We start from the raw sequence: 288358 nt of genomic DNA, 5'->3' as shown, positions 1-288358 counted from the left end.
CGTCTGTGCTTCCCAACACTGGATTACAAGTGTGTGCCACCATTGCCTGGCTCTGTTTCCAGTATAGCCGTGAACTTACAGAGATCCAGATGGATCTCTGCCTCCTGAGTGATAGGATTAAGGGTATGTGCCACTAGCGCCTGAACTCTCTGTCTAATCTAGTGGCTGGTTCTGTCCTCTGATCCCCAGACAAGTTTGTTAGGGTACACAATATATCACCACACACCTTGTTCTCTTTCATATTGAAGGCTTCTTTTTTTTATTGTGTATATATGTAAACATGTATATATATATATATATATATATATTCATAAATATAACCTATTCAGAATATATAATATTACTTGTGTCTATATTTTCAGAGATGACCATTTGGGATTGGTGTGCTTTTTCACTGGGGAAGACTCTTTCTTCCACTCTTAGTATTTCTGGTTGCCTGTAGTTGTTTGTGTAGGATTGACGTCTTATGGGCTTTCCACATCCATGTTAGCATGTTTATTATTGTTGACTCTGTTCAGCTGATGCTTAGGCAGTCATATGGGTGTAGCTTCTATGCTACCAGGAGACTCAGCCTCACAACTCCCTGACCATCTTGCTTTTACAGTCTTTTTGCTCCCTCTACTCCAATGGCCCTGAGCCTTAGGTACTAGACTAGTTTCGTAGATGTATCCATTAAGACTGGGTTCAATAACTCAGCATTTTGATTGGTTGTGGTACGTAATGGTCTTTGTCTTTTGCAAAGAGATGTTTTAATGAAGGGTATATGCTATACTTATCTGTGGGTATAAGGAAAGATATTTATACTCTAGTTAGGGATTACATTGGTTTAGAAAAATCGAAGTTGTAGGTTCTCCTGCAAGATCCATGACTTCACTGGCTCCTGGTAGTTGGCTAGTTTCCCGCTATCAGGCATGATTTGTTTACTGAAAAAGTGTGTTTATCAGTACTATACCATTAGGGTTACCTAGCCATTCTGTTCGTTGCTATGGTTTATAGGAGTCATAGATAGATAGGAATGTTGGCTTCTTACCTCCTTAGGAAGCTTCTATTCAGACTTCTGGTACTATGAAAGCTAATCCTAAGGTAGGAGGCACTCAGGTCAGTTAGATTTCAGGGACATTGGTTCCCAGTGTCTGAAGATTCTGATCTCTTTACCAAGAGGGACTTACCTTCTACTTCTATGGGGCAACAACTCAAAAGAGATTTTCTTATGTCTGGTGTGTGGGAGTTTTGGTAGATGGTTTTTGGCTCTTGAAGGGGGAATTGTTAGCCTAGATGAGAAAATTTCATTTAAATTATATATATATATATGCCTATATGAATTATAACTTTTTACAGTTAAACAATACTATGATTGCTTATGACTTTTTAAGACATCCTTACTGTTTTCTTACCCCCTGCTACCTTCTTCTGTATTTATATCCCTCCCTTGTCCCTAATTAGAGTGTCAAACCCTTTTCCCACTTTGCATATCAAAAAACTCATACTCTGATATTCCCCCTCTATTGCTACCCCACAATTCTACCACACTGATGGTTCCTTTTACTTTCCTGGTTTCTGCAGTTACTCTCAGACATGTACTCACATCTGAAGATTTGGAGCTAAGAGTCTCCAATGACGGAGAACATACAGTATTTGTCTTCTCGGTCTGGGCTACATCAATCAATACGATCCTTAGTAATTCCATCTTTATTTGTAAAGTGCATGGCTACATTTTACTGTACAGCTGAATATTATTCCACAGTGCATATGAAGCACACTTTTATTATCCATTCACCAGTTGAAGAATATTTAGGTTGTTTCAATTTCCTAGCTATTGTGAAAAGAGAAATAATGAACATGGCTGAGCAAGTTATCTGTGGAGTAGGCTGTCCAATGTCCAGTGCTGTGGTAGTTTGTAAGAAAAAGGGCCCCATAGGCTCATAGGGAATGGTACTATTATGAGGTGTGACATTTCATAGAAGGTGTGGCATTGTTGGAGCAAGTGTGTCCATGGACATGGGCTTTGAGGTCTCAGATGCTCAAGCCAGGCCTGGTGTGGCATTCTCATCTTGCTGCCTGCCGATCCAGATATAGAGCTCTCAGTTCCTTCTCCAGAACAATGTCTGCCTGCATGCTGCTGTGACAATAATGGAGTAACCTCTGAAATGATAAACCAAGCCAAATTATTGGTTTTTTTTCTTTATAAGAATTGCTGTGGTCATGGTGTCTTCTCACAGCAATAGAAACCTATAAACTACAGCTAAGACAAGTCCTTTGAGCATATGCCAAAGAGTAGTATAGCTGATACTGTAGGCTTTCCCCCCACTCATTTTGATACTTTTCTATACTGATTTCCTTAGTTCATATACCTGCTTGCAAATCCACCACTAGGAATGTGGGTTCTCTTTTCGACCACACCCCATGCAGCACTTGCTGTCTGTTGCTTTGGTGGTCTTTGGTGTTCTAACTGATGTAAAATGAACATTCAGTGTTGGTTTTCATTTGCATTTCTCTAGTTTCCGGGGAACATGAACAGTTTTTGAAGTATTTCTCACCTTTTTTTTAACCCCGATGTTCAGAATCCAGGACCATTTTTTCCAATGGGTCATTTAGTTTCTTGATTCTTATTTTCCCTCGAGTTCTTTAAATATTCTGGATATTAATCCTCTGTCACATGTATCCTGGAAAATATTCTTTCCCTTTTTAAAGAGGGCTTTCTCTTCACCCAGCTGATTCTTTCTTTAATTGTTCAAGAGCTTTTCAGTTTTATGAATTCCCACTTGTCAACTCCTGGACTTAATTCTTGGGCAAATCCAGTCCTTCTCAGAACATCTCTTCCCACACCTATATCATGTAGAAAACTGTCTATGTTTTCTTATAGAAGCTTCAGAGTTTCAGGTTTCACATTGAGGGTTTCTCATCTATTCAAAGTTAATTTTTGTTCAAGGTGATATATATATATATATATATATATATATGTCTAATTATATTATTTTTTCTAATTACATTCAGTTTTGCCAGGACCATTTGTTGAAACTGATTTTTACCTCTTCAGATTATGTTTTTGGCATCTTTGTCAACTATTAATAAATGGCTGAAATTCTATATACTCACTTTTGTGTCTTTGATTTTTTTTTCTGATGATCTATCTATATGTCTGTTTTTTGTACCAGGACCATGTTGTTTATTTTACTATGTATCATACAGTCTCACTATTTATTTATTTATTTATTTATTTATTTATTTATTTATTTATTTATTTATTTATTTATTTAATTATTCATTCATTCATTTATTTATTCTGTGTGTGCATGTTTGTGTGTGTGTGTGTGTGTGTGTGTGTGTGTGTGTGTGTGTGTATGCTGTAGCTGCTTTACAATTTACTCTAAATAGCAATGAAAACATTTTCTCTCATTTGTGGTAGTTTCTGAATTGGTAACTGAAAAACATCAAGAAATAGAATCTAAATTAATCATGCCGTATTCAGGCATACAGAGATCACATTATAGATATGTCATGAAGTAAAGCTTCAAAGATCACTAGGTTTACTGAGAAAAACCACAAGAACATAGCTTACTTGCAGTGAGGAATTCATTCTTTTACCAGTTTCTGTAAATTGCAATGTCGTTTTGCTGAAACTTTTGTGCACTTCTCAAGCAAATAGTTTTTGAATGGTTTGTGTAGTAGATGACTACAAGGTACCAAATCTTATTTTGTGAACATACATCTTTCGGTTATTGAAGGTTGACTGAAGGCCATAGAAGGGTATTGTTATTGGGTACTAAAAATACAATTTCATGGGAATATCATCTCATTCATTATCATTTTAATAAACTGGGTACTGGATACAGTGATTATGATAGTTATTTTAGTTATTATTTTTATTGCTTTCACAGTAATGATAACTATTAGAGTGAAAAATCATAGTCAGTCAAGCATGAAACAAAAGGCACCCAAATGAACACTTCATTGACATCCCATGCCACACTGGTTTATGTCCTTGAGCAGAGTGACTATGATCTTCCTACATTTTAGCTGAATAAACTAAGGACCGACTGGAGAGCTGAGCCGACTTACCCAAGACACTTGCCACAATATTAGCAGAATTAAGATCCCCAATCATGTTAAACTGTTTTGTATTCTCTGTGCTGCTCAGAATTACTGTTTCTCCTATCTCTAACCTTATCTCCAAACTGAATACCAAGAAATCAAGTTATTTTTATGTCTATCTGACACATACCCCTGTGTCGCTGTAAGTTTTCCTGTGTCCTCCTGACCCGTGGTTGGAACAAATCTCTCACCCACATTCCCACAGCCTTTTATAAAATAATCACACAGAGGCTTGATATTAATTATAACTGCTTGGCCATTTGCTCAGGCTTATTACTGACTAGCTCTTATACTTAAATTCAGTCCATTTTTGTTAATATATGTGTTACCATGTATTCTGTGTCTTTACTTGTGTGCCATTACATACTGCTCCCCGGACGATGGGCTGGCATCTTCTGACTCTGCCTTCCTTTTCCCAGAATTCTCCTCGTCTGCTTGTCCCGCCTATACTTCCTGCCTTGCTACTAGCCAATCAGCATTTTATTTAACCAGTGTACAAAAGCATTATCCCACAGCACACCTGAATATTTCCTTCTATAAATTTAAAGTATCCTATTTTTTTCCAGTTCCATTATCCCTCTCTTAATTCTTTAATGTTCTGAATTCTTAACAAAAAAATTGAGAATTTCATACACAAGTAATGCATACATGAGTAATGCATTTATATTATTTTTGCTCTTCCTTCTTCTCCCTCAAAATCTTCCCGTTCTCCCTACTCCTTTTCTTATGACCCTTCTTATTTATTTTAATCACAGACATGATACATATATGTACATACAACTATTAAGTGAATTTGCTGTTATTCATATGTACATGTTTAACCCTTGTGGTTCTTCCTCACTTTGCTGGCAGCAATTTTCATGTCCTTATTTCAATGATTCAGTGATTAATACATCAGTATGTTTTCATAACTTTAATGCATTCCTGACTGAGAATAATATTTTATCCCAATATATGCAGTTTAAAAGCACATGAGAGGTCTGTTTGAAAATGTACACCAGTCCTTCAAATTTTGCTAAATAAAGTCCACAACCCTTAAACTAGTGCAAAGTCTTTCACCATATAGACATTTCTGTATTTATTCTAGGCTGCAGGCAAACAGAAATGTTTGTCATCTGGGACAAGCCTTAGAAGCTTGTTATATTTGCATTTATCCATTTTCATTCTTAAAATAAACATGGGATTCTAGAGAAGAACTAGGGAATTTTTTTCTTACATAAATAATCTGACCAATCCCTTTAACCTCAGCCCTTCATGTAGAAATGAGGTGAGATGTTTGCTGCCAATATGGGGGTATGCACTGTTGTGAAATTCTCCATTTATTAATATCAAAATTTATAAAAGCTTGGGTGGCAATGCTTAGTGGGCATTCATACCTCTCCTGAGATGGCTTAGATAATTTCCTATCGCATAATATGAACTAATATTTAGGGCTATAAAAAGTATGAAGCTTCAGAAGATAAAGAAAAAGCTTCATACTTATAATACGAAAAAGTAGGTTTAGGACAGGAATTAATTTTTTTACATGTATGTAATGGCACCATATTAAATACTTTAGGAATGTGAGGGCCATATTTGTTTGGGAAAAATATTTAGGACAGTTCAAGTATGTCAAATTCTTTTATAAGGAAAGCTGTGATCATTTATATAAGGGCAGAATACTGGCTTGCAAAATAACCCCTTAGAATGTAACTGTGTTAATTTACTTGATGAATAGTTTGTGCTGGTTAATTTTTGTGAGTTTAATATAAATTGTTTCACTTAAGAAGAAGGAAACTTAGCTAATAATTTCATCCATCAGATTGGCCTTAAGTGCATCTATGCAGCCTTTTTTTAAATTATGGTTTGATGTGAGAGGGTGCAGCCTACTGTTGATAGTGCCATCCCTGGAAAATGGGTGTGGGGCCCATAAGAAAAGGAACGGAGCTCATGGAAAGAGCAAGGCGGTAGTCAGTGTTCTTCCATGGTCTGTTTCAGTTCCTGGCTCCAAGATCCTGGCTTGAGTCCCTACTTTGGCTTCTCTCAGTGATGGACTATAACCTGAAATACATTGATTCCCCTCAAGGTGCTTATACTCCTATTGTCTATTGGAGCAGCAGGAGGCAAAGTAGCACAGAGTGTTAAGGATGAAGATGTGGGCTGAAGGATGAGAGCTACTAGGAATCATCAAAGATCACTTATACCGAAACAGATCCCCCATAATTCAAAAGTTTCAAGATAATAAACTTGTAATGATTTAAGACACAACATTTGTGATATGTTTACAACAGGAATAGTAATCTCACTTAATACAGGATGATGAAGGAATTAATAGACTTCCAGAAACTGGCACCTAGATCTTGTGATTTTGTGCATATTTATTTTATTTATAATAATGTGTTTATGTTTGTTTAGATATGGCTTTTTTTTTCAGTTTTATACCATTGCTATTATTTCTCTTTTCCCCATAACTATAAATGTTGATCTTTAGTGTCATATAGCTGCCCAAAAAAGGGTAAAACAAATTGTCAAATTGTGGAACATTCCTTGAAGATTGAAAGCATACGATCAAATTTCTGAACCGAAAGCTAAAGAAAAATCTTCATTATTTTCATTTAAGAATCAGAGTACTCTGCCTCTTAACACAAAAATATGCAGATAAAAACAAGTCTCTTCAAATAGACTTAGCTTTTGAGAGCTTGAAAATATATAAGAAGAACCATTCCCTTTCAAGGCAAGAATATATTGCTCACCATGTTTTAAGCTTTGTGAAAACATGAGATTATATGACACAACTCTTCCTAGTTACAGACCCTTTCTAACAATTTTTAAGTCTAACATTGCATTAACTTGCATCATAAACTGATAGATTGTGCTTGTTTCTGCAGAATTCTTGGATAATATAGATGAGATAGTGTAAATAAACAGGGAACAGCTCACTAGACTGAAATAATGTTACTGAAACACTATGTTATATAAGATAATATAAAAAACAAACATGTATCTAAAATGTATAAATTTTACTTTGTTTTTTTTTTCATTTCAACCTGACCTATATTTGGTGTACACCTTTTGTTTTCTCTACAAATTCTTGTCCTGAAACTATGAAATGTAAATTTTCTCTACCATATATAATATACATGTATAAAATAGACATATTGTTGCAGACAGGAGTAGTATAGTTCTCTACTTCTTCAGCATTAGAAGCTGAACAGATAAAGAACTCTTAACTTCACATGGACTTAGATTGTCTGCACAGCAACATAATCAAACTATCATAGCAAAGAGCATAAGAAAATTACCTTTTCTCAGGGTCCAATAAGTGATATCCTCTAATCCTTTAGTAATAATTATTTGAGAACTAAACCAGAGTCAGAGAGATGGCTCAGCAGTTAAGAGCACTGGTTATTCTTTGCAGAGGACCTGGGATCTGTTATCAGCATCCACATTGTGGCTTACAACTGCTTGTAACTCCAGTTCCAGAGAATCCAGTGCTCTTGTCTAGCTTTTGAGGGCACCAGGAGTTCACGTGCTGCTCAGACATACTATGCAGGCAAAATATTCATACCTATAAAATAAAATAAAAGCTATTATTATTATTAGTGTTATTATTATTATTATTATTATTATTATTATTAGTGTTATTATACCAAACAGCATGTTACATTTAAAGCCATCCATAGTTCTGGCTCCCTTTTCTATTAGTATGAGATCTTAGATTGAGATAATGAAGAGTTTCTTATTTCATTTAGAAATTGCCTTAGTTAAATCACTCAAGTATTAGGCTTGGGCTTACATTTGTTTTGACACATATCAATTGCACATATGTGTGGCATTCATTGTGGTATTCCGATAATTATAGACAGTATGCATACTTCTTTCATTCTCCTGACCATCTCTCAAGCACTTGGAACATGATTGATTAAACTTCTAATAGCACCTAAGGCTGGGGATTGTTAGCAGAAGATGAGGAAAAAGTTGTAAGAGTCAGAGGAACAGGAGCATTGTTGTGGTGCTGTGTCTCTCAGAAATGTCAATGATGCTACACCAGCACTTTAATTTAAGATTGCCTTCTTTTTCTTTCCACATGTGGGAGGAAATCTGCAATGTTTGTCTTTCTATATCTAGTTTATTTCATGTAACATGATGATATTCCTTCCATCCATTTTGCTGCAAGTGGCATTTCTTTATAACTAATACTCTTAACATTGAACTCTTTATTTTTTGTTAACTTTTTTGCACAAATTAGAGACACATGGAAAGATAATACCTTAGTAGAGGAATTGCTTTTATCATGTTGGTCTGCAGGCATGTCTCTGGGACATTTTCTTGATTGGTATTTGGGGCCTAATTATTCCACTCCTGGGCTGTTTAATAAGGTAAGTGGAACAATCTATGATAAGCAAACCAGTATTCCGTGTTACTCCATGGCCTCTGCTTCAGTTCCTGCCTTCCTACTTTGGACTTGAATTCATGCCTTGGCCTCCCTCATTTGGATATATAAAGGCTACTGATTATTTTAGATTTTATCATGTATCCAGCTACTTCACTGAAGGTGTTTATCAACTGTAAGAGTTCCCTGTTAAAATTTTTGGGAATGCTTATGCACATTATCATATCTTCTGCACACATGGATATTTTGACTTCTTCATTTCCAATTTGTGTCCCTTTATCTTGTTCTGTTGTCTCATTACTCTAGCTAAAATTTCAAGTATTTCATTGAATAGGTATGCAGAGAGTGATTTGCCTTTGCTTCTTCCTGATTTTAATCGAATTGCTTTGAGTTTCTCTCCATATAATTTGGTGTTCACTGTAGGTTTTATGTAAATTGTCTTTATTATGTTTAGGTATGTCCCTTGTATCCCTAATCTCTACAATACATTTATCACAACGGCAGTGAGATTTTGTGAAAGGATTTTTCAGCATCTAATGAGTTGATCATGTCTTGTTTTTGTTTGCTTGTTTTTTTTCTTTTATTTTTTATATAATACAGTACATTGACTGATTTTTGCATGTTAAATCATCCCTTCCTCTCTGTAATAAAGCCTCCTTGATCATAGTAGATGTTATTTTTGATGTGTTCTTGGACTCGGTTTGCAAGTATTTTGTTAAGTATTTTTCTATCTCTGTTCATAAGGGAAATTGGTCTATAATACTCTTTCTTTGTTGAATGTTTGTGTGGTTTATGTATAAGGGTAACTGTAGACTCATAATGAATTTGTCTAATATTCCTTATGTTTCTATTTTGTGGAATAATTTGAGGAGTATTGTATCAACTCCGGTTTTAAATTCTGGTAGAATTCAGTGCTAAGACCATTTTACTGAGCTTTTTTTAGTTTTCTTTGTTTTATGTGTGTAGTTAACTTCCTTGTGTTGGAGTTTTCTTTCTAGTATCCTCTGTAGGACTGGATTTCTAGATAGATATTGTTTAAATTTGGCTTCATCATGGAATATCTCATTTTCTCCATTATGGTGATTGAAAGCTTTTCTGGGTATAGTAGTTTTGGTGGGCATCTGTTGTCTTTTAGAGTCTGCAGAACATCTGTCTAGGTCCTTTTGGTCTTAAGATTCTCCATTGAAAAATTAGGTGTAATTCTAATAGGTCTGCCTTTATATGCTATGTGGCCTTTTCTCCTTGCAGCTTTTAATATACTTTGTTTGTTTTATATGTTTATTGTTTTTGAATAGAAATTCTGTTGATGGACATAGGGCAATAGCTCAATCCATAAAATGCCTGTAGTTCAAGTCTGAGAACTTGTGTTCAGAAAAGCAGCACCTTTCTCTGCAGATATTGCTACAATCATCCATATGATCTGCCTTTGGGTAAGAAGTCAACAGAATCCCTTGAAGTCATTGTCTAACCAACCTATCAGAATCAAAATACCTCAGGTTCAGAAAGAGGCTAAAATTAGGTGGACAATGATGATAGAAAACCTGAAGTCAATCTTTGGTTTCCATGTGCACATATATAAAAATGTACTTGCATCCACAGTAACACACACACACACACACACACACACACACACACACACACCACATACACACACTCACAGACAGCAAGAGGGAGAGAGGAAGAGAGATACAGATTTTGCACATGTTTTGCTGAATGAGTTTTTCTTTTCTAATATTATATTTGGAGGAATTATTTCTCCTTATAGAGTAATACTATCTGAAAACAAGGGTGCTTTTATGGGCACATTTACTATTTGTATGATTTTTATTTATTTGTTTTCTTTTGCCTAGTTACTCCGGCTGAAATTTCTGCAACTATATTACAAAAAATAAGTAAAACAAAAAAATGATGTCAGGCATGTTTTATTCATTCTATATCTGAAAGGAAATGTTTTTAGTCTTTGAATATTCAATGTGACATTGACTGTGAGTTTGCCTCTTATACTCTTTATTACACTGGTTAATCATTCTTCCATGCAATTTATTTGTGGGGGTCATTTTGAAGGGACTATTAAATTTTCTTAGTGTTTTTTTCCTATTTCTGGTGTGAAAATTATAAGGTGTTTATCTACCACTTCTGCACAGGAGATATATTATTTTGTACTGACTTCTGTTTGTTGCTGTGCAGCTCAATTCTTGAAATCAAAACAGTTCTCTTATGGCATTGTTGTGTGATATTTACTCTTCCTAAAGAGATGTGGGCAAACATCTATTCACCCTAGCCAGGGTTCCGATGATAGAAAAGAACAAGGATATTAACAAAGAGCAACTTGGTGAACCAATGAGTTTTATTGAGGTTACTTAATGTGGGTGAAGAATTGCTGAAGTGAAAATAACTCAAAGACAGCTGCATCACCGAAGTCTGCTCAAGCATGGGCGACAAGTCACAGACGCTGGGAAGCTGGAGTACACTGCATGACCTGTAGTCAGCCAAACAGAGTGGAAAGTGTCCTTTCCTAGTAACTCAATTGGCTGAGCCTTTTTAGGCTACTCAGCTGGTCTCTACTCCTTCAAGGCAACACAAAATATTTAAAATTATTTCTCTGCAGTCCATATAACTTACGTTTGGGGAGAGACGGACCCTAATGAATATGGTTAGTTTCAGGGAATTTTTGAAGCTATTTTAAGTCATTTACTTCCTGAACTTAAGGATATGCCCTTCAGGAAAAAAAGTTTAACACCCTGAGTGTCCTGTTGTTTCACTTCCCTAAAAATAGTCAAAGTTTTAGGAGTTTCCTTCAATGATGGAAAATTTGAATAACGGAGAAAACTGACTCACAGAAAGCCAGAAGGCAGGCGAGCTTTTTACAGATCTGTTGATTTTGTTCTCCTAGCATGTTGCTGGAAATTTTCATTTGTATGGGTATCAGATGATTTGGTCCATGACTTTGAATTTTTGTTGTTGGTGATATGTTATGGTCAGATTGGGAAACAGGCTAATATTGACCTTATAAAATGAGTTTGAGATGATTCTCTTCACTTCCAGTTTTTTTGAGTAATGTAAAAAGATTTTATTACTTTTTTACTTTGTACCTATGTTTGCTACAATAGATCATGGTCTTGTAGTTCCAGATACATCAGTTTCAGTTATTTAAAAGTGTGGTAAAGCTCAGTAGTGAGGTTTTCCAGTCCTTGCCTTTTCCTTGTTGGCTGTTATTTAAGCCTGCTTCAGTCTCACAGTTTGCATTTGTCCTATCCAGTTTTTATAGACTATAGGATTCCAAAAATCTCTCCCTTTTTCCTCTATTTTGTTTTTATTTTATCACCACATAATTTTTCTGCTGTGATATCTTCATGGTTATCAATAATTTCATCATCATTTTTTAGTTCACTCAATCACTATTTTTATCGTCATCATCATTATCATCATAATCAAAATCATAATCCCTGTTTTTGATTAGGTAAGCTAATAAATTTACAGTGGATTTAACTTTTCAAAGAACCAACAACTTTGTTTTATTTATCTTTTTACTATGTTTTAGAGTCTGAATTTTCTCTGGCATTAATAACCTCTTTTTTATTCTAATTTTCATTTTAATGTGTCATTTCCTTTCTAGTTCCTCAAGATCCATCATCAGGTTGCTTATTAGACAACATTCCAGTTACATATGTAGTGCCTCATTTTGATGAACTTCCCTGTTAGCAATGCTTTAGCTGGCTTTCACAACTTCTAGTCTACTGTGTTTCATTTTCATCTTTTTTTCCTTTTAATTATGTTCAAATTTTCCTCCTGCATTCCTTGAGAACTCACTGTTTGTTCAAAAAATGTATTATTCGTTTTGCGTGTTCTGCATATAATTATATAATTTCTTAGTTTCTCTTTTTTTTTTGTCATAGGATCATTACACTGTAACCAGAAGAAATACAGTATTTCAATTGATAACTTAGTGTCTTAATTAGGGTTTTTATTGCTGTGAAGAGACACTTTGACCACAGCAAATCCAGTTTCAGAGGTTCAGTCCATTATCATCATGGTGAGGAGCATGCAGGCAGTGGTGCTGGTAGAGCTGAGAGTGCTACATCTTGAAGGCAATAGGAAGTCAACTGAGACACTGGGCGGTATCCTGAACATAGGAAAGCTCAAAGCCTGCCCCCACAGTGACACACTTCCTCCAAGCAGGCCACACCCACTCCAACAAAGCCACACCTCCTAACAGTGCCACTCCCTGTGAGATAATGAGGGCCAAACTACCACACTTTGTATGTTTTATGCACAGTTATTTCAGATTTATACTTATAATTCTGTTTATTTTCACTGTTATTTGGGATAACTTTAGTTATCATTTCTTTATCTTTGAGACATCATATGGTTTGATGAATTGTATTGATAATCCCAAATTCTTTCTATATGCCTTACTGTATCTGCTCTTCTACTGGAACTTATTCTGTTACAAAATATTCTGACAGTGATTTTTTGTTTGTTTCACTTATAAATACGTATTTGTCTCATTGTTTTAATTAGACTGAACAAGAAGTCATGAACTCCATCAGTGCCTCCTCATATCTGCCCTTACTCTGAAGAGCAGCCTATTGGGGACTCTTCTGTTTTGTTACTTTTGTTCAGGACTTGAAATACAGCACTGAATTTTTCCCATGCCAAAGGAAATCTGTTGTTTGCATATTGGGGATACCTTTAAATATGACTTGCATTTCTATTTTCACTGAAGATTTCAAATTCTTCCTTTGTTTTATACTCCTGATCATTTGACAACAATAGATTGGGATCAAGATATTTTGGATAACTCCTCTTTATCATTCTAAAACTTCTTCTAGATGGATGTAGTACCCAATATTAGAGACACTGTATATTAAACTTCATGGAATAAGTTTTCTTGCTTCATTCCTCCTCTCAGAAACGTCATCTTATAGCTATTGTATTATTGTAACAATGGTCTTCTATATTACTTATTTCCTTACAATCTTTTACCTTTCACAATTTGATATATTAAAACTTTTGAGGTTGGTAATCTTTGTTGTCAGCTTGAATGATCTTGGAAGTAACAATCTCAACTGAGAAATTCAGCTTTATAAGAAAGGTGAACTTGAGCCTGGGACCAAGCCAGTGAGCATCTCTTATCTGTGGTCTCCACTTCAGTTCCTTCAGAATCCTAAGATTCCAGTCTTGATCTCCTTCTCTGTCTTCCCTTGATGATGGGCTCTAATCTCTAGGCAAAATGAACCCTTTACTCCCAAAGTATTGGTTATGGTGTTTACCATAACAACAGAAAAGCAATCCAGAACATCTTTCTTTATCTTTTATCTTTCATTTTTTGACATTATTTTACAATTACATCATTTCTTCCTTTCCTTTCCTCTGCCAGTCCTCACAGATACCTTTCCTTGCTCTATTTCAAATACAAAGTCTTTTTTAAAAGTTGTGTAGCATGCAAATATGAATATACATACACATATATATTCTTATTATATACATATATAGCCTATTCAGTCTAAATACTGTTACTCAAATGTACATTTTTTTTCAGTAGGATGGCCTTTTTTAATGTTTTTTCACTAAGAAATTTTATTTTATTCATTTTACATACTGAAGTAAGATTGTCCCTTTGGTATTGGATAACCAATTGGTGGGATCTTCCTTTGAGAAGACTGTTTCTATCACTTCTTGATTTAGTTTACTATTGAAGCTTTCAGCCAACATTTTATTTTACTTCCTGAGCTCTTTATTTGAGTTCTTCATTTACAAGAAGCTTTTTAGTTTGGGCTCCTTTTAAAATATATCCTCTGATGAATTTCTAATTTATATCCTACATAATCTTCCTAATTTTACATAGGGATTTATGTGCATTCCCATGTAATTCACTGAATGTGTTAAAATCACTGTTGAATTATTTATCAGATATTTTATCCATTTCAAATTCCCTGTAATCTTCCACTAAGGAGTTACAGTATTAGGAAGTAACATAGTGGGTTTTTGTGTTTTTAATTTTTCTTGTATTCTTCAATGTGACCTATACATCTGTTTGACTGGGCAGTTCTATTGCTTTTATTAGATGGTCTTATTACTAAGTCTCTTTCACTGCTTAATGTGTTTGTGACTTTGTGATTTTCTCTTTCCTGAAAAGTATAATTTCCCTGTAATTAGTTTTGATTTTTCTAATAACTTTGGGCACTGCACATACTACCGAAGGTTTTAGCAAAGGAACTCTTTTTGTGGTCAAGACAGAGTGTTTATCTTTTAAGAGTTTGGGAAACATGTGACATAGTCAAGAAAAGACACAGAGAACTCTCTGTAGTCACATATTGAAACTGGAAGACCATCTTCAGTCACCAGTTTTTCTTTAGCTGCAATTGATATTGAGTCTTTTGCTTAATGATCTGTGGAAAGTATCCATGTCTTTGAGTATAAAGTGTTTGACACACCTGTTCAATCATACATTGCTTTCCATATGCACCATGGAAGCAAGGATTATAGTGCCTCCTCATTTACTATCCTATATTATCAGAAATATTCAGGGAAGAATCTAGGGCTGGGATCTGTGAGGTTGGCAGTAGGAATTACAATGTTTAGCTCTGGTGCCATTATGTACGTGCTTGCCTAGGCATTGGACATCAGACAAGTACTGACTCTGTATATGTGATACAGTGGTCATGGATTTCCTTACCTTAATTATTCTATATATAGTCTCACATAGAAGCCGTCCATTAATACAGCTGGAAAAAAATCTATTGCTAACTCCCTTATGCATCCAGAAGAAACCATTTCACTCTTATTCTTATCTGCAGTTACCTCCAGGGCATAAACAGAAGTGTACAAATTCAGGGGCTAGGCAAAAGTCTCCTAAGCCAAAATGCTCAGAAGAGTAAGCAAAATAGAATGTATCTGGATAGTTGCAAAGATTTTCTCACACTTCTTAGGCCATGTGCCTGGGGTTATAACAGGAGTAGGAGCAAGAGCCAAAGTCCTTGCTCAAGATTAGTCTCAGGGTCAAGCATCAATGGGAGTAATGTTTTTGTCTGTTAATTAAGAAAAGGGGCCTTGGTCAATGCTTGTTGAAGTGGCATAAACCACAAGGTTGAAAACCACAGTCCTTTAACAAGTGTACTTCTAAACTGGACTGTGGATGTACACTAGCTGAAATTTTCTCCAGTCCCACCTGGTCCGCAGCTGCTCAGACCCAAATAAACACACAGAGGCTTATGTTAATTAAAACTGTGCAGCCTAATGGCTCAGGCTTCTTGCTAGCTAGATCTTACATCTTAAATCAACCCATTTCTGTAAATCTATACCTTGCCATGTGGCTCATGGCTTACCGGTATCTTTACATCTTTCTTCTCATGGCAGCAGCTGGCAGCATCTCCTCACTCAGCCTACTTGTTCCCAGAATTCTCCTCTCTGCTTATCCTGCCTATACTATACTTCATGCCTGGCTACTGGCCAAGCAGCGTTTTATTTATCAATCAAATCAGAGCAACGCATTCACAACATGCAAAGCAATATCCAAAGCAATGTACTGTTGGAGAACAGACTCTATGATGCCTAAGTTATTGAATAGAACACATTTTATTTTTATCCATGTTACACCACCCATCACATACCATACAACTTAATGAGTGGGACAGACATAGCTACCTGCTGAATGAACACAGTGGAATGTCTGTTACATCTCGTGGATTGAAGTGGTCAGAAGTTTTAGTTCAAATTCCAGCACTTTTACATTTGTAAAACAGATTTCTTCTCTTGTAAGCACTGGCTTCCAAACCCTGCAACTTCATTGGAAGATAATATAAATTCTCTTTTTAGTAGGATGCTACTGTGAAAATGTATGTTACATTTTTGGTTAGTCAACATGACTGTGATGGTTCTGAAATGTTCCATTAGCTAGAATTGTCAGTATCTTCACCGAGAAGACTTCTTAGGGCTTTCACTCACATTTATGCCAGGTTTTCGGAGACACCCCACCTGTTTCTGTAGCCAGGGTAGTATGTTTCTTGATATTTTATTTCTTTTATTAAACTGCTGTCCCAGGTCACTGCATCCCAAAATGTTTCTCTTTCCCTGTCACATCAGTTCTTCTTTGTGGAGATGAAGGTGTTTATTGGGTTCCCTGAATGAGCCATTGTTTGCCCCCTTGCTATAATACCTTCCTTCCTAAACACCAGATACTGTTTCTTAGAGCTTGTTAGCTTTAGTTCCTTAGATTAGAAGTGTAGAGTTTGGATAAATATGATAAGTACACTCTAAAAGATCAATACAGACTTGGAAAAAAAAGTAAAATACACATAATCAAAAGAAAATTCTGTGAATGATTATAAATTATGTTCGTGTTTTTGTATCAATTCAAAGAGAAGGTTACAGGCGCTTTGGGGCTGAGAAGCATTTGGAAACTGGACTGTCTTGCTTATTTGAATTAGTTTCTCTCTCCCCTGGTCAAGTTTAGATTATCAGTACATTATTACAATTTTGCATATCAGACTCACAAGTGTTAGAGGTACAAAAAGTATATTACTTCCCAAATAAACAAGTTTAGCTGAGTCTCTGTAGCAAACAAATTAAATGCCTTTATATTATTATTTTTTGCTAGGGATTCATGTTGTATTAAATATGAGAAGCTCAGCACTGAACTGAATATTTGATCAGGTTAAATTCTGATTGTGTTTCTGCTTTCATTTGCCCTGCTTGTAAAAGTGTGCAAATACACCACACAGATGAACCTCCATTGCTGAACTTTCCATGTGTTGCTGGATGGAAAACAAATTCAGTGATTTTTTTTTTTTAAACAAAGATACATACTGCCAAAAAATGAAACAGAGTGGAGCACTGGAACAAAAACTGACTTTCCTTGTTTCTACAAATCAGTCACAAAGGCCTAGTGTCTTTTGTCTTTCTTTCCTCCTTAGATACCTTATGTAGTTAGTGTTATGTAACATTGTATGTAACTATTGCTTTTTGCTGATGTACATAGAATCATAAAGTTACTTCATCAAATATTCATCGTAGTCCTTGTTGGAATTTTTCCATTTAATGTTATTTAAGTAGGTGAAAGGAGCAAAGGAGGAATATAGATGAAAGTAAAAGACAGAACCAAGTAGATTACTACTATTGAGATTAGCAGGATATTCTTTACTATTTACTATATAAATTGAAAAACATGATCCTGGATGTTGCACAGATTGTTTTTTTTTTTAATTTTTATTTTGCAATACATTCAGTTCTACATATCAGCCACAGATTCCCTTGTTCTCCCCCCTCCCGCCCCCCTCACCTTCCCCCCAGCCCGCCCCCCATTCCAATCTCCTCCAGGGCAAAGCCTTCCCCACAGATTGAGATCAACCTGGTGGACTCAGTCCAGGTAGGTCCAGTCCCCTCCTCCCAGGCCGAGCCAAGGGACCCTGCATAGGCCCCAGGTTTCAAACAGCAGACTCATGCAATGAGCACAGGACCCGGTGCCACTGCCTGGATGCCTCCCAAACAGATCAGGCCAATCGACTGTCTCACCCACTCAGAGGGCCTGATCCAGTTGGTGACCCCTCAGCCATTGGTTCATACTTCATGTGTTTCCGTTTGTTTGGCTATTTGTCTCTGTGCTTTATCCGACCTTGGTCTCAACAATTCTCACTCATATAAACCCTCCTCATTCTCGCTAATTGGACTCCCAGAGATCCACCTGGGGCCTAGTCATGGATCTCTGCATCCAGATCCCTCAGTAGTTGGATGAGGTTTCTAGCATGACAATTAGGGTGTTTGGCCATCCCATCACCAGAGTAGGTCAGTTCGGACTGTCTCTCGACCATTGCCAGCTGTCTGTTGTGGGGGTATCTTTGTGGATTTCTGTGGGCCTCTCTAGCACTTTGTTTCTTCCTATTCTCATGTGGTCTTCATTTACCATGGTCTCCTATTCCTTGTTCTCCCTCTCTGTTGTTGATCCAGCTGGGATCTCCCACTCACCCAAGCTCTCTTTCCCTCGACCCTCGCCCTTCACTACCCCCACTCATGTCCAGGCTGTTCATGTAGATCTCATTCCATTTCTCTGTCATTGGGCGATCCCTGTGTCTTTCTTGGGGTCCTGTTTTCCAGGTAGCCTGCCTGGTGATGTGAGTAGCAGTCCAGTCATCCTTGTTCCACATCTAGTATCCTGTTATGAGTGAGTACATACCATGTGTGTCTTTCTGAGTCTGGGATACCTCACTCAGGATGATTTTTTCTAGATCCATCCATTTGTCTGCAAACCTCATGATGTCATTGTTTTTCTCTGCTGAGTAGTATTCCATTGTGTATATGTACCACATTTTGTTTATCCATTCTTCAGTTGAAGGGCATCTAGGTTGTTTTCATGTTCTGGCTATTACAAACAATGCTGATATGAACATAGCTGAACAAGTGCTCTTGTGGTGTGGTTGAGCATTTCCTGGGTATATGCCCAAGAGTGGTATAGCTGGATCTTGGGGGAGATGGATTCCCAATTTTCTAAGAAATCTCCACATTGATTTCCAAAGTGGTTGTACAAGCTTGCATTCCCACCAGCAGTGGAGGAGAGTTCCCCTAGCTCCACATCCTCTCCAGCATAAGGTGTCTTCAGTGTTTTTGATCTTAGCCATTCTGACAGGCGTAAGGTGGTATCTCAGAGTTGTTTTGATTTGCATTTCCCTGATGATTAGGGATGTTGAGCAATTCCTTAAATGTCTTTCAGCCATTTGAGTTTCCTCTGTTGAGAATTCTCTGTTTAGTTCTATAGCCCATTTCTTAATTGGACTGTTGGGCATTTTGATGTCTAATTTCTTGAGTTCCTTATATATTCTGGATATCAGTCCTCTGTCAGATGTGGGATTGATGAAGATCTTTTCCCATTCTGTAGGCTGTCGCTTTGCTTTGTTGACCGTATCCTTTGCCCTACAAAAGCTTCTCAGTTTCAAGAGGTCCCAATGATTGATTGTTTCTCTCAGTGTCTGTGCTACTGGTGTTCTATTTAGAAAGTGGTCTCCTATGCCAATGCATTCAAGACTACTTCCTACTTTCTCTTCTAGCAGGTTCAGAGTAGCTGGATTTATGTTGAGGTCCTTGATCCACTTGGACTTAAGTTTTGGTTGCACAGATTGTTATCATCCTTATTCCTATAAAATTTGCTTATAGCAGCTTCTGTGGAAGGTTACTATTTCAAGTGTGACTGAGCTTGAAAATCCTTCCCTGCAGGCAACCTTTTATATTGCTCAACTGTGCTGTGCAAGCTGTCAGGAGAGAAAAGGCGTCAATAGTGTTACCCAGCTATGAACCCTGTGGGTGTCAATACCAGCATGCCAGGCATGGTATGCCCACTTACACAATACTGGCTTGACTCTTACGAGGGAAACTACTTTAAAATTGGGTTTGAGGCTGATTCCTCAAGAGGGAACCCATTCCTGATATTGTAAATCCTTGTAAAATATATATGGCTGTGGAAGTTTATAATCCCTAGCAGGGGACTCACTTATGTTGTTTGGTTAAAATAACACAGTGAAAAAATGTAATTCTGAATATTTGTTTGTATAGACTAATGGACTAATGTTACTCTCAGTCCTAATCAGTGAAACCTCTTTTTTTGCTGTGAATGGTTGTCAATCCAGAAACAGTTTCAGAAGACGCTGAGAAAAAGTGCTAGTTGAGTACTCAGTGAAACAAAGTATATTACTTCCTCTAAGTCAGTGGTTTTCAACCTGCCTAATGTTTCAATCCTTTAATATGGTTCCTTGTGTTGTGGTGACCCCCTAACATTAAAATTATCTTGTTGCTACTTCATAAGCATAATTTTCTTACTGTTATGCAACCCAAGGGGGTCTTGACCAACAGGTTGAGAATGCTGGGATACATTATGGAAAATGGATAAAAAAGAAGAGAATAAGATATGGAAAGGGGTTGTGGAATGCCATATCTGGGAATGGCGTAGTTGTTGCAGTCTTTTTATTTCTTTTTTTAGGAGCTGAGGATCGAACCCAGGGCCTTGCACTTGCTAGGCAAGTGTTCTACCACTGAGCTAAATCCCCAACAAGTTGCTGCAGTCTTGAACTCACACTATCTGGGCTTTCCTCAGTATGTAAGAGTAATCCTGTCAACAGCCAGTCAGGGAAGGGTAAGAACTAATGGGGTCTTCCTCTCAGCTGAGCTTTTGGATTCATCTATACCCTAAGTAAGAGGAAATCGTTGTTTTCAGTACTACTCCCATCATTGAGCCCACTGTCCTCCAAATCATAGTTGCAACTCCATGACTGCCGCAATGGCCATTAAACAAAATGGGTCATAAAACAAGACAAAAGGAAATATGAATTATAGAAAGACATTTAAAAAGAGAAGGGAAGGCTTGCTGGGATAATAGGGAGTTAAGGGAAAGTAGGAGGTGAAAAATTACAATGTTTTGTGTATAATAATGAAATATCAATGAATAAATTAAAAATAAAAATAATGAAATTATTAGATTTTTAAATAATTGTTCCATGTTCCAGAAACTTATTTTCTCCTAAAAGACTACTGTTTCTATCACAAATTTATAATTTTTTTTATTAATTTAAGTGTGTGTGGTTTGTGTGAGTATGGATGGCATTCATTTTTAGACATGGTTTCTAAAACAAAATATAGCACATTGATGCAGTTCTTGTTAGTCAGCATACTCTGTTGATAAAGTTTCTAGCTTCCAAGGCTGGATTTACAGGAGACCACCACACCGACTGAGCACGTATGTGAGTTCTGGTTGGTTATGCCTCTGACGGGCAATTTAACTGCTGAACTATCTTCCCACACAGGAAACACTATAGTTTTAGGTGGTAACTTCTTTTTTCTTTACTGTTCATAATACTCAGGAAACTATCTTTGTTCAATGTCACATGAGTCATGACTTGGACATAAGTTTCTTAGTGCTAGAGATAAATATGTAATCACACTCACAAACATTGAAGCCAAGCATGATTATGGAAACTGTCATATTGATTTACATCTTATTTGTATTTCCACTTTATATGTATTTCCTTGTCACATGTATTTCCCCTCTTACATAACTACGAAGCTTATATAAGGATCTTCCTTTCTTGCAACTTAAAGGAATTTAAAAAGCTTTGTTGCAATAAAGAAAAACATTTGACTATCTCTAAAAGTATTTTATAATGTTTAATATTTTGTTGTTTTGTAATAAATTATACAACTAATTAATATGCAAAGACACATATGAAGATCTGAGGACAGCTTATAAAAAATATTTGTCTCCTTCCAATATATGGGACCTGGGAATAGAATTCAGGTTGTTAGGCTTGACAGTAAGTGCTAATCCATCTCATTGGCCCTAAATATATAATTTCCCCATCTTTTTGTACTTTGAAACAAGCAGAGATTGATTTCAATTGCACCCCACCTTCTAGTAGTCATAAGCAATCATTTGCATTTGTTTATTTACTCTTTCTGTGTGCCAAACAGTCCCTTTCTGTATGCCAAACAGATGCATTTGTAGTAGTACCTGGGATTTCTTCCAAAAAACAATATTTATTATGAAAGCAATTCAGCTTGTGTTATTATTGGTGTTTTTTTTTTTTTCTTCTAGAGGTAGGTGTTTCTCACTTAGCATTCACGCCTTCAAGTGGTGAAGCTGTAAAGGGATTTTTGCTTGCACTATCTTACATGTTGCTGAAGGCTTTTCATGAGCAGTAATTGTGCAGCTGTCTTGTGATTACGTCATGCTTGTTGTGTAGGTCTTGCTTCTTTGTGTAATCTCAGTGACATGAGTTAAAACATTCAACCACATAGAACAGTTCAAAAGCAGCCTTAATGCAGATCAGTAAAAAAGTGAAAAAAAAAATCAGGAATCATTCTGCATACTTCTCATCATGCCTCTGCTCTACAAACTATTATAGTATGTACTAAATGTTGGCATGTGCTATTTATTCAGCTGAAAATATTATATAACCACTTAAACTAGTCTGAACTTTCCTTTCTTCAGTGTATTTTAACACTTAGAATCTACATTTTCTTCTTTTATAAATGTTATGGATCTATCTGGACACCTCCCTTCTTACATTTGTTCACTAAGCACCTCAAGTATACTTGAAAAAGTCATTATTACTGTATTACATTTCTTGGCCATTCAAATGGGACAATGATTAGTCTATTAACTTTCTAGTTATGATAGCCATTAAAATAAAAACTATTATTTTAAAGACAAAAACCTTAATCAATTTATGTATTTTGGAATATAATATCTATTTTCTGTTTGTTGGTATCAAGTTGACACTCTTTAAATCATGCATATAAATTACATAAATGCATCATCTATGCAGTCTTTCAGAAAATACATCTACATGAATTGATAGACTATTCATATTTCTATGTCTAATTTACATTTCAAATAAATTATTAATGTAGCATGGAGTTTTAATTGATACAGCTCTATGAAGACCTTGGGTACTCAAATTTGTTTTAGGCAAATAATTTAATATTTTGGATACTTTTAAACAATTTCAAGTTAATCATCTACCGTTTAAGGGATTTGATTAAGTGAATAATGTGAATGGAGTGATTCGCTACCTTCTGAATATTAAGTTATTGAAATAGTTTGGATATATTTTATGTTATTGCTGACAATCACACACTTCAAATCTAAAAATATACATTATACAATTGCATAATAGTTTCTGCTATGCTAGGTATAAGTAATTTAAGCTCTACAGCTCTTTCTGTTCTTGAAATGGATTGTAAAGTTTGGCATGGTGCTTATGGCAGAGCATGATGCTAATTATCCCAGATCCTCTGAACCACCACTGTAAGGTGGTACCTGTGGAGCTGTCTTCACCACAACTATAACTTCATGGATAAAAATCATCTAATAACATTTCTTCTTCCCAGTTGTATTCTTCAGGTTTGCCTACTTGGTCATTTATTTTCTATCATGCAAGACAGGACATTGAGATCTATCAGCAACAAAACAGGAGAAAATTTGTTACCTTACTCCCAGGCAAGGAAACGAAAAAAGAGATATTGGTACACTTGACATTTTTTTTTCTGGACCACATTTAGGGACCAATGATTTTTCTTCATCTTAGGTGCCCCAAAATACCAAGACCTATTTAATTGCCTCCTTTCTTCCATGCTGAAATTATCACAAAGGGATAAAATCATATTTTCAGAGTCCAATATTATGTCCTCTTGAAGTGAGTTATTCTTCAACATCATATTGCATATATTAAACGCCTTTGATTTTAAGAGATTTTGAACAGACTGTGATGGCATGGACCTACATACCCAGTATTTGAAAGGCTAGGGCATAAGTATAGGTCTATTTATTCCCTTAAATAGAAATACAACAATCTTTCATTCATACCAAGGTAATGATAAGTAAAATTCTAATAAGCTCTATATGCTACAGATGTTTGTAATTAGATATTGGATTCTTGTCAGACATTAGCTGTGATTTAATCTTCTTCATGTGTTAAGCCAACTCTATTCTTCAAAGTTTTGACCACTAGATGGTAGGGTTGTTTTATCTAAATGTAGTAATCTAATTCTGATCCCCAGAGAATAAAAATGATAAGAAATGTTTATTATTAAAATTTGATTTTTCCTGAATTTTGTAACATTTTCTTAAAAATGCATGTACACAAATAGGAATAATGTAATGATCAATATTTAAATGAACAATGATATGGAGTTTCTATTATTTGCTATTTTCTACTTTCTTGATCATCTTGGTTTTAAATTTAGACTCATTATCAGGGCGTCTGATGAATGTGATCCCCAGGATTAGGTGTCAGTTATAGAAAAACTAAGAGCATGATGGGAAGATTTGGCTAAATTTGTTATTTTTAATCCATCACTTGGTAAGGCCTGTTCTAAAATTGGGTTTGTGACTAGCCATCATGAAAACTTAAGATGAGCAAGTTAAAACAAAGACTGTTTCTCTCATCATTGCATGTTCACTAACATCTGTGTCCTTACTTCTGTTAACTCATTCCCAAGACAAAGAAAGTATTGGAATTGTTCATTTAATCAAAAGAGTGAGACCTAAAAGAAAACAAATTCTTTGTTTTCTTAGAAAAGATGAGTAAGTTGGCATCCTAACCTAGGAATCAACTAGAATATATCTATATCTCTATCTATCTATCTATCTATCTATCTATCTATCTAACTATCTATCTATCTGTCTGTCTGTCTGTCTGTCTATCTATCTATCTATCTATCTGTCTGTCTGTCTGTCTATATATCTATCTGAAAATGTATTGATGCCAAGCCACAGTGGTAATTACCTTTTTTAACAAGAGAAAATATGTGGGGCTACTAAAATTATGAACATTTTTTTTTTACTGTAACATTAAACATCAGGCATGTCCACAGTCCTTTTGTCCAGTGCTGGATAAACTTGATGAACAGGTTGCATGATTCAATTTCATAGACAGTTGATAATAGGCAAATTCATGCCTTGTATGTACTTGAAGAAATAATCATGATAAGTTGTTTCAGCTAGACAACATTTTCTAACCATGTGAGGGAGAATTTAAACAAGTCAAGATATTGAGACTGAGGCAATGCTTTCTCTATGGAAATGAAAGAATCAGCTACAAGGTTTAGTACTCTCATTATGTGATCAAATAATGATGATATTTCATGAAGTTAAATACAATTAACACAGATATGGGATGTGAATAGAAAATAGAAAAAGGAGATTTTCAGGACATAGTGAACATTCCATCGTTTCTGTATTGGTTAATAATCTGAATAGCACTGTAATTTTATCTACCTTTGAGGTGAAACATAATGAAGCCACTCTGAGGATGCTTTCCCTTATTCCAAGTGCTACTAGGACAAAGGAAGAAAAAAATGTTATAGTCTTTCCTTTCTTAATATGAATAATAATTTCATTCATTCCTGAAAATTTACCTTGAGTACGTGTATGCTAGCTCATGCCCAGGATTTATTAAGTTTTTGCATGAAATCTGCCTACAGTCTCACAGGTGTAACTCTTGGCTTGTTTGTATTTTAATTCAAAGTGATAGAAACAGATGATAACAATAAATTTTAGTAAAAAGAGTTTGTAGAGATGAGAGTATGTCCATTCACATCTAAAACGTTTCAAAGAAGATAGAGCTGTGTAAGAATCTAATAGTACGAATATGAATTAAACAGACAAAAATATGGAACAAATATGGAACATTTCACTCAGGGGAAACAATAGAGGTGAAAGTAAATTTGTTCTTAAGCTGTGTTGTTTTCTAAAATGACAATATTTGAACATGGCTTTATTCCACCTGTCTTTGTTAAGAATGGGTGCCTTATGAATAAGAGATGATCAAAATTGAAAATCTGGGGGAAAATTGGTCATGGACACAGATCCCATGCATAGTTTGCAAAGGATGGGCATTCCAGCACTTTCCCAGAGGCAGGAGAAAGAGAAGGAACATGGAACCTATTGCTGCAAACTATACAATTAGGTTAAGAACTTCAAGGACTTTCTACAAAATGGCCTCACTGTCTATCGTGAGTAAAAAGCATGGCTTTATATGGACAAGGAAGAGAACTCTGGGGTGGGGCAGATGGATGACAAAATCATGTTTCACCAGGGAATGGTTGAGTTTGGGACAATTGTATGTAAATCCAACTCAAACATTTTTCCCAGTTTAATATCTTGCAAAGGTCACATGTTATTCTTATTCCAAGGATGATCCACAGACTTGGGGCTCCTGAGAGAGAGAGAGGGAGAGAAAAAAAAATGAATGGCAAAAACTGTAGACACATTTTAGCATGTCAGTGCAGACAAACCTCACAAAAACTAGCTTTTAATGCTGATCTTTATGTTTCCATCTTTTGAATATATGAGAATACTTAAATTGGTAAATTTGTAATGTATTTAGTATAAGCTTCAATAATTCAATCATAAGATAGAAGCAAGTAACATATTACCATTGATGTATCTTTGCCAAGAAATGCTATGGGTGTTGGAGTTTTGCTGACCTGCAGATACCTTAAGAGCTTTGTATCACTGAGGTGTCAGAATTTATAAAAAACATATTGATCTTAGGTGGGCACTTCAGTGAAGCAATTTATATTCACTATCTTTATATCTTCTGCACACAATCACAGCTTATCCCCACTTCTGCTGTGATATACATCTGTCTGTGGTTAGCAGTGCTTTGTTTTTTTTCTTTTCTTTTTTCAAATTCATTGGCTATATATCAGAATAATGATAACAATTAAGAGAAAAGCTTCTACAGCCAAACTGCCTGTATGGAAGATGCCCTAGAAGAACCTTGGGCAAAAAGCCTGAGTTCTAAGGGCTACTGTTTGCTCATCTCCAAGGTGAAATGAACTATATCTCAATCTTTGGTATCCAAGGATGTCTGTGACATAGTATCATGTGCTCTAGGAACAAATCATTACTGAAGTTTCAATGACACATTTTGGCATCCATAGCAATCTGATCCTCATCTTTTTTTTTTTTTTTTCTGGCCTGAAGATGCACAGGTTATGGGACTAACCACTATGTCATGTAATGCTCCCATATGACTATATACTGTATCAGTATCCTGTTGTTGGCTAGTGTTAATTATGAGTATGATTAATGTCAGAGTATTTTACTATTATTACATTAATACTGACAATCTTTCTCATTATTCCCATGAGTTACTTTGGCAAAATGAGAAGTCTGAAAATACTTTACTTTTTAATTGTATTTTAATTAAAACTTTATTATAAAAAAAACTTGCAAATAAAAAAAACCCATATAGCAAAACGAAAAAGACAGACATCAGAGAATATTCTGAATGTTGCTGTTCTAAGAATGTGTAAAGATCAAAATGCTAAAACAACAAAGTAAGATCATGTAAAATAAATACTATAGTTAGATAAAATATGTCTATTTGCTTCCTATGCTAAGCCTGAAATGTCATCATTTTGTGGTAAATATCAAATAATCTGCATTGTTTCTGTTTTTCAGATCAAATTTAAGACTAATCTACAGTCCTTCAAATTTTCAGTATGGAATTTATGTAAAGTGCTTAGAAATTGGCGAAAAGTAGTGGAAGTGGGGAATACCAGTAAACAAAGTAGAAAAGTCATAATTGGAAATAAGTAATGGGCTCTATATATCATTCTAAGTATCACACATTTTAACCAAAATGTGTTTGCCACCATGTGCTTGTGGCCCTGATTATTATTTGGTCTTCAAAACCACCCCACTTTGGAGACTGAGCCTGCAATACAGGGATAGAGTGATGTCTAGCATGAACAACTCCCTGAGTTTGATTTTCAATACTAAGGCAGGGAGAATTTTTTTTTTCTCCTAAGCAAGCTATTTGTCCTTTCTTCTGGTAGTGAATACATATATCTGTGCAACAGAATTCTACCTAATTAGAATATTAGTGGAACAGTGTTTAGTATGTGTATATCTGTTTATCTAAAGGTCTATCATAGTCCAAGAGGCAAGAAGCTAGAGATCATAGACAATGACAGCTGTGTACAGAACACTGTGAGGAGACCTACCTGGCACCACAAGAAAACTATCTATGGCCAATCTATAAACCACCTCACATCGGGGACCATGTATTGCTCAATGATAGCACATCAAGGAACTCCTGACGTGAGTTATGGCAATAGACAGATAAATCATGCAGACAGCCTACCTAGGAAGTTGCAGGCATGCATTAAATCTTCCTTGTTTTTCTATCCAACATCTAATGGTATGGAAAGCACTAAGTATTTTCTGTCCTTTTTTTTTGTCCCAAAATTATATAAACAATGTTGTCCATTCTCTAATTCCCAACATTATCAATTTGAGAATACATGCTAAGTAAAACATAAATATTTTTATTGAGAAACATATTTGACAAATGCAAAAGAGTTGATGTTTAAAAACATGAATCATATAACTTTATTCTCTTTCACAGCAATTAGTCCTGAAAATCTATTTATACTGTATTATTAGATTAACCTTCTTCATCATCACCCTAAAACAATTACTGGTCACAGCTCATAAATAGGTCTCCTTTATATTAGACCATTTTCCTAAATCACCTCACATTCTGTGTTCTTTATAAAATGCCATGACTTTAAATCTAATTATGAAATGTCTTCTCAAAGGATAGTGAACTGCTTATAACAAACTGCCTTTACTTTCTCCCTCTAAATATAACCACAGGAATTCCAGGTAAACATTTCCATTGTTTCAAAAATTACAAATTAGACATTGAATTATTTTGTCAAATGTTTTTAGTTAAAATTGAAATATATCACTCTTCCTTTCCTCCTTTTAGACACTTTCAGCTATTCCCCCATGAATCCCTCCCATATCCTCTATATTCTCAAGCTGCATTTTAAAATTGTTGTTATCCTCTGAGACTTTTCTCAAAATACAGTTCACCAAACAGATATCCTGGGACCTCAAATGTCTATTCTTAATTCTTTCCCCAGGATTCTGCTATCTTCCTTTTTCATTTTAATAAAATATTAATATTTCTTAATAATTTCAAAATTTATATATTTTAAGAACTTAATATTTTTGTTTATCACTGATTTCATTTTCTCTACATTTTAGAAAATACACCATTTGTGGGGGTATCTCCCAGATTTTTATTCTCTTTGAAATTATACATTTTTAAACATAGCTTACTTCTGTAAAGAAAATCTTTAAAGTATTCCTGTAGAATCCATGAAGCCTACAGCAATGTTACATATGAACAAGTCTCCCTATATGAAAAATTCAGAGTCTGGGAACACTTAGCATAATTACCAGTTATTTTTAAGAGAATTACATTTGGCAAACAAATGTCAGCCATTTGGTCAGAAGAAATAACCATATATTCTACGATCTTGAAATAGGATATATTTATTTCATTTGAGGTGTATAAATATTTTGTTTGTATGTATGTTGAGATTGTGGACCACATGCAAGCATGTCAGAGGAGAGCATCAGATTCTCTGGAAATGGAGTTACAAATGGTTGTGAGTGGCCTTGTTTGTGGTGGGAGCTGAACTTTGTCCTCTGAAAGAAAAGCCAGAGTTCTTAACTGCTAAGCAAGCTGCCCAGCTTTCTATTTTCTGATTTTGACAATAAGTGTTTAAAGCTATTTTATCTATCTCATTGATCAAATATATACCTGGCTAAGGCATAAAGAAATGTGAAGGTTGGAAGTCCAATCAGTCTGAGTTAGAATAATGCTCACCTGGTGCCTATGTTCCCTATACACTTATTTATCCTATTAAACCTCATTTTCCTTGTTGTGTATGGGAAAAATACTTCAAGTATCTATATCAAAAACACATGTAAATATAAAACAAGAAGCTGCGTAGAAATTACCTACAGAAATATCTATAATGAGGAGATGATTAAGTATTACTGCTGTGGATTTTGTTATAGGAAATAGAAAATAGCATAAAATAACTGGGTAGATGTTTTTATTAGACATTATAGGTGGCTGTTGTTTAAGCATAGATTGCTTATTTATAAATTTCCTTAATAATTACATATACTTAGATAGCTTTCTCTCCCTGACAACAAACGTAAAATTCCTTCAAATTTAAAATTGGTGCGTCTTAATCAATTTATCATGTTCACATCTTCTTGTTCCCCATTTTTTTCTTTTCTGGTCCCTTTTCAGCTATGTTTCCTATTTCTTTTACTTTACTTTCATCTATTTATTTTATCTATTGTCTTGGCATTCCATAATACACATGAGCTGATATGTTGGTCTGATTTACACAGCATATCTTCAGTTTCTCTAGAGGACATTAAAACCCACCAATTTCTTTTAAGGTGTTAGACAGCAATATCTTTTCCATCGAATTTAACTTTTTTGTGTTCATATCAGAATAAAATTTTATTTTTCCAGTTTTCAACTAGATGTGTATGACTTGTAATTAGCTATCCTCATTGTAAACTGAGAAATTATATTAACATATCTTATAAATTAGAACTCATTGCACCAGACAGAAGTTGCAAATGATAACATTATAGCTATTGTTACAAGGATACATTGTTTAATTTGATATGTGCATTTAAACTCCAAGTGAATAGAATGATTATGGTACTGAGGCTTTAAAGTACATATTGTCAGAATAGGCTACTATGCTGTGAATTGTTGAATATTTCTGATTTAATGTCACAGAATATGAAAGTAACACCCTATCGCATACTGTGTGTCATTTCCAAAAAGGTGGAAAGAAAGCCATGTTCTAGTCTTTCTTCTTTTGTCAGATTATTCAAACAGATTTTTGTTTAAGAATTTGGTTCAATCTTTTTAAATCTTCATTGTAGAAGTGTTTGTTATTCCCTTAAAATACCTTTTTTTTTTTCCTTTTTGTACTGAAAGAGCTCAATGATATTGGGAAGACACGTTTCACAAAAAGACCTGAGAGTATTGAAGGGGGACAGAGAGAAGTTCAATGTGACAACTCAAGGTCTATTTCATATCCTGTTTCAAGGAACGAGGGCAATCTGCGATATGATTGAATCCACAACCAAGAGTTCTGAACGCTCAGGCTGCTTTTTTCGTTTCAGCAATTTCTGGTTGAGTGGATATATTTAGGAGATCACTTTGAAGCATGAAGCATCTTTTCCCTCAAATATCTCTGGGGATCATATAAAAGTATTGTTAGAAATTCTATATTTTGACTTCTCTTCACTTGGCTGCCATTCCAAGTGTTACTTTAGCTCTTTGAAATTCGTTCCATTTTACAGTATCTCTAAATTATACCTAATTTTAAACTGTGTAGGAATTCTTATGATGATCATTATATTTAAATTTGTAAAAACACAATTTAAAAAAGATCATCATAGTCTATTAACATTTGGCACAGTTTCAAATGTGGTTACTTGAACATACTATATGTGCTTAGTTATGCAAATTATGAGCATTTTTTTTTAATCTAAGGCAACCTAAGGAAAAATCTAGTATGCCTTGTTTCTGTCTGGGCACTCTCATTTTAAGTGTTCAGTTAAGAGACAATATGCTTTGAATTTATAGTCCAGAAATACTAAAATATTGAACATATTTTTAAGTGTGTGGGTTCTTATTCTGCTAACATTGTCCATATGGTTGTGTCTTGTATAATGCTTTACATTTTTTCAATCTTTGAGAGTAAAATGCATTTGTTTTTCTCTTCACTGACTCTTTTATCCCAATTTCCCTCTCCTTTTCTCTCTCTGTCTCTCTGTCTCTGTTTCTTTCTCTTCTCTATCATATTTAGGTATTCTGCAATTTTTATCATTACAGAAGAAATGTAATTTTAAGTAACATTCAAATAAACTTGTAGTTTGTTAATTTCATTTTCTGAATATTTTGAAGTAACTCTTGTTAACAGTCACTGAATATTTCTAACAAGCCCCATTTCTTCTCTTTTATGCTCCAAACCTCTAGCTCTTAATGATGACATCCTGCTGCCAACATTATGTTACTGCATACCTCCTTACACTTTCTCCAGTCTCCTAGAATCAGTCTTAGCTCCATCAGCATGCTCTGTGCTTCCGTTTATCCACGTGGATGTCCGATCCTTTTTTTCAGCCTTGAATGCTTTTTCACATTTCTCATTTTTGAAAGTCCTTGTCAGATTTCAAGGCAATGTTTAAACACGGTGTCTTCTGAGCATCCTTTCCTGATATTCAAGATTAAAATAAATCTCCAACATCTTTGAACCACAACAATTTATGACTCCCTTGGATGGGATTTCGTGCTTGCCCTTTAGTTGGTTGGCACTCTTACTGGGTTTCTGGCTGCAGCCAAGAGTCAGTGCAATAACAGAAAACACTTATATTGAAGCAAAAGTATCAGCATTTCACATCAAGCTCCCCGTGTTGAAAAGGATTTATGATGAGAAAAAGGAGACAGAAGAGGCATAAGTGGGACTTGTTTGTTCCTTTATAGTTGTTTAGATATTATAATATTTATGATAGAAGAAATGTGGTTGCAAATATTGCTTTAATATTTATACTTGAATTATGTTGTGATGTAATTAAATTGCTTCTCTGCCTCTCATGACCTAATCTGTCATTTCTTCTCCCTCAGTACATTTTTCATAACTCGAAGAGGAAAGATATAGGAAAGAAATATTGATTCAGGGGTGTGAGCAACAAAAGGTTTTAGGTGAGGGTGTGGATGTGTTAAGCATATCTAAAAGAAGATCGCTATTTTATTATTCCACAGCAGAGGTGGAGAAAAAGAGAGAGGAGAGTAAAACTAAGATAACAAAAGGACAAAGTTTTGAAAACCTTAAATCACAAAATGCATCAAGTTGGCCACTATTGATGATCTTGACATGGAAAAGATCATTTTGCAAATAATAAAAAGCAGACAAAGCAGTAGATGCTATAATATGACTTCAAATCTTACTCTCCAAATATTCTTGGTCAATATAGAAAGTTAACATACTTGTAGGTATGAATAAATATATTAACACCAAACATACTAGAAAACAAACCTGTATTTTATTTAGTTGTAGTTAATAGCACTTGGATTATTGTCTACTACAAATTAATGTTGAAGAAATTGTACACAACATTTGAGATTTTGTATAAATAAAATTTTCAGAAAGGTTTTTCTCAACCTTTCAAACATCAAATAACTGTATGGACAGTTTTTGAATTTTCTTGAAAATATCTGCATTCTTGCACCATCCTTTTTCTTCTACTTCTTCCCATGGTGGGTTTATTTTTAAAAAGAAATAATTACTATATACTAAAATATCAGGTTTAAAAAGAAACTACCAGGAGGAGGTAAGCCTTGACTATCTTGATATTTTCCAAAAGCTATCAAGAAAGAACATACAGACACTCGAAGGCTGATCCATTTCAGGATTCTAACCTGAAGCCCTAGGCAATGCTCCTGTGAAAATGCAGAATTAAACTCTCAGAACTGACAGCAGTGCAGCAGGTAAAGGCTCTTGCAGCATGAGCCTGTAGACATGAGCGTGACCTTAGAACCATGCAAACACAGAAGAGGAAAATGCATAATGTTTCCTATGTTAAATGGAGTAACTTCCACTTGTATGAACAGCATCAGAACATGAAAATACTTTTAAACAAGTCTTTGATTATATAATCTTACTTTTAGATCAAATGGTCCTATGCAGGTTATATTATTGTATAATGGAATGTACAGCAAAGTGCAGATGAAATTTGTAGAATAAAAGTCTCATTGAGTACCATAATTTTTGAAAATTGTTATTTTTTATATAATATGTAATTGAGGAAGATTGTTCTTAGGTTCCATTGTAATTGTGTACAATGTTTGGATCATCTACTTTTCTCCTGAGTCTCAAAGCATTTTTAATTTGCATTGCCCTGATGACTAAGAAGGATGAAAAATTTTAAGCATTTATTGGCCGTTTATATTTATTCTTTGGAGTATTGTTTCTTTAAGCCATTAGCCCATTGATTGTTCAATTGATTGATTGATTTGGTCTTCTAGTGTTTGAATTTTGTATTTCATTATATATTCTGGATATTTCTTCACAACTGTCTGTTGTGAAATTGACATGTTTTTCCATTTAACATGCTGTCTGTAAACTGTAGTGACTTTTGCATTTGCTGGCTAATGTTTTTGTTTCTCGTACTTCAACCTGTGTGTGTGTGTGTGTGTGTGTGTGTGTGTGTGTGTGTGTGTGTGTGTGTGTGTATGAGAGAGAGAGAGAGAGAGAGAGAGAGAGAGAGAGAGAGAGAGAGAGAGAAAGAGAGAGAGAGAGAGAGAGAGAGAGAGAGAGAGAGAAAGAGAGAGAGAGAGAAAAATATTGCTGTTCTTTTCAGAAAACTATCTTTTTCTATATTTTAATGTGTTTGTTCTGTGATTTCTTCTAGCAGTCTCCCAGTTTCAGGTCTTATATTAAGGTCTTTAGTCCATCTTGAGTTGAGTTTTTTGTTTGTATTTGTTTTTGTTTTCTTTTTCTTTTTTTGATAGTGAGAGTTATGTGTCCCATTCTGTTCTCTACAGGCAAAAATCCAAGTTAACCAGCATAAATTGATACAAAGGCTGTCTTTTCTCAAATATATGTTTGTATATCTTTGTCAAAAATATAAGGATATACCAAAGTGAGTTCATATCTGTGATCTCCTTTTTTCCCCTCATTGGCCTGTAGGCTTATTGTAACAAAACAATGTTGCTCTTTTACTATGTATCTTAAGTATAATTTGAGATCAAGTACTATGATTGATTCAATATATTTTTGTTGTTATTGTTGCTGTTTTGCTAAAACTTACTTTAAATATTTGTGGTCTTGGTTTCAGTGTAAATTTAGAATATTTTTCTTGGGCTAATGAAAGATGTCAATGGGATTTTGACAGGAATGCACTGAAATATATATATATATATATATATATATATATATATATATATATATATATATATATATTGGTTTTATGACTATTTTCATAGTAATTATTCTGACAATCCATGAGCAGAGAATTCCTCCTATCTTTAAAATTCTTCATTTTCTCATACATTCTTTGTAGAGGTCTTTTTTTCTCCTTCATTATATTTTGCTCTAAACATTTTACTATTTTGAAAATATTTAGAATGTTTTCTAATTGGATTTGTTTTCTTTCTTTCTTTCTTTCTTTCTTTCTTTCTTTCTTTCTTTCTTTCTTTCTTTATTTATTGGTCTTCTAAGACAGAGTTTTTCTGGATAGCTTTGCGCCTTTACTGGATCTCCTCTGTAGACCAGGCTGGCCTTGAACTCACAGAGATCTACCTGCCTCTGCCTCCTGAGTGCTGGGATTAAAGGCGTGTGCCACCACCGCTCAGCTGGATTTGTTTTATTCAACAGGAGAGAAACTATACTTAGTACTGGAATCCTAGCCCAAATAACTAGAGCTAATGAGACCATCAGTATAGTGTTGAATGGATAACCACTACTTTATTATAGCACAATTATTCTGAACTACATTCTAATTAATTCCACTTATAACACAGATAAGTGTGTCTCTTACCCAACATCAAGAAAGCTTCCTTTGGAACACCCTGATTCCATTACAGAAAGTCATAATTGGTCAAAATGCAGAGACTATATGATACTGTGGTGCACAGCCCCAAATAATACATGTACCACACAAACCCCACACCTAGGTCTCAGGAACATCACAGAAGAGGACCAGAAGATCATGTGACCAAAGAATCTTCTATGATTTTGTGTCTTCTAGAAATGACAAACGAAGCTTCATCCTGAGTAGGATTTCTTTCCCTTTGTCTTTCTTTCTCAGCAAATTTATGATGGTATATTTAGTAAAGTAAATTATTTTTGCATGTTTCTTTTTATCTTGCTACTTTATAGAAAGTGTTTATTATGATTAAAAGTCATCTAGTGAGCAGCTAAGGTCTTTTAAGTTAGGAATCATCATTTTGGTAAATAGCGATAATTTGATTTCATTCACATCTTTATTATTTTTATTTCTTTCTCTTGTCTTATTGCTATAGCCAAAATTTTAGTACTGCCTTGAATAAAATTGTATTTTCTTGTCTCATGCAACATTTAGGGAAAATCTGCCAGTGTGATAAAATGCTAGCTATAGATATGTTGGAATAATCTTTATTAAGTTGATACATGTTCTTTCTATTCTTGCTTCTATCAGAACATTTATTATAATTGTGTGTTGCCATTTCTGAAAAGTCTTTACTACATTAATTGAGAAGATTATTCAGTTACAATCCTAAAGTCAGTATATTTGCTTAATTACACAGATTTGCATATATTGAACCAACTTTCTACTCAAGGAACAAAACAATACTATAGCATATATTCTGATGAAAGTGTTCTGAAATTCAATTAGTAATAAGTAAGTGAGCAAGTTTGCATTTATCTAGACATTTCTTTCTTTGTGCTGGTGTCATGGTAGTGTTTGTTTTGCTGGATTATGTTAGTATTGCTGTTTGTATTTCTATTTTAAGAACAGTTTGAGAATCATCAATGTTAGCTCTTCTTCACAGGCTTCGTAAGAAATAGCAGATGTAGATTTCTTTGTCCCTTATTAAGTGGTGAGAGCACCTGATGTAAGCATTCATTGGAAGTAATATAGTCCAGTGCATGTGTCAACGGTTCTATTACTTGCTTTAGAGTTTTGTCACTTTTCTGTTTTTTTTTCTTTTTCTTTCAATTTTCAAAATGTATGCAGATGTTCATGCTATAATCCTATTTCTGGCTACAAAATTTTAGTAAACTTTCATATATATATTTTAGTGCATAAAGTGATATATGGAAGCCTGACCTTTATCAATACTCTTCTGAAAAGTCAAAGATCTTAGTATTTTCCTAGTGTTTTTTTTAAATAATATTTTTAATAATTCCTTGGGAAGTTAATAAAAAAATAACTATATTCATTCCCATTCCTCACAGATCCACAAGCCATTTTCAATTTTATTTACTTCCCTTCCTAATTATGACTACAGTCTTTATTCATGTTGATTTATTTATAAAGTATATACATCCAAGAGTTTTTCTGAAATTGGATTTAATAATTTCTGAACCAAATTGGATTTAATAATTTCTGAGACAAATTCTTGGCTGGCCTGCAATTTGCTATATAGTCCAAGCTGGTCTTGTATTCATAGAGATCAACATGCCTCTGCCTCCCATGAGCTGGCATTAAATGAGTGTCTCTGTGCCTGGCAAGATTTCTCTTTATGAGGCTCTACTATTCAGAACATGAAACTGCTCTGTTTTCTTGAAATCACTAGTATTCTCTTGGTTGCCTAAAGCTGAAGGATCCCAGGGTTCTAGGGGTGTGTGGATGGCTGGTCAGGATCTTGTCCTACCCATCTTCTGTTTTCCCACATCGTGTCTTCTTTCTCCAGAGAACTCTATGTTAAATCCTGAAAGCAACAACAACACATATTGAACTTCATCTGAGTTCAGCAAACCAGTTACATTTCTAAACTTCAGCTCAGGCATTTTCTTCTGAAGAATTCTCTTTATTATTACTATCATCATCATCATCATCATCATTATTATTATTATTATTACTATTATTATTAATTTTATTTTAAAAGCTTTCTTTCATCCATCATGCAGTTATTTATATGGAAGAGACAATCTACTACCTTTACTTAAGTGGACACTTTGATCATTATTTCTGTCTTTGTTACTGTATAGAAGCAAAGATCGCTCAACAAGCAAAGAAGAAAGCTCTTTTCTCTACAGAAAGTGCTCTTCTGTAGAAGGGCAGGTGCTAAGCATTTTGTTACATAAATTTTGTACTTTGAAAATAATGAATTAAAAATATAAACTGGTGACTTTGACTCCTGAGACACATATTGTCATTAAGTAGAACAACACATCTAGCTATGACTTTAAAAAAATATATTTATTTTTTACTTTATGTGTATGTGTATGTTTGCCTACCTGCATATCTGTACACCACATACATGCAGTGCCCATAGAGTCCTAAAGTGGGTATCACATCCTGTGGACCTGGAGTTACAGACATTTGTGAGGTGTCATCTGGGTACTATGAATTGAATCCTAGTCCTCTGCAAGAGCAACCAGTGCCCTTAGTCACTGAGCCGTCTCTCCAGCCCAAGTTTTGAATTATAAATTTAGTTTATTTTTTTTATTTCTTGATTTTTTTAATTCTCAATATCCAAAAATCTATCATTATTAGATAAAAGAATTATAACAAGAAAATTAATTTTAATGCCATCATCGTCGTCGTTCTCCTCCTCCTCCTCTTCTTCCTCCTCCTCTTCCTCTTCTTCTTCTTCTTCTTCTTCTTCTTCTTCTTCTTCCTCCTCCTCCTTCTTTTGAATTATATTAATTGAATTGAGAAACAGGACTTTAGTCTCAGGATGGCAGGGATAACATAACTCATGACTTTAGTCAGGGAGATGTATGATTTCAAGGACAGTCTGGACTACATAGTAAGTTACAGGTCAGATAAAACATACTATAGATTTATAACTTGGTTTCCTGCAATATTTCAGTGCATGAAAATATTGTGTATTTCGTTAGATTAAATGTATTTTTCAAACTTTTATACTTGATTCACACCATTATTATTTGCTTCAGTGATATTTTTTATCCATTCCATAAAAGAGAATTTCTTAAAATAAAAGTAAAGCCACACTATATACTGTAGTGGGTAGCCATTCCAGCTTTGTTCTGGAAGTTCCAACCCCCATTGAGACTTCGGCAACTGTCACGCCTACAAGGCGGGGCCAAGGGAGGCGCCTGGGGACCCGAGATCCGGATCGGCGAACGCTCTCTTGGTTCCAGGACGCTGGATGGTGGAGGTAGACAGAGGAGAGCTCCAGAGAACACCGCTGGACTGTGATACACCTTCCCCAGACCCCGCGACCTACCTATCCCTTAATTTGTAAGTTACGCCATTAAATAAATCTCCTTTTAACTACGTGGAGTGGCCTAAATAATTTCACCAATAATATACTATTGAAAATAGATGTTTCTTTAGTCAAGGAGTTAAGGAGTCTACACTGTGTTTTGTAATACTTTCTGGGGAATAGGAACGCGCATTACATAGCAGAAGATAGAAAACAAAGGGCAGACCAAAGTAACAATACCACCAAAGTCCAGCTTAGTGAACCAATTCGTTAACTCTGGTCACTTGTAGGAGTATGTGTATTCCCAGGTTTCAAGTGGAAACTTGAGTCTTTGGGTGCCATTTGTAGCTGAAATTTTCTTGTGCCCCAGCCTGCTGGCAGTCGGGACAAATCTCTTCCACTAGTGTCCCCTAAGTAAACACACAGAGACTTACATTAATTAAACTGCTGGGCCATTAGCTCAGGCCTACCACTGACTAGCTTACATTTAAACTAACCCATGATTCCTATTTATGTTTAGCCATGTGGCTTGGTACCTTTTCTCAGTTCTGCCTTCACATCTTGCTTCCTCTGTGTCTGCCTGGCAACTCCTCACTCTTCCCACCATTCTCTTCTCTCTTTGTCCCCGCCCATACTTCCTGCCTGGCTACTGACCAATCAGCAATTTATTTATTAGTCAATCAGAGCAACACATTCACAGCATACAGAGCAATATCCACAGCAAATATGGGTGAGGAGGTATATATAGGGACAAAGACAACCTAATGCCAGATAGATGTATCACCAAAGCTACATCCTGCATGTGTGACAATGCATGGCAGCAGGAACCCCTGAATTTTCTGCAAACCTTTCAGTCATCTGGACAGATTAAAAAAGTTTCCTCTCCACAGCCATCCATCCTGCTTGTGTAACCTTGGGAAGGAAGGGATTTGTGCATGTCCTAAGTTCCAGGGACTTCCTGAGAATTAGAAGACTTTTACTCCCTCAATCATAATGAACATCCCTTCAGAGCTCTCTGCATCTTTAGGGATGTCCCTCAAAGAATGAATTCTTTAGTTAAGACAAAATTGCTACACAAACTTTCCTCAGTATTACACAGTTCCATTGGAGATTATTAATTATTTACTTATTTATTTAGAACTTGTTCCTTCAATTTAAATTCTTACTGTTAAGTGATGTTAGTTTATTGGAACAATGGTAATAATTGGGGTGATGCATCATTTCATACCAGCACTATGTACTTAAATATCTTAAATGTGGTTTATAAGTTGTATGTGTACAAAATACTCCATTGATCTTGACACATTATGAATGTAAGATATTTCTGTTGACAGAGACTTTATCAAACATATACTTATTAATACATAGTTTTCTTTGTATCCAAAAATCTCTTTATTCCTGTGTTTTGTCCTTGAAATACATCTAACAATGAGCATACTGTCTCAATACCAGCTATAGTGATTTTATTTTTTAAATTAAGGTATTCCTTTCCATCCTTGGTGCCTTATCACACTGTTCCCTTTTCCCAACATATTGGTGGACATGTCACACTCCTGCCAGATAATTATGGTATATTTTCAGTTTATAAATATTTCTACACAGCAGTGCTGATTTGTAATATGGTTTAAATAGGCCTGGTATTCTAATTTGGTACCAGGATATTAGGATATAATCTTTTATTTATCACCTACAGAATTCATATGTTAGTAATGGGTTACAGCTTAATAAGGTTATTGTGAACCTTCAACTGGAAAATATGCATAGTTATTTGATTGATTACAGTAAGAACAGGTTCACAATAAGTCATCATAAATTAAAATTCTGAAATACGTATGAATGAAGTAATGATGGAGGAGAAATTCAAGAAAGTCCATTATTTTTTGTTAAAATCAAAGGAAAGTCACTTACTAGCTACTTAGTAACTCATTTAATTTTGAGATGCCTAGTGTGTACATTTTATTTTCTTCAATAGGATTATATAAATTATGAATTCTTAACTTTTTTTTTTTTGGTTTTTCGAGACAGGGTTTCTCTGTGTAGCTTTGCGCCTTTCCTGGGACTCACTTGGTAGCCCAGGCTGGCCTCAAACTCACAGAGATCCGCCTGGCTCTGCCTCCCGAGTGCTGGGATTAAAGGTGTGCGCCACCACCGCCCGGCATGAATTCTTAACATTTTTAAGTGTCACTCCTTTTACACAAAAAACTACTTTGTTAATCTACATGATAAAATGGTTGATTTGGAATCATAAAGCTACTTGAGGGTAGAATAACATGACTATTGACTTCTCCTATTCCTCATATATCTAGTTTTAAACACAAAACCATTAATTTAGTGACAAGTAGAGCTCTTCCCCTGTCGATGAATACTTGCTAACTTCATTTAATTTGCTCTTTGAATTAGTAGCTCAAGAAAAATTAAATTATCTATGATTTTCTTTGATTGTTAAATTTATTAATACAACGTCAGTTGCTTTTAAAATATCTACAGAGGAAAGGAAAATACTTCTTTTAGCTGAGTCTGTAATTAGAAGTGAGTCATCTTCCATTGACGGGGTAAATTACCGACAATTTTCCAATTTGCCAGATTTTTGCATGTATCACATGAATAATTGAATAATGAGAATGAGCCAAATTTAGGGTAGTTAATTTTAGTTGGGTAAATTCAGTGCCATCTGGACTTCTGGCTTTCCTAACTTTTAATTGACCTACTTCTTTCAAAAGATTCCCAATACCTAATTTGTAAAATAGATGTTTAAGCTCAAACCAGAATGAGTCAGGCCACATGTTAGAATACTTAATTACTGTTTATTCAATTCACAACAAATAAAACAAAAACTGATACAAAGTGTTATAAAGCTCTTTTAAAACTTAGTTTGATTTAATAGTGTTACAATAATACAGCTTGTTTTCTTAACACTGAATTTTGTTTTCATAATACTACCGTTTTCGTGTTTAGTGATTATTGTTTCTATGTTACTTACCTCTAGATTTACTTTTTAAAATGTAGAGTTGCCTTCAAAATGAGAATCTGCTTACTTTCATCAGAATTGTTTGGTTTTGTAAACCATAAAAAGTATCTTTAAAGTCATGCTACTTATGTTTATAGGAATAGCAAAATATTAATGCTTCTAAAAGCTTAATTTAATTACTCTTAGGAGATCATCTTGGCATGAGCTTCTTATTAAATAAAAAAGTTAATTTCCATCTGCTAATATATGCTTAAACTTAGAAAATTAAAATATGTTATCTAATTATAAGAGTTATCTTTATGTCCTTTACAAGTGTAAAGCTGTGCCTTGGGATTCTCTTTCCTGCTTGGATGGTGCATGCCAATCTGTTTTACATGATAAATTTAAATTATCATTTTTCTTTGGTTGATGCATTAAAAGCATTTTGATAGAAGTATTCACATTAAAAAAAGTATTTTATGATTATGAATAGTTGTATCTTCCAATAAGCACTTATAGCTGTATGCAGTAGATAGGAGCTAAATAAATGTTTTCTGTATTCTGAAAAAGAATTTGTATTAGTGAGACTATATATACAGTATAGGCACAACAATAGTTTTGTAGAGTAACTGTCATATTGAAACTCTTGAGTATTGTTTATACTTACAGCCAGAGAAACTAGCAATAGCTAGTTTAATATGTGAGAGGAATACTGAGTGACGTGAAAAGAAATTAGCAATCAGGGGAAAAGTTCATACAAAACTTATCTGAGGAGAAAATGTAGAAAAAAATTGAACAACTAAGTTGAAAAGTTGGTAAATTTCTTTTGCCTTGTAGAACTAAAATTTGGAATTGAAGAATAGAGCTACTAGCTCTGAAAGCCTAAATATTATCCCTTGAAACAAAACAAACAAATGAGAGACAATAACAACACAAGAAAAATCACTAGGCATCCCTTTCCACTAGTTATAGGACTAGGGACAGGGCATCCCTTCTCAGGAACAACTACAAATGCAAAATACAAATACTAAAACTGAGTAAAAATAAAAATAAACACACACACACACACAAACACAGACACACACACACACCCTCCACTCTGTCCTAATCTCTACTCAACTTATGGAAGTCTGAGTGAGGATTCCAGACTTTGGACTTTGGGCCTTGTAAGGTTAAAATGAATGATCCAACCAGCAGTTAGGGTAGTTCCAGTATAAGCAGCTTAGTGAGGATTAAGGATGGGCTGAGACCCACTATTTTGAGTAATACTGGAGATCACACGTGAAGCCTAAATTTCTATCTACACTCAACATTAAACAGACACCTTTAGGAGGTCTCTGAGAACAACAGGTAGATAAGATTTCTAGCACGTGTTAATTTTAGAAACCTCATTTAAAACAAAGCATTGTGCTAGTCCTAATTATAGCAGAATGTAGTATAGAAATAACCTCAAATAGAAGTAGAATACCAATCTGAGAGGAATGTCTATTCAACATTTGAAAGTGAAAATTGGACCTCTTATTCTACTGGAGAATAACACAGCAAAGTTATTTCTACAATTTGATTGGTGTGAGAGGAAATCATTTTGTTCCAATAGGGAACAGTGCTTTCTAAGTTCATTTGCTAAACTTTTACACTCTACTTAAAAGGAAATCCAAGTGTAAGGAAATAGAAAATGTGAATTATGATGGACAATCCCAACATGAATGAGAGCACAATTATTAGAAATATAAGAACTGTCTGAAAAGATTTAAAATAAATATCATAAGAACGTGTCTGTACAATTATAGGCACTATTATTAAGCAAGTGGGGAAAACTGAAAGGTCTTAACAGGTCTGTGGAATGAATCAGCACAGAAAGTTACAAATAATGAAACGTTTTACAAGAGAGTGAAACAAAAATAACATGAATTTTAATAGTATAAAGACAAAATGAGAGAGAAGTAGAAAGGATGATGTTTTAGATAATAAGAAAATTTACCTAATAATGAAAAGGAAAAATACAATCCTTGGACACAATCAAGAACACTATCACAAAATAATGAAGTAGTTTGTGTACTTCTGGGACTACTTTTTAGATAGAATATCTGTAACCCTGGAATACTACAAACAAGGACAGTGAGATAAAACAAGAGATCAGATTAAATCAAGCATATTCATGAGTAATGTGGCATTATGTAGTATGTGCTTAAAATGATTCAAGTTATTAAAAATCATAAATTCATAGGTTCAATATGTTGCATAAATACTATTATGACTTCAAGAAATACACACTAATTTATACCATCATAAAATTTCTAGACAGGAAAGGAAAGAGTTATGTGTTTTTAACTAGTGAGCAAGAAATGATCTTTAACCACAGGAGAAAAATAACTGAATGGACTGAATTTCTCCTTAGAGTCCATGGTGGTTGGAAGGAAGTATCACTACTGGTTGTGAGTGCAGAGAGAATCAGACTAATCTCACTAAATAAAATATGTGCATGCTTATCAATTGGAAATGAATAAATGGAAAGGAATTTTATAGATAAAGGAAAGATAAACTGTATAAGGAGATCAGAAATGAAGGAAAAATAAGAAAGGAAGAATTATGTAACATCTTGAAGAAAAATTACTGGGAAAAGTACAATTCTAGGTAAATAGAATACCTTTTCGTTAATTCTACTGAATAGCCTGTTATACTTAGCTAATTAGATGAAAATCATTAATATTTTAGGACTCAAATGAATTTGGAAGAAAATTTTTAGATAATTTCCTATAAAAAAGGGAAGAAAAATAAAATTAATGGAAATAATCTACTAGAACTGACAAAATGCGGACTCCAATAAGCTCTAATAGCTCATTCATATAATAGGTAGTATGTAGAGCCACTAGTAAAAAGTAAATAAAAATATACAGGCAGCATTATTAAAGACACATCACAATCAAGTTCTAAAATTTTTCATGTAATATATAGCAAAGTAGAAGAGTAAGGAATGAAAGAGACAACTTAGGAACTCAGCAGGTAAAGAGCACTTGCTGCTTTTCCAGAGGATCAGAGTTCCATTCCCAGAACCCACCTAGGGCAGTTCACAACTCCCTGTACCTTCAGATCCAGTGATGCCAACCACACCTATGGTTCATATACACACATAAATAAAAAATAAAACTTTCATCATAGCAACACATTCGTACATAATCCTTGCACACAAGTAATTACATTCATTAGAATAGCACAACTACCGAAGTCTTATTTCTATTGAGCATCAAGAAAACATTTCAATTTTTTTAGAGGTCTGTGTGGAAACAGAAGATGGGCAGAGATGGCATCATTTGAAGAGTAAATAAAACAAAGGTGATGGTCAATAAACACAGGGCAAGTAGAATTCAGAGAATATCTGTAGATGTAACCAACCGTCTTATTAAATAAGATACACAGAGCCTATTCAGAGAAGAAAGCCAAGAGGTCAGAGCTAAGAGCCTCACCCTTCCTGTTTCAGTGATCCTCTTCAGTCAAGAGAGCTCTCTGAAATGGACCTACTTCCTGTGTGTATGTCTTTATATAGTCTAGCTGTTCTGCCTTCTCATTGGTTGTAAACCTAAACACATGACTGCCTTGTCGCTGCCTGCATGTACCACCCTCCAAGTCCTTAAAGGCGTGCGCCACCACCTCCACGCACTTGCTATGGCTCTAATAGCTCTGACCCCCAGGCAACTTTATTTATTAACATACAATTAAAATCACATTTCAGTACAAGTAAAATACCACCACAATATCCGAATCAGTAGTTTCTTATTATAATGACAAAGAATTAATACAATATGAGAAAAATCTTCAATGTTTTTGCAGAAAACAAATGGACTTTAAGATATATGAAACACAACATTAAATAAATTTTTAAATTCACAATTCCTGAAAGTTGTTTTAATATTTTCCCATTTATCTCTTACAAAAAATAAATTATATTTTGGAAAAATTGTAAAGGCTTCTACACCTAAGAAACAAAATTATCCAGCTGTTATTTTAAAACATTCTGAACATGAATAGACAATACTCATGTATGTCCAATGTCCATTGTTCGTGTATTAATTTAAACATACATCCCACTTCCTTAGACAAACACCTACACACAGTCAAATTATGATCAGTGAATATGTTCTCAAACAATAAACTGAGAATCATGGGGTCAACAGAATATCCATAAAAAGTTGAAGTTCTTATAAAACAAACAAAAACATCATGTTTCCAGGAAGCTGTGTGGTAAAGAGACATTCTCAAATAATTAATAAATAGTTTTTAATTAGTGTACATTAAATCATTTTAGCGAGAATGAGGAGGGTTTATATGAGCAAGAATTGTTGAGACCAAGGTTGGATAAAGCACAGGGACAAATAGCCAAACGAATGGAAACACATGAACTATGAACCAATGGCTGAGGGGTCACCAACTGGATCAGGCCCTCTGAATGGGTGAGACAGTTGATTGGCTTGATCTGTTTGGGAGGCATCCAGGCAGTGGGACCAGGTCCTGTGCTCATTGCATGAGTTGGCTGTTTGAAACCTGGGGCCTATGCAGGGTCGCTTGGCTCGACCTGGGTGGAGGGGACTGGACCTGCCTGGACTGAGTCTACCAGGTTGATCTCAGTCCTTGGGGAAGGCTTTGCCCTGAAGGAGGTGAGAATGGGGGAGGGCTGAGGGGGGCGGATGGGGGAGAACAAGGGAATCTGTGGCTGATATGTAGAACTGAATTGTATTGCAAAATAAAAATAAAAAATTTTAAAAAAATTGTGGTTCTAGGAGTGTTAAAAGTGAAATTTAAAAATCAAAGTGATTACATGTAGAAAGTAAGATATGAGTCAAATCATTAATATGAGTTCCTTCCTCAAGAATCCTAAAAGTTCAGGGAACTGGTAGCAAACACCTTTGATCCCAGCACTCAAAAGCCAGAGGCAGGTGGATCTCTGTGAGTTCAAGGCCAGCCTGGACCACAGGGCAATTTCCTGAACAGTCAAGGCTACATAGAGAAATCCTGACCAAAAAAAAAAAATAGAGTTGAAATGTATAAATTTAGTAAGTCAAGGAATAAAAGGAGGATAGAAAATGGGAAAGACAAATCATTAACAGCTTAATTACAACAATAGCCTGTTTAGCCATAAATTCATCAGTGGTTTAATTGACCTATGAGGTAAAAGCACTCATGATTCAATCATTTTCCTGTATCTCTACTGCGGAACACTGATGCTGCACTGGACTAAGCTATCAGTACAAGGTAACATGAAGTAATAATACAGGACTATCAGGATGTTCTAAATGATCCTTGAATTTGCCAGTATCTTATCATTTACTATAATCTCAGAAACATTATCATTATAACCTTAAGTTCCATAACCTTCTTGCAGTCAGAAGTGTTTCTTATTTTTTTAAATCATTTTATCCAAAGATACTAGTGTGTTTCTTTTCCCCGAGGTACATTACATTTAAATGGACACTGCTTTTGTTTTGTGTGTCATTTATGCATTGGCTCTGTTGAACTATTTCTGTTAGGATTAATCTTTTCAGATATTTCACATATATATATAATCAAATGTGAGCTCTCTAACTTTTCTAACCACCTGAAACTTATGTATAAATTTCAAAATGATATATTTTGAATAGTCAGAAATTAGTGCATTCTAAGCATCAACTTTTTTCTTTTTTTAAAAACATTTGTTTATTTTACATATCAACTGCAGTTTATCCCCCCTCCTCTACTCTACTCTCCCCATCCACTCCTCCTCCATTTCTGTTCAGAAAAGGGAAGCCCCTTCCATAGATATATCAACAAAACATGCCCTGTTCTGTTGATATATCTATGGGAGGCACCTAGCCTTGTATTGAGGCTGGGCAAAGCAACCCAGTATAAGGAATAGGGTCCCAAAAGCCAGCAAAGGAGTCAGAGAAAGCTCCTACTCGAACTGTTAGTCCCAGAGGAAGACCATGGTACATAACGGTTACGTATATGCAGGGTGCCTGGGTCAGTCTCTTGCAGGCTCCCTGGTTGTTGGTTCAGTCTCTGTGAACTCTTATGAACCCAGGTTAGTTGATACTGAGGTTTTTCTTGTGTGCTCCTTGACTTCTCTGGCTCCAAGAATCCTTCTTCCCTCTTCCTTCAGCAGGATTTCCCGAGCTCAGCCTAATGTTTGGTTTTGAGTCTCCACATCTGTTTTGAGCAGTTGCTCGATGAAGCCTCTCTGATGACAAATGGGTTAGGCACCAATCTATGAGTATTGCAGAATAACTTTAGGCATCATTACATTGCTTTTTTTTTTTTTAAATCTCCAGTCATATTTGGTTCCATCCTAAGTTTCTGGGCCACCCAGCCTCTGGGTCCTGGCACTCCAGGCAGTATCAGGGGTAAGTGTGGGGGCCCATAGAGACTCCATAGTGAGGCCTTATACCATCTTGTCTCAGGGTCAGAGAGTCAGAGTTTGCTTTGCTCCACGAAGGCTGCATAATAGGATGTTTTGGCCAAAGGCCTGGTTACCAAGTGTCTTATACTTCAAGGCCTAATTACAAGATGGCTTGCCATAAGGCGTGGTAACCAGGTGTTTTGAAAATTAAGGAAGGGTCTACACTTGTTTGTGCTTTGTACCTTTACCTTGAAAGGGGAGGTCTTTTGTCTCTCCCCTTGCTGGTGCATAAAAAGCTCATTTGTAATAAACTTGAGGTGACTGTGGTATTGACCCAGAGCCCTCCCAAAGTTGTCCTGTGTCTCTGTCTTTTTCTTACATCTTTATTTTTCATATCTATTATTTCTTAATCCTGACTTCTCTCTTCAAGGACTGTTCAATAGCTCAGGCTGGTCCCTGACAAGTAGGCCCTCATTTGGAATCTTACCCGGAGTCATCCTTCTAGATTCCTGGGAACTTCCCTTGCACCAGCATCTATTTTTCACTAGAAAGTGTTCCAGTTCAGAGAACAAATATTTACTTAGAAAATCATGCTGCTGTGAATTATGATGGGCATTTTCTTTATGCTCATCGACCATGCTACTGTGAATATCATATTTGGCTGTGAATTCATATGTAGGTCTCTATCTGTCCCTGGACTCCCCATGTTTTAGGCCACCTTCAGCTCAGTGTCTGATGAAAATCATTTTCCCACTACCTACAATTTCATCCTTGAGTTCACTCAGCACTGTTGTCTGTTCCCATCTAAGAATCCATGTTGATTCTTACTATCTGCTTGTCATTCTTTTGGGTTTTTATTCTCTGGATTCTTGGCCCGATACTTGAACCACAGCTGATCGCCATATAACCGTTATCTATGATAATCCTTTTAATCTATTCTATTCCTAGGATTTCTGTTCCAACCAACTGTGAATCCATTTTAAATGTCCTTTTTCTCTTTTCATAATGTGTTATTTATATTTTCTTGGGGGCTATTTAGTCAGAGCAATAAAAAAGTAATTTGTGTTGAATAATTACTTTTGATTCAGATCATCTTAGACTTTTCCTAGTCTTTTTCATTTAATAGCATTATACACCTATTTTTTTTGCCTGCCTGATTTTCTTTTAATCTTTCCAAACCCCTCCCCCAAATCCCTCCTATGTTTTCCATACACATACCAACACACTGTCTGAGGTTAGATACTGTCTCTGAAATCCAGCTTTCATACAATGATGTAAATATACAAAACAGTTAAGGGTATTTGTGCTGTTGTCCTACATCTGAAATTCAAACTCATGAATGGTGGTGTACATCTTTGAATAACTATTTGTAGCAAAATTATATCGTTTACAAAAAAAGGAAAACACCCCTCGATTGTGAGATAGTTTAACCTTATAGGATCATTACTTCACACACAGATACAATTGTGTCTTCTGTTACCATATAAGTTACTTGTCAGATTTCCACTTGTCATTTAAATGACATTTTTCGTCTTGCCACCAAATTTTAAACTGCTTGTGGGTTTCTGTGTAAAAGTATTTTAAAACTTTTATCAGAAAACTAATCAAATATATTCATTTCTTTTTACTAATATAGAAAGTGAATTTATGTAAATTTTTCCATCTTGTCATAAGTCTGACAGATACATGTGACATTAAAGGCCCTCTTCCGACTGAAAGAGCATGGTTGTCTCCCACAGAATACATTAACTTTAAGGCTCAGATTGCCTATGACTGCATGCCACTGCACTACCAAGTAAAGGGAAAGTGAATCTACATTCATAGGGAGAGAGAAAGACAGTCATAGAGAGAAGAAGGAGAGATGGCGGAGGGGAGACAGAGGGAGAGTCAGAGCCATACATAGAGAGAAACTGAGACAGAAAGACACAGAGAAAATGATAGAAAGAGAGAGAAAGAGGGGAAGAAAAAAGAGACAGAGTGATAGAGAGAAAAGGAATGGGAGACAGAAAGAGCAAAAAGAGAGCAGAGAGGAAGAGGAAAAGGAGGAGACAGTGAGACTGTCAGTTAAAATAGGTTGAAGCCTTGTAATTAATGCTTTTCAATTTTAACCAGTTATTCGACACTTTTCCCCCAGTCCCTGGAACACCCAGAGATGGTAACTGAGAAACATGTAGTTCCAATGCCCTTTGCATCTTATAAGTTTTAGTTACTGTAAGTGCTAAGAGATCAGAATCTCACTTCTCCTCCCACAAGTATATTTTATTTTAGCTCTGAAAAAAAAAACAAAATCAATCATTTGTTGATTCAGAATCTATATTATGAGTGGAAGAACCTTCTCTATGCATATGGATTTTAAGAACAAAACGGACATAAATAGAAGACCTCATCGGTGAGCATAGGAACTTATTTTTTAATGGAGGAAGAAAACATGAATCAATTAATCACTGAGTATATAATATGCATATAACCTAATAAGCATAATATATTCACAGAAGGAAAAACACATGCCAGTGTGAGCATACACAGGAATATAACAGATTAGTTGCAGCCAGGGAGTGTCAGTTAGAAAGCACAGAACCTACACCAGGCCACTGGGATTTTGAAATTTGTGTAATGTGGATGATATTTACTATATTTAGTTAGTGTGAGATTTAAATATGGAGCATAGGAAGAAGTATGTATTAATGTATAATTTACATTTTGCAATCCAAAGATAACAGTAATACTAAGAGATAGGTGACATAAAAATTTTTTGAATGGATGCTAATATGCAAAGTATAAAAATCCATCAACTCAAGGGTAATTCAAAATGAAAGGCTACAATTTAGAGAATTGATAATTTCTACAATTAATGCATTACATTTTACTACATATTTATCTTGTCATAATGTGCTATATCCAATTTCCCTATGTCACAAAGACATGAAATGCACAAATTTAAGGCCAAGTTGAAATAAATTATTCAGATCTTAAAATGTATCAATTACTGTAATTAAATTTTATTTGTCTCAATTTTGTAGGAACAGAATAAACTATATAATTATTATTATTATTAATATGGTTTTACTATTTAATATATGTGCTTAATACATCTTGAGTTGAATAACCATATATTCAATGCTACATTGGAAAATGTGAATAAAATTTAATTAATTTAATAGTTTCTAAAATGGACAATTATCAATTTCTCTACAATGTAGTGAATCACTGAAATTTGGATGTGAAACTTTGCAATTTTATTTCCTTATTTTTTGACAAATAGATTATGTTTCTGTCAGGTACAAAGGAAACTCCATTTCCCCATTTTTTTTCCTTTCATACATTACATCCTGATCACGGTTTTCCATCCCTCAGTCATCCCAGTTCCCTCCCCCAACTTCCACTCTCCCCGAGATCCACTTCTCATAAGCTTCCCTTAAAAAAAAGAAAGAAAAAGAAAAAGAAAGAAAGAAACAGACTTTCCACAGATATCAACAGAGTAGAACAGAACAGAAGAGAACATGTTAGAATAAGACTAAACACACATGTCATATCAAGGCTGCATGAAGCAACCCCATAGAAGGAAAAGTGTCCGAATCTTAGGCAAAAGAGTCAAAGACATGCCCAAACTGCACTGTTGGGAGTCCTACAAGAACACCAAGCTACACAACCATGAGGCATATGCAGAGGACCGAGCTCATACTCGTAGAAAGTCCATGTTTGTGTCCTCAGTTTCTGTGAGCCACTATCTACCCAGATTACTTGATTCTGTAGGCAACGTTATCATGTGTCCTTGACCATTCTGCCTCCTACAAGGCTTCCTCTCCCTCTTCAGCGGGATTCCTTTAACTCTACCTAATGTTTGGCTGTGAGTGTCTGTGTTGGTTCCCATCAGTTGCTGGGTGACACCCCTATGATGACAATTGAGCAAGGCACTGATCTATGAGTACAGCAGAATATCATTAGGAATCATGTTATTCCTCCCCCCCCCCCCCCCCGGCCGTTTGTTTGTTTGTTTCTTTTTTGTTTGTTTGTTTTGTTTTTCGAGACAGAGTTTCTCTGTGTAGCTTTGTGCCTTTCCTGGAACTCACTCTGTAGACCATCCATTGGTGTTCGGATCCATCCTGGGTCTCTGGGCTTTCCCCAGATTCTTGTCAAATGCCAGCTATTTTGGCTATGCTTTGTCTTTCTCTCTTTCGCCCTCTTGTGGTCCTCTCTTTCTCATCTCTAGCTCTCTGCTCGCTCTGGCTCTGGCTCTGTCTCTGTCTCTCTGTCTCTGTCTCTGTCTCTGTCTCTCTCTCTCTCTCTCTCTCTCTCTCTCTCTCTCTCTCTCTCTCTCTCTCTCTCCCTCCCTCATCTTTCTCCCTTTTACTCCTGCTTCTCTTATGGCCAGTGTCAGTCTACTGCTTTCTCTCTCTGCTCTGGACCTTTTCAGACGCCCCTGGGTGTTCTTTCTCGTATCTATAATAAAGATTGTCTCTAACCATACAATGGAGCAGTCATACTGTCAGTTTATATAACTTCAGATTTTAATTATGTGTGATATTTGTATATTTTACTTTGTTACAGAGAAAATTTACATGTAAATACATACTACACTTTCAGAATAGTCTCCCATTTCTCCAGCTGTATCCTTCTGTTAATCTTTGTTCTTCTAGATCACTTCACTTCTATAGCCATATATTTATATATGGTTTTATAAATGTACATAAAAACCTAGAAACCACAAGTGCAAATAGGCATATGGTTTTAGTTACTGGAGACTAGCTAATTTTTTTTTAAAATCTCCACATATATATATTTTTTTCTGGAAAATAACATAACCGCATTATTTATGGCTGTAATAACTCACACACACATGCACATATGCCAGTTTTTATTCATTTGCTGACATGGATGCTCTTGTGTTGAACACATACATTTGTTTTGCTATTTACCTAATGTGAGTAATGCTGACATATCTCAGTGATATGGAGTCAATTGGGTAAATAGCCAAAAAACAAAAAACAAAAAACAAAAAAACTATACAGCTAGCCCCATCTAGACCTATTTTCAGTTTCTTGAGAAACTTCATAGAGGTTTTCATAGCAACTGCTTAGATTTATAAACACCAGCACTGTAAAGCTTTCATATTGTCCTAGCTTTATTAGTGAATGCATTTCTAAATGATGATCTGGAATATATTTAATGTATTTTTGATGGCTAATGAGATTAGATATTTTATATTCTTCATATTAATCTTCGGTCAGATATATGGATGGAAAAGATTTACCCCCATTCTCTAGATGCTCTTATATCAACTCTTGCCTTTTCTGTGCAGAAACTTTTAAATTTCACAAGGAGAGTCCGAAGAGAAGCTCAGTGTAAAAGAGCGCATTGTTCTCTCCCAAGAACTCAAGTTTGGTTGAACCCCCCTGGGTGACTTACAACTGACTGTCATCCCAGCATCTGGGAATCTGATGCTTTCTTCTATTCTCTGAGGGAATCCATGCATATGTGACATATACACACATAAAGAAAAATAAGTCTTTTAAAGAAAACCCACTCAGTTTGCACATACACGTTGCAAAGATGTAATTACATCAAATATGAGTAGTTTAAGTACCAAAACCAGATTTCTATTAAGATCTGTGAAAAAATCACTTTATGAATATAAATATGTGTGGAAACAAGGGACGAGAATAGATATATATTTCAAACACCAATTAAAGCAAGGTTGGTGGTTAAAAATACAGGATAAGTTAAATTCAGACTAAATTAACTTACAGGAAGTTTCCTAATATGATAACAAAAAATAGTATATAGCATGATAATAGTCTGCAGTGTGTTTACATGAAAAAGATGGACTTCAAGATAAGATGAAATAAACACAGTTAAATAGAATGAAAATATTGTGTTTTAAGTTTATAATTCAAAATGGATAATTCAATACTCTCCCTTTTATCATTTGCTAAAAAGATTAAGCCATATTCTGGCTATGATATAGAAGAATTCAACACAAACCAATACAATCTTATTGGTATTTGTATAATAGCCCCCAAAATAATACCCAAATCCCACATAACAAGCACACACATAAAGTCAATTGAAAATAAATAATTTTCAACTTTATTTTCATTTTATTTTGTTTGTCTGGGTGTTTATCATGCTAGTACATTTGCCAACCCTGTGTATTCAGTATCCAAATAGGTCAGCAAAAGGTGACAGATCATGTGAAATTAGAATTTAAGATGGTTATTATGAGCTGCATTGATCAAACTTGGGTCCTTTGGAAGAAAAACCGGTGCTTCTAACTGCTGACTCATCTTTCCAGCCCAACAAGTAACTCATTTAAAAAAACAATCATGAGGACCCCATTGTTGATTTTTGACATTTTATCTTGAGAAACTGGAGTCTTGTTTAAAAAGTCCTTTCTTATTCCTGCAGTTTAAATTGTTTTATCTACTATTTGTTCTAAGAGTTCCAGAGTTCCAGATGTTAAGTTCTTCCAACGGTTTATTTGGAGTTGATTTAAAGAACCCGTTTCACTCTTCTGCAGAAGGGTATGTAGTTTTCCCTGGAATCATTTGATGAGGAGGTTGTCTCTTTCCAATTATATCTTTTACACCGTGTCAGAAATTGGAAGGCAGTTGTCTTATGGGCCTTTGTCTGGATCCTGTATTACATTGACAGATATTCATCTTGGATTTAGTTCCAGTACCACGTTATGTTTTTGCTCCCTATACTGTCACTATGGCTCTGCAGTATAGTGTAAATTCAGGCACAGCGGTTCCGCAGCAGTGTCTTCGCTCGGGACTGCTTTGGTGTCTTTTTTGCTTTCTTGAGAATTTTCAATTTCCATAATTATTTCTGGGAAGAATGGTGTTAGAATTTAGATGGGATTTCCATGGAATCTCTTGATTTTTTTAATAAGTTAGACATTTTCAAAATACTAATTCTAGCAATTAATGCCCATGAGAAATCTTTCCATCATCTACTGCCTTCTTCTATTTCTGTAATTACTTTTAACTTTTTCATTGTAAAGGTATTTTATTTCTTTGATAAAAGGTTTATTTCATGGTACTTAACATAATTATTATTTTTCAAAGGAATAAAGGCTTATTTCAGTCTCATGGTTCCCCAGATTCCTGAGGTCTCAGCCCATGGTTTAGGGTCTTGTGTCAGGACAACATGGTGGTCAAATGTATTATCACTATCATTTGCCCTAATATCAGTTCTGCTGTCTCTCAGAGTCTCCTCTACAATTCATCCAGAGACGTTAAAACAAATATCACATTAATAATATTCCCCACCCCACTGTATGGTTAATGAATTACGCAAAAACTTAGGTACTGCTTAATTTAGATCCCAATTGCCTCCAAAATGCTCATGCTAAAAGCTTGGTCCTCAGCTGTGGCACTTTTGGGAAGAGAGGCCTGGTAGACTTAAATGAGGTCATTGAATGTATAGTCTTAAAGAAGTCATTGCAGTCCTGTTGGATAATGTAAAAAGCCTTTCAGAGTATAAAATTTTGTTGCATTAAAAACATCATATCCTGAGAACTTTAAATTTCTCAAAAATAATTTTTCTTTATACAATTTTCTTTGAAAAGATTGACCTCTTTTTCATTGTCTCTATATTGAGATTACTCTAAGGAGCATCTTTTATTCTGCCTTTTAACCTTATGATACTTGAAAAGATTTAGGACAGTATTATTTGCTACATGCTTAGATACTTAATTGACTAATAGCCTTGACATCATCTATAGTTAGTTCTAGCTTGAGATAAGTTTGGAGATAAAATATTTTCAATAAAAGTCTCTAAGCAAGTATTATGTAAGTTCTTCTAGAAGTTATTGAAACAATATTAATTTTCTATTTGAAAAAATATGTTCTCTGGTTTAGTTTCATTTTCTTACTAGCAATATAACCTTTATCCACGCTGGGACTAATCAGAGAGATACTTGAATAGTACTTGGGTGTTTTAAAAATATTTTTTTCTTTTTTTATCAACAATAACTATAATGTCATTATCGAACAATAATCTATGACTTCAGTGTGTATAGACTATCAACACAAAAGTGTTCAGTGGTAAAATATATTTCCTGTCACACTCTAATAATTTTATGGCTTTAACCTGAAAGTACACACAGCTGATATTGTTAAATACTTTCCATCAATGAGGTTGAGGATATCTTAATATATTTAGAGTTTTGAAGTTTGATTTACATTGGTGATGATGGGATATTAAACTTCATTTTTCTGATTCTGAAATCCATTCCCATTCCAAGTCTTAATATTCATTATACAATTTTTTGATTATTTTTGAAATAAAAAATTCCATTTATTACCATCATGTTAAAAGAAATATATCATTATATGTTTATTGAATTTTCATAAAGAATCAGATTAGATATATCATTTTATTTCAGTGCATTATGTCAAATGTCTGGGAGTATCTATTGTGATCAATAAGCATGAAATCTATTCAATCACATGATTTTGACAAAGAAATAGTTTTGATAAGTTCATTTGTTATTTAAAATAGATGTTATACTATAATTTTGAAATTAAAAATAACTATTGATTCTTCGGGAATTTTATATCATGCACCCCAACCCCACCCATCTCCCAGGCCCTCTGCATCTGCTCCTCACCCTTGTAGTGTGCCCCCAAAGGAAAACTAACAAAGAAATAACAACAATAGATAAAGATTAGAAAAAAGAAGAAACAATATTAACAAAATAAAAAATAAGAATATCAATTTCAATTAAAAAAACAACCAAAAAACAAACAAGCAAACAAACAAAACAAACGAGAAAAACAAAGCAACAATAAACAAAATACCATTTTGCTCCTCCCCTTTTGCCTCTTCATTGCCTCTTCATTCATCTTAGTGGCATTGGGAGCTGCTGTGTGTCATGTAGTATACCTCTTTTGTCCAAAATCTTTCCTTGCAAATGTTCATTCTGTAATGTGCTACTGGTCATGTTCAAGGCCTCTGATTCTGGCACATTATTAACATTAGACTCCAAGGGAAACACCCCAGACATCCTGCTGTTGCCCCAAGTCATGAAGACCATAAGGCCATGGCTCTACAGGACAAGTCCCTTCATGTACTCTGGCATATTAGATAGGGTTAGATGTTGGGGTGTTCCATATCAAAGCCCTGGATGTATACCTATGTGGCTGCTGAGTTGGTCAGTACTGGCCAACTCTTCCACTTCCTTGGTGAGGGGTGGAGACATCTTTCGTAAGTGGGGGGTGCCAACTCTTGAACTAGGGGAGGGTCCAGCATTTCCATGCTGGGGTCATCTGTGTCCATTATCTCAGGGCTGGAAGGGGACAGGTTAAGCTCAGGGATGCTCTTGAACTTCATCTCATGGTTCAACACATGATTAACATGGGGCCCTATAGTAATATGGGCAGTAGGCATCAACACACACCTCAGCTTTGGCAGGACCACATATCCAGTCATAGCTATCACATTTTAAAATTTAAGATGAAAAAAATATTCCAAGTACGTATGGGTGTGTGCACTCTTGCATGTACTTTACATGAAACTTGCATAACACATGATTGGAAATGAATAATCAACATCAGTGTTGCCATGGATGTACTGAAGTACTGAAATGCATATACATTGCTACTCTTCTGACATAAATTACATGGCACTAATATGACCTTGATTGTGATTATTAAATTTGGTGGTATTTTCCTCGAAATTTGAATGAGTTCCTGTCTAATCATTGAAAAATATCTCAAAACTACTATAAAACTAGATTGTTTTCAGTCATTACATAGTCCTATAAATTTAGGAAATTTTAAAAACCAGAATGAGCACAATTAAACATAAACAATACAATCTTTTAAAAGTTCCAAACAACTACAAATTATCATTTTTGAATCAATGCTATAATCAAATGCTTACTGCTGCAATCAATGCTGATTGTTTTACTGTGATCAACAACTGTTCATTGTAATCACGTGACTTGCCTTCACTAGTCTACTCTGCATTTGGCAGGTTATTCAAAATGAAGTAATTGTTGTTTGCTAATGCATTGCCAGAGAAAATGAATATTTTTAGAGAATAATGCCTGGCATAGGTAACACTTTATAAAAATTACATAAGAGTTTGTGATTCTCTTCTAGAATGAAATTTCCATACATTCTTTCTGTTAAATTCCTAACTGTGTGTTCAAAAGGACCTCCAAAATCTTAAGATTAGTATGTTTAGTACGTGTCTTCTGCTTGGAGTCAAGAGAGTGAAAGGCAATACATCTTCTTCTCTGCCATCTACTCAGAGATTAATTCCATTAAATGTCTGGCTTCATAGTATTCTAAAGTATACATGGAGAAAGTTTTTGTTATTTTATTATTTTATTTTTATATGTTGATGGATATTTAAGTTATTTCCATTTCTTAGTTATTATGACTAGAGCAGCAATGAGTATGACTGAGCAAGTATCTCTGGAATGGGACGGTGAATCATTTAAGCACAAGCCAACGAGTAGCATAGAGGGGTATATTTATTTCTGGCTTTTTTAAGAAACGACAGCACTGAGTTTTAGAGTGGCTACACAGGTTTGCGATCACATTAACAGTGCGTGAAGGGTCTATTTTCCTCATGTCCCCTTCAGCATTTGTTGTAGTTTGTTTTGTTGACCTTTGACATTTTTGATTAGGGCATAATAAAATCTTCAGGTGTTCTGATTTGTGTTTCCCTCATTGCCAGAGAAAATGAATATTTTCAGAGATATATTTTAGCCATTTTCTTCTTCTTTTGAGAACTCTGTTCAGGTTCATGGACCATTATTTTGAATGTGTATTTTTATTTTATTTATTTTATTTTATTTTGATTCTTTGCTCATAATTCTGATCATCCCAGCCACTAGAGATAATTATATTTTTACCAGTCAGATGGAAATTATCATTTGTAAAATCAGAAAATGGCATGGGAACATGGTAAAAGCAAGCCAATTATATGCATAATTGTTACACATAATAAAATTATGGAAAATATCAATCATAACAGACATTTCTTAAGATTAGTATGTTTTAAAGCTGCAATTACAAGGTTATTGCTACTAACAGTTGGCAGGTCACTTTATAATACTCATTAAACTTACGCTTACATTACTACTTCAATAATATGTTTCATTTTAAACTATATTTATAAATTTAATGAGTATTGATAAAAATAAACCACAACCAGCAAATGTAGTGACGTGAAAACTGATGCAATTAATAACTTTGAGTAATTAAAGGGAAAAAACTTCATTTAGAGCAAATTAGAAGTTAAAGATAAATCTGGTTTTAACAACTGCATTATCTTTTTTCTTTCAAAATTTTAGACAGATTGTTCCTACGATATTGTGCTCAAATTTTTCAATATATACTATGACTAATTCTCTACCTTTGAGGCATCAAAAATAAACTATGGTGTTATTAATTGCATTAAGCACATTTATCACTTGACATCGACTTAAGTATGAATAAAAGAGGACAATGGCAAAGTGGAAGTTATATGACTATAATTTCAATGCATTTTGATGATGTAGTTCTTGTTTTCCCAATTTTTTTGGTAAGATAAGTATGAATAAAACCATAATTGACATTGTAGGTAAATAAATGTATGTGGATACAAATTATAGATTCTTGCAAGTCAGAATTTTTAGCAAAGAACCATGTACTACTAATAAATGAAAGAGATTACATAGAACCAAAAGTGACATTTCAAGTTGATGATCTGTTTGAACTGGTGATGATTCATTTTTATAATCTATAGAAATAGTTGTGTTTATAAAGAGGCCAAGATATGTTAAATTCTAATGGTTGTAATTTTTTTCATTTAAAGACTTCCATTGGCTATAATGGGAATTTATTTATGTTCTTTGTAGGCTCCAAGTAGTAATGAAGGACTTAATGAACTATCAAAATGTTCTTATTTGTTCCAATAATAAAACATTTGGATAGAATTCTAAGATGTTGTTAGGTACAATGTTCTTATTATGGTAATCATACCTAATACCAAGTTTTCACATGTTTTCAATTGAGCACCACCTTGCTTTGTTTTGAGGAAATTTAGTACAGTGTTAAATCGCCAATGAGATGCATCTTTTCTTCATGAAAGGGGAATTTAAACTTCACTCCTATGATTCCAATTCATGTACAGATATTGATTTCTAATTTCTTTCCTGAAGTTTTCCTAGTGTCAAAATGTGTCTGTCATGATGTGGAAAATATTTCTAGAGAGCAATTCAACAGGCAAAAAAAATATGTAATCTCAATGATTTCACACATGCATGCTTATTTTTAATCCATACATACATATTGTTTGTTCCTATAGTCTGCAAAGATAGGTTTGAGGACATGTAGAGTGATAATCTATGTCCATTCAAGTAACAGAACAGTGAAACAGATTGATGTAACGTGTTCAAATGTCATTGATCAAAGACACCTGCATTTTCTTTAGGCAACAGCAGAAGATGCCAACTGATCCCATGCCTGGGAATTGGACAATGTGTATTTACATTTATCTCTGAGTAGGCCTTAGTCTCCAGAGACAATTTCCTTTCCTAGAGTGTTCTTTATCATCTCTTACCAGGATTGTTCCAGTAGCTTTGTCTGAATTTTCAGAAAAGCATTATAGTCGGTATAAGAGGTTACATCATTACAGTTCAAATAACATTTCTAGGTAGAAACAAGAGACCAATTGGATATTATAAATTTCTGTTTTTCTTCATAAACTAAAAATATTGGACACACAATTATGTCATATTTTATCTGACTCATCAAGAGAAATATGAAGAGGGAGAGAGCACAAGAATCTTAATTAATGCTCTGGCAATTAAGAAAATAATTTCTTGTAAATTACTTGAATACTTAGTTGATCTGTGTTTAGTGGTATCTATAGCATGCCTTTTGTCTTTTTTTTCTGATGGGTGACATTGAGAAAAATAATAATGATCAAAGATAAAAAAGTGTTTTATCCAAAGGTAAAGGATAAAAGGTGAATTGAGACTGTCAGCTTATTGGACATGGTAAACAGATAATCCAAACCATCGAGAAGTGAAGCACACTCCATAAGGGTGTTCATGGACATGTGCTTTTTATTTCAGTGTGTAAGGCATGTGAATCTAAGAGTCAAAACACAACAAATGAGTTAGGTGAGAAAAATTTCTATCAAACAATAGTCATGAAATGAGCTGAGTTAGAAGAACTACTATGTGCTTGTATTATATACAGAAAGAGATATTTTACAGCATTTTTACTTCATCTCTCTCACACAGATTTGTATCTCAGTATAATTCTCAAATCCATGAAGCTAGAGATTTACTTTACTTGAATTAAATATACTATTTTAGATGATAATCAAAACACAAACATCTTATGTAGCTAGAGTTTTCCTGCCTGGCCTACAGTCTGGACAAATCTCTCTCACCTGTCAGTCCCACAGCCGCTCAGACCAGACCAAGTAAACACAGAGACTTATATTGGTTACAAACTGTATGGCCATGGCAGGCTTCTTGCTAACTGTTCTTATATCTTAAATTAATCCATTTCTATAAATCTATGCCTTGCCACGTGGCTCGTGGCTTACCAGCATCTTCACATGCTGTTTGTCATCGTGGCAGCTGGCAGTGTCTCTCTGACTCAGCCTTCCATTTCCCAGCTTTATTCTCCTCCTTGTCCCGCCTATACTTCCTGCCTAGCCACTGGCCAATCAGTGATTTATTTATTGACCAATCAGCAACACACTTGACATACAGACCATCCCACAGCAATCTTAAATTGGTTCTGGGCTACCATATGATGTTTTTATTCAAGAATATATATAAATAACATAACTAAATCAGGATAGATATTTTAAGCTCTTGAAATATTGATCATCCCATTATGAAGAAAACTGAAAAATTACTTCCTTAGCTTCTTGCATTAGCTAGTGACATTGCGTTAAGTGAATGATATCTCTATCAGTAGTACCAATTGCTCAACCTTTCCTGTGACTTCCCTTCTGTTTTCCATGTCTTTTGCAGAATTCCTTTCGTAATGTATAAGCCAGCACAATTTTTAGATCCCTGTCATGAATCAGATCACATGATTATTTTCTTCTTCTGCCTGGTGTATTTTACCTAATTTTTATTGTTTCCAATCCCAATTGTCACAAATTACAGAATTTCATTTATTATAGCTAAATATAAGACTACATGTTTTTAATTGGTAAGACACTGTTATTTAAATACATCCTTTAATGAGTAAGCATAATTCCAAGTTATTTTTTAACAAATAACTTCACAGACCTGTATTACTTAAAATTGTTGACATATTGACAATAATACAATATGTATTTCATGTAAAATTATCTCATTTTAAAACATATGAATACATATTTCTATGCATTAAACTATACTATGACTGTAATATGAAAATATTTCAGGCAGATTTTTATAAAAGAGGATTTTATAATACAATAATATTGACATTAACTCAAGCTTAGATTGGTAAAAAGGAGGGGTGTGTGTGTGTGTGTGTGTGTGTGTGTGTGTGTGTACACGTATGAAGGATTATAATATATTCAGTTGTTAAAGGCTGTGTGTTTAATGAAGGACAACACACTGAATGGTTTTAAAGAGAATATACTAAATTATATAGAAAGCAGTTTTCTTCATAGTGTGGTTCCCTGAACAGCAGCATTAACATTTCTGTTTATTATTCAGCAATAAAGAAGAACAGAATTACGCCATTTGTTTTTATTCAAGAATATATATAAATAACATAACTAAATCAGGATAGATATTTTAAGCTCTTGAAATATTGATCATCCCATTATGAAGAAAACTGAAAAATTATCATGTTAATTTGAATCATGTTAAAGGAACTATATGCGAAATTAAGACTTAAAGGAAAACAGGCATGAAAGTAGAAGGGGGCAGTATTTGAGAAGAGAAAGACAAATAGGACAGACTGGAGTCAAAAGAGGGTAAATGAGAATGATTATGATTAAATTGTTCACAAACATGCAAATTGCATAATGAAACTGTGCATAAAATTAATACACAATATAAATTTTTATTTTAAAATGTATAACATCATTTCCATCTTACATCCAATGAACCAGTAACATGGGAGTAGATTTTTCAAGTGTCTCTAGTAACTGCTGACTTTAGGAGCTCTTGCAGAAATAAGATATTTAAAGCTTTTTGAATGATCTAATCGGGAAGCTAGTAAGAGTTACTCAGGGAAGGAAGGAGTAAGCTAAGTTATTTTTGGGATAACGTTTTCTTTAGATTCCTTAGTGAATCTTAACTTACAATCAGTTTTCCAAAATTAGGTGTTTTTAAACTCCCCAAACATGTCATGTTTGCAAAATATATGCAGTTAGGAATGCAAAGTTCTGACCTCTTATTCCTAGAAATACCCAACTGTCCCTCACTAATCTGTATAAAACCTTGCCCTACTTCTCTTCATTGAAAAGCCCTTTCTCCTTTGAGTATCGCCTAACACACTGCCTTTCCAGAGTTGCCCTCCCTGGCAATTAATTAAAAAGTAGGACAATCCCACAGTATCATTGGCTGCTATTGAAGGTGGGCTGTGTAGTACTCAGAACATGTTATTTGAATATTGTTAAATGTAATTCTTCTCTTTTTTTTCTTTTGAAATTCCACTAGATGTTAAAATACCTGAAGATGGTCATTATGGTAGCATGATTCTCCATCATACATATAGCCACAATCATATATTTTGCCTGGCATACTCTAAGCATTTTTACCAGAAAGACATATATAAATCCACTAAGCCTCTGTTTAAAACAATCTGAATGATCTAATATCGTTATCTAGTTTACCACAGGATTTTTCTAAAGCTTAATGTTTATTTAATCAAAGTTAAATATGTCATTTTTTTAAATGTATGCATTGTAATGTCCCTACCTGTCATTTCTGTCATCTGACAAATTCATCTATAAAGTTATGCATCTTGAAAGATTTTATTTAGGTAGAATTTGAGATTTTGAGTACATTGCATATGACAAGTTTTATAAAAATGATATAGTTGTTCATTTTGGTGACTTAAAAAAAATTTCCTGCATTTCTGAAATCTCTCCCAAAATTTAAGAGTTCATATTCTAAAATCAATGGAAAAGATATCTTGGGAGTGATGATATCAATTTTATTTTATTTTTTATTTATTTTTTTTTAGGTTTTTCGAGACAGGGTTTCTCTGTGTAGCTTTGTGCCTTTCCTGGGACTCACTTGGTAGCCCAGGCTGGCCTCGAAGTCACAGAGATCCGCCTGGCTCTGCCTCCCTAGTGCTGGGATTAAAGGCGTGCGCCACCACCGCCCGGCTCAATTTTATTTTTTAATTGAGGTTCTCAGAATAAATTATCTCAATTTTTATTATTCTTGTTTCTTCTTTAATAACTACATTCATTTTCTTCAAAAATAAATAAGGTTTATGAATATGCATGTCCATGGGAACATGCGCCAGTGGAAGCTATTCAATTTAAGTAGATTACTGTTGTCACTTTGAGTTGGTTTCACTTCCAGTTAAGAGAATTACAGATTTGGCCTCTTCTGCTTATAGCTCCTGACACATCTCTACAAGCTGCAGTCACTGTAATGTAGTGACCTCAGCTCAACTGCTACGTGAACTTTACAAGTGAAAACACTCAGATTGTGCAGTTATGAATAAAAATAAATTTGCTTTTCAGGGAGTTTGGCCGTTGGAAGGTAAATAACCTTGCAGTTGAGAGAAGAAATTTCCTGGGCTCTCCTCTGCCTCTTGCCCCTGAATTCTTCCGCAACATAAGGCTTTTGGGACGGCGACCTACACTTCAGCAAATCACAGAAAACCTTATCAAGAAATATGGGACTCATTTCTTGCTATCTGCTACTCTGGGAGGTAGGAGCCTTTGAAAATATCTGTGCTTGTGTTTGCCTATGAATAAAAGCGTATATTCACTCTAGAGGGTCACTTAATTCATATCACTACCTTAGAATCTTTTCATTATCAAAAATGTTGATGAACTGATCACTTAATGCCTTCTATAATATTCACACACTTGAAAAAGATGAGAGTATTACTTAGTGTCCCCCTAAAAGCTATCTAGAGTGCCAATATACATGAAATGTGTGCATAGTTGTGACAATCTATTATACAAAGTGATATGGTAAATCATGTTTAAAGAAATAAATAGCTTCAATGCAGGTTAGAATCATTACTTCTGGTAACAGAGAAAAGAAATGATTTCCAGGAGTAAGTGGTAACATTCCATGTTTTTAAACTCTACTCTTTTATTAGTCTGTACTTGACTTATGATTATGGGAAGGATAAAAATATCACAGCTGATTGATAATATTTCAAAAAGATAAAGACTTTGGATTATTTCTTAGGTTAGTGAAGTTAAGAAACCTATGATTAAGCCTGGTTAAAAATGGGATTAATACTGTGATTCGGATTCAGCATCTTAAATAATTCTGAGGGACTTTAAGGAGATAATTAAGAAAGAAAATATGACATTGTCACAAAATACTTTTCAATCTTCCATTTCTCTATATGCAATTGTGTATGTGTCTTCCATGAGGTCTGTAGCTTCCAAGTAATGCATCAAATAATAACTGATACTCCTGATTCTACTATGAGACTGGTAGAAAAATGTGGACAAGGAAGCTGAGGGAAGAATTTGTGTTTCCTTGTCAGCTGCTCCATGAATTTACAAAATGTGGCTGTGTTGATCTTGTCAAGGGAGCGGTGCTGTGGAAGGCCTGCTTTCTTCACAGTTCTCAGCATTACAGGATCAGTCTTTTCTGTTATTAGCCCCACAAACCAGTCAGTTAGAAATTCAGACAATTAATTATTTCAGAATACATTCCATAAAAAAATTTGTCTTCACCTTGTAGGTGACTTACTTACACCAAGTCATCACATATATGAAAATCTCCAAAATTTATCAGAGCATTCTTTTGTGGTCCATCTGTCATGCAGGGTATTTGAAAACCTGCGCCAGTCTATGATCTCTCTTATAGAGGGAATCCTGGACTTAGCACTTATGTAAGTCCCAAATAACAAATCTAGTGCTAGTTTTCATCATGTGTGTCTCTTCCTAACATATTTTTTTTAATTCAAGTGACTTTTAACTTACTACTTAAATGTGTTTCAGAGGCTATCAAGGCCAACCAAGAATACAGCTAAACTTTCTTTTCTGTACTATATTATCATCATATTTTGCCTTGTTCATAGAATTTATACTTATTCAAAAATACTGTGTTTGTTTGTAGAATGGTTTATGACCTCTTTCCTTCTTCTTCAAGACAAAGACCTTGACTGCATGTGTCATCCTTTCTCTTGGTTATAATAGATGTTGGCATAATATAGGCTTTGGTTAAACTGCTGTTCAATAAATGACTAGGCCAGTGACCAATATTCCTCAGTTTTCTGACAAATGTAAATGTTTATGATCATTACAGAGAATATTGGATTCTAATCTTGAATGAAAAGAAACATTCAAAAAATGCTAAAACAAGTGTATTTCATAAAGGTTTATAACTGAAGAGAATCAGGGTCATAGCTAAAGGCAGATATTTAAAACATAATCAGATTGGAAAAGGATAAAGCCCTCTCACAGTTACCACATGACATTCTACCATGTCATGTCATGACAACACTAAAAGTGCAGAATGTAGGTGGTGGGCACAAAGAGCAGGCTGCTGTATGTGGAAACAACTTCCCTATTTCCTTTTACACAGGTGAGTACTAACCAAATAATAAGATGCAGACAACAAATATATGCTAAGTTCCTTCTATCTCCCTGTTTAAACAGACTAAAGACAATCTCTTTATTAATCTTTATAATTGTGCAATTTATTTTACAGTTAAGGAGGGAAGAGCATCTGAATGGAAGTCATACTAAGACTTCTGTGAATGTTTGAAGATCCCTTTAATGCAGTATATACCTCAGTTTCCACATGTGTGGCGTTTAAGTTTCTGCAATTATCAACAATTATGATTTTGTGCAACCTTTGTCTATTTTGCTTTGTAATGTCAAGTACTATAAATATAATAAAATCTGAAGAGTAAAAGTAGCATCATTTATATAAATGACTGCTTTTAAGAAGTTGAATAAGTTAAGACACATGTAAGCCTTCATTACCTTTATCAGCGAAGCAGTGTAACTAGAAGAATTTCCATCAATAAAATAAAGTTTACAAGTATGCACAACAGAAGTATATGTGCCTTGCATGGATATAATTCTTAACACATTGTTTAAATTTTGCTAATTTTTTTTTACTTAATTGTTTTATTATTTTTGTAATAAGAACAGAACATTTTGGTTTTTTTTCACTGTTTGTTGTTTGTTGTTGTTGTTGTTGGTGGTGGTAGTGGTATTTGTGGTGGTGGTGATGCTGCTGCTGTTGCTGGTACCCACTGGTGTCTATAAGTGGTATTTAAACTGCTCATGGGATTAAGCCAATTGGTGGATTAACTTTTCCAATGACAGCAGGTTATGTTGGTATTTATACATGCTACATTATCTTGATAGAGTTAATAATTGAGTTGATAATTGAATTGAATTAAGTGAAATTATAAAGTGGGTTAAGCATATACACTCTCTTCCATTTACAGTAAACAATGACAATTTTAAAATGGCAGCCATTGTAATTGGACTTAACCTATATTGTTTGTCTACCTGTCCATTTGCTTCAGATACTTTACCTCATCAAGCATGAGACTATTAAATTCTGTTTTTAAGAAAACATGAGATTTATAATAATTAACTTAAACCAATTCTCTTTGTACTTTTTCTTCTCCTTTTCTATCTTAACCCTTCTAAAATATTAAGAATAATTGAAATATCATCAGCACACTGAAGGCTCATATATCAGCAAAGTTTTAAACTAAAAATGTAAATATATTATTTTATGACATCCAGAATATTCACCAAAATGAAATCATTTTGAAAAAAATAAGTTGACTTTAAAATATTCACTGTCAATATTAAAGACATGAAAAGAAATAAGTGAAAGACTTTTTTCCCCCAGAATTACCTAGGGCATCATACTATTGACTTAGGTATAAAATCTGGATACTCCATTTGAAGCCTTTAATAAGATATTGTATGATAGATAAAACTGTTGATTGAGTTATCTTCCTTCACAGAAAATCCACTATATAAAAAACCTCCTTCAACATGTTTCATTTTCTCAGTGTGTTTTATTTTTATTGGTTCCAGACTGTTCATCAGTGTGGTAATACTACTTGCTGTTATTTTGAACAATGTTGTCTAAACCTCATCACTGTTTAAATTTCTAAAATAGGCCATTTATTTTAAAGAATCTATACTTTAAAAGATTACACTGCTTGGAGGTATTGATTTCCAGCTATGGAATAAATATATTTCATGACTGTTTTGTTTTCCATTTTATTATATTATAATATATAACAAACTCAGAAATAAGAGTGCATCTCTGTAATGTATATGGAAACATAAAAATAAGATATGAGGACAAAAAGATGACCTTAAAATTGAAGGTATTGACTTAATTAGAGAGGCAGTAATTTAAAATATTATTAGATTTGATTTCTGGTTTCAAGTGTTCAAGTAAAACAATTAAAAGTATATCAAAATAGAAATTATTTGTATGAAATTATTATGTCATATATGTACAATAATTTTAAATGTACCTGATTGATATTTTCAGAATTAAATGATTTGTTCAGTTAGTCAGAGTAGTACTAGAATGCTGCAATTAAGTCTATGTTCTTAACCACTTTCAAGAAGTGATAAAACAAGTTACCATTGATTCTTCCTACAACTCCTGTGCAAAAGGCAGAACTATAATACAGTTACTCCCACCTCCTATGCATCAAAAACTTTTATTTCATTGTTATATAAATTTATGAAAATAATAAAACAAAGAAGTTAAAGAAACAGTGTTTTTATTGTGTGCATATGGGGGCAATGAGTTGTGGTGATATATTGTGTACCCTAATAAACTTATCTGGGGATCAGAGGACAGAGCCAGCCATTAGACTGGACACAGAGGTCAAGCAGTGGCAGCACACGCCTTTAATCTTAGCATTTGGGAGGCGAGATTCATTGAGATCTCTGTGTGTTCAAGGCCACACTGGGAACAGATCCAGGCGTGGTGGCACATGCCTTTAATCCCAGCACTAGTTAAGCATAGAGGTCTGGAGGTCTGTACAGACAGACAGGAAGTGATAGAGCTGGGCAGAAAGAGGAAGTTAATTAGTTGGGTGGAGAGAAGAAGTAAGATGGCAGGGCACAGAAAAGTATATAAGGTGTGAGTATATAAGGAAGAAGTTCTGTTGGGCTGAGGATTTCCTAGTGGTAAGAACTTGTGGCGGGCTTGTTCTCTTCCTCTGATCTTTCAGCTCTCACCCTAATATCTGGCTCAGGATTTTTTATTAATAAGAATATTTAGCAATTCATGTTACATGAGTGTGTGTGTGTGTGTGTGTGTGTGTGTGTGGGTTTGTAAGTCCACATACTATTCCCATCATCAGTGGTCAGAAGATTGTCTAGTCTGTGTAGTTTGTGACACAGGTAGTTATTAATTGCCTGACACAGGCTGGGAACCAAAGTCAGGTTCTCAGTAAGAGCAATAAGCCCTATTAATGACTAAGCCATCTAGACCTCCCCAATAAAATTACTTTTCTAACATATGTATTATTAATAGTATCAAATTTTATTTTAGGGACTGACAGTTGTGTTGCTTTATATTACTTTAAAACAACTTTTTATAGATTTGGTTTTGGATGATGCACAATGTAATTTCCAGTATACACATCATTTTGAATGTACAGGTTCATTAAAAGCCACAATTAAATACTTACCAAATAACACTACATTTTTTTTCAGTTGCAAGTCCTCACGATTTTTTTCTAAAAGAAATTCTTGTGCGCATGTATTTTTGTTTGCCATATTACAAAACCTCATTTTTATAGCACTTATTTTACTTGAAAACAAACAGTATTTTCTTCAAAGATGAATTGAAAATATGTATATGTAGTATCATAACATTATTGACAGAGCAAGTATTTATAATATATTAATACTATCCCAATAAAAAATGAAGTGTGACTACTGATATCATTTTCCTTTTTTTTTTCTTTTTTGGTTTTTCGAGACAGGGTTTCTCTGTGTAACTTTGCGCCTTTCCTGGAACTCACTTGGTAGCCCAGGCTGGCCTCGAACTCACAGAGATCCGCCTGGCTCTGCCTCCCGAGTGCTGGGATTAAAGGCGTGCGCCACCACCGCCCGGCTGATATCATTTTAATAGTTCACTTTGACCATTTAAAAAAGTATTTCCTTTATGTATGTATGTTAAAGAAAGATTAGAAATAGTAAAATGAAGTTTTGGTAGGATAATTATTACTGTTTCTTTCTATTTTTTCATTCCCATAAGTTTTAAAACTTAAATATTCTTTTTTAAGTTTAGAAACAGTAAATTTTCACTTTTTCCCTGTGAAGAGTGTTCCATATAAAGTATCCACAACTGTAATTCTTTGTCATATGCCACCTTTTCACAGTCAATTAACACCTGTCACCATCTTTCCAGCTGGATCTCTTCTAAGGAAGTGTAAATTGCTTTTACTTTAGTTAAAATGTAACATAAGTGAGTAAGCAACTAACTGAATATAAAATTCATATCTTAAAGAAATATGAATAATTATTTAAAAATGGGAGAAACTGCCTCTATGTGGATATCAATTTTGTTATGAAGAAAGATAGCAAGGAGAGAAAGACAGATATGTTCTGAAGTATGTGCACTGGGCATTGTTCATACAGAATGCAGCAGATGAGGCAAAGGACATAATCTTTACGGTTAAGACATGGTATTCACTCATACTTCCTCTTTCTCTCAGTCTTTCCAATTTCCAGAAGTTAAAGAAATAAGTTTTAATTTTTTACTGTTTGAAAGGCAATTATCTACGAAAATGATTAAAAGACCATGCTTAAATAACAATGATGATAAATGTAATAGAGTACATTGAAATAAATTTTTCCATGTTATGTTTTTAATAACAGTTTTCTTTGTAATGAAGGACTAGATGAAAGTTAAGAGAGAGGCTACCTGTCGTCTGAGTATAATTTTACTCAGCTTTCCTTTATGCAGTACATCAATAAAGTAGATCAATCATATGCACATTGTTTGATTAATATATACCTGCTATCTATGATGAAGCATAAGACCTAAGAGTTTCCTGCAACAGCATCACTTGAATGGTTAATGAAGGCAGCCATTTCTTTTAGGATTAGTCTTTTTGTGACTAAGAATCTCATGAATGGAGAGTGGGTCAACAGTGTTGGAGCTTGGTAGAAATGCAGAATTACAGACTCAGTCCCAGATCAATATAACAACATTTACGGGTGACTTCAATGCACATTGAGTTTGAACAACATTGCTTGTAATGGCTGACTAAATTAAAAATGCACTCAAGTGTTCCAGAAATCTGGCTTCTGAGAATTGATATATAGAAAGAACAGGAGGAATTCTCAACTAAATATGAAAGAAACATACAAACATCTTCATTTTTTGTTGATTTGAACTGGCTTCAAAATTAGAAATAGCTTAATCTTCTTTCGGTCAGTGGAGATTCAATGCTAACTAACCTTGAGCTATGTCCAATTACTTTTTTCATTTATTTGCACTATAGGGAGCATCATGGTGTTTGAGCAATTTAATGATAATAGTTTTGTATTTTTGGGGGGGATAACTGTTAATCATCATAAGGCCAGTTGCTTTACTTTAGAGTGTTTTGGGAGCCAACACATCTGTATTTCATCTACAGTCTTTATGTATAAAAGTAGTTCTGCTTTTTGCCAGAAAATATTTTAAGGCTGTTTATTTCTTATTACTTTTTGTTTCTGAAACACTCTTCTCACTTTTTTATTAGAAAATGGGGAGTAGCCACCAGGTTGCACACCTTCACTAAGTTGAGTAAGATAATTCATGAGAGCAAAATGCAAAGGCAAACTGAACACAAGTTCAAAATTGAGGTGTTTCTACCTTTGTTGAGTTTCTATTCACATAGCATTTTTAATAAGCAAAATTTGCATCAAAACAAAGATACATCACAATAAGGCAAAAAGGTATAAAGATGTTGAAGGTGGTTAGATTTATTTGCCCTCTGTGGTTATAATTTATTTTTCTGAAATGTAGTACAATAGTGCAGTAACCCCGGAACTGTACCAATCACAAAATGAATAAAACATGGCCAACCAGAAGAGTTAGAATCATTATACATGTATCAACAATTAAAGAAAATGTGTCTATGAATTTGAGAGAAAACAAGGGAACAACATAGGAGGGGTTGGAAGTGGGGAAGAGGAATAGAAAGGAAATAGGCGAGGTACTCTTGTGGAATATTACTTTAACTATGTAAAGTTGTGTTACCTTTGTATCCTGCCTTTGTTTATTTATGTAAAAGTATGTTGCTATTTCACCTTGCCTGCCTAAGGTATCTGATTAGTCTAATAAAAAGCTGAATGGCCAATAGCTAGACAGTAGAGAGGATTCTCTCCTGGCAGGCAAGGAGAATAAATAGGAGGAAAGAAGGGAGGAGAAGGGAGTAGAGAACAGAGAATGAAAGAGAAAGAAAGGGAGACACCTGGGGCCAGCAGACAGCCTCCAGACAGACACAGAGTAAGACATGTAGAATGAAAGAAAAGTAAAAAGTCCCAAGGCAAAACATAGATGAAGAGAAACAGGTTAATTTAAATTATAAGAGCTAGTGGCACATGCCTAGGCTAAGGCTGAGCATTCTTAACTAATAATAAGTCTCCATGTCATGATTTGGGAGCGAGTTGGTGACCCAAAAGAAAGCCTGCTAAAATGTATTTTGTCTTAGTCACTGTGATACTGCTATCAAGAGATGCCATGGTTATAATAGAAGCCATTTAACTGGGGGCTTGGTTACAGTTTCAGAGGTTTAGTCCATTATGATCATGGTGGGTAACCTGTGACATGCAGGCAGATCTGGAACAGTAACTGAGAGCTACTGCCTAAGTCTTAGGCAGAGAGAGAGAAACTCTAGGTTTGGCATGGGGTTTTGAATTTTCAAAGTGCACCCCTGTGACACACATTTTCTCCAATGAGGTCACACCTCCTAATCCTTGTAATCCTAATAGCACCACTCCCCGAACTAAGGATTCATTCAAATATATGAGCCTATGGATACCATTATTATGCAAAACACCACATACTTACATTATACATTTAAAAAAAAATATGTAATAAAGAAATAAAGCCTCCAGAAACCAGTGGATTAAAATTTGAAAGTTTGTAATAGCATCTACTGGTGGTTGTGAAAACACCATGGTTCTCTTTGATTTTTCTTCACATTTTGAAAGTTAAGTAGAAGACTCCATTTAGACTGACCTATCTTCAGAGAGAAAATAGGAGAAGAGTGGTACAATTTCTCTATGCTTGTGAACATTTCCACTGCATGATGACACACACCTGGTTCACTCTATATCTGTTGATCAATGCTCTCCCTTTCAATAACATAAGTAACAGATCACTTCCATATGCCGCTTATAGATCTCAGCAATGGGTCAGTGATCCACATGTGCTTATTTGTCACCATAAAAATAATAAATTATTGCATAGTAAAATGTAATGAGTTGAATTATTCTCATGGATTTAACCCTAGGATTCAAGTAATGATTGATTTTTTTTAAAAAAAAATGTGAGATTATAATTACAAAATTTCTCCTTTTTCTTTCCTCCCACTGAACCCTACCACATACCCCTCCCTATACTCCTTCAAATTAATGACCTCATTTTTCACTTTATTATTTCATATATATATATGTATATACATATATATATGTATATATATATTCCTAAATATAGCCTGTTCAGTCCATACACTGTTATTTGTAAGTGTGTTTTCACAGACGGCTATTTAGTACCAAAAAAATCAAATATATTTCAGGTATATGATTGTTTTACAAACATGTATGCTTACCTGGTACCTCTGGAAGCTAAAAGACGGTTTTAGATTTCTGAAGCTGGAATAAAGAAAGATTGTAAGTTGCCATGTGGGTTCTGGGAACTGAACACATGTCCTTACAAGAGCAGCATGTGCTCTTAACCATTTAGCCATTTCTCCAGACCTTTCATGTAATTTTTATTCTGTTAATTTCTGTCTAAATTTTTAAGAATATTACTTCTATTACTAACAATGTAATATACATATGAGAATTAAAATTGGCAAAAACCAAGTGAAAAGTAAATAGAATCAAAGGTCTTTAATTTCTATTTCTGTTAGAGTTAACAGAGCTGATTTGTCTATCAAGACAGGAAAAATAAAAACATAATAAAAAAGTCATGCTTCAGAAGTGTATAAAGCTTTCAGCTAATTATTGCTATAATATCAAAGTTGTGATGTGGTTTTGTTTTATTTTTCTGTGTTTCACATTCTCCATGAAAGAATGTTCAAGTTGGGCTTTTAATGTCCAAAAACTCTCAACGAGAGTTTGTCTCAGTTGCCAGAGACAGGTGCATGATTTCCACATGGAAAATTAAGATCTTTTTCTATCTGCAGTCATTTATGCTCTTCATGTTCTAGCAGACTTGGGATGCTGGTGTATCACTTCCAAAAGCACAGGCCATGTTTTCAATATGTGACTGTCCTTTACAACTCATGTCTTGTTTATATATAGCAGCAGGTTTAAACATATATTTCTAAAACATTTGTATAATTGGATACTTGTGGGAAAATTTTAAATTGAGGATGTAGCCTTCTTAAGTCTTTATATAAGCATCTCAATAATTTGAATAACATAAAAATTGAGAAAACTTGGTAGTTGTTCATATTTTTTAAGATTAAAAACAGGTGTCCTGCCGGGCAGTGGTGGCACACGCCTTTAATCCCAGCACTAGGGAGGCAGAGCCAGGCGGATCTCTGTGAGTTCGAGGCCAGCCTGGGCTACCAAGTGAGTTCTAGGAAAGGCACAAAGCTACACAGAGAAACCCTGTCTTGAAAAACCAAAAAAAAAAAAAAAAAAAAAAGAAAAAGGTGTCTTAGGAAGAAAAATGTGTTTATTCTCTATAAAGATTGATAGTTCTTGAAAATGTAACATATTAAATGATCTTTAGCATAAGCTAGATAACATCAAATAGATGCTTGGAATATTATAAACAATAAATTAGTACAGATTTTAAGAAAAGTATAGCAACTTACATTGAGATTTAAGATGTTTCTCGTATTTGACTTAAGGGGGATCTTTTACATACATGAATTAATATCCTACTATGAAGAAAAGACAAGTAATTTGTAAGTGGGTCATCTTTATCAGACTATTAAAACCCACCACTATTTTTAAACACCCTAAACATTTGATAATAAAAATAATCTAGGTAATAAAAATGATTGAGTCTAGATTACTATAGTAAAACAATCAGTAATATGAACTTAATATGAAAATATAAGTTTTTCATCATGAAGTACAATAAAAATAGGGGGAAATGGAGAGTAAACTAGTATTTATTACATTCATTTTTTCTCTGCCAAGGGCGGTAGAGAATTACATAGTTTAATGTTCCTAAGGAATTGAAAGAGGATATTACCTCTCATTTGGAAACAAGGGCACTAACAATCTATGCAAGTTTAAGAACATATCAAGATCAGCAAAGAGAGGACAGTAAATGATAAGAATTTATCCAGCATATGTGATAGCAAAATTGTTCATGTACCTCTCATTGTATCATATTGTCTTTATAATTTCATATTTAAATTGTTCAAATTTGAATAAATAGTAGAATTACTAAACATATAAGTATACTAATATGTGTAATATTTATAATTTATTCTTATTTTATGAAGTAGTTATTGATTTTTCAGGTTAGAAGAGAACACAAATATCTGTGATTATTTACAATGATGTAAATAGATAGAGGGATTAATTAACTCTTCCTTAGATGGAAAAATGTATATTCTTCTTGCTTATTCATTTCTGGTCCACATTTCCTTATGCACATCTGTTTTTAAATGTACAATATTCTGTATGTCATAACTCACATCAGCATATTTTGAGCCTTTCTATCTAAAACAGCAATTACTGTGTCTTGCTATATGTTGTTTTAATTTTGTGTGAGACAGTATATTTGGTAAATAGTCTTAAATCAGTGACCATTGGTAAAATTTTAAAAGTGTATGCTGCTTCTGCCGTCTAGAGTAAAAGATGATTGGAATTTTATGAGAAAGTAGATAATAACATATATTTTCTTTTAACCTGAAAAGTGATGAAAGAAAAAAATCTTAGAAATATGAATTTAGAGAACTTATATTCTGCATATGGGCACAAACTCTAGGACACAGCCAAAGAATTTATTAAAAGAAAAGTAGAAAGGCAGACATTATTCATAAAAAAGACACATTACTAAAAACACTTTGGCTTAAAAGAATTTTTGTTTTGTTTTTCTAAACATTATATGGATTCAATCTATTATATTTAGGAATATATGTGAATAGATAGATAGGTGATAGATAGATAGATAGATAGATAGATAGATAGATAGATAGATAGATGCATGCAATAACAGTGAAAAATAGGCCATAAACTTGAAGAGCAGGGTGAAGTATGTAGAAGAATTGAAAGGGAGGAAAACGAAGGGATAAATATTGTAATTAAATTATGATCTCAAAAATAAACAAAACAATAAGAAAATAATTTTGGTGAATGAAAGACAATAAGGCAGCAATGTTTAAATTCTTAATATATTTTCCTCACATTCTAATCTGGCTACAAATATCTTTTCTTACATATGAATGTTATTCCAAAATAATTTCTATGTATATGAAAATTGAGTCTTAATTTATAATTCATCATCCAATTACTAAATTGAGGCCATGCTTAGAACTCAGTGGCTAGAACATTTACATCAGAACAACCCCATGCTGTTCTACAGCTCTAAAATCTGGTAAAAGAATCTCTCCTAGTTTTTAAATTATCTTTTCTCTCCCATAACATGTGACTTTCAATTAATGTTTGAACAGGTCCAATAAAAAAGAAGCTTGCAAGCAAGTTGGGAAAATGTCTCAGCAGTTAGTAGATGGTACAGCTTCTGAAGAAAACCAGTGTTTATTTCTTAGTTTCCTGGTGTGACTCAAACACCTATATGTCTAAATCCAGAGGATCTGATGTCCTCTCCTGGATTTTGTGGGCACCTGTACTCACATGGGCACATAACCTCACACAGCCACAGCCACATATACATAATGAAAATAAATCTAGAAACAAAATTAAATTTGGAAAGCTAGGAAACTTCAGTTGAAATACAGGAAACTCATGATCTTCCTGCCTTCACCTCCTTCAACAAATCCTACCAGCCTGTGCCACCACATCCACACTCAAGCACCAGTCTGAGCTCCAGGAATCCAGTCGAAGAGAGGGAAGAGGGATTCTATGAGCAAGGGGTATCGAGATTATAATGGGGAAACCTACAGAGACAACCGAACCAAGTCAGTGGAAACTCATAAACTTTAGACCAACAGTGATGGAGCCTCCATGGGATTGGAAAAGGTCCTTTGCATAAGGAGACATTTGTGTAACTTGATCTGCTTAAGGAGCCTCCAGAAGTAGGATCAGAATCCATCTCTGATGCATGACCTGGCTTTTTGGAGCCCACTATCTGTGGTGGGACACCTTGTACAGCCTTGATGCAGGGGGAGGGGCTTGGACCTGCCTCAACTCAATGTAACAGGCTTTGCTGACTCCCCATGGGAGACCTTATATTTTCAGAGGAGGGAATGGATGGTGGGTTGTTGGGGGAGGGAAGAGAGGGAGATCTGTGGATGGTATGAAACATGAATAAGAAAATTTCTTAATAAATAAAAACAATCTTAAAAATAAAAACAGGAATGTGAAGAAAATATTCTGAACATATTTTTCAATTTACTCATTCATAGAATGATCTAGAATTTCATTGTAACCCTAATCTTGCTAAAGAATTTATCAGTTTTTAAGAAAACTTATTATGAATGAATTTCATTTAAAACTAATACAATCTAGACAGAATGTTATACTCATTTCACTATGATTTTTCTAAGAGTATTAAAACCCATCTATCCTAAGTAAAAATCTTGCAAAGAAATGCCCATGCGTTTGAATGTAAAAACATGCTTAATTATGGAACCTTCCCTACATGTAAGTAGACTGTAAAATTGTATTTGGATCTTTTTAATGTATACCCATCATTAGGAAACTGCTTTTAAGGTTGAGCAAGGCATAAAGAGCAATCCATCAGCAACCCTCCTCTGTGGTCTCTGCATCAGCTCCTGCCTCCAGGTTCCTGCCCTGCTAGAGTTCCTATCTGGACTTCCTTTGATACGGAATTGTGATGTGGAAGCATAAGATGAATAAACCCTTTCTCCACCCCTCCCAAAATAGAAAGCTGCTTCTAAATTTATTTATAATAATGAGCTATAATTTAAAGCTCTTGAAACAATTTTTGCAAGAGCACGATAACAGTAACATTTGATGTTGACAATAGTTTATTTTCTTTATTTGTGTTATAACTTTTTGTGTATAAATAAACCTTGCTCTTAACATGTTTTGAGTATCTAATCACCATAATGATTTCTGGCCAAAGAATCCTTCTTTCTAAGATTTCCTCTGTCAAATTCTCTTCCTTTCTCTTGAATTACCAATTATACTTGTTTAAGCCCTTTCCTTCCAATTTTCTACTCTTGTTCATCAAATTAAAAGAAATGTGCACATACTTACACACTCCTTTTTAAACTACTTGTTAAACACCCTTTTCCCATTATTTGTATGTATGTGCAGATGTGGTCTGCACTACTTTCCTAGAGTACAGTGTATTATCTCTACTATATATCAGTGATGTGCTCAGTTCCTAGTGATGAACATTTGTCTTATTTCCCATTGGAACCAAGTAGGTTTCCTAGTGGCTGTACCCAGCAGGACTTCATAAGAGATTGATTGGACCATGGGCCTGAGTATCAGGTGTTTGTAAGGGTCTACACTTGACTGTAACTACCAAGGGGAAGGTCTTTTGCTCCACCCCTTGGCAGTTTTTTAAAATATTTTTATTTTATAATTAATTTAATTTTATATATCAGCTACAGATTCCCCTGTCCTCCCTCCTCCCAGTCCCCAGCCTTCCCACGCAATCCACCCCACATTCCCACCTCCTCTAAGGCAAGGTCTCCCCAGGGGAGTCAGCCCAGCATGGAAGATTCAGTTGAGGCAGGTCCAGTCCCCTCCTCCATACACCAATGCTGAGCAAAGTGTCCCAGCATAAGCCTTAGGTTTCAAAAAGCCAGCTCATGCACCAAGGACAGGTCCTGGTCCCACTGCTTGAGGGCCTCCTAAACAGTTCAAGCTAATCAACTGTCTCACTTATCCTGAGGGCCTGACCCAGTTTCATAGGTGCTCCTCAGCTATTGGTTCACAGTTCATGTGTTTCCACTAGTTGGGCTATTTGTTCGTGTGTTTTTCTAATCATGGTCTCAATATCTCTTGCTCATAAAATTCCCTTCTCTCTTTCGCCAATTGGACTCCTGGAGCTCCACCTGGGGGTTGACCGTGGATCTCTGCATCTGCTTTCATCAGTCAATGGATGAGAGTTCTATCACGACAGTTAGGGTGTTCAGCCATCAGATCACCAGAGTAGGTCAGCTCAGGCACTCTCTAGACCATTGCCAGCAGTCTATAGTGGAGGTATCTTTGTGGATTAATGGGGACCTCTCTAACACTCTGTTTCTTCCTATTCCCCTGGGGTCTTCATTTATCATGGTATCTCTTTCCTTGTTCTCCCACTCTGTTCCTGATACAGCTGGGACCTCCTGCTCCCCTAAGCTCTCTTTCCCCCGACCCTTGCCTTTCATTACCCCACCCCACCCCCAATTTGCTCATGTAGATCTCATCCATTTCTCCGTCTTTGGGTGATCCCTGTGTCTTTCTTATGGTCCTCTTCACTAGGTAGCCTCCCTAGAGTTGTGAGTTGCAGTCTGGTTATCCTTTGCTTTATCCTATGAGTGAGTACATACCATGTTTGTCCTTCTGAGTCTGGGTTACCTCACTCAGGATGGTATTTTCTATTTCCATCCATTTGCCTGCAAACCTCATGATGTCGTTTTTCTCTGCTGAGTAGTACTCCATTGTGTATATGTGCCACATTTTATTTATCCATTCTTCAGTTGAAGGGCATCTAGGTTGTTTCCAGGTTCTGGCTATTACAAATATTGCTCCTATGAACATAGCTGAGCATGTGTCCTTGTGGCATGATTGAGCATTCCTTGGATATATGCCCAAGAGTGGTATAGCTGGATCTTGAGGGAGATTGATTCCCGATTTTCTAAGAAAGCACCATATTGATTTCCAAAGTGGCTGTACAAGTTTGCATTCCCACCCACAGTGGAGGAGTGTTCCCCTTGCTCCACATCCTCTCCTACATAAGCTGTCTTCAGTATTTTTTATCTTAGCCATTCTACAGGTGTAAGATGTTATCTCAGAGTGGTTTTGATTTGCATTTCTCTGATGATTAAGGATTTTGAGCAATTCCTTAAATGTTTTTCAGCCATTTGAGCTTCTTCTGTTGAGAATTCTCTGTTTAGCTCTATAGGCCATTTTTTATTTGGACTGTTGGGTATTTTGATGTCTAATTTCTTGAGTTCTTTATATATTCTGGATGTCAGTCCTCTGTCATATGTGGGGTTGGTGAAGATCTTTTCCCATTCTGTAGGCTGTCATTTTGTCTGGTTGACTGTGTCCTTTGCACTACAAAAGCTTCTCAATTTCAAGAGGTCCCATTTATTAATTGTTTCTCTCAGTGTCTGTGCTACTGGTGTTATATTCAGGAAGTGATCTCTGGTGCCTATGTATTCAAGACTACTTCCTACTTTCTCTTCTATTAGGTTCAAGCAAACTGGATTTATGTTGAGATCTTTGATTCACTTGGACTTAAATTTTGTGCATGGTGACAGATATGGATCTATGTGCAGTCTTCTACATGTTGACATCCAGTTATGCCAGCACCATTTATTGAAGATGCTTCCTTTTTTTGATTGTATAGTTTTGGCTTCTTTGTCGAAAATCATATGTTCATAGGTGTGCGAATTAATATCAGGGTCTTCAGTTCAGTTCCATTGGTCCACATATCAGTTTTTATGCCAGTACCAAGCTGTTTTTATTGCTGTAGCTCTATAGTAGAGTTTGAAGTCAGGGATTGTGATGCCTCCAGAAGTTGTTGTATTGTACAGGATTCTTTTGACTATCCTGGGTTTTTTGTTTTTTCATATGAAGTTGAGTATTGTTCTTTCTAGGTCTGTGAAGAATTGTGTTTGGATTTTTATTGGGATTGCATTGAATACGTTGATTGCTTTTGGTAAGATTACCATTTTTACTATGTTAATTCTGCCTACCTATGAGCATGGGAGATCTTTCTATTTTCTGACATCTTCAATTTCTTTCTTCAAGGACTTAAAGTTCTTGTCATAGAGATCCTTCGCTTGTTTAGTTAGATTTACCCCAAGGTATATCATATCATTTGTGGCATTGTAAAAGGTGATGTATCTCTGATTTCTTTCTCAGCCCATTTGTCATTTGTATATAGAAGCGCTACTGATTTTTTTTTTTTTTGAGTTGATCTTGTATCATGCTGTGTTGCTGAAGGTGTTTATAAGCTGTATCAGTTCCTTGGTTGAATTTTTGGGGTCACTTATATATACTATCATGTCATCTGCAAATAGTGAAAGCTTGACTTCTTCCTTTCCAATTTATATTCCCTTGATCTCCTTATGTTGTCTTATTGCTCTGGCTAGAACTTCAAGTACTATATTGAATAAGTATGGGGAGAGTGGACAGCCTTGTCTTGTTCATGATTTTAGTGGCATAGCTTTGAGTTTCTCTCCATTTAATTTGATGTTGGCTGTTGGCTTGCTGTAAATTGCCTTCATTACGTTTAGGTATGGTCCCTGTATTCCTGATCTCTCCAAGTCCTTTATCATGAAGTGATGGTGGATTTTGTCAAAGGCCTTTTCAGCATCTAGTGAGATGATCACTTTTTTTTTCTTTCAGTTTGTTTATACGTTGTATTATATTGACCCACCATCCATTCCTTCCTCTGAAAAGATAAGGCCTCTTATGGTGAGTCAGCAAAGGCTGTTACATTCAGTTGAGGCAGGTCCAAGCCCCTCCCCCTGCATCAAGGCTGTGCAAGGTGTCCCACCATAGGTAGTGGGCTCCAAAATGCCAGGTCATGCATCAGAGATGGATTCTGATCCTACTTCCAGGGGCCCCTTAAGCATTGTTATAAATATACCTTTAGAATAAAGTTCTGGTTAGGTGGATATGGATCTAGGCCCACACGAGTCTATCATGCATTTCTCTCTGTTTTTTCTCTCCTCCTTTTTTCTAACTGAGTCTCTTATCCCGCATTCCTCAAAAGTTCCTGGGATAAATAAATGTGGAGGCTGGTCCACCACAATTTCCAAGTGTTATATATAAAGTCTCAGTGGCTTTTGCACATTTTACCAGTGTATTTGGGGTTAGATAAATGCATCAGCGGCTGGCTATCTGCCTGCCAACCTTCCTTTCTTCCTTTCTCCCTTGACTATATTCATAGACTTACACATTTTTTGTTGTTTTTTTGCTACATGTTATTGTTAAGTTTGTTGAACTCCTGTCTGATGTCTACCAGACCTGTCTTTCCAGTGGCAGTTCTCCTTATTTGCTTCCCAAGTATCTTAAGACAGTCTTAAGGTTGCATTTTGTGGATTGTACAGGTCCGCTTAGATGATCAAGCTTTGTAATTTCAAGATAACCTGAAGCACTGTGAATGAATGAAGCAATTCTCAGTATAACATACATCCTTGAGAGACTGTTCTCCTTGTGATGTGTATACCAGGACCATCAAAGTTCCAAGGATCTACTGAATAACACATAGGTGTCTCTGAATTTGGGAACCTCATGCTGGCATTCAATTTCACTTATTCTCAGTTCATATGTTCGGCTTCTGCCCATTTGGCAAGGGTGGGACTGTCCCTCCTTGTGCATTGCCTAGCCTGAGCCAGTTTCCTGCCACTTTTAACTTTTGGTTCAGCAATGTCAAGCCCTTCCAGTTTCCACAACTGCTTTCTGAGCCATGCTTCACTTGGTGTTGCATCAGGGTGAAGTCTGACTCTTCAACGTATATGTTCCCTGATCAGAGACACTCTGGATAGCTTTTAAGAAGAGATTCTACCAAGATTTTGCCTCCTGTCTTCCATGCTTTGTAAAGAGACAAAATGGAATTGCTCTTCCACTAACAGATCTGCCAGAGACTATGTCACCAAAACCTGCAACTGGATGTGAAGCTTGACAGGGTTGAGGGCTTCTCTGAAGGATAGGAACATCAATCTTTCATTGGGTTTGCCTTTTAGAAGCATTTCTATTATGTAAGTTTATTTCACCACCACATAACTCAGTGGCTGGGGCTATGTTCAGCTCTCTTCTCTGTGTTTTTTTTTTTTTCTTTTTTTGTTTTGTTTTTTGAGACAGGGTTTCTCTGTGTATCTTTGGTGCCTTTCCTGGAACACACTCCATAGCCCAGGCTGGCCTGGAAATCACAGAGATCTGCTTGCCTCTGCCTCCAGAGTGCTGGGATTAAAGGCATGCGTCACCACCATCCAGCTATAATTTTTACTTTTATTTATGAGACATAGAAGTAGTTCTCTCTATTTCTTTCATTATGGTAGACTCCTTCCCCCCCCCCATTTTGATTCATCCCTTCAACTGCTTGTTCAGAGGCAGTCTGTAGTTCAGCAGATTACGTGGTCACAATTCAGCTTGCCTTTGCCTTCTTATTTAGGGGCTTTAGAATCTTTTAAGAATCAATTCTTTGTCTGTTTTCTGAGTTTGATATGCATCTTACCAACACATTAAATATTCATAGCTATAATTTCTTTGGAATTTATCTTTAAATGCAGTCATATTTGTCAAATGGCAATTTTGAACTCACTATGTGATTCAGTGAAGGGTCTATCACTCTCCAATGAGTTAAGCTAGTCATGTTAAGCTGAACTTCCATTTACACCAGTTTGCATTTTTTTGTCCTATGCCTTGAATTAATACTGAGTTACTTTATTTAGATAGATTTATAATACATATTCATTTATGATGATACCTTCATATTATGAGGTTTTAACTCTCAGAAATGTATACTTATTAATCTTCAGTTAATAATGTTCATTTATAATTTAGAAATGACATAGCCAGTTCTGAGATACAAAATATGACTTGTTCTGTTTTTAAATAAGTTTACATTAAAATTAGGCATTAATTTATTATTTAATGATGAATAGTGATATTCAGGAAAAATAACCATTTTGCCTGTTAAAATCTGTTTTTGAGTTTTAGGACTGTTTTTATATAGTCTGCTTTTCTAACTTTTAGAATTGTTTTTATAAGTTTTAAATTATCTTCCCCTTTTCAGTAGTGGACTTTCACGAAAAAATGATTTGTAATAATCCTACACCAATGTTTTCTCCATTTAGCTAGTATTTTTATATAGTTTATTTATGCATAATTTCTGTAATTCTGTACTAATTTTTTATTGATTCTTTTCTGAATTTCACACAAGTACAATAGCATTAATCATTTTATTTATTTGTGTTTTCCTGAAAATATCAACACAGTTTTCTTTATTTTTGTATTTGCTTTGTCATTGTATTTGTATATGTGTCTGGGTTTGGGTATTTAACTTTGTGTGTGTGTTTGTGTGTTGAGACAGATTTTTATGTAGCACAAACAGGACACAAAATGACTATATTACCATGACAAAGATCTTGGTTCCTGACCCCATCCATATCTTTCCTTCTTAAGTAGCAGGTTTACAGGAAAGTGCTGTCACATCCAGCACTTACATGGCTCTAATTTTAATCAGAAAAAGGTCCTGGTTTTCTCTAGTACATTATTTGTCTTTCTTGCTGAGAGCTCTATCATTTTTCTTATTAAAGAACTGTGTTCTAATTGTTCATTTGCAAATTAATAATTATGAATATATATCCATCATCAAATGCATTGTGATATTAATGATAATCATAGGTTTTATTTCTAAATATCATGATATTGTAGGCAGATTTTTCTGTCTCACCTGCCAGCTCCGAAATAACTACATGGCAACTTCTTATTAATTATGAAAACTCGCTGGGCCGTGGTGGCACACGCCTTTAATCCCAGCACTCGGGAGGCAGAGCCAGGTGGATCTCTTTGAGTTTGAGGCCAGCCTGGTCTACAGAGTGAGATCCAGGACAGTCACCAAAAACTACACAGAGAAACCCTGTCTCAAACAACAACAACAACAATAATAATAATTGTGAAAACTCGACTGATACTTAGGCTTGTTTCTCACTAGCTCTTATAACAAATTAACCAATTTCTATTATGTTACTTTCTGCTTCATGGCTTTGTTGTCTTTATTCTGTACTGCCCTTGCTGCTTTCCTGCTTACTCTATGTCGGGCTGGTGACTCCACCTTCTTCTTCCCAGGGTCCTCTCTTCCCTGAAAAATACTGCCTGGCTAATGACCATTTAGCTCTTTATTAAACTAATCACAGTGACATATCTTCACACAGTGTAAAGAAATATTCTTCAACATGATATGCTAAATGTTTTCCTAATTTCCTAATCTTGAAACAGCCTCACACTATTAAAATTGTCACATTTGGTCAAGAGTAAGAAGTTTATAAATTTTACTGGTAGACATTGTTTATCAACACTATAATTTTGATCTTTCATTAAGACTAATAAATATCTGTTGTGTGTATGTGTTTTCAAATATTTGTGCCAAAGTTATGTGTAATTATGTAAAGGTGTTTTTCTTTCATACTCTCTGGAAACATTTCAACAATTTTAATTTTCATCTTCAAAATGAAAGCATTTTAGCAGAATCATTTGTGCTAAATTAAATCATTTGTGTCAGCTCCGTGAGCTTTATGTTTAAAGTATTTTATTACCAAGAAACCAAAAACTTTACTTAAACAATGTCATAATGTAATTATTTTTATGGCTTCTAATTTTGATTTATTTTGGATTTACTATGTCAATTGTCCATGCATTTTTCCCCCCTTTGGGGAAAAATGTGTCTTGATAGTTGTTAGTGTGTTTCCTATCTGTTATCTCAAGGAAGCTGCTTTGAGAATTATCTATATTTTTTACAATTGAAAATTACTCTTTTTAGATATTTTTATTTATTTCATATGGGTTTACTTTTTTCATCTTTCATTTTGTATTAGATTCATAGAGCTTGCACACTTCCGTGAACTAGATCACATATGTTTATCAGCATAAGCATTTCTCTGTGAACTGTCATAGCTCCATCCTTTAAACTATGGTATCAGAAAGGCTTTCTAGGAAAAATTAGAATGTATTCTACATAATTTATCATAGAAAAAATACTAAATCCTAAATATTTTCCCTTAGGTTTGGAGAGAGGAAAGGAAAGGTAGAATGTTATGATTATATTAAAATCTCAAAAATTATTTTAAATCATTTCAATCATTTAGTGTTTTGTATCTGTATATTTTTTATTAACAGCTTATTACAATGTAAATGTGAATTGACTGTCTTACAGAGGTCTATGGGCTCATATCATTTGATGATCACATGAACTACTCTATTATAAAACATATATTATCTTTCAGACAGACAGGGGATATATACTGCTCTTGAGGGTGATCTTATTTGGTCTATCCTAGGCACACTCTTTCAGTTTTTAAGTGGGCACACTGCCGCCATAACACATGGGTTCCTGAGGGAGAACATGAAGCAAATTTGGCAATTATTTGGTAGATAAATATGCAATGCTGGCAAAGTCTGAGAACAAATTCTTCACATTCAACTTAGATAGTATGGGTGTTCTTCATTACTATTTCATCTTTGGAAACTAAAGTTTCCCTGTAACTCACCATAAGTCTTGTCTCACTGCCCATCATCATTATCAGTTTCTATGACTTCCATTGAGTTTAGTGATTTACATAGCGCCAATTAATGCACCATATTTTAATACATAATGGGAAGGGAACTTGTGAATGTGTTGTTAATGAATATGTATATGCATAAAATATAGATTCTATGCATTTCAAATGTATACCAGAATACTACTTAGGTTTTCTTGTTTCCACCTTGATTGATATGCTGTTCCCATGGTAAAATATATGGTTTAATGCAGTACTACAAAACTTCACTTAATATTTTATAAGACTTCATGTTGTGGTCTAAAAGTATTCACTAAGTTAAACTACATGACAAAGGTAGTTTAATGAAATTATCCTTTAACATCTTGATATTTAAAATTTACTAAATATATATTCAAACCCTTAAATATCTGTGGTACTTCTAGGTACTTAGGAAAGAAAATTATAAACATTTTAAAAACTTCATTAAATTTTATGGTTTTCACTCATTTTTCTTCACAGGAGTTTGTAGGCATTCATTCTTGAAGATAAGTATAAAACGCACTTTAACTGGGAAATACAATCGTTTTCATATCATTAATACAGGAGAGGAGTCACTCACAATTTTTGTGGACAAGCGGAAGCTGAGCAAAAGATCTGAAGGAAGTGATACAAGCACCAATAGTTCTTCTGTCACTCTGGAGACCCTACATCAGTTGGCTGCTTCCTATTTCATTGACAGGGACAGCACTCTTCGCAGACTCCACCATATCCAAATTGCATCCACTGCCATTAAGGTAAGCATGAAATAACACTTACATTGCTCCTTTCCTTTGTTTATCCCATTTCTATGATATCTCTCTGGCTATTTCTTGGACTAGTGATTTAAATGATTGTTATAAAAATGTGTTTTTTTTCAATTGTTTTTAATTATAACATGTAATTGTATGCAGATTGATGCAGTATTTTCAATTGATAAGTAGGTCAGAGGTTTTTTTTTTCTTTTTTAATGTGGAAATATAATTAAAATTACTTTAATTTTAAAATTCAGTCTTGTTCAGAGACACTTCTTGGGATGGTGTATATAAGTTTAACCTTAAAAATCATATAGATTATGTTTGCAATTGTGCCTCATACTATGCTTTTAAAATATAGCAAGATGTTCTATTATGATGAAAGTGAGTTAGAGCAAAAATAAAATCATGAAGAATTCTTGTCTAAGATATTTAAAAGTGGATGATGATACCCTAATGTGGAATTAGTAGAACAATGCTATCTGCTCACCAAAGTCATTTGACTTTGTACTTAGTACGTTTGACTATCAAAAATTATCAAATGAAAAGTGATGTGGATAAACAATCAAAAGATATAAGAAATCAAGAAGGGAGAAGTAGAGAATGAGGTTTTGAGGAGTGGGGTTTTGGGATTATATCCTTTTAGTGGCATTTCTATAGAATATTAAGCTAATCATATTACTGTGTTTGGCCAAGGGCAAGAGTATTAATAACTGAACAAGAGCCAGGTGGTGGTGGCACATGCCTTTAATCCCAGCACTTGGGAGGCAGAGCTAGGTGGATCTCTGTGAGTTTGAGGCCAGCCTGGTCTACAGAGTGAGATCCAGGACAGGCACCAAAACTACACAGAGAAAACCTGTCTCGAAAAACAAAAACAAAAAAACAAAAAACACACACAAAAAAACCTGAACAAGAATGGGCACAGTAGGTTCTTGGAAGAATGTTGTAATAACAAAATGAATACAAAGAATCTCACATGTCATACTTAATACAAGAAGCAAATATTAAGTATAAAAATCATAGTTCTATGAAATGAAGATGAATGTGTGCATGCCTTTGTGCCTATAGGTTGAAAGGTGATCACTGTGATATTTGGGGAAATGTGAGCATGCACACTGGCACACACACACACACACACACACACACACTAAGGATAATCTTGGAAAATATTGAAATATCTTTAGCAGAAGGATTATCAAAAATATGGAATGTTTAGTGTATCTAGTATAAGGATTAGGTGATTTTTTTCTGTAGATGTAAATTATAAAATGCAATTTTACATAATTTATACTTTATTATTTATAATTCAGAAGCTTATATTGAGGAACTGAGAATATAAGCAATATTTAGACTGTATAGATAAACGTATAATCAGTACAATTTGAGATATCTTTGATAATGTGGAAAAGCTTTAAGGTAGGATATTGTTAAATATTTACTTGACAATACTGAAGAGAAATACACTTTACCAGAAATCAATTTTAATAATGAAAACAATATGTTAAGCTATAATTTCCAATAGAGAAAGCATGGATGTATGTATATTATAGAGTTATTGACTTTTTATTCATTAAAAGTAGAAATATACAGCTGAGTTTTTTTTCTTTTTTCTTTTCTTTTCTTTTCTTTTACAATATAATTTAATTCTACACATCAGCCACAGATTCCCTTGTTCTCAACCCTCCTGCCCCCCTAACCTTACCCCCAGCCCACACCCCATTCCCATCTCCTCCAGGGCAAAGACTCCCCAGAGGATTGAGATCAACCTGATAGACTCAGTCCAGGCAGGTCCAGTCCCCTCCTCCCAGGCTGAGCCAAACGTCCCTGCATAAGCCCCAGGTTTCAAACAGCCAACTCATGCACTGAGCACAGGACCCGGTCCTACTGCCTGGATGCCTCCCAAACAGATCAAGCCAATCAACTGTCTCACCTATTCAGAGGGCCTGATCCAGTTGGGGGCCCCTCAGCTATTGGTTCATAGTTTATGTGTTTCCATTCATTTGGCTATTTGTCCCTGTGCTTTATCCAACCTTGGTCTCAACAATTCTCGCTCATATAAACCCTCCTCTTTCTTGCCAATTGGACTCCCAAAGCTCCACCTGGGGCCTGGCCATGGATCTCTGCACCCAGTTCCTTCAGTCATTGGATGGGGTTTCTAGAATGACAATTAGGGTGTTTGGCCACCCTATCACCAGAGTAGGTCAGTTGGGGCTGTCTCTTGACCATTGCCAGCAGTCTATTGTGGGGGTATCTTTGTGGATTTCTGTGGGCCTCGCTAGCACTTTGCTTCTTCCTATTCTCATGTGGTCTTCATTTACCATGGTCACCTATTCCTTGTTCTCCCTCTCTGTTCTTGATCCAGCTGGGATCTCCTGCTCCCCCAAGCTCTCTTTCCCTCGACCCTCGCCCTTCGTTACCCCCACTCATGTCTAGGCTGTTCATGTAGATCTCATCCATTTCTCTGTCATTGGGCGATCCCTGTGTCTTTCTTGGGGTCCTGTTTTCCAGGTAGCCTCCCTGGTGTTGTGAGTAGCAGTCCAGTCATTCTTGTTCCACATCTAGTATCCTCCTATGAGTGAGTACATACCATGTTTGTCTTTCTGAGTCTGGGTTACCTCACTCAGGATGATTTTTTCTACATCCATCCATTTGCCTTCAAAACTCATGATGTCATTATTTTTCCTCTGCTGAGTAGTACTCCATTGTGTATATGTACCACATTTTATTTATCCATTCTTCAGTTGAAGGGCATCTAGGTTGTTTCCACGTTCTGGCTATTACAAACAATGCTGATATGAACATAGCTGAACAAGTGCCCTTATGGTATGATTGAGCATTCCTTGGGTATATGCCCAAGAGTGGTATAGCTGGATCTACCACCCTGAAGGCGCCCGATCAGACAGCTGAGTTTTTAACACATAAGTAAAAAATATTCACCCAACCTCATAACTAAAAATAATGACTATTTCCCCATAGACACTTTTTTCTTAAAAGAAGAGACAGCATATGTTTTAAATAGCATGTAGCTGCATATTAAAAGTATTTTAGACTTTGCCTACACAAGTATTGTTGGAAAGATAAGACTCCACATAGTTCATAGTCTGGCTGTGTAGTAGAAATCAAGCCCAGAGAAAAGAGGCTCTGACGAGGAGTGAGGAATCCAGGAACTGCTCTGAAAGAGAGGAAGAAGTAACTTTGTGTTTGGATGCTGACACTCTTACCTAGATTGGGTGGGCATCTGACATTTCCCTTCTTCCACAAACCATGAGAGCTCATAAATTTCAAAGTGTCTGCCCAGAGGCTGAAGATTGGCAGAAGTTAAGCCTTAGATAATGGAGAGGAAACAAAGTATGATGAGGATGATGAATGAAGAGGTTATGAATGAAAACATTTGTATTTTATCATTAAACTATAAAAAAATCTGGAAATAATTCGTGTGCCTGATCACAATAGCATGTCTATGAGCTCAGACAGGGAAAATTATTAATTGTGCAGAAGTGAGGGGCAATAGGGACTGACAAATAGGCTTTCTGGACTTAACTCTGTCCTCAATACTATTGATTTTTAGAAGACGTTGTAATTTGGAGTGAATAGTAATGTCTGAAGCAGGGTGAGTTGCATTCTGGGATACTCTGAAGGTTTATGCCACTGTGTTGTGCTCAAGCTGCAAAGAAGCTCAAAGGTGTTCATGTGTGCCCAGGAGGACAGATATTTAAAGTACAAATACTCTAAAACAGGTCCCTACGTGGGTTAAAAAATATACCCCAATTGCTTGTGTATGATAGTACATATAACAATGTATAAATGTCAGAGTAAACATGGTAAATATGGACAAACGAGGTGGTGAGATATATTCAAGAATATCCAAACATAAATAAAAAATGACATGAAACTACTTTAAGGAAGCCACTTCAGGACATATCCAGTCCCTAGGCACACACACACAAACACACACACACACACACACACACACACACACACACACACACACACACACACACGCACACACACACACGTTAAAAAAAACTATGAGGGAGCACAAATAATAAAATCAATGTATTGAAGTAAATAATTGAATACAGAGGGTTGTTATATTGTACAGAAACTAAATTTAATCCCTGCACTAAATCCTAGAGTTTCCAATCATTACCTTCATATATAATTTTATATTATATTTTATCATATTATATTATATAAGCTGGTATTAGAATAACAAAATGCACAGTTTCTTCGTTTGGTTATATTCTGTGTGTTCAAAGTGCCATGTGTTAGGCATTTTATTTCTTGAATAAATGTTGAATGCGTTTGCCTTTCAATTCACAGAATTTAAAAAGCAAAGTACTGTTAAAAAATAACTCAAATGAAATTACAAGACGTCAACAAAAATGCAACTAAAACTGCACAATCATGCCAATTTTATCCATGTGAATTCTTGAAAAATACATAGATTTGATCAATTAGTGCTAACTATGAGCTGCATTCTAGAAAATGAAATACAGCAACTTGTTGTACTTATCTCCTATAATTATGAAAATAAATGTGAGTAGTAGCTCATTAATGCAACTCTAAATTTCCAAACACAGGCCCAAACTGCTGTGTAGCTCAATAATATTCCATTTATGTGTGGTTAATACATAGATATAAACTTGTATTTCTCAAAAAAAATCATTCATTGTAATGTCAAACAAATGTTTATAATTGGCTATTACTTTTTAAAAACCTCAACTCAACTGAATTAACTGACACACGATTTTACTGATATGACCTTTATTTTGAAATACCCTAATAAAGATAAAACTTTTAACAGGGATATTAATAAGAAAATAAAATTAAAGTTTATCTGTGGAGGGAATTTAACCAAAAACCTAATTTTGATTATACACATGCTTTGTGAAAAATGTTTTTTCTACATTAAGTTTTAAAATTATTCAGTGAGTAAAATTGAATTATTTGATAGAATTTAATTAATGGTGCTAGAATAACATAATTGCTATTTTCTTGAAATATTGATGTATATTTCTCTTCTATGGTTATATATAGAATAGCAATTACTTTAATAGAGAATAATAAGACATAGATAAGTTTTTAATTTTTCAATGGTTATACTTTAAAAAAAAATCCAGAAAAAAACGTACAGTGTATGCTAAAGTTAAGTCGGTTCAAAATTATTTTTCATGTTTCATATTTAGATTGCGGTAGGCAGAGTTGAGAAATTTTACATATGCCTTAAACTCTTAAATTACACACTGTGAGGACTGATATTCTCTGTCAAGTCTATGGGATTTAGAATTATCATTTAAACAAATATGGGTCTCCCCTCTCTGTCTGTCTCTGTTTCTGTCTCTCTTTCTCTCTCTGTCTCTCTGTATCTGTCTCTGTCTCCATCTCTGTCTCTGTCTCTGTCTCTCTCTCTCTCTCTGTCTCTCTGTCTCTGTCTCTGTCTCTGTCTCTGTCTCTCTCTCTCTCTCTCTCTCTCTGTATGTGTGTGTGTACTGGATTATCTGAATTAACTTAATCGGGGTGTACTGGATTATCTGAATTAACTTAATTGGGGAGAAATGACCAGCTCTCAATGTGACAAGCACCATTCCACAGGCTGGGGTTGGTTATAATTGGAATAAAAAACTAAATGCAGGCTGCGGGCCTGATTTCATTATTCTCTGCTGTGGGATGGTCTGTATGTCAAGTGTTTTGCTGATTGGTCAGTAAATAAATCACTGATTGGCCATTGGCTAGGCAGGAAGTATAGGCAGGACAAGCAGAGAAGAGAATTCTGGGAAGTGGAAGGCTGAGTCAGGGAGACACTGCCAGCCGCCACCATGACAAGCTGCATGTGAAGATGCCGGTAAGCCATGAGCCACATGGCAAGGTATAGATTTATGGAAATGGATTATTTTAAGCTATAAGAACAGTTAGCAAGAAGCCTGCCATGGCCATTCAGTTTGTAAGCAATATAAGTCTCTGTGTTTACTTGGTCGGGTCTGAGCGGCTGTAGGACTGGCGGGTGACAAAGATTTGTCCTGACTGTGGGCCAGGCAGGAAAACTCTAGCTACAATTCTCTACTTCTTGACTGAGGATGACATGCTGTCAGCTTTTGCAAGATGCTTTCCCATTGACTTCCCCGCGAAGACAGACCATCCTATCAAAGTGTGAGCCAAAATGACCCCTCCTTCCTTAAACTGCCTCTGTCAATCTTTTTGTTGCAATGACAAATACCTAATACATATATTAAATTAATATCTGAATCCACGTATAGAATCAAACACTAAAACCACTCTTAAGAAGCATTGTTTATATGTTGAGAGTAAAATTTTGTGATTTTTCTATTAGTTTACTTTCTATAACTAAGCAATAAATTTTAGAGTGCTAAAATAAAGCAAGACTTATAATCCAAGCTATTCAAGATGTTGAAACAGGAGGATTATAAATTCAAAGTCTGGTTGTATTATTGGGTATGTACAAATTAAAAAGAATTAATCAATATTCTAAAGTAAAGATAAGTTGTAAAAAATAATTTGGATATACCTCAGTGTTAATATGCTTAAAATGAAAGTCTGCTATGACTTGTGAAATTTTTATATACTCCATCTACTTGGCAAGTCCATCTCGGTATCAATTCAGCTCACATGCCGTACTTTTAAAAAGGATTTATTTTACTGTTTGAGATTATAATATTATTATATCATCGTCTCCTAAACATTTCCTCACTTTCAAACTTCCCATAAGCCCCTTTTTACTCTTTTTCAAATCCAGGCCTTCTCAGTTTTTATAGAGCTCTTTGTAGGTATATTTTCACAGAGTTATTCATTTCCTTTCAAACTTCCAGTGTACAATCTAGTATTAAATGCATTTTTCATGCTGTTCTTTGCATCTATATATTCACTCATCCCTAATGTTAGCAACTTTTGGGTACCATCAACAGTTCCCGTAAAAACACCTTTTCTGTTTTGTTGGTTTCTATATTCAATTTGTCTTAGAGTATATATACATGTGAATATCATTGCGCAGCATTTTTCAGTTAGTAGTTGGTGGATTTTACTATGAAAAATGACTGCCTTGTTCATCCTTGATATCATGAATGATTGAATTCCCTTGTTTGCAGGGTGCAATATTTTAATGTTGATTATACAATCTGTATGCCGCCCCCCCAAAAAAAAAACCACACATGCTGTTGCAGATAACGCTATAATGGACACATGTCTCTCTCTCTCTCTCTCGATATATATATATATATATATATATATATATATATATATATATGCATATATTTGTATATATTTATGTAAATTGACACAGTGCTTCTCTGAGATTTTGGTGCAGACATATTCCTTGTTTCCATTTTTGGCAACAGAAGTGATTAATTTTTTTTTGTGTGTACATAATACAGGTATTTTTGTCAGTTTTTAATTTGTGATAAAATATACATCCATTAACAACTATATATGGGTTTAAAATTTTCCTAATATTTATCATAATTTTCCACTTTGCATGTTAGGTTGTTTTTTCTTTTGTTGGTCTTTATTTATTTTGTAACTATTCTTCCTGATAGCATAAGCAGAACATTATTTTCTGTTATTTTTTCAATCAAACTTTGTGTGTGTGTGTGTGTGTGTGTGTGTGTGTGTGTTTGTGTGTGAGCTACCAAGAGGTGACTAATATTTGCTTGTTATATCAAATAATGAGAGAAATAGGAAAAATATTAGGCATTTCCCTTCTTTGTGATGCTTACACTATGTTTATATCATTCTTTTGTCCAGATCTTTCCAATCAAGTCATTTTTTTCCTCCAATGGAGAAATACACTCAATGAGGCTGTCAAGCTTCAGTTACTTTGAGCTTCCACACACACATTGCCTCTGTTCTTATTCAGAGCAAAGACTATAGTCATGCTTTGTATACTGCAGCGTGGCAACGGCTATAGTGTGTACCAGCTGAGCCAGGGATACACAGTAATACCCTGACAAAATACAACAACAAAAATTACAGCCATGGGGATAGACCATGCTGGTGATACAGTCTACTTGAATATTGAAAAGAAGGTTTAAGATAAAGTGATAAGAATAGATATTTTCAAAAGAATATTGTAGTCAATAAGACTAGAATAAATAACATTTCTGACATTTACGTCATTATTAGAGCTTCAGCACAAATTAAGAAACAAGAAAACAGAGAAACCCAAAACTGTCACAGATTTTAACACCTTTCTCTTAGTAACAGAAAATGAAGCTGTGATCAGCAATAAAATGTTGGATTTACATGAGTGTCACACAAGCCATTCATACGTTAATTAGTACTGGAAAGATACATGGAAAGTCATAAAATATTAAAAATAAAATAACAACCTTCTAAAGCATCCACAGGTGAAAGAAAAACTAAAATTTAATAGTGCTGAAGAGATGGCTCAGTGGAAGGAGTGTTTGTCCATATTGTGAGGATCTAAGTTCAGACCCTTATAACCCACATAAACTCAGAAGCAGTAGAAGCATCCATATTCCTAGTGAATCTCAAACAAGAAGAATCCTGGAATAGCATAGGACAGCAAGCCTGGCATCTACATTGGTACACAAGAAGGGACTCAGTCTCTAATAGTGTGAAAGTTCAAAACCCAAGCATGCAGAATAAGTAGGTGATAGATATATGTTTATATTCATATCCTTTCAAGAGGTACATAGCAACTCAGGGTAAATTGAAAAATTATCAAATGAAAAATATAAACAATTTCAAATATTTACTTAACTTTACAAGAAACAGTTACAAAACATTAAGGTAAAATTGGCAGAAAACTGAACTTTTATCATAAAATAAATAAGAAAGCATGCATGCCTAAACAAAAATGTACAAAATAAACCCTGAACAAAACAACAAAAATAAAAATGAAAGTCAATAAATTATGAAACAAGAAACACTGAGAAAAATTCAACTCATTTAAAATATTTAATATGGCCGGGCGGTGGTGGCGCACGCCTTTAATCCCAGCACTCGGGAGGCAGAGCCAGGTGGATCTCCGTGAGTTCGAGGCCAGCCTGGGCTACCAAGTGAGTTCCAGGAAAAGCGCAAAGCTACACAGAGAAACCCTGTCTCGAAAAACCAAAAAAAAAAAAAAAAAATTTAATATTTTTTATAGGACATAAATAAAACTGTTGAGCATATAGAAAGAATTACCAGGTCATGTAGCTAGAGTTTTCCTGCCTTGCCCACAGTCAGGACAAATCTTTGTCACCCGCCAGTCCCACAGCTTCTCAGACCCAACCAAGTAAGCACAGAGACTTATATTGGTTACAAACTGTATGGCCGTGGCAGGCTTCTTGCTAACTGTTCTTACAGCTTAAATTGATTCATTTCTATAAATCTATACCTTGCCACGTGGCTTGTGGCTTACCGGTATCTTCACATGAGGCTTGTCATGGTGGCGGCTGGCAGTGTCTCCCTCACCCAGCTTCCTATTCTCTCAATTCTCCTCTCTGTTAGTCCCACCTATACTTCCTGCCTGGCCACTGGCCAATCAGTGATTTATTTATGACCAATCAGCAACACATTTGACATACAGACCATCCCATAGCACTTCCCCTTTTCTTTTCTTAAAAAGGAAGGTTTTTTTTTTTTTTTTTTTTGGTTTTTCGAGACAGGGTTTCTCTGTGTAGCTTTGCGCCTTTCCTGGAACTTACTTGGTAGTCCAGGCTGGCCTCGAACTCACAGAGATCCGCCTGGCTCTGCCTCCCAAGTGCTGGGATTAAAGGCGTGCGCCACCACCGCCCGGCCGAAGGTTTTAACCTTTACACATCTCCAAAGTCAGCTTGGTATATTTGGGAATTTGAGCGTAGCTTCTCTTACTACTTCCTGCTGGAGGGGGGCGTTGTATCTTATGGGGATACAAAGAATATTTTAGGATTATGGAGTAGTCCATGAGGGTGTATCGTCTGAGCCAGTTGTCTTGAAATGGTTCTGGATGTTGGATCATCTGGGCCATGGTGTCATCAGAGACCTTTCAGGTGGTCTTGGCTGGTCAAAACTGATGTATCTTAATCTGGAACAAATCCATAGCCTCTGGCTTTCTGTGGAAACAAAAGCAAAGCCTCCTTTCCAAAGCAACATATCCTTACATCCAAATTTTGAAGTCAAGGTACCTTTAAAATACACATTTTGGCATAACTCAACAGCTTTTGTAATCAAATGTTTTTCTTCAGTTACGAATATCAAAGAGAACATAATCCAGATTCTCTGTGTGGTAGCCATCTTTACATGGCTTATTTTTTTATATTAGCTTGAGCCTATTGCTTTAAAAAGCAGCCTTCTAAGCCTGAGGCGCAGTGGCTGCTGGCTCCGCCCACTTCAGCTTCCCAACATGGCAGTGGTCCGCTTTCTGCCAGCTCTGGGAGCTGTAACTCTCAGAAATAGTGGGTCTACACTTTTACCAAAGTAGCGTGTAGCCCAGAAACCTCTTTTTTTGTTTTGTACTAGCAAAGGCTAAATCCACCACACAGCTTAATGTGCTACTTGCAGAGGCTTCATTCCCGCCATACTGCAGGTCGAGCACACATGCCAGGAACCCGCCATAGTAGCTCAAACACGCAGGCTGCCGCTAGCTTAAAAGAGACAACTAGGAGCTTTTTTTAGCTCCGTTTTAGAATCTTTTTACTCAGGTTTTAGGTGGAAACTCTTGCCAACACGATGGGCGCCATTTGTAGCTAGAGTTTTCCTGCCTTGCCCACAGTCAGGACAAATCTTTGTCACCCGCCAGTCCCACAGCTTCTCAGACCCAACCAAGTAAGCACAGAGACTTATATTGGTTACAAACTGTATGGCCGTGGCAGGCTTCTTGCTAACTGTTCTTACAGCTTAAATTGATTCATTTCTATAAATCTATACCTTGCCATGTGGCTTGTGGCTTACCGGTATCTTCACATGAGGCTTGTCATGGTGGCGGCTGGCAGTGTCTCCCTCACCCAGCTTCCTGTTCTCTCAATTCTCCTCTCTGTTAGTCCCACCTATACTTCCTGCCTGGCCACTGGCCAATCAGTGATTTATTTATTGACCAATCAGCAACACATTTGACATACAGACCATCCCATAGCAAGGTCACAAAACAATTACAACTTCATTTTCCAGTACTAGCAGTGTATGAGTTAATGATACCATCAGTAACGCCAGTATGTGAGTATTACTAAGCACATATTATGAACAAATTTATATCTACAGGGTTGAGCATTGTCACCTTCTTTGACAGACAGCTTTCTCAAGCTCATGCAAGAATGGAAAAACCTAAATTACTCCATGTTTATTAGATAGACTGACACTTAGTTAAAGATACATCTTGATAAGAAGACACTTTTTTAAATGGCTTCAATATTGAATTCTAACAAATATTTTAACATGACAAAATTATACCAATCTTAGAAACTCATACAGAACATTGAGATAGATTGATTATGCCTAAGCCATGTTCTGAAATTAAAAAAAAAAACAACACTTTAAGGTCAGACTAGGTGAAGAAACTACCAATAGAGCTGGGAGAGTGAATATTAGCACATGTGCACTCAAGCTAAGTTGAAGCATCTTAAACCCAGGATTATGTCCAAAGTTAGAGGCTGATTCCAAGAATTCAGGGAGCAACATGGAAAAATCTACCAATTTCAATTATCATATTAACGATATTAAATTTAGAATTATACAGAAAATAGGTTTAAACATTTGCAGAGGTAAGGGAGCTTTGAACTAAGTCAGAAATGTGTTTCTGTAAGAGAAAATAAAAGGCAGGAGAAATGGACCTTCCATACTTGATAAGCAGTATGCACAAATGTCTCCAAACAGGTCTTTTCTAATTTCAGAAACAAGACAGGCATGCCTGCTACTATTGCAGTTATTAAACATTGTTCTTCAGGGTGGAGCTACTTCAGGCATCCCAGATAAAGAACTAAGTCATTAAAAATGATAAAAACAAAATTTTCTTTATTCATAGTTAATACAAGTGACTCCGCTGAAAAACCAATGATGTCTTTAAAAACAGAGAAAAACAAAATTGGAATTTTTCAAGCTTACAGTATAATGAGCATTGTAAATCCATTGCTACAGAATGTGAAAGAATTAATCCGTGATAAATATGAAAAAAGCAATAAAAACCATTGAAGCATTATTCAAATTCTTCAGTTCATGGTTTAAATATTACTATTATACTCTTTTAAACATGTATGGAATACATATGTTTATGTCATCATATGTGCACAGATGTTCTGTATATCAGTCCATCTGTCAGGACACATTGTACATACCTGTCTTAGTGTTCTATTGTTGTCAAGAGACACCATTACCAAGGCAACTCTTACGAAGGAATTGAGTTAATCTTCTTTACAGTTTCAGAGGTTTAGTCCATTTTCATTATGGCAAGGAGCATGGCGGCACACAGGCAGGTAAGGCTTCAGAGAAGCAGTTGAGAGTTCTATATCTGGATCCAAAGACATCATGGAGAGGGAGACACTGAGACTTGGGGTTTAAAGTCTCAAGCCAACCCTTTTTGACACACTCCCTCCAACAAAGCTATGCCTACTCCAACAAGGCCACACCTCTTAATCCTTCTTCAGTAGTGCATTCCCTGAGACTAAACATTCAAACATATGAGCCTATGAGGATAATTCTTATTCACACCACAACACCACGCATAATCTCCCTGTAGGCTACTGTTTTCCCTTATAGTTTTTCCTGTTCTGCCATGTTTCTGACCAGTCTCTCTGACAAGTAATTCTCATTATTGTGATTATTTACTTAATAAAAACTCTGTGGTTTCTTTGTCTCTTTTTCGATTTATTTTTGTTTTCAATTTTTAAGAAGTGGTTTTCTTATAAAAATGTATTTGCTTCCTTGTTTATCCTTCCTGTACTGCTTAGATTTAGTAGATGCCTTTGATCCATTTTGATATATTTTTGGAGAATTTATTCTTTCATCAAATAATGCTTTTCTTTTTCTCTGGAAATATACATATATATAGTCAGGTGTGTAAGTGGATATATTGTTGTCAATCATATTATATGTATATATGTACGTATATATAATCTGTATATATAATACATATTCTTTCAGATACTTACAAATGTGTATATGTATATCATCCTTAAAAATCTCAGTTCTTGTCTTCCATTTTGTTGCAATTTTTTCTGTTTCATTGTTATTCCTTGAATTGTTTTATGTATTTCATAAATATAAAATATAATTAACATGGAACTTTATTAAAATGTAAACAATGAAAACTAAGGTGTGATAAAAAGTGATGCTCTTACTATTACACAAAAATAGCACTAATATTTTGTTTCCTTTTTCAATCTCTATGGATATAAAAGAATTAGTATGCACATTGTTTTTCAAAATTCCCCTCATATTATAAAATGCAATTAATACAGTAATTGTTTCCTCTGTCTCAGTGTTCATGCCTTCACAGTTTTCTGTGTTTCAGGGATGCTGTAACTTACACTTTAGTATTCCTTGTCAGATAACTGGATTGTTGTTAACCAGCAGAACTAAATTTTCTCTTGTAGTATATGTCATTAAATTCTTCTTATTGGACATATTCCTGTATAATTCATGGGATCTATTGTGTCATATGAGTGTGTATGTGGATATAAGATACACAATCATAACCCCCTTCTGTTATTCCTACCCACTCCACCATTCTCTACTTCTTCTCCTCCTACAGCTGTCTTCTTTCTTTTCTAAGGTGGCTCTTATCACAGATTTCACATGACATTTGAAAGAAAACATGTAACCGCTGCACCTCCAGTCTGATTTGTTTGCTTGGCATAATAATCTCCTCTAAACAGATGAATTAGAGTGAATTTTTAAACACAGATTTTAAGAGTTAAGAACAATAATATTTTTTAGATTTTAATATATTGTGTCAAACATTCTTTTAAAAAAAAATCCAGTAACCATAAAACTAAAAGCAAGTATTTGTCCTTTCATACACAAATTAGCTGATGGAACTGTTTCGGTGATGAATTTATCATGTTTTTTTCCTTATTCAGTCCAATGTAAAAACCAATAAGCTTCAAGAGGAATCCACATGTTTAAATGCAATCTGTCTGTCTAAGTCCTAGGAAATCTCTACTTCTCTTTTAGTTAACTTTCTTCTGCGACTTTAAGGCTTTGTTTGAGTGTTTCTATCTTATTTGTGACAGACATATTTCCTGTCTTTCTGCTTGGGATGAAGGCAGCCATGTGTAAGAAAGTTTTTATTATTCTCTGACTAGTGTTTTATCTACAGCATCATTTGTTCTTTATTATTAAAAATCTCCAATTCTATTTCACTCCATTGTCGTGTTATGACAGAGATACTCTGTGTGAGTTTTTAAACATGGATTTATAATTAAAAGTCTTTGTTTTTAAGTGAGAGTTTTGCAAATCTATTACATGTTTCTTAGTTTCTTTTTCTTTTGTGATAAAATAACATGACAAAGATAAATTAGAAGAGAAAGTTTTTATTTGACTCCCAGTTGTAGGTTACAGTCAACTAGTGTGGAGAATCCAAGGTAGGAACTTAAAGAAGTCGAATGAACTACATCCACAGTCAAGAGCAAAGAGCAGTGAATTAATGCAGGCATGCTGATACTCAAGCTTTCTGTCTAGACTTCAAGATCTCAACTCCAAGGAATAGTGGATGTAGCATGAATCTTAAAAATTCTTATTAATAAAATCAAACCTGAGGCCAGTTATTGGGGTCAATGCTGGTAGATCAGAGAGACAGAACAAGCCACAGCTATCTCACCTTGCCAATTCCTCAGCTGGTCTTGTTTCCTCAGACTGGATGCTTCTGTGTCCTCATCCCAGTGGCTCTCAGCTGAACCGCTGCTAGAAGCCTGAATGCTTAACCAGCCAAAATGCTTCTAGTTTCTGGTCCTCACACCTTATAAACCTTTCTGCTTTCTACCACCACTCCCTGGGATTAAAGGCTACTTTCTGAGATTAAAGGCGTGAGTTTACCATGCCTGGCTGTTTCCAATGCTGCCTTGAACTCACAGAGATCCAGAGGGATTTCTGTCTCTGGAATGCTAGGATTAAAGGCATGTGCCAACATTTTCTAGCCTAAGTATCTTGTGGCTTTTCTGTTCTCTGACCCCAGATAAATTTATTAAGGTACACAATATTTTGGGGAACACAATACCACCACATTTCCTCTCTTTTTGTCTAAAATTAGAAAAAGGCTTATAACTAATACAAGAAAAACTATCTAATAAGTATATACAATATATACAGCCAAAAATTACATTAATGATGTCTAGTCCATTAACATTTGACAGATTCAGATAAAAACTCCATTATATATATATTAACAATGTCCAGTCCTGTAACATCTGATAAACTCAGACCAAAATTTTTTCATTACTTATCTTATTTAAAACAAGTAGCTCCTTTTTAAAAGTAGATTCCATAATCTCCCTTTTTATCTTATCATATCCATATTCTCTCTTTGTTCTTTTCATAATACGTTCAGTAGTCTACCTTTTGTAAACTTATCTTGGATCAGAGAACAGAAAAGCCACAAGATAAGTTTATTAAGGTACACAATATTTTTGGGAACACAATACCACCACAAGTGTTGCACACAGTGGGCAGGTCTTCAAATATCAAATAATTCATTATGGTAATAATTCACAGATATTCTAAGAGGCTCTTCTTCCAAATGATTCTAGATTTTTGACAAGTTGACAATTGAAAGGACTTAACACTTTCTAACACAAATATATCTTTTTTTTTCTCCCAAACACTGTGTTTTACCTTTCATCTCTGCCCAGGTACTTCAACTTCTTTCAGATACCAAATTTATTTATTTTTTTGTTTGTTTTTCATAGTGCATTATATTTCCAGTATTTATTTATTGGAACTTAAAAAAAGGTCAACATAAGCCTTCCCATGCTGATAATACTTTAGAACCAATTAAAATATTTGTAGGAATTATGGTGAGTGACATAAAAGTATATTCACTATTTTAAGGTATACTTTTGTAGTATGGTCAGTCGAGGTTTCAAGCTGTTTCACCTAAATTAAACTTAAATATCTAGTTCTCAAGCAGAGTCAGTTCAAAAATAAAGATTACACCTTTTCTAATGGATCCACTCAACTGATATTCTATAGGGGCTGAGCTGAACATTCATAATCCCTTTCTTTAATGACATTTATCAGATGTGCTTTTTTATTATTGCTAAAAGAATTTGGATATTAGAAGATGTTGAGGAAAATCTAAATAGAATGGTTCTCCTAGACACACTAGGCAAAGAAAAGACAACTTCCTCCTTAATAACACTCAGGGCAACTGAAATAGTTTCTTTGCTTCAGATTTTATAGTAACATTTTTCTTATTTTTACAGAGTTACACAAATAATTCTATTGTGTGTGGTAGGAATTAGTTGAAAAGTAATTCAGTCTGTTGAGTGAAATACAAATATATATATATGTATATATAATTATTCATAGTCATTTTAAAGAAATCAGCACTTCATTTTGGATTTTTTGTCACAGTATAGTTATTTGCATTAGGGCACTAAACTCATAAAAGCATGTTTAATCTTTTCCTCAAGATTGAAGGCACAGCTTAATAGCATTATACTTCAAGTCATGTTTTTGTAGTAGAAATCAGTGTTGGTTTATTATAAACTATAATCTGGAACAAAGACTCTCACGGGCAGTACTTTCAATTGATAAAATTGTGAACACCATTTCTTCCCACATATGAGTTAAATTTATGGTTCCTGAGGAATATCAAAGAAGCAAATATAAAGTAATAAACCCACCAGTCTATCTTGTTTAGTAAGGGTTAGCCCTTAATAAATGATTTTACTAAGCCCATAGGGCTCTCTCTGGTCATGCTTACCTTGGTCACCATGGAAGACATGAGTAGAAAAGTTGAAGTCAGGTGTACTAACTGCTTGATACATTGATCAGAGTTTCCTCAATGACTGACCTTGTCCCCAAACTGCAGTGTGTGTGTGTGTGTGTGTGTGTGTGTGTGTGTGTGTGTGTGTGTTTACAAAAAATAGATGCTTTCCCAGTTTCTCAGTTTCCGAGCTACTAGAAGGACAAAACTTCAACTGTTCAACAATACTGAAGTTAAGTTGAATTTCTCCTCAATTAAAATATAGTTTAAACATTATATATACATATATATGTATACGTATGTATATATGTATGTATAATTATTCATAAACATGGTGCAAATATTTGTAGATTGAATAAAAGTTGATTACATTACTTTTATATATTTTAAAAGAGGACATGAATGACACTATAAATATCACATGCAGGAAATAGAAGCTGTAATTTTACATTGAGTTTGTAATTTCTTCTACTGCAGTCAAGAGACGCAAGGGCATTATACCATTTGCTATGTTTTTATCTACATCATCATTGCTGTCTTTGAAAACAGATTTTTGAGCATATAAATTATATCCTTTATAATTCATTTATAATGTCCATTTCAATGAATTTTATTGTAGGGAAACTATCAGCCCAGTCTATCTTCATCATCTCATGAAGAATCACAGGCAAGCCGGGCGGTGGTGGCGCACGCCTTTAATCCCAGCACTCGGGAGGCAGAGCCAGGTGGATCTCTGTGAGTTCGAGGCCAGCCTGGGCTACCGAGTGAGTTCCAGTAAAGGCACAAAGCTACACAGAGAAACCCTGTCTCGAAAAACCAAAAAAAAAAAAAAAAAAAAAAAAAAAGAATCACAGACATTTGATCTATAACAATAATCACACACAAATGCATATTATCATGTCTGGTTATATATTTTTGTCTCTTTTTATTTTCTTGTTCTGGACTTTCCTATAGGTGGAAGCATGAAGTGCATGTATTTTTTAAAGTGTCTCTTCCATTTATAATACTCTTTTCAAGCTTTTCATAGTGGTGGCATGACCCAGCATGTTTTTGACTTTTTAAGACTACATTGTATAGTTAATTTGTCATGTTATAGTTTTGTATGTAATTGTCTAAGGAATACCAGATTGTGGCTGTGCATTTTACATTTCTCCATTGTGAAGAGAAATTACAATTTCTCCACTGAAAGACTAGCATTTCCTTTTATTTGACATTTTGTTGTAGTTATGTGTGTGGCTATATAATCTCTTTGAATTATGCATAGCCGGGTGGATCTCTGTGAGTTCAAGGCCAACCTTGTCTACAGAGTGAGATCCAAGACAGGCACCAAAACTACACAGAGAAACCTTGTCTTGAAAAACAAACAAACAAACAAAGAAATCTGCTAAACTAAACTGAACTGAAAGTCAAAGTAGGTGGATGGATTCATTCCCGGGATGGATATCATCTTTTTCTGTACTTATTGGCCACCCACACATCTTCCTAGGAGACATACATATTCGAAACTTTTGCTAATACTTAAACTTAATTTTCTTTATTTAATGATGGTTAAATATACATAAGAGTGATGTATATTTCAGCTATAATAACATTATCAGATATAGACTGTGTGAGAATTTTCTTTAGGCTGGAAATTGTCCTTTCAAATTCTTTATGATATTAAAAACACATTTTTTTATGTTGAAGAAGTCCGACTTTTTGTTTTATTGTTTTTACCATCACATTACCTTATGAGCAATATATAACTGTGTTTCTTACATTCATCTCTTTGGTTCATTTTGATTTGATTTATGGTTGTCATGTGACATTAGAATCCAATTTCAATCTTTCAGTTTTTGTTGTGTGGCTGACAGTTCTATGAAAAGACTTATTTTGCTGTTGCATAATCTAAACATATTTGCTATAACTTATGAGATGATTGATTAATGAATTCATTTATTGACTGTCTACTTGAATTCATTAACCTACACTTTCTTTCTTTAGCCTGTAGTATTTTGATTACCAGTTCCCATGTTTATAGTTGTATACCCCATGTCTGGTTCATCTGGTTTTGGGAATCGAACTTGGAACCTTGTGCATGCTAGGTGGGTACTCCACCACCTAAGCCACCTCTATTGCCCCTACTTTGCAGTTTAGTTTAGCAGATTTGTTTGTTTGTTTGTTTGTTTTTCAAGACAAGGTTTCTCTGCGTAGTTTTGGTGCCTGTCTTGGATCTCACTCTGTAGACCAAGCTGGCCTTGAACTCACAGAGGTCCACCTGGCCATGTATCCCAAGTGCTGGGATTAAAGGTGTACACCATTGCTGCCCGGCTTTTAGCACATTTCTTGAAATATTTCTCTCCAAATCTTAAGCCAGTTGCAAATAAAAATACTTTCATTTCTTCACCAATTTAATGTTTTTATTTATTACTTTTTCCTAATCTTGGTTAGAAAGCTCAATACAGTAACTGATAAGAAAAGACTAGAAGACATTGTATAATTTTTTGTATTAAGAAGAGATTATGTGTTCTTTGGAAATTACCCATATTGTTATTTGTGGATTTTCATAGGTGTTCTTAACATGTGCAACTTGTAGTTTGATGACTGATTTCCTTATAAAAGGATATCAAATTTGCCAAATGAATTGTTTTTATTGAGATGTGCATTGATTAGTTTTGCAATCAAACAAACAACAACAAAAATAATGGTACACAGTAAGGGTAAAATTAGCATGAAGGCAGAGTGAGATAATAAAGGTATGATCAGACTGTGTGGAGGGATTTCAGTGTGGAATGTTCTCTCAGTGGTTTCAACTCTTAACGAAGACCAGAAATCGTGTAGTCTTAAGTCTTTTTAGGAAATGTGTTAGCCTTACATTATGCATACAATGTGATAAAAAATTTATCTTCATGCAACTTCTCTTTTGTTACCTTTCAACATTTATGTTATCGAATTACTGGGATTGCTAGACCTACTTCACTACTACATCCTCCTCTTGTCTTGGTCTGTGTCTCTATACTGCTAAATACATGACATTTTTAACTCTCAAGGTCTTACCAATACGTATTTTCCTTTATTCTTTTAAAGTATTTATATTTACTCAGAAAGCCACCTTTTCCTTTCAATATTTAATAACATGAATTTATAAGCAAGAATATGTGAATGCAAATCAGCTCTCTTGACAATAATTCACATGATACTGTCAACTCAAACTTGAGTCATAATCACCAGGCCAAGGATAGGACAGATTTGTTGAGGAAACAAATGAGCTGTCATTTGCTTGTGAGCCTAGCCTTTCAATTGGCCAAGCCATTTCTCCAGCCTGAGTTAATATTTGTAAAGATGATAAAACAATGTTTAGGATATTAAATGATATTAGATACTGTAATAATATAAAATATTGTTTTCTAGTGTCTATTTTACACAAATAAATATTTACACTCTGATCTTTCCTCATAGAGCCAGGATTAAAAAGCCAGAGTAAATGCTAAGGAAATTACATGAGCATAACCTAGCATGGACAGAACATGTGCTGTGGACAGGGAGGGCAGCACCCCCTGAGGGTCAAAATGCTAAAATGAAGTAAGTCGTTTCTACAAGGTCATAGATGTGGAAATCATTTTCAGTTTTACAGGAGTCCCAAAGGGACTTTACTCATCAAATACCTCCTTTTCTCAGAGGAAATAGCAATAAAACAACGGGGAACACAACATTTATTTTGAAATAACATATTTTAATATAATCATAAGGCTTGTACTATTTTTAAAAATTCTACATATTATAGTTTACATTCTCCAAAGAATCAAGAAGCATTCTATCTAGCTGAACAACAAACTTAGCACTGTATCGGGGTAAAATTTTCCTTCCTGGCTTTGAAATGCTTGTGACACTGAGAATGAATATAGACAGTGATCTATATAGTAAGTTAAAAACCTATTTGTTGACTGTATTTTGTCAGATTAGTGAAGTACAAGTTTCAGTAACCAAAAGGCTCAGAAAAAAAGTGTATGTTTTCTGTGTGTTTGTTGGAGGGGGAGATGGGAAGGAGTGGAAGGAAGAAAAACTGTGGTCAGGATGTAATGTATGCAAAGAGAATAAATTATATATATATATATATATATATATATATATATATATATATATATATATATATATAATAGTAAGAGAAGAAAGCTAAAAAAAAGAAGGAAAGAAGAAAATACATGTTCCTAAACTTTAAACAAAGTGATGATTTATTAAATCTGTTCATGAGGTTTCAGACAAACCTGATCCAGAGAAAAAAATCCTTCTTTGATCTTTCTTTTGAATTAATACAAATTCAATTATCTCAAAATCATGTCTTTATCAACCATCATTGTCTGAATATGAGAACAACTGATGTCATTTCCTCAGGATAAGTGACGTTCAAAAAAGTTGCTAAAAATTGGAAAATATGTGGTTGCTTTACAGCTATCTGTTATTGTACCTTTATTAGATTAAAAACTCACATATTGTTAGTTATATTAAGCTGAGAAAAATAATTGTGTCTTCTATCACTTTCCTACTGGTCTGATAGTTTAATTGCCTTTCACTCCATTCTTGACAAGAATCTAACACAGGTTCTGGCTATTACGGATAATGCTGCTATGAACATAGTTGAGCATGTGTCCTTGTGGTATGATTGAGCATTCCTTGGGTATATACCCAAGAATGGAATAGCTGGGTCTTGAGGAAGATTGATACCCAATTTTCTGAGAAACCCCCATACTGATTTCCAGAGTGTCTCTACGAGCTTGCACTCTCAACAGTTCTCCAGTAACTAATGGCAGCAGATGCAGAAATTCACAGCCAAACACCATACTGAGCTCCAAGAGTCCAGTCCAAGAGAGAGAAGAGGGATTGTATGAGCAAGGGGCATCAAGATCATGATGGAGAAACCTATAGACCAAACAAATCAAACTAATGGGAACACATGGAATTTATACTAACACCTGTGGAGCCCCCACAGCACTGGACTAGGACATATGCATAAGCGAGACTGTTGTGTAGCTTGATCTGCCTAAGAGGCAATAAAATCAGGATCCATCTGTAGTGCATGACCTGGCTTTTTGGAGCCCATTACCTATGGTGGAACACCCTGCACAGCCTTGAACCAGGAGGAGGGGCTTGGACCTGCCTCTACCAAGTGTATCAGGCTGACTCCCCATTGAAGGCGTTACCTTTTTGTAGGAGGGAATGAGGAGTGGGTTGGGGAGGGAGGAGGCTGGAAGAGGGGGAGGAGGGAAGAGGGAGATCTGTGATTGATATGTAAAATACTAAAAAATTCTTAATTAAAATATGTGGAAAAAAATCTATCACAGACCTTTTTTTATGCCTTCTTCCTCTTTACTACACTTGGAATTTTTCAGAGTCAGCTTGAACAGCATTCCAAGATTTATGCTCTCTGACACTTGCTTAACCCATGGTCCAAAGATTTCTGACATTCATAGGGTTTCTTATTATCAGTTCTATCTTTTGCCCGTGAGGGAGTAGTCTCTACTATTAAGTGATGTTTCTCACCTGGTTCCTACTGAACCAATTCCTCACTGACTTGAGTAGACTTATCAAATTGTAGGAAAATGCTTTGGAAGTATCGCACAAGGCAATCTCAGAACACTTAATTATAAATGAATATAGAAATAAACATGCCAAAAATAAAATGAAATAAATATGCTGTTGACACAAATATGAAGTTAACAAAGGACACTGCACTTTCCTCATTAACAATATTACATTAAATTTTTTATTTGTTTAGTTTAAAATTTGAACAGGTTTATTTGGAGATTTAAAGGAATCTTACCTATATTTCACAAATTATTGGCAATATTGTCTATAAAAAATTTATGTTCCTAATTAATAATATTTTCATTGTGATACTTAACTTCATCTCAGCAGATGATGTGGTGTACATAGAATTTATACTGCAAATGACTTTTGTTCTTCTATGAGGAATATGAGAGGATGAGCTTAAATTACTTGTACATATTAAAGTGCATTAGCTTCTTAACACTTTTCCCCTTAAGTGCTTTGCTACTTGATATGCACTGGACCATTTTTTCTAATTTAGACAGATATTTGATTGGACCTTAACTATATTTTCTTCAGTTTGAAACTATAGACTTCTGTTACAATTTTGTGAGTCATAAGTGGAAAATTTTGACTTCCTTAAAAAGATATTTTCTTTTAAATTTAGATGTTTCTGTGAGAAGTATAATAATTCTGTCAGCTTTAAAATATATAGCATTAGTCACTTGTGACTTACGTCAGTAGGAAATGTTGCAGTCCGCTTTAGTTAGGTGCATGAAAAATGTGCTTTCACCTTCACACAACTCAAAAGTGCTTAAAGCAATTTAGTTCTCTCTCAGACAAGTTCACCTTTGGTCCTAGATAAAGCTTGAAACCTCTTCTGAGATACAATCATACCTAGAGAAAATTATGGTTTGCACAGGAGCCAGAAATAATCAATTATTCCCTTTTAAATAAAATATATGCAGTTATTATTTAACTCATAAACACTGTAATTTTATTAATGATATAACCAAAAACCAGTCTCTAGTTTTGAAATCTGCACTACCTTATAGTTTCTAGTTTAAAGATAATACATTAATACTTATTAGTAATTATTTTTAAAACAAAATACGAACTGATGTAATTTTGTAATTGTTATACATAATTAAATGTATATCCCCTTAGTTTATGATAAATTGATCTGAAGATTTACAGATTCCTCAATTAAGATGCTTCTATAGGGAGCATTAATGCACAGTGATGATACACTCAATTCTGTGGGGGTATTCATGCTTTATGAATGGAAATAGCACCATTTTTGTCTGTGAGTTATTTATTCAGGAGCGAGAGACACATATCCGAACAGTAAAAGGCAATGAGACAAAATTAGAATGGCTACAAGAGCACTGATTGATTTTTGTCTGAGAGGATGAAAAAGGACTCTCAGATATCTGTAACTCTAAGCCCCAAGGCAAAATTCCGTCTAGTATACTATATTCTTTTTGAGAGTCGTACAAGTGAAATGTTCTAATTTTTTTTTTATTTGAACCAGAGTCCAAATGACAAAATAACAATAGAGACATAACAGGAGAATAAGCTGAGAAAACATTAGAAAACAATATGTATGCTTCAAAAGAAGTGTTTTTGACTTTTTAGCAAATGCAAGTCAAAATAGTGGGCATTAGTAAATAAACTGAAGGAGAATTACTACTCAAGGAATAGTATTTGAACTTCTACCTATAAGTATCAGGAGGAAAGGTGAAAAGATGAAAACACAGAGATCAGAATAGAATATAGAAGCTAAATTGAAGACATTAACCAGATGAAAATATGAAAATTTTCTCTAAAGAAATAAGTAATCAAGAATAACTAAAATATTAGAATAAAATTTACCACAACTGAGTAGAAAAATCAATAAATCCAGATCTTTATATATGTATATGTATGTATGCACATATATATATTCCATGTATACACATATATTTGAAATATAGACATATATTTTGAAATAATTTATTCCTAATGGCAAAGGGTTGTGAATATACACATGACAGGGAGTTATTGAATTCTAAGATACAGATTGAAATTGAATATGCTGCCAGAAGAAATGAATACCAATTTAACTAAACCAATAAAATTTGGGAAAGCAGAAAGGAAATTAAATAAAAATCATAACATATTAGATCCCAAACTTAAGCCAGTCTATGTAATGTAAAATATAAGTGAGTTCATTCATCCCTTTAAAGAAAAAAGGAAACTTTAAAGTTAATAGTGCAATTTGAGATGGATAAATTCTGCTCATCCAGTGAGACAAACATGAGATCTCTCAAATTAAATAACCAAAGATTATAGGTAGAATGATGTAAAAATATCTTCTATAAATTCAGCACTTTAACAGAAGTGAATACGAAATTGGGGTGGGAAACACCGCACAAATGGTTGAGTGCATAGTGATGTGTGCAGTGCTCCAGCTTAGGATCCCAAGGGGTGGGAGGAAACTAACTACGAAAGGTTGTCATCTGATCTTAACACCTGTCATGGTACACACATGCCTGCACACACACACACACACACACACACACACACACACATTAAAATTAAATTAAACTGAAAGAGAAGTTAAAATCTCCATCACTTTTCTTAAGTAAAATCGATTTAAATATTTCTTGATATTTCTTTAGAGGATCAGGGCATTAATGGATAATGGAAATTCTGCATAAAACAGGACATCTGTAATCCTGTACAGTTTTACAGACAGTAAAGTTTAGGTACTTGAATTATGCTTACTATAAATGTAAGTGATTTGTTAAATGACTCTATAATATTTAAAGAGAAAATTATTTCAAACAGAGACTGACATGATATTACATTCCTATATTCCAAATACTAAGGATTTCTGAGTTTGAGGTAATCCTGGTCTACAAAGTAAACTTCAGGCTAGCTAGAGGTACATAATGAAATCTTTTAAAAATATTAATTTAAAATTATAATAATAAAAGATAAACTCCAGTATTTTATAACTGTACCTTCAGTTGAGGCATGTCCAAGCTCCTCCCCCTGCACCAAGGCTGTGTAAGGTGTCCCACCATAGGCACTGGGCTCATTGAAAGTAAAATTACTAGGTTCCAACAAATGGCGTCTTTTCCTTTTAATAAAATAATATTACATATTTACCAATTAAAGAGAATTTAATTCAATTTAAAGAGAATGCCATACAAAGATTCTTGATTGTATTCACCTATATTGCCTCCATGACTCTGGAAGGTCCCCCAGAACCCTGTCCACCCTCACTCTGTGCCCTTTAAGATTTATTTTCTTGTTTTATGAGATTCTTTCTTACAACAGGTGTCCTGATCCTCTGACTTTATCTAAATCTTCTCTATACGATTTCTCAAAGTCCCTTGAACTTTAAGTGGAGGGATTGTGTTGTTAAAAATTACGTGGCAAACACCCCACTCTCTGCCTTTTTGCCCCTTCTGACTTCCTGCAATTATCTTTGTCTGTAACAAGAAATGAAATTGCTTTGGTAAGGGGTGAGTGCTATGGCAGCCTGTGGATGTGAAGATAAGTATTTAGAATACAGTTGGAGATTCTGATGGTTTAGCGAAGTGGCAAAAATAGATTCTCTTCCAGGTTCCATGGCCTTACCAGACACAGGTAATTGGCCAAACTTACGGTGCCAGGCATGAATTCTTTCCTGTTGAATAAGCCTTGAGTCCAGTTAAATTGCCATTGGTTAACCCTGAAGCTATAACTATCAATAATGCTCCTCTGGAGATGTCTTGCCTTATTGGTCATTGCTGTGGATCATTGGCATTATAGCAGGATATGAACATTGATTGTTTTTCTCCATTGGCTCATTTCATGGCTCCTTCTGAAACTAGGGGAACCAGTTCTCGGTGAGGAGGCCTCCAGGTCACAGCCAGATTATCCCTCCTCCTGCAGCTGAACTGTGTGGTGTCTTCAGGCTGGCCTCGAACTCACAGAGATCTGTCTGCCTCTGCCTCCTGTGTGCTGGGATTAAAGGCATTTGCCAACAGTGACTGGCTCGTCTTTTTTTTTTTTTTTAATTATTCTGGTTTGTTTTTTTATTTTACATTTTTTATCATTTATTTTTTACATGCTTGTTTGCAATCTGAGGAGAGAGAATTGGGTGGGTAGGAAAGTGAGAGTGAATAACGTTAATCAAAATATATTGTATTAAAAGAAGATCTACTTTAAATAAAAAATAAAACTGAGTCTTAGAAATTGAAATAGTATTATATATAATTCATTTTTATTTTAAAACTTCTTTAATGACACTCTTTACTTTTTTTATAAATTTGATGTGTTTTTAAATACTTCAGTAATGTATATGAAAATTTTCTGATAATTTTTTTAAAAAAATTATCATGTTATGTACTCAATTATGTCAATGTTGAAAATTCCTATATATTAGATTTATTTTTTAGAAAAATTAGTACATAATTTTTAACAACATTAGATATTAGAAGTCTAATATCAAATTAATTTCTTATGTACACTTCAGTCTTTTTAAAAAGATTTATTTATGTATTATGTACCCACTGTTCTGCCTACTTGTATGCCTGACAGAAGAGGGCACCATATCTCATTACAGATGGTTGTGAGCTACCATGTGGTTGCTGGGAATTGAACTCAGAACCTCTGGAAGAGCAGCCAGTGCTCTTAACCTCTGAACCATCTCTCCAGTCTACCTCTGTAACTTAATGTATGTACTATACTTACTTCGCTGGTTAGTGACAGACTTTAAAATTGAGAACAACCTCATGGTTGTAACATAGTCCCCTTCCTTTTAATATCTTCTTTTTCTGGAACTTTCAATTTGTTCTAACAGTTAAATAAAGCATGCTATCAATATTTGTAGTTTGGAATTTATGGTTTTTTACACATTTGAATGTGATTTTTAACATCCTTGTTGTATTTAGTGCTTCAAAAAAATCTTAAAATCAAGAAGGAAAAATGATGAAATAATTTGAAGTACTAGTTTAGGGTTATTCTTCCTAGAATTTTTTAATTTTTTTTTTCATTTTAATGTGCGCAGTGGGGTATTTAAAACAGAAGAAATCACTCAGTCACAAATTACTAAACAGAATATTTGTGTTTCCTCACTGATTAATACCTAGCTTAGAAAAGTGACATGAAGCCCAATGGACACAATAATTATATCTTTTGAAACATAGAAAACATGTTTAGCAATATAAGTAAACCAATAAAATTTTTGATAACACTAGTAATTGCTTCTATCGTAAGTGAAGAGAAATAGCCTTGAGATGGTTGGAATTACACTTCAAAGCATGCCATTGAAATAACACCTCTGGCCTTTCATCCACTTCACAGCATAGAAAATAGCCATATACTCCACATTCATCAAAAATTTTTCTAGGATTCTACATTATGAGAATTTCCATACATAGAAGTTTTGTCCTGTAATCTTGTATTGAAAAAGAAAAATCAAAAAATTGAAATGAAAGACAAAGAATATTTATCTCCTTAATAATTTTGTTGCATTTGGATGGATTTTAATATTTGAAAGGATTAAAGATCTCCACATAGCACAGTTAAGACCAGTGTTGAGATCAAAGTTCATAGACCTAGACCTCTTTAACCATGAGCTGTTCTGCTGCATTATGCTTTGTTGCTACTTCCCTTGTTTCCTAATTAAACTTCCCAACAATCTGATAAATAGCACTGGAGTAAAGAAACTCCTTGTGACCTAGTCTTTAGAGCAACTGCCGTCAGGAATATAACATGGAAGATAGGAAGACAGGGTGGAAAGGCATTAGGCATAAAAGAAATATGTGTGAGAGTTCACAGTGGATTTATTACACTTTTTTTATTTTGTCTAAGAAATAGTTAAACATGTTGAAATGAATATTTTTATATTGTATTTTTATCATGCTTTTATTAATGTTTAAAGGTAAAAAAATATGTGCACTATACTCTTAAAGCAAAATTAAAAAGAAAAATAAATTGGGTGAGGTTAGCAATAAAAGATATTATCAAATATCATAAAGAAATTTGACCCATACTTTGATTATTTATAAGTTTTGAAATTCCAATAAAGCATATACTATTATATGACTCTTACAGTACCTCTTTTCCAATATAATTTATTTGTGTTCTTACAAAATTACCTTAGTGCTACTTTTAGTGATTATCAGTGCCAAAAGAATTAAAACTTCCACTAACATTTTGTGAGCAACGCAATTTTGTTCAGATAAAAAATAAATGACAGAACTGTTCTGTAATGACCAGTTGCAACAAGAAATTCACTTCTGTCTTGCTAATGATGCTCTCAAGTCCAGAGCTTTTCTATGCTGTGCTCATCAGTTCTCTTGGGTGCTCATTTAATTGGGTGATAAATGGATGGATATGACAGCCTCAGTATGAAAGTTCAGCCATCTATGCACAGGCATTATTTGTCCTATTATGAAGAGAAAAAGAAGTCAGAAGCTATGGATATCTGTTAAGAAATATATGATAAGGCTGGAACTTCAAAAGACACAAGCAATAAGAACAGCTTTAATAAATATTTCAGAATGATAATATTAAAGATACAATTTCAAAAGAGTAATATGAACTTTTATGTTAAGGCTTTTTTAAAAAGTAAAATAGAAGACATTTGGAGAAATACTTTAATACAGTATATTGCTTCCTAAACCAAAGGAAAAATTAAAAATCAGAATAATAATGAAGTTTTTCATTAAATGTAAGAGGCACACACAAACATCTAGTTCTAATCAGGTATCTATCATTGGTGTCCTAATATGCTGTAATACTTGGGAAACGGTTGCTGGCACTCTGACAGTGACAGATTGGCCAGGGGGTGTTTTGTGTGAGCTCTTAGCTATGATGGTCTGTCAATGACCTTGCTGCTGCTGCCACTGTCCTCTAACGTAGTGATAGGAGCTTCATGCCAACACTTGACATTTACTCATGAGTATTTTTAGTTATTCTTTCAAAGAAAGCAGAATAGAGAATTTGGATTCTAATACATACCTTCAGGAACATCAGCTTATTTCTCACTGCTGGGCTCAGGCTCCATCCACAGAAACTGGTATCCTGTGATGGACAGTGGAGGTTAAGGAGGTGAGTTCTCCAAAGTAGAGAACGGAGTCTTAATATAACATCAATAAACGATGCAGCTCTGTTTGAGAGCTACAACAGATTTGATTTTGATCTTGTTGAGTTGTGCTCAAATGTAGATCAAAATCTCTGCCAGCCGTGTGTCTTCATTATTCCATCTCGCAAGGACAGGGAATTTTAAGGTTAAGGCCATTGAAGGCATTTGGAAAAAGAACAAGAAAACCCACCAAGAGCACTCTAAGAGTGGTCTTTTCCAAACAGAGATCACTATTTCCAGGGCAGAAAATATTTTCTAATCCTTTTTCTTGGAAGATTTAGCTATGCTAAATTTAGTCTTTCAGATAGCATCAAACTTGGTGTCTTCATTTATAAGAGGACACTGATTATGCTATTCTTCAAAATGATTAAAAATACTGTATATTTTATAATGATGTGATATTTGTACTCTGAACTTTCGTTTAGAAATACCTTTTTGCTCTTCAATTTTAAAGTTTGGGGTCAGTTTTAATAGAATGAGAACTTGAAATTTGGGCCAGTGAGAGGGCACAGTGGGTCAAGGTCTAATGACCTTAGTTCTATCCTCAAAATACATGTTGTATAAGAGGAGAGCTGACTTCACCAGGCTGTATTCTGACTTACACATACATACACATACACACACACACACACACACACACACACACACACACACACACAAGGGAATAAACAAATACATGAAGAAACTAAAAGTCAATGAGATTATAATCCAAATAAAAAGCAAACACACACACACACACACACACACACACACACACACACACACACACACACAAGTCAACCAGTATTCTATTTTTCAGTTTGGTTTCATTTATAAAACATATATGATATAAAATTGGCCCCATTTTCCTACAGTCTAATTTATTTGGTATAAGAGAAAAGGTATTAAGGCTTTACCACAAAACTGCCAAATGTGGGGCTTGCATAATAATCTTATTATACTCAGACAGCATATTCAGCCCTGCCATGCACTGGGCAGTCTGTCTGTGATCTCTGTACAAGCCCTTTTGCAAGGTTAATTTATTTCTCAGTGGTGTTAATATCGAAGACATCAGATGACTCCTAGACAACTGTGGTGTAATACAATCACAGTGTAAAACAATATATTTTATGGAGCTTGCATAATAAAACACAAACTTACATAATACTGTCAGTTGCAGTAACCACCACAAACATAGCTTAAGGCTTCTGAATGTATATCCTGTAGTTAGGAACCCAAGGAAGGAGATTCTTTTTTTCTCTCTCTAGTTTCTTAAAGTTTCTGTCATTTAAGATTGGTGTGATTTAAAAGTAAATAAAAAATAACATATATAGGAGTGAGCCACAGGTTTGGCTGCTCCATGGCCAAGAAGTGCTACATATTTAATGTTACATGGAAACCATGGTCTAAGCACCAAGAGACCCTGTGTTTGTTATGCAACCTGGCTCTGACTTAATAGAAACTTCAATTTCCCCTAAAATCTTCCTTTTTCTAGCCTGCTGTGTAATTTTATTTTTTAAATGTGTGCTCACAGAGTGCACTCAGTCTCTCTCAATAGATTGGCATGTGGCTATTTGTAGGTGGGAAGCCTCAATACTACTTTGATAGAGGATAATTTATAGGGTACACAAAAGTAGGCCAATCATTGTAGTTGTGCATGGACTCATGGAGCCAAGAACAAGAAGCAATCACTTGGAAGTAAGGGTGCTCCTGAAAGGTAAACTCTCCTGTGTTCCCAAATAAATCTGTGCCCTAGCTTCTGTAATATTCTCAAACATTAACTCTTATCTTCACATAAATTCATTTGCCTCACATTGTTTCTATTTACATACTTTAATAAGCTATGCTGATAGTCTCTGTTTTATTTATATTTAATGAATATTGGTATCAGTGCTGTTGGTTGTAGACGAATTTCTAAATGGTATTATTAAGTAAGAAACATGGAGCCAAATATAGGGGTGAAAGCCTTGGAGATCAGGGAAATAGTGAGAGCCACCAGCCAACCTTTACTCACCACACTTTTGTAGCTTCCCAAGAGAGCTATGTCCTATCTACCCAGGCTTTTATTGCCTTGCTGTTCTGCCCTCTCATTGGCTCTTAGCCCAGCTATCTCACTTCCTTGTCACTGACTGTCTGTACAGACCTCCAGGTCTCCATGGTTCGTACTGGGGTTAAAGGCATGTGTTACCATGCTTGGCTGTTCCCTAGTGTGTCCTTGAACACACAGAGACCCTGCCTGTCATGTGATTACATTAAGGGTGTGTACTACCTGTGCCTGACTTTTATGTTAATGGCTTTGCTATGTTCTCTGATCTCCAGGCAAACTTTATTAACATACAAATAAAATATCACCTAAAATATCACATTTCAATTTTTTTGTCTAATAAATATAAAAAATAATAAAAAGTTATTACTAATATAAGAAAAACTATGTACAATAAGTACTATAAGTATATACAATATATACAGGCAATAAATACATCAGCAATGTCTAGTCTATTTGCATTTGACAAATTCAGAGAAAATATTCCATTTGTCTAACCTATTTTAGTGAGTCCAAAATGTACCTAATTCACTTTCTATACTAACTTGTATTATCAACAGAAAACTATCCTATGATATCTTTCAAACTTTTACATTTTGTACCTCCTTAAGCAATGCTCAAATTCCCAAAATATTGTTTATAAATGTTTATTTTTATTTAAAGAGGGTTGATTATATATACAATGTATTTCTATAAAAGAGGGGAGATATTATAGCTATGATAGGATAAAAGGGTAGATCATTGAACCTTCTTTTAAAGAACATCAACTTGTTTGAAATGTGTAGCTGGAGTTTTCTAGAGTCCCCCTCGGGCCCCCACAGTTCTGTGGCCCACTTATAAAATAAACACTCAGAAGCTCATATTAATTAAAATTGCTCAGCCATTAGCTCAGGCTAACTATTGACTAGCTCTTACATCTTAAATTAACCCATTTTTACACATCGATACCTTGCCATGTGGCTTGTGGCTTACTGGTATCTTACATCATGTTTCTCATGGCAGTGGCTGGCAGCATCTCCCTGACTCAGCCTTCCACTTCCCAGAATTCTCCTCTCTCCTTGTCCCGCCTATACTTCCTGCCTGGCTACTGGCCAATCAGCACTTTATTTATCAATCAATCATACACAGCAAAAATGTTTTACATTGCTATGGATTTTAGTTTATTGATACAAATTTACAGTTGATTTTGTTTATATATATATATTTCTACTCTTGTTTAAGGTATTATGTTTATGTAGCTCATTTGAAATTATGGTAGATAATTAAGAAATACGGAGTAATAATTAGTCTTCTGTGATAGTCAAACTTATAGTCATGTTAAGTTTTCTAGGTATACATAGATATAATTCAGTTAGGTAGGTCATCTTCAAACACTTCAAAGACCTACAGAATATGGCATTTTAAATGTTTTAAAACTTAGACTTTCTGAACAGTAAGACATGTCTACTTCTGGCAGCACTGATTTACTTCAAAGTGAATGATGGGTGTCTAAAACACTCCATATGGAGTTTATCTTCTTCTTGGCAAAAATAGTCATTTGGACAAGAAACTTTTCTTGCCTGGACTGCCTGACAAAATGTTGTATCGACTGGACATTCAGGACCCATACGAAGGTGACCACTGAACTTTGCAAGATGAGATGGTGCTTCAGGTTCTTGCTTCACAGAAGAAACTGCCAGATATTCTACAGGACACAGAGAGAAGCGACTGTGAGACTCTAGACCTGTGGGCTGAAGATGGATACCCCAACTTTGCAGAGGAACTTTGGATGACTGTCCAGGCAGCCATCTTTCTCTGTCATTCTAGGTTTTTGGAAGTTGCTTACAATTTATTTCCTATTTACTTAGGTAATATTATAATCCTTCTGGGGTCTTTGATGTACTTGAAGACTAGATAGTTATAATTATGGTTTTCCTTGGTTTTGATAGGCAATAAGGTAGATATGAACCTTGGACTAAAAAATATAGGATAGATAGGATATCTTCTATAATTTTGTCAAATACAAGTAGACTAAATATTATAACTATAATTCTTGCTTGATAACTATTTTGTTATATATAATTTTACTATGTTAAAGTTAAAATTTTTCTTTTTAATTAATAAGAAAAGGGGAAATGCTGTGGAATGATGTGTTTGTATACTGGTTTAATAAAACACTGATTGAGCAGTAGCCAGATAGAAACTATAGGCAGGATAAGCAGACAAGGAGAATTCTGGGAAGAGGAAGGTGGAGTCAGGAGACACCAGCCTGCCGTCCAGGGAGCAGCAAGTAATGGCACAAAGGTAAAGCTACACAAAATGTGGGCAACATATAGATGAACAGAAATGGGCTGATTTTAAGTGTAAGAGCTAGTCAGTAGTAAGCCTGAGCTAATGGTCAAGCAGTTTTAATTAATATAAGCCTCTGTGTGTTTACTTGGGTCTGAGCGGCTGCAGACTGGGTAGGACACAGGAAAACTCTGGCTACAGTTTGTAGTATCTTTTTGATACAGGGTCACAGTAAGTAGCGCTTGCTGACCTCGAACATTCTATGTAGACCATGTGGTTCTTCAACTCAAAGAGAATCTTTCCTCTGCCTTCCAAATGCATTGATTAAAGATATGCACTACCATGCATGCCTAAATATAACATTTTCTTAGTGTCTTGTTTCAAATATCCAAGCTCCTCACCCACAAAAAGAAAATCTGAAGAGCTTTCTGAACTGACCAGTCATGGCTGTAGAGATGTCTGCATTGAGATCATGTACTGCTCCTGCAGATGACAGGAATACAGATCTCAGCATCCAAATTGGGCCACCCAGGGTCACATTTATCACCAGCTCCAGGGAACCTGATGCTGTCTTGAGGACTACAGAGGCATCTGCACTCACACATGTGTGCTGCCTCACATAGCTGTATAATATATAGAATTTTAACAATACATTCATAAAAGTAAAATAAAACAAAAATGATTCCCTATAAAAGAATTATTTCCATATCTAAGTATATTTTAATCTATTGATACTGCAGGGCATAGAATTATGTTAAACAATTTTATGAAAGAAGTTTTTGCATAGAAATATAATTTAGTATCTTCATATACTCCACAATAAAGTTGTTTTTGGCAATTGTGCTTCACATAAGAAAACATTGGTGCCGGGTGTTGGTGGCGCACTGCAAAATAAGTAGAACAGGTTCAAAAAAACACTGACAATGTCAACTATATTTTAAATCATTAAGTTTGTTAATTATGCATCATACACTAAGCATAATGCTTGTTTTTTTTCGTGTAGATGTAAAAATGTATAGATTTGCTGTACTCATGCATTTTATCTGGAAGTATTTGACATATGTGTTTTCACATTTCAAAAGTAATATATTAAAATAAACAATTTTGAGAATTACAAAATATTCTTGATCCTGAAGAAAGCTTTATCCAATAAGAACATTTTCAGGTACTTTATAATGACAATGTCTAAAAATACATTTATTGGTTAAAAGTAACTTGTAGAAGTATGTCAGTGAGATAAAGAACTACCTCTATGCTGTCTGATGATAAAAGCTTGATAAATGTTGAAATAATTAATAACTGATAGACAAAATAGAAAGGATTCTTATAAGCTCAATATGTATATTTCATAGAAGCTAGAAAAGTCCTAAAGCTACACCTTCTGTGAAATAAATAATACAGTCATTTTTTTCTTTGGTGTTTGTAAATCTGATAATGTAAGCTATATGTAAGGTATAAATATCTTTCATGGATAACCAGAAAAATGGGTGATTTCTCCAGTTCTCACATAGCTTTAAAATGTATGTGTTTTTCCATTGATTATTTTTCTGCAACTCATTTTTTGAAAGTTTAGTACATTAAGTATTCCTTTGTAATAAAGTTTTTAATTTCTTATTTCTTTGTAACAAAGAGTTAAGAAAAATAAAAGTACTTATGTGCTGATTTACTCTACAGGTAATGAACTCTTACACTATTCCAGGTACAATGTGGTTAGTAATAAGAAGATGAGAGTTAAACACACAAGAGATATGTTGTTTGCATTATAATTTTATGATTATTGTTAATAAACATAAGCATGTTTGTAATAAGAAGATGGGATACAAAAATATCTTGAACATTTTAATCCCTAATTATTTGCATATTTATTCCTCCATTTCTTTTCTAGTCGTGGAAAATAGTACTTTTAATAATGTTTTAAACATCTTTTCTCGAAAATATTTTAGCAGATAGGTTTCTGGGATGTTTACAAATACTCAAATAATTATTCTGACTTCCATTTTGAGTATTAGCTACATGAATTAAAAAACTGATATTATTAATATTATCTATGCTAAATTATTTCAAATAAAGTTCACACATAATCATACTAACATTAGAAAGGTGTTATTATTCAAAATGAAACATAATTAATATTTTTCTCACATTCTATGCTTATTCATATTGTTGTTTATAGGTGGGCTTATTAGTAAGGTTAATTTTTTAAATTAGAGGCAAATGAGTAGAGGCCATGAATACACACATATACATGTACTCACATACATATATAGAAATAAACATAAGTATATTAATTCACATTAGATAAATGATTTATAATAGTAACACTAGAAAGGTGTTATTATTAAAACTACAAAAGGTAGTTTTGGAAAAGTAATATCCCCAGGCTTAAAAAAAAGTTATGACATATTTTTAGATGAGCTAATATTAATTGAATCTACATTTATTAAAGATTTTTACTTTTATGTATTATTTTATGTGTATGTAGTTGCATGAGTTCATGTGTACTATGTGCATGAAAGAAAGAGGATCTGGAGACCAGAAGAGGTGTTCATAGATGATTATGTTCCAACATGTGAGTGCTGTGAACTGAACACAGACCCTCTGCAAAAGCAATAAGGACTCTTAAGTGCTGAGCCATCTCTTCAGCCCCTGGATTTATTTATCTACTTTATTATCTATTTGTTGATTGATTCATTCATAGAATTATTCATTTTATGCATGTGGATTTTTGGCCTGCCTGTCTGGACATCACATATATGCCTGGTACTCTCAGAGGTCAGAAGTGCACTTTGGATCCCTGTAGCTAGGGTTGCACAGGATTGTATGCCATCGTGTGCATCCTGGGAATTGAACCTAGGTCTTCTGGAACAGCAGCCAATGCCCTTAGCCACTGAACTATCTCTCTAGTCTTTGATACATTGATGATTGATGAGAAAAATGAATAAATAGGCACAAAGAAATGCATAATTGTGGCTGCAAATGCATATGATTTGGTACTGTCCTGATACAATGAATTAAGAAAAATTATTAACTAGCTTTATTAATAAAAATGATATTAACCTATTAGGCAATTTAGTTGTTAGTACATAACATAACTACAGAACCAAGAGTTCAAATTACAGCCATTTAGGCAACTGTTGTTTCATCAAAATTTGGAAGTTACCAGAAGTTAACAGATCTCCATAGCTCTTTACTGTCACTCCTACACACTCAAACTGTCATCCTGGTCTCTGACACTCAATTACTTTGCCTAATCCTTTTAGTGAATAATAATGAAGCATGATATTTCCTTATTTATTTATTGCTTTTTAATTCACCTAATTTTAACATTATCATAATGGACTTCTGGCACATTAAATTTGTAAGACCTATTCCTACTTATTCTATGGCATTGTCTTTAATATTCTGCTATAGTAGTCAGGCTCTAAATTTACTTCCACATCATATTAATAACTGATAGCAATTGTGACATTTTTTCTAAATTGCACTGCTAACCGGCCCTACTGAGAATGCCCTTGTGAATGTCTTTGCATGCCTTTTGTCACATTCATACTTATTTTACACTAGACACTTAGGTTATGTCTTTTTCTACTTATGAAGACATTATCAGTGACGTTTTTAAGAAAACAATCATTTTGTAGTATTATCAGTACTATTACTTTGCATCTCTGTTTAAAAAAATGATTTGTAAAATACATAGCAGCACCTCTTTATGTTTCTATTTTTCAGGTCCTTCATAAGAAAAGTAAGCAATTTCATCTATTGTTTAATTTTTTTTTTTTTGGAGAATTTCATGCATGAGTACTGTATTTACATCATTTCACCTCCCTTCTCCCCACTCAACTCCTCCCCTGTGTCCCTGATTGTCTTCCAGATCCATGACCTCTTCAACTTCTTGACTTAAGGAAAATCTTGCAAAGGATTTCTTTGATTCTTGATTCTTACCAATTGTCCAGTGTTATAATTTACCTAAGCAGAGTTATATATAATTCCTCAAAAGCTAATTTGGTATAATCAGATTTAACTGTGAAATACAACTCTGTCTTTTCAAAGAAAAAGGCTCTGGCTGAATTCTCCCATGAAGTTCTGGTAGAACTATGTAGAGAATCTAGGTCAGATGACCCCACTCAATGAATCTCACTCCTGTTTGCAACTGGGCAGTACTAATCGGAGTCAGATTTTAAATGAAACAAACAAAGCAGAACTAACAAACAAAAAATAGGACATGAATTTTGGAGGGTGACGTGAAAGAAGGTTCCTGGAAAAACTTGGAAGGAATGGAGGTTTGATAATATCAAAACACATTGTATATATGGGTGAAATTTTCAGGGTAAATACAAATAAAATCATAAAAAAATCAAAGATCTGTGAAAGATAAATGACTGCGAATGTGTTGATACTATGAGCAAGCAATGGTTATGAACGGCAATTTCTTCTAGTTTCAACTATTTTCATGTGTAATAAAACTCTGACGGTAAACAAGCAAAAATGGGAAAATATTAGCAGCTGTTCCTCTGGGCTAGTCATTTATCTAGTTGCTTGTATTTCCAACACAGACGTTTATTACTGTTTTTATTGAAAATGGCAGGTTGAACAAATAATAATATTGCTACTCTCTGTGTCTTATAGTCATGTAACCAAGAAGTAGTACACAGATGACAAGACACTGTCAGGGGAAGAGACACATTTATGTCTTTTTCAGAACTCAAAAGAGATAAGACATTCTTCCCTTTGACCATTTGTAACATTCTTAGAAATATTAAAAGCTTCATAAGATGCATATACATAAATAATATGACATAGCTGATTTGAAATAAATGCTTTATTTGATCATACATTTATATTGAATTTTTGAGAAGCAGAAGTCAGTTTTGTCAAAATGATGTTCCAATCCTTTATATGATATTTGAAAGATCCAAACAGAAAAGTGCTTATTCTGATAAAGTGTATGTGTAGGGTCATCATGGTAGTGAGTGGAACAAAACTTGATGATAATACCTAAGACCCTATATTCACTGCTAACTACTGCAAAAATGTGAGAATGTATAAATATATAGGAATTGTACTCAAATAATATTACTAAAAATCAGTGATGATACAAAGGTCTGATACCTTAAAATCAATGCACAACTAAATAAAATATATGCTTATACTTTAGTGTATTATTTTCAAAAGCACATATAATTTACACTCATTATATGTAAATGGGCTTTTCCTTAATCTTATTTATGAAAACTCCTCAATTGTGTCACTAGCTGCAGAGCAACAAACTTCTGTTTTTTTGGTTTTCTGGGTGTTATTCTTTTCCATTGTGTGATATTTAACAAAGATATTTCCCTTAACCAACATTTTGGTATTAGTGTGCCCTTGGTCATTCATATATATATATATGTGTGTGTGTGTGTGTGTGTATACACATACATATTATGTATACACACACATATATATACATACACACACACACACACACACACACACACACACACACACACACACACATATATATGTATATTCCATGATAGGCACAATCTGTAATCATTAATATGTAAGTGTCTTAGCTAAAGTTTCTAAGTTTCTATTGATGTGATGAGACATTATATCCACAGCAACTATTATAAAAGGAAACATTTAATTGGTTGCTTATAATTTCAGAGGTTAAGTTCATTATCATCATGGCAGGACATGGTGGCATACAGGCAGACATTGTGATGGAAAAGGAGCTGAGAATTCTACATCTTGACCCTCAGACAACAGGAAGTGAACTGAGACACTGGGTGTGGCTTGAGCATATATAAGAACTCAAGCTCATCCCCACAGTGACACACTTACTCCAACAAGGCCATAATGTTAGGATCTTGCTCTCACTCTTCTGGGTCTAACGTCTTACATCATGGACGTACCCAATGCATGGTCATGCAATCTCTTCCTTAAAAAGCCACACACGGACCCCTACGTTCTCTCTCTGTGCTCCTCTTTCTGTTTCCTCTCTGCTCTGCTCCCGCCATCTTTCTGCCTCCACCAGGCCTGGCTCTCTCTCTCCCCCACCTTCCCTCCAATAAAGCTCTAAAAACTAGTATTGGGTTCTGCCATGGCTGTGACTCTTCCACCGACCCACTACTGCAGCTCATCCTTTCACATACATACTACAACAAAGTGACACTTCCTAATAGTGCCAATCCCTATGAACTGATGGGGGTCAATTACATTCTGACTACCACAATAAAGATATTGTATTTGTTTATAAGTAACTATATTAACACCAAAACAAGGCTATACAAAATAGCATTTTGTCTCAGCCTTAAAAAAAAAAAAAGTGTGTAAGTGTGTGTTTATGCATGTGTGTACATTCCAAAATATGTAAATACGATCTGCTCAGTCAACATAGTGTGAACGGAATGTATATGATCTCAGCATTAGTCACTTGGTGTTGAATAACCTGGGGTCTTTTTCCTGGGGAAAACTATTTCTCCTACTGTCAGAATTCCTTACCTTGGCTTGAGACACCTACAAGACTCCCTGCTTCCATATTAGCATTAAAATATGGATGCCATCCTTGCTCAGCTTTGTTAGGCATACATGTTAATGAGACTCCATTGTTGTAGTTTCTCTGACATTTCTAGGAGACAAAAATCTCACAACAAATATCTTGCTGCTCTTGATTTTAAAGCCTTTTCATTCTCTCTTTCTCTATGATACTCAATTGAGAATTAGGAAAAGGAGAATTGCAATAGATGTATGAGTTGAGACTTGCCACCACAGGTTTTTTTTCCCTTTGTATTTTTATGGGCTGTGTTTTCTGTATTGGTTTCTGTCTGTTGCAAGGAGACTAAAGTGTGAAACCTACATTATCTGTGGCTATAAAGATAAATATGATTAATATTTAGTATGTAGTTAGGAATGATACTGGTTTAGGAAAAGACTGTTGGCTTTTCTCCAACTTCCTTGACTATGTAGGCCCATGTAGTTTTCAATGAAAGGATGATTTTGAGGGCATTAAGTACAATTAGACAGCTGTTGGTTACTGCCAAGCTATACATGTCAGTATTGTTGCCCTTGGTATATAATGCCATGATGTATCATAGTTTTAGTTCACAGACATCGTATCTAAGAAGGAATTTTGACTGATTCCATGGAAGCTTGCATAGAGCCCTCTATGATGAATGCTAGTTGTCAAATAGGAGACTCTCAGGTCAGATCTAGCTTAGGTCCTCAAGATTGCATATTTAGCACTTTGCGCCTCTCTAGCACTTTGCTTCTTCCTATTCTCATGTGGTCTTCATTTACCATGGTCTCCTATTCCTTGTTCTCCCTCTCTGTTGTTGATCCAGCTGGGATCTCCCGCTCCCCCAAGCTCTCTTTCCCTCGACCCTCTCCCTTCACTACCCCCACTCATGTCCAGGCTGAAAAGTGCTAGAGAGGCCCACAGAAATCCACAAAGATACCCCCACAACAGACTGCTGGCAATGGTTGAGAGACAGCCCGAACTGACCTACTCTGGTGATGAGATGGCCAAACACCCTAATTGTCGTGCTAGAAACCTCATCCAACTACTGAGGGATCTGGATGCAGAGATCCATGACTAGGCCCCGGGTGGATTTCTGGGAGTCCAATTAGTGAGAATGAGGAGGGTTTATATGAGCGAGAATTGTTGAGACCAAGGTTGAACAAAGCACAGGGACAAATAGCCAAACAAATGGAAACACATGAACTATGAACCAATGGCTGAGGGGTCACCAACTGGATCAGGCCCTCTGAATGGGTGAGACAGTTGATTGGCTTGATCTGTTTGGGAGGCATCCAGGCAGTGGCACCGGGTCCTGTGCTCATTGCATGAGTCTGCTGTTTGAAACCTGGGGCCTATGCAGGGTCCCTTGGCTCGGCCTGGGAGGAGGGGACTGGACCTACCTGGATTGAGTCTACCAGGTTGATCTCAGTCCGCGGGGAAGGCTTTGCCCTGGAAGAGACAGGAATGGGGGGTGGGCTGGGGGGAAGGTGAGGGGGGCGGGAGGGGGGAGAACAAGGGAATCCGTGGCTGATATGTAGAACTGAATTGTATTGCAAAATAAAAATAAAAAATAAAATAAAAAAAGATTGCATATTTAAAGTCATAATGCCTTAAGCAATAGGGATTTCACTCCAAGTTCTAGGTGGGGACCAAGGGCAAGGGTGAAAACTTATATCATTTTTTTGAGTCTCTTGGATAACACTAACCAACAACTCAGAAAAGGACTCCTCAGTTTTATATTAGATAATCTATAGTTATTAGGAGAAGTGCTGTCAGCTCAGATAAGAAGATTTTTACTTAAACTATATATGTATGTATTAAATAGCTCATCATATTATACTGTTTGGTTTTAATAGCAGTGACAGTTCATTTCCAGTTCAATTAACTGCACACATTTCATTCAATCTAAGCAAACACAAGCCTGTTTTATTTTTCACACAATTACAATAATATTTCTTAGATTTAGAAAGAGATTTGTACTCTGTAAATTTCTAGAACTGTGAAATAATTGAAACAGTAGAGAGAGAGTTGAAGGAAAAGGGAAAAGTACATGTATGTCTTTTTCAAAGTTCACTCTGTTTTTTGTAGCTTCAATGAAAATATTATGATAATGTAAGCAAAATCCACATAAATACTTGGGGACTGAATCCAATACATGCTTATCATAGTCACACAGCAAGTTCTCTACAGAGAAATTTTTGAGCAGGTTCAGCTTTACCTTTCACAGATAGTGAGGCTCCATCTACCATGCCACATGTTGAACAACACGCACACTCCCTAGACCATCAAGCACACGGCAGGTTGATGAACAGCCACTCCCAGCATTCCAACTCAAGAATAAATATATTCCTTATAATAGAAATCCATAAACTAGACTTTCATATTTAAACTGATGGCCAAACAATTCAGGTAATCATGGTATGTACTCTGTTTTTGGCAAGGTAAGTGTTTTTGTGAAAATATTTGTTTAATATTTGAGATTTAAGCTTTCATTTGTATCCATTTCATTGTTATATTAAAAGTAAAATATGCATGAACAAACACGATTCCTAATTCTAAACTTAATAAAACATGAAGGATTTATCCATCAATACAATGTATTTAAAATTATTTCTGAATTAGTTCTAAAATTATTAGAACTCAGGTTTTAACTAAATTGAACACTGATCAGTGAATCATATTTTGGAAAAGTAATGATAAAGTTATACATATAACAACAGATTTTTATTAATGTATATCCACAATATGAAATTCCACAATTGTACTAAAGCTCTGCATTGAGAACAAAGTACTTTTTTATTTTAAAAGATTTTGGGTTTTATTTTTATTTATGTTTTTTATTCATCTATTTACATCCTAGCTTCAGCCTCCTGCACCATCCCCTCTTCCCAGTTCCTCTCCCCTGTTCCCCTTTCCAATCCTCCAATCCCCTCCAGGGGATGTCCTCACTTATAAGTGGATATTAGCTATAAAAGAAAAGGATAACTATGCTATAATCCACAGATCCAGAGAGACTAGGTAACAGAGAGAGTTCATGGGTTGACACCGAGGGCTTCTTAGTGTGACTCTCTGCTTGAGGTTAAGCTTGAACATAAATAAAATAGGTTAGCGAACATAGAGGAAGGAGAACTTTCCAAAACTTGGTTGGAGGAGGGGCATGCAAAGAGTACAGTCTTCAAGTTAAGATAATTACTGAGCAGGGACACATCCTGCCTGCCTAGCAGATGGAAGGCAAACAGCTTGGAAGTTACTGCATTCATAAAAGTGTATATATTTGCATTTTCATGTAACAAAATTGATGGTCAGTTTTAGACAGTGGCTTGGGAAGTGACTTTGATTTTAAAATGAAAACAAAATAATTATTATATGAGTCAAATTTTTCAAAAGCTTTGAAGAGTATGGTCCTGTTACCTTTTTGAAATATTAATAATTATTATGTTAGTTACATTTTTCCCAAAATGATCTTCATATGTATTAGATTCATGCCTGGCTCAAAGGAAGACAAATAGCTGGAGACATAATTCTTTGTTCATCTTTGTGCTTTGAAGTACCTCTTGATGTCTACTATATTTCAGAACTTTCGGTGATGTTTACCATCAAATGCTTAATATTGTAGTGTGAGATAAGCACACTCAACAGAAAGAACATTGTAAAAGTCTGATTTATGTAACAAAGTTGATGTCTTGTTTATCAGGTGACAGAAACACGGACCGGTCCTCTTGGCTGCAGTAACTATGACAACCTAGATTCTGTCAGCTCTGTTCTGGTTCAAAGTCCTGAGAATAAAATTCAGTTGCAAGGTATGTAGTTAAAATTTTATTAATTATTTATGAGCCTAGAGGATATGCTATCCAGTTATAATTTTTTTATATATTTCTGAGAAATAAGTCATTTGTCACTGGAGAGGTGGCCCAAAAGCACTTGGTGCTTCTCTAGAGGACCTGAGTCAGGTCCATCCACTCACATATGATGCTCATTACCCTCTGTAAGTATTGATCTAGGGGCTCTGAAATCTCTGCCCTTCTTGGGCACTTGCACTCTTTTGCACATAACTACACATTGGCATGTGATTAAATAATGAAACATCTTAAAAAATAAAAACAGTATATATGTATTAGGAATTTAAAGTTATTGACAAGATTAATGTATCAATTTTAAAATATTTTGATTTAGATAAAATGAAAAAATATCAACTTATTTTCCTTCACATATTAAGTAATAATAGTAATTAAATCCTATCTTGAGAGTATTTTTTCTTGTAAATGGCAATCACTGTTCCAGTAAGAGGAAATTTATATAGGCTTGTACAGTCTATGGCTTTTTCTTAGAAATGTTGTACATTTTGTAATCCTATTTATTCATCCTATAAAATATGATAGGCAATTTAAGTTTAACTTAATATAGCAGATGATATTGTCTTAGTTTTCAGGCAAGTAAAGTACAGATGGTATTATATCAAACTGCTTGGATTTTTGTTATTCCAATTCGGATTGATTTTGTGATGGTAAGCATGAATTGTTAGTTTATTCATACAGTTTTGGAAGATGATTAAACGTAAGACCCTTTGCTAAAAATATTGACAAGTATGTGTATGTGCGATCACAAAAAGACACAAGTGTGTATAGTCCTTCATTCGTAAAAGCAAGAGACAGAACAAGGGGCTAGAGAGAAATCAGTTGTGAAGAGCCCTTGCTGCTACTGTGGAAGATTAGTATTTGCTTCCCAGAATCCACATGGCAGCTCATAACTGCCCTTGACTCCAGTTTCAGGGGATTTCATGCCCCCTCCTAACTATGATGGGCTACTTCATGCATATGATGTACATACACACATTCAGTACACACCCACACCCATGAAAATTAAATAAATATTTTCTAAAAAAAAAAGAAGAAAGAGAAATAGCAAAAATACAACATGACATAAATATTACTTGAAGTAGCCTGACATAATCCTAATGATTATACAAATTTGGTAATTGTCTGTACAGAGTTAATTTTTGAGTCATTTTTTTCCTGTAGATTTATAAAATTCATTTTAGATCTTCATAAATTAGATCTGTATTTAGTTTTATATGAAATCATTTAGAAATTGCAACCTATTTTCCGGTTCTACACATGTGAAGACAAAATGTATTCAGAGTAGATTATTTAAAGTATCTATAAGTATCTATTCTATGTGGTAAATAAATACCATTACTCCAAATACTAAAACTATTACAAACTATTTTAATACTTAAATCACGTGAAATTTTTCATTCATTTAAATTTTGAAGTTATTGAAATATTTTTATTATTTAAAATAAAAAAGACAATGCAAACACCACTGTTAAATGTCCTTGGCTTTTTCTTTTTAATGTGAGATTTAGTTTTACATCAGTATATTAACTTTGATCAAAAATACAAAAAATATTTAAAAATATATTCTACAAAGATCATTTATTAACAAAATGCTGATTTTATTTTCTGTGAATCACCATACAGATTCACAATATAAAAAGAACCTCAAGACTGATGAGATGCTCAGTGACTAGAGACACTTGACTCCAAGCCTGACAATGGAGTTTGGTTACTGGGGACCAAATTATTGAGAGAAATGATTAACTCTCTCATGTTGTCTATCCACTGCCTGTACACACACACACACACACACACACACACACAAGCACTTGTACCAAAATTTAAAAAAAATAAGTCATATCCCTATATTGAAAAACATGATGAACTGAGAAAACATTCCTTTACAATTTAGTACCTTTTATGTTAATGTAAAGAACAAAATCACATTCTTTCTTTCACTTTTTTTTCTGCTCACTAAGCCACAATTTTGGATTGTCTATTTTGATTTTATTAGCACCTCAAGATTAAAAATCACTCCTAGAATCACCTTAGGAGATTATCCTGGAGACTCCCTTTCCCATTTACATTGTCCTCATGTCAGTTTGTAATAACAGTGCAATTTCTGTTGTGACCATCCTTCTAGCCTTCTTTTAACCGAATTCCACTATTCTGCAAGAACCCTTTTGGAACCCTTTCCTCCTACTGGATTGCCTTGGCCAGCTTTGATATGGTTTCTGCCTAGCTTTATTGCACCTTGTTATGCTGTGTTTCAGTTGGTGTATCTGGGAGGCCTGCTCTTTCCTGAAGAGAAAAGAAGGAGGAGTGAATCTGGGGGAGAGCTGATGTGTGATGAACTGGTAGGAGTGGAGAAAAGGGAAGCTAGCTGTAGTCAGGGTGTAATGTATGAGAGAAGAATTCAAAACAAAACAAGACAAACCAAAAATCTGAAATATTCTAACCAAGCCTCACATGGTGACACATGGTTGTCACCCAGCAACCGAAGAGCAGAGGCTGGAAGATGGAAGATAAGATATTCTAGGTCATCCTAACTTATGTGACAGGAGGGAAGGCATCCTGTGCTATTTGAGACCTAATGTGGGAAGAAAGAGTGAAGGAAGGAAGCAAAGAAGGAAGAAATGAATGAACAAAGGAACAAAGGAAAGAAATAAGGAAGAGAAGAAGGAAGGAAAGGAGGGAGGGAAGACTAAGGACAATGGTTAATAATTAAAATACATGTCCCCACAAGCTTATCCACACGTGTGCCCACATTAGGGAATATTTGTACCCATATGCACATGAATAAACATACATAATCCCATATACACCATGTGTACCTACACATAAAAAAGGAAAAGTCAAGACAGAAGAAAACAGTACGTAAAAATAAATAATAATATATGGAAAATTGTGCCAACAATAAATAGTTATTTACAACTAAGCTAAATTTGATAACATTTACATTTCTATTGTAGCAAAATCAATTCATTATTTTGCCCTTGACTTTTACCTATGAGCCTGAGTCAATGAAAATCATGCATTAAAATTCAGGAAAAATTGAATTTCACAAATTCTTTGATAATGGCAGCCATATCCTTGTGTCCATTTAACAACAGTACCATATATTTGTCAGTATGTCTATTCTACACATTTGCTTATTTAGAGTAGTATTTTAAAATTTTCAGTTTAGATTTAAATAGAAATATCTATTGGAAGGTTTATTTAAAATATCATTTATTGGTACAAAATCCATGTGAAAATGACTGACATGATACTCTCCTATCATTGGCAGTATAGTTAATAAAAATAAAATTACTGTAGTAATGTAATAGAATATAAATTAATAACTATTGAGTACTGATGCATTTAACTTACCAGATATTAATAATTGGGTCATTAATTTTATTAACCTTATCAGAGTGACAAAACAGCCCACTAAAGACAGCACTGACCATTCATGTGACACATGAATAGCTTTCAACATTGTGGAATTGATTTTTCATGTTGAAGAATGACCATTGATAAATTATACATAAATCAATGAGAGATTTAAAATATTTCACACGGTATTGTTTCAGTGTGAAGGGACTATGACAAGACTGATCAAGAAAAAATTAACTTCGAGTCTGTTCATAGGCTTTCTATGTGAGAAAGAAGCTTACACAACACATCTGAATTTAAATGACATTTAAACACATGGAGTATTCTGGTGCCATTTTTTGGAAGAAGAATATATAGAGAATATGATGAATTTTGGAACTATGGAACATTATCAGATGGCAGCAGCTACTATAGATTTGAAAAAAAAGTAATACTACCTTTAAGTTGATCTAGAAAATTCTCCTCCTCCATTAAATAAACCCAATATATTTTTCAAAATATTATCTGAAATATATGTATAAAGGATTCATGTATCAAGAATAAGATTCAAGGAAAGGAAAGTCACCAACACTCCTACCTATCTGCAACACCTAAAAACCACACTATAGATTGGAATGTGGCAAGAGACTCACCAGACAAAGTAGAACCATTTAGAACCAAAAACCATCTGGACTTCAGGCCTTCTAAGTAAGAAATAATTCATGCTTGGTACTGTAAACCTATACAGCTACCCCATGACTGGTGACAACATTGAATCTAGAGGAGAATCTAAATATTTCTGCTTTTCTAAACCAAAATGACTTCAACTACACTTTAAATATCTGTCCTTATGACCACAGATAAGTGTAGCTTTCATAACTTTTCAAAGAAACTTCTTTTTGTAGTAGATAGAAATGAATTCAGAAAGTCACAACTGGTCAAAATGAAGAGGACAATCGACCTGAGGTACAATGGGAAACTGCAAGAATCAGATGGTTTGGAAGTCTGCTGATAGTGTCTCCTGTTTATGACAAGGAACCTGAACATATAAAATCTCAACTATGAAAGTGCCTAAGCAAAACCTGAAGAGTTTAACACTGCCTGGCATGCCAACATGGATGAAGAAAAACTCAAAAGGCCCATAGATGAACAGTTACCATTTATGGCTACTGACAGAGGAAGAATCAGCAGTCTTCAGCAGAAGCAATCCACTTGACAGATATACAGTCCCAAGCAGTCAGCCCTAAACATGTATAAATATGGGCAACACTGCATTAACACAGCAGGTTGTATTTATAGAGCTAAACACTTACATAAATATATAACTATAATAATTAAAGAATAGGGCAGTGAATCTCAGAGGGAATGACGGGGAAGAGAGGAGCAGAACAATTGTGTGAATATGGTGCATGTAATGACATTTTAAAATATGAAGGAACTAGAATATGAACATCAAAAATAATGTGCATTATGACCTGCATACAAGAGAGATTGCACAGAACATGTGCAGTCATGTATATACACATACAAAAATTCCATCCTTGAGCTCAAAATTCTAGTCCATGACCCCTAAGTATTACTACATTTCTGTTGTTTATAGTCACACTTCATTACTAAAACTACCTGAAAATGCAAACTTAACAAAGATATTTAAATTACATACTGAAATATATTATAAATTTAATTATAATATAATGTTATATTACATAATAATCACAATGTAATGACTTTAGAATGAAAAATTTATATTAGAAATCCTTCCAATAAAATCTCTTATAAAAATATTCATAAATAATTTGAGAGAATTAGGTTTATTATAAATATTATAAATATTATCAAGTGTAAATTCCTTATTGAGATTCTTTTTATGATTTATTTACATAATTTTGCATACATTTCTTTTGCTTATTCTTTTTAATCTTTCACTTAGAGTCATTTATTTGATATGTGACGCCCACATCATTAACTATACTATATGTTTTATTTCATGTCTGTCATGTGTATAAGAGTCTGTGCGTGTACTTCAGTGTCTACTGTGAACCGCCCAATGTGGGTGCTGGCAACTGTGCCTGGGTGCTCTGAAAGGGGAGCAGGTGCTTCTTGCTCACCAGCCCTAATATGTGTTCTTACTGACAGGGAAATACTTAAAGTTTTTGAATTAAGTTTACTGCCAATGTGGATAAGAATTAGTAATTAGTAATTTTTTCTGCATATATGGTTAAGTCTTGATAGTTTTATTCTGAAGTTTTATTGTTCCTTAACAGTGTTCTTTTCACTAATGTCAATGCTTTTTCATGGTTTCCTAATAAAATTCCACTTTGAGAGCAATGTCTTCTCCTCAACAAGAGTCAATTTGTGTAAGATAGCATTTACAGAAAAAAATCCATATTTTTGCTTCTTCAAATGTTATATCAGAATTCTAATGAGGAAAAATGATCCATTTGAATTGACGTTCACTCCTGCTTAGAAACACATGTACACCAAATGGTTCTTGCCCTTAGACCTATAACCACCATGCACATCTGTCTGTACCCATCTGTTACACCACCTACCTAAGGAATTGTGAAAAGACAAAAAGATACACAATTAATCCTCTGTAAGTGTTTCATGGGCAGAATCAGTGTTTCTAACTTGCCACATGAGGTGAAATAGCTTATTCGGGCTTTCAGCAGATACACAGATAAAGAATGGGAGAAAATGGCAGGAAAAGGAATAGATGATATTATTGCTGATAGAGAAAGGTTTTCCCTGCCACCGCTGTTAGGAGTTGCACATGAACATCAAGATATATAACAATATCATACATGCAGAGGACCTAACTCAAACCCACACATTGTCTGTGCTTGTCACTTCAGTCTCTGTGAGCTCCTTTAAACCCTGCTTAGATGATTCTGTAGTCCATGTTCTCTTGGTGTTCTTGACACTTCTGGATCCTACAAGCAGCACCCCCTCTCTTCTTCAGGGTTCCCTGCATTTGTTCCCATTAGTTCCTGATGATACCTCTCTAATGACAATTGGGCTAGGCACCATTCTTATCTAGTAAGAAATGTTGGAGTTGAAGCTATATTGTTCTTAAAATAAATTAAATGAAAACTTTCAAACATTTCCTTTAAAGTTCACTTCCAATAACACTTCCCTAAAGGGACAGTGACTACCAAACTGGCATCTAAGACACTAATAAAGTGTATCAGCAGGGATGACTTACACACAGCAAAGAAATGGACTGAGTTGACTATGTCAGGCCATCTGCTCCTTTCTATGCAGTTCCGTGCTTACTCCTAGACAATAGAATCATATAAGGTAGGTCTTCTTGGTGTCCTGTGTTGAGATCTGCCTTCCTATCAACCTTGCCAAACTCTTAGAACCCAACTCATAATATAGTATCTGTGCAGGGTGATAATCTAAAAGTAAAACCTAAGTATAGAAATTAAGAGGCAGAAAACAGTGAACATGTGTCTTCAAATAGGTAGGCTTACAGTAACTTTTGTAAAACATAATCAAATGTTGTCATTAATTATGTCAAAGACCCAGAAAATTGTTATAAAAAGTGTAAAATACTAATTATTTCCTTAAACTTTGAGATTCCACATTCTGGCAGTCTTAGTGTACCGAAATTATACAGGTAGATAATTTTCTTAATGATAGTTTTTAAGCAACGATGAATACCTGTTTTAAAATACTAACGTTTACATCGTCTTCTTGGTGTTGTAAGCAAGTGCTTGCCACACTTGTGGTGCCGCAAACTTGACCACTTCGTTTGTCTTTCAAGGGCTTCAAGTTCTCCTTCCCGACTACCTTCAGGAACGTTTTGTGCAGGCCGCGTTGAGCTACATTGCTTGCAATTCAGAGGGGGAGTTTATCTGCAAAGATAATGACTGCTGGTGCCACTGTGGCCCAAAATTCCCAGAATGCAACTGCCCCTCCATGGACATTCAAGCCATGGAAGAAAATCTTCTTCGAATAACAGAAACATGGAAAGCCTACAACAGCGACTTTGAAGATTCAGGTAAGATAGAGATTTTACTAACACAGTCTCAGTCTTGACCCAACAATATGATTGAAGGACTGCTTTCTCTTGTTGAAACAATGTTTCACTTCATAGTGGGAAAGTTTTTCATTTTTTAATCTTTCAAGTAGATTTTTATATTGCACTTGTTACTGCTCACTTATTGTTTTATATGGATGTTGGTGAACTGTGTATTGCTTATGTTCTCTTGTTGGAGCCCAGCCTGCTCTATGGTTGAAGTATTAACAATTTATTAAGATTATTTGCTAGGCCGGCCCAGGCACTCTCTGGACCACTGCTAGCAGACCAAGGTGGGGTCAACCTTGTGGATTCCTGAGAGCCTCCCAGGCACCCTGCCTCTTCCTATTCCCATGATGTCCTCATCTGTCATGGTATCTTCCTCCCTGCTCTCCCACACTGTCCCTGTTCCAGCTTGACCCTCCCATTTCCCTATGTTCTCATCCCCCACTCCTTGCCCTCTGCCACCCCCCGACATTCAGTCCATTCATGTAGATCTCATCCACTTCTCCTTCACAGGGTCATCCATGTGTCCCTCCTAGGGTCTTTTACTGTTAGCTAGCCTCTCTGGAGTTGTGGGTTGCAGTCTGGCCATCCCTTCCCTCTGATTTAGTATCCACTTATGAGTGAGTACATACTATGTTTGTCCTTTTGAGTCTGGGTTACCTCACTCAAGATGACATTTTCTAGATCCATCCATTTGCCTGCAAATTTCATGATATCATTGTTTTTTACTGCTGAGTAGTACTCCATTGTGTATATGTGCCACATTTTCTTCATCCATTCTTCAGTTAAGGGGTATCTAGGTTGTTTCCAGGTTCTTGCTACTACGAATAATGCTGATTTGAACATAGTTGAGCATGTGTCCTTGTGGTAAGATTGAGCATTCTTTGGGTATATGCCCAATGGTGGAATAACTGGGTCTTGAGGAAGACTTATTCCCAACTTTCTGAGAAACTGCCATACTGACTTCCAAAATGGCTGTACAAGTTTGTATTCCCACCAACAGTGGAGGAGTGTTCCCCTTGCTCCACATCCTCTCCAACATAAGCTGTCTTCAGTGGTTTTGATCTTAGCCATTCTGACAAATGTAAGATGGTATCTCAGAGTTGTTTTAATTTGCATTTCCCTGATGACTAAGGATGTTGAGCAATTCCTTAAATATCTTTCAGCCATTTGAGATTCTTCTGTTGAGAATTCTCTGTTAAGCTCTGTAGCCCATCAATACATCAGTTTATCATCTTTTTTATGTTTCTCTGAAATTCTCTGGAAGCCCCTGAGTTTCATTTGTCAGGGAAACACTTCCAGCATGTTTTATATGCCTTCACATCCACATGACTCCCATTAGTACTCACCTTAAATTGACCACTTTTTATAATCATATTTAGAGCCATTTTATATTAATGGTTAAAGCACTTTTTGTTATTTTTGAATATTTAGAAAAGTATATGTGAAGTATTTTCGAATTCTTCTTAGTAACTACATAACCCATAATCATGAACATCAGCTTCAGGCATATACAGTTTAAAACTGATGAACATACAACCATGCAAAATTAAAATATTCCTCAAAATAAAATAATATTACATAAAGGATAATGTATGATAATACATAATAAGACAAGCATTATTGAAAACTAATGTATGGTGAATGGTAGAATTTATTCAAAATGTGTTAGACATGAATAACCAACAATCAAAGTGAAGCATGACATTACACACACACACACACACACACACACACACACTCACACACACACACACACACACACACACACTCACACTCACACACACACAGGTAGGATTGGAGAGAGTAAATACATTCAGGTTTATTTTTATCAAAATAAGGAATGATGTTGAAGCAGACACTGAACATTGTGTCTCAAAGTGATAGTTGTTTACTTTTGCAAAGTTTCAGTTAGTCACAAAGAACATATTTGAGAGTTACTGCAGTATGATTATAGTAAAAGCATTATGTTGAATAATTGAAAATTACTGGGAAAAACTCCTAATACTATCATCTTAAAAATGTGTTAATTACTGTGGGGGGTTAGTGGATACTTCACTTTGTTTTCTCAGTTACTACACATTAGTTATGTTTATCTTAACCCTAAATTACATATCAATATTATAGTAGTGAATTTGTAGTGAAATATAATTTAAAAAACAGCAAAGATGTGTTAGGATAGACTTGTCAACAGTAAAGGTAAGAAAAGAAATGCTGGAGAGAATGATGAATGGACACTGTGAGTTTCTGCAAGTGCTTTTCCTTGGAGCACATTCATCAACTCTTGGCAGATTTCAAACCTGAGAAGCCTTCTTTGCCCCTGGAAAATGTTTCTACTTCAGGGAAAGTAACCTGACCAAATGTCTATGGTATGACTAGGTTATAATAACTAAATTGAAAGTGCAAAGTAGTCAGTAAGTCTTTATATTATTTTCCCTAATTTCAGTCCAGATATGAAGGCTGATGGTTAGGTAGTTAAATTAATAAAGCCTGAATTCAATAAAATTAGTTGAATAAAACCTTATGTAATGGCATTCTAAAATAGCAATTAGATTTGAAATTAAATGTGTAGAACTATATTAGAAGTTTGAAACAAAGCATGATTACAACTTTGAGTCTGAATTTAGAGATTTTAAAATGCTCAGGTCTTATAATGATTATCAAAATAGAACATATTAAGTAATATATTGGTGGCCTATTGCAGATGAAAATTGTTTCTAAAATGTGTATGATAGACATAAATTTTGCTTGTACTTTCCTTGACTGACCAAAATTTTATGCACAATATTAAGAGATGAGATGACAACCTATAAATGCCAATCAGCTTCACACACACACACACACACACACACACACACTGAGAGAGAGAGAGAGAGAGAGAGAGAGAGAGAGAGAGGGGTATACTTCTACTTCCTGACTCTCTTTTCCATTTCACAAGGCTATTTTTCTCTTTCTTTGCTAATTCTGTGCTTCATTGCTTATTTCAAATTTCCAGTACCTTTATAAGTCCCATAGCAGCATGCTTCTTTCCCTTTGCTCACATTAGTTGAGTTATTTGTCATGAGAGTATGCATGTGTGTGTATGTTCTATATATGACAGACAATTTTAGCCACAAAAATCTTAACAATATGGCTGTCTAAATCATTATGACAACACCATTTGACCTTCCAATAACAATGGGGGAAATCTCATAAGGTTCAATTTATAGATGACAAGCTTTAGGCAATTAATGGGTGCTGAGAGATGAATCAGTCTTCTCCAGGGAAAAGCCGCTGATAGGTTATCAAACCCAAGAGGTCAGCCACACAGACACACAGACACACACACACACACACACACACACACACACACACATATATATATATATATATATATATATATATATATATATATATAATTGTGTGTGTGCTTACATATGTGTGCTAACCTCTTGGGTTACACATATGTGTGTTTGTGTTTGTGTATGTAATGATAATAGTAATTAAACGGAATATGTCATAAATTTGAGAAAGAGCAGTCAGACAGAGGGGTAGTAAGAAGGAGTGTGGAGTGGAAATTGTACAAATACTACAGTAACATACAGTACTAATTTGTCAAAGTATCAAAAATATGTAAAAATTAAATAAATAACCCGGCCACTGCAAACCTGTAAAAACCTGATTCATTGTTTTCTAGTTCTTTATGTCCTTCTGCTGTCTCTTGCCTGGTTGCTCTCATTGGGTCTTATAGTGTTAAGTTAAGTTGAGTATAAAAAGCTGCAATGGATATCCTTACTTTCAAAAAGACCTGAGTCTGAAGTCTCAGCTTTCCTAATGTTTTGAATTTTTAATGTACTATACAACTACAAAAATACTAGAAAATCACAGAGGAGATATGATTTAAACAGAAAAATATTTTAAGACCACCCCAAAAGCAAAGAAAATAAAAACAAATATCAGCAAATATAAAAGCATAATAAGCAATTTTTTATAGTTTAAATGAAAGAATTAACATTAGAGATATATTATACCCCAAAGAATAGAAAAAAAAATTAGGAAATGATCTGTAGAAGATGTAATCTATAGAATAAAAGGAAGTTTAAAGGCTCAAAGTAGAAAAATATGTTGTTTTTTATAAATGAAATTGATCTAAATCATTGTTTCAAATTAATTTATAAACGGAGAAAAAGATTATTTTTTAAAAATGTTTAAATTTTCTAATCATGAAGGTAATAAAAACTAAAGCTTCAATAAAATATTTCACTCTAATAAGAACAGTTGATTTTATCTGTTAAAAGTATGAGCTGCCAACATGTTCAGTGAACCTTTGGATAAAATGGGGATATGAAATAGCACAGTCATTACAGAAGGCAAGACATCAGTTCCTTCAAAGCTGAAAAGTGGATATTCCATGTAGTTGAGCAAAGTCAGTACTGATTGTATAGCCAAAGGATATACAATTAGCATGAAATAGACGGTTGCATCCCTCTGTTTATACCCAAACTACCTTGGTAACCATGAAATAGAAATATTCCATGTCCACCAATGATTAATGAATAAAAGAAGAGTATAACATAACAGAGTCCTCCCACAATATATCAAACAAAATTGAAATTCTATAGTTGTCAACACGTGTGGAAATTGATATCATTATGTTTAGAGAAATAATTGAGGCACAGAAAGCCAACTTCAATTCGATCTTATTCACAGAATTCTAAAGAATAATTCTGGTAAGTGGAAAGGGGTAGCTGACAGGGAGGAAGCAGAAAGCTTAAGGAGGGCATATTCAGGATTAGGTAGAAGTTCTGGTGTGTTATTGTTTAACATTCTCATACTAGATAGTGGAAGACAGGTTTTTTTGAGATTTTCATCATGAAAAACAGGAAGCTATCATCTGATGCACATGTGTCTTGACACATTGGGATACTTCAGGAAAAGGTACATTTCCTGTTCTAGGTAAAATGTACTTAACAAATGGAAGAAAGCAAGACAGTGAACATTGATGATCTAAACACTTAAATGAGCAGCAAAGGTATCTGCTTGCCATCACAACAGTGACTGAAAGGAGTAAAGGGTAGGGGGCATAAGTTAAATATAGGAGGCTCTATGATGACAGTTAGGGTACTCACCTGGAGCCTCCATGGGACTGGGCTAGGCTTTCTGCATAAGTGAGACAACTGTGTAGCTTGACTTGCTTAAGGGGCCCCTTGGCAGTGGGATCAGGATCCATCCCCAGTGTATGTTTGGGCTTTTTGGAGCCCAGTGCCTATGGTGGGACACCTTGCCCAGCCTTGGTAGAGAGGTAGGGGCTTGGACCTGCCTCAACTGAATGTAACAGTCCCTGCTGACTCTCCATGGGAGGTCTTGACTTGAAAGAGGTGGGGATGGGGGGTGTGTTGGGTGGGAAGATGAGGTGGGGCAGGAGGAGGGAAGAGAGGGGGATCTGGGATTGGTATGTAAAATGAACAAAAAATTTCTTAATAAATAAGCGCAAAAATAAATTAAAAAGAAAGATAAATATAGGAAAATGTTCACCAGATATTTAGAATCAAATTTGAGTTAAGAAACTATATAAAATATCAAAATGTGTTATTAGAAACTAATAAGTCAATATTTTCTTTCCAAAGCAGTTTTATCCTATATACTGGCATAATTATTAAAGCAAAGAACAGGTTAGTAAAACCTACAGTATAGAATCAGTGAGGTTAAAATATTGGAAATAAAGCAGGCACATGGCAATCATGTGTGGGGTGCATTAGTGTATAGTAATAGGTGAGTCAGCACAAACAATATTCAGGGTCATAATGGATATAATATCTAAGAATATTTTAAAATAGTTCTGACAATGTAGGATATGAAGACAGGGAGAAGGACTATCGAAGGATTCATTCTAGTTATGACAGAGCCATAGTAGTCATGTCAAGATCTCACAACTGCTAGGCTTGCCTGTATAGGGGAGGCATACCTGAACTCTGCTAAACTATTAAGCTATTGACAGTTTCTGGTGGAGAGACAGCCATTGTCTTCATTTGTATGAACACAGGTCAGCCCACCAGGCTTCAATAGATAGTTCAAAACTATGGCTATGTAGACCTCCCTGGTTAAGCTCAGCAGGTAACAATAAAAAAACAGAGGGACAAGAATGTAAAAAAAAAGGCAGGGAGAATAAGGGAGGTGGCACATATATGATGGGAGGGCTATATGAGAGGTAGAAGAAAGAATATCCAGAATGTATCATATTGATATATGAAATTTCTAGAGAATAAATATAATAAAAAAATACTTTAAAAGTATTTCCCTAAACAACCATGTAAAAACTGAACTTGTGTATCTTTGTTCAACTAAATGAAATTAAATAATCAAATGCATTTTCGTAAAAGCATGATAGTAGAATTACTTTGTTTTATGTCTGCTAAATTTTGAAGGTGTAAGAGGTAATAATTTGTCATGCTGTTTTGCAGAAATTCAAATCCTTTTTATACTGTATATAAACATGCCAAAAAAAAGAAATAAAACTGAGGGAGGCATTGTAGTTTACTTTTAAATGGTTGATTCGATTTTAACTTGAAAAATGAAACAAATGCGAGTAATCAACAGGCTAAAATATATTTTCACTGAAAGTGAGATATATCGGCTCGAAATTCTTTAATTAGGAGTATAATTATCTGAATTTAGAAGTGTTTTTCTCAGGTACCAATAGCAGCATGAGGTATGTCAGGGTGCACAGCCCAGTAATTGAAACAGCTAATTGCAGTCACAATACAGAAAAGGAGGAAAATAGTTTTGTATCTCATTAGGTCAAGATAACTTGTTTGTGAATGTGGCTCCGTTTACTACTGTCACAAGTAAAATCCAATCTGTAGCTTAGGGCAGTGTGCACGTATTTGGGTCATTTTGTTCTATAATGTATGTCTTAGGAAATATACTTATTGCAACCTGTAAACAAAGGTGTCAGACAGTCTCAAGAACAGATGTACTTCTTTTCAAACCCTGCAATCTGAGAATGTTTCCAATCTACCTAATTGCAGGGAAATGTTCATTTGAATTTAGAAGACTTTTTCTGAGTGAGAAATAGCAAAGTGGGATATTTCATAGGTGAATCACAGCAATTTATAAGGCTAATTATAAAATAATATAAAATGCATTAATTCTTTATATTTCCAGATAATGAGGCATGCATAATAAATGCTTTTGGCACACAGGTCCATCAGGTGTAGCATATAATTACAAATGAAGAGAATTATAGAAACAGAAAAAAACTAAGTATTCATATACTCACACATCTGCAATAACTAAATATTAGTTATTTGCTATGCTTAATTATATGAAAGTAACAATTATAATCCCAATGATGATGGAAAGCCAATGTCTTTCACACATTTGAGACAAGATTCCCAACTTTTATTGAGAAAATTTAAATATTTTAGTCTTGTATACACATCTAAATTTTTAGCTTAAGGGTAAATTATAAAATAATTTACCAATCACCCAGAAAAACAAATAAACCCAAAACAAATAACATATTTCCTATTAACATTCTAAGTCATCAATTGGTTTTTCATAAATGAGAAACTTAATTATTTGAAGGAGGATTATGAAATATAGGAATCTTTTATGGATAATAATCTTAAAGCAAAACAAAGTTCATTTGATGTAAAGTGTAAGTATTTCATAAATATTTTGATATGATACTTTGAAATACTTGTGTTATCACTTGGTATATACAAAATTGAAGGTGTGATATGCTGTCAACAAATATCTTCAACCAGACCATGTCCTACTAAATGAAAAGTTATCTTTTGATGTTCCAAGAATGTCAGTTAGAGAGCACTTCATAATCAAAAATGTCTAGGTGTGACTTTTGGAGAAAGCTGTACATTTAAACATTTGATGTGAAAAATGATATATTCCCTAAGGACAGAATTGTATCATTTATTACAGTATAAAAAAGCTGATGTATCTTCATCTACAATTTTAATAATTATTCACTCTTTTTAGTTTTCATGTATAGTATTTCTAAAAATTACTTTCTTAAAAATTTCACTTTCAGGTGACAGTTGGCTATCAGCTTTTAAGAAAAACACAACAAAAACAAACAACAACAACAAAAAACTTTGGGGAATAACAGTATGCACATATAAAATACTTGAATGTCAAAGTCACTTTAGAAGTTATAACTTTCAGAAAAAAAATATACTTTTTCATACTCTATTTCATTCTCTTCACTGGTAATAAATCACTATGGTTTTCACTAAGAATCCACATTAAAATCTTAGTATTGCACAGTTTATGGTATATACCGGTATATTGCCTGCTAATTATAAGATCCCTTATCCCTGGCTAGATTATCACTCCATACACATAAAAATCTGAGTGGCTTTTAACTCCAACAACATTCTCTAAAAATTTCCAAGATAGGAAAGATTTTTATTTTTTCTAAATTGTGACAAGGATTAGCATAAATTTTTCTTAGCAAATGTGAAAGAGCAAAGTAATGAAATTATTAACTGTAAAAATGCTGAGAGCTGAGAACAGGATTAGCTTGACAGAGCACGTTGATAGACTGAGGAAGCCTTGAGTTTGAGTCACGGCATGATGACAAAATGCAAGCGTGTTACAGACTTACAATCCTCCTAATTGGGAAGTGAAACTGGATAAACAATGAATTCAAGGTCCTTCTAGACACATAGTGAGTTTGATGCCAGCCTGAGCTACATAAACCATGCCCCCATACACAACAGAACAACACCAACAGTAACAACCAAGACAAGGAAAACTAGTCTCTTCCTCCCGTGTCCTGAGACTAAAGTCTATGCCACCACAACAGTGAAATAAGATTTTCTTAATACAAACAATATTGAATAAAGGTTTCTTTGGAAACATTAGTGAAAGGCCTGATCTCTTCTCATTGATCTCTTTGTGGAGAGCATTGGGGGCATGAAATGATACATTTTCTTCATGGATAACTCAGTTTGAGATGATCTGTTGTTCAGGTCAGCTATTAAAGTCTTGAATTGCTAAAGGGTTTTAACTACAGAAAGACTGAAGAAAAAATGAAAATAAATTAAAAGAGAAGTTGGGCATGGTGATATATGTACATGTCTGTAATCCAGTCACTCTTAGAAGCAAAGACAAGAGGGTTGCAGGTCAGGGACAGCATAAACATGCAGACTTTGGTTAGACAAATGAAAAGCCTCAACACATTTTGGCATAGGGCCTGCATTATGAGTCATTGTGAGTTTCATTCTCTCTTTTCCTTCCAATATCATACTACCAGAATATAATCTATGTGGAAAAGAAATCATCATTCCAGAAGGGGAATAAAAGCAAGCCATTCCCATTCATTATTACAGCCTTACCTATGAAATTCCACATAATACAACTGCTAAGAGTCTATTGGCGAAACCAAATTAAGCCTCCCTAATTTTTTTTCTTGAAAGATCGTCTGAATATACACTCAAGGTTTTAATGTCTTCAACAGTATGCTATTTATTATCATGCATTCAATGTACTATATTCTCAGATGTAAAAAGAATTAAATTCTTAGCCTACAAGAAACAGAACCAAAATCATATCTATGTGGAATTAAAAGAAATGAAGGCATGGCATCCTTATCACCAAACCCAGATACCAAGACATGGGCCAACAAGCCAGGTTTCCATGCTGACATATAGCATATTAACTCAGCAAACACTTCCATACAGAAGAGACTAATTAGGGCATACAATACAGTCAATGAGGGCCCGTCCTGAAATGACACAGGCAGCATTTGCTGAAGGTCTCAGGCAGAAAATAAGAATCTCCCTTTGGGTCTGCTTTCTTCTGAGAACTGTATTGTCCAATATTTGTTATGGAATTCTAACATCAGGATAATATTTCTGACCAAGTAACCTCATTTGCAAATCTAAGGTACGAACTGGTAATGTTTCTAGGTGTAGCTTATCCAGTACTTTTTCCAGAAAGACATTCCAGGACACATTTCATTAACATTTTAAACTTCGTAGGCATTGTGCAGAGAGTACAACTCCTATCCAAATGAAGTAATCTGTATAAAATTTGCACTGCTATTTTTTAGGTCAATCAATACACATTTTTTTTAAATTTCTGAACATGATTTATTATAATTGCTACTTTTTCTGATTTCACTTTTTTCTGCTCTCTCTTTTTGGTAAACTTCAGAATTACAACAAAATTATAGTTATTGGCAGAAATATGCACTTATGGATATCAGATCTTGAAGACCTGACCAAGACACCATCTGAATGTTATCATCCCAATTCTGGTGTCAGTCTATCAGAAGTTTATATATTCTTAAAGGGAATGTTATTATTGCTTCACCTGGAGAACAACTGTAGATATGGATTTATAAAAAAAATATGGATACTTTATTGGCCTCTCTTAATTGTGAATAGTAACCCAACTGTAAGTACTTACAGGATGCATCTTTTTCAAGGTATACCTTCTAAGACTAGTTACTATGGAATATGGGGAGTGAGGATCCCATGCATGCATCTTTTCTACATATTAAAGTATAAGTAATACCATAACTGAATACATTATCTTAATTTTCAGAGTTGAGAAACACATGCATTTTTCCACTTCCTCTGGCTTACAACATATTCCCTTGTGTTCAAGCTCTCTCTCTCTCTCATGACTTTGAAACAGTCCTCTGAATTTGAGTGCCTATATTGTAAGGAACTGCTATATACATACATGTTACAAAATCATCCCTGAACTAAGACACTGCAGTTTGTTTGCCACGCTTTGCTTGCCCAATGCTTATTGACCTTGGGGTTTCTATATCAAGTAACACCTTGAACACGGGCTAAGAATGAAATCATCATGTATAACAATATCTCATTGTCACAGAAGACAATTCTGTATCATACCTTACTAGAAAGTGCTGTCAGAAACAGCTGATTTCTATTACCCAATTTCTGATTTTATTGAAAATATCATTTTCTGCATACTACATACAGCAGTTTTACTAGTTATTTTCTCAATACTTAACTTGGGTCATTATTCCCGTTCTAGACACTCTTCAGTACCATTGATGTCTCCTAAAGCCATTAGGTCAATGCTATGAGATTATGCTTTACTTTGGGGACTAGTATTTATCCTTGCATTTGTAGTTCCATTTTCTGTCGAAGTCAGGACCAGCAGGACAATACTGCAATGGTATATGACCCTACAATCCTAGATATAAACAAATGCAGATTTTTATTTACAGTCCATACCCACCACTGTTTAGCTTAGATCTCTGCTATTTATTCATTTGGCTTATTGTTGAACTGAGGCTCAAGTAAACAGTATCATGTAGTGGTTTGGTTATGGGAGCATTGTAGTAAAATACCATCATTTTCCACTGGCTCCATATGAATCTCTCTTTAATTGTAATCATATTTTATGATCCAGCCTAATTTGATAGGAAACAGGAAAATACCATTTTACTGTGTGCATTGAAGACTAGGAGACACAGAGTATTTGTGCAAAGTCAAAATGCCAGTCACAGTTGGATTTTTCAAAAACTGGATATGAAAATCATAATCTGTGCCATCAAGACATATGATTTCACTGTGAAAGGGTATAAACAGAGCTTCCTCTTCCTTCTCAGCTTTCCTTAATTTTCTATTCTAGCAGGAAAACGAGATGTATCTATGGGTAAATGAATTTCAATGTTCTTGTCTACTGTATCCTTAATTTTGTTCAAACTAAGCAGCTAAAGCAAGATACACAAGCTTTATTAGTAACAAGCCACATGGACATTAGCAAGTCACTTGTTCTTTTACAATTTCAGCAACTTCATTTATCATATGGTAAATTTATTTAGTCTGATATCCTAGAAAGAAAATTATTATACTCATTAAACTACCACAAATGATGTTACCTTCTTGTGGGTTATATCATTGTGGCAATTACTTGTGTTTATAACATAATACCATAACAAAAGATGATAAATTAGTATTAGGACAAGAAAATAAGCCATTTTTAAAAATACCAAATTGTAATCTAAATTCTACTAAAAGCAATATATTTTTAGCAAATTGTGATAATTTTTTCATTGTTTCTACAGTAATTTTTAGGTAATTTCCAAACAAAATATTATTTCCAGGTCTAAGAAAGACAGAACAAAACCCAATTGATACGCCTACTATTTTTTATTATTGTTTTCACATCAATATTGTTTAACTGCATAGTATTTAATATATTATGAATAGCACCTTTGACATTAACAAATTTCATTTTGTACTTCAAATAATTTTTAGTCTCATCTGAATTAAGATGTCTGTAGAGTGCCAGGCAGGTGTTTTATGCAATGATGCTTGATTTAGAGATTGAATCCTACTGCCAAATACCTCATACCTGTTCCAGTTGGCCCTGATGTCTTTCATTCCCTGTCGAAATCAGTGCTATCATTCCAAGAGGCTGAGAGGGGTTTGATGTTTCTGTGAGGCAAAGAACATATTATTTTTTGTGTCCTTACACAAAACCCAGTACAGTGTGTTATACAGAGCAAAAACCTTATAAATTATAATATATATTGACTATTCAAGAGATAGTAAAATACAGATGTAATGCATGTGTGGCCAAATATTGTTTGTGCTTTTGATTCAATCTATTTGTTTTTATGAGAATATCACAGTAACTGTCACATTTTCTTTTCAATAAGTGTACCCTAGAAAATAATTTTAAAGAACATATGCATTCTCTGTTATTTTGAATGTCATATATGAACTTTGAATGATAGGCCTTGTTTTGTTTTGTTTCATGTAATTTATTGTTTAAATGTGAAATAGAGCATGAAGAGCTGCCTTGAAATACAACTCAGAATAAGATAGTAGAACATATAGATACATCAGAGAACATAGATATAGTTTTGTTTTTCATTGGTTTTAAATTCTTTATCATAGGAAAATGTGTCTTCGTAGAATTTATATGAGTTTGTTCTTGAGTTATTTTAATCTGTATGTCAGTCATTATTTACTTGAAGACATGTTTTATCAAGAAACAAAGATTACACCTAGCATCATCTAAACAAGTTAAATAATGACCTCATTAAATGTTATCTTGTAGTTTTTACTGGCAGAGTGTTCTTTATATTTGGTTATTTTGGGGGTCCCACCACCTAGTTCCCAAATAAATTCACACAGGGAGGCTTATTGTTACTTATAAATTCCTGGCCTTAGCTTGGTTAAATTTCTAGCCAGCTTTCCTTATCTTAACTTACCCTGTCTACCTTTTGCCTCTGGGCTTTTCCCATTCTCTTACTTCTGTAAATTTTACTCTTATTCTGTCTGTGACTTGCTGTGTAGTTGGGTGGCTGGCTCCTAGAGTCATCCTCCTTCTCTGGCTGCTAGCTCTCCAATCCCTCTTCCCAGATTTCTCCTTCTGTTTATACTCTCTGCCTGCCAGTCCCTCCTATCCTTTCTCCTGCCTTGCTATTGGCCAATTCTTTATTAGACTATCAGGTGTTTACACAGGAACAGTAACACAACTTCACAGAGTTAAACAAATGCAACATACACAAAAGTAGCAGACCTTGAAATAATATTCTACTACAGCAGAGACTATGGAAAGATCACCAAATAAAACAGTGTATTCAGAGAAATTTTATTTGTGAGTCATTAGTCAGATTTACGAAAGTATGAATGATGATTATGCCTACAATTTATGGTTCTACTTACATGATTATTCACTTGAACTCCATCCTTTTTGAAACTATGACGAAGTCTATTGGCACAGAGTGCATTTGTTGCTTCCATGATAACCTCATGATTACTGTGTAGACTTTATTAGTCTTCCACTGCACTGTGTGTGGCACTTTATAAATTATCTAATATACTATTTTATAAATGTAATTTTAGACAATATTCTCTTACACTGAAACCATTTTTGCTTATTTTCAAGGAAATATTCTTTTTCCCTTATGTTAAGTCTTTTATATATATATATATATATATATATATATATATATGAGCAGATATTAATACTTGTATTAAATAAAATTGTCATAGAAGTAAAAATTCTTAAGGTAATCATTCCCCTAAAACCCATGAGTAAGATTTCTTTTGCATAGCTGCAGACTTAATTGAATTGCATTTTGTATGAATGGCCTTGTTGATTATTCTATGATCAAACATCAATACATGGAGTTTCCAATTGTTTTATGCACACATGCATATTCTCACAATATTAAGAGATTATTGTCAAATAATGAGTTATGCTTAGAAGCATTTTATATCTAATAATCATAGCTTTCAAAATAAATACTTAAGAGTTGCAGAAAAAGAGCTGTAGGTGCAGTTCAGCGGCACAGTGCTTGCTTAGTATACTCAGGTTCGATCCCTAGGCCTGGCGAGATTTACAGAAAGAAAAAAAAAAAAAAACAAGCTTGCTAAAAAGAAATTGATATGTAAGATAAAGTTGTCATTTGTGCTCTTCATCAGATAGACACATAACACATAGCGACTGATAATTGACCACGCAGCGTCTTGAAGTTGTGTGGCCATGCAACTGGTTTTAGTTAATGGACTGTGCGTGAATGAAAACCATGCTGATTGTTGAACTAAGGAAGTCTATGGGAGAATGACAGTGGCTAGGTTTAGGTTATAGCCAAAACAACTTGTGACATTCCAGATACGTGTGTGAGTTAAAAGAAATGATTAAACACCTGAGCCTCTTGATTCTACCTCCCAACACATGATCACCTCATCACATATAGAACGAGAGGCAACTTCAGTAGTTGACCAAATTCTCTGAAACCATAGGCATCATAAATCCTCAGTAACTGGAGGTGTTTCTTTCCCTCATATTCTTACAAAGAGTAAAGCTAACTACAGGCAACACTAACTGAGCAAGTGAGATGCTGTGGATTGGATCCCAGGAGCATAAACTATCCCAAAACTTACAAGCCATCATGACAATGCTAATGATAAAGATAATTATGTGAAGGCAATAAAAAAATGTTTACAATAATATTGATGTTAATGGAAAGTATGTTAATTTACTTCATGCATGAAGTGTGCAATTGACTACCAATTTGTGGTATTTAGGGTTTTCTTAAATACTGGCAGTGGAATTTTGTTTCATCATTATCTTATTTCTTTATACAGTAACAAAAATCACTAGAGATAAAATACATTCTACATTTACTTCATGTGAGCTGAAATTTACCATGATATCCTCAGTAATTGTTAATAGTTTCTATTTTTTTAATTTATGTGGTTCTAAGTATAATTTTAAAACCTGTATTTTTTGAGATTTTAATATAGTAACAACTGTTCTCCCTTCTGTTTCTTCCTTCATCAGTCCATATACTCTTCCCTGCTCTACTTGAAATTTGTGCCCTTTTTTCACTAATGGTTATTGTAATCATACATAAAAGATACCCCTAAATATAACCTGTCCAGTCTGCATAATGTTATTTGAACATTTTCAATACAATATTATGCATAATATTGGCTTGTAAAATATGAGTGTGTCTCCCATAGCCACAATTCAAGACCTTACATTCATCAATAATTGCAAAGCTGTGAAACAGCATGATATGCTTTGTAACATTTACCTACTTGTAAGATATATTTTCCTTTGCTTTGAACAACACTGCTATATTCTCATTTAGTGACACCAATATAGCACACACATAGCATCTGCCACACAGTTAAATGGTCTGTCACTGCGCATCCCATTTTGTTTCTGTTATCTTGCTAGCAAGATCTTAACAGCTACCTTTAAAGAAGAAATAACCCCTGTGCTGGCAAAGTTAGTGCTATGCTCAAAGAGTTGACAAAGTGTTAGTGGAAAGATCTTGAAGTTAATTGGCAGCAAAACAAATGTGTCCAGGTTTCAGGAAGCTGTGTGATGTGAACTAGGATCAAGTATTGTCCTACAAAGGTTGAATAGATTTGTCACCCTGGCTACACTAGACATCACAGAATAAAAAGATAAATTTTCACAAACATCATTGAAGCATGAAGCCGTGTCTCAACTCTTAAAACTGACAAGACTGCTGGTCACCAGTTTGTCAACCTTACTTGACGAATAATCCTCTATTTATTTGATTGTTTTTTTATAGATTGTTTACATTCTGTCCCAGTGAATGAGAACTCAGTGCATCACAAAGCTAAAGATTTTGACTTTGAACATATCCAATGAGAAAGTCATTACTTTCTTAACACGAAATGAAATTATTTTATATCTCCCTGTTTTCTCTCCACTGATAACAATTTACCATTTTTATTCAGAAATGTCTGTACTTTTAACTTCTGTCCACTAAATGAGTCTTCTTTGCGGATTGTCACACAATTTTTTGCATAGGGAACGCTTCAATATCTGTATACAATTCTATCATTCTTGCATAATTATCTTGTAAGTTTCATCTTCCCAACTTCTTAGACTGTTCTATTTCAAAGAATTTTTAAAATTCTGTCTCATGGTAGTCAAACTTCAACATATAATGGAATTCAGGGTCCAGAAGTTCCTGAGCTGCACAACATTGAAAATCAATTTACATTTTACACTTCATTTATATGGAAGGTCAATGCTGCTTTGCCCTGTCCACTTCAAAGACCCAGGTTAAAAGGAAAATCTCTCAGTTGAATGCAGAGGGATTTGCAATTGTATTCAGTGGGAACAAAACATACAGGATCTTCATTTAGATCATACGACCTTTAACAGATAATGGAATACATCATTTAGGTTCAGAGTTGTTTTATTTTTTTAAGTGTATGTCATGGTGACTAGAGAAAAAACATTATTATGTTAAAGGAAAGCACATTAAATACAATGTGACAACTCATGAAATCAGTCACGCTTCCTAGTTTATAATTTAATTCATCAAATTCAGATAGTCTTTCTCAAAGACAGGAAACAACCAAACTGAAGCAGTCTATGCTTAAAGTGTAATGACTTAAATATTGCATATATTTGTGAGAATTACTTGAGACTGAAATCTTCTCGTGATTTCACATTTCAATGTTAGGAAAGTGAAATAGACATCAACTGTTTGGTACTAACTATGCAATATCCGAATGTCTTCAAAACAAAACTTGGAGCATTGATCTAATAAACCAAGTCACATTATTAGGTTATTCTTGCTCTCTAAAGGCCGCCTCTACAATGTCTAGATCCCAATACAATTATTTTCTTTTAAATTCTCTCATTCCTCTGTTTTACATTTCTACATATTCAAGTAATTTATGAGTGCTTTAAATACAGTTAATGAAACACAGCTCATTTTGCTTACACTTTTTAAAACATTTGTGTTATAAAATTTGTATTTATGGGGTCTGTTTTCAAACAAGCTGAATTATTCCTTGTTGTAAGACATTTCTTTCCATATTTGACGACAAATGTCTAAATTATTTTACAATTTTCTTCTTAAAATTTTCTCAGAGATAATACAAATACAAATAACACTACCCAGAAAGGAGAAAAATCTGTTAAGATTGCAATATTTTCCAGTATGTTTAGCATGACTAGATAAACTGTGAAATTCATTCAGTATTTTTTAGAAAAATGTATGTTAAATAATGTACAATTTATTCCAGAACTGTGAGAAATAAACAATGATATGACTCTAGTCAAGCATTTTATTCATTTAAAATAAATCACAGTCTGCATCATGGAATGTAATTTGTAATTAGCTTCTATAATATTCCCAAGTCAATAGATACCAGAAATGTAAATCTCCATCATGCAGTAATATTTCTGATGAGATATTGTTTTATTTGTGAAAAGAATGCATAACTGTTTCTCTTTGAAATGTATTTAAAATTCTGCAATAAGAACATCACCAGCTAAAATGCCAACACGTGTTGAGCCAGATCTTTGTCTTCTTTACCTCCTGGTGTCTTCTTTCTGTTAAAATGGATGCGTATACTTTGGAAGTTCTAAGATGAAATATAACATATTTACCACCAAGCAAATCTCCTAAGGGAAACTACATCTGTTCAACAATCTTTAAAACAATGCTTGAACTTCTCAACATTTTACAATTCAGAGCCAGCTTTGATAATAACATTCTGGGACGTGAAAATCCTTCCCAAGAGGCAAGAGAGCTGTAGAGGCATCTATTTAGTTGAAGTTACAAGAAATTTATTTCTTCTTGAAAAGAAAAATCCATTTGTAATGCATGTCCTTTAAAACGTTATTTATTCACTTTCTTCCCAAACCCGTCTGACATTCTTTTAAAGAATTAAGCACAGGTTTTGAGAGAATGAAATCTTGCTTGAATTAATTCTTGTTATGGTTACCAAATTATGCAGTGTTTTAAAGAACTACATCCCCATGTGATATGACAACCAAAACATATCTCACATCAGAGTCTAGACATGTTTAATAATGCTTGGTGGAAAGGACGGATGTGCAAACTTGGCTTTGAATTGTGCAGAAATCATTACAATACGGACTAGGAGAAGAAGGGATGTCAGTCAATGTGGAACTCATGCTTCCCAAAAATTAATCCCACAACAAAATAGCCTGTAAGCATGCAGCTGCTCAAGTAATGTTTGCCATCATAATAACCCAAGTGGAGTTATTAGGAGTTTTGGAATCTGTCCATGCATTCTGTAAGCATCACTTTTTCTAGGAAAATGGCCCTTCTGGTTTAAATGTTTTCTTCTATTGTCAGAGTTTCACAGTTATTTAGTATCTGGTAACTGTACCTCTGTTTTAGCTACATATCTTATTTTCTAAGGTTTACAAGGAAAAAATGTTTCATAAAAATGCTACATACTTCAGAAGCAATTCAAAACTCTCCATCAGCCCCTTTGTGAACGCTTCTTTCTATGGTTAGAAAACAAGATGTAGACATTACAATATCTAAACACATTTTGTGATTTCTTTCCCAATTAGAAAACAAGATGTAGACTTTACAACATTTAAGCATATTTTGTGATTGTTTTTCTCAATTCAAATTTTCTATTTCTCTCAACATAGAATTAATAAGGTCTATGCCCAAACACCAGGAAAATTTGCAATCAGTGATTATTTAATCAGGAATAGGTACAAAATTAGGAGTAGGCAGAAATGGATTATAAAAAGTTCAGGACTGTGACATTTGAGAGCTGAAAGTCTATATGGGAAGCTAGGTTTCTGCATTTTTTTCCCACGTAAATGACAAAGGCAGGAACCAGATAGTGCAGGATGGTAAATGAGTCACTGTGTGTTGGTGAAGTGCACTGGCAAGGATCTCTCAGGGAAGGTGACATTTCTGTTGTATGCTGTGAACAAGTGGGCACTGAACTGGCCACGATCAAGACTTGAGGCTGGAAATTGCCCACTGCCACATGGCAATATGAGAAGTTTGGATGTTTTTTCCTTTTGAATTAATACATATGTGTTCACTGAGAAAAGTGTTGTCCTTTTTTTGTGAGCCTGTGCTTCGGGAATAAGAACATTTTACAACAATAAGAATTTATCGCTAGCTTTTTTCCCTATCTTTACTTTCATCTTCATATTTCCTCACTGTCCCTTTTTTTGGCAAAGCAAATACCATTATCTTCAAAATTTTATCTAGTTCACTTATTCTAAGAGAAAAATGATATTTTTGTTTCACAAATGTATGAAGATGTAGTAGATACACACCCAAGAAATTTAATATTGGTCTACATTGGTAAGATTGTCCTCAGTCTTGGCTCTGTGGTAGCTAGGTAGCATTTCAGAGTTATTCTTCTATGTATTGGACCCTCCTGAATAATGGAGTGACATAAGAAAACTGGGAACAGCAAGGCTTGTGTAAAAACATAAATTCTGTAGTTCTGTTTATTATAACAACATGCTTATATTAAGTTCTGTTTTACCTATGCTTGTGTGCATGAGTCAATTTATAGCCATATGTGCTCATGGCCTTCCCAGTTTTTACTTGCATTCTTTTCATGGATGATCTTCTTTAAAGAGGTCTACATATTTCTATAGAATCTATCTTCTCAACATTCAAAGATGTTTTCTTAAATTTCACTGTATCTTAGAGTTTTCTTTGACATCATATAAAGGAATGGTCAGATAGTACTCCCTGCTGTACACGGCAACAATTACTAACACAGCCATTAATACATTTAGTTATGCCATCTTTTAGCTTGTTTCATATCAGCATCTTCACATATGTTTCTCAGGTGGAATGCCCTCCCAAGAAACTGTTAGAACTCTTTACTTTGAAATACAAACATATGTTTTAAGGAATTATGAACGCTATAGTTTTATAGCCCCCCAAAATGTCATATAAAATATACAGAAAATCACTGTTTCCCATTACTGATGAAGCTTTCTTATGTACTTATTTGGTGTATAAGACCTACAAGATCTAGACCTATCTTCCACAAGCTGAAGGTATATCTGACTAATGATGACATGCTGGTAAAACATGGAATGTAATTCATGGGACCATGAAATTGTAGTGGTACTTAAAGAAACATATTATTCCTCTAAATATGACTGAAACTTTGAAGTCAGTTCTGGGATAGCCTGTTAATTATTGATGGTGATAACTTATTTGTATGAACAGAATTGTAATATTGAACATCCTTAATTTTAAAGGTCATATTGAAGCACCAAAGGACAAATGCATGCCCACAGTCACACAGAAGGCCTTGGTTAAACTTAGTTGGTCAGAAAACAAAACAAAAATAATAAATGCATGTCTTGCATTTGGGCCAGGCGGTGATGGCGCACGCCTTTAATCCCAGCACTCGGGAGGCAGAACCAGGTGGATCTTTGTGAGTTCGAGGCCAGCCTGGGCTACCGAGTGAGTTCCAGGAAAGGCGCAAAGCTACATAGAGAGACCCTGTCTCAAGAAAAAAAAAAAACACGAAACAAACAAACAAACAAAAGACATGCATTTGGTAAAGGGATTAGAAGAGATGAGGGAATGCTGACATGCATAGGGTGTGACAGTCATCAAAATGCATTGCATACATGAAGGGAATTGTCAAAGAAAAATTTAATTAATAAAAATTTCATAAATCAGAGTTGTCAAGGAGCTAGGAAAGCCTCTGTCAGTCTCTCAGAAAGCTGATACTTAGAATATCTTAGTAGCTGCCAGGACTCACTTGATTTGATAGTTTCAGACAGAGGAGATATTTGGCATGTTATTGATGAGTGTAGCTACACATTACTTTACAAATAATTAAATAGAATGAAATGGAAGGGAAGAATTATTTGAAACGTTAAGGCAAAGAAAAATGTAAAAAGAGAGCATTGTCTTACGGAAAAATAGTGAAGATTATATAGCTCAGAAATCACTACACATGTTTTTGTAATAATGTGGGGAAACAATGACGTGAATATTACTTAGCTAAAGGAAAGGTTACTTGTAGAATAAGGATGTGCAGTCTTCAGGGAACACAGACATGTGCATATGTGTATATGAATGTATATCCTCATATCTGTCTATAACAAGAAAATAGTTTTCCCTATACTGCCGGGAATTTACTCCAAGGCATTACACATTATAGACAAGTTTTCTCTCATTGAGCTACAGTGTCAGTCCACAAAGCAATCCTTTGTACATATAGAGGACATTTCAAAACCAAAACTGAGAAAATCATTAGTTTAAAAATATTTTTCATGAAGAAGCAATGTCATATTACCTAAGAGAGGATAATATAAAAGCTTTGTTATAAAATCTGAGGACTCAGTAGGATTATCAAAACCATTGTGTTAGTATTACATATTTGTTTTTCCACTAAGGGATTAATTCTAGAGTCATATCGTTCCTACATCAAATGAGATGAACTGTGTAGAGACATAGTAAACAATAAATGTTATGGGAAATAAGCTTCAACTATTTTGTGTTTCTATAACTTCCTGAGAAATAAATGAAAATTCATTTATCCTCAGCCATATTTTTATCTGTGTCCTTGTAACTGTGCCCCTGATATACAAACATGTTTCTTATATGATGTATGTAGCATTGTATAGAGAGCAGCTCTGAAAAGAGGTAGGGTTTGTGTCTCAACTTACTGTTGAACGCAAACAAGAAAAGGAAATAGAAATGTTTTGTTTACCAAAAGTTACAAGTAACCTTGTAAACATAGTTCAACATGCTGTTTTTCCCTAAAGAAGTGACTGGGAAGCTCCTTTGAATTATTTATGCTAGCCATCTGTTCCTCGCTTTTCATTTCTTCCAGAACAGACAAATCTCATGGCCTTCAGACTTTAGCTACTACTGCTTGCAGATGAGCAGCTGGTTTCTTATCAAAAATCCATACTGAAGCTGTTTATCCTAAATTGGGGAATTCCATTACTATCTCCAGGGCTCTGCTAGAATTCATCTGTTTAAACAGTGTCTTTCTTAAAAATAGGTGCTTAACTGGCTTATCTGATTCTAGCATTTTATCAATTGTACACAGAAAATGAACCTTTCATTTATTCTGCAAAAACAAAATAATATGATTGTGGGCATTAAGAATTTGTTTTGCTCTGGAAGCAGTGTCTAGGTGTCAACATATGGTTCCCTGATGAGGCCATCTTAATCAATGAGAAATCTCCATCTAGCATGTATCAATTGGAATTAAAAATTTTCAAGTTTATTTTCTCATCAATCAATGTGTGATACATTATCACAATGCTGGTGGTTGGGAATTATAGAAATTTATCTTCTCACAGTTCTGTAAACAAAGATTCACAACCAAGATGCCAAAAAATGGAAGAAAGGAAGAAAGGAAGGAAGGAAGGCAAGAACGAAGGAAGGAATGAATGAAGGAAGGAAGGCAGGATTGAAGGAAGGAAGGAACGAAGGAAGGAAGAATAGAAAAGCACACACTATTTACTATTTACTATTTTGCATTTTTTGCAGAATGCTTATTTGCTCTTTTGCTTTCCCTACTCTCTGTGCTTCTCTTATTTCATTACTCAATAGATAATTTCCTTGGTGACATTAGGGACCTATTTGATGATTAAGATTAAAACTACCCTGTGGTCAAAGAAAAATGAATGCATCAGACAAATCAGGAAGCGAGGAATTGAGCTAAACTCACTTAAAGAAAAGTTGCTAAGCCTTCTAAGTACTATATGAAGCACTAGGAAAAAAATACTGAATGAAAAGTAAGATGGAGCTTGGTTCATATATTTAAACTATATGTAATTGAAAAGTGGTGTTCTCTAACAGTAAATCAGAAGTAGAAACCTGTTCTTGATAATGAAATTAGAGATAGTTATAGCAGGTCTTTTAGAAGTCCTTTATTATGTTATAAGATAGACCAGAGGCTGGCAGATTCATATTTCAAATTGTCTGAAAGAGAATTTAAATTTCTAAATATGACATATAATCAGGACACCTATGTAAAGATTAATGAAACTGAGAACACAGATACGCCCTTGGATCATGTCAAGTTTTGTAGAAACACCATGTCTACAACAATAAGAATTTTCCCAAATACAGTAACAATTTCAGTTTCAGGGCTTAATGTGTGTTTTGGGGACATCTGTTGTATAGTTTCCTACAATTTTCAAAACAGTAAGATTGATAAGTAACTGATAGGGTTTTTTATAACTGTTGTTAACCTATATTTTGAGAGAGTAATAAATTGGGTAAATCTGTACAATATTCCTTGAGGTAGTTTCTATATGAATCACAAAACTGAATAGAAAACAAAAAACAATTCTCTAAATTTTCCATTTGTCTCTCATAAAATATTATTTTAATTTCTCAAAAACTAGCACTCGCATTTTTAAACAAGAAGTACTTCCATTTGTCTCTCCCATGTTCATAGTTTTCTCCAAAATAACACATTAACTCACCTCATATCACTCATAATCCAACCCACTATGGGTTTCCATGAACAGTAAAGGGCATTACACAATTAAAATAATTCAGACTAAAGCACATTAAGATGACATATTTTAGCTATCCTGGATCCTTTTATTTTCACTTTTTATGTTAACATTATAAACACAGAGAAAGAATTTTTTTTTGATTGGCAGAAATTTTATCAATGAGAAAATCATAATTAGAATAAATAGTAAGTTGGACAAGACAAACCTACAGAAGGAAAAGTGTTCCTTGAGCTCTAAAGGGATGGATTTGATGGAGACATTCCATTTAGACTCTGTCTGCATAATGTTTGGCTGTAGGTCTCTGTATTTGTTCTATCTTCTGCAGTAGACAGCTTCTCTGATGACTGGGAAACAAGGCACTGATCTATGAGAATAACTGAAAATCATTAGGAGTCCTGTTATGACTAGGTACTTTGCTTGTTTGTTTGGACTACTAATATTTGGTTTTACCCTAGGCACACATGCTAAGTAGTTTCAGGTGCTTGGTCACTCAAGCAGTGTTAGGTATGGGTTCCACCTCATGGATTGGGCCTTAAGTGAAATTGGTTACTGACTGGTTACTCCAATAAGCTCTGTGCCACCATTGCCCTAGCATATCTTGCAGGCTGTATGATGAGATAGTTTTTGGTTTATCTTACAATGTGTTATTTTGTCATGTTAAAGAAGAATTAATAAATGAGAAGGTAGACTACAGGGTTACGATTAACAACTGAACTGTCATTTATATCTGCTGGGAGAACTAAGTTAGTTTTCTGTAATGGATAAACACTGGGTATATCAACCACTTCAAAGATGACCTCATGTTCGGAAGTAATTGACCAACATATAATGGACTGTGCAGTTTTTTTTTTGTTTTTTTTTTTTGTTTTTGTGAGTGTTTGCTTTTATTTGCTTACAGTTTAGTGGCTTTTTGTTTGTTTTGTTTTATAGAGGGTATTGTTTCTTTCATTGGTTTTGAGGGTTTTTTTGTTGTATTGGGATTTTGTTTGTTTATTATTGATAAAAAAAAAAACTTATTGTGTGTGTAGCGAGAAAGACAGGATCTGAAAGGGCTTGGGAAAGGGGAAGTATGATAAAATATTTATATTTGAAATAAGTTTTAAATAATAAAAATATAAAAATAAAGAAAAACAAACAATACAGAAATAACAGAGCAAGCTATGCTGAAGGTAGACTCTAGCTATTTGATTGTTCAAATTCTTTCTCAAGAATTATAAAACCTGGACCCTTAACAAAATGGCTTCTAGGATTGAAAACTCATATTTTTCCTATCACTAACTTTTTAAATTTTTTTTTGAAAATACATTACTGATTTTTTTCATCTTTCATTTTCTTAGGCTAGTGTCTATTGAGTCACATGCCACTAAATTGAGAGTCATCCTTATGAAAGGTCGTTAAATTAAAGGACTTGTGATTGCTAACATACATCATAAACTTTCAAGAACAGGCTCTCAAGCTCATTGTCTGTGAAAAATACTTTTCTGCTACCCTGCATCAAATGAAACACATTAGTAGCCATAAGTGCACAAAACACAAAACAGAATTGTTTACTTCTAAAATGTAATTTTCTTACTGAACAGGTGTAAATGTTGCCACTTTTAGCAATAATACTTTAAATATTTCTTAGCGATTTGGTACAACATTACATATTTTGAATAATGGAGAAAATAAAATATTATTCCATTCTGAGTGCTTTATTTTTAATGAAATACAATGTTTGACAGTTTAAGAATCGTTTTCTTTAAAAATAGCTATAAGGAGCTAGAAAGATGGCTCAGGTGTTAAGATCACTTGGTGCTCTTGGAGAGGATTCAAGTTTGATTCTCAGTATCCATACAGGATAGTTCATAACCACTTTGGAATATAGAGGATCTGATGTTCCTGGTTTCCATGGTTACTGCACTCATATGTATATACTCATACCCAAACCCACACACATACATGCAATTCAACCTAAAATAAATCTTAAAAAAAATATAAAATATCATTTGACTACAAAAGGCAACTTTTTATGTAAAATATAAAAAATAGATCTTTATTACCTAAAATTATATTTATAAATACTTTCTCTTAACTCTTGAAAGCAGGCCAGATATTAAGAATATTCAAGCTCATATTTTTAAAATAAGTTTCCAAATCTATTTTCAGTAACAAGTGAATAAAGATCATAGAGTGAAAATTAAGACAGTTGGAAAATAGAAATTTTATGATTTTTTATAAAGTTTTCACTTTTTGAGAATATAATATAATTACATAATTACTCCCTTTCTTCTTCATTAGATTATCTTCCAATCCACCATACTATTTCAAATTCATGGTCTCTTTTCCTTTAAATATTAATACACACACAAACATAGTCTTATATATGAAAATATCACCTGTCTAGCCCATGTAATTTATATAATAGTATTTATCATATATTTTAATAATATAGAATGCCAGTTCATTTACTTAATATTAATTTATGATATACTCTTTTCAATTATGTTTCATCATTCTCAAACAATGAAATTACATTACTGCTATGAGAATTGGTTTTCAAAATTCAAAGTATCATTTTAAAAGATATTTTTTCACCTAAACATAATCTTCAAAGAGTATATTCACTCTCTTAATGTCAATCATACTGCTAATGCTCCTTCTTAAGTTGACTCATATAAAATTCCTGGAACTCTTTAAAAATACTAACGCCTGTGTTCCATTTCCAGCTAGTTTGATGTGATTGGGAAGAGATTATTCCTTAATATTGGGAGATGTTGCAAGCCTTCAAGTATTGCTGGTATCTTCACATCTTGCTTCTCCTGGCCATGACTATGAGTGTCTCTCCCACTCTCATTCCTTCTCCTGTCTCCTCTATTTGAATGTACCACCTAACCTTACTCTGTCTCACCATTGGCTAAATAGCTTTATTTAGAAACCAATGAGAGCAACACATATTCACAGTGTACAGAAAGACATCCCACAGCAAGAACAAATAAGACAGGGAGTTACTGTTCCTCACTGGACTTCAGTGGTTGATTTCAAAGTTCTAAAGGGGAGGTGATCTATGCATGCTTGCTTTATATATATGCAGTTTAATATCATCACTTGAAAATGCTTCCATTATCTTTTTTCATATACAAATCTAGTTTCTAATGCCTGTAATTATCTGTTTTCATTCAAATATTTGGTAGCTACTGTAACAGTTAAAAATATTTCACTAAAAATATTGACAAACTCTGCACATTCTGCTAATGAAAATTTTGTAGAAAATACAATATATTTTATTATCATTAGGTGATGATTATATTATTTTATGGGACACACAAATTAATTAATTGGTAGGATACTTTTTACCCTCAATAAAATTATTTTATTTGAAGAAATAAATCCTGAATTTTCTTTTTAATAAAGCTTCTTATAATTTATGTTAAAAATTATAATGATAATCTGAAGCATAAAAAACAAAACTGTCATTTACTACAATTAGTAATGTGTAATCATTTTTAGAGAATTTTCCTAGCTGTTAAGATTTCATGCAGCAAAGTGGCACAAGATGATAATACAGACTTTTCAACAACTATGTCCTGCAGAGATGTCCATTTGAGCAAATATACATCTGTGAAATATCTTTACCAAAGATAAGACGTTTAGATGAGACTAAAAGAAAAAAATTTAAAAAAATACTGAAACAAGCTAAGAAACTTATTAACTTTTATGAGTTTTAAGAAGTACACGAGAAGTTCTACATGATACATATAGCATTAAATGCCTCCATGTAATTATATATCAATAATTACAGAAAAAAGAAGCCACACATTTGAAAGTGAGTAAGGTGGGTACGGGGGAAGATTTTGAAAGGTGAAAGGGGAGAATGATGTAATTGTAATATCAATTCAAAAATGAAATATACACTTTTAAAAAAGAATGAGTAGTGAATACATAGGAAATCATAAGAAACCAATATTGAAAAAGTAAATATTTCAATAAAAATTAATTCTCTAAGAAAATTCAAGCTTAAATGGCTTTATTTCTGAATACTTCTGAAGATTCAAAGTAAAAAAAAAACAATTCTTGCCAGGCACAGCAGGCACACACATTTATCCAAGTACTTGGGAGGCAGAGGCAGGAGGATCTCTGAGTTCAAAACTAGCCTGATCAACAAAGTGAGTTCTAAGACACCCAGAGCTGCACAGAGGAACCCTGTTTATAAGGGGGAAAAAAAGCAATTTTTAAACATTAAGATATATGGTATAATTCCAAATCATTTTTTTTTGCTATCAAATTTATACTGATGCCATATCTAGACAAAGACAGCAGAAACAAAGAAAGAATAGAACATTATAAGTCAAATATCAAATATGCGCACAAGGAATATTTATGTAGCTATCCTCAGCCAGTACTCACAACCTGAATTCAAGAACATGATGGAAAGGGCCTTTACTAAGATCAAGTGAAATTCATGTAAAGATGGTACAACATATGTAAACAAATAAAAACATCACATTAACAATTCAGCACATTAAAATAATAATTTAATAGGTACCACAAAATATTTGACAAAATTTAACATCTTTTTATTATAAAACTTGCTCAAGAAAGAGAATATAAATCACAATGCAATAGCATAAGGCCTCAAAATTAAAACCCCATGGCAGATGTTCTACTGAATGGTGAAAACTTGGAAGTCTTTTTCAGGTCTGGAGGAAGGCCAGCCAGAGAAGCCTTGTTTCTTCTCTTCAGCATGGGACTGGAAATCTCAGCCAAAGAAACTAAATAGAGGAGACAAATAAATCACCCCAAATTGGAACAGAAAATGAAGTTAAGTTAACCTTGATTGAAGATAACAAGATCTTATGCACTGAAAATCCTAAAGGCTTCACTAAAAGCCTCTCAGAAATCAATGTATTCAATAAAATTTCAAGATTAAATATCAACATATGAAATTCAGGAATACTTCTCAACACTGACAAAAAATTCTCAGCAAAAGAAATCCATAAGATGTTTTTAAGAATCCTGTTAAAATTAACAGAAATATTTTTCATGTAAGGAACATCGTTGTTATGTTGTTAATTATTAACACATATCAGTTATACAAAAGTGTTGGTTTCACATTGGTGTTTCCATATCAGTAAACATTGTAGGTTGATGCCTACGTCCCTCCACCCTCTCTTTCTTTCACTTCTCTCTCTTCTCACACCCGGTTCTTCCTGGTTCCTGATAGTTCCTTCCAATCCTACAGGACATATTATTTATACTTAAATTTTCACATATGAGAGAAAACATACAATGTAGTCTCTTATGTGTCTGACTTATCTGACTTAATCTTGTCTTCTAGTTTCTTCAGTTTTCCTAAGAATGACAAAATTCTTTTCAGTTTTATGGTTGAATAATGCTTCATTTTACATAAATATTGTATTTTTTCTTTTCTACATTGGTTATTGTAAATGGTTCTGCATCAATATGGCTATACAAGTATCTCTTTCATATACAGACACTTATATCAGATATATCGCCAAGGGTAATATGCCTGAATTTGGTTTTTGTTATTTTTGATATTATTTTATGTGTATCGGTGTTTTGCCAGCCTGTATGATGTGCATCACATGCACACCAGAAGAGGACTTCAGACATTCTGCACGTAAATAGGCCATGTAAATTGCCATGAGAGTTCAGGTAATCTAATCTAGGTGCTCTGGAGGTGCAGTCAGTGATCTTATCCTCTGAGTTACCTCTTCAGCCCCTTATAATGTTTTCTACAATGGCTTTACTAAGTGGCATTTCCTATGCACAGTGTTTCAGGTACATTGATGGATTGGGGGCCTTGTTTGCTTGTCTTCATGTTATGGTTGTTAACACAGCTCTTTTTAAATACTTAATTAGTCTCTTTTTTACTTGCCATTATCACAGGAGGGAAAAGAAGCTCAGAGTTATTTTACTTTGGATTTCTATGTTGGAAAAATATTTCAACTTTTTCTTCACTTTTTAAAAAGTAGTTTTCCAGTAGGGTCATTGCTTATCATAATCATTACACAAGCGTGGCCAGCACCCTCTCAACATTACTAAAGAACTTGTGGCTCAAACAAGAGCCCTTCACCCAAGTAAACAAACACATAAGTAATGAATTCAGAAGCCAACCTCAAGTCACATATTATTTTTTGATAAACTTTTGTGTTTATCTTTTTGTTGAGCAGCAATAATAAAACATTCAGTGGCTGTGCTTAATAACACAAAAGAGCAGACTAAAGGAGCTGGGGCGGTGAACACTTTGAATTTTCAATAGAATCTAAAATATTGTTTGATATTTGAAGAAAAATATTTAATTATATTATAGTTTTAACTGAATCATAGTTATAGGTTTTAACAGGAATTAACATTTTATACTACTTGAAATTAAAATGCCAATATTAATACACTGTACATTTTGTATAATATACATAGTATAATATAATAACTAGAGATTATTTCAAGAAAATCCATATAAACAGAAATACTCAAAGAGCTTCAAATAAACCAAGAAGATTCTTGAAAATTTTATATACAGAGAGGCAGAAAAGATAAAATGACAAAGTAAAAATAAACAGTGAAATAAAAGCAAAGATAACAGATAGAATAAAATCATCTTTTATGCAAATAAGTTTACTTTATTTACATAGTAAAACTGTAAACAACCTAAAATATCTCCCTTGAGAAACTCATAACCAAATGTGGTATATCAATGCCATGAAATTATACTCATTAATTACACTAAATATCTTTACCATGAGTCCACAGCAGCTCTGAGGAAGCTGTAGGGCATTATGTTGAGGGAAAAGGAGCCAGTCTTTAAGATCATAGTTTTTTTGTCCTAATTATGTGACACATTCAAAATGATACAGATAAGATGAATAATGTTTTTTAAAGATCTCAGAAGCAAGGATTGGTGCTTATATAACTGTATGTCTGATGTGATGAAAAGCCCTCTCCCTTGACTTTGATGATAATGTGTTTATATACTAATAATAACATCCTAGACCTAGATGCGCAGTAGGTATTATATGTATACCTAGGTATGTATGTATACCTATGTCAATTTCATCACTTGTATATTGTACTGTATTGAATTGAAGGATGAATATTAGCATAGCTTCCTTGAATTGTACATGCAGAGGCTATTTTATTTTCCATTTATTCATTTAATTAGTTTTCTTATTTCTAATAGTCATTTGAGAATAGTGTACAATGTATGTTTATCATATCACCTTCCTACACAACTTTGGGTCCTCTTTATTTTAAACAAGAAAAATACAGTATATGCTGCCCATATACTCCTGGATAAATGTCTGTCCACTAGAGCATAGCTTTCTCTCGATTTCATTATTTTAAAATACAGTGTGAAACAAAGCAGCTTAGCATTGGATAACTGAGTAAAATAAAGTGTGCCTAGGAATTGTTATAAACTGAATGCATTTTAAAAATAGCTGGATTTAGAGTTCTTGCTATTTTGCAAAGCTAAATATAATGGATTTAACCATTTCATATATTATGTAAAACTAGCATTATTTTGTGAGATTATATAATGTTTAGAAATGTATTGCTTTTCATGTATGATTGGATCTTCAAAATATTTCTGGACCATAGGGATTAGGTCTTCAGCATTTTTCTCCTATTATGAGAACATCTTGTTCCAATTTCAATAAATAGTAAAACTTATACCCTAACAAAAGCTAAATGACTATGGCTGACATCGAATGTCCTTTTTAACTCCAAAGTGAGGAGACTATCTGTACATATGTACATTGCAAGACAAGATGAGATGGAGGAGTAACTCCTTTCAAGGGATATTATAGATGAAGAACCTGCATTTACAATTCAGACCGCACACTTTCTCAGGCTAGCTCATTCAGTTTGAAAGGGTGGCTGCTGCCATTTTCCCTATCAAAAGCTGAGCAATTGTTTTCTGTAGCTAGACAATTGGATATAGGTTATCGCTGGAGAAAAATAGGGCATCATTTTCCTTATATCACTTCTTGGGTGAAGGCAAGGTAAAGGAAGGAAGCCACATTATTTATTGGAGGTCCATTCTGGACCAGTGTGATCATAATGGATGGAACTAGTAGAAACAACACACATGGCAGTACCCAGCTTCACAAAGCAGGACTCTATCTCGCTGATAGCCTAAATAACCTTCCTACAGGACATATGACTTCTTGGTGACACAGCAGAAATTGATGTTTAAGTGGTCTGGCTCTAGAGTGTATTCACTGAGATACAATCCTGTGATGAGGAAGGGGATAAATTTATCAAGGTCACAGGCTGATATTGAAGTATTCTGACTCAAAAATATTGAATATATTTTCCTGAAGAAGTATTTTTTAAATGAAAAGGAAAATTTTATCTGCTTTCATTGAGAGTTTCCTTGGGGGAATTTTTAATTAGATTAATAGAAATTGAGGATTCTTTTTAATAATTTGACATAAGGATGTAATACGTTAATAATTACTGCTTTTGTCACAGATAGAGACTAGGTTGATTTAAAAAAAAAAGAGAGAGACTTGAGTTGCTACAGATATTGAAATAGACCCGGGGATATCGCATTTAAGATTACAAACAGTCTCTGGGGCTTCCCAATATAATTATGTTTTCTTCATTATTTTGCAAGGGTGTTAATTGCCTGCTAGCAGTTAACCTCCCATGCGACTGTCAAGAAATGTAATCAATAGTAAGAGCAGAGGGACCAAGCTGTCATGGTTTCTGTGACCAATATCCTTTTCTCACCCCTGGCAAGGTGTTTCTGTTTTAATAAAATGAACAGGTGCATATGTAGGAGGTTTCTCCAGAAAGCTACCAGCTAAATCAGTACATCTGATGGGTCTCAAATTAAAATGTAGCCAATCAGAACCTTGAAATATAATTGCCTCATTTTCCAACTTAAATACATTATAGGCCTCCTGCTAGTGCTGCACCTGGCAAATCTACTTATTAAAGTTGTGGAGGGAAGGGTTTGCTGAGACATTTTGAATATTGTGCTGACATTGTAATAAAAGAAAGGAGGGAGGAGGCATGATCTAATTCCACTGACGTCTGCTCAGATTAATATAGACCATTACTCCTGCAGAGCAGATAATCGAATCTCATTCATGGAAATATTTCAGATAATTTTTCACAAAGTAAAACCCATTGCATTTAAATATATCACCTCACTGATATTTCTTTGGTTTTTCTTAATATTTTTATTACCCACATAGTGTTTCAGATTTCATTTGACTCACCCAGTATGTTTAATATTTCTTGTTTACTATGTATGTGCTTTTATATCTCTTTGGCCTCTTCTTACACATTTATGTATACTTATGCAAATAATGGGTAGAATCCAATGAAAAGTAAAACTCAACTTCTACCACTGTGCTGCCAAAATATAATATTCCATCTGAGATGGGATTTATTTTTATAGACAAACAAAGAAGTTACAGAACCAAGATTAAGATCTGTGTCATTATTATTTTAACCAAAAATTGTTACTTTTGTTACCATTTTATAAATATCATAAACAATAATATATTAACATTTGTATACTGGTATAAGGTTCATGCATATAAAATCAGTTATACTGAATAACTATATTTTAGACTGTAAATTGTTAGAATGCTGACAGTATCAACAACAACACACAGTAACATTAATTTTAAAAAAAAAGCAAGTCTTGAATGAGGGGAAAGTTACAACTCTAAATACAGTCAAAAGCCTGAGTCATACTCTGTTCCAAAGTATAATATCCACATTCATGTGATACCACAGTGATCAATGCAGAGTGTAGAGTGTTTTGTACAAAACAATTTTTGAATGTATGATACAGTTGACTTAAGTACAGCTTTTAGAAAGGTAAGTGAATATCAATATTACATAACATTTCAAAATTGTCTAAAATTACTTTGTGATTTTTATCTGGAAAGATATACTTTCAAATAAACTGAGTAAAATCAGGGATATTTGTTAAATTGATTGCAAATTGTTCTTCAGTTTTCAAAGCATTTGTAGTCACTATTTTAAATATGGATTTGTAGCATTTTGCTACAATAACGTTATTCTTTCTGTTTTATGGTTATATTGGTTTACCATTTCATTACAGTCATCCATTTAAGAAAACTTTATTTTTATTGGTAAAAGTAAAAGTTAGACATTACATCCCTCAAAACAACCAAATCGCATCTATTGAATTGTCCATGTGGTTAGTGGCATAAATACCTTTGCCTTCTTAGTTTTAGAGAAATTGTATACTTTCATGACAAATGATACTGGTTTGGTCCTAGTCAGCAGTCAATGCAGCAGAGAGAATAACTGTCAGCTCCTATTACCTTTTCTTAATGCTGTCATCTGCAATTATTTGCAGGTAGATACAATTGTCACATGTAATTTCAACATTACTAGAAGTTTAAAATGAAAACCGTTTATGTTTTGTCCTGTTGACTAATGGTTGGGTTTGGTAATGTATTTAAATCATATATACACTCACTTTAGATACTAAAGGACCAAGCTCCAGAGATTTCCAGCCTCCCATTATGGAGCTTACGCATTTGAAACTTTAAGAATAAGAAAGCTAAAGGACATTTGTCCTAAAACAAAACAAAACAACAAAAAGACACGAGAGAGAGAGAGAGAGAGAGAGAGAGAGAGAGAGAGAGAGAGAGAGAGAGAGAGAGAGAGAGAGAGTTGATGTAAACTTGCTTTCAAATCTTGGCAGCTTTGAGATAGTCCATAACTTTTCAATGCAACAGAAATAGAAAGTCAAGAAAGAAAATAAAAGTAGAAAACCTAAGACCTATTCCTAGAGAATAGGTTGTGAGTGAGGTTCCTAGCACTGGACAATAAGTAAAGGAAAAAACCTCAAGAATGCTCAAATGGGACCAAGCCTAGAGTCACTTTTAATTCTAATAAAAATAGCTCCCACTGTGTCTTCTAAGAGGGACTGCTATCCACGCCTTACCTTCACAAGCTGTGCTAGTTATGGTGGCCACAATGTTCCTCTTACTTCATTGATGTTGAAAATGAGACAAACCTAACTCACTCTTATAGTTTCCTTCTTGTTTACAATAGATGCTACAGCTAAAGTACACTTACAAACTCCCTACAGCTATCAGTGAACTTGTCCTTGATCACTTGGGAATCTCCCTCAGGGTAGAACTGTTGTGTTACATATGTGAGAAAAAGAGAGGAGAGTGATCATCTATGGCCAGCAGTCTGATGGCCAGGTGGGAATGTTCACTGCTCGTTACTCCTGTTCCTTTATTTTTCCAACCCTTGATACCATTTGCTCAACAAAAGCTGGTACGGTTCTACTTAAGGGGATTATTTACAGTCCAAAGAAGAAAAACCAAAGAAACCAAACATGAGGATCTGCTCTTCACTGCTACTGAAAATAATGCCTGAGGGTACACATGCTTAGTCTGATAGTCTTTGGGATCGGATCTGCAGCCCTCAGAAATCACCATGGATCTATAGACCTGAAAAATGAGCAAAACATACATTATTGTATGAGCCATTTAAGATTTATGGGATAGATTGTAATGATAGTGAAATACGGATGTTCTGGAAACTTATAAGACATGTAATAGGTATGGATCGATGATGATCAATAGTCAGACAGAACAGAGAGATACACTGATGAATATAGATGGTACATAAATAGATGAGCAGAGAGATTTGCTTGTTAGTTTCTTTTTGTCCCATGAGAAATAAGAATTTAGATAGTAGTCTTTTACTATTTTTTTCTTAGTTTTCCAATACTAAGTTGTCAGGCCCGATAAATATGCATACAAGTAATAATAATAAGACTGAACAGGACCAATTTATATACTAAGGCATATATATCAACTAAATAAAATGAGATCATTGTTTCAAGAAGGAAAAATGTGGGTTTTACTTGAGAAAGGCTGGAGGTAAGAAAGGGAAGAAGAAAACTAATATAATTTTAATTAAAAAGTAAAAATTATAATTTTTAATACTCAAAACTTTCAACTCTTTGTGTTGAAGCAGTGAGTTCACCGGGTCTGTGCAGTTAAGGCACATTTCTAGCCCAGAACTAATATTTCCTAGGAATTCAGTATAAAAAAGCCAAATTCTTTATGGCTGAAAGTCCAGTCTTTTAAAATGAGACACAAAATATATTGTGAAGCAAAAATCCCATGGAACATAAAAATGAATGTATTTTCATTTTAGTTCTCTGTGTTTTGCTCTAACATCTGAAAGATGGCTAGACTTTTTAAAGTACTATATATTGGGTAAATCATTATCATGAATCTTGCACAATAGTGAAGCATCATTTTATTGAACATTTATTTTGGAGTTTGAGATATTGGTACTATTGTAGATCAATCCCTCTGATAACAATTTTCCTAGCTTTGCAATTTGCCATTTCAATTTAATATTGCCAGTAGTGTTAGACCTGCTATTACATTTATGGCTTAGATTACTATTGAAAATATTGTTGGGGGAAGGAAGTAATATTGCCTTGATTTTATCATTAGACCACTTTTCTTATACACAATGCCAGGACTCCACAAAAGCGTCAGGTTCACAGGCTATATGGTATCATTTATATCTTTATGACCAGCTCTCGGGGTGCTCCACTAAGAATAGTAATAGCGATTCTGAGAGCTGTGGCCAGAGTAGCTCGCCACTGCAGCAAGTAGCAAAAATATGATACTGCACTTCTAATACCTAGAGATTTACTTCAGGGGAAACAAAACAGCAAATAATTGTTTGAGTTTTGTTACACGGCCCCATGAAATTCCAGGACTATTTTGATGCAAAAGGGTCATCTATTAAAGGAATGCAAGAGCAGCTAATACAAGTTCTCACTTTCACTATTGTGTCTGAATGACTTGAGAAAGTGAAACAATAAAGTTAGATAACTAGAGAATTAATATCACAGATTTTGTTTAAACAATTAGTGTACTATGAAATTGGGTAAATTTGTTATATATGTTTATTTTTTTCATAAAATGCATTTTATAGTTTAGATATATATTCCACCATTTCATATCTAATATATTAACTCAGATTTTGTACTAAAATACAAATAATGTTTATAATATTTATATTTATATAGATTTTTAAATAGTCACATTTACTGAAAAATACTAATACTTTTGTTCTAAAGCATTTCATTACGTCTCCTCAAAATTGTCTTCCACACAGGAGCACTCTTTTGGGAACATGAACATTAGAGATTTAACTATGATGTAGAAAATAATATCCATCTGATGCTGACTTCCCTTAACTATGAACAGAACTCAGAATGAACTTCATTTGCATAGACTGGCAAAGGAAATAAGATGTAAATTATAACCCAGTTCACAAAAATAAAATGCTATCATCAAAGTATTCTTCAGAGCACTTTTCAAGGTACAGTCATTGGGAACCTGATGGCACCTGAGATACTTGCATTAGGACTCTTAGCTGAAACCTCTGTAATATGAAGGTCTTATAGACCTTTATTTTCACATCTGTTATGAGAGTGCAGTCTAAATCTGTAGAAGCCACATTGTATGGTATTTCACAACAAACTTAATATAGAAGAAACCGTGGCCACTACATATTTCCCTTAAATCAGACTTTAAAATGGTTTGTCAGAAAGTGAAATAATGCTGATTTCTTGAGACAATTTTTGGTTTATGAAGTATAATTACTTTCATTAAAAGATTTGTATTTGAAATGGTTAAGTTTCTTATTTTTCATTCATTAATAAACATACTGAATTTAATATAGTAATTTCCAATAAAATATTCAAATAAAAGCTCGATGGCATCCTCAACTCTTCTTAAAACCTTTATTGAGCTCTTGAGAGAGAGAGCTGAGATAGAGCTGCTTTAAAACCTTACCTTAAAGCCGGGCGGTGGTGGCGCACGCCTTTAATCCCAGCACTCGGGAGGCAGAGCCAGGCGGATCTCCGTGAGTTCAAGGCCAGCCTGGGCTACCAAGTGAGTTCCAGGAAAGGCGCAAAGCTACACAGAGAAACCCTGTCTCAAAAAACCAAAAAAAAAAAAACAACCTTACCTTGTGACTTTTCTTCCACAGTGTAGCAATTACTAGGTTAGCAGCCTAGAAAATGCCTTTCAGGTTTGTACCCAAAGGCCATGAGATCGACACTGAGGTGCCTTCCTTTCTGTTGACTTTTCCACACTGTTCCAACATGTGGTCACAGCTTGATTTCAGTATTTCTCTAGGAATGATGCAACAATGTCCAACAGGAAGAACCTCTCTAAGTTTGAAAATCAAAGGTGAGCACAGTGGAATTTCCTTCACACACAAAATGATGGTGCTTTTGTGACACTGAACAGAATTTTATTACATGCCTTCCCAAACCAAGAGGAGTTCTCTATCTTGACTTAATAATGTCCAAACAAAATCAATATTTTGGTTGATGAAGAATAATGAAAAGTATAAATAACCTAGGGACAAGTACCTTATTGCTGAAATGGGAAAACAAAGCCACTGCTAGTTTTAAGGGGAAAATATTATTTTTTTAATGAATGTGAATCTATTTTTTAGCTGATACATAAATTCGAGTAACTCTTGGATATATATATATATATATATATATATATATATATATATATATATCACCATCTACACTTTTTGTTTGTTTGTTTTTCATTTTTTGAGACAGGGTTTCTCTATGTAGCTTTGTGCCTTTCCTGGAACTCACTTGGTAGCTCAGACTGGCCTCGAACTCACAGAGATTCACCTGGCTCTGCCTCCCGAGTGCTGGGATTAAAGGCATTTGCCACCACCGCCCAGCATACCATCTACACTTTTATGGTGAAAACACTCAAAATACTTCCTTCTGGATGTACTCTGTTATATATATAAAATATACATATATATATATATATATAGAGAGAGAGAGAGAGATACAGATATAGATATATAGATAGATAGTATATGCATGTATGAATGCATATACACAAGACACAGACATAAAATTTATAAAAGATACAATAAACCAATGAAAAATAATTGTCATGCCAGGAGAAAGCAACCCCCTTTCCCCTTGATTGGCTGTGATATGCCATGTAAGCAACATCTTGCTACCTCAACCTTCCTCCATTTTACCTATCCTCAGAAAGTATTCTAAATTCTAAAGAAAGACACATAAGACACACTTCTCTTTCAACTCTCGATTGAAGCTAACTTCCAAAAATGATAGAGAAAGCCTATGAGCTACTAATCCGTGAAAGAAAAACTTAAGAGCTTGAGGACACTGCTCTTCATAAGGCATTGAATCAAAGAGGTATCGTTCCAACATTTTCCAAATGAAAAACCGCTGTAACTTTTATTTTGAATTAATATAGGACATTTGTCGCTAAGCTTGATGCCAATCTCTGCCAACTTACTTGCATGCATTTTGCTGTTACTTTTATATTTTTCTGTAGAAGTGGCAACATTTAAATTCTCCAAGTTGCCATACTATTTGATTGACTACATCATGTATTAAGTGTCTTGTCTTTTTTTCTTTCAAATCCAGGGTTTTGCATACAGTAGGCAAGTGTTCTTTGACTGAATTCCATCCCCAAGCCCAGGATTTCACGTTTTTTAGGAACCTCAATGCTGTTTTGTCATATAGAATTACTACTTCATACTCTCAGAAGCATGCACAGGTTTATCCTCTGTCAATGTTTTTGCTAATACTTTGTACCTTTTGTCTATAAGATGTTGTGTAAAAAATATCCAATTGTGGTTATACCTTTTTTTTGTTTTGTTTTGGGGACAGGGTCTCAGTATATAGCTCTGGCTGTCCCAGAACTCACTATGTAGACCAGACTGAATTACTGCTTCTGACTCCCAATCGCTGGGATTAAAGGCGTGTGCCACTGTGACTGGCTCATGGATATATGTTTATTACACTAATAATTTGTGTTGTTAAGAATGATTTTTTTCATACGTTGTTGATCATTTGTGTGTTCTCATTTCAGAAATATGTTTAAAACTATTGCTCATTTTTAGGTGGGTAATTTAATGCTAAGCCATGAGATTTTTAGTTCTTTATATATACTAAGAATAAACTTCTTACCAGAGAAAATTACTGAATATATTCATCAATCAAGTAAGTAATCTTTTTACTCTGTTAATTCTTACGCCCTCCTTTGGCTAGGCTATGTAGAAGCTTTTAAAAATTGTATGTGACCTCATTTATTTAGTTTTTGGTTTTAATTCTATTTGTTAGAATTTTTTCTAGGAAAAAAAGAAGCCATCACTCATTCCAGTGTCTTGCCGAGTTTTCTCTAAGCTTTGCTCCGTTTCACATTTCAGATTATATACTTAAGTCTTTAATCCATTTTGAGTTGAATTTATCTCTGGTCAAAGATAAGGCTCTCCTTCCATTCAACTAAGTGTGGGAAGCCAATTTTCCCAAGACTGTGTGCTGTACTTTCCCATTGTATATTCTTAGCACTGGAATAATACTAAGTGGGCCATAGGTGGGGGGTTTACTTCTCATGTTCCTGTTCTGCTCTGTTAGTTTCTGTTTTTAAATGATGCCATGTTGCATATTACTCCTCTGTAGAAGCCAGGCAACGTAATGACAGGATTTACATTTGCAAGTTTGAGGTAGAAAACATCCTGAAATGAGAGGATCCAGGAACATGAAAGAAAAGTGAGGAAAAGTAAGAAAACTGGAGAGATATTTACACGCATCTATTTGCAAGGCTCTTCTGAGTGTGCAGGCGCAAGAGACTGCGTGCTTGCAGACAGGAGAGTTCAGTCAGCCTCTGGAGAGGTGTTTGGACTTCATTACATTCTGTTGCTTCTTTGCAGGTTGTTTTTTTTTTTTTTTTTTGGAACCCACTCTATAATCTTGGAAGGATGGTGCCTTATTGTCACATGTTCAGTGTCATAAAATTTCTGAGAATAGCAGCTTCCAATTCAGGACAAGTTTTCAGATTCAATGGGAGGTTTTGCTTTTGGTTTTGTTTTTTTCCAAAGCTTATATCCTGGAGCTATCTATAGAAGAGTCACAGGCAGAATTTATAGCTTAGGTCAGGTGATGTTGATGACAAGTTAGTTTCTAAGAGACAACTTTAAAAAAAACTGCCAACAGTTGAACGGAAAAATGCACGATGTGGTCTCCTTGTCGTTTTATTTTGGAATAAATAGACTAAGTACAACAGGAAGTATTCCAAGTTCCTGACAAAATTTAAATAATGAGAAGAATGCCCTGGAGGGGCATGCCATAAGCATAATAAATTTGTGTGAATATAAAGACAGGAAGCTTTGAGCAATTGAAGAAATAAGAGGAATCACCTGTAATCATGGGAAAACTGAAAGCTGATCATATTTCCTAATAATAGAAAATGTACATACTTGAAGGCTTGATAGAGAAACTAATTCATATGTAGGAATTGGATATTTATTTATCACTGTAAGCAGCCAGTCTGCCCAGCTGGAGATTTCATCCCCTTATTTTTCTCCTCTGGTAGGAATTTGTCTTTATGCAAATCTTCCAGGAGAAGGTATGAAACATCTAAAGTCCCAGCACATGGCGACTCCAGTTTCCTCTTCTTTGTTCTCTCTAGTTGTGTGTAAGAATCTGAACCTGGCTGGGGCAGAAACTTGATACTTGGAAAGATTTCTGAATGTGGACTTTTTGTACTTCGTTCTAGTTTATATAGTCAATAGTCACATCACTGTGCTGTATGCTGATTAAGGCTTTATAAGTATGAAATCGGTACTTATCGGTTCATCACCTTAAATGTATTTTCTCTATCATACCTATAATTCGATATTTATTTCTTTGTGTTTGTTTTGGTTGGAACCTGTAGTCCCTTTTCACATAGTACTACAGTTTGGAACTGTTGTTATACTCTGTTCTTTGGTTTTATTTCTCCTTCTGAGTCACTGGCATTATGTTTTATATCCCAAAGTTCAAACTCTCTGAAAAAGTAATCAGGCATATTTTTTATTCTTGCTTCTCACTGTTTACTTATTTCTTCATTGGGTCAGTTGGTTAAGTCATGTGCCATATATAATTCATAGAATAACAATAATGTGCTCTATTTGTTTGGTAAGAGAAATGCAGAACAATAAGATACTGCCTTGACCCTTGGTGTAAGTGTAATATAGAATTCTCTCTGTGTCTCTGTGTCTCTCTGTGTCTCTCTGTGTCTGTCTGCCTCTCTCTCTCTCCTCTCTCTCTCTCTCTCTCTCTCTCTCTCTCTCTCTCTCTCTCTGAACAAAATCAGCCTGTCCTACAGCATGGTTATTATGAGATTCTAAGAGATAAAATTATAGTAAATCTACTGAACAAAAGCACTCTATGAATATAAAAATTTAATTTAATATCTTTGTCAACTAAAGGAGTATTTCTGCTTGTTAAGTAGGAACTTTTTTTTCAGACAGGTTTTGTTCTAGGCTTTAGTTATTATTAACAGTGTCAGTTTGCATAGTTGTAGAAACTTGATAAAACACATTTCTTCATCAGAAAAGTGAAGATTATTACATCACTCATCTCCTAACTTCTGTATGGATTAGCAAAATAACTCACATATATTTCTCAGAGCAGCATCAGAATAGTTACAATAAAAAAATCAGTAAAAATTACAGATAGCATTGGTCACTAATTATGTAAAGAAATTTTATTTTCATAGTCATCTATTTTAACAAACATGAATACCCTATGTTAGTCCAGGCTATGATCATCATTACTATTAACTAGCACAGTGATTGGCACATGGTACATAGTTAATAAATATTTGTTAAGCTCTTGTTTGACTGTAGACTCTGATTACCCCCAAGGTCTCAATTAACTGGAGGACTCCAGTTTCTTATTAGAATAGAATCTCACTGCAACACGCAAGGAATGTATTTAAAGACACTGAGTTGGGAAGCTCAGGTTACCAAGAGGACCGCAGATGCTAGCTCAGGGGCTTTACAAGGCACAGTTCAGAACTCTCACAAGAGAGGAAATCACTGGAGGACACCTAGGAGTACATGAATCTGCAACCAGAACATCTGCCATCTAAATACAGATCATTGAAGTCATCCTTATGGAAAATGTCACCAGATAATTCACTTTCTGGAACTCCTGAGATTTGTCCATTTTCCTAATTAGGGAGAGATAAAGAAGTAATTTTCTCTCCTTAGATTTTTTACATTTTTATATCTATATAAAAATTATAGATTTCTTTTCACATATTATATTCTGGTTATTTTCCCCTCCCCCAAATCATCCCAGATCCTCCCCTCTTCCCCACCCAACCAAATCCCCACCATGTCTTTTGCTCTATCATGAGAATACAAACAGGTATATAAAAAATAGCAATGATGAAATCAAACAAGATGAAGCATCAACAAACAACCAGACTAGAACATACCAAACAGAATAAGAAGAGCCAAACAGCAACAACATTAACAGTAATAATAATAACAATAAGCTCAAGAAACACATTTAATCAAGGTGATACACAAATTCAGACACATTGGAATTCCGGGAAAAAACAGAATCAGAAACCATAATATATACACAAAGGACCTATATATAAGGTTCAGGAAAAAGAATGAAAGAAAGAGCCCTGATAAAGCATTTTGAGACAAAGAAATTCGCCAAATGCTACTGAGTTCCTTTTGTGTTTGCCATCTATTGCTTAACTTGGGGTCTGGCCTTGAGTCTGGTTTGTCTACCAGTGGGACTCCACTGGAAAAAAATCTTTTTTTTGTTTGTGAGATGTCATCAGTTGCAGATGTGTTTTTGGTTATGGATAGGGGCTTGTGTCCATTACCCCTCTAAAAAACTTTGATTAAAATATAGTTGCAGATTCTCCTGCTGTTTCCTCCTTCTATCCCCTCCCATGCACCTCTCTGCAACCTTTCACATGCCTTCCCCGTTCCTTCTCAAACTGATAGCTTCTTTTTCTTTGATTGTAGTTGTATGATTAGATAGGTGATAGATAGGTAGATAGACGGATGGATAGATGATAGATAAATAGACAGATAGATAGACAGATAGATGACAAACAGAGAGATGACAGATAATAGATAGATAGATAGATAGATAGATAGATAACAAAAAGATGACAGATAGATAAGATAGATAGATAGATAGATAGATGATAGACAGGTAGATTGGTAGACAGACAGACAGACAGACAGGCAGACAGACAGGTAGAGCTACCTATATACATACAACCTGCTGAGTTCTTTTTTTTTTCATTTTTTTATTAAGAAATTTTCTACTCACTCTACATACTATCCACAGATCTCCTCTCCTCCCTCTTCTCACCCCCCAGCCCTCTTTCCCAAGCTACTTTACATCCCCACATCCCCCCAATTGAGGTCTCCCATGGGGAGTCAGCAGAGTCCAGCACACTGAGCCTAGGCAGGTCCAAGTCCCTTCCCACTGCACCAAGGCTTTGCAAGGCATCACACCACAGGCATCAGATTCCCAGAAACCTGCCCATACACCAGGGACAGATCCTGATCTCTCTGCCTGGGTGCCCCCCAAACAGTTTGAGCCAAACAATTGTCGTCTGCATCCAGAGGGCCTAGTCCAGTCCCATGGGGGCTCCACGGCCACTAGTCCACAGTTCATGGACTTCCACTAGTGTGGCCGGTCGTCTCTGCATGTCCTCCCATCATGATCTCGACGTCCCTCGCCTGCAGAATCTCTCCTCTCTCTCATCAATTGGATTCCCAGAGCTGCTGTGTTCTTTTAATGTGCCTCCTATATATGGTTTGGGAAATGACTGCATTATATTAGATAGAAAATTATATCGATGGGGTATCAAAGTATACTCAGGTTCACCAGGCTCTGGGAGTAAGGCTTAGTTGTAGTCTGTATGCTCAAGTAAATGATAGACTAGTGCATGGTAATGTCTGCTCATGCTTATCACATATTTTCAGGCTCAAGTCATTTACAAAATGTGCCCTTTAATATCAAGAGTAATATCTAACAATATGTGCTGTGAATGATAATATGTATACACCTTGAAAATTTCTTTAAACTTAGGATACTTGATATTACTGACATATGACATTAACTGTTGCAAGTGTCCTGTGTTTACAATGATAGGAAAAAATATGTATGAGGGAAGGAACTTTATTCATCATTCCAGGAGGTGCCAGTAAAGCTTCCCCATCAGAAGTTTAATTAGAATCACTCTTTGCTTAAATTATAGGCACCATGGTGAGTTACTTTCAAGTAGAGTTTCAAATGCCTAGTGTAGTACAGAACCCTAGTTTCTCAGAATTTAATCAGTAACTAAGCAAGCAATATAACTTTGAATTTAATTTTTAATAGAATGCAGAAAATGCCCAATTTCTATGATGTTTCTATCATATGTGTCTCTGTGTGTGTATACCAGATATCTACCATAGTTCTCTGAACTAGCTAGCATTTGGAGCCCCATGAATTGAACACTAGCACTTATGTCACCGTTCAAAGGAAGGGTTACCCACTAAAGCTCTGTTACACTATGGCATTCTGTGTCTTTGAAATGTTTTAGCCTGATAATTGGACAGGAAGCTCTATTTCCTTTTTTTTTTTTTTCAGTTTTCTTTCTCTTCTTCTTTACTCTAATTTAAGTAAGCTCTCTGTTGACTGACTTAGGCATGTTTTACTTTGGGAACTTCTATGTTGTTTTATTTCATTTAGTTTACATATACAAATCACTTGAGGCCTTAAGGAATGATCTGTGTTTTTGTCCATAGAGACCATGATAGACTCAAGAACTCTAAAGTGTCCTGAGCTTTGAATTTTAATTTTCTCTTTTTATTTATTCTTCTCTCATACAATACATTATGGCCACAGCCTTCCCTCTCTCCAACCCTCCCAGTCTTTTCTTCACCTGCCCTCTCTTCCAGATTCCCTTTTTCTCTGTCTTCTTTCAGAGAAGGTCAAGACGCCAAGAGACAACAACCCAACATGACAAAATAAGACAAGGCAAAATTCTCACATCACAGACAAGGCCAGACAAGGCAAGCCAGCAGGAGGAAAAGGGTACTAGAAGCAGTCACACAAGTCAGAAACACACCTTTTCCTACTATTAGAAGGCCCACAAAAACACTAAGCTGGGAGACATATCTATATGTGCAGAGGACATAGTGAAGACCCATAAAGGCTCCGTGGTTGCTGCTTCAAACTCTGTGTGTCCCTATGAGTCTTGCTTAGTTGATTCTGTGAACCCTGTTCTTTTGTCAACAACCCCTCTGACTCCCACAATCCTCCTTACCCTCCTCTTTGGGATTCCCTGAGCTCTGCCTAACATTTGGCATGACTTTTCCAAGTAGCACATTGCACTTGTGTGCACTTTATGAAAAAAAAATTGATATAATTATATATTTATATTTTAATTTAAAGTAAAACAAATAGAGAATAAAGTTAAAAATTGCATGTAACATTTTAAGACAAGAGTAGTGTAGCCTATGGAACAGACAAGAAGATTTTAGGACACCATCCCGCCCCTTATTTATTTACTTATCTATCTATCTATCTATCTATCTATCTATCTATCTATCTATCTATTTATTTATTTGAATTCTATGGGAAAAATACAAGAGAAACAAGGGTTAATATTTTTGAGAATTTTAAGTAAATATCACTTCTTCTATACATGGACCAATGCCCCTTTTCCCCACACTTTCACAAATCAGTGTTGCTTCCAACTTTAATGTAAGCAGTCTGATGGGTGTTAAAATATGACCATAAGGCCAACGTTTGTTTGAAGTTGTTTGACATCAGGAGATAAAAGTTTTATTTTTAGCACTGTCTTTGAATTCTCTAACATTCACTCAACGCTTTGAAAAGAAAGTGTGGGTGTTTGAGATCCTTAATCAAGCCATCTCTGAGAGTACCAACTGACTCATCCACTGTTTTCAAACTTACAAACTCTGCTTTTAATTTGAAATAGGCACCTGGTGTCAGATACCATCTTGGTAATAGCATTCTATCTGTGATGAATATATGTGGCAGATCTCTTGTCAACTTTCTGTGTTTATCATTGTATCTATTTATAATGGTTTCTGTCCACAATGTTCTAGGAATTCAACCACATTTTCCATCCATTTTCTCTTTAGAAGCTATTCTGTAAGATTCCTTCTATTGCCTGTTCATCTGTCAGCACAAATTCTTTCCTTAAAGGAAGAAAAAAGGCTTTAATTGAGTTCAACTGATAAAGAATTCATTAAAGGACAGTGCACAGAATATAAAATCACCAAGTAAGTTAGAGAAACATTTTCTTCTGCAATAGAAGTAGTAAAAAAAAAATAGAAAAAAAATTCCATAAATCTTATTTAGTGGTGCCATCACTGTTAAAAGGTATGGGCAGATTGCAATAGATACTACTATTTCTGGTCACCTACTATTCCCATGATCCTCTGAGAGAGAAGCTCTAAATCCAGAAGAATTAAATTGAATCCACAGCTTAGAAAATCCACTCACTCTGTAGTTTCAAGGGCACTGTGAAGGTTAAGACCAAGCAGAAATATAATATAATCAGAAAAAAAAAAAACATGATCTGTTTTTAGAAAGCTGCTAATGACTTAGGATCTGCTCTATGTTTACACGCTTAATTTTCATGCAATTTTGTAGCTTCATAAAATTGCTTATGAGCCAGATATCATTTATTTAAACATCATTATAGTTTTTTGTCAGTTTCATATAAACTATACTACCAACTCTGTTAGTATCTTTTGAATAAACTTGCAATGATATATGGTCACCTCTGGTTGTAACAGTGGCATAATGGAGAACTTGGAAAATTTTGTTTGGAGATCCATCCTTCAAATATTTCCTTGGAAATGTTTGGAGACGATAGTATATAAAATTGAAAACAGTACAAACAAACGAATAAAAGGCCACATGTTGTAGATGTAATCTTAAAAGTTCTTATTAATAACATCAAACCCAAGGCCAGTTATTGGGGTCAATGCTGGTAGATCAGAGAGACAGAAGAAGCCACAGCTACCTCACCACACCAGATCCTCAGCTGGTCTTGCTTCCTCAGACTGGAGGCCTCTGAGTCCTCATCCAGAACTGGTCTCAGGTGAATTGCTGCTCAAAAGCCTGAATGCTTAACCAGGCCAAATGCTTAACCAGCCAAAATGCTTCTAGTTTCTGGTCCTCACACCTTATATACCTTCCTGCTTTCTACCACCACTCCCTGGGATTAAAGGCGTGCATCACCATGCTTGGCTGTATCCTTGAACAGATGGATTTCTGCCTCTGGAATGCTAGGATTAAAGGCGTGTGCTAACACTGCCTAACCTCTGTGTTTAATATTGTGGCTGCTCTGTCTCTGACCCCAGATAAGTTTATTAGCATGCACAATATTTTGGGGAATACAATACCACAACATGTAGTTGCAATTATGGTGTGGATGTGAAAGTCAAGAAAACAGTGTTAGTGCTACTGAATAAGAAAGTTACTGCCACAAAACAAGAAGAAGGTGCATTAGAGGGTGATCTGGGTTGCAATTACAGTGAGGGACAAGGAAGAATAATTTGAAATTAAAATGTCAGCTTTAGATCTAGGACTTAATAAGTATCTGATTTTTTTTATCATGGTTACCTATGGTAAACTAAAACAAAAAGAAATTATTATGTAAAAATCCAGTCACTGTCGGATGCATTTGCTCATGTAAAGATTGAGTACAAGACTATGTTCTGTATAAGAAACTATGGCTTGTTTTATCATCCCACTGCACAATTTTGTTATACAAGGGATTGACACTAGTTTATATCAAAGTATCTTGTTACAGTTAAAAGGAGAGAAGGTTACACTGGAAAAACTAGATTACAAATATCAAAAAATTCAGACACAATCACTATTTTTATTAAAAGCAAATGTTTACATAAATTCTTCATATACATCTTCAAAGTTATTTACCTCTCTTTTTATTTTAAGTAGGCTGTGTATGTATTCTCTTTACTTATTTCAGATTCATATATTTTTCTGTTGCCAGCCTATTTCTAGGATTTCACTATAATTAAAATTATCCATATTGTATTGTTGTTTCTATTGACAAGAAAACTTCTACTAGTGGTGATTGATTTATCAAGCATACATTCATAAGTATGTGTCTATATATCATTAAGCATAATTTGTTTTCATTTGTTTATTACACTTGAAATATTTTAAAACATATAGAAAAGCTAATATTATTTGTGTATTATCACTTTAAACATTAATAAGGGTATAATATCCACAAAAATAGAAATCATAAAAGTCTTTTTTTCCTTCATAATCTTAAATACCTGCAGCTTTACTTTTCTATGAAATAAGCATCTGTTTAGAACTCTTTAGGTGCAGTTATAAATCAAGACATTGCTTCTCAATAGAAGAAAATATTTTACTTTTCAGGAAGCAAAGGATATGTATGCTGCTATCACTCTAAAATCTTTCCAATGTCAAAATGATTTGGGCAACTTTTTTTTGGAAAATATATCCCAAAGTAATTCTATTAAAAAAAAAACTTCTAAACTTCTATTGATCTTTGTGGATTTCACATTATTCATTCTGATCTCACTTATCTCCCAGTCCCCTCTCATCCACTCTTTTCCCTTACAACTTCCCCTGCAAAAAAAAAAAAAAAAAAAGTTAAATTAAAAAAAAAAATCAAAACCAAACATAACTAAGAAACAAAAACACAACAACAAGAGAAAGAGAGAGAGAGAGAGAGAGAGAGAGAGAGAGAGAGAGAGAGAGAGAGAGAGAGTTTCTAAATTTACTGAGATTGTATCAAGAGTAAACTTGAGTCTATATCAAGGGAAAGGCATTAAAAGCATGAAAAGTTACTCAGCTACTAAATATAATGAGCATGTCTATTGCCTTTCTTGTTCAGCTCATGGTTATGCAGTAATGTCAGTGAGATTCTGTGGGTATAGCTTCCAACATTAGGGACACAGTGTCAATAAATTTCCTGATCTTCTGGCTTTTGAAGTATGTCTACCCTTCTTTATCAATGACCCCTGAAACCTAACTGCAACAGTTGTATTTTAGATATACCTTTGGGACTGGGCTTCACAACTCTATATTGTAATTGGTTGTAGTTTTATATAATTGTCTCTTTTGCAAAGATATTTTTTTATTTATTTATGTATTTTTTTCTTTTCTTTTCTTTTTTTAAGACAGAGTTTCTCTGTGTAGCTTTGCAGCCTGTCCTGGAACTCGCTCTGTAGACAAGGCTGGCCTTGAACTCACAGACTGTTTGCGATTAAAGGCACGTGTCACCACTGCCCAGCAGAGTTTTCTTGATAACAGATGAGAACATCACTTACCTGTGTGTATAAGGACAAATATTTAGAACATAGTCAAATATGTGCTGGTTCAACAAATTGATGGTTGGAAGTTTACCTCTAAGTTCTATGGCTTCTCTAGCCCTGGGTAGTTGGATAAGTTTTCAGTACTAGTCTTTTTTTAAACTCGTGTTGAGCAACTTTAAGTTCAATTTGAGAGTTATTGGTTACTTCCAGAGTATGTATAATCCTACTGCATCCTTCGTGTTAGTTGGCCTTGTTGATAGTTATTGTTTATAGGCATCATAGGCTGGGTAGGACTTTTGGTAATCCAGGGAAGATAACACCAATTACAAAATCAATTTGAAAAAGTCAGCCCTAAAAACACACCTACATTTAACTTTAAACAGACCAAGCGGGTTGTATTTCTGTATTTTGGAAAATATACATATGTAATACAGTAATGAAAAAGTAAGGCATGAATTTTAAAGAAACATGGAGAGATAAATAGGATGGTTAGAGGCAGAAAAAGAAAGGAAGAAGTGACATGATTATATTATAATCTCAAAATATAAAAGAAATAATTTAAAAATCAAGTAACAACTAAAGCCAAACTTACTTTAGTAGAGAAGACGCAGCATCCAAGTGATTAACACTGTGCCTGCTTAGGAACTGAAAACGTTTTACAAGGTTATCTCCTAACCTCTTCTCATTGCCTCCACAGAGTCCATTTATGCAATTCATTCCCTCTGTAATATTCTTTATTTTCAGTGAATTAGTTTTGTTAGGAGACTGAAGCTGACTATACATTCTAATAGCCCAGATGCTCATTAGCATGCTTTTCTTTGTTGTCTCTGTTGTTATCTTTTTATCACTGGAAACAATACTGTAGAAGGAACACAAATAGCCAATAAGTATTTTAAAGTTGTTCACCATCTATAACCAACAGTGAAATGAAAACTAAAATTACTTTGAATTTCCATCTAAGAGACAATAAATAATTCTGATAAGGACATGGGAAAAGAACCCTTATACAATGTGGTTGGGAGTATAAACTAGTGTAGGCAATATGGAAGTCAGTATATACTTTTTTTCATTGTTAAAAATGATCCCGGATATGACCCAGTAGTATTTCACCCAATGTAGCTAGAGTTTTCCTGCCTGGCCCACAGTCAGGACAAATCTCTGACACCCGCCAGTCCCACAGCCACTCAGACCCAACCAAATAAACACAGAGACTTATATTGCTTACAAACTGTATGGCCGTGGCAGGCTTCTTGCTAACTGTTCTTATATCTTAAATTAATCCATTTCTATAAATCTATACCTTGCCACATGTCTTGTGGCTTACCGGGATCTTTACATGCGGCTTGTCATGGTGGCGGCTGGCAGTGTCTCCCTCACCCAGCTTCCTGTTCTCTCAATTCTCCTCTCTGTTATTCCCGCCTATACTTCCTGCCTGGCCACTGGCCAATCAGTGATTTATTTATTGACCAATCAGCAACACATTTGACATACAGACCATCCCACAGCAACCCAACATATACACAAAGGATTCTGTGTCCTATCACAGAGATCCTTGACTAGCCATGTTTATTGATGCATGAATTTTCACTAAAGTTAAGAAAAAGGAACCACCCTAAAGATCCATCAGCATTTGGGTGCATAGTGAAACCATAATATAAAGTCACAATCAGAATTTGTTAAGCTATAAAGAAGAACAAAATTATGAAAATTGCTAAAAGATAGATGGATCTGCAAAATAGTGTATTTAAGTGATTTGATCCAGGCTCAGAGCTCAAACATCACATGTTCTCTCTCATACATAGATTCTCGACTTTAGTGGATCTGTGTACATACATAGGTGAAAGTAGAGTACAACATATGAAGTTAGAAAGGGGACTCAAGAGGGGGAAAAGAAGTGCTTAAGGGGGGGGTGCAGGAATAGGGTGCATGAGGCAGAGAAGCAGAAGGAAGGCTACACTAGAAGCAGATGTGTAAATTACAGTAAGGGGGATGAGTTAGAAGATACAAAGGAGAATCAACAAAACTAATTTTGTTTGCAAATGACATAACAGAGCATAATAATTTATGTGTTAAAAAAATACAGAGTATGGTTAAAAACCAGGCATGGCAGCCTGCTTTTGTAATCCCAGTATCATAAGGCTAAAGCAGAATGATCACATGTTTACAGGCAGCCTACACTGTTTACTGAGGGCTAGGCCAGTCTTCACTATACACTGAGACTATCTCCAAAACAAACAAAAAAAGAATGTTATCACACATCCTACCATGATCAGGGTAGTACATTTAACAAAAGGATCACATTGCTCCCAATAGTAGTAATGTCAAGATAACAAATCCTGCCTTAAATCTTGGAAATTTTTGAAGAGTGTAAAAATTCCTGTGTGTTCCATTGCTGTGAGATAACGCTTTTGTACACTGGTTTAATAAAACACTGATTGGCCAGTGTCGAGGCAGAAAGTATAGGTGGGATAAGAAGAGAGGGGAATTCTGGGAAGAGGAAGGCTGATTCAGGAGACACCAGCCTGCCATTCAGGGAGCAGCATGTAATGGCACACAGGTAAAGCCATGGAACACCTGGTAACACATAGATTAACAGAAATGGGCTAAGTTTAAATGTAAGAGCTAGTCAGTGGTAGGCCTGAGATAATGGCTGAGCATTTTTAATTAATATTAGCTTCTGAGTGATTATTTTATAAGTGGCTGCAGGGTCCGTAGGACTGGGCAGGACCAAAGAAAACTTCAGCTACAGGAAAACTTCAGTTACATTCTATCCAAAACTTTAAATTCATTTAAGGATTTTTGGCAATGTTTGTGTTTGTTTATTATTTTTTTTGCTGAGTTAGTGAGTAGGATTGTATTACTTTATAGAGCAAGAGTATATCTGTCCTCTTCTTTTTGAACTTCCATCTTTCCCTTCATCAAACCTCTTAATCACTGCTCTAACCTCTGGACATGTTATTATGCATTTACCTCTTTAACTACAAAGTTTTCTACATAGTATTAGAAATTAAGATAAAATATCTTCTGGCATCCCTAATTCTTCTTCGTTGTCTTATCTTTCTGTTTATGTAATATTGATTAATGTAATAACTCCTGTGTTCTGTTCAACTATAATTTCTTTAATCTATAAATATTAATTTTAATAAATGCCAAAATGAGATAAAATATTTGTGATGACATTTCCAGGAAATCTATTCAGTTCTCAATAAAACAGCTATCAAAAATTTAAGATGCTGTTGTAGCATTTGAAAATAATGCATATCATTAATTAGTCATTGTTAAAAATGAGATGAAAGGTTTACTCACACTTGCTGTCATAGATTGAAACATCTGTATGTTCTATTCACAACAGGTGTTCAATAACTGTTGTGGGTGACTGTCAATGGTGGCTCCTAATGACTTCATAATGAACTAATTATTCATGTGTCATGTTAAAAACTGTTTCACAGAGATCATGCACTGATGATTTTCAGTAGATACACACTCTTGCAAACACTCAAGTAAGATAAATAATTTCTACCTTATAATGTTCTTTAACCTCAGTCAATTTTCCTGATTTAGGTCTTTTACCAATACTGTGATGACAATGAATGCAATTATAAATTCATGCCCACAACACAATAAAGTTTTATCAGAAGAGTCAAAGATGACTATGAAATGAATGATTAGTTTTCAAAGTAGCAGCATCTGCTCTGTGAATATCCAAGGAGTGTGTTCCAATTTCCACGCATCAATTCTTTATTTAAAAGAGGATATTTCTCAAAAGAGACATATGGAAGCAAACAAATGCACACTATTGTCAAACCAAAACTTTGATATTAATTTATTATTTATATTCTGCTTATTTAAAAGGATGATTTTAAACATATCTAGTGCAAATATACTACAAAGTTTCCTCCAATTACATTTGTGCTATTGAAAATATCTTCCCTTTGTTTTACTCTTTCTTCTTTTTCAAGTAATAATCTATATGCTGAATATCCAAAAGATGTGATATTTAAGTAGGCTGGGCTTCAGTTATGAACAACACCTACCCCAAAACATGTATAAAATTTGTGACCTGAATAAATTTTTCAAATATTTTTATTAATTCATTAAGATATTCACAAAGTGTATTTTGATCGTTTTCACTGAACTCCTCGCAGAAACATCTCAACATAACTAGTCACTCAACTTGTGTTCTATTTCTATCTTTCTCATTTCAAACAGTTTTCTTTTGCCTAGTTACCCTTGAATATTGGGTCTGCCCTGGAATGTGGTGATGTACCATTACAGAAAACTGTCACTTCTCTCCTGGCAGAGCAAACGTCAATAGCTCATCAGGAGGTATTTTGCTGGCTTCTGGCTTGAGCTTGTACAGATTATATCCATGTTTTCATATGTGTGAGTTCGTATGTACCACTGCCCTGTTGTGACCACAATACAGCTGAATATATATGCAACCTCTGGTTCATACCGCCTGTCTTCTCCCTTTTCCATGAAGATCCTTGAGCCTTGAAAGAGGAAGGGTGACATACATGTGAAGCATGCCAGAATCACTTATTCTCTATTTGTTGTCTAAATGTTAAGCTTCTATGTTAGTTGTCATCCACTGCAAGAAGCTTCTCTGTAGAGTTGAGATCCATTGATCCATGGGTATACCACAGGGTCAATAAATCATGTTAATACCTGGTCTATTTAGCATGATAATACTAGTAGGTTCTCCTGTAGGGTCTATAATTATCTAGCCACCATTCCTGGTCAGTTTTACAGTGCCAGATAACAATTCTTCCTCCTATAGTGGTCCTTACACATAGGTAGAAGATGCTTATATGGCACTAGTAGGCAAATGTGGTTAGGAAGTTTGTCATTTTTACTCACAGGATTCACAAAAGGGTAAAATTTTGATGAGAAGGGTTGTGGGAAAAAACAAGTGTGATGAGACTGTATTATATAAAAAATCTATTTTCAATTAATAAAACAAAAAAGATTAAGTTTAAGATTACTTTTCTCCTCAAATAGTGTCCATAGTACCTTCCAGCAGTATAAAAGTTAGTCAGTGGAGATGATGGTTCCAGGTCACTACTCATGTTTGTTTATCGTACTTTAGACTCAAGGAAGTGATGTCTTCAGAAAAAAGGTCTTAAACTTAAATTCTGAAGGGTAACCAAGAGCAATGAAAATATTCTATAATGTTTGAGGTCTATGGAGTTTAATTATTTGGAACAGTAAGATAGTAATGTTATATAAGTTAATCTATGCAACAGACTATGACTGGCTTAATTATTATGGCTGAATAATATATATGTATATCATGGTGTGTATTTGAGTGTCTGCTAAAGGACAATTTGCTTGTTTCTCCCTTTGAATATGATGTCATCTATTTCGTTTGTTTACATAATAAACAGATCCTCTATATCATTTGTTTTCCTGTAACATGAACTCTGTGTGTGTGTGTGTGTGTGTGTGTGTGTGTGTGCATGTGTACTTGAAGTAATGTGTGCAGTATATGATCATGAGTACATATACATACATGTACACATGCAGAGACTAGAGGACAACACCTGATGCCCTGGGTTATTACTCTCCGTCTTATTAAATAAGACGTCTGCTACTGAACCTGGAGTGAGGTTGGCAGCCAGCAATCCTCAACCAACCTACTGTATCTGCCTCACCCTCCCCATTGCCAAAGTTATGTATGTACACATGACCATGACTGGCTTTTTACATGGGTTTTGTGCATTGAAACTCAGGTTCTCATGCTTTTGCTGCAGTATTCTTACCTGCTGAGCCATCTCCCTGGCCATTATATAACATCAACTGCTATTTTTCTTGAAGGTTAATCATTTACTTGATATGAAAGAAATATCATGTATGATATTTGTTGATAGAAAGGTAATAGCCAGTGGAGGAGCTTTAAATATTCTAATTGACTTTTTTCTTTTATGCACACGTTTTAAAATGGTATGTCATGAGAAAGGAATAGAATCAATGGGAGAGAGGAGCACAGCTGAATATTAAAATCGTCTACTTAAAATGTTCTTTTAAGAAGGCACAGTAATAAATCTTGTAAATATTTCTCTAGTGATTTACTGAATATATAGGGAAGTTTTCTTTAATACACACATAGAATTATTTACACTAATACCAAATATGAAAGTCAAACATATATCAGATATTATAAAAATATTGTTCAAATAACAGCAAAGGCAGAATACAGAAAACAAATTGGATTTAAATTTTCTGCCTAAATTATTGTTCTCATCTAAGTTATTTTTATACTCTTTCATGAAACATATTTCTTAAGAAGTTCAAAAAATAACATCTTAAAACTTCCCAAAGCTCATTTTTTATTAGTTTGTTAGTCACAACTATTAAACTTGTAGTATTTTTAACTATGTAGGATTTGTTTTGGCTGCAGGGAAAAATAATCATCTTATAATTAAAATGTTGAATTTTCTCATTTTTCAGATGAATTCAAGTTCTTCATGAAAAGACTACCCATGAATTATTTCCTCAACACATCAACCATAATGCACTTGTGGACAATGGATTCTAATTTCCAGCGCCGCTATGAACAACTGGAAAACAGCATGAAGCAGCTTTTCCTGAAGGCACAAAGAATTGTACACAAGCTCTTTAGCCTTAGCAAACGGTGCCACAAACAGCCCCTCATCAGCCTGCCGAGACAGAGGTAAGACGGGGGCAGCATGACAGCTGTGCTTCTGATCTCACAGCACAGTTCTGAGTGCAGGTGTGGTGGTGCCCAGTGCACAGCGTTGTGCTTACTAACAGAGTAGATTCTCTCCTCTCAAAATAATGCATTTCTGTGGTTTCTAAGGAATAATACAATGGGGAACATGTACGTGGATACTTCTTGTGTTTTCTTTTTTCTGTTACTGTAATGAAGGATTCATTCTACTTTTTTTTTATGGTAGTCAGTTTATAACTCTACTTAGGCAAACACAATAAAAGACAAATCCCCACAGTTAAACTGGGAGCACCTGAAGTAGGCAAAAGATGCAAACAGAAATTTCTCCATATGTAATTTTATAATAAAACAATTAAGGGTTTATGTCCTATTGCAAGTATTTGGAAATTCATATATATAATCATATTCTAGTCCATAATTTTAAATCAATAGATTTCTAATGTTTAATATAAAAAATGAAATACTTAAGTATTTGTTGCTGAGGTTATTTGGAAAAACAGATTTAAAAGTTTCAAATTTAAGACATTTTCACAGATTGCTGGAATAAAAATCTTATACTTATCTATTTGAAGTCTGGTTAAACATACCTTGAAAAGAAAGTATACAACACTAAAATACACATTTTAGCACTATTTCTGGTATGAATATGTTAAAGCTTTGAATTGATGCTTACATAGTTAATTAGAGAAATCTATAGCATAGATATCTTAGAATGTTTAAAAATGTACCCTTCAGAATAAACCTCTGTTAAAAGGATTTTGATTTAAAGAGAACACAATGGCATTTTCCATAGTTTTATGCTGTACTTCAAGTATGAAGAAATATATGCCATCTGAATTGAAGATTACTTTTTATTATACATGAAATATATATATCAATGGGCATTTACCATGTATAATCCCCATCTGTCTATAGGCTATGTATACCTACAAACTTGTAGAATGTACTATTTGTCTCCATAGATTTGCCCATTCAGAGCTTTTGTATAAAAGGAATTGAATAATATGTGGTCATTGTGTATTACATATATGTCAGTTTTTCTAGCCATTCATCATTTGGTGGACATTACTGCTTTTCCACTGAAAATTTTGACTGATGCATCTATAAACTTTTTTGTACTTATTTGCTGTTGTTGTGAGCATGCGTTTTCAACCATCTTGAGAACATACTACAGTAGGCATTTCTGAGTAACAAGGTAATTCTATTTGTAACATTCTGTACAATCTCCTGAAACTCTTTATGTTGTGTTTCTGACGTAGATGATGATAACAATGATGATGATGATGATGATGATGATGATGATTAGTATTTGGTTTTTTGAGACAAGGTTTCTTGGTGTAACTGCCGTGGCTGTCCTGGAACTGGCTTGGTAGAACCAGTTGGCCTCAAATGCACAAGATCCACTTGCCTCTGCCTCAACGTGCTGGGATTAAAGGTGTGTGCCACCACCACCAGGCCATGTATGATTGTTTTAATTTTACTTCTCACAAATGACATCACCTCTCACTTCATATTTTACCAAAAGGTGTTGATTTCTATTGTTTAATTATAAAGACCTGTCTGTGTGAAGTGGCACTGAAAATGTGTGTGTGTTTACACTTTTATATTTTCTGAATATACTTCCATTATCCTGCATGAATTTTTTCACTCTCTCATTTGCTTAGCTTTTTTCTTTTTCTCATTTCATTGTTTCATTCTATTTTTCTTTTCTGTTTCTTTCTTCATTACTTACTTTGTTTTCTTTTTTTGTGTAGTTTCCCGTTTTAAAGGTGTGACTGTAGGGAGAAAATATACTGATTAAGAACCCCTAATTTTTTAATACAAAATGTTCACATCAAAAACTTCCCTTGTGATTATTAATGTCAGTTGTTATTTTATTTTTATGTAAGATAATTTAATTCGTTTGACATACATTTTTAATATATCTGTATACAATCTATTAATGTAATTTAATAAGGAATTATGGTCAAAGAAAGAATTCTTATTTAACTATAATCAATTTTATCATTTTTGCATGTGGAATAATATCAATTTTTAAAAAGGAAATATAACAAAGTGAAAAGGACTTGGAAACTAATTGCTAAGTTTGATTATAATAATTTTGATTTTAACATTCAGTTTATGATAATCAGAGTTGAATAAACACAAACATATATATGCATTTACATATATTGGGAACATAAGGAGTATTTGAACTAGTGGGATGACAATATTCAGTATAAACAAATGATGCCATGGTAAATATATATGCACATTTTCAGGTACATGAATGGGGTGATTGGTGAAACAAAACTATCTTCATATGGTATAGTAATCTATATAAGAATTCAAAGTAAATTTTAATTAAAACATAAGTTTAAAATATAAATAGGCTTTATGAGTGCCAAATGTATAAGGAAAATAAGAGAAGCTAAAAACTGAATATATACAAAGAATTTGGAATAAAATAGATATATGTGATGGAACAAAATTCATCACAGTATAGATAGACCTTTATTTTCTAAAATTTATAACGTAAAGGGTAAGGTCACCTCCAAATTTTCGTGGATTACTATTTAATTCGTGTAATTATTGGGTGGTACATTTCCTAAAGCACATTCAGAAAGCAGTGCAGACTTCTAGACAATTGAAATATTGCTTTGAAATTGGATTTTTCCCCCATCAACTGCTAAAAACAACTACAACAGGGAAAGTTTTATTTCTATTTTTTTTTATTTTTCTATTACAATGGAAAACTATAAAATGCCAATCAGAAAATGTGCACTCCAGTGCATTAGTGGTGTACAAAATGAGACTGTAAATCTCTGGGATTGTTTTAAGAGATGTTTGAAAGAGAAACTGAACAAGTTAACAACAACTGCTATAATACAGTTGCGTTACATATTTGCAGATATGTTTATATGTGTATATATGTTTTCAACATACTATTGATAGGGATGGCCAAAATTCATATATATGAAAACAAAATTGCTCAAGCACTCCTTTGATTTTATGCCCAGCTACAAAATTGAATTATTTTCAAGAAGTCACTCAACTTTATTCTTTCTGCCTTTAACCTCCTGAGCCAGTTTGCTTTCTGATGCTCTGACCAAATTAAAAGGGGAGAAAAGGATTGATTCACTTACCATCACAGAGGAAGGTCAAGCCAGGAACTCAAGGATGAACTGGAGGCAGGAACTGTGGATAAATGCTTCTTTATTGGCTCTTTCTCGGTTTTGCTCTCTTTTAGCTTTCTTCTACAGCCCTCTCCCACAGGCCTAGCGTTTGTGTTGCCCACAGTTGGATAAACACTGCCACAACAAAAAATGAATCAGGACAGTTCCTCACAGATGTAGTCATATTACAAGCTGATCAAATTCTTCAATTAAGCTTCTATCCTCCCTAGTGACTCCAGGTACTGTCAAGTTGACAATAAAATCTAAGCAAAACATATTGGATTCAGGTACAATTCAAAATTGTACTGTTATTATGGACTAAGAGGAATAAAAATACCAATAACTCATAAATTAAACAGGAAGAATTTACAGTGTCTAGAATGAGAAAAATTGATCAAAGTGTGAGAATGCCGAAATAAACTATATATGTTAATGTGGCTACAGAGGCTATCAGTGTCCACTGGAATGTTCTAAGGAGGCGGGTATTTACTCTCAATCTAAAGAACAGATCTGAAGTGTTTTGGTATAGGGACACTTTGGTACTCTCAGAAATTATTGAGTAGACTAATGGCATTTTGAAATTTAAATATGTAAATGGGTTTATATATGGACACATCCATGAAAAATAATTTTATATATGTATATGTATAAATTGAAATATAATAAAATTTAAAGTTGAGAGACACTTAGACGTCTTTACTAAAATCACTGGAGAGAGCAATAATAAACACAATATTTTTGTTATACATATCACTTAAGTTTGACTGATTTTTCCACATTTAGGTTATGACTTGTTTGTTGTAACTGAGTTTTCAGAGCTGTTATCTATGCAACATTCTAAACTGTACTTGTAGCAATCTATAGACTTTTTTGCAGCAATGAGCATTGTGATAGTCTTTCCAGATGGTTGGTAATAATATTTTTGACTAAACACTAAAATTCAATAGCTAGTAATGTAATATGAAATCTAAATGATATCATTAGCCTTTTATATCAACTAGACAAAACATTTTGTCCATCTTGTACTTTGAATTGATTTTCTACCCACAGAAAGGAAACCATACATTAGTTATTTGGAAAATATTTGCTCACTTTGCTACAAATATCTCCAAATCATTGTCATGAGAATATAGTAAAGCATCTGAATTTTTACTATTGTTATTGGACTTTACATTTCAGGAAGATGTCAGTTTCATAGTAAAAGAAACAAGACTTCCAAATTTCTCATCTTTAAAATTATAATTTTATTATTGACATTGAATATGACACTTGTTTATCTTGATGTGACAGCCTCATTCATTTCTATTTTAGCATCAGATGCTCTATGTGTTCAAGTTTGAATAATAATAATTTTTATTTTAAGTTCTGTCAAATAAAAAAGATAAATATCTACACTTGTAATTCATAGTTGCATGGTGCTTTCCTTAGCAACTTCTACAACTTAGTGTCTAGCATAGGTGCTCTATTTCTCCACTGATTTTTAATATACATGGTTATGCTACACAGAGTAGCATGAAAATTCTTAATCAATAATATTATTAAATAATGAAAATTCTTTTTGTTATGTAAGCATATCCCAATATAAATATACACTAACTAACAAATTTTGGGCACATCTTCTTATAATATGTCTTAAGCAAGAGGTTACCCACAGATGGTTTGTGGCCAAATAATGAAATTGTAAAAACCATGCAAAAATTCTTAGCATTCTTTGAAAATTATTTTAGCCTGTATATTACTTATATTATCTCTTCCATATCTTATTCCTCTATCATGGATATCTATAGGTGGAGAAATTATTCTTTGAGATTGCTGATCATTTTTTTTCCTTTCCAAAGGGACTTAATAAACCCAAATGATGAATTGTCCCTTGTTGTCTTCCATTGCCAAAACAACTATATGAATTCGGCCTAGGCATGTGCTGCATCAGGCATATAGCCTCCCTTTGCTTTTAAGAGTGACACATAATAAATTCTGATCAAATGTAAGTAATATAAACAAACTGAAGACATACATTACAGTTTAAATCAGTCCCTTAAGAACAGGCAGGTAAGTATCATCTCTCTTTTTCTTCTTCCTTGATTAAAAAGCATACATCATAGTTGCAGGTGAAAGTTGATATGAAGACACTAGTTAAGAAGCACAAAGCCCTATTTCTTTGATGATAACATGTTTGAATTATTTGTGTTGATACTGTTATTTTAGAGGGGAATAAAAATCCATTTGTCTCAGTCATACTTATTTGACTTATATAACTATATCCAAATTTGCATTCCAACAATAAAAAGACCTTACTGAATGGCCTCTAAATCCTTTAATATCACAAAGCCTACAATATAATTAAACCTGGCATTTATATATTAATACAAGGGACTTTTGCCCAAAGCAGCTTCATATGAAACTGTATAAAGATTTTTATGATTTTTTTGTGCATGATTTGCAGAAGAATATTTTTATCGTTGAATTTTATCTACTCTGTGATGACTCACAGGAATATTCTAAAAAAAACCCCACTAAGTTATAGATTTAAAGAATATCCTTTTTAGATTTCTTCCATTTTTTTCTAAGAAAATTTAAATATATAGCACCTAAGAAATACCCAATTCAATGACATTTAGTAAATAATTGCTTAATGTTTGAAAAACAGGTTACTTATTTTTTTTAGTTTATTCCATTTATTCTTTTTTATTTAAGAATTTTTTTATTCATTTTATGCACCAACTGCAGATCCCCCTCTCATCCCTCCTCCTACTCCCCCTAAGCCTCCCCCACCTGACCCTGGTGAGATGCCTTTGCTCAACTTGATGCAGGGAGGATGGGTTTGGTCCTGCCTCAACTGAATGTACCAGGGCTTTGCTGACTTCCCATGGTAGCCCTTATTCTTATACTATTATATGTAGACAATTCCTCAAATTTTTCCTTTCAATGTGTTTTATACTTAAATTTTCTCATAAAGATATTGACCTAGGTTTTTATAAGAAACACTAGGCTACTTGAATAGAATGTCTTAGTAGAATATATTTAAAGATAAAAGGGATTCAATTTATCTAGGAAGGCAGAAAAAATGGGGAATGGTGGTTATCTTAGTTAAGGTTTCTATTGTTTCAAATAGACATCATGACCATGGCCATTTTATTGGAGCTGGCCTATAGTTCAGATGTTTAGTCTTTTATCGTCATTGTAGGAGGCATGGTAGCATGCAGGCAAACAGGATACTGGAGAGATAGCTGAGTTTTCGACTTCTTGGATCCACAGAAAGCAGGAAGGGACCATGAGCCACTAGGTCTGGCCTGAGCTTCTGAAAACTCAAGGCCCACCCCCAGTGACACACTTCCTCCAACCAGGACACACCTATTCCAACAAGGTCACACCTCTTAAAATGCCACTACCTATGAATTTATGGGGACCATTTTCATTCAGACCACCACAGTGGTTTTATTCTTTCCTTGGCACAAGACAACTCAAATAAAATAAAAGTAGCCAAAGTTGACCTTTCATATACTACTTTATTACCAGCGATTGTTGGTGGAAAATAAACTCAATAACCAGAGATCTAAAATGTTCTTACCTCTCACTATAATATTTCACTCTGACTTTTCTTAATATAGTATTTCTTCACAATCTTTAATCAAAATAATCAAGACTATTTTCTTGGCTAGGATTTCTATTGCTGTGAAGAGACACCATAGCCATGGCAACTCCTATAAAGGAACACATTTACCTGGAGTGACTCACCTACAGTTTCCGAGGTGCTGCCAAGAGCAGACATGTCTCACTGTCCAGAAAGTCTAAGTTTTTAAAACACTTAAAATGCCATATTCCGTAGGTCTTTGAAGTGTTTGAAGATTACCTACCTAACTGAATTATATCTATGTCTACCTAGAAAACATGACTATAGTCTCTGGAAGGTTTGAAAATGCTGATGCTTTCCTTACCTGTTGCATAAAAAACAGGTGCATTTTTGAAGGAGTTATGATAGAGTTTTGTGGTAAGGAGTTGCAGGCAAATAACTGTTAAAAACTCTCCTTTAAAACCAACAACATAGGCCGGGCGGTGGTGGCGCACACCTTTAGTCCCAGCACTCGGGAGGCAGAGCCACGCAGTTCCAGGCTGGCCTGGAACTACCAAGTGAGTTCCAGGAATGGCGCAAAGCTACACAGAGAAACCCTGTCTCGAAAAACCAAAAAAAAAAAAAAAAAAAACACCAACAATGTTTGTCTGTCAAATGCTGCATTCTGTCTGTCACTTTAGGATAAGAAAATAAATGTAATATTATTTAAGTGAGAAACTTACAGAATAAAATTTTTTCCCCAAACCATGCTTACTTCCAGAAATAATACACTTAGAGAACCATGGTCTAACACTTTTTTACATACAACTTTTGCAGTTAGCTACAGTTGCAACACACTTCCACCAAACACAGACATTCCCTTCACAGACAAAAACAGTGATTACTACCCTTGTCTTCACAAACCCAGTACATACTTTCAGTTTTACTGCTGATCCATATTAAAACCAATTTTGTCTGTTTTCTTTTTCTTTCATAAGTCCATCTGGACATTCTGTGGAATCACTAATTTTCATTCTTTTCTTTTCTTTTCTTTTTTTTTTCTAAGACAGGGTTTCTCTGTGTAGCTTTGCACCTTTCCTGGAACTCACTTGGTAGCCCAAGCTGGCCTGGAACTCACAAAGATCCACCTGCCTCTGCCTCCCGAGTGCTGGGACTAAAGGCATGTGCCACCACCGCCTGGCTCATTCATATTTTTTAATCCTCAAAGAGAATACAAACTAAGCAGAAACACGAACTTCATTAACACATTTTATAATTACAAACAGAAGAATCTACATCTCTGATTCTTACAAAATACATTAGTGTCTTTTTCCTACTTTACAAAATATACTTAGGTCTCATATAAACAGTATTAGCAATCTCTATGTAATAAATGAAAACTAGATAAATTTATTAATATAAATTATTTCCCAAATTCTTCTTTATTCTATCCATGGTTCTCAACCTTCCTAATGCTGTGACCCTTTAATAGAGTTCCTAATATTTTGGTAACCCACAACCATAAAATTATTTTGTTGTTACTTCATAACTGCAATTTTGCTACTGTTGTAAATCAAAATGTAAATATCAGATATGTAGGATATCTTATATGCTATCCCTAAGGTTGTCATGACCCACATGTTGAGAACCACTGATCTAAATTATAGCATCAATAGGAATCAATCCTATTTTGTACTTAAAATAAACGTAGATAAGTTTTTCAAATAGTGCTATTTCATTTAAAACAAGATCAATGCTCTGAGGAATATCTATTGAGGTACTTTATATTCAGACAAATGCTCATTTGCCAATTCTATTTAGAAACAGGGAGATTCCCCTATTTTTATATGATATTTTACTATCCTCATGAGAAGATGAACACAAGAAAAATTCTTAGTTAATTTCTTGTGTGTACATGCACACACTATGTTATTAAAATGGTGTATGAGAAAATCAATTTTCATTTCTAAGTATTAAACCAAGAAACAGTTTTCTAAAACCGAATGGCTTTGTGAGTCAAGAAGGTAAAAATGAAATATTACCAAGATATATAGTACCACAAAGAGCTAACACTAGGAAAGTACCTTTGAAGTACTTGATTTAAGATGACAAACACAAGTTATAAAGAGAATGAATACATTCAAATATCAATGTCAATTGAAATGAAAAATCCTCCTTCTCACCATCTAGAAGCACATTAGAAATGACAAAAGAACATTAATGTAGCAAAGGAACACAGAGAAAATGAAGGTCAGCTTGTTGGGTATTCTATTGAACAAAGGCAGAAAGACTTCATGTAGCTTTCTCATAGGGGAAAAATGGATCAAGTCTGAGGTAATATCTTTTATTGAACTATAGTAAAATTAGTTCATACAATAGGAAAGTTTGCTATAAATGAATTGAAAATCAAGAGTATAAATAAAAGTAAAGCCTACCAAAGTGAAGGTATATATCTGTATATACATGTACACACACACACACACACACACACACACACACACACACACACACACACTCACTGCATTATCTTCAACTCACATACAATTTTATATATGCCAGTAAACTATATTTAAAAGATTAAGCACAATTCATAACTATGATGTAACATAATTCATTTTATAGGTCAACCACTGGAGTTATTTTTGCTCTATAGAGTTACTAAAAAAAGCACAAGAAGAAATAAGTACAGATTTTTTTATGAAAGACATATTATTGAAAACAAGCAGGAATGAAGGAAAAATTAATCAGCATAGAACTGTCACATCTGCTTATATAACAGATGGAGGGGTCATTTATTGTAATCAACAGTATCCCTTGATGTACTGCTACAAACACACCTATAGAAAAGGTGATAATTTTGGAGCAGACTCCCTACTGAGAACTGTCGTGTTAGATATTAACCAATGTGTGTTTAGCACAGACTGTATCAAACACTGTTCCAAACACTTTACATGTTTTTCCTAACCTAAAAGAATGCCAAATTTGGGTGGTGTCACTGCTCTAAGGATATGTTTGTGGCCTCTGAGCTGTAGCTACCCTGAACAGTCATGGTAAACCCACATTTCAAAGAACTTTGACATTGCGTTCAGTTTATAAACAATCATTGGGTCATGAAATAAAAAAGAAGGAAATAAAAATGTATTTGTAGGTATTAAAAATTACCGAGATTAAAACAAAAGTAAATGCAGTTGTCTATCACAGAAAAAAAGTGAGTGAAATGGCTAATCTAAATAAGGATATAAGATAAATAGCTCCGTGGTTAAAACCAGCCATTGCTCTTTCAGAGGACCTGGGTTTGGTTCTCAGAGCCCACATGGTGGATTGCAGCTATCCATAACTCTAATTCTGGAGCATTCAATACCTTTTTTAAAAATTCTGCAGTCACCAAGCACATATGTGGTATAAATACATACATACAGAAAAATATAGACATGGAGGAATGACTCTAAAAATTATACACACACACACACACACACACAGAGAGAGAGAGAGAGAGAGAGAGAGAGAGAGAGAGAGAGAGAGAGAGAGAGAGAAATATAAGAGACTGGTGGTATAATAAAGAACATAGGAAATTAAACTTACATATTTTACTAAGAACATGAAGGAAAGGAAACCAATGTATAAACTGCATAACAAAATTCCCAGAAGAAGAGAACGGATGTTTGGTAGAGAGTGTTTGGAAGCAAGAGAGGGATGGAGGGATGCAGAAAGAGGAGAAATATGGAGGTAAGCAAGTAGTAAGGAGTTATGTTAGAGGAGCCAAGGAGGGGGAAGGCAGAGGTGAGGAACAGCGGAAAAAGAGTAAATACAAATTAAACTTGATGTTTAAGAATTATATAGGTTGTTTCTATTTCACTGTCAATTATTTTTAACTAATTAATTTCAGATATCCTTAATTCAATAAGGAGTTTCCAGATTCTGCACACTGTTCTATCTCCTCTATTGTGTTTATGAGTACTAGGGGAAAGACCAAAGGTGTACAGTTCAGTGGCAGCATCCCATAGATGCAGTTCTAAGATGGAGAACCAGAACATTTGTTAATTATAGGCCCAGGCTTTTCCCTCTTTGTATTGCAGTAACTCAAGGCAGGCCAGCTAGTTCTGTTTCCTGGACTATAGCTAAACTCCATGAAATTTTATCTTTCAGCTGTAGGAGGGCCAGAAGAGGGGAGCCTGTAAGAATAGCAAGTAATGTAAACATACAAAGCCTCCAGAAAACAAACCAATTAACTATATATGGTAACCTTGTATCTAACTTTTCCTTCTAGGAATGTGACGGCATAACCAAATACATTAAAAATTAGAGTAGGGAGAAAAATCAGTGGGATGATGAAAGGGAAAATTTTGACTTGAAAACTATAAAATAATATATGAATAAATTAAAATATGCTTTGATACATGAAAACATTACATGATGTTTAAGCCAAATTAAATATAGATGCCTCTGAAAGAATTTTTCATTAGTTTATGTTGAAAACTCCCATAATAATTTGTTCTAGGACTTTACAGTACATAGTGAGGTATTTTCATCTACAGCTATAGCAGATTACAAAAAAACAAGGTGGTATAGATACTCTAATATCTAAGAAAATAGACTTCAAAGCAAAATTAATCAAAAGGGGTGGAGAAGGACACTTCATGCTCATCAGATGAAAAATCCATTAGGATGGCTTTTAAGTTCTTAACATCTATGGCCCAAACTCAAGGGGGCCCAGATTTGTAAAAGAAACACTACTAAAGCTTAAAATGCACATTGACCCTGACATATTAATAATGGGAGACTTCAGTACACCACTCTAAACAATGGTCAGGTCATGCTGATAGAAACTAAACAGAGAAACAATGGAAGTAACAGAAGTTATGACTAAAATGAACCTAACAGATACCTACAGAATATGTCACCAAACACAAAAGATTATGCCTTCTTAACAGCTCATAGAACTTTCTCCAAAATTGACCACATACTTGGTCACAGTGCAAGTCTCAATAGATACAGGAAAATTGAAATAACTCCTTGAATCCTATCAGACTAACATGGACTAAAGCTGTATTTCAAAACAAACAAACAAACAAACAAAAAACCCAGAAAACTTACAAACTAACAAAAACTGGACAACTCTTTAATGAATGACTACTGGGTTAAGGCAGAAATAAATGAAGAAAGAAATGGCTTCTTAGAATTGAATGAAAAATGAACCTAACCGAAGTTATGGAACATAATGAAAGCAGTGCTAAGAGGAAAGTTCATAGCACCAAGTGCCTTCATAAAGAATTTGGAGAAATCTCATAGGAACGACTTGACAGCACACCTGAAACTTCAAAACCAAAAAGAGCAAACACACCCAAGAGGCATAGACAGCAGGAAATAATCAAGTGGAAGGCTTGATAAAATACAATGAAAGAGAAGAATACACAGAACAGAGGAAGCAAAGAATTGGTTTTTTGAAAAAATCAACAAGGTAGACAAACCGTTATCCAAGCTAATTTAAAGATATATTAGAGAGTATCCAAATTAACAAATGAGAAATGAAAAGGAGGACATAGTGAGAGAAATTTAGGAATTCCGAAGAGTATTTAAACCATACAGCTTTAAAAACCTGTATTCCACAACATTGGAAAATCTAAAAGAAATGAACAATTTTCTTGATAGATCCCACTTAACAATGTTAAATCAAGAACAGATAATCAATTTAAAGAGACTTATAACCCCCAAGGAAATAGAAGACATCACAAAAGTGTCCCAAACAAAGAAACAAAACCCTGGACCAGATTTAATAGTGCAGATTTTCAAAGAATATATAATGTCAATACTTCTCAAAGTGTTCCACAAAATAAAAACAGAAAGAACATTGCCAAATTCATTTATGAGTCCATAATCACACTAATACCCAAACCACAAAAAGTCACAACAAAGAAAGAATTACAGAGCAATTTCTTCCATGTACATTGATAGAAAAATACTCAATAAAATCCTCTCAAACTGAATCCAATAGCATATAAAAAAGATTATCCACTGTGATCAAGTAGGCTTTATCTCAGAGATGAAGACATGTCTCAACAATGCAAATGTGGATATAATTCATCACATAAACAAACTAAGAAAAAAACACATGATCATCTCATTAGATACTGAAACAGCTTTTGACAAAATCCAACTCCCCTTCATGATAAAAGTCTTGGAGAGATCAAGAATACAAGAGACATATGTAAACATAGCAAAGCCAATTTATATCAAGCCTATAAACAACCTCAAATTAAATGAAAAGAAACTCAAAGCAATTCCACTAAATTCAGTGGCAAGACAAGACTGTCTACTCTCTCCATATCTATTCAGTATAGTAAATGAAGTTTTAGCTAGAGCAATGTGATAAGTAAATGAGATAAAGAGGATATAAATTGAAATGGAAGAAGTGAAGGTATTGCTATTTACAGATGATATAGTAGTATACATAAACAATCCTAAAACTTCTACCAGATAACTCCTACAGTTGATAAACACCTTTAGTGAAGTGGCTGAATACAAGAGTAACTAAAACAAACAAACAAACAAACAAAAAAAGAGTAGCCATCCTATATATGAGCAACAAAGGGCCAAAAAAGAAATCAGGAAAACAAAACCCTTCATAATAGTAAAAAATAATATAAAATATCTTGATGTAACTCTAACAAAGTAAGGGAAATACCTGTATTGAAAGATCTTCAAGTCTTCAAAGAAAGACAATTTTAGAAGATATAGGAAGATGGAAACCTCTCGTGCTCATTGATCAGCAGGAATAACAGAGTAAAAATGGCCATTTTACCAAAGGCAATCTACAGATTCAATTCAATCCCCATCCAAATCCAACACAATTCTTTACAGACTTTGAACAAACAATACCCAATTTCATATAGAAAAACAAAGTATCCAGTGTAGCTAAAATTTCATGTACAATAAAAGAACATCTCTAAGTATCACCATCCCTGATTTCAAGCTGTATTACAGAGCTATTTAATAAAATTGAATGGTATTGGCATAAAAACAGACAGGTTGAACAATGCAATTTAATTGATGACTTATACATAAATCCACACAATGATGGATACCTGATTTTTGATAAAGAAGCCATAAAAACACAATAGAAAAAAAGAAGGCATCTTTAACAAGTGTTGCTTCTCTAACAGGACATCAGTATGTAGAAGACACAAATAGATCCCTATCTCTCACCCTGCACAAAACTCAAGTCCAAGTGGATCAAAGACCTCAACATAAAATCAGATACACTGAACCTGACATAAGAGAAAGTGGGGAATATTCTTGAACACAGTGGCATAGGAGACAACTTCCTGAACAGCACAACAATCCCTAAGGCATTAAGATCATTAATAATTAAGAAATGTTACTTCATAAAACTGAAAATCTTCTGTAAGGCAAAGAACATGGTCAATAGGACAAAAGCACAGCCTACAGAATGGGAAAAGATTTTTACCTACTCTACATCTGACAGAGGGCCCATATAAAAATATATAAAGCACTCAAGAAGCTAGGCATAAATAAACCAAAGAATCACATTAAAAAAATAGAGTACAAGCCAGGCGGTGGTGGCGCATGCCTTTAATCCAGGCACTGGGGAGGCAGAGACAGGCGGATCTCTGTGAGTTTGAGGCCAGCCTGGGCTACCAAGTGAGTCCCAGGAAAGGAGCAAAGCTACACAGGGAAACCCTGTCTCGAAAAACCAAAAAAAAAAAAATAGAGTACAGACTTAAACAGAGAGTTCTCAAAAGAGGAATCTCAAATAGCTGAGAAACAGAGAAATGTTCAATATCCTTAGGCATCAGGCAAATGCAAATCAAACTACTCTGAGATTCAGTCTTCCACCTGTCAGAATTACTAAGAACAAAAACACAAGTAATAGTTCATGCTGGTGAGGATGTGGAACATGGGAACCATGTCTCCATTGCTGTTTGGAATGTAAACTTGTATAGCCACTTTGGAAATTAATATGGTAGTTTCTCAGAAAATTGGCAACTGGTGTATCTCAAGACCCAGCAATACTTCCATCCCTGAGCATATACACAAAGTATGCTCCATCCTTCCATAAGGACATTTGTTCAACAATGTTCATAGCAGCTTTATTTGTAATAACGAGAACTTGGAAACAACCTAGATGTGCCTCAACAGAAATATGGATAAATAAAATGTCATGCCTTTACATTTGAAGTATTACTCAACTGTTAAAAAAAATGACATCATAAAACTTTCAGGCAAAGAATGGAACTAAAAAACAAATCATCCTGAGTGAGTTAACCCAGACCCAGAAAAGGCAAACATGATATGCATTCACTTAAAAGTTGATATTATCTGTAAAGGATAATTATGCTATAATCCATAGACCCAGAGATGCTAAATAACAAGAAGACTCAATGTGGGGGACTTGGGTCTCCATGGGAAGGGAAAATATATTTTGATTGTGGACTGGAGATGGGCACAGAAAGGACAAGGTGGGGCAATTGAGGGAGAGAGCAGTGGGAGAGATGGCTGAAATTGGGGGCATTTTAGAGGCAAGGTAGAAAACTAGTGCAATGGAAAGTCTTTGAAATCTACAAGGGTAACTCTACTCAAGACTCCTAGAAAGGGGGAATATGGAGCCCGGGCCAGCTATCTTGTGAAACCAGGTAAACCTACCAGTGGAGGGACAGAACACCAACCCAGTCACAAAACATTTGGTCTACAACTTTTTCTGCCTGCAAGATGTTCTGGGGTAGTGGCACAAAACTTGTAGGAGTGACCAGCCAATTATTCCAACTGGAGACCCAAGCCACAAGAGGAAGCCTCCCCTCATCCACAAACAACCAATGAAATGATTCCTAATTGTACTCCGCAATACTGGTAGACAAGAGCCTAACGTAATTGCCATCAGAGGGGCTTCATCCAGAAACTGACGGAAGCAAATGCATGTATACATAGCCACTTAAGTGGAGCTTTGGGAATCCTGATGGAGAGGGGAAAGACAGATAGGAACCAGAGAAGTCACCACAGGAACATGACACCACAGGAACATGGCACATAGGATCAACTAAGCAGGGCTCACAGGGGCTCACAGAAATTGACGAAACAGTAAAGGAGTCTGCATGGGTCTGACTTTATTTAACGGTTATCTGTATATATGTTAGGGTTGTGTAGCTTGATGATATTGTAGAACTCCTAACAGTGGGAGCATGGGAGCATGGTCTGTCTTCTGACACTTTTGCCTGCTTTTGGGACCCCTTTCCTCCTACTGGATTACCTTGTCCAGCCTTGCTATGAGGGCATGTGTCTCATCTTATTGTAACTTGTTATGCCATTTTTGGTTGATATACCTGGGAGGCCTGCTCTCTCTCTGTCTCTCTCTCTCTCTCTCTCTCTCTCTCTCTCTCTCTCTCTCTCTCTCTCTCTCCCTCTCCCTCTCCCTCTCTCTCTCTCTCTCTCTCTCTCTCTCTCTCTCTATATATATATATATATATATATATATATATATATATATATATATATATATATATAAAACAATCTTCTTAGCTCCTATAACATCAAAATTCTCAGAGGCTTTATACTTTCTAGCTTTAGGGTACTAAAAAATATCCACCTATAACCAATGAGGTAAAAATATCATTTCAGATGCTTATCTTCAGATGCTTATCAATGCTTAATTTATTGATTTGAGTACAAAGTCTGTTTGAATGTTTTATTAAATTTTTCTCAAATTATGTACTTTCATATTTTTTTCATATAGTAGCGCAAGTACTTCCTCAGAGATATTAATTGTAAACATGGTCAGTGAGAGTGTGGCTTTTCATTTCAGTTTCTTCATAATGCATTTTGAAGATGTCCCTACAACTTAATTCACTTTTAATTGATTGACAGTATTCTTTGGTGGGTAAGTCACTAGATTCATAAGATATCTTTGCTAGTGTAAGAGCTGGAAGGGATATTTCCCACAATTTATTCTGAGAAGAGTGTTTTTATATTTCTCCATTTTATAGAATTCTTTATTAGTTTTTTTTTGTACTTTTAAAATATTTCTTACATATAAAGTCTTATTCTAACCTACTATCAAGGTCATGAAGTACATACAGGTGGACTATTTATATTTTGCAGATAAGGAACCCGAGGGTTAAAGAAGAAGTGGCATTTCAATGGTCAATGCATGTGGAATGATATGAGACCAACAGATGAGACCAACCCAGTGCATTTTCTCTCACCTACACTAAAAACATCTCACGATATAGTCTGAAACAATGGGGCATAGTTTTAAACCCTAGATATTAAATCATCTTCATCTTGAAAATAGCTAAGAATCACAGCATTGATAAACTTTGGAGGATATATATATATATATATATATATATATATATATATATATATAATTAAGAATAACCAGAATCACTAAATGTATTAGTATTTTAGTGTCTAAAATTTAAAGTGACAATAACCTGCAACTTGATATTTTCATTAGTAGAGTAAATAGGGTAGAGTCGGCAAAAGTTGATTCATTTCATTTGGAAGATGTATGAACAGCAGCTCTCACAAAATAGAGCATGGCATTAAAACGCCAAAGGGATAGATTCTTTCACAGATATTTACAAGGGAGTCAGTGTATCATTCCGCACCTGTTTTTACAAGAGGTACAACTGCTCAAATTCCAGATTGAATTGGATTCAAATATTTAAAAAAAAATAGGCTCCCTGTTGTAAGTTTTTCCTCTCTTGTGAATAGGGATTTGTTCTTTTCTGCAAGGCAGGAGTAGCAGTCTATTGGGACATTCTCTGCCAGCAGCACCTGTGAATCTTGGCAAACTGGAGTGTCTTAAGCTGTTGATATGAATAGGGTTACACTATGTGAGTAAAGAGGCCACCAGTACTTTTGATGAATGAAACAACAGAATGCAAATTTTGTTATCCTCAAATTGCATGACTAGTTCAGTATTTAAGCCTTGTTTTGAAATACAGCTCACTTCATTTCACAAAGTTAGAAAACATATCCTTCAGCTCTCATTTCAGCATTTTACCTTACAAAAGGCTTGTTGTGATGTGGAGAAAATGTCAAAATTGTGTGTGGTCCAAAGTTCTGATTTGCGTAAATAAAATTAACTAAAAGCTTACCATAGAGTTTTATGTTTTCAAGTGATTACTTAATAATAGATTCATATGCATAAAATAACTCTCTGCCACACATTTTACAGCATGCTCAGTAGGCATGCACTAGCAGGAATTCCAGATTAATTGTATTTGAATGCTAGATGACCCAAGTGTTTGTCCACAATGAGCACATAATCCTCATTATGTTATCAGAGATACTTGTTTTATTGTTATAATGCTTAATATTTAGGTAAACAGATATAGTTGACAATGAAAATAAAATGTATTAAATATTACACAAAAACAGTATATAGGGGCACATTCAAAGCAAACAATATTTGGAACAAAGTTTAAAAGTTTTGGTAAAGACATGTTTTTAACAATGTTGAAAATTTGGGTAATATTTAAGTTTTTACAGAATAGCTGTTCTTTTCCAAATTTTTAAAATCTAGTTTCCTCCTCTGATTTGTTAGAAACTCATTTGTAAAGTTCATTCATTTCATTGTAATTTTTCCTGACTCTCCTCTGAATAACAATGTAACAAATTTACTTACTGAATTCATCCTATAATTAGGACATTATATATATATATATATATAATGTGTGCCTTATTACTAACTGATAACAAACCTCTAGAGGCAAATTTCATAATATTTTGCTCATAATTTTATCAAATTTCAACAGGCCACTATAAGTCTTAGGAATCATTACATGAAGGTCAATAAGATCTTTTCTTAGTCCTTTCTCACCTGGATCATGGATGGACTTAGCTGGTCTCCCCTGTTCTTAGGGCAGACTACGTGTTACTGTAACTACTATCTCTACAAAGCTATAAACAACAACAAATCTACAAATGTGCCACTCTGGCAACCATGGTGTTATTCCCTATCCTCTTCCATGTCCTCCCTTGCCACCTAGAGAGAAGATTTAAATAGAGAGAGGGAAGACCATGAGTGTTGATCACAAGGATCCCAGTTCTATAATACGGTTGAAGATTACTTATTCTCACGTCTCCAGACTACCTATTAGAACCCTGAAAGCAAGACTGCAGGGAAGAAGGAAACTTCCTAGTTACTACTAACCTGATTTTTTCATGTACTAAATCCAAAGTGGTGTTTTCATTAATAGAATCTTATGACCAAGATCTGGTAAACAAGATTAATGGCAATAGTAGATTTCCATATTTTCTTTAAACATCATTAGTGTTAGCTATCCTTCCCCTCACTGTGATAATTGTCCTGACTTTTCATCCTAGGAGGGAGGTTTAAGTGGAAAGACAATGAGACTTCCATTTCAAGTGTTACGTATGTCCTATGTATTTATCTGCATTGAGGGAAATAGTTGTATTGAATTAGTGAAGAAATTTATTTGGTGAATGACAGAAAATGTTAAGAATTATAGTGGCTACATAGTAAATACTATGTACACAGACACACATGTTTGGGAATTCACAGTTATATAATAAATTTAACAAATATTCATTCTTTTCTACCATATACCCACTCTTTTCTGCAATACACTCATTCTCTTATATCAGTCTTCAAAACAGTATGTACTGTGGCTTTCAATCTCTCTTCATGAAAACAAAAATCTTCACACAATAGAGTATTGAAGGTTTGGGGAGGATATAATCAACCCATCATGTCAGGAACATAAAGTAGCAGGAAGTCAGTGTGGCAGATCAAACTGAATCCACAGTCAAGAAGGAAAGTAAAGATGAATACATGTGTCCAGTAGGCTTCCAAACCCCACCCACATTTTAAACTTAGTTCAGTGAGAGGTTCTTACAACTTCTTTTGGTCATGTTTACTCACCCTCTTCCTGCTCTTCTGAGATAAAGGCCCCTTTTCCTATTCACATGACTTTACGTACTTGTATTTTAACACACCACACAGGAGAAAAAAGGTCTCTCCTATTTCTATCATCTCATATTTTGTTTCTAGGTGTTTAAACTTTGCTCATATTTACACACATTGTATACACATACACACACACACACACACACACACACACACACACACACACAGACCCACAGTGTTTTAAAACCTGTCTTCCCCCTCGGATCTGGTTCTAGAGATCTTACCTCAGTAAATGCCATCTCTCCAGCTGTAATGTATCTCCTTCTCTTCAGTTTAGGATTGTATCAAATTTCCCTTAAAATAACAATCCGAATATTTATTTTTCAAAGCTGCAAACTTGTCAAATGTGTTTATGCAAAATACATGTTTCTTGTATTCTTCTTATCAAGTTTTTAAAGGTGAATCGGCTTTCAGAATCTCACATTTGCCTTTTCCCATGCAAATTCTTTCTGGGAAAGCTAAAAATTAGAATTAAACAAAAAAAACTCCTTAAAGATCTCAGCTCAAATAATGATGCTGTCATCATTTATGGTAGAATTGTGCACAGGATACATAACTATGCTATATCACAGTTTATTTATTTATGTCTAATTCTCTAATTAATGGAAAAGTTATACAAACCTATTCACTTATTATGAGGCCTAACAACAACATCATAACTAAATACATTTAATTTATTTATGGTATTTAAATTAAATAGGTTGTTATATTTCAAGTAATTAACAAATTCCCACTATATAGCAAGTGTTCAATCACTGGTGAGCAATATTAATACATACATACTTCACTTAAAGACTTTCTAATGTTTTGGAATGCTCTCACTTAATAATTACTCATGAATAAAAGTTGATCAAAGAAAAGTGATTTCTCTAAAAGTATAGAATGTTTGTAAAATATTTGAGATTTAACCTGTTTATAGAGAAAATAAATTGGATGACAGTTGAATATGTTAAAAATGTAAAGTAGATAAACATGATGGCATATGACTTTAACTTCATCAAAAAGAAGGCAAAGGCAGGTGGTCTCCGTGAGTTTGATGCCAAGATGGTCAACATAATGAGTTAGAGGCTCGCCAATACTTTATAGTAAGACACTGTCAAAAAGGAAAGAAGAGAAAATCCAAAGCAAAACAAAGAAGTATATAAGTTTTATTTAATCTAAATATTCAATTATATAATCATGATAAAAAGATTGTTACAGAATTAAACATTGAATTGAATGGTGATACTTGTAGAAAGCAAGGAAATCTAGCAAACTAATGCAATAATATATTATGTAAAATGAATAGCCACTACCTCACTAATGAGAAAAGAATAGGCAGCAATCTCACTTCTTGAACACGGTCAATAAGTGCTAGGAGCTGAACATGTATCCAAAACAATTGGGGGCTTGCTTAAGTAATCTTTTTGGAGACTTGTTAGAGTTTTAAGTAAATTGATAATGAGCTCAACATTTTCAAAACTTTTTTTTAAGTCAGATGCATTAAGTAATTAAAACAAAACAAGTAAAGGAAAATGAACAAATAATGTTTGGATATTTTGTGTAAATTACTGTCAATATGATTTCAATGTACAATAATATCACTGGAATGTTTTATATCAAAACAGAAGATAATCTGTTTTGTTCCTTATTCTTACTGACTAAACAGATAAGTATAAGAACATTAATCTTAATTGCTTCCTTTCAAAAAGGTATAGTAGGTGTTTCTTAACTATTTTACTAATTATTTATCAATATGTAAATAAATTCTTTAAAATGTTATCATCTTAAAAATGTTAATTTCTCTTGTCAAGCGTAAAATCCTCTAAGAAGAAATTCCCATAATAATAAACTATAAAATAATTAGTTATGAATGTATAAATTATTGTAAAATGTATCTGCATATAAGAAAAATATTTTGGAGAAGCTCAGGTGCATATTTTTATGGATTTGCCGCTAAACTGTCAGCCCAACTGCAGATGTGAAACAGTGACCCAACTGGAAGAAAACAACTTCCTCCCTGGCTCGACTCCAATAGCATTGGCTGGAGTTCAGGGATCTCTGGCAGGTGGAACTGTCCAAATCTTTAAATATCTTAATGTCATGAAAGCTGTCCTCCACCACAGCATATGCCCAAGATGTGAGTGAGAAAAGGACAAAGCTTTGTAAGACTTATTCTCAGAACCGAGTCCCTGTTACCATTTTATCCTTGTCAGATATGATGCTCCCCCATACTTCATGACTTCAAAAGAAAAATCCATCTCCTACAAGAAAGACTTCATGTGCAACAATTTCTATGTGATATAAAGAGTAAAATAAAGAGTTAGGATTAGTTCTCTGATGGTCAAAGAAACCATGGTACAGGTAAGTAGGGATGGGAAATCACACCACATTCTTGTGCTTTTAAATCTTAATTCTTGTACTTTCGTTTAATGTAATCACTAAGCAATGCTAAGTGATGGTTTTACATCTGGGGCAAGAACATCATATAAATAAAATGGGGCAACATTGGAAAGATCACCTGTTTTTAAAGACTTCCAAATAATAACTTTCTCTTCCTGTCACATTGCACTATCAGTAATCTACCAATGACCACATTAGCTCCAAAACTGACTGAGATATGCACTTCCCAGCTATAAAGGCACTTCTTGGTGGTACTGCGAAATGCGTGACAAGTATAGTGTTAAGAAAATTATAACAAAATAACAATGCTTTAAATAGGTTCCAGATAAAATAAGTGCTTAACAAACATACCTTTTGGGAAAATGTGGGCAGGAGTCACCAGGACACTTGACCTAGTTTGTCTGGACCTATTCCCAGACAGCAAGTTCTCCTGCTTTGACATGATAAAGCTTGGTTAATGAGATCAGCTCACCATGTTCAAGGACTCAAACTCTAGTCAACTAGCGAACTTAAAAGAAGGAGACCGAAATGATTTTATGGAACAGTTAATTTGAATAAAGCAAATAAACAAAAAATCAAAGCATGAAAATTTTATATCCGTTGTAAAGTCTTGAGTGCTCATTGAGAAACATGAAGGCGGGACATACTAGCAGAGAGAGACTGAAGAAAGAAAAAAAGTTGATTGCTTTTATCTTTAAGGAAAAACTCACATGTTTCATAAAAATTCTCAATCTGGCAACTCTCTTATTCACTTAGAAAACTTGCAAGTCAGAGAGATAAACAAATCTAAAGCTAAAAAATAAAAGATAAAAGAAAGAAAGAAACTGAAAAGGCGGAAGCCAACTTGGTATTGAGGTATGTTTTCCCAGTTCTTCCTGGTCACACATCCCCCTAATATTTCAATTTTCCTTACTTGCAAAACTCTTTATCTCTAAACATAACCACATCAGTATTGTGTTTTAAAAAATTGAGAAGATAAATCCTGGAATAGAAACTTCATCTTAAATTACTTTTTCTAAAGAATGACTTTTGTTCAGCATGATTGAGGAGGTCTCTGCAGGTATTCAAGCAGAGAGTTGAACCCAGCAAAGAGACAAGAGTGAAAACCCAGCGCATATTGACTTCATCAACCTGAATCAGATTTTGTGGAGTGTAATGCCAGGTGATTCATCACCAGCATTTAAAACACAGTAGAATGTGGGAAAAGGTTTCCAGGCAACAGCAATCCAATCAGTCCAATTCCAGGTGCACAATAAAGCTTAGGTGTGACTATACAGAGACTGTTTTACAGAGGACATGTAACCGTGAGGGTGGGTTTGGCAGCTAAAAGGCTGAGAATCTAGTGGGGTTTCTTACCAATAACATAGAGGTCAGCAGACCATAAAATACTCCTGATGTCTACCCTAAGGATGGGTAACAGTCTAGAGGGAAGAGTCTATCATAACCATTCTGGGGAATTAATGTGAGATCTGTCTTCTCAGATGACAAAAAAAAGGTCATCAGGTCTTTAAAAATCTCCATTCTCAGCTTTCTGGATGGAATACAGGTATTTGATTTGTATGTCCCCTATTGCAGAGGCATCCATGTGTAATTAACGTTCCTGGTATTCTTATTGCTTCTCTATGAGTAAAAGGACATCTGTGCCCACAACACATAATGGTTTTTTATTTTGTTTTGTTTTGTTTGCTTTGTTTTGTTTTTCCACTGGTTTGAAACTCTTTCATTTTGTTTTCTTTCTTTTTTAATTGGAAATAAATTCATTATGTCTTAAAATTAACCATGGCTATTTTATGCATACAAAGATCATTTTTTCTAATTCCACACTGACTTCAGATTTCCAATGCATGTACGCAGTTTTCACTGTTATTTATTGTTAAGCATAAAATTAATATGATTTTAAAAATTCCCTGTGACTCTTGGGTGGAAATACTAAAGATGTCAGGAGTGCTGCTACATAGTTACTTACAAACAACCTGTTGATTGTTAATATTATGCAGTTTAAAAGTGTCAATCATGTATGTCAATATCACGCTCATACTTCACAATAGACAGACTACTCTACATACAGATTGGCTTATTGTCATCAGTTTTCAGAAACTGCACCTGGATTTTTGATGCCATTTAAAAGAACATAATGCTGTAATTATCTACTGCATGAATTACAAGTATCCCCCAAACCAATGAATAATGTAGCAGTGCAAACTAAAATTATGGTTCTATGCTTATTTCAACGTTGATGGCTAAAAATATGCCTCTCCATGTACTCTTCATGTACTAGACAATAAAATTACTATCATTTGACTTTGAAAAGACACTTATGTGTTGTTTTCAAATTACTAGCTAAGCTGGATTAATTTCAGAATTAGTTTATGCAGAGGAAAATGTCTGGAAGAAGGAAGAGAAGGGAAGAGATTTTTTATCAGCCTCCGCACACTTGTGTGCCTAATAAGATGTCATCCTTCTATGGTGACAATAAAGGAGTGGCTTTCAGGAAATGGAACTACCAAACAAAACTGAAGCTTTTTTTTTCTGTGTTTTTTGGCTGAAATTGGAGTGTGTATAAGTAAAGTCACAGTGAAATTTCTCTTCCATCTGTTCTGTAGAAGCATGGTAGGCTTGGTCAATGCAATCAGACATTTCAAATGCCTCTTCTTATGAAACCATACTCAGAGACATAAAAAAAATATTAAATTATTTTAAATGTTGTACTTGCTACTGTAGAATTCATGGTGGCAAAAACATTTCATTTATACAGCATTTGTCGAGCCTTGGTAATAAGTGGCCTCTGTGAAGGCTTTCCAAGCACTAATTATATTTAATGTATGTTTGGTCCAATAACCACTATATCACATGTACTAGAAAGTTGATTTTTAGGGCATATTGTTTTTCCTGATTCTCTGAACTCCTCTGGTATGAGAAAAACTATCCCATTTTTTGTTGTTATTTTTAATGGAATTTAACTGTAGTAAATAACAAGGAATAGTAAGTGCTAGGAACATGTTTTATTTACTGATGGTGGATATTACAAGAAAATTTTATCACATTTCACCATTATTTTTAACATAACTAGAAAACTTCCCTTCTAGTAAACAGATAGTGCCATAGCTATTTAAAAACTGTAAATTTAGTAGAGAATGATAAATTTTATTCGTTAATCAATTTCTGTCTGCTGGTGCTACTTGAATCAGTTTATCAATAATAAGATTTAGGAAACAGATTTTGACAAATACAATTAAGTTAGCAGTACATAATACAACAGTTTTCTTATAAAAATTATAGAAGAAAATAATGTAGATAAGCCTGACAATAATGTGGTTAAAATCATTTGAAATTTTAGAGAAATAACTTCATTCTTTCTGGGTAAATAACCAGTGTTATTCTCGTGTGTGTGTGTGTGTGTGTGTGTGTGCATATTCTCATTATGAAGTAAGATTTTTTTTCAAAACCAAATAAAAATTTTCTTTTAAAGTTCTGGCTTTCTTTCCCCCCGACCCTTGCCCTCCGTTACCCGCCCCCTCACATCCAGCTTGCTCATGTAGATCTCATCCATTTCTCTGTCACTGGGCGATCGCTGTGTCTTTCTCAGGGTCCTCTTTACTAGGTAGCCTCCCTGGAGTTGTGAGTTGTACTCTGTTTATCCTTTGCTAGTATCCTAGTATCCTCCTATGGGTGAGTACATACCATGTTTGTCTTTCTGAATCTGGGTTACCTCACTCAGGATGATCTTTTCTAGTTCCATCCATTTGCCTGCAAACCTTATGATGTCATTGTTTTTCTCTGCTGAGTAGACTCCATTGTGTATATATAACACATTTTCTTTATCCATTCTTCAGTTGAAGAACATCTAGGTTGTTTCCAGGTTCTGGCTATTACAAATAATGCTGCTCTGAACATAGTTGAGCATGTGTTCTTGTGGTATGATTGAGCATTCCTTGGGTATATGCACAAGAGTGGTATAACTGGGTCTTGAGGAAGATTGATTCCCAGTTTTCTAAGAAAACGCCATATTGATTTCCAAAGTGGCTGTACAAGTTTGCATTCCCACCCACAGTGGAGGAGTTTTCCCCTTACTCCATATCCTCTCCAACATAAGCTGTCTTCAGAGGGGAACAGGAAGTACGAATTGGATCAGTATCAGAGTGGGAGAACGAGGAGGGAGATACCATGATGAATGACGACTCCAGGGAATAGAAAGAGGCAGAGTGCTAGAGAGGTCCCCAGAAATCCACAAAGATACCTCCACTGTTGACTACTGGCAATGGGGTCGAAAGAGTGCCTGAGCTGACCTGCTCTGATGATTGGAAGGCTGAACACCCTGGCTGTCATAATAGAAGTCTCATCCAATGTCTAATGGAAGTGGATACAGAGATCCATTGCCGAGCCCCAGCTCCGGGAACCCAATCAGCGAGAGAGAGGAGGGATTGTATGAGCAAGAGATATTGAGACCATGATTGGAAAAAGCACAGGGACAAATAGCAAAATTAGTAGAAATGCATGAACTGTGAATGAATGGCTGAGGAGCACCCATGGAATTGGCCCGGGCCCTCTGGATAAGTGGGACAGTTGATTAGCTTGAACTGTTTGGGAGGCCCTCAGGCAGTGGAGCCCGGACCTATCCTTGGTGCATGGGCTGGTTTTTTGGAGCCTGGGGCCAATGCTGGAACACTTTGCTCAGCCTTAGTGTAGGGAGGAAGGGGACTGGACCTGCCTTGGCTGAGTCTACCAAGCTGGGCTGACTCCCCAGGGGAGATCTTGCCTTGGAAGAGGTGGGAATGGGCGGGGCGTGGGGGGGTGGGGGGGTAGGAGGAGGAAGGGCGGGGGAATCCGTGGCTGATATGTGAAACTAAGTTAATATAAAATTATATATATGTAGTTCTGGCTTTCTATAGGGAAAAAAAGAACCCAAACAACTAATTTAAGAATTTTATTATTAGGACGTTTAATACTGAGTATCCATGTTTACATTCCCTAATTTTTTTTTTTTACATTCCACAAAAGGTATGTGGGACTATAATCTGTTTTTATGGCATGGACTGAGAACAGCACTAGTGTGTGTGTCATTTTTTGGAACAAATAATTGAGGAGTCCATTAATTACCTCTAGCAATTATCCCAGTGTATTGGTTTTAAAACTACATGCTGAATTGGTGGACAGTTTTACTCTATTGTATCACAGATATCATAAAGGTGATTCCACTCCATCCAACTGTAAGAAATCAATTACCACGGACTCTGTAATATAGTATCAGGGAAGTAGGTACTCTGTCGTACCTTCTCAGTCTTCCCTTATTTCAGGGGTTTTCAATACAAGAATGAATTTTGCACTCATTTCTATCATTTTTTTAAGACTTGATATAAATGACTTTTATTATCCTTTAATTAGTATGGAAATTCATTTGGCCACAGTGAAGTTTCCTCCAATGCCTGCAATAACCAGTTACTCAATCAATCACAAAATTGTGGAAGAAACAAAACAAAACTAATGTAATTTGGCAAATTTGTGCATTCAGAGTTATAAAGGTGAAAGAAGACAGGATGAAAATAAATGCATATTGATAAAATTAACATTTAGACTCGCTCTAAGAAAAAGCCCACACTATGATTCTATTCTATTAAGTACTTTTAATTCTTGCATTTTGTATAAGCAGATAATGTAAAATACTTTAAAATAGTTTAAATTTTCACAGTTTGTTGAGCATAAAGATATTTTAATGAGTTATGCTTAACTTAGGAGACAAACAAGAGAATAAATTGATGTTTCCTTTCATGAAAAATATGATAATTATAGGAATGAATATGGTCAAACTATGTTATATTTATAAAATCACAATTAATAATTAACATGTATAAATAAAATATAATTAGAATAATTTAAAAAATATTATTACCCATTTATCTCAGGATTAAATATAAAATATTTTGAAGTAGTATTTAATGTGTCAGTTAATATCTTAATTATTCCACTTTTAAAGATGTAATTTAATAATTCTCTCACATTTTCATTTATACAATAATATACATAATACCAAGATAGATTGAGGTTATGACTCACACATTTAACATATAAATGAGTACTGTTTACAATCAAATTAAATACTTCACATTTGTGAGAGATGCATTACTCTTGTAATAATTGTCAGAGTAACTGTTTAAGCTGTTACACTACCATCTCAGAAATCTAATAAAGGCAGAAATTGTGCCTATGTTCTAATTTGAAAAACCCCAGGACTATTTAAAGTTTTAGGTACACTTTAAATGAGTGGAAGAAAAAGTAGGTCTCTAAGCAATAAGTGCAGAAACAATTTCACATAGCATTAAAATTTAAGAGACATCTACAGAGGTTGAGAGATTTATTTTCACGTAGGAAAATCTCTCTGAAGTGGTAATATTTGAACAAATGCATAAAAGGTGCATAGGCACTTCACATGGATATTTGAGAAAAGATGAGTAGTGAAGAGGCAAAGACAGAGTATCTCCTCTCAGCTGAGAAAGAAACCTCTAATATTGAGGGGAGAAAGTAGATATGCCCACAGGACTGTGTCACAGGGTGATAGCTATGTGGCACTAACAGAATGCCCTTTGGAAGTAACCAGAGCACAAAGAAGAAAGTCTGGGCACAGTCTCAGATAAGGGAACATGGAATTGATCTCTTTATAATTTGGCAGTAAGTTCCATGGATCCAATGTAAAGAAATAATGCAGCACAAAATGCAGCCAAATCAAAGTATTTGTTTAATAAAACTAAATCTGCATTTTTCACAATGTTAATATTAAAAGCATGGTTATTAAATATGTTCTTCAGTTGGAATAATTGCTATCAGCCTGAAGTCAGATTCTTACTATTGAATCCAATTCTGCTTATATCTTTGTCTTTTGTTAATACTTACTTGCCCAGCCAAATCGACTTCAGCTGTTTGTTGAGTGTATGTTAACATATCAAGAAAAGGACTCAAATGCTGACATGTGCAAATAGAAGTATCTCTCTTATGAATGAGTAGGACATTGAGGCTGTTCAGTGGGTTCCAGTGTTAAGGAGTCCCAATCTATCTCACTGTTGTTACAAGTCTTGGGAACACAGATGACTCTTACAGCATATGGTAGCAGTTTAACTTTTCTATGAAAACATGGTCCCAAGATGAATGCATTAGACCAGTTTCAGTGTCAAAAACTTAACTTATCCTTATGTAATTTTAACTGCAGAAAAAGATTAGAAAAGATGCCCTTTGGCTAACTGACTGTGTACTGTACTAAAAAGTGAGTTACAGACAAATAGTATAAAACTAGTTTTAGTGTCTCTCTTCTCATCCCATTGTTGTTTTATTTTCAGCATTAGATTCACTTTGTGAAATATAGCAAATTCCTTGAGATATAATTGGATGAACTGTGCAGAAAATCAATTATGTACTTGGACTAGCTATCCCAGTCACAGTACTGTGCTTGCTTCGTTTTCGACAAAATCTTGTTGCTAATAATCATTAGATGAAAGGTATGACGTACTCTACAAGGTGAAGTTGATATCTCTTAAAGGCATTTTAAATTAAATAAAAAAGATAGATGTACAGCACATATAGTCTCCACAAGTTGATATGTTTTATAACCTGTATTTATAAGCGTACTCACTTTTTGCACTTAATGACTGAGCTCTTTATTCCACTTTAGTTTTTAAACCTTGAAGCAATGTGACCTTTATTCAGTTGAAAGGACTCTAGTTAGGACTTTGAATACTCATGTCTGAGGCCTTGTTCTACTTCTAATTATCCGTGCGACCTTGGGACATTATCCTTGCCAATCTGGTTTCAATTTCCTCATCTGCCAAATGAAGGTGTTGAACAAGGTGATCTCCAAGGTCCCATCCTGCTCTAATTTCCATGATTGTCTGACTCATGATACTTTGTGAATGCTGATCTAATTAATTTTCTTAGTCACCTTCATGACACTCTATGGAATATATTTTCTCATGATGTTCAAGAAGACTATGCGTGTATCTGCAAAGATTTTAGTTAAATATAAAAACTAATTTGGGCTTCTCTTTGAGGCAGAGTTGAATTTATTAAAATGTACAGTGATTGCCTGAACCAACTACCCTCTCCCCTCTTCTTCCAACATCAACTTTCACATCTCTGTTTCTTAGGATAAGTTATGAAATGCTGCCAATTTTATCTGTCTACCCACAGTGTTACATATGATGTTTTGTGCTCCAAAACTGTCTCTTAAATGCATAGACTAGATAAATGAGCCTTCTAAAATGCTTTGCAGCGATTTAAATTGGAATGATTTATTTAAATGCCATAATGTATCACTGTTGTCATTTTCATTGTCAATAAATATTCACTAAGCAGATTCCATATCTTGTAAATTTCTATGTACAACAAGAATGACAATAAAAGCTGTTCCACCAGCTAGGAAATTTAGGTTTATTTAGGGATATAAGAGCATAGATGACTCATAGTGTCTAGATATTTTAAATGACTTCAGAATGAGCAAGCAATAAGGGAACTGAAGACAATTTGAAGATTCTTTATTCAATATGCCCATTAACATAAGGCCAGTACTCAAGCAAAGCCTGATAGCTTCCTGTAACCATTTAAACAAGGAAATGATTTAAACCAAGCTATGGAAGTAAGTTAAAAATTAGAACAGAGTGGTTAGAAGTGAATAGTGAGATTAAAGTTTTAGTAATTTCAGAATTTTCAGTTTCACTAAGAATTTAATGATAAATGATAAATGTGTTTCTGTTTGTGGTGTGTGTTTATTTTTTTCTATCAGTGTCAAAGTTATAGCTCTTTGTTTAAAAAAATTCAAATGATGTAATTGATAATTTAAGAGGTTGTATTGTTCATTTCTTTTTACTTCTTTATATAATATATTCTCTTCATGGTTTTTCCTCCCCCCCATCTCCTTCCAGATAATTGGCACCTCCCCATTAACTCAGTTCCATGCCTTATTTTCTTTCTTTAGTTAATAAACAGGTGAACAAAAAGAATAAAAACAACAAGTAAATAAAAATCTACTGTCAATTGGAGATAGAATTTTGGTTAAGAAATGGAACTTTGTGTCCACATATCCCTCACGTTTCTGGGAACTCAGTTGGCTTAAACCTGTGTATGCCTTGTGCATGCTATCACAGTCTGTGCACATTAATATGTGTGTTAGTCCCTTTGTGCCTGAAAACACTGTTTCCTTGATGTCATCCAAAATTTAGGAGGGCCTTTAAGTCAAACTTATTACTACCTATATTTATTACTATTTGTATTAGTGTTTATTATTTTAATACTCTCATCATATGAAGAGAAATATTAAGTATGAGTAGTACCTACTTATGTAGCACAAAGTAAACACATGGAAATGGTAAAACAAATGGGAACGCTAAAATGAAGTCCATAATTCTGACTTGTTTTGCTGCTTGAAAGTTAATATGTAAGCCTTTTATACTTTTCTGATGTTGACAGAGCACATGAGTCTCCCGAATCAAATCACATCATTTTTTGAGCCAGGAGAAATTGTCTATTTGTATTAACTCCCTTTGCCTTCCGTTCACATGGTATATGACAGAGGGACAGGTGGATGTTTTAAGTATTATTAGGTTTTGTCACAGGTGAGAAAACTAAGGGTGAGAGTGGGACATTATTTGAGCACACTGAAATCATTATAACGAAGAAGTCAGCCTCTTACCCCTGGGATGATGGTTTCAAAGAAGTCACTATGGGCCCGTGGTTGTCTTGTTACACTGGACTGTGCTACTGGCTACAGAATATACTCAGTGCCAGGAGAAGATGAGACTTGTGAGAGCTCTCAGGAACAATGTTCTAGCGAGCCCGGGTTCAACAGTAACTGTCAGCCTTAATAGAAAGGGTTCCAAAGTGACTCCTTGATTGTGCCTTATTGAAGCTAATCTTGAGAAGGTCATTGTTTCAGACTGAACATCTTCATGCATTCAGTGATTAGAACAAAGCATAATTTATCTGTCTGTGCAACAGAATTTCTGTTGAATTCTAATGAAGACCTGCGGTAAGTAATGGTCACAAATTGTATGTCTTCAAAAGTAGACATTTGAGTTCTCAACATTTTTAAACTTCTAGAAGTTGCTGAGAATTTGTGCTTCAACACTGACTACTTCTTTATTCCAGTGTTTTTATGTCATGAGGCTTTCTTACCCATGAATACTTATTTGCTGTTACCTGCCATGTGAGTAGAAAAATATTTAGAGTCAGAGTCTACTTGATACAGTTCAAACTCATCTGTGCTTTAACAAATATGCAAGATTCTTCTTACAAATAAGGTCACAATCTGAACTTCTGGGCATAAATTTAAAGAGAGAAACTATTCAATCTAGTACTGAGCTTGTATCTATATTTCTGTCTAAGATATTCGTATTCTACACATGAATAACCAAATAAATGGATTCAGGACTCTGTATTAAGTGGACAATGGAAATAATGGCAGAAAAAAACAAATGAGAAGGATTCATTATTGTAAATGTTGAAGTTGGTGTGATGTACATATGGAGATGATCCATGGGAAGCTGGAGAGTTAAACATAAGCATCAAAAGCCTTCCACTGCTGACTACCTTTATACATGGGATTCTACATAATATTCCTCTGCCACTGTTTTCCACTGATCTGTATTGTGTCCATGCTTTACTTTATGGACCATCACTGTTATTTATTTCAGTACATGTAATCTACATTTGTAATACTCCTGTACATGTTAGAACAACTTGGCTTTACTTTTATATCATATATATTGTATGATTATGAATTAACAGTTTACTAAGAACTTTTAATTTAAAAGTTTTAACATATATTCTAATATTTCCATTCCCAGTGTCTCTATACAATAAAATCTAAAATGATGTTTTACTTATAACCACACTTTATGGGCATTTACTGACTAAACTTGCTTACCTAAGTTTCCCAAAAGTGAACTCACTAAGAATTTGTCTATATTTTCATATATTTCAACTCTGAGGGACAAAGCAATATCTTGTGTGTGTGTGTGTGTGTGTGTGTGTGTGTGTGTGTGTGCTTTTTTGCTTCCACATTTAAATTTCAATAAAAGCTTGTGTGGAATTAATTTTGAAGTCTTGGGACATTCATGAAGACTTGATCTTTTGTTCCTTTAATGTGTGATTCATCCTGTTTTTCTTTGAGGGAGTGTGATTTGGATTAAAAATCAAACTTAGGACTCCTCTTATTCTAGTCAAGTGTTCTAGCACTGATCTCCATCCAGAATCTTTGTCTTTTTAAAAATACATAACCTCTTTTATTCTGTGTACCTAGTTGAGTAAAACTTTAGTCTGTTATTATTAAATTTTGTTTGGTTTGTTCCTTACAGATTCTTCGGTCTTTTAGCTCATATTATTGTGCAATTTAATGCTCTGCATGTACTCAAATTATAAGTAGCAGCTTGAAGTGTGTAGTTATTACATTAGTAGTTGTCTGCTATGAGCAATGGGAACTAGAGCTCCAGCCTTTTCTGTGGCCTTTCCAGACACTTTGTTTCCAGCTTTGGCAGTTTGCCTGATTCGCTCATGTTCCATGTGTAATTTCATTGCACAGAATTTTCACCTTGACTGAGAACATGATGTACCTTGCAAAATGGTGTTGGGTTGGCTCGCCATCTCCCAATTTTAATGTTGACTCCCAATTTTAATGTTAATGGGTCATAATTTAGCTTAACATTTCCCCATATATAAAAGTGTCTTTTGCTGTGAGATTATGAGTGTTTAATCAATAATCATAGAAAGAAAAATGTGTTTTGCTTATAAACACAGGACCATTGATGTCTTCTCTATTTTTCTCCCTTTATAACCTCCATTACTCTTCTAGCACTAAAAAGCTGGCCCGGCTGAAGGAGGCTTGGTGGCCAGTTCCAGCTTGCTGTCTCTATGTTTTGCAATCCCTGTTCCAGCAGTATAGAATTATTATCCAGCTCTGATTGTCAACCAAGAGTCATGGCAAGAGCCTGTCGTGTTTAAGATTCACTCCCTCACAGTTCACTGGACAGTATCCATACCCATGAATAGGATTCTAATTTAATGCCATATTGCTTCTGAAAGCAGAATCATCCATCCTCTTAAGTTAACCCACTTCAAACTTTCAAATAGTGTGTTTTAATTAGGTTACTACATAAATATGGCATTTTCATTTGTCTTTAGTTTGGGTAACTTTTACTACCGAAAGCTAAGCCAACTGTTTACCACTATTTCCTTAATTTCACCATCTCGTAAGCCTTTCCATTCCCTGTTGTTGGTTGTTTTTCACTCTTTTGGTTATTTTGGGGGGCCTGCCACCAAGCTCCAATAAAAATCATCATGCATGGAGGCTTATTCTTATTTGTAAATGCCCGGCTTTAGCTTAGCTTGTTTCTAGCCAGCTTTCCTAAACTGAAATTATCCCATCTACCTTTTGCCTATGGGTTTTTTTTTCCATTTCTTACTTCTGTATAACTTCCTTTCACTCTTACTTCCTGGCTGGCTGTGTGGCAATGTGGTTGGGTGGCTGGTCCCCTAGCATCTGCCTCTCCTTCTTCTGTTGCTCCTTCTCCTTTTCATTCTCTCTGCCTGCCAGTCCCACCTATCCTTTCTCCTGCCTTCCTATTGGACGTTCAGCTCTTTATTAGACCAAAGTAACACAGCTTCACAGAGTTAAAAAAAAATGCAACATACAAGAATGCAACACATCTTTGCATCATTTAACAAATGTTCCATGGCATAAACAAATGTAACACATCTAAAATAATATTCCATAACAATTCCCTGTAACCTCTTCTACATTCATATGACATGCGTGACAACATAGTAGCAATATTAATTTAAAATAAATTGTAAGAATTCAGCAGCATTAATTTAAAAATTCAAACCCTCCTCCCAAAATGCTTTGTACTCAGATCTCAGTAAATTTCTCTTTTCTGGGTTGTTAGCCAGAAACAAAGGAACAAGTGAACTCATAAGAATCTAAGAACCTAAACCTTCAAATGGGCAGTTTCACAAAACTGTTTGCATTTCTTCAAAGAGTAAGATGACAGGAAAAGTCTAAAGGGAGCATCACTGAAAAAAGCCCGAAAGTGTGTAACAATCTAACAAAACACATATGCTCTGTTGGAATCCTTAATGTTAAGAAATAAAAAAAAAATACTCTGTTAGATTATAAAAGACAAATGAATATTAACAAGATTAAGCAATCCTTGCCTATAAACTGCTGTTATTTCTATTGTGACAAAGAAGATGAAGTGTGGTTTCGTAAGTTAAAATGCCCCTTTAACACTAGATGAGATGTTGTCAAGACATCACAGCATTATAAAATAACATGACTTCAAAGATTTGCCCAAAAAGATATACAACTAAAAATGTGGGAAGGGAAGGTAATGTGTATAATGAAATACGTGTGAGTAAAACTATTTAATGAAACTGGCCCCATAAAATAACTCCTATTTGTGTGTGACAATTTCACACAGATGTGTTTTAAAATGAATAAAGATTTAACTAGCATTCCACTCAAATTTTCTTCTTTTTTATTAAGGAATTTTTTATTCATTTTACATGCCAATCAGATTCCCCCTCTTTCTTCCTCCCACCCCTCCAGTCTTCCTTCCCCCAACCGACCTTCCATTCCCTCCTACAAGAAAGTAAGCCTTCCCATGGGGAGTTAGCCACTCAAATTTTCAATAATTATTTATTGTACTAATAATTTAGTAAATAATAAAAAATATAAATATTGCTATATTTAATGCTTTTCATTTATAATGGCACACAATTATTACACAGTTATTTTTACATAAATATTGAATGACAGATACATTTAAATCTTAGAAGGTTATTATTATTAAATAACAGGAAATGGTAGGCTGTAACATGCAATACAACAGTACAGACAAAATGATTTTCAGATTTTGCAAAGAAGTTATGCTGAAAATGTCAACAATATTTTGCTTGAAGAACTTATATATAAGGAGTAATGACGCTACTTTCACAACTGTACCTTAATTTAACTAAATAATTATCTTTTAAATTTTGGATTAACTTACAAGACTTTTCTGACCTTGTACCTAAAGCACTACTTTTACAGTCATGTAGAAAAATTGGAGTTTGTATAATTTAACAGAAATTTGAAAAATGAGGTACTCAAATTCATTAAGCTAAAGAGAATATGATAGAATCAAAAGTCTTTCACATGCAAATATTTTGTGGCTTCAATCTTTTCCTGAATTTCTCTTCAGGTAGCTACTTCATAAATAAAAACTCATATTATCTCATTTGATTTTTGAGTCAGAAAACCTATTAAGAAAGGTAATGCAAATGTGTTCATTTGAAATTGTCTTTAGTCTCTCAAGAATGTTATGTTTACACCAACCGCTGACATTGCAAGAACACTCGAGGACACATTATCCCAGGGTGGGTATCTGTTATGTAGTAGTCATGCTACTTTGAATCTAATTTTCCAAACAAATAGCAGAAAGAACAGCAGGTGTTTTTGTCTAACCCCATTGGTTATGATTAGAGATATTATAAAAGTATGAAAATTGATGTTGACATACCACTTTGAAAGCTAATTTCCATGTGTGTGCGACATGCCACAGCATATCTGGAATTTGTGTATTCCCACTTGCCAGAGCAACACATTATTTGTTAGAGCCTTTTGGTTCCAAGAGCAGATCTTGTCAACTCTAATCAAAGTCCAGCTATTACTGGCAGCTTTTAACTATTTTTACAAAAGGCATACACTTTCAATTAGTATACTTTCATAAGGTACATGGAATTTATTCTGAGGATAAATCTAATGCTGCCAGAATCCATTTTACCACAGAATTTAGACAAAATTACCAAGTACAAGCAGTACTGTGCACAGATTTCGAGAACATCTTCATCTCTTTCATGATTTTACACTACATAGTAGATAGTGAATATAGCCATCTCAGGTAATATGGAGTAAAAATAAGAATAGAATTAATGAATTAAGAAAATTAACTATATAATACTCTGTAATGGTCTTCAAATTGGGAGGTAATTTGATGGATTTCATTCTCAGGGGACTTCTCAGAGAAGCATACATATTTCTACATCTTCCAGCTCTTGACAGTGTACAAGGAAGTCAAATAAAAACAGAAAATGTTGAGAGATAGAATTTCATTCATTCTATTCTACGTGATATCAGAGTTAGGAAATTAATTATTCATTTTTTACTCTATTTTTTGAGATTCTAATATAATTGCACCATTTCTATTATTCCTTCCCTTCTTCCAATTCCTCTTAGACCCTCCTTGCTAATTTCCAATTCATGGTCTCTTCTTCATTATCGGTATTGTATGCATATGTATATATGTTTATACATATATATGTGTGTGTTTATACATATACATTATGAATATATCTATATATCTATATATATATATATATCCTTAAATATAACTTCATCAGTCCGTGCAATATTACTTTTATGTATGTTTTCAGGGCTGACTACTTGACATTGTATGGTCAATTGATGTACTCGTCCCTGGGAAAGACTACATCTCCCATTCACAACTCTTCTCAGTTGCCTATAGTTCTTTGTATAGGGCTGAAACCTCATGGGCTTTTCTTCATGTACTTTGGCATCTCTATTGGTCTGACCCTTGTTCAGTTCATGTTTGGAAATCATGCTGGAGATACATTATGGGTTTAGATTCTGACATTACTAGAAGACATATCTCATTGCAAATTCTTTTATCCTCTGACATTGACAATATTTCTGGCTCCTTTTGCACATGTTCCCTGGGCCTTAGGTGAGGGTGTGTTTTGTTAAATGTTTGTCAGCACTGGGCTCCATAACTGCATTTAGTTTGTGGTTTTATGTAGCAGTCTCCATCCATTGTAAAGACAAGATCCTTGATGAGTTTGATGTGTATACAACTATCTATGGGTATAAGAAGAAATGTTTATGGAGTGTTATAAATACTAAACTAGTATAAGAAATCACCTGTATCCTGTGACAATTCACACCAGTACCACATCCATCACTGACTGACTATACAAGGGATCCACTCCAGCATTTCTGAAGAAAATGCAGGCTTGGAGATTCTTTTCAACTCTATACTAGACAGACGAAAAGGAAAGGTGTTCATAAATATGTTTTCATTATTGTCCAACTTTGGATTTCAATTACATATAAAATAATTCAATTATTTGTAAAATATATATTATATATTATTTTACTAGAACTTTCTTTTTCCCTGTATCTTTTATGAAGTTGATTATGGAAAATGATAAACTCAGACAAAAATGTTATAATAGAAGCATAACAATACTAAATGATAATAACATTCTTTTTTATTTTTTCTTTTTGGTTTTTTGAGACAGGGTTTCTCTGTGTAGCTTTGCGCCTTTCCTGGAACTCACTTGGTAGCCCAGGCTGGCCTCGAACTCACAGAGATCCTCCTGGCTCTGCCTCCCGAGTGCTGGGATTAAAGGCGTGCGCCGCCACCACCGCCCGGCTGATAATAACATTCTTAACATAGCTTTTTATTGTAGATGTAGGTGCATGCTCTACAGGACATGTTATAAGAAGTATTATCTATATGTTTGCTAAATTTTACATGAGAAATATATTGGGGTGCTGACTTTTCTTTTACCTCATCACACTTACTTTGTTCTAAAATTTCCTGCTAACTAAAATCTACTTTTAAACACCATAGTGTTTGGAAAGAGAAAGCAACATAAAGTGGATAGTTGGTAATTGAAGAGTACAGTCTGGGGTTGGAGACAAACAGGAGAAGAAATAGGACGTAATCTTAGGACAAAGTTATATCTATTTGCTGAGAACTGCTTGTACTAAATCAAAGAGAATGCTTTAGAATTCAATACAAGAAAATTAAATGAATTGTATTTATTTATATCTATGAAATATGCTGTTTACAAATTTTAACTACTTCATATATTTTAGTATAATTTATGAAGTTAATGCTATTAACCAAATACTGTTATGAAGAATACAACCATGAATAATTAAGATTAAAAATAGTACTAGAGTCATTGGAATAACCATCTTAGTGAAACTTAGCATAAGTGAGACATTTGTGTAGCTTGATTTGCTTAAGGGTCCCTGGCAGTAGGATCAGGATCCACCCTGGTGCATGAGCTGGCTTTTTGGAGCCCACTATCTGTGGTGGGACACCTCACACAGCCTTGAGGCAGGGGAAGGGGCTTGGACCTGCCTCTACTGAATGTACCAGGCTCTGCTGACTCCACATGGGAGGCTTTACCTTCTTGTAGGAGGGAATGGGGGGGTTGTTTGGGGAGGGGGCCGGAGGAGCAGGAGGTTGGAAGAGGGGAATCTGTGATTGGTATGTAAAATGAATAAACAATTTCTTAATAAAAATATATTTAAATAGAAATTCAATACAGAAAATAAAATAGATTACATTTATTTATATCTATAGTCATTGTAGTTACTGTCTTAGTGAAGCAATCTCTGCAAAAAACCTTTTTTAAAAAAATAACCAATAAGAAAAAGAAACTGGAAAGGTAGCAAGGAGAGTTGGAATCAGTAGCAGTTGTGGATAGGAATTGTATGGAAAGCTTCACTCCTGAAAATGCCAATTAACAAATATGTAGGTGAAAATGAAGGAGTTTTATGGATGCCTGAGAGGGTCCATGAGTAGAAAGCAATAAATGCTAATGTTTGTGGAGAGAAGCAAAGATGTTTCAAAGCAAATGTGCATAAACCAGTGAGAATCAAGCATCACTGGAGTGGAAAAGAAGAGGCTCAGAGCAGTACCAGAAACGGCAACAAAGCATCTTCAGAAGTTGCTCCAAGGTCTCACAGTTTTAACCTGCAAGAGATGATAGGAGTTGAGGTGAAGAGTGCCAGGATCCCATTTGGGTGTTAATGAGGCCCCGGTGTTCATTGAAGGGTTTAACGTAAATATGTACACATACACAGGCAAATGTTTTTCTGAAATACTAGAAAAGAGAAGACTATGCATATTTTCATTTGGGAAGCATCACTAAACTTTTATTAATTGAATTTAAAGTTCCTGTTTCTTAACTTGTAAACATGTATGTCATTTTTAAGTCGATCATGTATCTATTGTCTAGTGTAAAACCAGAATTATAAAGTTTTGGATAAAACTGAAAATGTTCATACTAAAAGGAAATTTAAAAATAATACATTAAAAACCTGCTGGCATAATAAGCAAGAGTTTAGGGGCACGAGAGAAGGCTACACAGTTAAGATCCTTGCTGCTCTTATAGGGATGAAAGAGCAGTTCACAGCACTCATATTGGGTAGGATAACGGTTGCTTATAAATCCAGCACTAGGGTTTCTGATGCCCTCTTCGGGCCTTTACATGGCTCATGTGCATGAACACAGAACATAATGAAAGAATACTCATACCCACAAACACAAAATCAACAATTAAACAGTGTTCTGAAAAAGAAAGAAAGCACTTCCACAGAAATCAGTGATCTATCTTCAAATTACATGGTTTTAAAGTCTGTGAACTAACCAGGACAGGGCCATTTCTAGATCCCAAGTCCATCCACTATCTTGCCAATACATTGGCCACATAGTGTAATGGTGTACCCTGATTTTCATTTTTGACACTAACTGTAAAGGATTTGAGAAATCTAATCTTATTTCTATTCCCCATATTTAAATTACCACATGATTTCACTGAATTTCGAATCATTTTCACCCAACTGATTATTCTATATCGAATGAATTGGTACATTAAAAGGTACTATGAGTGCATCTCCTTAAGAAATTTTAATTCATTAATATATTTCCATGACTATTCCACAATAAGAATGACTAAATGATTTTTTAACTTAACTTGATATTTAAAAGCACAGTATGTCTCTCCTTCGTATATCTGCTCTCAATGAATGATAAAATAATTTAAAGCATTTTATATAAGTGAATGAAGATGTTGAATAGTGGGAGAAGGCTGAGGTGGTAAATTCGTGTAGTGAGAGAAGGAATAGAAAATATTTGGTTTTGTTTTCTTTAATGCTTTTTAAGTTTTATAATGTTCAATGGACAACATTTGTAAATGTTGAAGGTGAACAATATGATGTCTTGATAAATGTGCTGTTACCCAATAATTTTCATAATGATATTAACATGGCTGTCACCTTCCAAGCTGTGCAAAAGAGTTCTACAATGGAAATCTCTTGTAACAGAAAGTCTGTACTCTTTGATAATGCTTTTATGAGGAAAAAAATAATGTTATTTTCTTGTGACATGAAGAGCTGTGCTGTGAATACTGAATTGAATGTTGTGAGTTTGATTTAATCCTTGGTTCTTTCTTGGGAAATATAATGCTTCAGCACAATTCTGAACAAAACAACTTAAAGAATTGATGTATGGTGACATGTTTCTTTCAATTTAGAGGACTGGGAAGAGAGTGTACTTCAGATCATTTACAGAAGTGATATATGTGGGGATAAACTAAAATGATAAGAAAAAACATTTCTTGTAAGGATCCAAATACTGTTAGGAAGACTCCAACTTTAGTTCCCTAGAAGTAGAAAAAACATTGTGGGATTAAATTATTAACTATATACTTACTGCTTTTCTCATTCATCTCTCATAACTCAAAACTGTAAGTAGATTTTTCTAAAGTTTTTACTACAAAAACAAAAATCACCCAGAAATATACAGAAATATAACCCTGCTCATTGTGCAGATAAAAGTCATAATACTATGATATATCATAATAGTCAGTGATTTCTATATCGTATCATTCAAAATCTTGTTATTATCATTATATCTAAAATTAGAATATGTTATTGTGAATCTAAATACACATTTCAGCACTAATGTGCCATTGTATCAAGAATAATGACATTCTACTAATACATTTAGCCAAAGCCAAAAATTGTCATGCTAAATTTAAAACAAACACAAAACAAACAATAAAAAAACATGCATTTAGATACTTTCAGGCTTTAACTCAAGAACTACTGATCATGGAAAAACTTTCAGGTAAACCTAATAACATTTGGAAGTCCTGATTCTTTCCCAAGTTTTAAATAACCAGGAACATTGTTTTGTTAAATATTTCACTCTGTTCAATAAAATATACTCACATATCTCTAGAGGTAATTGGATGTATTTTCTATTCCTTATTTTAATCTTCCTTTTTTGTAAAGATGAGTTCCAAGAATTTTGTGTTTATGTTTTATTTTAAAGTTGCTAAAAACAAGTTTCTCTGCAAAATTTTTTGTTTATTTGTTTTATTTTATTTTACTTAGTCTTAATACACAAATCTCTTCAAGTGAACATGTATCCCACCCCTTATGTATAGAAAGTATCTAAGTTTTAATTTATCAAATAATAATACAATTTACCCCTATATTTTTAATTAATGTGGAATTAAGACACAACCTCCAACCCCTCCCATGCTTTCCTTTTGAATTAATTGCCCTTTTTTATTTTATTCTTTGATTCTTATTCACACATACACAACATTTACAATGTTTATTTGAGTACAAATATGTAAATATAACAGGCTGAGTCCATTTTTGTTGTTTGTGTCTATGTAGCTTTGTGGCTAATGAGATTGCTTTGAGTTTTTCCATTTAAGAGGATGCTAGCTATCATTGGGTTTGGATAACCAATAAGGGAGTTTATCCCTGGGACAGTCAACTTCTCCGGTTCGTAGCAGTCTTTAGCTGCCTGTAGTTTTTTGTCTAGGTCTTGAACCCTGTGAAACTTTCCTCCTTCCATGTTAGCAAGTCTGTTGATGTTGTCATTGTTCCAGTCTGGTTTATTCAATTACGAAGATTATTTCATTACAGACTTCCGGGTATCCTTGCTTTTATACTCTTTCTTATACCACTTTTGCCTTCTAACCTGAGCCATAGATGCAGAGTGTGATGTAGACCTGACCACTGGGGATTGTGTTCCCTGGATCCATTGATCTCTTCACTGTGTTCAGGTGTGTTTTTCTGTGGTGGTCTCCATTTGCTGTAAGAGAACCTTCCTTGAGAATGGGCCATAGCTACAGTCATCTAAGGGCATAAGGACAAGCTTTATAATGTAGTTTAGAACTACATTATAGTTAATGTAGTTCTAGAAAAGTTACAGTAATAGATTCATTTCTAAGGCCCATGATATCACTGGCAAAGGAAAGTTGACTAGATTTCTAGTACCAGAAATGTATTCTCTCTTGTTGAGTGAGCTTTAAATCCACTTAGACAGCTGTTTGTTACCAAAATGTGAGCACCACTTACTTGTATCTATATGGTTATCTGGCCATGTTCATCAGTGTTGGGGTTCATGGGTGTTGCCTTTGGTAAGATTGTTTACTTGCTTCCCTCCCTTGACAGCTGGCATTGTATTTTCTGGAACTGTGGAAACTAGAGCACAGGATTCAACTTTCAAGTTAGATTTAGATGGAATCATCCAAGTCCTGTGCCTTAAGTATGTGGTGTTTTCAGCAATAGGTACTTACTTTCAACCCCTGGGAGACAGCCAAGGTCTGTGTCAATAGTCTCTATTGTTCTGGGAATCATTTACCACAGCAGGACCAACAATAGAAAGGAGGTTTCTCATGCCTGTTACTGGGGAGGGGTGTGGTTATCCTACAGTCTTACAGGTGCACTACCAGCCTAAGTGGCATAACTTTTGAAAGTATAATTTATTTATTATTTCTTCTCCCTTCAGCCACCTTACCCATTTTCTGTCTTGAATTCACAAAGTATTTCCTTATGCCTGAGGTAGCATATGCATTATTAGAGTATATATCAGAAAGCAAAGTGACCAATAGTGTTGATTTCTTTCAGGAAATGCAACAATGCCAGAGTCTCTCACTTAGATTTTTAGTTTACATCAGAGTAGAATCCCATAAGCATCTCTAAGTTTAAAAGAAATTGGAGTAGTAGCTTATTTTTATATAGTAGATTATGCTGAAAAAAAATAAGGTTTTGTTAGCCTTAAAAATAAGCTATTGCTATTGGGTTTGCATATGATTGGGAAGAAAACCCATGCTTGAAACATTATTGAATGGCTGTGTTCTATGTTACTTCTCAGCATTTCATCTGCTAACAAGCAACTGTATTACTCTGATATGTGTATACATAATTCACACACACACACACACACAACATATATGTGAACCTTATAATAAAAATAGGAAGTTAGAATAATGTATATCACTTATATAAGAATACATTTATCATAAAGCCCAAACTCCTCCCTTGTGTTTGGTCACAAAATGTTGCATGTATGCATTTGTCGGGAGCAGGAGTTGTTGTTTGTGTATGTGTGATGTATATACATATGTTTATGTGCAAGTGTAAGTGCTTATGTGTATTTGGAAGCCAGTAGAGGACATTGGGTATCCAAATATATTACCTTCAACCTCATTCCTTTAAGACAGAGCTAACTGAACTTAGAGCAAAGCTAACCACCAGCAAACCTCAGAACTATCCACTATGACTGCATGCTGTATTTTCTCCATCTTTTCATAGGAGGAAAAGACATCAATCAGCAGTCTGTGCTGAGCACTGCGTAGTGCAAACCTGCACAAGCATACAGAGAAATATGCTTTATCATAGCTTTACATAGCCTTGGAGGACTGCTTACGTGGCTCTGGAAACTGGGAAGAATGTGCTTTAGACCTGTGTACATATGAGGTTCTATGTATGAAATGACCTAGGTAGCCCAGAGACTGCAAATTATTGGGGGTTCAAGAACCTAAACTGTTATTTGTGTATTTCACATATTTTTTTCATAGGAGTCTAAGCAATGATTTATATATGGTATACTATTCCTTCCATTCTCAAAAGAGACTTTTTATCAAAAGATAATAAATTAATAGGAAAGGATTAAAAACTTTTAAATAAGAAATAACTTATTTTCAAATAATTTGTAAGTACATTTACTGTGGAGACATTAAATGAAGCCAAGGCTAGAAGGGATATGGATAAACAAGGATTTTCATTCTGACAGCAGAAAAGATTAAGCTCTTGAAGTGACAGAAATTTCTGTCTATCTTTCTGACAGTTGATAAGGGGCTCCCATCTATAATTTCATGGTTTACCCTCCGAGTAAGAGAGAAGAGTCATTCTGAATTCCTGTTTGGTTTGTGTCACTACTGATAGCATCCAGAAAGACTCAGTCTTTTTACCAACAAGATGATATTTTGTTAATGGAAAGTCTTATCACTGCAGTGAAAGAGATGTTCCATATTGTGTAAGTCAGCCTGAAAGCCCAAAGTTAAAAGTTTTATGAATAGATGTGGGATGATCATTTAAACTAATTCATCACTTTCTTATCTCAACTGAGAAATGAGACCAAAGAATAGTAGACACACTGGACTTCTGTCTTCTTACAATATGTACATTTGGTACATATTGATTTTATATGTTAAAATGTAAAATTAAATCAACAGAAAATATCTATTGTCTTTTGTTGACTAGAAAGGTCATATGGAACAGGATGAGTTTACAGCTTGTGACATTAGAATATTGTGAGCAAACTTTTAAAAGATGTAAGTTAAAATTGCTTCAATTATTGTAGCTTTTACGAGCTGAAACATACATGAATGCAAATTAACCCTCTAGATGTCATCTCCAGCACAATAACAGAATTTATAAAAACTTATGGCATTGATGATGTAATTTCAGAGACATCTTTTAGATAGGAATGTGGAAGTTGGTTTTATATATTTTTCACTTTCCTAGTGTCTAATAAATATACAGCAATAATATCTTTATATTAACATTTTAAGATAATCAGTATATAATTTACAATAATTTATAATCAATATCACATGATTTTTAATAATTGTATATTTTAAATCAGATTTGTACCAGCTAGATGAGAAACCGAATTATTGTCATAAGAATTCTAAACAAATGATGGAATCAAAGCAAGATTTTTTTTTTATTTTATTACCTTCCCAATTATAATATTCTGTATCTGAATACATTTACAGTCACTGCAAGTAATTTGTAAGGAACCTGGAATCACTGTCACTATTGTGTAATGGCAACTTTATCTTTGAATGATGCTAAATAGCATTCTCAAATATTTATGTATTAAACTTAAATCTCTTTGAGACCCTGAGTCTGTCACTTCTACTTAGACATAACATTTTATGTATTAATTTTTTATCAATTATTCTGAGTTTACATTTGCTTTTCTAGTTTCTGAATTAAAGGATATGCTGTAATTATTCTAAAATCATTTTTTACATCTGTCTCCTCATATCTTAGAAGTAACAACTCTATCATTCTTTCCAAACCTCTTGTCCACTATCACCCCAGAAACAGACAATAACTTCAGTGAAAACTTTGCAAATATTTTCTTAGAATGTCACATTACCATTCATGTAACATAGAGTTATTATTTGTTATTCATTGTTCAAAATGTCTAAATGAATGAAAAGTGTATACAATCTAGATGTCTTTTACTTGATAAAACTGTAAGTAATGCTTGAAAAGTATTTTACTTTCTTGTGTGGTATCCATCTGAAAGGCTGATTTTCACAGTATTGTGTTGTTAATTGTCAAGAAGTCCTTTGTACTCACTCTTTGTTAACTATAGCATCATGCAAATCTCATTCTGAAGAACGTCTTTACCTCTTAGAGGGAGATACATGATGAGCAGGTAATTAGAACAAATCATGCTAAATACACACACACACACACACACACACACACACACACACACACTGCTCTAAAAGTTGGTACCTTAGGGCAGAGCAATGAGGAGCACAAAAAAGGAAAATGTGATCCTTCCTTCAGGGTCTTTTATGTTTTCTTGAGGAGTGATCTATTTTTTAAGTCACAATGATGAAGTCACTTTACTTATATTGGATATGGGCATTGAGGAGAGGTTTCAATTATTGTCCCAGAGGGATTATGGATAGTTCCATCTCATATGAGAAATTACTATGATTTATGTAAGTGGAATATCTTCTTATACATTTAAAGTAAAATTTATCTGAAAATATTGACCAGACTTCTTAGGGTCAGGAAATAGTGAATTGAATGTTATTAGAGAAGATCCAGAGAACAGGCTGAAGAAATAAAGTGCCACCTTATCCGAAAAGACTTTGTGACACCACGCCTCCAATTTAGTCACTATTTTAAAAGGGAAATAACTATATCATCATAAATAAAAAGCCTTCTCTGTTGATGCATAGGGGTTAGATAGTGAAAGAGACACAGACAAGGCACAAACAGAAAGAATAGTTATGTAGACAGAATGGTAAGACTGGATGATTCTGAAATGCTTAAAATTGATAATTTTCAATGGGCCAACTTATTACAGATTGTATTGATCATTTCAACAGAGGTGGAGAATATATATATATATATATATATATATATATATATATATATGAAAGTATGAAACAGAATTATTAGAGAGTGTTATGATTTTGAAATGACAATGACTAATGTATTAGAACTATTTGCATCTGGTAGGGATGAGGAAACAAGTTTTATGGGTTCAGAGTAGATATCAGGCATTCACTTTAGCCTATGTTTAATAGTGTTCATGAGGCCTTCATTTGAAGAAAATGCCTTAAAGGGCCATTTCGCATATGGGTTAATTTTTTTAAAAAATTAGCCTAAGCCTATTTGGGAAGTTATGAATAGAGAAAGTAGCACTAAAGCCATAAAGATAGGCATGGTTTAGCTTTAAATTTGGCACAAGGGAGGAAAAATTTTAGGTGTGTAATTTGGATACAGTGAACTATGTTCTCATTATACTCCATAATAGAACGGTCCAGAAAACATTGAGGTGTTCATTAGGAATAGGTAAACATTCTGTTTTTTCTGTGCTTGGATATTATTTGTCCTTGCAATTCAAAATTAACGGCTACGTGTGCTACTCTAATTTATTTCTGTTGCTGTGATAAAACATCCTGAACATAAAAGCAAGAAGAGGGGAAAGGATTTATTTGATTTAAATTGCAGGTCATAACCCATCACAAAAGAAGATCGGGACAGGAATAGAAGTAGAAATGAGGGAGGGAGGTTTTTAACTGGTCCGCTAACTTTATTATATAGCCCACTAAAGCAGGGAATAGTGTCTCCCACAATGGACTGCCCCGCCCTACTACCATTCTTGTCAATCATCCATCAAGACAAACCCTCAGAAACATATCACAACGATATATATATATATATCTTCTGGTACTGTGCATATCAGTCAATAAGGGTGAAACATAATTGAACACTAGATTAATTTCTCCATATGCAATGCCATCTGTTATGTTGTCTTACAGTCAGGTTGTGAAGTGTAACCAATAGCATTCACAATAACCTGTATTGTTTGTGGGAGACCATGAGACCCCTTTGTCCAATAACTCAAAAAAAATGTGTAGCTCTTTCCTTGCACTAGGGTTTTTATTTGATAGCATGATATCTAACTGAGGCACTGTTTTTCTCATTATACGGTAACTATTTAAATTCCATTTATGTATGTATATATACTTAGGAAACTTTAAGACATATTTCATTGGAAAAAATTGTAGTATTTATTAGTCTCTTCTGTGTCAATCTAAGAATATTTACTTTTTTGAACCTAAAATCATTTTAATTGCTTTTTAGGAATTTTTTTATTCATTTTTACATACCAATTACAGATTCCCCTGTCTTCCCTCCTCTTGCCCCTCCAGCTTCCTCCGCAGCCCATCCCCTTTAAAAATAAGTTAAATGGAAGTACTATCAATTTCTCTCTCTCTCTCTCTCTCTCTCTCTCTCTCTCTCTCTCTCTCTCTCTCTCTTTCTCTCTCTCTCTTTCTTCTTAGTGACATGGGCCGGTAAAAAGTGATGACAGTGAGAAATGTACACGGTGTTCTTTGCCTTAAATATCTATGTTCTTTAAAATTGTTGCTTGATGAGAATCAAAGTGAAGAAAATTAAGTGGGAAGAATTCCAATTAAAATTCTCTTACTTTTATATACTTAAGGTAATTCTTGATGGACAGGAATAGTTTTCTATTATCTAACTTTTTTTTTTTTTTTTGGTTTTTCAAGACAGGGTTTCTCTGTGTAGTTTTGGTGCCTGACCTGGATCTCACTCTATAGAGAGGGCTGGCCTCGAACTCACAGAGATCCACCTGGCTCTGCCTCCCAAGTGTTGGGATTAAAGGCATGTGCCACCACTGCCTGGCCTATTATCTATCTTTTGAAACAAAATAGTTACACCTCAGATGGAGAGGTGTAGCTACACATATTGCACTTGGGAATTGAAAAGGGAGACTACTTCAGGCTCTCTAGGAATGCTTATTTAAATGAAGCTACATGAAGAAAGGAACATCCAATACTAAAGACAGTCCTTGGGAAGAAGCCCTGGTTCTTCAACTTTTGTCTGTAAATTTATGACAGAATATGTACAGCCAGGTGGATTCCAACATTACCAATCATACCAGCACCACATCTCTTGTTCTATTTTAGAGTAATATGAGATTTTATTTTTCTTAAGGCATTGTGAGTCCTACTCAAATTTGGTTTGTGTCAACTTGAAATAAGCCAGATTCATTTGAGAAGAGAGAACCTCAGTTGAAAAAATATTTTACTAGATTAGCCCGAGAGAAGGCTTGAGGAGCATTTTCTTGATTGATGATATGAGTAGATTCAGCTCACTGTGAGTATTGCCATCTCAGGACTGGTTGACCTGGGTACTATGAGAAAGATGGATGAGCAAGCTATGAGGAACAAGTCAGTAAGCAGCTCTCACCCATGGTCTCTGCATCAACTTCTCACTCCAGGTTCCTGCCTTGAGTACACCATTGTATGCAACTGCAAGGTAGAAGATTTTCCTAGTACGTGTCTCTGTGTCTCTGCCTCTGTCTTCTCCTTCTCTTCTCTCTCTCTCTCTCTCTCTCTCTCTCTCTCTCTCTCTCTCTCTCTATCTATCTCTATCTCTATCACACACACATACACACACACACACACACACACACACACACACACACACACACACGCGTCTATTTTATCTTACTACTTAGTAAAAACTAGCCACATCTCTTTAGGAGGCATTTGAACAACTTTGCCCAAGTCTCTGTTCTTCTTTGCATTCATCATCAGGATGAGATAGAAGTCTGCTTGTCCAGAAGTTACAGCCTCTTACTTAATTACCAGTTCCTAGACTGAAAGATTTGTTCCATGTTCAAAAATGTGGATAGGGGCCACATTTCACTTTCTCTCCAAACAATTCTTAAGCAATAATACAGCACCAAAAGATGGTAGTGATTTGACATGACCCATTCCCTTTTTTTAACCTTTAAATTTTCAAGCCTATAGGAAATAAGAAAAGACATATTAGTAAGAAATAAAGAAATTATCTCATGCAGTTCATGTTCATAGTCCTATTATTATATTTTCTGTTCTCTCAATTGAACCTAGGGATTAATGTGTGTTAGGCAAGTAATCTACCACTGACCTATATTCTCAGACCTATTTATGAAATTACTTTGTGAAAAAAAAAAAAAAACTAAGTACCTGAGCTAGAATTTAACTCACTTTACAGCCAAGGATGACCTTCAACTTCATTTCCAGATCCTTTGCCTAAGAGTAACTGTGATTGTAGTCCAGCACCACCTGCCTTAGCTTAGTGAGGACTCTTTTTCAACTAATGTACAGATTTTAACCTGATATGAGATTTTCATTGTACTGAGAAATGCTCAGAAGGTATTTTCTGGTGAACAGCAAAATGGTATTTATTCTAATATAATTCAGTTTACCTCTTTCTTATCTTGCAAAGAACTGTAAACACATGTCAAATCAAATAAACAAAAGAATAGATTGTCCCATTTTTTTTTTCAAATGTCTCTTTGTCCTACAGTACATGCTTGGTTGTGTTTCTAGGTTGTCACATTCAATTTCTATATGTTGGTTATTTTAAATTTTGGGGGGCTTTTTCTATGCATTAACACATTTTTTTTCTTGTTGGTAAAATTGTATATTAAGCCTATATTTCTGGTAAGGTGTTTTTCCCCTTACTTTCCTTGATTATGATTATAGTTCTTATTGTTTTCATTTGAATATTCATTTATAATTTATATTTCCTAGACTTTTTAAGAGTGCTAATGCTTTAATCCAGTCAATAGAGAGTGGTAAGCAAAGTGGTCTACCACGGATCTACATTCTCATCCTCTGCAGAAACTTTAGGTTTAGATATTAAGAATTTTGTTTAGATTTCAAAGAATATCCATAGTGATATACAAAGGTCTTGTTATAGACAAATCGATATATCCATAAACCTAAATCATATCCAAATATTTATGATTTTATTGCTCCAGGAATTCTCTCATGCCTACTTACAAAATCCTTCTGCAACATGCCTTGTATGAGTAGATTTGATTTTGTCTCCAGAACTTTGATTAGAGAGTACTGTATTGAATAAACTGTGTTATGTTTTAATTTATTCATGTAGCTTAATTTCTCATATTCACTCATTACAGCCTGTCAGTATCTTCTATTTGTAATCTCTTAATATATCTGAAAAGTATCTTATATTTAATACTGAAAAGTATTTAATATTAAAAAAGAATTTTATATTTAAAACTTCATTTAAAAAAATTTCTCATGTTTTCACATTTGGGTACAAAATACAGATGAAATAAAATACAGAATACGTGAGAAAGGCTCCATGAATGTTGCCCTCGGGTCACAGTAGCGTCTTCAACACTGTCTCTGTCTGTCTCTTTGTCTCTGTCTGTCCCTGTCCCTGCTTCCCTCACGCCCACCTCCCCCCACCATCCTCTCTGTAAAACTCGCTGAGTACAGGATAGTTTGAAAATGAAATTTCCTTTTCTCAGAGTGTAAAATCATCTCCAAGAGCAAAACCGTTGTGTGTCAAGTGTCAGCTTGAGCCCCAGGCGACAGTGCCAAGGCCGTGATGTCCAGAGCAGAGGCGTGAGGAAAGTAGGAGTGACAGAGTATTTCCTGGCTGGGTCTCTGTGTGACTGAGCTAACAATCAGCTTATGATTGTTTAAATGGCTGTGGGTGTTTAATCCCCAGAATTTATATTTAGTTTAAGGTATTAAGGTCTAAGAAGGACAAATCTATGAAAGCAAAAATGAAATGGCCTTCCCAAAAGAGTAATCCTTAGTTTCAAAGAGATCCGGAAATTACATTGTTTAGGTTTAAAAATTTAGATACACGTTGCACAGATTTGGAAAGCAATAAAGGATTAGAAGGCTGGAATAAAGAACCTTTGAAATAAGATTATTAGTGCTCAGAGAGGATTTAACCATGAGAGGAGGTAATTGTTTCTGTATCAACACATGTTCTAATACCTCAGTGAAAATTGTTAGCATCTACAACCTACGCTCAGAATTGCACAAACTTTTGAGGGATTTGGAAACGTCACATGGAGACAGCATGCACTTTGAGGTAAAGTCTCAGTGAACGAAAGAATGCCTAGTGTGATGAAATTTAAATGTAGGGATGCTGTGTAATATAAATCATGGAGACATGAATTGTTAAAGAGAAATGAAATGCTCATTTTCTGGGGGAAATTCAGTTATAATAAAGAAACTGCCTACAATGGCATTTTTTTTAAGTTGCAGTAGTAACAGCAGTGATGATCACAGAAATAAGATTTTTCATTTCTTTCCTATTAATTCTATATGTACTATATCTCTTCACATGGAATGTACTTTGATTCTTAACACAACTTTCTGACATACTTTAGTCTTATTTTTCTGTATGAGGTAAGTAAAGTAGCATTCAGAGTTGATAATTGATCCCTAAGAAAAACGTTCTTATGAAAACTTCCTACATTTTGCCTGAGAATCAAATCACTATATCACATATAAAAAATTATTGTATGTGTCTTTAATGTTGTCTTGTATGTAAATAAATGGCTATTTTCCTATGGTCATTAGTTAGGCATTTTTCCTTTCTATAATATTGAATATTTTCAATATTCATTTTTAAAATAGTATTTTTATAATCTTAAAAACAAAATAATTTAAAATATATTTATATTTCTTTTTATGAGTTTATCTTCATGTTGATGGTTATCAGATATATGCCATTAAGTTATTAAAATGTATAGGCTAGAACTTTTCAATTATTAAACTGTACTAAATCTTTACAAATTACCTTGATAATTTTTTTTTACTATTATTTATTAGTGGATGCAATGCGACTGGTCCATTGTATGAGGTTTTCATGAAACAGTATATTTATAGTGGTGGAACAACACAGAATTTATTTACTAAGCTAAGCTTTAGTATTTGCCTTGTGGCAAAAGATTTATCTTCCCAAGTTAGAGTAATGCATAATTTGTCAATGATTTAAGAGTCTCTGAGTCTTAACAATATTTTTATGCCTAAATAGATTTGAGATTAACTTGGGAAGGTACTTTCCTCCTTGTAATACTATTCCTTCAAATTTTAGGGAAATTTTGATTACAAGGCAAACTCTCTCCCTGATGGGGCAGGAAATCCATCTCCTTTACACTATTCATGTACTTAAGTACTGATTGCTTTGATTCTTTTTCTTTTTTCCCAAGTTTGTTTCCAAGCCTCTTTCTTCTGCTTTTCACAATCCATAGTTTCTTTCCTATGATCTGATTCTTTATCTTCCATTCCTTCCTCCCAATCTTTTCTCCCATCATTTCATCCTCTCTTTATTCTATGAACTGCTTTTAATTAAATGTCAAGACCAATGGCAAGCCCTTGATTAAAAGCAGCTGACCATCTGCAGACTATCCTGTTTTCCACCAAGATGGTAGGAAAACGACATAGTTGTTAGTCTGGTAAATCTTAGTTTATCTGAGCGAAGGTTCTGTGTGTGTGAACGTGGTGATGTGTGAATATGCATCAATGATCTGTGTGCGAATGTGTGTATGTATGAATTTGCATAAATAAAGGACAGTATTATTGTATTTGCTTAAAATTTTGTCAAAAAATATGAAAACATAATCTAATGTGGAATTTTGAAGATATTTTATTCAAAACCTTTGTAAAGTTCCAAAATTATGTAACAAACTAAATTTTAGTCTTTTGGGGAAAAACGATGTGAACTTTTGAGTACATGTAAAAAATCCACTAGGCAATGTTGAAACGTGCTGACTACTCAACTTTGACAGCTGCTTTCACTGAGAATAAAGAAAAGAAAGATTATCGAATTTCTTTTTCGTTGAAAAATTCCCCGTGAAGTACAGCCAAGTGGTCAAAGGGTGATTAATGAGGGGAGTGGACTAGAGGCTGTGTGGCAAAGCTCCCCTTGCTGCCTCTCCATAGTGGGTGCAGGGTTTGACTGAATGGTGAACTGTCAGTTTTCACATGACAAGCAGAAAAGCAAGAAAATGAACATGCTCTTTCATCATTACTTCTGTGAAAACAAGAACCATCTAAATGCTGGGTCAAAATCTGAAAAGCTAAGAAAATAATTGCTTTCTCTCAGTGTTCTAACAATTCTTTCTACGGTTCCCTACTATTGTGATCTCAGCCTTTAGCTTTAGCCTTTATTTGTCTTTATGATCTCAAAACATAATTAGAGTTTACAGTGAGAGATGGGTTTGCACTAAGGACTCATGCTTTGGTTGTAGGGAAGAATCTGATCTTCAATTCAGATGGACTAAGAATTTTATATACGTTATGTTAGGGAGACATGTACAGAACTAAATACGCAATTAGAGCATAGAGGAAGGAAAAAGGAAAGTAAGAGGGGAGAGGGAGAAAAGAGAGAGAGAGAGAGAGAGAGAGAGAGAGAGAGAGAGAGAGAGAGAGAGAGAGAGGAAGAAGAAGAGGAAGAAGGAGAAGAAGAAGAAGAGGAGGAGGAAGTAAAGACAAAGAAGGGAAGAGACTATCTATCTAGTAAATAATGAAAATAAATTGAATGGCTCACAGTTCTAGATCTGGGAATCCAAGACCCATGAACAGAACTAAATACGAAATTAGAGCATAGAGGAAGGAAATAATAACTAATGATGAAATTGCTGTTGTTATTATTGCTGCTGCAGCTGGTGGTGATGCTGGTGCCAAGAGGCAACATGGAGGTTGAACCTGGTCTTTTATAAGGAATTTACTCTCAGTGACAATGGAATAAACTCCTTAATGCGCATGTTACTCCCATGACATAATGACTTCTCATAGGATTCATTGTCCAACATCCATACTTTATACCATGTTTCAAACAATCTAATCTGGATTTGGTGTGAGTAATAATAAAGAGAAAATTGTTTGGTTTCAATTATTTTTCTTTTTTCGTGTGTGTGTGTGTGTGTGTGTGTGTGTGTGTGTGTGTGTGTGTGTGATGGATCTTTATTTCATATTGTTACTGTTTGTAGACTGGAAAAAAAAGTGCAGGGAGTAGAGAGATGGGATTTACTTTATGGCAGTACAAATACACACAAACACACACACACACACACACACACACACACACACACCACACTCATACAGAATCAAAGTATTTATTTAGATTTGCTTTTTTTTTTATATTTCTAGAACCTCAACGTACTGGCTCACTCGCATCCAGTCTTTTCTCTACTGCAATGAGAACGGCCTCCTGGGCAGCTTCTCTGAGGAGACGCACTCCTGCACCTGTCCCAACGACCAGGTAGTGTGCACAGCCTTTCTGCCCTGCACTGTGGGCGATGCCTCTGCCTGCCTGACCTGTGCACCTGACAACCGTACCCGCTGCGGCACCTGCAACACGGGCTACATGCTGAGCCAGGGACTCTGCAAGCCTGAGGTCGCCGAGTCAACTGATCACTACATTGGCTTTGAGACTGACCTGCAAGACCTAGAGATGAAATACCTGTTGCAGAAAACCGACCGACGAATAGAAGTCCATGCCATCTTTATCAGCAATGACATGCGCCTCAACAGCTGGTTTGATCCTTCCTGGAGAAAGCGGATGCTCCTGACCTTGAAGAGTAACAAGTACAAGTCCAGTCTGGTCCACATGATCTTGGGTCTCTCTTTACAGATTTGCTTAACTAAAAATAGCACGTTGGAGCCAGTGCTGGCGGTTTACATCAATCCCTTCGGAGGCAGCCATTCCGAGAGCTGGTTTATGCCTGTGAGTGAAAGCAGCTTTCCAGACTGGGAGCGGACTAAGCTGGACCTCCCACTACAGTGCTATAATTGGACACTGACTCTGGGAAACAAATGGAAGACATTTTTTGAGACAGTACACATCTACCTGAGGAGTCGCATCAAGGCGAATGGCCCCAACAGCAATGAGAGCATTTACTATGAGCCTTTGGAGTTTATTGATCCATCCCGGAACCTGGGCTACATGAAAATCAACAACATCCAAGTGTTTGGATACAGCATGCACTTTGACCCTGAAGCTATCCGGGACCTGATTTTGCAGCTGGACTACCCCTACACTCAGGGATCCCAGGACTCGGCACTTTTGCAGCTACTAGAGATAAGAGACCGTGTAAATAAACTCTCCCCACCTGGTCAGCGCCGTCTAGATCTTTTCTCTTGCTTGCTTCGTCATAGACTAAAGCTGTCTACTAGTGAGGTGGTGAGAATTCAATCTGCTCTGCAGGCATTTAATGCCAAATTACCAAACACAGTGGATTATGACACAACCAAATTATGTAGTTAACCATATGTCAAGCACAACCCAAAACCTTGAAGGAGTTTTTACAGTGCTTTTGTGGAACAGTTTATGTTTGGAAAAGTAAATTTAAATTGTCTTTTCAATATCTGTCTTATATCAGTCAATAACGTTGGATGGCAATTTACACACATGAACTTGCTGACAGTGAATATATTATACTACAGTTTTGGTTTATGAATGAAATAAATACTGACACCAGTCTAGAAGACATTCTACTTTTTACAATAAATTTCATTTGTAATTTTATATGTTCCGTGGCAATGCTTTTGTGCATTACATCCTCTAGAGGGAACATAAAAAGATACCAATAAAATTTTGTAGCTGAACAGTTATTAACAAGAAGTGCTGTGGGATTCATTTTTTTTTCCAAGAAATGAGTTCTATTTCGATATAATTCGTAGGAACCTGGGGAAAATTCTCCAGAACCTTTTAATGGAAAGAGTTCAAGTTTCCTTCAGATCATCTTTTCTGAAAAACCCAAGTAGGGGGACTTCTTGCATTCAGTTCCTTTCTCCTGGTGAAGAACAGAATGGCTGAAGGGTGTTTTTTAGCTTCATTCAGAAACTAAAATGAGAAACAATCATCATTAAAATTGTCATACACACTAATTTATATATAAATATCAATCTATTTCAGCAAACATATATCAAAATTAGATGACTATAAGCCAAAGTACAAAGAGCATAAACTGGTAACCTTATCAACCCTCTTTATCAGTCATTCCACTTCTAGTAACCAGTCACCAAAATTCTGTATAATAATTTAAAAGAATGAAAAGCTACATCTTACCAATGTCCATAAGATAACACTTCTGGAATTCATACCTGACAAATAGATGCATTTCTTTCTGAGATTCACATTCCTAAAATACACTTGATATGCTGAACTTTCATAACTAGTATAAATGTTTCTTTTGAAAGTTATATTCATTTTTTCACTGGTCTGTTATATAAGAATAGACCTGTATTTGGCTATTTTTCTATAAATGGAATTTTCATTTACATTAGAGTATATGATTAGTAAAATATTTTGTCACTTATCACACAGACCTTGTCTAGGGCATATTTAGCAATTTTCCTTACTGAATGACCAAATGCACAGTTAATTCCAGCTTTCTTGAGGTTATAGAGCATTTTTTTCTAAGAGCACAGAAAAAAGACTCATGAAAGGAGTGTGAAATATAAAAAAAAATAACTAAAAATACAGTTGATGTAAGAATTCTACACATATTTTGGACTTTGAGGTATATATTTTTGTTTAAAAAATAATAAGTTGATAGGTCCTACAACAAATATTTAGTTAATCTGCAAAACAAAACATAATGACCAATGTCTAGTATGTGGCTGAATTTTTGTTTTTAATAAACTATCTGCTGTTTGTAGGTAATTCAACAGAAAATACACATAAACACTAAATGTCCTTCAAATATCTGATGTGATTGCAAATATTCTTTTAGTAACATTAATACTTAGTTACATACTATTTCATTCCCTTTGTAGAAAAAGAACGAAGATTCAGAGTGGTTAGTCAAATTCTTTTATTTTTTCAAGTAGTGTGTTTATTGTCTTTTTTTCCCTTTTATTCTTCTCTCAAACATTATATCCAGACCAGAGTTTCCACTTCTTCCACTTTTTTCAGCTCCCCTCCCCTCCTCCTCTCCCCAAGATTCATATGTTCATAGTGGCTTTACTCATAATAGCCAGAATTTGGAAACAACCTAGACGTCATTCAAACAAAAAAATGGATAAAGAAAATTATTACAATACACAATGGAGTATTGCTTGACTATTAAAAACAACGATATCATGAAATTTGCAGGCTAATGGACAGAACTAGAAGAAATCATCCTGAGTCAGGTAACTCAGATGCAGAAAGACAAACATGGTATGTACTCACTTGTAAGTAGACATTAGCTGTTAAGTAAAGGTTGGTCAAATTCTTAAAGACCACAAGCCAAGGAGTTGAACACAGATTTTACTAGAATTAATTTAATCACTTTTATTTGCACCACTGGTTTCTAAAAGAATGACTGTATCCCTTTATTGAATTTGATGTAATGTAAAAATTATGATAAAAGAAGAGTAAAAAGAAAGTATGCTAAAAATAGGTAATATTGTAAAACACATATACCTGAAAATGAAATAAAATAACCATTTACCACCTTTAACCAGCCACTCACATTTGAGTAGTCTCATCAATGTATTTAAAATACTTTTCTGAAAGGATGGTGGGTGTCAGCTGGGCTAAGACCCTGCTCCCCAGAAACTATCTAAACACTGTACACAATTTGCAGCGTGCTTTATGAAGCAATCATTCGGAGGTAATTACAAAAGCGGTCAGTGGTGTTATCTTTTTTATTGTGTAGTTCTCTATGGCATGTGCAGCACGAGGAAGAAATGATCCCACTACCACAGGTAAGAAAGTGTTTCAAGGCTTCAGGTAATGGTTAATATTAGTGTAAAAATCAAATTGAATGGAACTATATTAACATTAGCTCCAACTCTGGTTAAACTAATTCAGTAAGTCATTTGAGTTTCATAGTGGTCTCTATGAATGACAGAGAAAAAATGATTTCTTCTCTCTAAATAGAATTTCTATGACAATTAGAATAGTGTATGTAAATATACCAAGAAAATTCTAAAATGCTGATACATATTTAAAGGATATATGACCAAAATATAGCTGCCAGTTACTGTCACATATTGATAAATAACAGGAAATTTCTGTCTAACAAATAATAGACAACATAATAATCTATTATGCATACAGAGAACGGAGGTCATAACAATTTCATTTCTCCTGAATTGGTTTGTATGCAAACATTTCTTCTCGTAGTTGTTTGAAGAATTTGAGAATTGCTTGTTTTGATTTGAGACAGGGTGTCCTAAAATCCCTGGCTGCAACAAAATAATTATATGACAAGGAAGGACTTGGACATCTGATCCTCTGGCCTCTGCCTCTTAAGTATTGAAGAATTTTGGAAATTTACAATAAAAATAACTTCTCTGTCAAAGTCCCATTTGCAGCGAACACATGGAGAGTTTGTCTTTGACTTCCTTTTGTTAACTTCTTTGTAAATGTTGTTTCTTTATTCATTTACGTGTGTGTGTGTGTGTGTGTGTGTGTGTGTGTGTGTGTGTGTGTGTGTGTGTTTAAGAAAGTGTGTGCAGCAGCATGCAGAGGCTAGAATGGAGCAGAATTTCATCTGGAGCTGAGGTTATAGGCTGTTGTGAGTAGGCTGAACCCCAAACCCCTAAGAGAGCAGCAAATGCTCTAGACCATTGAGACCTCTCAACAGCCCCTGATACTAGCTAGCTTCTTGATGTCCTCATAGTATGTCTCTGGTTTTGAGCTTAATCAATACCTTGGAAATTAAAATCTGAAATAAAAAACAATACAGAGAATAAGATTTTTTTCTGGGGAAGTCTCCACTGTTTTATATGCATTGATTATCATCATAATTTGACCTACCTTGCTATTTTAGGATAGTAAATGGTTTATAAGTATATGAAATCATTCATCATATAACAAACAAAGAAAGAGCTAAAATACCTTGTTATCCTTCTTTATTCATACAACATATAATGACAAGTTTCATGTTTTTCTCTATATTTTTATGATTCAAGTAAAAGCAATAAAATTACTGTAGAACTCTGTTGACCCTTGTATAGACCAGTAATCAAACTCACCTCTCTCATGTAGAAGAAAGGCCTCTGTTTTTCTCATTAGGAATACTGAATACCTATTGAATTAATTTTTTTGAAAAACACAAACCATTTGGAATGACACCAAAGCCAAATAAGTCTATGCATTACGGAAATAAAAGACAATTAAGTGAAGTGAGTTTCTCAGAATATAGAAAGCCGAAATGTTAAAGTACTGGAAACAAAGGGATAGAAATGCCCTTTGAATCCAGGCATAGTGGAGAAGCATGCACCTCCATTCTCAGCACACAAGAGGCAGAAGGAGGCCAATCTCTGTGAGTCTGAGGCCAGTCTAGCCTTCCATAGCCAGTTCCAAGCTAGACAGGCGTATATAATGAGACACTGTCTCAACAACAACAACAACAACAAAAAGCTGCTTAAATAATAAACATGCATTTGAATCTTAACAATCTTTTGTTTATCTTCCAAATAAACATTATAGAAAATAACATACTCAATTAAACGGAGCTTAGAAACACTGTTAGGTTACCCCTCTATACTTGCATCTGGATCATTTTTAATAAAATAATAATTCATAAGCAAAATTGAGATTTTCCTCTGACAGTGTCCACAATAAAAGTGATGACTGTTGGACTTACTTAAGGATGCCTTAGAAATGTCCACCCCGTGGGATATTTATAACCTGAAAGCTCACAGCCTGCTTTGACATGTTCATTCCTTGTCGTCTTTGCTTTCTAGTAATGATATTCTGCTTTCCTCTCCTCTACCTACACAATCAGATTTATTTTTCTATGTTATGTATTTTCTGATAGTCTAAAGCTAAAACATTCAAGAAATAATTCATTCACCACCTCCTATAATTCCAGTATTTTAGTAAGTGGGAAATTGTTTCAAACTTCTCCATTTATTTTACATGAAGGTGGTATTAGAATTTTCATAATATATGATTTGGTGATGAATTAGAATATCCATGTCACATCATTTATATGTGAGGTGTGGAAGCTAAGTAAGATAAATTAATTCAAATAAATTTCAGAAAAAAAATAAAATTCCAATATGTGAAATTACCACATGCATAAGCAATCACTTTAACCAATTAATGACTGAAATATTCATTAATCCAGTGATTAGGCCATATACCTTCTCTAAAATAACTACAGTGTATATTTTACTAATTAACTATTTAGGCACTAAGGTACTACCCTTGTGGTATTGTAGCAGACTTTCTGTGGGGCCACCAAGCAACTCCCAAGTCATGACACAGAGACTTCTTTTTAGATATGAATGCTCTGCCTTATCATATACTTGTCCCACTAGCTCTTATAATTTGAACTATTTCTTTTCATTTACCTTTTTCTCAGGGCTTTTTTAAATTTTATTTTATTTTAATTTTTTTTAACTTTTCTTTCCTTCTGTATATGTGACTTTCATTGTTTCTCGTTTCTGGCTCGCTGGCGGCTGCCTGGCTTCTAGTCCTTTCTCCCTCATTCTCTCCTCTCATTCTACTCCAGGTAGAATCCTCCTATTTATTCTCTTTGCCTGCCAGCCTCACCTATCCCTCTCCTACCTAGCTATGGACCATTGAGCTTTTCTTAGACCAATCCGGTGCCTTAGGCAAGGCAAGGTGAAACAAATGCAACACATCTTTACATAATTAAACAAATGCAGCGTGAATAAATGTAACACATCTTTACTTCATTAATAAGGGCAGTAGAAACAAATGTAACACACCTTCATGCAGTTAAAGCAATATTCTACATCATAAACAAATATAACACATCATTCCCTAGTTAAAATAATATTTCACAACTTGGCATGATGTGCAAGAGACCTTCCATGTAAAATCGTGGTCTCTTTGCAGGTTTTACATTCCTCTATTCCTGTCAGTAGTATTATTACAGAGAGAATGGTTTAAAAGAGTTTTCAAAAATAAAGAATAAATAAGTCCATGAAATGACTATCATTCTGAATTTTGAACTGATTCTTGCCTTTTAAGTTGACTACATATATGCCTCCCTACCCAAAGTTCTTTAATTTACATGGTTATTTTTCATACAAGCAATATTATGATTTTTGCACTCTTTACTCAACATATTTGTGAAAACTATCCACCCCACTTTATCTCAATTTACAAAGCCAATGTATTTTTCATGAGGATTTTCAAAATAGACTTAAATGAGAAACAGCAAAAAAGTAAGTAAAAGAAATCTTCAATTTGTGTAAAAATCCAAGTGCTTTCCAAGTTAGTTGGTTCAATTTGTGTTCTAACAATGTATGTACAAAGTCCCATTTTCATGTTCTCATCTACATGTATGTTATCAGACGTCTGGGTTAATTTAAATATTGATAAGAAAATGTTCACATAATGTTGATAGATTTTTTTCCATTTAAACCTTTTCTTTAGTAAAATGTATATATTATTTTGAAAGAAAATTTAATGACTTCTCATTTAGCCACTATGACCACCCATTTCATTTTTTTCTTGTGTTTGCTTCTGTGGATTGAATCCAGGGCCACCCTGTGTTAGGTTCATGATTCTTCCACTTAACTACACCTGCTCCTGTCTCAGTCTGCTCATGCCCTCACTCCTAGGTCATATTGAAGTGAAATACAGACATCTTTTTCCTAAATATTAGATAATTGTGAGAAAATTATTAAATTATTTCAAATAACAGCACAATAAGTATTTTAAAGCTTTTTAAAATAAAAATTAAATACCTATAAATAAAGGAAAATAGAATTCATGAAATGGAATTGTATTGATGATAGAAAATATAAACATGTCAATGCCAACAATGCACTAAAATATATTTATAATAAATTTTTAATTGACTTATACAATTTCACAAAAAAATATTTCAAGGTAAAATATTCTTTATTTTGAAATATTTTCTTTGCTTTTTAACTAGTAATTGTAATTTTTTTAAATCTACCCTGAAAATATTATAATGAGGAAAAAAGGGAAAAGACTCTATAAAATAAAGGCAATATTCATTTGTACACATCCCATATTTGGTATTTTGGAGCTCTAAAATAGTCAGCTTAAAACTCCTAAAACAGTAGAGTAATAATGCTTGTCTATATGAACCAAAATGATGCATTTATAATGCAAATAATACATGTCCTGAAGCTGTGGTAACAACGATGAAATAATTGTTTTTATCTCACTTTTATTACATATGTCTGCCATATCAAATGAGAAGTTAACACAAAAGAATGAAAGAAAAGTAAATGATATTTACTCAATGTAAGCCACATGGGATGAGTTAGCACAAATATATAAAATTCAGTAAACTCACATGACTGGAAATAAATGATACAGGTTTCATAATTTCAGGACAGTTATATTAATGGTATTAGTCCCATGTCAACTAATTTTCAAGTATACTTCTAGTTAAACAAGATCTTAGTGGGGTTTTCTTATTGCAAATAAAAAATTTGTATTTGTATGTGTGTTCAGAAGAACAAATGGAAAGATATAAACTAATTAAATATTGGGCAGATTAGTGAAAAATTTTGTATATAGATATGAGAGTGCATATCATGGAAAAATAATACAAAAATAGAAAGCAAAAATATGAAAATGTCACTGTTACAACCATTTTAATTGGGCAAGTGAAAAAGACTTTATTCAGGTAAGGGTATTTGTCTCTTTCTTTGAAAAGAGGTTCAAAGGTAATGAACAAACAATGAATCAACCCATTTCTAGTGAGCTAGGGAGCTAACGCCATCAGCAAATAATGAAACCATGCTAGTTGATGAGACCCACAGTATAACAAAGCTACCCTCTAAGAAGGAACTGACTAGAAAAACTAGTGTAAGCCACAAACACATGACTCCTGTGGAATTTTCCATCTTATGCAGCTATACCAGGGAAGAAATAGGAAAATGTACATAATGTGATTGTGATTTGTATCTATGCATCTAAGATACTATAATTGCAAACATAATTAATAAGAAACATTGTCAAGTTTTTCCAGGGATTCAAAACCTGATCTAGGAACTGTTTGCTGCCTTAGTTGTTACAACTCCATTACTCATCCTGTCGACCTGCAGTGAAGCTCTTTTGTGAGGCTCACTGTACTGCCTTTCTATATCAGCTTCCTTACATATGAAATGACTTTTTTTTATGTGAGTCTCCTACTATCTTGTTGGAAATTCATTAACTGTGTTGTGTAAGTTTTTATTCATATGCTTTCATTGGGTTTATTATATATCCAAATATCTTAAGGTCTCTCCTAATCCCCTACATGTTGTTTAAAGCCTTACTTCTCGGGAATTTCAGTTCTGCTCCCTTCCATCATTACCCCATCCAGCATCCCCTAGTCCTTTATGCTACAAAACCACCTTTGCATTTCTGCTGTTTTAAGAGCTCTGATGATTTCCTTGGCTTTGTTACTCTGTAGCTTTGAGTAAAAAAATACTTGTTTACACTTTCAGTCTTAACTGTTTATTGAAGAGCTTTATTTTTTGAATGAAAGTGTACTACATTGATAGAAATCCACAGCTCATCTTTTCCCTCCAATTCCCCTTGATACCTTCCCAATCCATTCTCCACTCAGTTACAGAGTGAACATTGAACACATACATCTTTTAAAAATGCAAATTTTTGTGCATCTCTCTATAGAGTAAAGATATAACTTGTTAGTGGCCATGTAATTCTTTCCTTAATGCAGCCTCAGCTATTCCCTGCCCGGATCTTCCAGTGAATTTATTTCATCTGAGAGCAAATCTATCTATACAAAGATGCTTTCTGTGCGGACACACAGCTCTCATTGCCTAGCTGCTTTTTCTCACAAAGTGTCCTGTCAGGAACATATGGCTACCCACTACAGGAACATTTTTCTACACTTGAATTTTGATTGCCTTGCAAACTTCATACCACTAATAAAATTTTTCATTTTGTGAGACAGGACAAAATATTTTTCTTCAAAATCCCATTAGTAAAAAGAATCATTTCCTGTGATAATCTGCTTTTACATTTTACATCAAGGTCAAAAACCAAATGAAGGCTTTCTGATATTTTACTATGCCAATTTTTAATGTGAGTATATCCTTCGAGATCATACACACACATACACACACATGCATGCAGAAATTCTTCCTTTAAATTTTAAAAGTCCATCACCTTAACCACTCAGCCACCTTGTCCCAGCTTTTAAATTTTAATAAGGACAAATTTTAAGATTCTGAAATGAAAAAAAAAAAACCTTTCCCTTAGATAAACTATAAGCCTAGGAAACAGTTGTTGAATGAATGAACGAACGAATGCTGTTGAAAAAATGGATTCAAATGAAAGATTCAATGAAAATTGTTTCTATATATGTTTAACTGTGTACATTATTTATGATGTAGTAAGTTGAAATTAACACAGCAAGGCCAACATTATAATGAGTTAAATATTCTTCCTAAATTTAAGTACTGTTGTTTCATTGATCAAATTACATTCAGCTATCACTGCATCAAAATAAAAGGTTGATTTCACTGGTAGGCTTCAGCCTGGTTCACCTGAGATGTTTCTTCTTACTATTTTCAAAAATATGATGATTTAAATCTGTATTGCAAATAAAATGTCCACAGCCTTCTTATCTAAGCTGCCTTAAATAGGGATGGGTATTGATAATGACTGAAAAATTCTCTTCTTGAGCTTCATAGCATACACTTAATTCATTTATTTTTTTTATTTCCTTTATTGAAAATAGATTCTTTTCTCATACATTATATTCTGATTACAGTTTTCTTAACTCAACTGTTCCTAAGTTCCTCCTGGTAACCCCTCCCATCTGGATCTATTCCCTTTCTGTCTCTCATTAGAAAAAAATAAATAAATAAGTATAATACAATAAAACAAAAACCATCACATCAATGTTAGACAAGGCATATCAACAGAATGAAAAGAGCCCAAGAGAAGGCACAGAATCAGGGAAGTTCATGTATTTAGAAGTCCCATAAAATATTAAACTGAAAGCTATAATATATATGCCAAGGACCTGGTACAGACCTTTGCAGGCCCCAAGCTTGCTGCTTTGGAAAAGAGAGACAGTGAAAAGCTTTATTCCTTGTTTTCATGCCTAAAATTGTTAGTCAAACTACATTATACTTTAACCGTAATTGAAATTTTAACTTCCTTTCTTTTTTACTTTAAGCAATTAAAATGTTACATGAATTCAACGTTGAGTTCAGCTCAGCTTTGTGTTGGGATGACGTCTCTACAAGGCTGTCATGTTTACCCTAGTGGTAGTGCATGAATATGTTCAAAACATCCGAAAATAAAAATTTAAGAGCCTTGTTCCTTTTTGCCTGTGTGCCTTAATTAAGAGTTACATGGATCAGAATTCACATTGAGATTAACTTTTATGATATGAGATATATAAGCTATCCAAAGCTACTCTTATGAAGAAAGCTGATTGATTCTTCTACATGTCACAAAAATACAAGAAGGCAGCTTTCTTTCCACCACATCTGATTATAATTGAGTTTAATAGCAAAATACATGCTTTTAAGTGTATGTGCTGGTTGGCAATACCACAGTTCTCAGGCTGGTCTGGTAACCTGAATTCAATCCCCTGAGTCCACGTAAAGATGGAAGAAGAAGACCTGTTACACAAAATTGTGCCCTGACCTTCAGTGTTTCACACTGGTACAGGTGGTTTGAAAGGGAGAAACAGAAAGGGAAAGAGGTATATAAAATGGAAAAGCACAGAGTATGTTAAGTCTATAAAGAATTCATTGGATTGGGTGACAGAAGGATGAAAACAATGGCAAAACCTTGATCCCAAAATACCTGTCTTTGAGAATTTATAGAAAGGAAATTCCTCTGCTAATAAAAGGTGACCATTGAGAGATATAGTTTGTATGTTCTGTACTTGCAACTATAGAAAATCTACATAACTGTTGAACAATTGCAAATCTATACATTGCTGAAGAGAGAAAAGGCACAAACATGAAATAATAATTATTTTTAAAAAATGAATAACTAACACCAGTTCAAATATCCAAGATCTCAGAGATTATGAATAGGACAGAAACCAAATAGTTCTGTTGTGTCCCTACAAGATTCATGTTTTGCTTTGAGAAGGGTTGAGGTCAGAAGACAGATTATGGATAATATTTGTTAGTATCTTCATAAAATTGATAAGAGTAAGGTCCATTATGCCTTATACCACGTGATAATACAATGAGAAGTTAGCATCTGAGAGCCAAGAAAGAGATCTTCACAAAACAACAAATTACAGACACCTTGATCTTACAATTCTGTACCCTCCAGCAATAAGAGATATTGCTTTCTGTTGTTTCTAAGCCACCTGTCTTGTGCTATATTTTTATAACAGCCCTATTGACCTAAGACATTTAGGCATGTCAAATTTAACTTGCAGGAAACAAAATACAAAAAGATAATTTTTAAAAATAGTCTGAAGTAAAATACACTGCAATCAAGATGGAAAAAAACAAGTTTAATAAGTTATTTTAATGCCATGCATATAGGAAAACTCAAAATTTAAGCAAGAAACAAATTCCTCAAACTACTAAATTACCCTTTAAGATATGAGAGCAGAATAAGGAACTATCACTAAATGCTAAATTGACTGACATCATTTTAAAGCTCTCTAGCAAAAACTGAGAAAATTCTGGACTGAAATATTTGTTGAATACTGTTTAATGTTTAAAGTCCTTCAGAAAGTAAACTGGTTAGGAAACTCTTATACAGTGTGAAGGAGAAAACTGGGGATGGAATTGATGGTGAAAATGAAACATTTATTTTTCTTATTCTTCTTATTATTGAAAATAGATTCTTCTCTCATACAATATATACCAACCAATGTTTCTCCTCCCTCAACTCCTCCAAGCTCCTACTACTTGGGATGACTTTCTGCACACTGTGAATATGTGTTGCTATGACTGGTTGATAAATAAAGCTGTTTGGTCAATAGCAAGGCAGAATACGCTTAGATGGTACATTCAAACTGAAGAGAGAGGAAGAAAAAGTTGAGGGAGAGCATCTGTGAGCCGCTGTCAGGAGAAGCAAGATGTAAAAGTACCAGTAAGCCATGAAGCCACATGGCAAGACAGAATAATAGGAATGGGTTAAATTAACTTGCAAGAGCTAGCTAATAATGTGCCAGAGCCATAGGTCATACAATTTGTAATTAATATTAAACCTCTGAGTGATTATTTTATAAGTGGCTACAGGACCACAGGGCCCGGGTAGGACCAGAGAAACTTCTGACTACATCCTACCTCTTCATCAGATCCACTCCTTTTCCATTTCCTCCTCAGAACAGAGCAGGACTCCAAGAGAGGACAGCAAGCCAGGACAAATCAGGGTACAAGACAAAGAGAAAGCACTTAAAGTAAGGCAATACAATAGGAGGAAGAATTTCAAGAGCTGGCAAAAAAATCAGAGATAAACCTGCACCCACTATTAGGAATACTACAAAAACACCAATATAACAACCATAACTTATATGCAAAGGGCCTGGAGCAGATTCATGCAGGCCCCCTGCTTGCCATTTCAGTCTCTGTGAGCCTATGTGAGCCCTGCATAGTTGATTCACTGGATCATGTTCTCCTGCTGTACTTCATCAACTCTGAATCCAACAGTCTTTCTTTCCCCTCTTGTACTGAATACCCTGATTTCTGAGGGGAGGGACTCAGTGGAGACCTCCAACTTAGACTCTCTCTCCACATAATGTCTGGCTATGTTTCTTCTATTCTTAATTGATACAAATAACTGAGAGTTCTGTAAAAGAATGTGGTAATGTAATTATCAGTGTTTTGCCAAATGGCAACCATGTTGTTTTCCTTGAGAGAATGATGTTGATTATTAGGTGTGAAGAGGTTTTGAAAATGCACAATTATAACATATCTATTATAATTTGATGCTGCCTAGCATTATTTGAAGTTGGAGTTGTTATCATTAAAAATGTATATTATCAAAACTAGAGTAGTGTGTTCTCCTTTAGCATCAAGGACCTCTTGTACCCTGGAAAGTACCAGGCATGAGTTCCTTTCCTTTGAGTGAACCTGGAAGTCAAACCTCTTGTACCCTGGAAAGTACCAGGCATGAGTTCCTTTCCTTTGAGTGGACCTGAAAGTCAAACACAAAGCAGTTGTTATACCTGTAAGTCATGCCACAGTCAAAGAATCACACAGACCTTCACTGACAGCTTATTATTATATATTGCAGTGTTCCCAGTTGAGTAAGACTGTAGATAAGTTGTCAATCTGCTTTCCAAGTATTTGTTTATACCCCTTGATTAGTGCTGCTCTCAACCCTCATCATTGAAGCTTATTTTTGCAGCAGGTGAGATTTAATGCAGAGACTCATAGCTACTCTTACATGTTGTCTTATGTGACATCTATATAAGTCCTCAAATGATTGCAGAATATTGTGAAAGAGCAGTCAGGAAGAAATGAAGGACGGGAAGTGTGCTACAAAACAATGTCTTCTTTATGTGACACAACTACCGCACTCATGAACTTCCTCTCAGCAGTGCTTAGCTGTGGCTAGTCTGAACCAGGAAATCCATCCTTTTAACACTCTGTGACAGATGAAGGAGGGGATCTTGTGGAAAGACATCTCCACAAGGGACGATTTGCACTCCATGTTTGCTGGAGACCATAGGTCATTTTCTTCAATGGCAGTCACTGAAAAGCTGCATCTGTTGTAGCAAATAATCTCCCATCTATGCTAATGCAAGACACCTTTACTAAACTAAGTAGGTCACCTTTGCAAAACTAGACATGATAAAGGAAATAGACATGCTAATGTGGATAGGGAAAGGCCCCAGAGGCCTCAGCAAATAACAAAAGGCAACTATGGAATGCTGAGAATCTGAGAAATAGCCTTCCCTTGGGAAGGACACAGCAATTGCTTGTCCAATACCAAGTGATCAGCCCTGAAAACATACATACAAGTAATATTATGCAGACTGAGCAGGAGATTGTATTTATATATATGCATACACACATATATGTATATATATATATATATATATATATATATATATATATATATATATATATATAAAGAGAGAGAGAGAGAACACAAGGAAGTGTATATAAGAAGATATGTGCAAAGGAAAGAGAAGTGGGACATGATGTACTTATATTGTAATCCAAAACAAGAAATATTTTTTTTTTAAATAGCTATGAAAGTAGGAGGAGAATATGTTTAGAAATTTTTGTATGGAAAAATGTGAGAAAGGGGATGAGAGTGGGTAATGGAAGTAAAAGTAAGTAAAATTCATTAAAACACATACAAAATGTCAAAAAACATTTAAACTGAATGTTGAAAACTCCAGAACAAACACTAAAATATATTTTAAAGTATTATATGCTGGGAGAAACATTAAAGTGAATTGTAAATATTCTTTTTTTTTTACTCATTAAGGCATATTCACATTTATGCACTTGCCCAAAGAATGTAAGAATTGAGCAATCTTAAATTTATAATTTCCTAATCTCTCCTAACCATCTGTAAGTTCTTTTTTTAAAATTTTACTTTATTAAGAAATTTTCTACTCACTCTACATACCACCCACAGATCCCAGCTCCTCCCTCTTCCCACCCCCCCCAGCCCTCCCTCCCAAGCCACCCCACATCCCCACATCCCCCAAATCAAGGTCTCCCATGGGGAGTCAGCAGAGCCTGGCACACTGAGCCTAGGCAGCTCCAAGCCCCTTCCCACTGTACCAAGGCTGCGCAAGGCGCCCCACCACAGGCACCAGATTCCCAAAAGCCTGTCCATGCACCAGGGACAGATCCCGATCCCCCTGCCTGGGTGCTCCCCAAATAGTTCGAGCCAAACAACCGTCTTCCATACCCAGAGGGACTAGTCCAGTCCTGTGGGGGCTTCACAGCCACTAGTCTACAGTTCATGGGCCTCCAATAGTGTGGCCGATCGTCTCTGCACTTCTTCCCATCATGATCTCGACGTTCCCCGCCTGCAGAATAAAATGAATAAAGCATAATTCAATAGGAAGGAAAATAAGAAATATCTGCAAGCAATGATTATAAAGTAAATACGCACATATTAGACAATAATTTGTGTATATATATGTATATAAAAACAATTTTAATGTGAATATTCAAATATATCATAGTATTAATATACATTATTTTTTCATGTTACAAAATATTTTAATTATTATAAATATGATAACTAGGCATAGAAACAAAGATATAAATACTATTCCTGCAAATGACCTAGGAAATAAAAAACTTGCGCAGTTGTATTAACATGGAAAGAAACAAGGCTTTAGAAAAAAAGGGGGGGATCAAAGATAACAATAAACATTTGCTAATGAGAAAGTAACAGTCAAGACAGCATAACAAACCTTTGTGTGTGTGTGTGTGTGTGTGTGTGTGTGTAATAGGTCATCAATAATCAATTCCATAAGACGACTTTTTTTGTTTTTTGTTTTTTTTGAGACAGGGTTTCTCTGTGTAGCTTTGGCACCTTTCCTGAAACTCACTCTGTAGACCAAGCTGGCCTTCAAATCACAGAGATCCACCTGCCTCTGCCTCCTGAGTGCTGGGATTAAAGGTGTGTGCCACTACCACCTGTCTTCTATAAGACAAATTTGATAGAACTTAGAAGAGAAACATCCCAACTATGACTACTTTAATATGACTAGCTTTAATATGTCTCTTTTTAGTGTACTATATGCCAAACAGGTAGAAAATAAATAATAAATCCAACATGAGCAATATTTTTAATCAAATTATTTTCCTTGATATTTATTGAATATCTTTCCCAGCAAGGGAAAAATCATCTTGTCATAGCAATACTGTGATTATAATTTTTTGGGAGATGAAAGTAGAAAGGCATACATTCATATTCTGTAATAGGAACATAATTTGTCACTGTGGATGTTGGTTCTGATTCCTTGGATGTTATAATGGCTATCTGGGTTATAAAATATGAATTCACTTTCTGCTTTCCATACAAAACTCCTTGGAGGAAAGTTGCTTTGCACATCCTCTGTGTAGAATAATATCCTATCTAATTTCTGAGATCACGGATACGGTATAAGTTAACAGAAATTCTGCATGAGAAACAAGGGCTTTTCTGCTTTGATTTATTTATTTGACAGTAGTATCATATTAACATAAAATTATTATTACTTCTTCACACTAGAAGTTATAATACTTATTTTGTGCTCAAAATTTTCGCATTTGACATGGTGAGCTTTTTCAATTAACTTCTCTTTTTATCTAACATTCAAAGGGTGGATTTGTATTCATTTTGAACCCTTCTTCATTTTCTGCTAGTAAAGACACTTTTGGATTCTTTTCACTCATCCAAAATATTCCCTATACCAACCCTAGACTCTAGAATTTCACCACGAAATTTTGGTCCTTTTATATTGAAAAATAGTATTCTGGAGATCTTGATGCCAAATCTAGATAAGCTCGTTGTTTTGGAGGAAGATTACACTTAGGTATTCTCAGTTAACAGAGAAAGGCACAAATACACTATAAAACTGAATTCCTTTCTATGAAAGATATCAGTAAAACACAAGTGTATATAAAGTACAGATTTGTTAACACAAGTACATAATATTTATTAACTGTGATAGGTTACTGTGTGATAATTGAAAATTACAAGTGAATTACTAAGAACTCTGCATTTCTTCCTTGATTTTCCAGGAAAACCAATTTTTTTTAAAGAATAAAGTACTTCCACTCAACAATTGGTGTATTACTAGAAGTTTCACAAGTAGAGATAATTTCAAAAACGAAAAACAAAGAGAGGAAAGAAAAATAAATTGTTCATATATTCTGGGAATTTTAGTAGCAATATATATTAACTCAATTTTCTATTTTTCAATATACAAAACTCTCAAGGTCAGCAGATTTGACATGTCTGGATTTTGATCTGGGCAATGTTGGTAAAAGTCTTTTAAAAATTCTAATATCACCTGCTTAAAATGAATTTATCTTGATATCATTCTTACTCTCTGATTTGCCTGTGAGTAGTTATAGGAGAAAAACCCTTTGAGACCTTCAGGGTTCAAGAACAGCAGAGCCTGTAGCTATTCCTGAAAATGCCTACTCAAGGCCACTCCACTTACCTATCATGTCCATGAACCAAGAGTTCATGTAATAATAAAGAGTTCAAGTAATAATAAACTTATCCTGCTTGAGTCTTTCTCTACTAGAGCTCTTTTTGTTCAGCCATAATTCTTACTAACATAATAATCTCTTTTATGCTTTACATTTCATGTAATACATGCTCCAATCTGACTATGATAATGTCCTTTCATTTCAATGAACACAAAATTCGCACTTTAAAAATTACAGAATTCCTTCATTTATTGATCAATTTACTGAGATCTAAATAGCATTTTACAGGGATATTTTTCAGGAGTGCAAACCGTATCCTTGTTTATGGCTTCAAAGTATTTTGCTGTAATTCTTTTGATGTGGCTTTTCCTGAATTTTGAATCCAAGTATATGGAGTAATCAAAATAACCATCAGTTACTCTCTGGCATAGCAATAACAAAAACCTGTGATTATTTCACCACCTAAGCTGTTTGGCTCTATACTAAATGACTCCATACAGCTATAATTTCTATGTTTATGTCACTTTCAAAATCACTGCTCTATTATTTGAGTACATAGAAGCACATGTAATTGTTCTAATGCTGTTTTTTTTTCTTAGTATATGTCATTCTCAGTCACAAAGACAGAGAGAGAGAAAGAGAAAGAAAGAGAAAGAGAAGAAAACCATGCACTACTGGAATGTGCCTGATTTAATCATATTTTTACTAGGATTATTTACTACAGTATCTTGGAATTAAAACACACAAAATCAATATTGTTTGACCAAATGTTATTTATTCTTCTGAAAATAAGGTACTACAGGAGTATTGTTCATCTGCTTGCACCTATCGTGAGCAACTGATTTTGAAAGCATTATCTTGATTTTTGAAAAGTTCACTTAATATTAAATGGTATTAGATTAGGTAAATATTTTCTCAATGTATGTGTCATGATTTATGCTCATCTAATTTGAAATGTTTGAGTTTTTTACTCCATTAGTTCAGTTATTAGACCAAAATTTTTTAACAAAATTATGGTACTCACTCACAATGCTCTTGATGGTGCTAAGCTCCGGAAATGAAGTAATATAAAACTTGGGCAATACCATGTAGTTGTTACAAGGAAGTGTTTGTTCTTTTCTTTTAATGTTAGCACCCCTACATTTTAGGTTATAGTTTTCTAGTAAGATACTACATTCCTCCAGTATATATAATTCATTCTGTTTGATATGCCTAAGTAATTTTCAAGATTCAACAACAACAAAAATCAAAAACAAAAACAAACAAACAAACAAAAAACCCAAAAGACACTTATTTCAAAAGTTATTGAATTTGAGTAGTCTTGGTGAAGGATTAAATCAAACATCAGTTTCTTCTAAGTGGGAACTGCTTATCTGCTGCCTGTGGGACTCATGAATGAAGTTGACCTGCCTACATCTAATTGAAACTTGGTTTGCACTTCTTGGGTTTTCTCACTTTGTCACTTTTCAATTCTGAAACACAAAGATTTGTATGGCCCAAATAACTTAAGGGGCAGAAAATAATAGTACACGTTGAGAATAAAACAGTACTCTATTTTCCCTAGTTTAATGGGACTAGTGACCAATTATGTGGGATAAAGGAAACGTTTTCTCTGTGCCAATTAATGTAATTTTTTGTCTCTTTCAAATAAGACATTTTCAGTTGCCAATTGTCAGATTATACGTATTTTCAAGTGGCCACTTCATAAATTTGTCTCTGTATTATTTCAATGCTCACATATTGAAATTTTTATTCATTATTCTCATGTTAAATTTAGAGACATGAATTAAAGCTCAGTGGTAAATTTCCACCTGTTGTGGTGCTAAGCTGATCTTAATATTTAGAACTTTTATGTTGCTGTATTCTGACTGATGAACATGTTCCTTTGATTTCATTTAATGGTATAGCTCTGCTGACTTCTTTTATTTATTTATTTTAAATGCATGGATATTGTGTCTAAACATATGTCTGTGTGTGTGCTGTGTAAATGGCTAGTGCTCAAAGAAGTGGAAGAGAGTGAGAGATTCTCTACACCTGAAGTTACAGAAGATTTTAAGCCACCGTGTGCTTCTGGGAATCAGTGGTTCTCTGAAAGAGGAGCCAGTGCTCTGAAGTCTGAGTCATTCCTCTAGCCCCCTCTGCTGATGTCTTTACTATGATAGTGATCAGAATTGGGAGTTATGTTGTCTACACAATATGTTTTGAGAGGTTTAGAGTAAACTGAGATGGGTAGAGTGAGAGGTACAGTGATCCACATGTATACATTGGGCTCAAAATCCATCTGACAGTTAGCATAAATTCTTCCCTATTCATGCGCATGGAGCGATAGCTAGCAAGCTAGACTGATGACAGACATAAATATAAACATCTGTGGGAAAGAGCAGATTAAAATGTGGTAGTTTTCTGTGTTTAGTAAAAACCAATCTTTTCTTCTGAAATAAATCCAGGATTAAAATAATAATTAACATAAACATTAGTAATGGCAATGTGATAATATAGTAGTCTCCCTCTCACTTATATTGAATATAGTTATTTTGTTGTAGGTATCCCTAGTGATTGTCAATGACCCATTTGATAATACCGGATGTTTTATTTTTGTGTACTCTGAAATGCAAAGACAAAAAGACACCATTTTACTAGGAAGTGGCAAACAGAAACTCTAATTTATATGTTGCATTCATGATTTTCTCATTTCTGGCAAATAAGCACCTAACGAAATTCACTCTAGGGTGGGCGTTTTCACTTTGAATCATAGTTTGAAGGTACAGTCCATCATGGCTGGGGATATGTGGTGGAAGGAGCTTGTCAGCTGTCCACATGGCATCTGAAGTCAAGCAGCAGAGAGAGAGAGAGAGAGAGAGAGAGAGAGAGAGAGAGAGAGAGAGAGAGAGAGAGCAGTTGTTCCTCAGATGGATTTCTCCTTGTTTATTCAGCCCAGCATTTCAGGCACATTTAAGGTCGATCTTCCCACTTCAGTTATCAAAATGCAGAAATTCCCTCGCAGATGTGCCCAGAGATTTGTCTCCAAAATGATTCTATATCCCATCAAGTTAACATTCAATATTAACTGTCACATACATCAAGTATCTTACTAATAATATGATGATCATAATTAGAGATAGACTCCTACCATATAGTTTGGTAATGGAAATACGTATCACAGTGGCCAAAACTACATGTGTAGTTTGTTGCTTGAGAGTTTAATTCTCCTTTGTGAGCTAAAGAATTGATTTTAAAGCTTTCGTGGACACAATGAATTATTCAATTCTTATGGAAAATGTAAAACATGCAACATTCCAGTGTCAAGGCTCCTCTGCATACTCAGAGCCTGGTGTTCCCAGTCACAAGACTGCGTCTAGTTTGCCCATACAACACTTGCTCAGACAGGAATGTCTCTTGTTACCTGTGAAGAAAACATAAGATTCAGTAAAATAGAAGGTACAATAAATGAATCATGAGGCTAATTAATTTTGCCTAAAGAATTATATATATGTATATATATATATATATATATATATATATATATATATATATATATATATATATATACAAAAATTCATGTTAGTGTTGCTGAATATCACAATTGCAGAAAGGTACTTTAAAAATTTAGAAAATAGTTTACATTGCATTAGCACATAACTGATAAAAATTTCATTTAGAAATTTGCCTTCCTCAGTGGGGGTTTTCAAGCCAACTATCGTGTCATAAAACTGCAATCCCTGTACTCAGGACACAGAGGCATGAAGATCACCAGTTCCATGTTCTCCCAGTGAGTTCGAACCCCAGCCTAGGACAAATGAAATAAATGATGGCTGTGGAGTTATTGCTCAGCAGTTACTGCATTGTCATGTAAGCAAGAGGACAGGAGATCAGATTTCTGAAACCCAAATAAATGCTGAGTAATCACATCGGCCTACCTATAATTCCAGGGAAAAAGAAATTCCCTGAGTGATCTGGCTAGAAAAACTAGCCTGCTAGTTCTAGCTAAGAGAGCTTAATCTCACAGAATAAGATGGAAGAATAATATAGCACCCCACAGCCCAAAACAGCCTCTGAATTTCACTTACATATGCACTCATATGGGTGTAAATATGCAAACATAAACACACAATGAGCAAATAAATATAAAAAGAAGAAAATAAAATAAACAATGAAATACAAAAATAACAAGACTTGAGAGGTAACTGAGGAGACAGATAGGAGGATAGAGCAGAGGAGGGGGTTTTTAGAGAAAAAATTAGCATGAAGTTTGATTGAAAAAGTCATATGGGAACTTACAATTTTACAAGCTTCATATTAAACACATGCGCACATAAACACAGACACATGCACTCTAGCTTTGGAGTTTATCTACACAGAGGATAATGTTTTTTTCAGAAGCCACAGGTTGTCAAATAAAAATCTCAGTGCCATATGAGGAATATCTCCATTTGACTTGTTGGTCGGGGTAACCTGAAGACCTACAAAGCAGGCTACTGTCTTTACTTTTGATTGTTCACCAGAACTCAATGACAAAACCCTACTGCTGAAGATAAACCTCACTTTGGTCACAGGACATGGAGAAATAAGGTTGGTACTGGCAGAAACCGTTCTTCCTGAAGGCCAGCTCTCAGTAACAAAATGTGCTGTGTAAGCTGTTGCTGGGGGTGAGAGGGCTAACAACAGTATTATCCAGCTTGGAACCTTGTGGGTTACAATAGTGACCAGTAGAGTAAGATAGGTTCATGGATGTAGTAGTGGCACAAATGCTACAGCTGTAACCATCTATTTTCTGATTGGAGTTAAGACCAACTTTATGGTAGGAAACACCTGATTGTTATTGTAAATTTGGCCAATAATCCATAGTTGTGACACTCAGAGGTCCCAGTGATAAATCTTCTACTATTGTCTTACTAAACTTATTTTAAACTGACTCTAAATTCACGTCTCTATACCCTTCGTACCTAATTAGCACATCTCTCAGACCTCATCAGAAAGGAATCTTTGTGTAGTGGATGATAGTTAACACATAAACTCACAATTGGTCTAAGGGCAGAAAACAAGTACCAGAAAACAAGCACATAAACACCAATGGAACATCTATAACACCCCCCACTCAAATCTCAGGGGCCACCTTGGAAGGGGGAAAGGAAGGTTGTAAGAGCCAGAGATCAGGGAGGGTGAGAGCAAAATAGCATCTTCTGAGAATGACAGGATTTCTGTACTCAGAAACTCACAGCAGCTTTGTTGGCCTGCATAAAACCTAGCAGGAATGATCTTATGATGGCCTACCACTAATGGAGAAACTCTGGAGTCACTTTGAACTGGGGAAGATAAACTGAGTTTTCTTTAATGATATGGACCATGGTATTTTGGTTACTCTCCTGTAGATGGTCTGACACATAGGAGTAAATAGAGAAAAAAAAAAGACTCAACTTTTTAAAGAGGATTTGAAGTTATAGTAGAATAGTACAGTGTGAATATGAACAAACTACATTGTATAAGTCCTCCAAGAGTTAATAGAATTTTGTATTTTAAAATATTTAAATGATTGCCAACATACACGGATGAAAGTGCATAGAGAAGTATTTTAAATTGTAGTCTTATGAAAATAAAATATATTATGAAAATAGAAAAAAAAACTTAAGTAATCACACCATTCTCAGTTTGATTGTCCATCAAGGACTCAGTCACTATAAAACTCTTGTTTCAATCACAATGGTAGTCTTAGATTTTCTTGCCTCTTAAAAAACAAAAAAAAAGACATCTCTACATGGAGAAATGTAACAAGATGCATTTTCCAATTTAAATGAATTAAAATAAATTGTACTGATCCTAAAGAAAGGGAATTCCTAGAGTGTGAAATATCTTGAAATTTCTAGTACCACTCAGAGGTACATATTTCTGAATAGCTGAATTTTATGTATGTTATACTAGTGAAGTTGGCACCTATTGCCCACAATAGACAGTATTAAAATGCTGCTTTTTTAGCTTCCCTGAACTGTTTTTATGAAATAGCAAGACATCTTAAATCCATCAGTTTATTAAAATTAATGAATCTGATTATAAGAATGAAAATAGAATGATTCATTTTTTTCTTGTTTAATTATTAATAAGTAATTTTCAAAACTCAATAGCATAGGTCTATGATCTATACAAATATCTGCTTATATGTTTCTTAGAATACCTAAATTAAGAATTTTAATAACTACTCTACAGACTGACTGAATGATATATAAATCATAGAACCAAGACTAAAAAGGACAAATTCTAGTTCTATAATCTGTGTTCCTAACTGGTATGATTTCAATCTCCTTTAAAAACTGCAATACATCAGTTGCTGGGGATGGCATATAAGATGGCTGATGTGCTGCAGCAGAGATTGGAGAAAAGGGGACCTGAGATTGTGGACCATCAACCCTCCATGTGTTCCCCTCCGGATCTTCTGCTTAGCATGCCTCTAGAGAGCCAAGGCAGAAATGCCTACGTGTCCCAAGGTCATGCTTTATGGCATGCACATGTCATGTCCTCCTCCATATAAATACTTCTTATAATACTAGTCTTTTTCTTCTATCTGATCTTCATGTCCTGTGTTCCTAGATCAATGGTGATTTCTGTGATGCAGGAAAGGAGTGATAATTTTCACAGGAAATGATACAGAGATGATCACTCAGGCTGGGGTTAAGGCAGTTATGTAATTCATGGAAAAGAACCTGCAGCCTGGGGAAGCTTTTCAGGCTTGGATAAACTGTACCGAATGTGTGGTCAACTATAGCACATGGTATGATGTGTATTAACACACTGGACTTAAATTGGCCACAATGAATATTTCAGTTTCTGAGGATATTTCAAGGACATTGTGTAAAACTTGAGGCCCTAAGGGGTGTTGGCTGAAGACTATGGATGGAGTAACATATAGACGGGATGACAAACTATAAGTGTGGGAACCTAGAATAGGAGAATAGTGGCCTCCACCAAGAAAGGGAGATGGCAACTTTAATTCAGATATTTTTTATTCCTCCTGAAGGAGTGTGGAGATAATGTGACAACTGATGGAGAGATTGCTACAAGCTTTATTGGGTTCCTAGATTGGAAAGAGCTGCCAAGAAAGGTGAGCTTCCTTTCATAGAAGCTCTATAAATTAGATTAAGTCTTCCTTGGAATTGTTGGATATAGAAGGACAGAAATTTCTGACTTGCAGGAACAGATTTCTTGTCTGAGGTCATTGTAGCCCACCAGTCATGGGGCTTAGTGTTTGCAGAGGGCTGAGGAGCAACTTAGGCAGCTACAGGGGTCTTGAGGTTGGAGCAGACTGTGTGAGAAGGAAATGAATGTCTGGTACATTTACCACTGTTCTTACTTTTACCTTTTTTTGCGAAATTGCATGTTGCTAGCCTTTGGGTAAAGTGCTCAAAAGATTGTATAATCATTAATAATAAAAATAGATTATGCTTGCTTTGGTGTTAAGCCTGGGATAGTTCCTGTGTTTAGTAAAAGATGATAAAGAATATATTGGAAATTTTCTAAGAATAACCTTTGGAATCATGAGAATATTTCGTTTTGGGTGATTTCCCCTTTTCTTTCGGTTCCCCCTTTTCTTATGATAATAAAAAACTGAGGTCACCAGGGCAAAAGCAGAAGCTAAAGCAAGAGAAGTTAGAGAAGCTAAGAGAAACTAAGAGAAACTGAGAGAAACTAAGAGAGGCCAGGGGAGCAAAAGAAACTTAGCAACTGCAGAAGCCCAAACAGCTTGCACAAACATTGTCTCTGAGTCGTTATTGCGCCTTCCAGGTATCTCATCCTTCAGACCCCCGAAACTGCTGAGGCTGGTCCCCAGCAATCAGTTACTGGATGAAGGCTCTATGATGACAGTTAGGGCATTCACCAATCTGATCACAGGGATAGGCCAGCTCAGGAACCCCTCTACCACTGCTGGTAGTCTAAGCTGGAGTCATTCCTGTGGATTCCTGGGAACTTCCTTCAAACCAGGTTTTTTCCTATCACTGTGATGTCTCTTTATCAAAATATCTCCCTCATTGCTCTCCCACTCTACCCCTGTTCCAGCTTGACTATCGCATTCCCCCATGCTCCCATCCCCCATCCCTTACCCTCATTGCCCTCCTTAACCCCTCCCTAGTTTACTCAGGAGATCTCATCTATTTCCCCCTCCCAGGATATTCCATGTGTCTCTCTTAGGGTCCTCCTTGTTTCCTAGCTTCTCCGGAGCTATGGGTTGCAGTCTGGTTATCCTTTCCTTTACTTCTAGCATCCAATTATGAGTGAGTACATACCATGTTTGTCTTTGAGTCTGGGTTACCTCACTCAGGATGATATTTTCTAGTTCTACCCATTAACCTGTAAATTTCATGATGTCATGATGCCAAGCATCAGGCCGAGCTCCGGAAGTCCAGGTGAAGAGAGGGAAAAGGGTTTCTATGAGCAAGGGTCATCAAGACCGTGATGGGAAACTTACAGAACAACCAAACCAAGCTATTGGGAACTCATGAACTTTGGACTGACAGAGGTGAAGCCTGCCTGGGACTGGACTAGGCACTCTGCATGGGCGAGAAGTTGTGTAGGTTTGTCTGTTTGAGGGGCTCCTGACAGTGGGAATAGAATCTATCCTTGGTGCTTGAACTGACTTTTTGAGCCCATTGCCTATGGTGGAACATCTTGCACAGCCTTGATGCAGTGGGGAGGAGATTGGACCTGTCTCAGCTGAATGTGCCTGGCTTTGCTGACTCCCAATGGAAAGCCTTGCCTTGGAGGAGGTTGGAATGGGGGGTATGCTGAGGGGAGACAGGCTAAGGGGGACCAGGAAGAGAGATGAGAGTGGAATCTATGGTTGGTAGATGGAATGAATAGAAAATTTTTTAATAAAAAAAATCCAAATGGAAAAAAAAAAACCCTGCAATACAAAATACCACTTACACTTGTACATCAGTCTTTTTAACAACTTCACTTTTTCTAGCTATAGAATTAAACATAAGGGATCACTTAGACCCCATGTAGATAGGTACTTGGCAATAATTTTTTGCAATTTTTAAATGCATTAATAGTTACCCATTCATTCCAGTTAATTCTTTTTCTGAACGTGTTTTTAAAAAAATTAAAAAGTATTTAAACATTATTGCCTGTGTGTTCACTGTTCTTTAGCCATTTTCAAATTACAGCACATTAAATTCTTTAACCAAAACAGTCCTCTAGATACAAACTATATACTTTAAGCACTTATTTCTTCTATCCCATCTACATTATACACTCTATGGCTGACATTGATATGCACTATGAAACAAACAGCATTTTGTCAAGTTAGTAATAATATCATGATCCTAAAACAGTTGTAACAAATTATTACAAATGGGTAGCTCAAATAAATTTAATTTGATTTTTTTTTCATTTATAGAGGCTATGAATAAGAAATAACCATTTAGGCTGAAGTTAAGGGGCCCACTGTGTTGTTCTCTCATGGAAGGCTCCAGAGAGGATTGATAGTTGAACCCCTCAGTTTTTGGTGGCCATGAGACAGCAGTTTCTACCTCTGTTTTTATACGATCCTTTCCATCCTGACTGTAGCCAAGTCTTCCTGTGTTCCTGATTATGGGAATGACATAATGGTCTTATTAGGATAAACAGCATTAATGAAGATAATCATTCTCTACTCCTCATTAAAGAAGCTTCTTTTTTACAGCAGATGGAGATTTTCACAGAAAATCATAACTAATTAAAAAAATGCAGAAAATAACTGACCATGACGTGTTCTGTACCAACTGATGTATCTCTGCCACAACATAAAGATTCTGAGAATATTGCAAAAGAAGGGGAAGAAAAATGTTTATGAAGAAGAGAAACATGATATTTGTTTTGCTAGTATGTGTCTTCTATCTGTGAAAGGACAGTTTTACTCAAAAATCTCAAGAATGTGGTTAACTTTGCTAGACATGGACAAACACCACATCAGTTGACGTGCCATCATAAAGGGGAAAATATCACAAGGCTTTCACCACCCAGATAAAGGGATATAGGCAATTAATGAATGCTGAGAGAGGAGAGAGTTAGTCTTCTCCAGGATAAGACTCTTAATTATTTATTCAATATCAAGTGATCAGCCTTCAACACACACACACACACACACACACACACCCTCACACACACACACACACACACACACACACACACACACAGAGCAGACTCTATTTAATATTTTTTATCTATGTATATAGCAATAATAAATAAATTAAAATGGGCCACGAATTTGAGAGGGAGTAGTTAGAGATTGTGGAAGAATTGAAAGGAGGGGAGGGGAGGAAGAATGATGTAAATATAGCACTCATATATGAAATGTAAAAGAAAATTAATCACTAGGTCTTGGAATGTAGCTCAGTATCAAAGCACTTACATAGCATGCTGTGCCCTTCTTAATATCGCACATTACAACATTAATTATTAATATTAAATATATTAATGGCTCCGCATATCAGTGACTTCTGGACATGACAAAATCATGGTATTCATAAACTCAAAACAACTGTGGTTGCCTATATGAGACCTATGTAAGAACATGTGAATCAGCATTCCATCTTGGACTGGAGAGATCTCCATCATGAGCCTTATGCATGCATAAGGAGTTATTGAGTGTTGATGACTGCCAGTGGAAGAAATGACAGTTTACTCCAGGATTAGGATCCCTGGAAGACTGATCATGTCCAGTGGATGGTCCTTTACCCACCTACAAAGGAAAGACTAATTCTACTCAATGGGTTAACATTAAAAATAGAAAAGGGAAGAGATTAGGCGAAGGGTGGGAGGAGTTGTGGATATGATCAAAATACATTTATACTTCTGTGAAATTCTTAAATAAGTACTCAACAAAAGAACTCTAAAAAAAATGGATGAAATATGGGAGGTGAAGGACATAGGCTAACAGATTCAAAAATTCTTACAGTCATTCCAATAGTTGTTTATTCATATTAGTGCTCCCTCTACTGTCTGTATACCCAAACTAATGCCTTTCTAGGTCTGAGTCTTCCATAGAGCTCTCTGTTTCTCCATCTTTTGGAGCGGCTGTAGTGGGTAGCCATTCCAGCTTTGATCTGCAAGTTCCAAACCCCATTGAGGCTTTGGTAACTGTCACACCTACAAGGCAGGGCCAGGAGAGGACCCTGAAGACCCAAGATCCTGATGCGCTGGCTCTCTTGGTTCCTGGACCCTGGACGCTGGAGGTAGACTAAGCAGAGTTGTCCAAAGAACACTGCCAGACTGTGCTACACCCTTCCCAGACCCTGTAACCTATCCCTTCACTTGTAAGTTACCCCACAAAATAAACCTCCCTTGTAACTATGTGGAGTGGCCTTAATAATTTCACCTGTAAGGGGCATCAAAAGTTTAAAAAAAAAAAGTTGAGTTGTCCACCTTAGCTTTCCTTAGGAAAGAGGTGTGTGGTGTTTCAGATAGAAAAATAATTGGTCATTATAAGACTGATGATATGTTATATTTGACACTAGAAAGCCAGCCCCACTCACTCTAGACAGAAGAAATTATTTCAGAAGGATATGTGAAAAGGAAAGAGAGACTGGAGATGAAATGAATACACAAATTAAGCTTATTTATTTAATTATATGGTATTTACATTTAATCATGTATTTCTCAAACATTCAACTTCATGTTTGTGCTATCTGTATATAATATTATATGGTCTGTATCTGTCATGGGGAATTATATAAAATACAAGTGGAAATATATAGGCCTACTTTGACTAATTCCAAAGGTCTTAATCCAACTCAGTGTTATTGAAAATTTTGATTGGATTTAGGAGAATTCTTTGTTATTAAAATACAGTTCAGATGATTCATGATTGGTTATAACAAGCTCCTAGATAAACCAAGAAAATCTGTTCTCATCAAAATGAGCACACAGCTGGTAAGAGAAAATGATTAGCAAAGGAACAAAATGAATTAAAGGCTTGAATCATTTTTTTCTTTACTCAAACTTTGATATGTCAGACATTAATTCTTGGAAACAGCACCAGAATTTACAAAACTTTCAAAATGAATAAAAATCATGACAATGTAATTTCCAAAGGATTATATTTGTGGTAGAGAAGACTTCATATGTTTTCCCAAAGGCATTCTAAATACAGCTCTAACTCCACAAAATCGAGTGAAAATTGCAAAATTCCAATTAGTATTTCCTGCCACACTCAAGTAAGATGTGGAAATGAAAATTAGTGTTACATTGGTTTTATAATTTTTGTTAACTTCTCAAATTTCTAAATTCTTATTAAACAATATGACTGCAAAATAGAACTGCTAAAAGTAAATAGACTATTTCCACCATAGATGCTGCTTATATTATATCTTTAGTTAAATAAAATATCATATAATCAAGTGACTGACCTTTGAAATAATTTTTACTAGAACACAGAAATGTCTAACATATTTAATAATTAATACAGCTTCAGATTAAAGAATCCCTTACCTATTTATCATCTTTTCAAACTCTATACTTCTTAAAACATATTCATTATTTTAATAGCAGATTAAAAATTTCTTATGTATATCTCATCTTCTAATAAGCTATAATCCTATAAACACTCAAAGTATGGTATTACCATATGACTGCTTTTTCACAAATAGCTATTAAAAAGTTTTTGCAGCTTCAGAATATGAAAAGTGATATTATGTAATGTGCTAATTTTCAGCAGATATTAAACACTCAAAATTGCTAGAAAACAAGGTAATGAGGATTTTTACACAACTTAATGAAACTCTGCTGTTTTACATTTTGTAGCCTTGACATTTGAATCACTATTACCTACATAGAGGGGAACATTACTGACTGTGTTTTGATGGCCAGGAAACTTCAAAAAGAATTAAATAAAAATAGGGACTGGACCTACCTGGACTGAGTCCACCAGGTTGATCTCATCTCAGTCTGTGGGGAAGGCTTTGCCCTGGAGGAGATTGGAATGGGGGGTGGGCTGGGGGGAAGGTGAGGGGGCGGGAGGGGGGAGAACAAGGGAATCTGTGGCTGATATGTAGAACTGAATTGTATTGCAAAATAAAAATTTAAAAAAAAAGTATTAAATAAAAATAAAATAAAGTTGGAAGAAATTAAGTGGCAATTTTATATCCTGAAAGAATAATTGAGTAGAAATAAATGCTAACTTCTAGGTAAGCAACTGGGTTCAAGTTCAAAAACACACTCCTTTGAAATAATTTGTAGATTTTAAAGGTAATAATTTTTGCTCATTAATTTTATAATTTAACACAGAGAAATATAATTTATAAAAATTGAGTGATAGTAAAGATATATTTTTACTTGATAGGAGAGAACTGATTACTCGGAAAATATCTTTAGTATTTAGAAAATCTGTAATAGCATCTTATAGTTGCAGGTTCCTCACTGAAAGCTACAGTTTCAAATATCTGCATAAAGACTGTAAAAAGCATTCAATCATTTTTTTCAAAGAGTGTACTTTAAAGAAAGATTAAAACGTTGATAATAAACATAGAAAGAATTGCTATCCTATATGGTAACATTTCAATTAAAGAAATGGAAGCCAATTTGCTCATGAAACTATGTGGAGTTTTCTGACTAATGTGAATGTTCCTCATGAACTGGCCGTAGCCTGGCTTATACATCAGCCTCCTTCAATTCTCAAGGATTGCAGATCTTTGGATCAAAATAGCAAAAGTTCTGAGCTTGGAGATGGCACATGTATCTGTCAAACTTGTGAGCGTTGAAGTGGTTGTGAAGTTGAAAACAGTCTGTAAAACACTTCTGACAACAGATTCTGCAGAATCTAATGGTCCTCAAGAGTATACTTAGGTATAATATGAACAGATATGGTTTATTATAGTAAGAGATTATTTTATATAGTTAAGAGAACAGATAGATGATACAGTCCAGAAAGTTTTTCTACTTATTTATTTCCTTGCCCTCTCACTGTAAAGACAAGCAGTGCTTAACAAGTGGCAAGTTGTTTGGTACAATAATTCCCTTATTTAGTTATGCTTTCTGAGGCAAAGAATGTATCTGAGTTGTTTAAAAACTTAACAAGAATGCATAAGGCCCAAGTCAAATCTCAGCATGATATAATCTGATACAGTGACACACACCTGTAATTCCAACACTTAGTAACTTGACCAATATAAGTTGTTTACTCAAAGACCAAGCAAACAGAACGAACACCACAACCGAAAAAGACACACGCACACAATTTCATTTTCTACAAGTCCAGATACTCATCTCTGGCCAGTCATATTCTAACAGCAGAAAATGAAATTGTTCAGAAAAAAAAATAGTTCAAATGTTGAGTAATTTTAAAATATATTCTGCTGTTTCATATTGCCTGACATCCACTGCAAGATGTGAATTTTCTGTTGCCCACCTTTTTTATTAGTTATTGTAGATGATTCTTCATTAAATACTTAAATACTGTCATGATGAAGCACTAATGCATTCCAGAGTTCCAGTAAACAATGCATGTATCCCAATGCTATGTTACAATCCCTCTGTCATTCACATCACTTCCTGTTTTCATCTAGACCTTGTAGTATTGCATATCATGAGAGCAAAAGTGTGACCATGGTACAAAGTTATAATTTGAGAGACAAAAATGCCATATGACTTCTATTATAGTATAATTGTACTTATTCAACTTTATCAATGGGTATTATTATCCATGTGTGTATTTATAGATATTAGAGATAGAATAAAAAATGATTCCATGGTATCTTTGTTTCTGGGCACCCACTGTTAGTCTTGGAATCAAGTCCTTGTAAATAAAAGGACATTACTCTGCCTAGCTGCATAAAAAGTGATCACGCAAGGCATGTTCTTCAGTGTTATAGATGTTTGGCCATGTGAACCTGGGTTATTATCTGTGTGGACTTCCAAAGTTGGGATATTCTCTGGATAACACAATAGGAACCAAACACCTCATCCTTTATCACATTTTAAACTACCTAGTGAAACCTAGAGTCTGTAGCTAACCGAGTACATGTTATATAGGACTGTTCAAAGGTTTAGTACACAACTTCTAGGACACAAATATGTCTTAACAAAAACTAAAATCTTCTCTAAGTCTAACTTATATTATTTCCATAAATATTTTCTAAGGGAGAAATAATCACAAAATATCATTTACATCTCAGGAAGGGTGGGTGTGATGTCTTTTATTCAGTGGTATAGTTTCAGTGACAAATAAACATAAGAAAAAGAGGCTGTGGAAATCTTATGATAACCTACTGTTTTTGCTGATAGTTAATTGCACGTGCCAATGATTCCTAAATTAAGATTTGTGCAAACTTTTGTAACATCATGAAAATGCACCGGAGGTGCATAATTTCCTTATGAAAATATGGTTAACTCAACAATCTTGAGGATCACAAAAGTAGCAAATATTGAATTTATACACAGTGCATGCTGGGCAATGTTCTAAGCAATTTTACAGGTATTATTTCATTTAATCCTCAGAATATATTAAAAGAAAGGCAACTACAGCCATTAAATGAAGCTGTATTGAATTCAAAGCACATGTCTCACAAAAGGAAGTTGCAAATTTTAATTCTTCTTCTCTGGAAAGTATACATTGTAACAGAGACAAAAGATTATACTCATGTCTGGGTTCAGTTGAGTTTATATTCATATACGATACGAGGAATATGAAGAGCATTTTAAAATATTGAATTCATTTTTAATTTCCAGAAGTTCTATTTCCCTTTCACATGTGTTATGATTATCTTAGGTAGAACCACCCTGCTTCTCAGGGATTTAGCTCATGTTGGGTTTTGAGTAAAATGACTACAGCAATTTCCATCTCTTACTTCTAAATGATAGTGTAGACAAAAAAAAAAATGAGGGCCAGTACTATTAGGACAAAAAAAAGCAGGATGTGTAGAATAAAACTCTCATTTTCTTATTTTTCTCTATTATTTTTAAATTATTTTTGAAACTGGGAACTCTAATGATTTTCTATGATTCATAATGAGGTTGACTATCCTCTAAACACACACACACACACACACACACACACACACACACACACACACACACATATATATATATGGAAGTGTATGTATTAGAAAAATAATACATCCTTCCAGAGAATGGAAAGTATTAAGGGAGCCTTGTTTGTGAGCATTGCTCACAGTGCTGCTCTCTTGGAAGGTGGAGAGTATGAGACCAGCAATGTTTACAAAGCTTTGTTCTCAGTGACATGCTTTGTCATTTATTCTGCCGTGCAGGACTCTGTTCAGTCTTCAGACATGACTCATTATAACCAGACTAGATAAGGAGCTTTGAGAACATCAGGCTTGGATAAGAAACAATGGCTGCTATAGACATTGCAAATCTTTCCTCATATCTCTTCCAGGGAGATATTTATCTGCATATATGTTGAAGTATTTAACTAATTAACTAATTTTAAAATCTATTTTCAATTTTTGCAGTAAGTAGGCAATATTAGGACCAATGAGGCTTGGCTGTCATCCATGATAATTTTTATTTGCTGTACTTTAGTTTAATGCCCAGAGATATTATTTCACTTAGTGTAGATCATCTTGGCCATTCACCAACATCTTTACAATAGAAAAAGGAAGGTAAATTAAAGGCCCATCATAGGCAACCTAACTCAATACTTAACAGAGTCTGAACAGTATTATGAAGGTCCTGAGTGTTCAAAAATCTGTAGAGAAGAAATTACTTCTAGATGGTTTATGACTATCAAAGCACTTTAGAATTTTTTTTCATGCAGTTATTTGTGAAACAGTTTTCTCATTATATCCATAGAACATATCAAAAATTATATTTTTGATTTAGAACCTCAGCCTGAACAGTGCCCTCTCAAATTCATATATTTAAGTCCTACCCCAAAAATATAGCTCCAAATTAAAAAGATAATTGCTGTAAAATGGCATTACAAAGGGTATTCTCTAATTCAATGTGACTAATGTCCTTAAAGACGAAGGAAAAAATCATTCATGTATACACATAGAGAAAGGGTTGTGAAAACAAAACAAGGAGACAGCAATTTGATAACCACAATAAAAGGCAAAAATAAAAGAAGCAAACCTATGCACAGTCTGACCTTGAGCTTCTGAAGTCCTTGAAAATACACATTTCTTTAAGCCTCTTATGTCACATGGTTTCGTTACAGTAGACCTACAGCACTTACAAATGAACTCTCCCTTCTCTTACTAACATTGACCGTGCCAGCTCTAGGTTCCTGAGAGAAGCACTGAATTGCAGAACCGAGGTCAGATGAAGGTAGAAATGCTAAATACTAATACTAAACATGGAAAACATGACTGAGTTCCCTTCTCATCCCTCATGATAGACATCATGTTGAAAGCTACATTAACGTTCAAATTACTTTGTCAGAAAAAGTACATGTAACCGAAGAGTGAAATGCAGTGTGTCTGCTAAGGTTCCTTATGTCATGGAGTGAAGAGATGCTTCAGACAGATAAACTAGTAACAGTTAAAACTCATATGGACAGCCTCATCAGTACGGCAAGATGGTAGTCATCATGAGTATCCTGCCTAATAGTCACAGCCACAAATTGCACCAGCTAGCACTCAGCAACCAATCCAAATCATCTATGATACATAGACCATCAAAATGTTTAGAGGGAATGAAATGTCTAATAGAGGAACAAATTAGAATAAAATATAAAAGAAGAAAGGAATTCTCATGTTTTTGTTCTGTTTTGTTGTTGTTGTTTTGATAAGGTAAGGCAGTTGAATATCACTCCACTCTCAAAAGACAAGATATAAAACTAGAATTAAAAACCAAATACTCTTTTTTAAAACAAAAGCTTGTAGTCATTCTTATTTGAGAGGAAATGTTCTCTTTTCTTGTTTGAACTTGAAATGTTCCCCTCAGGTTCATGTTTTGACAACTTTGTTCCCGAGTTTTGGCAGCATTTGAAGGCTTGTACGATTAACAGATGGGCCTTGTAGCTAAAAGTGGTCAAGTTGGTCAAGTCCTTGAAGGATAGATCCTTTTTGGTACCAGCCTATTTTTTTTCTACTTTTCATCTTACATAAAGTGAAGAATATCTATGACATGTTTTTACTTTATCTCAATTAGGCTTGAAAATCAGAAAATCATGAACCCAAGCAAACGCTTCCTCATTAGTGTTGCTTCACTCAGCTTCTCTCCATGACCCTTCAAAGCCTGGATTTTCCTCCACAACTGAGGATGCATTGTAACTAATGGCCTCTCCTGGCTTCTATTCAGGAAGACCTTGATCCTGCCAAATTGTTCCCCATGATTCCTTCATGTGTTCATGTGGGAACGGCTTACACATTATGTGCCAATTGCTGCTGCCACATTGACATGCACTCTTGACCTATCTGGATCACAGGTTTGTATGATGATTCTGAAGACCTATTTTCCAGAAAATTTCACTTCCATGATGTTGGTACCTTCATATTTACAGCTTGTTTTTCACTCCCAGCAAAGCAGCATCCATCTCCCCAGTAAGCACACATTTCAATTCAATAGATTATTTCATTTTAGTATTTTGAGACAGGGCCTATTATTATGCAGTACTTCCTATCCTGGTGTTGTGGAATAATCTTTTTATACACTGTAAAGAATTGTCACTCAGATTGGTGTAATAAAAAGCTAAACAGTCAACAGCTAGGCAAGATTTTTGGGCAGAGAGAATACTGAGAAGAAGAAAGCAGAGTTGTCAGTAGACACAGAGGGAACTTACATGCAGGAAAAAAGGTAAAAGCCATGAGCTATTTGGCAACACACAGATGAATAGAAATGAATGAATTTAAGTTATAAGAGCTAGTTAGAAACAAATCTAAGAAGGTACTGACCAAGCTTTCATAATCAATAAGTCTCCATGTGGTTATTTGGGAATAGGCTGGAGGGACAGAAAAATCTACCTACATCCTGGAACTTACTATGTAGATCAGGATAGATTCAAATTCTCAGAGATTCATGGACCTCTGTCTCTGAGTGGTGAAATTAAAGACATATGCCACCACACTGTCTCTTACTAAAAAAAAAAAATTCACACTGATGTTGTTTTGCTAAAAGTACATGATGTGCCTGTCAAATTCTTTTCTAAATAGCTATGTTTGTGCACATATAATAGTGCTGCTTTCTTTTTTCTCAGAGCAGCATGTTTTGGTACACTGGTTTT

The 288358-nt window shown here is 34.6% G+C and overlaps 1 protein-coding gene across 1 annotated transcript; it reads left to right on the top strand.

Annotated features, from left to right (window-relative positions):
• The first annotated feature begins 139001 nt into the window (after positions 1 to 139001).
• On the top strand, positions 139002 to 252657 carry Brinp3 (BMP/retinoic acid inducible neural specific 3). Its single transcript, XM_059280602.1, has 3 exons — positions 139002 to 139222; positions 195662 to 195884; positions 251344 to 252657. Exons 1-3 carry the CDS (start codon positions 139141 to 139143, stop codon positions 252458 to 252460), a joined length of 1422 nt encoding a protein of 473 aa, XP_059136585.1. The 5' UTR covers positions 139002 to 139140; the 3' UTR covers positions 252461 to 252657.
• The last annotated feature ends 35701 nt before the right edge of the window (positions 252658 to 288358 follow it).

Source organism: Peromyscus eremicus, chromosome 15 (genome assembly GCF_949786415.1).
Source record: "Peromyscus eremicus chromosome 15, PerEre_H2_v1, whole genome shotgun sequence".
Classification (NCBI taxonomy): domain Eukaryota; kingdom Metazoa; phylum Chordata; class Mammalia; order Rodentia; family Cricetidae; genus Peromyscus; species Peromyscus eremicus.
This window is presented reverse-complemented; position numbering and strand designations above follow the sequence as displayed.

Bases quoted from the DNA above. Each gene is read 5' to 3' on its own strand.
- Brinp3 (XM_059280602.1), top strand. From the start codon at position 139,141: ATGGACATTCAAGCCATGGAAGAAAATCTTCTTCGAATAACAGAAACA. The intron at 139,223-195,661 runs GTAAGATAGAGA...CTCATTTTTCAG, and splicing joins CAGCGACTTTGAAGATTCAG to ATGAATTCAAGTTCTTCATG. The intron at 195,885-251,343 runs GTAAGACGGGGG...TTATATTTCTAG, and splicing joins ATCAGCCTGCCGAGACAGAG to AACCTCAACGTACTGGCTCA.